General features: G+C 38.9%; 7 protein-coding genes, 1 long non-coding RNA gene and 1 other non-coding gene across 17 annotated transcripts; 3 read left to right on the top strand and 6 right to left on the bottom strand.

Annotated features, from left to right (window-relative positions):
- Positions 1-4,041: 4,041 nt before the first annotated feature.
- Positions 4,042-4,127, top strand: TRNAR-UCU (transfer RNA arginine (anticodon UCU)). Its single transcript is given in 2 exon segments — positions 4,042-4,078; positions 4,092-4,127. It is a non-coding gene; the product is annotated as a tRNA-Arg (tRNA).
- A 3,024-nt stretch (positions 4,128-7,151) lies between these two features.
- DNTTIP2 (deoxynucleotidyltransferase terminal interacting protein 2) lies at positions 7,152-14,854 on the bottom strand. Its single transcript, XM_066325221.1, has 7 exons — positions 14,691-14,854; positions 12,321-14,053; positions 10,679-10,817; positions 9,915-10,010; positions 9,387-9,551; positions 8,651-8,760; positions 7,152-7,304 (listed from the first exon to the last, which is right to left on the bottom strand). Exons 1-7 carry the CDS (start codon positions 14,823-14,825, stop codon positions 7,211-7,213), a joined length of 2,472 nt encoding a protein of 823 aa, XP_066181318.1. The 5' UTR covers positions 14,826-14,854; the 3' UTR covers positions 7,152-7,210.
- Positions 14,855-15,556: 702 nt separating this feature from the next.
- On the bottom strand, positions 15,557-27,708 carry GCLM (glutamate-cysteine ligase modifier subunit). 2 transcript variants are annotated; one of them, XM_066325225.1, is made up of 7 exons: positions 27,392-27,708; positions 24,722-24,787; positions 22,849-22,933; positions 22,052-22,108; positions 20,594-20,796; positions 19,022-19,136; positions 15,557-17,282 (listed from the first exon to the last, which is right to left on the bottom strand). In XM_066325225.1, exons 1-7 carry the CDS (start codon positions 27,509-27,511, stop codon positions 17,113-17,115), a joined length of 816 nt encoding a protein of 271 aa, XP_066181322.1. In that variant the 5' UTR covers positions 27,512-27,708; the 3' UTR covers positions 15,557-17,112. The 2 variants fall into 2 exon arrangements, with proteins under 2 accessions (XP_066181322.1, XP_066181323.1); XM_066325226.1 differs by lacking the exon at positions 27,392-27,708 and adding an exon at positions 26,925-27,210.
- A 1,485-nt stretch (positions 27,709-29,193) lies between these two features.
- Positions 29,194-53,311, top strand: LOC136364990 (very-long-chain enoyl-CoA reductase-like). Its single transcript, XM_066325228.1, is given in 17 exon segments — positions 29,194-29,462; positions 29,465-29,537; positions 29,540-29,640; positions 29,642-29,692; positions 29,694-29,732; positions 39,347-39,397; positions 39,898-39,949; positions 40,286-40,330; positions 41,629-41,732; positions 43,819-43,934; positions 44,043-44,148; positions 48,754-48,826; positions 48,920-48,963; positions 50,324-50,381; positions 50,893-50,981; positions 51,912-51,957; positions 52,057-53,311. Coding segments are annotated over 17 exon segments (1,224 nt in total). The 5' UTR covers positions 29,194-29,414; the 3' UTR covers positions 52,185-53,311.
- LOC136364991 (uncharacterized) lies at positions 29,975-45,117 on the bottom strand. The gene is made up of 4 exons (XR_010744241.1): positions 44,891-45,117; positions 37,008-37,080; positions 33,469-33,538; positions 29,975-30,243 (listed from the first exon to the last, which is right to left on the bottom strand). It is a non-coding gene; the product is annotated as an uncharacterized lncRNA (long non-coding RNA).
- Positions 53,312-53,317: 6 nt separating the features above from the next.
- ABCA4 (ATP binding cassette subfamily A member 4) lies at positions 53,318-117,656 on the bottom strand. The gene is made up of 49 exons (XM_066325227.1): positions 117,591-117,656; positions 115,113-115,206; positions 114,457-114,598; positions 112,443-112,582; positions 109,556-109,683; positions 105,085-105,282; positions 102,491-102,580; positions 101,875-102,115; positions 100,276-100,415; positions 99,063-99,179; positions 98,101-98,298; positions 94,872-95,077; positions 93,924-94,100; positions 91,308-91,530; positions 89,330-89,551; positions 87,778-87,982; positions 85,482-85,580; positions 83,281-83,505; positions 80,683-80,860; positions 79,230-79,361; positions 78,416-78,555; positions 77,339-77,476; positions 76,883-77,070; positions 75,831-75,921; positions 75,035-75,240; positions 74,531-74,579; positions 73,775-74,016; positions 73,235-73,359; positions 72,495-72,593; positions 71,286-71,475; positions 68,912-69,006; positions 67,957-67,989; positions 66,708-66,813; positions 66,515-66,589; positions 65,878-66,047; positions 64,783-64,960; positions 63,257-63,372; positions 62,429-62,576; positions 61,721-61,844; positions 60,862-60,991; positions 59,819-59,939; positions 59,597-59,659; positions 59,379-59,485; positions 58,274-58,415; positions 57,579-57,713; positions 56,288-56,391; positions 56,108-56,200; positions 55,528-55,777; positions 53,318-54,672 (listed from the first exon to the last, which is right to left on the bottom strand). Exons 1-49 carry the CDS (start codon positions 117,654-117,656, stop codon positions 54,550-54,552), a joined length of 7,002 nt encoding a protein of 2,333 aa, XP_066181324.1. The 3' UTR covers positions 53,318-54,549.
- An 8,769-nt stretch (positions 117,657-126,425) lies between these two features.
- ARHGAP29 (Rho GTPase activating protein 29) lies at positions 126,426-173,290 on the bottom strand. Of its 7 annotated transcripts, none has more exons than XM_066325233.1 (22): positions 172,950-173,290; positions 152,566-152,709; positions 145,264-145,360; positions 144,833-144,905; positions 140,932-140,992; positions 140,297-140,434; positions 139,948-140,012; positions 139,385-139,495; positions 139,200-139,280; positions 138,709-138,897; positions 138,337-138,474; positions 136,870-137,060; positions 134,894-135,060; positions 134,211-134,336; positions 133,940-134,038; positions 132,281-132,444; positions 131,845-132,033; positions 131,566-131,703; positions 130,353-130,585; positions 129,586-129,892; positions 129,310-129,415; positions 126,426-128,357 (listed from the first exon to the last, which is right to left on the bottom strand). In XM_066325233.1, exons 1-22 carry the CDS (start codon positions 173,209-173,211, stop codon positions 127,462-127,464), a joined length of 3,975 nt encoding a protein of 1,324 aa, XP_066181330.1. In that variant the 5' UTR covers positions 173,212-173,290; the 3' UTR covers positions 126,426-127,461. The 7 variants fall into 7 exon arrangements, with proteins under 7 accessions (XP_066181330.1, XP_066181328.1, XP_066181329.1 ...); XM_066325231.1 differs by having other exon boundaries at positions 129,310-129,418; XM_066325232.1 differs by having other exon boundaries at positions 129,310-129,418; positions 133,943-134,038; positions 134,211-134,339.
- Positions 173,291-201,595: 28,305 nt separating this feature from the next.
- Positions 201,596-229,832, top strand: ABCD3 (ATP binding cassette subfamily D member 3). 2 transcript variants are annotated; one of them, XM_066325237.1, is made up of 23 exons: positions 201,596-201,738; positions 211,583-211,619; positions 213,608-213,709; positions 215,183-215,271; positions 216,055-216,124; positions 216,864-216,961; positions 217,530-217,653; positions 218,604-218,660; positions 219,790-219,932; positions 220,258-220,327; positions 220,764-220,833; positions 220,939-221,036; positions 221,115-221,206; positions 221,670-221,758; positions 221,835-221,907; positions 222,918-222,981; positions 223,337-223,414; positions 223,507-223,572; positions 223,675-223,764; positions 223,982-224,101; positions 224,546-224,650; positions 225,983-226,039; positions 226,791-229,832. In XM_066325237.1, the coding sequence occupies exons 1-23, from the start codon at positions 201,632-201,634 to the stop codon at positions 226,866-226,868; spliced, it is 1,977 nt and encodes a 658-aa protein (XP_066181334.1). In that variant the 5' UTR covers positions 201,596-201,631; the 3' UTR covers positions 226,869-229,832. The 2 variants fall into 2 exon arrangements, with proteins under 2 accessions (XP_066181334.1, XP_066181335.1); XM_066325238.1 differs by having other exon boundaries at positions 213,611-213,709.
- Positions 229,833-239,226: 9,394 nt separating this feature from the next.
- F3 (coagulation factor III, tissue factor) lies at positions 239,227-244,824 on the bottom strand. Its single transcript, XM_066325239.1, has 6 exons — positions 244,764-244,824; positions 243,733-243,847; positions 241,515-241,699; positions 240,940-241,121; positions 240,667-240,826; positions 239,227-239,778 (listed from the first exon to the last, which is right to left on the bottom strand). Exons 1-6 carry the CDS (start codon positions 244,822-244,824, stop codon positions 239,630-239,632), a joined length of 852 nt encoding a protein of 283 aa, XP_066181336.1. The 3' UTR covers positions 239,227-239,629.
- Between the last annotated feature and the right edge of the window lie 43,534 nt (positions 244,825-288,358).

Genomic DNA, 288,358 nt, shown 5'->3' on the forward strand with positions numbered 1-288,358 from the left:
GTGATAGGACATTGTGACCCTACAATAACTTTTAGCTGTCAAGAAAAACAGTCCACGCAGCATTAATGCCACACTCGGGAAATTTAAAGAGCAGTGAATCCCATGATACTAACATCCCTCATCAAAGAGACAAGAGTCTGCAGCCATTTCTCTTTCTATCCCTAATAAGAATTGGTATCATTCAATAGAGTAAAAGCTTTTTTGCCTCTGAAAGAAAGGCAATGACAACACCTAAGGCCCAGATTTATTAACCAGGCCTGGATTTATTGCCTTTTGCCTTTCACTTTTGAGAGATGTAAAGTGACAAGCAAAATACATAATAATAAAGAATTTCTGGAGGAAGTTTAATCTCAATTTTTCTAAGTTACCTTGCAGATGACTGGCTTGCACAGCACCCCATGGAATAATCTGCTGTCCATATTTTACAGAAAGGAAAGAGCATCAGGCTGCCCAGGTGTTGAGGATTAAATCACTGGGCCACAGATACACTTCTTCTGAACTGCATAAGAGGAGCTGAGTTCAAGTGTCACCTGTAAAGCTGCAAAGTAACAACTCGACTGTAAATATTCAGTGGCTTAGTGTTAATTAAAAAACCAAAAAGCCCCAATGGTTACATCTAGATTTCAAAATGTAAGACAAGGCCAAAATTTTGCAGTCACCTTTGTCTTTGATAATTATTAACTCAAGGGTGTAGTCTTTAAGACTGCTTTGGCTCTTAAGTAAACTGATAAACAGTATTTTTAAGAAAAACAAAAAAGAGGGCTTTTTAAGAATAGAATTTTAAAATATAGTGAAAGGCATCACTTTGGATATTTTTGAAGGGTGTTTGACAGAAATCATGCCTTTTTTTAAAAATAAAATATTAAAAAACCAGATCAAATTAACAACAGAGAACATTGAAATTGTCTTGAAACAGACTCCCATCTCTCTGCAAATCAGATGTACTCCACTTTTTGCAAGAGGCACTAGCTGGGACTTCTCCAAATATCCTGTTGCAGTGCTCTGAGGGATGCCACAAGACTTTGGCACTATTAGGAAGCACTCTTGAAGTAAATGGCTTTGCAGCACCTGATCTATTAATAGAACTACACAGAATTAACATTCTAATCCCCTGTAGAGATGATTTGGCATAACACATCTCGATCATGGGTCCCCAACTCCTAAAAGGCACTGCTCTTAGGAACTTCTCCTGTCTACCCAAATATATTCAAGAGGACAGAACATGCATTAGTCCAACAACAACCATAAGTAAGAGAACTGGAAGAAGTTCTTAACAGTTTCCTGCTGGCAGCCTCACAAATTCCCCAATACCCCGATAGTGACATGGCAATTACAGCCTTCACTGAGGAAAAGGCAGAGATGCAGAAGCATCTACAATGCTGAGCATTTATCTTCACATTAAGAAAATAAATTTTTAAAAAATGAATCAAATTGTAAATTACCAAAAGGAACTCTCCCTCAAAGAATTCTTTCCAGCATCTCAGACTTTGTGCATCCCAGAATCTTTTCCTGCCAGTTTGAAGGGTGCTTTTTCTTGTTGCACTACACAGGTGAATCATTAAAGCAGTAGGGTTGTAATAATCCTCCCTGAAATGTACAGATGCTGTAAGGGTCCCATTTAGGCAATCTATGCATGAGAGCCTTCTCTGCCCTCTTTCAACAAGTGGATTAATTACATTTGTTTTTAGAGAAAGGTGGTGGTACTCCCAACAAACACCTGTGGAAGCTCTGCCATTTTAATACATTTTAAGGCTCAAATCTTACCAAAAGTAATTGGATATACAGTAAATAGCGCTACAGTACATTAACAGAAGTTAATGTTGAAACCCATGTTGTAAAAAGTCTCTCAAAGATCACTTCAATTTCATAAATAACATCTAGATTTATTTTAATCAATAGAAGACTGTTATATTATGATAATATTTTTTCCTGCCATTAGATGCACTTCCTGACTTGTGTATTCAAGGTATTCCTACCTCAGTTTCTCCTCCCATTAAAAATTAGCAAAATGGCACGTTGTTGAGCTCAGTAAAATTTCTCTGAGTGCCAGTAACTAAACCCAGCACAACTCTATTCCAAGTAACTTCTGCTCCTAGAAAAAGAACATAAAGTTGAAGAGGAGCTGAAATGAAAGCCAGCTTGTAACAAAACTGGACTTCAGACAGTCCCAGAAGAGGGAAAGTCCAAAGGACTGATCTGGGTCCAGGCGCCAGCAAAGGTTAATCAGATCGCTCGTTTTTGCCTATGGCCGCATTTCCTAAGTTCATGACCCGTGAGCTGCCCTGTTTCTCAGGCAGTAGCTCCATCTGCTGTGCAAACGCAAAGGTGGACTTTGCACCGGGACGACATTTACAGAATAAAAAAGCAAAACGACTTGGATATTTTGAAACATTTCTGGGAAAGTTCCAAACGTTTCCCTAGTCAGTCCTCCTGCATGAATGGAACTGGCCTTTATCTACCTTGATAAACCAACTATCTGCAACGAAAATTCAAGAGGAAGTAACAAACATGTGAGAGTCACAATTCTTCACTCTTACAGGCTCAGAACCAGTGCTGTGACAGAAAAGAATGGTTCTTCACCGTCTGCAGTCACTTAGTGCCATGCTGTCCAAAGGTGCCACACTACCAGATCACACTGGTGCGGCACCAACACTCCCTGCACCCCACAGTGAACGTGCCCAGGTGTCCACAAATCACAAGATGTTTACAGTGATTCTTAGTTACTTACAAGAGGTTTGTTTGAACTGCACAAACATAAATTTAAGATTATTCTTCTGAAGATCAACTCAGTTCTTAAAAACAATACTTCTGTTTCTTTTCTGCAGCACAGGGCTTTGAGGAGTCAATTTTTCCAGACTTTGCACTGCTTTACCAGGAGCACTATGAAGAATTCTGTCCATTACAGAATAACTGTAGCAAGACCCAGAGCCTGCAAATTCGACCAGACCTGCTCTGAATCTTGTACAGCTTAGTGATTCTTGGGTTTGTTTACAAATGTTCTGACTTGACAACAGTCTGTTAGCTTGGGGTTGTACCTCCAGTTTGGTATTTGCTGTAATTGCTGAACCCTTCCAGCAACCTCCTTTTCTGGGCAGCGTTGCAGGAGCTCTTCAGTCCTGAGGCAGCTCAAGAGCTCTGCCTTACTGCCGGCCACAGGCACAGCCGCTGGTTTCCTGGGAATCACAGGACGCACTGCCGGACTCACCGCGGTTATCCATTACACTCGGATGCAATACCTCGGCGAGTGTGTGTACGAGTCAGGTTATTTTACATCGGTGTGATTAGCTTCCTCAGATTTTAGGACGTGCATTTCTCCACTCTTATGGATACCTGTACTTTTAAATGATGACAAAGTGCAGCACGGCATTCTCACAGAGATTTACTGCACAGGGCTCAGTGCCCGGAGCTCTGCTCGGGGCTGCCCCTCCTCCAGCAGGCCGCCGGCTCCGCTTGCAATATACTGAAGAGCAAGGTTAAAGGAGGAATAACCGCGTACTCTAGGCCCTTGGGGTTCCTATTATACCTATTCTTGATTTTAAAAAAAATGGTATCGCGGACTTGTTTCAGACTAGAATTACAGCTTTTATGGAAAAATCTCGTTCTGAATCCACGGGGGAGAGCGCTGCTACTGAGCATTTACAGACATTTGGAGGAAGAGTTCCTCAATACGAGGCAATTGTGGATTAATTATAATGATATTCTCCGAGCATAAGGATCAATACTGGAAAATCCAGAGTAGAATGACAACAAATATTTTCTACTGATCACTGATGAAGTCGGTCTTCCGTGAGAAAGGAGGACGCAGCCGTGTGGCAGCGCTGCGCAGGACGCCGTGGGCCCCACCCGGGCCGTGAGCAGCGCTCAGGCAGCCCGCGGGGGCTGCGGCCAGACTCGTTTGCGCTACACCGAGTACGACCAACCCCGCCGGTGTTGGCGAGGAAAGCTAAAGCTGAAACGAGAAAAGAGAGAAAAGCCGAGGGCTCGGGGCTGCGTGACGGCGCGCGCAGGCTCTATGGACGGTGTGCGGAAACTCCAACAGGTGGCTCCGTGGCGCAATGGATAGCGCATTGGACTTCTAGAGGGTTGAAGGGATTCAAAGGTTCCGGGTTCGAGTCCCGGCGGAGTCGTGTCTTCTCTTTTTATTTTTAATAAACCTACCCCGCCCCCTACGCCTTTCGGGCGAAAATGTCTCCCCCGCGCTCTCCCGTCTCTTACCTCACCGCCGCAGGTATCCGGTTGGCCGGCCCGGCGCTTCTCCCGTCAGCGAGGCTCTCCGGGCCCGCCTCCCGCCGCGCCTGGCGCTCTGGGGAGCGCTTGGAAACGGGCGGCGGCAGCAGCCCCCGACCGAACCCGCCGCGGCCGCTCGGCCCGGCGACACGAACCTTCCTCACCGCCAGCGAGAAGGCGGAGCACGACAAAGGCTGTGCTCTCCTCTTCCCGGCCCTGCCGCCCTCGGGCACCGGGAGAAGGGCTCTGCTCCTGCTCGCCCGGCCCGAGCTCCGCCAGAGCGGTCAGAACCGACAGCCCGCCCCGCGGTACGCTCCAGGACAGTCTACGGAAAATAATTTTACTTGAAAAACCAAGACTTTTGTCTTTCCTCGAGGCACTTTAGTTACAGCGGAACACCGTGATACATTTCTGGTTACTTTCAAGTCATGAAGCAAGCCCACAAACTGCAGTCGACGAAACACCGGAATTAACAGCATCTTTTCTAACTTAGCACCAGATTGAAGATGAAGAACCATTTTAATTACAGCAATCAAAACAGGTGGTACAACAGTAGCAGCAATAAACAAACCACCTTGATTTTGCTCAGAACGGAATAAATTAATCTGAGTCATTATTCCTGAATTATTAAAATTGTGGCGTTTTCTTGATAATTTTTTTTTAAATCTTGCAGGTGTAACTGTAAAAATGCTTATTTAAAAGCAATAAAGGAAAATCTGAATATGAAACAACATCAGGCACATTAACCATCAGAGTCAGCAAAGGCAGAATTACAAATTAGCACAAATATTTCTGCCATTAAAAGAAAATACTACCGGTAATTGATAGGCAAAGCTTCAAGAAAGCTTTTATGTGTTTTCAGAGAACTCTAATAACCACAGGTGCATTTGGGTTTCGATCTCTCCAGCACCTTAAACTTTGCGCCAGTTTCAAAGCGCATCTCCCCGTGCTGCAATGTAAAGCGGTGGGTAAGGAAAGCTGCTCTGTGCAGTGCCCCATGGAACAGAGGTGTCGAGCAAAGGAGACCGGCACCGCCGGCCAACACAACTGCAGGTGCCACCCCGCAGCCCTGGGAACAGCCAGCACCTCTCTGCACAGAGCACTCGCTGGCCACAGCATGGGACAGAACAGAAGGGATTAGAACAATCAAAGGGAAAGGATATAGAACACAAACCAAACCCCCTTCTAGCTGTGCTGCACGTGAATTAATTTCTGTAGCTATTGAGCAGCCTGAGCAACAGGCACAAAGTTGCTGCTTGCTGTGCAACACACCACAGCTCGCATTTGTCTTTTTAAGTCTTTCAGACCCACATGCCGCTTCTCCAAAGTTGCACTTGGACACACCAGGATGCAACAGAATGACTACTGTGGTGCCTTGTTTTCTTCTCAGTGTTCAGTATTAAATTTTTGTGCTTCCATGTCTTGGACGGAGAACAAGACACCATAGTTTTTATTGGTTTTATAATTTACTGGGAACTGAGATGTTGACATAAATATACTTGCATTAAAACACCCTGTGCATATTAACTGAGACCTGGGGACAGGTGGTTCTACTTATACTTGTTCAGTATTTCCCAATTAATTCAATTTATTTTGACACCATTCATCTCCAGGCAGTGAAGACATTTTAAGCACCCTAGATTCCTGTCTGTTTCTGGTAGTAAAACATTATGGCCAACTTTGGGATGATAACAAACACCCTAAAAGATCTGAGGAAAATTTCCTTCAAGCTTCAGTTAGTGTTTAACATATACAACAATGCTCATTTCAGCACAACTAACTAATCCTTAAAAAAACTACTTCTCAGTAGAAAACTTGATGGTTAAACATTAGTCAAGAACACAGTTAAGTACTTCTTGCTTAAAATCTGCAACCTTTAAAGTTCAGTGTTCCTGTGGTAACAAAACAATCAACCACTGGTCCTCTGATAATGACTTCTACCTGATCACTCAATCCACCTAAGACAATGTAGTGCCAGTTTGATTTCTTCTATTATCCATCTTTTCTGCTACCTCAGGGCAGTAACCAAGTCACACTAATTCCATCAGCAATAAAATGACCAGGTCGTTAAAAACCAACCAAACACCACAGCAGTTGTGACAATCACAAAAGGCCATCACTACAGGGGAGTTGAGCTGCAGACATCTCTGGCTCTACAATGGCCCACAGGCCTTCCAGATTCACTCTATTTGTTCACCTGGAGCTATTCCAGGTCAGCTACCAAACACAACCTGCACACCAAACCCTAGATGATGGATGCCAATGTTATTTTCAAAAATATCATTAGACAATAATCAAATTGTAAGAACTAATAAAAGCAAAATGTGATCACTGAAATTTTACATACAAGTATTACTTATATTATTTATTAAATAATATGTAAATTTAATCTTCTAAATTATATATATTATATAAAATAATATATACACACATAAATATAAAAATATATGTGTAGGCACTGAATCCCAGAACATTCTCTACACTGTTATGGTCAGTGTTGAAATAAACCCTTCACAACCAAACCATTTTTCAATATCTTCCATTACAATTTTGGCCAATGGCACCTCTGACAAGTCATGGAAAATATCCTGGCACACAGTATGTGCCAAGATGAATTACACATATAACTTTAAACTGAATTTACCGATTAATTGATGTGAAGTCTGAAGCCTGAGAAGACCACAATCTGTGAAGCTGAATTTTGTACTCAGACTTAACAATATGCTTTCATATAATTTTCTCTTAACACAAATATTGATTAAAATAAAAAGTAATTTTAAAGTCTAAATTAATTTAAATTGAGATACCTATAATTTGCTAAAGCTTCCTAGCAAACTCTCATGGCAGGAATTTCCCTAAACATCAATTTGCACGTGACCTGCAATATTAAAAAAAAACCCAAACAAAACACCACAACCAAAGCATTCTGTAATAAAGCTTTATAACATATAAGTTGTTCCAGCTTGGTATTTTTCTTCAACTCTTAATTGTGAAATTTCTTCTTCTTCCGATTCCTCTTCCCTGCTGCAAAAGCTGCTTTTTCACTCATGATCTCCTGATACTTCTTTTTATTATATCTGAACAAAATAGATAATTTACTTTTAAGCATGGCAAACCAAAGTTCAAGAAAAGGTAACATGGACAGTACTCTATGCACATTATTTGCCAAACTGAGTTTTCTCATGTTTTCTGAATCAGATTCTTTGATTTGTATACTTATGCATAAGTAAAGGGGAATTAACAGTTGGATCAATGATAAATGCAGGTAAATTTGATTTGGAAGTAAATTCTATTGAATTTTGTAATTAATTTTGGTGAAGGGGTCTTCACTGCATATGCAGTCACATTTTGGACAGTTTGCTGAAACACTGCTACTGCTCATAAAGGGGGAGGACTCAACAATTTCGACAATACCATGAAGAAATTACACCCACTTTTATAGTGCCTTCTCACCACACTGAAGATAATAAACCTTACTGTTCTCCAGACAGAAAACTGAGATGAGGTGGATACTAAACAAGGAGCAGGGTAACTGCTGAATGTGAGTTGTTAGCTCCTCTAACACTGATTCTTATGTACCTTCACCAAGGAGTATGACAGACACACACTGAGCAGTGCTGAGGCTTTAAATGCAACACCAAAACCTCACTAATGCTTAAGTACATGATTAAACCCCTTAATTAGCCATTATACAAAGTAACAAATCAAATATCAAATACATCGGTTTTTAAAACTACTTTCTAATAAATACCTAATAAATCAGGTCAAACCAGAAAACCACTTAAGAAAATAGATACAGTAACTTGCCTTCCCAAGGCAAGGCATTATAGTTAATTTAAAAGTTTGACAAAACTAACTCTATAATCCCAAATCATGCACTACTTCATGTCATGTGAAAAGAGAAGTGCACATTAACATCATGTAATAATCAATACCAAAATGGACCAACTAAATGATCTACTCCAGCAACTGTAGGTCATGTAGACATTAATTAATCCAATCATAATCTTCAAGTAAATCTTTTAGCACAATTTTGATTCCCATGACAGGTGGCAGACTGATGTATTTATAAAAGGAAATAATATCAACATTCACAGAATTACAGGCTACTCTTTTCTATCTTTTCTTATGCCAAGAAAAAATAATCAGTCTTTACGAGTGGCTGCCAACAGTGATGACCAAAACTGGATAAAACCCTTTAATGAAGATGAAATATACATTATCTCAGTCTAATTATCTCCTTAGATAAAGGTTCCTTAGACCTTCTACATGGCAGTACCATGGAAGTGCTAAAAGACTAAAAATATTTCTTGAAAGTAAAAAAACCCATCCTACAAGCTGAATAAAACCAAAAATGCCTACAGAGTTAAAAATATTCCTCTTTTACAAGGGATATTAGCATTACAGAACTACTTTAAAATACCTTCTGAACTCTGAATCTGCAAGCAGCTCTTCCACAATTGTTCTCTTCCTCTGTTTCTTAGGGATTCGACTGTGGTAAAAGTCTATGGGAGAATCAACTACAGTTCCAACCTAGGAAACAAAAATGAAAATACCTACAGACACCTACAGAACAGATGAGAATGACAGCTGCTTAATTAAAGTGCAAAATACCCAAATAAATAAGTCACGTTTTGTATGCAGTGCCTTTTGATCTCCTTGCATAGTGCAGAGAAGAAGGCCTGAGCTTTAAGACTGCACAGTTTTCTGTAGTAAATTTTATTGATGCAAACCATTTCAAAGCTGAGAGCTACAAGTAGCAAAAATTTCATCTTATCACAAAGGTAGCTGTCTCCATTTAAATTGTATTAGTTAGTAAGAAAACAAAAGCCAATTATTTTCTACACACTTGTTTAGAAAGGCCAGTATTCCAAAAAAGCAGTGAAAATCTAGTCCTCCCAGGGTTCAAAATATGGACCCAGTAAGATATTTGTTCACTCCTATGAGATCAGCCAAAGCTAAAAACATACACAGCATAAATGTAACACAAAGTTAAACAGTTGCAAAGTCCAGCCAAGTAATCAAAACACTTTAATAATTAAGATAGGAAATTAAATGAACATAGAAAATATCTACAAAATATTTAGGCATTATTAGGTATCCTTAAACAGCTGTTCAGAACTTCAGCAGTACAATGCCACCTTCTGCTGCTTCCTTACCTGGAAGTACTTGGGGAAACCATCTCTATCATTCTTCTTATAGAAATGCTTAGGGTCCAACGAAGCTCTCATTTTCAAAACTTTAAGATCATTTTTCAGTTCACTCGTGATTTCTGGGGCTTTCATACCAAACCAGCCATCACCTGTTGTTTTCTCTCGCTCTGCCTAGGATGCAATACCAAGAACAATGAATTTGCATGCAGCAACTAGGACAGGACAGAAAAGGGAACTCCTCCCTGTAAAAGACAGATAAAGCCTTTAGAATGTAAATACCTACCCTTAAAACACGTACTCTATGACCACTATTATAAAAGAGCACTGCATCAACGACAGATTTGTACTGAGCACATAACCATTCACTTCACTGTACTGGTGACTGAAAGGATGTCTTTTCACAGGACAACTCAAAGAAGACACAAAATTGCAGTTCATCACTCAATCTCCAGTGAGGCCTGGATATGCACAGAGCCCCAGCATGCAGCTCTCTACCACAGCTTGTTTCGTTATTTGAGGCAGTTCTTCACTTACCCTTCGCTGTTTCTTTAGCTGGTGAAGTGATTCTCTGTAGGGTGGGACACATTCCTTTCTTTCAAAGTCTGGAGTTATTACACTTTTCTGCAAGAGCTGTAACATTTTTTTTTGAACATTAGAGAGCCACCTCACTGACACAAATTTTACTGTTTAACTGTATTTACAGAACCTACTGAAGGAACCATGCAGAATCTAAGCAAGCATTCTAATGCAATACATGAGCAGTAAGGATTTTCAAAAGAGAACACTGGACAACAACAGAAAGCAGCTGACTTGCTCTGGAGGATGTGAGGAAATCCTCTGGAGTAAAGAGGAGTATCAGGGATAAGCCAGAGAAAAGAGTCTCAACAAAAATAACACATTCTCTTTACTTCAGAGGGTGCCTTTTAAAAAATCTGCTAAGTCCATACTAGGGTATAGACTTTTATTTATTAGAATTCATTCTGGCTATGGGCTGAACATCTTGTCAGCAGACCTTAAGCTCGTGTATCATTAGGCAAAACTCCGGGTATAATCAACTTTGATTTATTTTACAAGGTAATGCTAGAATTTGCACTGTTTTTCAGTTTCTAAAAAGTCAAACATATTTAAATTTCCACCATTAAAACCAAATGCAAAACCACACTTTGGCCAAAAAGAATGTACATCCTCAATGAACCATGAAAAGGATACCTCTTTAAAATCAAACAAACCAACCTTCTTAGATTAACATCTTTGTGTTACTGTAGTCACAGATAACTGAACAACTGTAAACACATTACCTGGTCCTTCTTCTTCTTCTCCTTCAGTGGTTCAGTTACACTTGATATAGGTTTCTGATTTTTTGCATCAAAACTGATATATAAACCTCCAAGCTTCTTGATATTCAAACCAGGGTCTATGCTACTGGAAAGATGTAAACTAAAGGAGAAAATAGTTAATTATTAGAACATTGTAACATGCATGCAGCTAAACCTTCTACTGTCCTCTGAGGAGGATGAACAGAAAAATATTTCTCTTATTCTTCCCAATTAGGTTCCGTTCTGCAATGATTGTAAGTCTTGTTATCTAGATTATGTAATTCTAAAATGACAGGTGTGGGGAGATTCATGCCATTACATGAAATAAGACTTATTATTAAAAAATACCTGTGGAATCACTTCCACAAATCTTTCATAATAATTCTAATACTGTAGTCTCACCTTAGATATTATTATCTTCTGTATCACTGAATTCTTAGATTTGCTTAACCTTGACAGAAGAACTCATGATCTTTCTATACACTGACAAGCTTGCTAGTTAAAGAGAAAAATCCCAAACATATTGGTGCCAAAAATACTGTAACTCTTAATAAGAAGCATGAAGAAACTAGAATTCATGGTAGGAATGTTTAAGTCCTTGTCTGTATAACCGTACTAGGAACAAAGTAATTAAACTTGGATAAGTGGTTGGATGGGATGGCTGCATCCAGAGGATTGTGGTCAATGGCTCAGAGCCCTGATGGTTCTATGAAATTTCAAAGTTAGTATGTTCACATTTGTTTCATTTCTTCATTCAGGCAGCCAAAGGAATGTATCCACAAACAATGTAAAATGTCTGTTTTTCATTACAAGAATGTTTAAAAGATCTGAACTACAATGGTGAAAAGTTGGTAATATCTATAGAGGTATAACAGGTATTTACTGAAGGCTGAATGCTTATTAATACAAGCCCTTTAACAACTTTCCATCACACTGTGACTGATCTTGTATAATAAGGCCTTCACACTGAATGCTTGGCTGTTTTCTTAGCTAAGACTTCTGGCCTACCTGAAGGTTTTTACTAGATTAAGACTTACTTATCCAACCTATAAGAATATTATGCTTTAAAATTAAGAAGGGATTTCTGCAGTAGCTGGACAACAAGAATTCAAGAAGTATCACTCCACCTAAATTATTCTGATTCCATGCTAGGTTTCACCTGAAGTGTCACCATCCACAGCACAGCAAGAAATGACACCTAAAATTACATGCAAAAATCATGTTTAAAAAGCATGATCTAATCAGGCAATGTGTAAGAAATTTACTGGATCTTTTGTTATCCACATTCCAACTGGAAAAAAAACTAACGAAACTGTGACCTGAATAACCAATTCAGTCAGCCTGACCAGTTTAATAGAGTTTCACATTGACTTTTAAGCAGAACACATCCAAGGCCTCCAGATGCCAAAAAAAATTTCACAGTTCTGTTCCTACTATATTCAAAACTGAAAAACATCCCAAAACCTAAATTTATGGACCATATTCATATTTTGTAATACGTGCAACACCATTTTCTGCAGCAACATGACACATGATGAGATTAGTCACTTATTTATTCTGTGCTTAATGTGCATATGCTTAAATGAAATGCAGATTCTTTAGCTATTCCTAGCAAGGTACTTACATGTCAACCTTATTTTTCAACAGATCATCACCTTCATCTTTTTCATCTTCATCTATCAAGTCCTCTTCATCCTCTTCCAAGTCTGATTCTTTATCTTTTTCATCCCCTTCATGCTTACTTTCAGCATCACTGTCTTGGTCTACATCATCCAGATAATAATTTTGGCTGGTACTCATGCCAGGCTCAGTATCAATTGCAAAAAGACCATCAACATGCAGTGAACTGCTTTTAAAAGATTTTTTGAAGGAAGGAGTTCTCTCATCTGACTCTTTATAACACAGATTCTCATCAACTGATTCTATGACTGCCACATCACTATTTTCAGAGTCATGACTGTCACTGCTGCTCAGAAACAATGCAACAGAGTAATTATCACTGCTTGGTTTTTCACTGCTGTGGGATACCTCACATACTTTTGTTTGGTTGTCACCACTCTTTGCACCAGTTCTGAGCATCCTTTCACCAAAAATGCTTGCGGTTGTCTGTGCAACAGCCATGTCCTCTGATGGGCTGCTCACTGCACTAGTTTGCTTACTCTTCTTTAATTCATCATCACACGAGAAGGACTGCTGTGCATCTGCCTCAGCATCTGCTCTTTCACATTCTGGAGTGTTTTTACTTTCACCTGGTGTTACTTGTCCTAGGGATTCTAGAAATCGTTTGGGACTCATGCAATCAGTCAAAGAAACAGTCACACGCTCTAATTTCTCCTCCCTCCTAAGTATTTTCCTGTCATCTTGAATTTGGCCACATATTGCTTCTGAATGGTCTATCTCAGTAGACTGTATATTTTTTTGTTGTTTTTTCACAGGTGATTTAGTGTCTCTTTGTTTTGTTTTTGTAAGACTGGATGTCACATCACTTAAAATCTCTTCGTTCGTGTCTTCACTCTGGGTTGCATTAGCACATTTGGAAGCACATTCGCTTTTAGGTGACCTGGGTTCTTCATTACTGTCAATGAGGGTGGAAGCATCTTCTGTGTCACTGACAAGTTCTGCAGTAGGTCCAGAATCAGAAATTATGGGCTCAGATTCAATAATGCCCTCAGTTAAATTCTCATCTTCTGAAACAGATCTGGTTTTTTTCTCAGCCTGCTTAGTATTTTCTGCTTGTGATTTCGCTTGCATGCTCCTAGTAATTCGCTTGGTAGTGACTGATGGCTCCACACGAGAAATTAGGTAACATGATTCTGCATCAGAAGTATCTTCACTCTGGGCTTCACAAACTCTCTGTGGCTGCAATTTCTTTTTACTTTGTCTGCTCCTTGTACTTGTGGGAACATTAAGCATCTGGACACCAGAAACAGCAGAGAAACAAGACTCAGCTTCAGAGACATCATCTTCATCCAGAATCCTACTTAACTTATTGACAAAAGGTGTACTGTTGTGTCTTTTTTTGTCAGCAGAATCTGGTGGATAAGGAATTACAATCTGTCGCCTTCGTGTTACTCTTACAAACAAAGGTGTCTGGAGACCAGACACAGAAGAGCAGTTTGATTCTGCTTCTGACACATCACCATCAGCTAGTGGTTCAGCAACTGATTGTGCTGACTGAACAGCTGTGTTCTCATTCCTAGCGATCTGCATCTCTGAGCTACCACTGCCATCTGATTTCCTTTCTGCATGGTCCGACTCTTCAAGTGGAAATTCCTGAATCACCTCTGGCTTACGAACTGATTTAGCTCTTCTAGTCATCCTCCTAGTCACAGGAGTACTAATTTCAGCAGATCCCACCTAGAAAAGGAGTAAAATAAAGGTATGGTATTGACAGATAAACTACATAAAAAGAATGCTATAAAAATAACTAAGAATCTTGTTAAACAAATCTACTTAAACTGACAGCATATTACATGTCTCTGTGTAGCCCTACCAATGTGGGAGAAGCCTTGACAAACCATCCCTTGCTTATATCTCTACTGTATTTTGGTCAGGGCAGGAGAAGAAACACACGCATCCTTTAAGAAATATAAACAAATATCTCCTGATTCTAAAAAGTTCTGTCAAGTTGTCAGGGGAACCAAATTCAGAAAAAATGTTCATGAATATTTCAAGACTTCCACAACTATAAGCCCCTAAATATTATAAACTGTCAAAATGTGCCCCAAATGGTGTCTGAAAACAATTTCAGGTTTACGAACAAACCGGCCTCTCAGCAATCGCAAAACTAGGTATGATCTGCTAAGCATTATTTTAGGTGACAGAGAATGCTAACACATCTGTCACGCAAAGCAAAAAGAGCCTACCTTGAACTCCCACCGCTAAAGGGACCGATGACCTCCGGCGGCCGCGGCCACGCCGGGCCCCGGGGCCCCGCTCCGTGCGGAGGCTGCACGGCCCGCCCGCTGCCCGCCCCGCTCCCGGCTCCGCTCACCTCCGCCGCGCTGGCGGGATCACCGGCGGGATCACCGGCGGGATCGCCATCGGGATCGCCGGGGCTGCCGCCGCCGCCCGCCCGGGCCCCCTGCTCCCGGCGCCGCGCCGCCGCCGCCCGCCTGGTGTTCACCATGCTGCCGCCGCGCCGCCCCCGCCCCTTCCTCCCGGCGCTGCTTCCTTCCTCCCGGCGCTGCTTCCTTCCTCCCGGCGCTGCTTCCTTCCTCCCGGCGCTGCTTCCTTCCTCCCGGCGCTGCTTCCTTCCTCCCGGCGCCCCGTCCTTCCGCCCTGCCGCCCGCCCTCCCAGCCGCAGGTTCCGGGCCGGCCCCGCCCGCTCTGCGCTGCCCAGCCCCGCGACGCGGGACGTGCTGGGAACGCGGGGCGCAGGCGCTTGGAAAAGTATAAAATGTGGGACGGTGTAAAATGCTGCACTGAAAAGCCTATGGGATTTTCAAATTTTAGTTAAACTTTCAGGTTTCTCATGGAAGGAAATCCCCTCTCGCCCACCTCGATGGAAACCAAACGAATGAGATAATTTGGTAACTTGATAAAGTATTACCGCTACTGGCGATTCTAAGGTGCAAGCAAACTATTAGCAGTTTACAGAAAGGAAATAAATCATTATCCCATTAGAGCAGCCTTTACTTTGGTTTAGCACAGTTCCTGTTTTGTAGCATTTCAATATAAAAAACTGAGCACACACACAAGTCTAATACGATACAGAATCAGCCAAATACAGACAGAGCTTACAGGTAGTGGTTAAATCATAAGCAGACAACACAGAGCTAGGACGGAAGTTTAATTTTAAACTCATGTAATTTTGAACTCTGATACAAACTGGCCCAATATTAAAAAGAAACCACTAGATTTTTATTGAGAAAAAAATTCAAACTTTTATTGATACATTACCAGTTTCAATTCCCAGTTTCTCTCATTATCAAAAGAACTGAAGAAGCCAAGAAAAATTCCTGCTATTTGCCACTACAAATATGATATTTGAGGACTAAGGTACCTTGAAAAACCTTCATCATTAAACTTAATGGAATGGATTATGGGAAGCTGACACTCCAGACAGGCACCCTGACACTACCTACAGGCATTCAAATTCCACTTCCTGCCTATATGAAGAATTTGAAAGATGTTGGTGAAAAATCATTTCCTTACAGTCCAAATCTCAAAATATGTACAACAACGTGAATGACTAATACCAGTATGAGGCCACGCTCTTGTCTGAAATTGAGATGTAAATTACTATTTTATACAGTCGGTATCAAAGTTCCTGCTAAACTACAAGTTGAACTTTAGCTATCTACCCTGATTTCAAGGCCAAGGAAAGGGAAAGGCCTTTTTGATAGATCCATTAAACCAAAAACTTTGCTTTAGCTGCAGCAATCTCTATGGGATCAAAAAACCAGTCTGCTAAGCTGCTGCCAATCAGAAAGATACCCAATTTCAAGCTAAGCCTTGGTTCATTTTTTCCTGAGTGGCACTCAAGCAACACATTTCCCAGGCAAGTGCAAAAGAAGTAATTAATTTTAGAACAGCATCACCATTTACTGTCTATTCTACTTGGCTAATTGCTTGCGTAGATCACAAGTAGCAAAAAAACCCAAGCCACAGTTGAGAAGGAGACAGGCAAAATTCAGTTTTTGATTAACAGATTTCTTCATTGCATGTTTTCAAATCTTATTTCAAACATTCACTATTAATACATTTTCTATTCCAAACACTAAAAATGCCATCACACTTGTGCAAACACTACATGAGGCATATCAAAGCACAAAGAAGCCAAAAGGAATTCAAGTAACAATCAGAAAGTAATTTGGAAGATGCATTTTCTTTTAAATCACAGGGGTCTTTTCCACTCTATTACAAATAAACCAGTTTTCCCATCCCTGCAAATCAAACAGCTGACCTGCCTATATATATCAAGTAATGAGATACCAGCTTAATTTTTTGCGGATATTGTATGATAAAAGATGACAATTTTCTATAAAAGCTAGTCTAGTCTTTGAAAGCTTGAAATGTGTGCCCACCACGTAAGTATGATTTACAGACATTTGTTTTTTTAAAAAACAAAAAATATATGTTTCTCCATACTACCTAATGGCAGCTAAAATATAATGATAATTTTTACAGTGAACTGGTCATAAAAAGAAAATAATTTTAAACTGTTACTCTATAGATAACTTCAATAAAAAAAGCCTCCAAATATTCCATATTTTGAATATGAAAGTTAAGAAAGAAAAATAGTGTTAGAACACTACAGACACTTCTACTGACATCACACTGAATAATTACAACTTTTGATAGTTCATTATAAATGCTGTAAAAATCTTTCTATGAAAAATGCAATGTTTCCCCATCCCAAAGAAATTTAAACAGCCTTTGAAAAAAAAAAAAAAAAAAAAAAAAAAAGTGTTTTAAGATGCATTTCTTTCAGCTTGTATGATATAGCCTTTGGACTTGATAATTCCTCTGCTTTTAACAATGACTGAATACCGCAGAAGCCATAAAGGAATCCACTCGTTTGCTTTCACGTTCTGGATGCTTTCCTGGAGAACTTCTTGGAAACTTGCTTCACAAAGTAATTCTGAAGTTAAAAAGGGATATTTGTGCTTAAAATAATGTAATGTAAACAGCTGCAAAAAGCAACACTTAGTAAGAGAAGCCTTTTCTTACAGTCAAGATCTTAAGTTGTACCACATAACCCCTCTGATCCATTCTTGCAGAATACATTTAGGGTAAAAGCAACTGAATATTACAAAATAAATCTTCAGGACACTTCTTTTGCAACATTGAGTATTTCCCACAAAACTGAGACTTTGGAATATCAAGTGGAGTTGATCAGCAGAGTCATTAGTGGGAAAAAATGAAAATTAAATTTGAGAAGGTGGCTAGACAAGCCAGAGGTGAGTAAAGCACAGGGCTGAAATCAGCAAAGTACTGAGCATTCAGTTACCTCTGCAGTCACTGGAAACCCAACATTTACAGTATCTCCCATAACTGGGCTCATAATAACCATAAGCCCAGAAAGCTTTAAGAAAACTAGGGTTAAATGCCACAAAGCAGGAAAAGAAGCCAAGTACAAATCCTAGTTTCCTCTGGAATGTTCATCAAGAGAACAATGTCTTTGGTGAGGAGAGAACACCAATGTCTTTGGTGTTCCAGAGAACAATGTCTTTGGTCTCAATACTCTTCAGCTGACCATTACAAAAAAGTTAGGCTGAGCAAACAACACATAAAGGAATCACAACTTGTTCTGTTTTCTATCAAATGCTCTTCTCCTTCATTTAATGACTTTCAGTGGAGACTATTCATTCAATTGCAAGTTGTATTTGGACTTCACAAGACATGGAAATTGTCAGATTGAACAGAAATTCATCCTGCATGCTGCCAGAGCAGTGATAAATCCTGCTTAGGCATTGATGAAGTTCATTAGTTGTAATAGGAGTACTATGAAGTACATACTGCATAAGAAATGTGTCATATACTTTTTTTCATTGGGGTCGTGTGGAAAGAAATGAGAGAGAAGGGAAAGTATCATCATGAATATTTAGTCATAACCAAGAATGTAGGGAAGGAATTAACTAAATATTAAGACTTTTTATAATTCCAACAAGGTGTTAAGGTGTCCAACACTCTTAAGGTGCTCTTAAGAGTGAAGAAGACAGATGATGTATGAGAGAAATTAATATTATATTCCAGAATATTGTAGAGAGCTGGTAACTCAGTTCTACAGTTCAAAGAAAAGCCTCCAACTTCTTCATTTAGCAAATGAATCACTGCATTAAAAAGTGAAGTATTAACAACTCTTTTTGCAATAATGTTATTTGAAGAAGGCAAGACTTTGAAAGAATCCTACTTAAAGATTAGTAATTTTACAGATTAATATTACCAAACTACTCAAAAATCAACCGACCATCAGCATTTCTATGTAATCTATTTCACAAGTTCCAGTCAAGCACACTTTCACTTGTCATTTACTGGTCTTCAGCAATACATTTAATAAATTTCATTCTGCATTTTGTGGAAATAAACATAACACAGATTTCTCAGTAGGTTGTTCTTCTATTTACTTTGTTTTCTCTGACTAGAAGTATTTCAAGAAATTAGTCAAGGCTGCAAGATTGTTTCAAGAAGCGGCAGGGGGGAGGAGAGGGAGCAACAGCAGTAACTTGACAGAAATAGTTTATAAAGGAGAGACTTTAGGAATCCTTTGTTCAGGCTTCAAATATAGCAAACTTGGAAGTTTGGGAAAGATTATTCCTGATTTTGTATTGAATAAATGCATTTAGAAGTCTTCTGTTAACTTAAGTGGCAAAGTCTTACCTTTGGGGTCATTGTGAGTTAACAGCTGTATGTCACATTCTTTTGCAAATGCTGTGAGATCAGGTGGCATCACACAACAAGAAGCCAGGTTCACCTGATTACTACTTGGTTTCACCTAAGAGTAACAAAATACTTTCATAAGAAAAAAATACTAATGTACTTATATTAGCAGTTTCTTCCATGCCTTCTATTACAACAGAAATTTTGCTTTGAACAATTTGACCATTGCTTTGAAGTTTGAGCAAGGATAATTAATTCATCATGATTAATTAATGTAGGCAGCTGCAACACCTGCAGTTTCCTGCAGCACATAGCCCAAAACAGGAGTGGGATCTAACTTCAGGTGCTGCCATAGCAAGATGAGTGCTAACCCAGTGCATTCTGGCTTCCTGTCCACTGTGCTCCTGGAACAACAGCAGCTTTTTCTCCTCCTTCTCCAGTAAAAGCATTACCGAGATGTAAGCTGGAAAAATACTTCAAATTTAAAAAATCCAAGCACATTTTTGCTACAGATATATTAATTTGCAATCTTGCATGCCTTCAGGCAAGTGCTTGAATCAGATGAAGTTAAAAGTGATGCTCTTTCACTGACTTTCTCTCTTCTCACAAACTGCCTTTATGATCACCATGCAGGTGGTCATTAAATCGTGCAATTGCATTCTCCCAGTGTACATATAACACTGAGGGTCACAAAGATGATCAGATGACTGGGTGAAAGAGCTGGGATTGTTCAGCCTAGAGAAAAGAAGAGAGACCTAAGAGCCCTTTCCAGTACCTTAGAGGGGCTACAAAAGAGCTGAAGAGGGATTTTTTGCAAGGGCATATGGTGGTAAGACAAGGGGAATCACTTTGGACTGACAAGGCAGGTTTAGCTAAGGTATTAGGAAGAAATTCTTCACTGTGAGTGTGCTGAGGCACAGAAAAATGCTGGATGGCTGCCCCATCCCTAGAAGCATTCAGGGCCAGGCTGGATGCAGTTCTAGGAACGTGGTCTCGGGGAAAGTGACCCTGCCCATGACAGGAGGCTTGGAACGAAATGACCTTTCAACCCATTTTATGGTGCCATGAATTAGTCACTGTGTACAACAAAGTATTGTGCAATTTCATTCAGAGCCTGTCCTCCTCTTTATATTTCACTTACCATTAAAACATAATTTTTCCAAGGGGAAATCCCTTTTATTGTAACACTTAAAATGTTAAAGTGAAAAAAAGCTACATTTTCAGAGTCACTGGAATAAATCTGAAGGTTTAAGAGCACTGCTTGTAGTCCTTCCTAAGTATTAAAGAATCCAAAACTCAAAACTTCAGTACTTCAAAGAACCTGCTACTGAACAGACCTGTGGTTTCCAGCTGTCACTGGTCTGTACAAGAACACTGAACAAGCCACAGTCATATTTGAGTCTCCCCCACCTTGAGCATTATGACCATCCACAAAATGTTGAAAATAACAGGGCTAATTAATATTTTGTATATAAAACCATTTATAATACAAGTTTGTAACAATGTGTCAGCCAACAAAGCAAGCAATTACTCTGCCCTAAGAAATGCTATGAATAGGAAATTGGTTCTCACCTGTGCCCACAGATACAGCTGCTCTAACAGCGTTTTATCTAGGTCTGAGGTACCTATGGCAACAATCTTTTTGTTTTGAACTAGATTTTCAAGTTCTTTCCAATAAGGTTGTAAATATTCCAAGGACAGGTTAGTTCCATCTTCAACAGGAGGTGGGGCAATAATGACTGAGTCTAACTGAGCAACTCCGAGGGCAGAACATGCTGAGGAAGAAGAACAGACACTGCAAAATCCTTCATCAGATATGAACATAAACAGCATGACTCTTCAAATTTAGCAAAAACCACACCTCCTGCTTCACTCTGCTAGCTCTCCATTCCCCATTTGAAACTCTGAGAATATCTGCAGTCAAGAATAATTGCACAGCCTTTTTAGCAAAAATTCAAGCATACAGCTAAGTCTTGGGAAAGAAAGAAAACAGCAAATAACAAAATCAACAGAAAATTTACAAATCATTAAGCTTTTTCCTTCTTTTTAATGTTAGAACTGTATTTTTCTCTGAAGACACTGATGACAATTCTCTATTCCTTCACTCTCAAATTCTTTTACAATTTGTACCTTTCATTCTGAACTGTAAGTCAAGTACAGGATGCGGGTTAGGAAAAGTACTTGATATGTGTGAAGAGTTTGACTAAAAGCACACCAAATACAGAGACTTTATCTGCCAGGGAAAAGTGGAAGTCTTGGAGTTTCACTGAACTTTAGGAAAAATGCAAGCCATGAGGCCTTTACAGCACAGCAAACAGAATAGAACTACCTACCTAAATTAATTATTTTCTTCAAGAGGAGGAGTCCAATATTGTATGTTTGACAAATGGTAGTTAAATTTACAATAAATACTCTATTAATTGGGGTATCAGTAGAGAGTAGTGACATCTGACCCCTTCCTCTTTGGTCACCCCTCACGCCCAACAATATTCCAAATCAGTGAAGTTCAGTGCTGCTCACAATTACCTCTACACAAGGCCAACACAACTTTATGTAGACACAACACATTGTACGGCATTTTCAGTAAAACTGAGCTATTTCACCAGCCACTTGCAGCATTATTTTATTTCCTAAATGATCTCTGAAAGACTATACAGTTAGTAGCAAAGTTCATTATGTTAAATGCAACTAACAAGAACTGGCAAGAACAGCTGAATCACTGTTATTAAAACATCACATGCTATTTACTTTTTAACAAGTTTTGTGTGGAAGAATAAAAACTTGCTCCTGCTTGCAGCAAGGAATCAGATTTGAGTTTGTGGATCCAAGGTCACAGTGATCCATTTAGTAAGTTTACTGACTGAACTACTGTGCAAATAGATTTGATTAACCAAGTCTCTCTTGATAGGAAAACAGGATATATTTGTGAGAGTGACTAAATACACCTCTTAGAAATAACATTAGAACTTTTCCCAAGTAAGTTCTAGAGTAAAAAAGAAATCCTAACTTGAGTTTGAGTTCCACACTTACCCAGGTCAACTGCATCTCTGATTGATGAAGAGTTTGATCCAATGATGAAAAGCTTTGCTATTTTCAAAGAAATTGGAATCAATAACTAAACAAGACATGTATTACTAATATACAGCCATTTATTTTTGCTATACACACTATTAATGAGCTTTTGGGTAAAACAGTTTTAGAATATACATCAATTACATAAGAAATTGAAAAAACCCCAACTCTTTTTGAAAGGTGACTGCAAAATAAAGACCCCATTCTCTTAATTTCAATGCTGTTGTGCAGTCTCAGAACAAGAAATCATCCAGTTAGATGATGTAATAAGCTGTAAAGCATCAAGACATGAAGCAATAACCGTAACAACCTGTATAAAAACCCCAAATGTAATAGTACAAACAGACTTCTTCACAACTTACTGAGACTCAAAATGTACTAGTGTTAGTTTGGACTGCCTCCTTCAAGTTCATCATATTCAACCTGGAAAAATTATGCAAACAAATGTGCTTCCAATGCTATTTCTTAATTCCAGTATTATCTGTAATATTTTGCTTCAAAAATGTCAAAGACTCACATAATACATTTAAAATATCTTGAGGTGATGTAAGTTAAATTAGAAAAATGTTGAGCTGCTTTAAAATCTGAAATACTAATTCAAGACTTTCTTAGACAACTGTTAAGAACAACAGTGTGCAATAGTGCAATTTGATTCTGCAGTTATAGAAGAGAGCAAAAAAACCCATATATGAATATCCTATTAATGACTCATATGAAACCTTTCCATGCCACTGGATTTTTGACTGCGTACTTACCTGATACTTTCAACTCATCCCTTTCTTCAGGATTTATTTTTTCTATAGCTTGAGCTACAGTACATTCCAGAACCTCCAGTGTTTCCTGTAGTAAGTACATGAGACTTAGGAGCAACTCGTCAAGAGGAGACAGTAAGCTCCTGAAGAATTTTTTAAGTAATAAAAAAACCCAAACCAAAACCAAACGAAAGAAAAAAACCCCAAACAAAACAAAACAAAACAAAAAACCAAAACAAAACTAGTGCCTTACAGCAGTTAGAAAGAAAAATAGTAGAAAAATGAAAAGTCAGAAAGTAACCCAAGGCTTCTTGATCACTGAGAAGTCAAAATAATGAAGATATATGAAAGGCCCTATGTGATCTGAATATAGAAAACACAAATTACTGATTAGAATTATTGGAACAAGATTCAGTAGTTCTAGTACTTATAATTTTACGATGTGAAAAGACTGCTGTGCCAATTCAAAGGACCTTGTTTTAAAAAAGCCTCATGACCAGCTGAAAAGAACCCCATCAGAATTAGGAGGTATGAGAGTTGGATGGGAACATCTTTGCATAAAAGTATATTGTAATCTCAGTGAAGCTTATGAAAAACCTACAGTGAAAATACTATAAAATACTGACTTAAGACAGTAATTATTTGACCCCCTGACCTCATTTAGGATTAGGCTGACATCTCATGTCAGCTGGCACAAGGTGACTTCCTTAAGTCTTTACCTACATCAGACTTGGTATTTTATAGGCACACTCAACACTGCCCCAAGCAAAAACGCTTTGCTAATTTTTGCTGTACTACCAAAAGATTCTCAAGTGAGCCTTTGAGTTACTCCATACAGCCAGCATTTAAAAAAAAACCTTTTTAAAAGGTTTTTTTAAAAAAACAACCTTTTTTTTTTTAATTACTGGGTATCAATATAATTAATGAATGAATTTGGAATTATGCAAGGTAACAGGTTCTTACAGTAAAACCCAGCTTATACTAAATAATCTACTTAAAATGCATAACTACATTGGACAGAGACAAGTGTTTGCTTTTTGCTGTCTTCCTGAGCAATCATTAGTTCTTCCTCAAATCACTCAGCAATAACTGGCCCACACACTTCAGTCTGGAATGCAGCAACATGCAGCTGATGCCCCCATTATACAAGAACTGGTAACAAAACAAAAAGAAACAATCCAGAAAGTTTTTTTAGTTTTCTTCTTGTTGTTTTGTTATTTGGGTACCTTTTTTTTTCCTGAAACACACCAAGACTTCACAAAGCAAATAATAAATTTAGTGGGGATCTATTACTGTTTTAGTTGAATTTCAGAAGCAAAAGTGAAAGAGAAACAGGCAAATACACCAAGATCTTCATGTCAGATGTTCATGTCTGTGGCTTTAAGACTTATGTGGATGTCTTTAGCTCTTAAGGGAAAAATTACCACTTCTGTATCTTCAGAAATATTTCTGAGACAACAGATGCTTCAGAGCTCCCCTCCAAATGGCATGGTCTTCAGCCATCTGTGGTCTTCATAGTTCAGAGAATTCTCCACTGAGTTTTAACAAGCATGCTAGCAAACTTCTAAGGTACACAGATTTTGTTTATTTTTACTTGTCCCCATAATTAATTTAAGATCTTACAGACCACTGCTTTTATTTTGCCAAGAACTGTCTCATCTGCCATCAACAGGATTCTCTCTTTACACCATATTTCTTACCCTTTCCAAAGTTACTAAACATTAAGGAAAGAAGGGGAGTCAAGAAATATTCCTTCAAGGTATCTGGAGCTACAGATACTTTTACAGCAATTTAATAGTTACTGTAAGTTTTAGAAGCATAACCAACTACCTATTTCTCTGTGTAACATAGATAAGATGCATAACACCTCTCCCACCTGATTTTGGTCTTGGCTGATCTTCGAGCTCCACTCAGTCAGTGTTTTCTGGATGCAGGCCTGCACCTACAAAACATTTTTTCACACACAAGTGTGGGTATGTTCCAGCCACAAACAAGCATAAGAGTACAGAGATGTGCAGGACAGACTGCACAGCTGAACTAATGACACCACCCCACAGGAGATTCTTCCTTCATACTTGTATATGAAACTTGCTCAAACTAGTTTACTTACATATTTTTCTCTCGTCCTTCACAGAGTTTTAGCAGTTACACAAGTACTCTACTTCAGTTATTTCTCAGACCAATGCCATCTTTAAAGGAAAGTACAATGCTAAGCAAGCAAGAACTAGGACATGGGGTGGTTTGGAGTTTTTTGGCACAGAAATTCTTCAGTTACAGAGTAATCAGATAAGAGAGTAAGTGCTGTGACAGTGCAGAAATGAGACTTTACAATTAACCGGTAAATACTCATTGTATTAATTACTTCTCTTTTCCAGATGCACACAACCTTTCCCATTTACTGCCTACCTACTCCACTATGCCAAACCACTAATGCTTTTAAGTCCTTCTTTACTGTAGCGGGAACCTACAGATCCTGCCCCACACTTGCATTTTTCCTGCATCCACAGATGCAAAATAAACTCGACTAAGACCCTAATCATGGATTTTCTTGAACATAGTAAGACATAACTACTAAATCAGCTAACTAATTTTATACAGTACCAGTGCTGCAGCTGTATCAGTGCTGTAGCTTTGTAGCTTCTGTCTGATCCATCCCAGGAGTTAAGTACAGGTACTGCCTGACTTTCACCTGCCACAGGCAGATGCACTTCCACAGCTGCTGCTTTACTTCACTTTCCACGGTGTATTTTATAACTGTGTGCATACCTACTTTGTGTACCATTAAACAGCCATTTCCTGTGACACCTAATTCAGAGAGCTCTAATACCATGCACAAACTAGAAGTCAACATCCCTGCCTGATATCAGACACAATACAGGAGCAATACTTTGTGAACACAAACACTACACATTCCTTCCCTTTAAAATAGCATAAAACCCCCCAGATCCAAATGGCAAGAATTACTCCCCCAGTAAATAGCTAAGCACAATAACCCATTAATAAAATAACTCTTTATCCTATTTTGATACAATTTATATAATTATCTTTTACTTTCTGAGGGCAAGGGAGACAGTACTAAATTTTTAGATGTTGCTGCTTTGCAACTGTCTCGCAGGACATATTTCTGTTGCAGCTCCTATGCACAGGCCTCTGACTCCAAAGCACACCACTCCCTTGCCCTCAGGCCATGTGGAAAGTGCAGCGTATTCCACCGCTTTGATCAGCTTTCCCAAACACAGCTGCACCCCCTAACACTGGGGTTCACAAAATCTTAGCTTACATTCTGCCACTGAGAACTGACTACATCAAACAGAAGAGTTAAAAGCTGATTGCAAATAATACCAATTATTTGCTTTTGGAAGTACAGCAACTCTGGAAAGCCGGCAGATTCCTCTGTAAACAACTGAATTTCAATACCTTAACCATTAGTTATGCACATTGGCCACTCTTTACTTAACAGCCCTCCAGAAACTACCCACACCAGCGTGTCCATCATAACACATATGTCTTTGTTACAGTATCCAGCCCTATTTCACACAGATCACAGAATGTTTAATAAGCAACCAGGCCAAATAAAACGTTATGACCACATGACAGCTAAACAAGAGTATGATGAATTCTTCCTTCTTGTTACATCATCCTCCCTTATACCTTTTTCCCTCTTGTGCATGATTAATATGGAACCAACCAACTTCTAGGTATCACCAGTGTCACTACATAGCAATCATCAGCCAAGCCCATAGTTTTACTAATTATTAAGTGACCATTCTGAGATTACTGTGTCATGATGAAATGGCAAATCCGATGGTTCTGAAGTTCATGGCCACAGGATCTCCAGACATTTTATGAGAACTGTTCTAAGTATTGACACATAGCGCTAAAGGTAATACATTTAAAGTGGTGATTAAAAAGCTCTTTTCAACTTCTTAACAAAGAATGACTGCTCTACACTTCAAAGAATACAAGAGCTACTTTTCCCAACACCTGTCACTACCAAGAAATTAAATTAACTTCAGGTTAGAAAAGAGAATTTTCATCATCTGTAATGCAAGATTTATGTATGCAAATTTTTATCTTACTAGAGAAGTATAAGTGATCCTCTTTGCCATTACAGACAGCACTTAAATTTTTAAGTCTTTTAATCCTTCATTCCCGAGATCAGAAGGCTGGGCTCGCTCCTTCCTACGGCAAGTGCTTCCGGGGGTCCCGACCTCCCAAAGGGCAGAGCACAACCAGCGGACGAAAACAAACAAGCAAAACTCTATTTTGTCATTCCCATCGCGCGCCTCCCGAGGGCACCGGCAAGCGGATCGCTCGGGAGCCAGGGCCCCTCGCCGTGACGGGCACCGGGCCCCGCCGTGACGGGCACCGGGCCACGCCGTGACGGGCACCGGGCCCCGCCGTGCGCCGCCGGAACGAGAACGAGTCCCGCCCGGACCCAGCGCTCCCTCAGCCGCCGCGCCGCCCGCGGCCCGTCCCGGGCCCCTCGCCCCAGGGCGAGCCTCCGCCGAGGCGTCCCGAAGGGAAGCCCCGGCCCGCCCCTCACCTCCTCGCTGGGGGTGGCCGGGCATTTCTTGCGCAGGCAGCCCCAGTTGAGCAGGTTGCCGGTCTGCAGGGTGAGCCTGCCGGCGCGCTCCAGCAGGGCGCGGGCGCCCTCCGTCCCCATGGCGCTACTCAGGCAGTGACCGGAGGACTCCGCCGCAACACCTAGGGCCCCGGGCAGCGCCGAGCTTGTCGTGACTCAGCACCGGCAGCGGAGCGAGGGGCGGCGCGGGGACAATGGGCGGCGGGGCGGGAGCGGCGCGGAGCGGAGCGCGCCCCGCCTCGCGCTGCCTCAGGGCGGGGGGCCACAGCGGCCACGCGCCCCCTGGCGGCGGCCGGACGGGACCGAGCCGAGGGGCGGGGCCTGGATGAGGGGCGGGGCCGGGCTGAGATGAGGGGCCGGACCGAGGGGCGGGGCCTGTGTGAGGGGCGGGGCCGGACCGAGGGGCGGGGCCTGTGTGAGGGGCGGGGCCGGGCTCCCGGCGTCTCGCTGCGGCAGGGGCGGGGCCGTGTGTCGGTCGGCCCTGAGGGGCAGCGGCCGCGGGAGCCGGGCCCGGCGTCGCGCCCAAAGGAGTACCCGAGGCGCTGCGCGGTGGTGGCGGCCTGGGCTCGGGAACACCCCCCGAGCCGCGGCCGCGCCGGGCCGTGGCTGCTGTGCAGGCTCAGTAAATGAGTGGAGGCATCTGAATTGTGCTCGTGACTCGTTCCAGTAACAGGTAGTCGTTTGCAGACACCGAGCTATAAGGTCCAGAAAAAGCATCCAAATGCTTACCCCTTCTGGCTGTGTTAGCGTTTGGGTGAAACAATGTCAGGGCAGCACTCCAGTTTTACACCAGCTGGTTCCAGTGCAGACGCGCTGGAGTAAATCCTGAAGGATTGTGGTTTGAGGGTATTTTTTTTTAAGATGAAGGGACTTCTGGAACACCACACCCTGAACAAAATCCTTCTGTACTGGAGAGTTGAGGGGGTGGCGCTTTTTTTCTCTTTCCCCTGTAACTCCAGTTAAAGGGAACAGTGAAGGCACAAATTCTAATTTTGCTATCAGCTTCGGAAATTGAATTGTGTTTCTAACAGATTTTTCTTCCTCAAGCTGCATGTTGTGCTAATAGAGGGAACCAATTTGCATAACTTCTGTCAGTCTGAAGTACTGCCTGATCGCTTTCTGGTACAGAAGGTTAGTTTAAATGTTCTTTATATTTGTGATCTGATTAATTTTTCCTGTTGGGAAAATTTTTCATGATTCTATATGGTTACAGAGCATGTGGAAATGAAATATACTGAAAGAAATGCCAGTCTCTTTGGAAAAGCAATAATTTTGTTTCCTTTTTCTTTAGCGTAAAAATCCAGAATGTCTAACCTGGCCCAAATGTTAATTCTGCAGTCTCGGGGTTAGCTTGGGAAGCAGTGTATGCGTCCAGATTTGCTCATATTTACACTAATAATGAATAATGTCCTGTTGGGGCTTTCTGATCAGCTTTCTGGCTTTCCATAGAGGCTTTTTCTTCTGGTGAAATTTATTATTTGATATTCCATTTAAGTAGCTTTGATGGTTATAGATCTGTGCAAGAAGGTTAAATTTGGAGATAGCAGAAGGGTTTCAAACAGTATGTAGCATAAATCTTTCTGTCTAATGGAAACTTATGGCAGTGAAAATGCAATGTTCCTTTGTAGCCTGGTAGATTTTGCTGATATTTAATTACCTTAGCTCTTAAAAAAAAGATATCACTTAATGAAGACTATGTGGAGGAAAAACAGTGCCAGCTCTGTACTGCTTTATGCCATGCATGTAATCCTCAGCTGTGGCAGGAGCACGTCACAGGAGAAGGTATCTCAGCAGAGTTCTGTTGTCAGTCCAATCACCTCTGAATCATCAGTTAAACTATCAAAGAAAGAAAAGAGGATGTTTTCTAGCTTATGATCAGTTACATTTTGGCAAGTTATCTCATTAAGATACTTCAGCTCTTAAAAAAAAAATAAAAATCCTGCAGTAATTGTCAAAGAAAAAATAAATCTCTCTTCTGAATGAAATGTCACTCCCGGCGGCCGGTGCGTACTGCTCTTCTCTCGCAGTTTTCGAACACCAAGAGCTGCAGAACTTGGCTGCGCGGTGCCGGCGGTCCCGCACTGCTGCGGCTGCCCGGGGCACGGCCGGTGCTCGGCGGGCAGCGCTGCCAGCAGCCGCCCACGGGCACGGCGGGGCAGCGGCCCCGGCCCCGGGCGGGGCGGGGGGTCCGGGCGCCGCCTGATTGGCCGCAGCGCGGGGCCCCGCCGAAGGTGCCGCGGGCGGCGGCGGGGGCGGCGCGGAGGGTGCCCGCAGAATGGGCGGCAGGGCCGGCTTCTTCGAGGTGGGTGCGGACGGCGCCGGGGGCGGGGGGCGGCCGAGGCGAGGCGAGGCGAGGCGAGCCCGGGCCGGGTCCCGCAGCATCCTGCCGCCGGTGGACGGGGCTGCCCGGGCTCCTGGCGCGCTCCTCTCTCTTCCCCCTCCATCTGCATTGAAGCGCCAGGGAGCCGGAGCCACCCGCTCCGGGAAGCGACCGCCGCCGGAGCCGGGCAGAGGGGCCCGGGGGGGCACGCTGCTCCCCGGGGGTTTCCTTGGGGCGAAGGGAGCAAAAAGGCTGCCGCCTGCCCCGTCCTCCCCTTCCCCGGGCACGTTCCCCTCGCCGTTCCTGATCCCCGCGTCCCCGGTGTTCCTCGGACGTGTTCCCGGAGAGCGGGGCGGGGGGGAATCCCCGGGCTTCCCGGCGCGCTCGGGGCGCTCCGCGGAGGCGCCGGATCGATGGCTCTGGGCTTCTCGCGGGTCCTGCCTAGGGCAGCACCGCGGGCAGCCTGCGCTGGGTCGGGCAGCGCGTTCCAGCCCTACGGAGAGAGCGAGAGCGAGGAATGTTCTCGGCACCTTCTGTCCCTAACTTCTCGGAAAAACCCCATCGCCAGCCGCTGTGCACCGCGCCGGCAGCCGTCCCGCGCAGCCTTCCGGCCGGGTGCAGGCGTGGCCGCGGGCGGCAGCGCCCCCGGCTCGGCTCGGCTCGGCTCGGCTCGGCTCGGCTCGGCTCGGCTCGGCCCGGCTCGGCTCGGCTCGGCCCGGCTCGGCTCGGCCCGGCTCGGCTCGGCTCGGCTCGGCTCGGCTCGGCCCGGCTCGGCTCGGCTCGGCTCGGCTCGGCTCGGCCCGGCTCGGCTCGGCTCGGCTCGGCTCGGCCGGGCTCGGCTGGGCGGCCGGGAGCCGGCCGGGGGGTTGGTGCCCTGGCCAGAGGACGGCTCCCGGCGGGGACGGACGAGGGGCCTCTGCTAGCACGGTGCGCTCGATCTTGAGTGGGGAACGAAAAACAGCCGGGGAGAGTTCAGTACAGTCGGCTCCTTGTGCTTACAGAAAGCGCAGAGTAACGTGCACCTGGGGAGCTTCAAGGGTAACGTCTCATCCACTTATATAAACAGCCACACCGACTCTGCTAACTAATTCTCTGCTAGAATTAGTTAGGCTGGCTAATACAAAAAATCTTAAGAGTGGCTTGTATTACAAAACCAGGTCTGTACAAGCTAAATGACAGCAATGCTGAATGTGTTTCTGCAGGCTTATACTTGGGTTTCTCAATCACGACTTACCTAAAAAAAATGCACAGCGGGAGGAATGTTCCTCCCCTCGTGCAAATTACAAAGCAGTTGTTATAAAGAAACAGAATCCAAAGCCATCTGAAAATCGTCTACTCCTTTAGTAACTTACCATGACCTAAAAGTTCAGACTTTACTTTTCAAAGCTATAAAAATGATCCAGACATCGCAATTCAGCAAAATAAACTGCCTCTAGCTCTTTTGGGTGTGAGGTAGGCGCCTGCACCGTGCTTTTTCCTTGGCAGTGTTGACTTTCCAGGATATTTTTTTAGGAAAAACAACCAAGTTTTTACTGCCTCGTGGGTTTCTAGCAGTGAGGTAGAATTCAAACTGCTGTGAGATCCAAATGCAGGAGCAGGCACATATGTAACACCCTCCTGATTGCCTTCGGTCACTTCAGGTTTGCTCTTCTGCCTCAGACCTATTTGAGCTCCTAAAGAGCGCTAGTTACTAGAAGACCTTAAAAGCACGGACATCATTATTGTTACCTGATTCTGCAGATGGGGAAACACACAAAAGTTGAATGACCTGCTCAGTCTCACTACAGGACAGGACACTATTGCAGGACAATAGCAAGAGATGCGGGTCTTTTAAGTCCTAAATCAAGATCTTGTGTTCAAGCAACACTAATGCAAACTCAGCATGATTCATGAATTTACATGACAGCCTTGTATGTCTTAGTCCTTTTTTTTTTATAGCAGATAATGGGTGGAAACAAATTTGCCCAGCTCATCCAATGTGTGAGCTGTCTCAGGGGTATGATGTGGACAAACACTGCCTAAGTAACATTAGCAGTGCAGTTGCCTATTGCGCTGATCTCCCTGGTTTGCTTTCTGCTACAAATTCATTGACTTTGACTCCTGAATTGCATTTCCCCACCACACATTCAAAGCTGAGCTATATAAAGAGAGAAGGTGAGTGTCCCACCTCTCTCAGTAGTTCCTGGGGAGGGAAGGCAGACTCTCTACTGCTGTTACAAACTTAAACGTTCCCTCTTTGAGGAACTGTATATGTTTGTACTTTCCCTTATACATGTATAATATAATTATTATATAATAACATACCATTTGCCCTTTACTGTTCTTCTGTGGTGCTTCTGATAAGAATCACAAATCACTACACAATCACCAAACTCTCATGTTTACTTCAGGTGTTGGTACGTTTCTACTTTCACCTCATTTTTTATCACTAATAGCTCAGAAGAAGCTTCTCAAGGACAACTATAAATAAATACGCATATACTTGAAAATACTGCACCTGATAATTTGAAGAGATTCAACTCCAAAGACTGAGAGATGTATGATAGAGACTTGTATCTAGATTAATGTGCTTTAGGAGTGCTCATTTCTCTAAGTCACATAGAGAACAACTCTTCTGACATATTTGACATTTGTTTCAGAGCTTATGATACCGTTTATCCTAACAGTGCCTGTTTTGCTCCTTTCCATAGGAGGGATGCCTATGTGATATGCTCAGGTGTAAATGTCTCCAGAGCTCTGAAGTTAGGCTAATGAATTGTACCATTTCTTTTTACTTGACAGGTTTGGGTCTCCAAAAGCATTTCATATAAAGAAAATAGTATGGTGTTCTGACTTCCTAGAGAAAAGATACTTGAAGAAATATATTCATACTGTAGAAAATTAGTGTCACAAGAGCCACACTTGTACTTTTGCTTCCTTAACTGGTTTGGATGATAAGTGCCTTTTGTGAGCAATGATACCCAAAAATGTTTTGGAATCTTCACTCCCTGATGATAGATTGAATTGACATGTGCAGTACAGTCTAAAAGCAATAAGGTACTGGCCTCCCTTGTTGGCATTTAAAGTTCCCTCCCTCTTCTGTCTGTGATGAAAACCCTCTGAATGTAAGGGGGGTGGTGGCTGCTGTCTGGCTGGCATGGCTGAGATGTCGCAGCTCTTGTTACAAAGGCTTCTCCCTCTCAGAGCTATGCTGTCTAAAGCCTCATCAAGTAAGAGCACTGAGAGCAAGTGCTAAAAGCAGGACTGCAGAACATTTCAAGATGCTGTATCGTCCAAGAATTGCCAGAAAGACAAGGCTACATATGAGATATTTGAACAGTCATTTAAAGGGACAACTGAAAATTGCCCTGTTGTTTGAAGACATCTGCTCTGTTTTCATAAGTAACACTAAAGATTATTATCACAGAAAGAGATGAGATGACAGGACAAACGTTATCCCTTACTCTTCTCTCACTACTTTTCCCCACACTTACCAACACTTCAACACTCAGTTGTACTGCTTTACTTAGAAGACAGCAAGTTGTCTTTTTTCTCTGTGAAGCTTGAGAGAGAAACTTAATTTTGTATAGGAGAAGATAATAGTAAAACATTAATTGGCAGGAAGAACCTGGAGCTATTCAGAATTCAAAGGCTTCATTTGAAATTAAAAGTCTTATATTAGGGGAAAAATGGGCTTCTTTAAAGTATATTTTAAAAAATATCAGTTTTCTAAGTTCACCTGTCTATATAAGGTCTCTAAAATTCCCAAGGTTTCCAGTCTTCCTTCGATTCCTTCCCATCCTCCAGCCCTATCAAAAGAGCAGACTCATCCTTGATGCTGCTACATAAAAAAAGGAGAAAAACGCAAAAAAACCCCTTTAAATTTCTTCAATTCCATGTCAAAAGCATATATTTTATATACATTTTGACATGCCTACACCAAATTATGCATGAAGAGTAGTAATGAAACTAGAAATACCGAAGTTTGATAATGCAAATCACAGTGCTGACACAAAGATGTGATTGTGATTTCCCAAAGAATTTGTAGAACTCTTCTACCTGAATATTGCCATTGTAGAAAATAACCACCATAAACAAAAGCCCCAAGGCAGTGAATATTCTCTTGCAGAAGGGAAGGGCTATGCAGTGGTGTTGAAAAACCTGGATGTCTCCTTAGCGTTGAGTCAAAGCTGGCTCAGGTTCTCAGATGGAGGCACTCCAATGTGCTTCATAGTGACAGTGATACTCAGTGAATGATGGGACTTCTCAGTATGCCTGGGAAATTGGCAACATGCAGCTCTGTGTTAGCCAGAGCAAGTAAATACACACCAAGTCAGTATTAGCTGGTGGAGGTTCCTTTTCATCTTGTGTATCCTCTTGAAAGATCTCATAGTAGTAAAAGCTGGAAAGTTTTAGTAGATTTTCAAGAGCCAGAATTCACTGTGAATGCTTTAACGACTTTTCCTTTCTTGAAAAATAAATCAGCCTCCCACCCCAAGTGAACAGACCTTCCTTTTCCTTCCTGACTGTTTTATGCTGACTCATTTTATCTCTGTCAATTATATAAATGGATTTGTCTCTCTGAAGGATGAACATTTGTCACTCTACCTGTTATCACCCTTAGGCCCAGGACACCAAAGCAGCTTGGGTTTTGCAGTGTGTTTGGGTTAGGCACCCAGCTCCAAGATCAGATAGGACAATTTGGTGAGAGTATCCATGTTTACTACAACTCTTATCTTTTTGCTGTGTGGTATCCCAAAAGGCATCTGCTGTAGAGAAATACTGAACAAAATGATAATGGAAGGGAGCCGTGATAAAAGGAGCCCAGAGAGACAGAAATTCAGGCTTTCTCTTTGGTAGGAGACTGCCCTTTCCACTGAAGCCGTCTCCTGCCTGTACTTTTTGGTCTGCCTGTAGGAGAAATGGGGAATGGCAAAAGACATTCCAGTGCAATTTTCCCACTTCCTGGCAGTGTGTCTAACTATTACACATAAAGCACGCTCACCTCCTTTGCTGACAGTTTAGTTTCATTCAGAAAGAATCTAAATGCTGTGCATTGTGCTGACCTTGGGATAACGATGCTTACTGGATCAATATCCTGGGGGATTTAGATGAGAGCATGTCTAACTAGCAAATCAGAAACAGGTGGAAGAAATAAAAATGTAGTATGGATTGTCAATACAGGTCAAACACTGGTGCTCACTGGCTTGCTGAAGAGCAGAACTTAGGAAGCTGAGGAGTAAATACCTAGTGTATCTCTTGTGAACCTGTAAATGTTAGACATCTAAAATCTACAAAAGTGAAAATTCATTTTAGAAAACCCTTTGGGTATGGGCATCACTGTATAACTTTATATACAGTGAAATAATGCAATAAGATTCTAGTCTCATGAAACATGAGCCATTGCTTCAGAGGTAGGGATTTGTTTAGCTGGGCTACTTAGAGAATAAGGTTCAGTACTCCACAGGTAAGATGATGAAATTTTGCTTTGTGGTTGAACATTTGCCTTGGTTCTGGCTTGGGAATTTCTCCCATGGCATGTGGCCAAGCTGTGAGACTCCCTGCCTCAGGACTGTTTACACAGGTTTAAAAGGCAAATGGATGAACTAGTTGAGGAAAGAAATCCATGAAAAGTTATGTAGTTATTAAATACATAGGCAGCACTTCTGGTGCAGGAAAATCAAAATCACTGTGTCTGTCTCTTCCCTTTCCCTCAGTCACTACATTCTTGCCTTGTTTTATTACTTTTTCTGAGTCACCTACTGCTGGCTGTTTCAGAAAGAGCCAATTCTAGATAGGTCCTTAGACCCATCCTCTGTTACATTTTGTACCTTTTGGTGCAAGAGAAGCTTCAGACTGAGAGTCAATTGTAAAGCAGCAGCACAAACAGAATTGTCAGTGTAAGTACACTTACAGCAATCACCCTTTGGCTTAACTCTTGACTTGAAGAAAATTCTTGTATGCTCTAGTGTGAGATCACTAAGGCATGCTTACTCCCTTCAGAAACAACACACTCTACCAGAAAAGTCAAAGATATAGAGAAAATGAATAATTCTATGGGAAAATGTCTAGAAAGATTCAGTTAGGACTGTGGCAACCACTGGATTGTTTTTTTAAGAGTTAAATTAAAAGAAACTGATTTATGTAAGCATTCTAACAGTTCAGGGAGAATTCATTCTGCATTGCTCTTTCTCAGACTGGTTGGTTCCTGTACTATTAAATAAAATTTTTTAAACTGAGTAATTTAAAAAGAAATCAATACAATATATGTTTATGTCAGTGCTTATAAAACCTCACTCATATTTACTCAATCTGCTGATTACAAATGGTTTCAAATTAAACTTCTAAGATGCACAGACATGATAAATGTGTTGGTATTTCTGTAATAGTTATTGCATCATTTTTGAAGATCTGTCGATCCTTTAGCACTTTAGCTACGGCTTTAAACTGCAAGAATTCAAGTGACTAAATTTTTGTAATCCTATTACAGAGACACTGCATCTTAAAAACTCTTTTAAAACACTTTGCTCAGCTGTTTTTCTCTTATGAATACTTTCTTGTCTTTTATTTTACCTTTTTATTTTCTGAATAAAAATTTAACAGCTGAATGTACTTTGCTCTGCTCATGCTGTATATTGATTATTCTTTGCCCTCAACCTGTTTGTGTTCTAACCATTAATAATCAAGATTTTTTCTTTTACTAATGATGCTATTGATCTTTAAATCCTTATGCAATAGAACAAATTTGTCTTCTAAACATCGAAGATACATATTTGTAGTTGCTTATAAAGTTGCTTTTTAATGTCTTGCACAAATGTGCCTATTGATTAAGTTCTCCTCTAAGTAGTCTCAGAGAAGCTGTAGTTAAAAATGTTTTTAAAAATGCACCAAATAATTTGACTGTAAGTCTTACTTCACTAATGCAGGCCAACAGTTGGTGTCCTATTGTGCTAAATGCTTTGAAAACACAATGAAATTAAAGTTCTCTGAGCCAAACAATTTATGTTTAAAAGAGATGATATCCATCAGTAAGTGTTCCAAGAACAGATTTCCCAGGATTCTAAAAGCTGTTGCCAACCAATACATTAACTGCCTTGGTGCTGTGCCTCAAGGCTGGAAACACTGTGTTCAGTGCTTTGGTGCTTCATGGCATTGGCCAGGATGTTCAGGAATGACCATTTCTTGCTTTGGATCAGGCTTTTCTGTCCCTTGTGCAGGGAACATCTACACTGGGGATGTTCTGATAAATCTAAGAGGCATGATAGAGGAAGCAGTCACCTTGCTTTCAGTCTGTTGTTGCACAATTTGCTATGGACTGGAGTGGAATCTAAAGCTGTGTTCTGGCAGCCATCTGAAAGGGAAAGAATGATATTTGCTTAGATCTCGAAAGTAATTGAAAGTAAATTAAATGTTTGAAGTGGGGGAGAAAAAAAAGAAACATTGAGCAATTTAGGTGGCAGGAGCCTTGTGCAAATCATGCAGTCCAACTACTGCTCAAAGCAGATACAGCCAGATCAGATGGCAATGGGTCATGTCCAGTCCAGTTTTAAATGTCTCCAAGAATGGAGATTCCACATCCTCCCTAAGCAACTTCTAATATTTGGCCTAGCTCATGGTGAAAAAAATTCCTTGTGTCTGGATTTTCTCCTATTGCATCCAGACACATTCCCTCTCACTATTATCTCTGTGCATCTCCAAGAAGAATCTGGATCCATCATCTCTATGGGTTTCCTTTAGGTATTTGCATGGACCAGTACAGGCAAGTATGACAGTTTGGCATTTGAAAGAATTGTGCTGGAACAGAACCAAATAACAGTAAATAACATCTTGGATGATTTATTTGTTTGTTTTCCAGACTGATTCTAAAGGTTCACAGAGATTGTAGAGCCACTCCCATGAAAACCACAGAGCAGAAGAAAAACTCTGTAATTTTCAGTCTGGTCTTGTGCATAACCAGAATTACTCAACTAAAATACCATAGGTGGCAGAATGATACTTAAACCACTGTAATTGACCTGGAGAATATCTCTCTATTACAACCACTGAAGGCTGTAGATCAAAACTGCCCCTGGGGATTCTGATAAAAAATGTATATATTTGGGTTGGGTATGGAATGGGAAGGACACTACTAAAAGTGTAGGCACTGCTTCAGTCTGCAGGGCAGCCCAGTGGTATTCATTGACAAAAGAGCTTTGAGATACATCAAAGGTTTCAATAGTCCTTGTAGCAACTTGGCATCAGAAGGGACAAAAAGGGGTTTAGAGCCTCCTCTCTGCCCTGTACTTGTTCTGTGGACTTCAATGTCAGAACTCATTTCTGGGAAAGGAATCAGCTTCATTTGCTTCCTCATGGAGATTTCACACAAGCAGACATTAAAACTGGAAATGTGTGTTATTTCAAATATAAAAAAATCAATGGAAAACATATCCTAACAATCCATCATATACTTGTTACGTATAACAAAGGAGGAACAGCACATATCTCCTTCAATGTCCCAGTTAGAGCTTAAAATGCACAGGCAGAAAATATCATGGCATTAGTGTTCCTAGTGGAGATCAGATTTGATAGGTGTGATGAGCTGAAGTGCTCCATTGCTGCGCCAAAAGAAAAAGAACCCTTTGGGACAAGTGAAACAAGGAAATAAGATACTCCAACCAAGTGATCTCTTCAAAACAGCCCTCTGAGAAAGATACAGGAGTGTGACTCCTATTTTTAGTGAGGAATCATATTTAAAGTCTGATGTTAATCTATTCTCTTGGTCAGTTAATACCAAACATAATTAATGCTAGATGTTTATATAAAAACCCCAACAACTGCAGTGAGGTTTAGGGAGCTGCTGCAACTGGGCTTTGAAATGTCTGGGGACTTTTCTGCTTGGCTGTTGATCAAAATAATTTTGCCAAAGTGCCATTTGATCATGGAAATAAACTGCTCTTTTCTTTTCAGAGCTATATCTAAACCTCTGCTTGGAATATAAAATGCTAATATGTAGTTAATAAAACAGGTGATCTAAGAGGCAAGAGTAACACTAACTATTCCTATAACAAATGTTTACATGTTTGTGAAACCCAGATATTTAGCTGCATTTGTTCATTATGTCCACCAATATTTTCCATTCTCCTTGCAATTAAAATGTTCTGGGAACAATGCACAATAATCTTCAAGCTTTATATACTCAGAGTGTTTGCTTATATGCATATATAGATACATTTTTTTCTCAAACTCTTTCTGATTTTATGAATCATAAAATTACTATTTCTTAGTGATTCCTGTGAAACTTCTCTATTCCTTACTTGTTCCTCTTGCTTTTCATAAGAAAATACCAAGATCACTCTTTGGATCAAAAACTTAGCTACTTCTGCTACTGAATATAGCCAATTAGACAATTAATTTGGCTTTTTTTTTTTTTTTTTTTTCCCCCAAGTTTTGGAACTTGTTGATTGAAGCTGTCTCTTGAGAACATCAAAGTTTTTAACTCAATTCACAGATCAGCGAAAAATGATCTCTTACTCTGAGAGTCACAATGATTATGAATTTGGCAATCAACTAAGAGTTTGCACATTATATAGCAAATAATGATTAATTAATGAATGATTAATGATTTTGTGTCCTCTCAGGTGGAAATCCTTGATTGGGAGACAAAGAAACAGCTATGCTTCCTAGATAAGGTAAACAAAAATCTGCTTAAAAGGATAGGTGACTTTTTTAGAAATTATTAACTTTTCTTAAGTGAATTTGGTGTTTATGAAGGCTATTTCCTTCCTCCTGGTAGCCTTTCCTTGGCCACTTGCAATGATTATGCAAACTTCATACTGATTACAGTGTATTTCAGCCCTTTTCCAGAAGGAGCTTTTGGGCAAAAAGGACAGCTTCAGTTGCTTTACTAAGAGGGTGCCAGTTGTGTGGTGCTGAGAAGCCATCAAATTGTCAAATTGCTGTAGTAGTAACTCTTGATCACTGCTAGAGAAGCTGCCTCTGAAATAGGTGCGAAAAATTGTCCTGCCTTTTTCCTGACAGTTCTTTGAATCCTTCATGCCAAGGCTAGACATCTTTAAAAAATAGTTACATTGTCTATCTAAGTCACATTTCTATTTGGCTTATTAGTGTTACACCTAGTAGTTGTCTTTCAAAATATGCATCTTATATTTACAATATTTTTGTTGCCTAGGTGGAACCAAATGCTACAATTAGAGAGATCAGATTGATGTTCCATAAATTATGTGAGTATAACTTCTGCAGCGGCTCACATCACATCAGAATGTCCAGTACATAAATAGGAAAAAAATACATAATTTGAAATGTGATATACACAGACATAATGCTGATAACCTGCACATGAATGTGATCACAGTGAGATTTAAGTAAAATTATTTTATCCTATCCTGATACAGCTTTGTATTTTTTTTTCTGCTGCATAAATAATCACCTATATTAGTGTTGAATAAATATTTATAAAAACCTTTAAACAAAGCTCATCTTGTTGTATTACACTCCTTATAGTAGTGGATGATCCAAAGTGAACATTGTATATCACACAATTCTGTATGGTCTTACAGATCCTCGGTGGTACCCAGCAAGGCAGTCAATAAAACTTGATCCAAGTAAGTACTTGTGAAGTCTGGAGTAACTAAATTCTGAGCAGGGCCCTGGCATGAAAAATGTATCAGCACTTAAGAATCTGTTTCCAGCTATGTTAATTAGCACTGTGAAGGCTGAAGAGACTCCAGAACAAATACAATTCTTTGGAAGTAAACACAGTCCCACCCTGGTGCTTGGTAATTAACTCAGGAGTTTGCACATTGTTCCAATGCACTTTCTAACTGCTGAGCACTGTTGCTTTCCAGAGAGGTAGCACAGGATCTAGCTGTTCACTGCCCTTAGCTGCAGTGAAATGGTCTCCATGATGATGCTCTGCTGGGAGTACCAAAAAGGGCTCCGAGTTTGAGCTATCAATTCACATAATCCTCTGCTCTCAGGCAGGAATTACAGTTCTTTTGAGGGAAGCTGATGCAGAACACATTGCTGTGGACATAGCAATTGCTGACAAAGCTGATGACAGCTGGCTGACTTCATTTATACATGTGTAGGTAATGCTACTAGAAGCCTCTCACATGGCCTGAGTCCACAAAAGAAAGTCTAATTGCCAAGCTGTGTTAATTCATCTTAGCTAAAATATAACACTTTCTTCCTTCGCTTTCATTAAGGATAATTTTATTTAAACAGTTCCTTAAAAGTATGCTGGTGAAGATTTGCTCATTGTGTAAAATCTATCCATGGAAAACAGATGTATGATTATCATATTTCCTTCTTTGAAGGTCTCCTGTGTCAGATTCCTCTATGAATTTAAATAGTGAGACTTAGCATGAGAAAATGCTGGCCTTCTAGAGATTCCTCCAAAATGCCTCCTAGGCATTAAAAGCTCAAGTGCTTTTTCAGCTGGTTGTGTGGGAAAAGAAAGGCATTGAGAATTTCTGTAGGAGAGTTTTCCAAACACAGCTTATCCTATCTCATGTTTGTCTGATGACGAGCAGTGAGAAGAGCGGAAGAGGGGAGAGACAGAGAGGTGCAGCTGACCAGGAGGTCAGTGAACTGTGATAAAGGGCATTGCCCCATCAACAAATTCTGCTGTTAGCAGTGATGAAGCAAGTCTACTAGACCAGGCAGGCATATAGGATTGAGAATTCTCTTAGCTGTTTTGGTGTGAATAGAGGGTCCAGGTTTATGTGTGATTACAAGGATAAATAAAAATTAAGTGTAAATATTCTTGATCTATTTAATGAGATTCCAATAAACCCACATCACATCAAGGAGTCTCATAGATAAAGCACCATATAAAGCTAGTATGCTACCAAAGTGGACTTGAATGTCACTAAGATGTAATTACTTCTTTCCTTCTCAGAAGGAAAGTCCCTGAGGGATGAAGAAATCCTGCAGCACCTCCCTGTTGGCACAACTGCTACCTTATACTTTAAAGATTTAGGGCCACAGATAGGATGGACTACGGTGAGCTCTGCTTTGAGTCTGAGCCATTTTAATGGCTAATTTTCCACAGTTAATCCTTACATCACTTTTTGTTTCTCTCCAATATTTCTGCATGATGTCTGCTCTGATAGTGGATGCAGGCGATGAGTCCTCATTGCTTCAGTTCATTTAATCAGGGAAAGCAGTAACAGATTGAATGCCTATTTAGTTCCCTAGGACTGTGAACTTTAGTTCCCAGGAGCAGTGGAAAACCTGCTGCAGGGTATGCTGGCTCTACAGAACTAAAATGCAGGTTGTCAAATGGATGTCTACTGCAAAATCATTAGGGACTAGGTATGTAAATGCCTTTGGCAATGTGCCTCACAGGACTGTACTCCTGTGGGTTTGTCCTGCAAAGAGGCACAGGAGCAACTTCACATATCAGTATTTGAAGTGACTTCAGCAAGAAAATACTTAAAAGTATGTCTTTAAAAGACTTCAAAAGCTGTCTACATGTGACTCTGTCCCAGGATGCCAGTGATGGGCTAATGACAGCTGGTAATTTCTTTGATATTAGCAGCCATCCCCAAAGACCTTGCATATTTACTGTCTTAGCTCAAATGCAAATTTTATCACAACCCACTTGGCAGGCAACACAGCACTGCTGCTTATGCAGTGAGGTGACCAATGACCCTTCTAGCTCTCTAGAAGGTCCTTGCTGCACAGTGTTACACAGTAGTTCCAATAAACAGCATGATGTTAAGAGAAAAGTACCTTGTAATTTAAAGGCATATTTACCATTTATTAGGCATGAGTAATTAATAAAACCTTGTGTTGATTACAAATAGCAAAGACAACCTTAATAGAAGGTAAAATAAAGTCAAATATGTTCTCCAAGACTGAGTCTTCACATCTTTTCTTTGGATGCGGTGCTGATAAATCAAGCAGCTATTACCCAATCCAAAAAACCAGGAAGACAGACAAAAACTTCTGATGGCAGTGTAGACTTCAAGACACACATGCATTAATATACACCGAAATATCATAGTGCAGAGTAAGACTTCTACCATTTCATAATCTTTTGCATTCTGTTCTCCCTAGCCTTCAAGCTACTTCATTCAAATATAAGCCAACAAATACTTCAGTATTATCAAATCAAAAAGATGAGCTTTTCATTTACAAGCAAACCTGATCTTTGCCAGAGAAAATGCTGATCACAACAGAGTCAATAACCCAGCTTTTCTGAGTATCAAAGTAACTCTAAACACATTAGAGAACTGGGATTGTTTGGGTTTCTTTTTTTGTTTGCTTTCTTTTGTTGTTGGGTTTTTGTTTGTTTGTTTGTGACAGAAGTACAATCAATTTCCCTTCTTTCTCTGTAAGTGAAGTATGGACCTACCTTCCTCACTTATAGATGGGTGAAAAATACAGCTGTTAATATTTGGTCCAAAGTTAACTTCAATTTAAAGTGAGGTTCCTAAGAAATACGCACCTATCTGAAATGAGGTCAAGTTAGAGAATAGCTTCTCTGGTTTCCTCTCTTTTTTTCCCCTTTCTTTTTATTTTCCTTCTAGTATTCCAATTAGAGCCTGTTTGAACATAGAATGAAATTATTGCTTCCCAGGACAACTGCTGTGCTAACTGTTCACACAGATGGGGTCACTGTGAATACTTACGAGCTGTGTTTCCAGTTCAAACAAAATTCATTCAGTAGAAGCAGAACTGCTATTTCTCAAGACAAATGCTTCACCAAATTTCATTTTAAACCAAAATAAAGCAACAGCTTTTGAGTGCAAGAGAAGGGTGAGAGCTGTATAAATGTAACATGCATGCATATTTGTCATGATCTCTGGGCTGCCATTATTATCTTTTCGTACCCATACTGTGTTGCTGCACCGGCAATGGCTGTTTGAATGCAACTGAGGCAAATCATTGCAAAATATTTATGTGCATGGCTGCCAGTTTCATAGCCCAAGCCCAAACCTTCTACTACTCCCTCCCTGCCTCCCTTAATGCTGTTCTTGATGCGTGGAGATGTTTATCCCACTGCATTAGTTATCATCACAAAGAAACCAAAGCAAGACTGTAATCTAATTCAGCTGTCTAATTATCTTCTCTCTTTTTGCAGGTATTTTTGATAGAATATACAGGTCCATTGTTCATCTATTTTCTGTTTTATTTCCGCATGACTTTTGTCTATGGACTGGATGAGAGGTTTACATCAAGTCCGCACCCAGTAGTTAAGTAAGTCCGTTTGCAGACTTTGAGAAGCATTTCTCTAGTCTTACTCCAAATGTCTTGCCACACTTGCTTTTTAAGTACTCTTAAATGCTTTTGTCTCACTGTTTCTAGCTTGGCATGTATCTGCCATTCTTTCCACTACATCAAAAGGTTGATTGAAACAGTATTTGTTCATCGGTTCTCCCGTGGGACTATGCCACTGAGGAATATTGTGAAGGTAAACTGTCAGAATCTATCCACATCTGCCCTTACAAATCCAGCCTAGCCAGCCTATGCTCTGCCTCTGCACCACAGACATTTTGTGTGGCTTTTGTAGCAATGCACAGCAAATCTCACCCATTAAGCTGCAGTTCTTTCAGAAGATTTCTTAATGTCACTGTTGTATAACCCACATGCTGTCATACTGTCAGTAATATTATAGAAGCTTCCTTACTTTTTAGAATTTTAAACCTTCAGCATACCCTTCCTTTTCACTCAGCTAGGTCCTTGGGTGTAGCCCTGGTTCATGCCTGACATGTTTTGGTTTCTGAAATTCCTTTCCCAGGGAACTTTCTGTAAGCAAGAGACATACTTTGGTAATGGCAAGAATGTTTACGTGTTTTCTCCTAGGAAGGGCTCCTCTTGATGTCCCTCTGGTTTGACCAATGTGATTGAAGAGGTTTGTCTTCTTGTCACCAATCGAATTGGCCTGTATAAAATACTACAAAAGGAGAAACGCTTCCCAGAAATAAAGCAGTCACCTTTTCAGCCTTCTGAGGCCAGAGTCTTTGTGTCATTGTGGTGTACAATTGTGACACTTGGGTGTGGATATTTTAGTAACAAGTTAACTTTAAAATTAGTCCAGGCAGGCACAATGGTGGGAGAGCTGCTTTAAAAAAATACATCTATTTTTGTAACAATCATTTTATATCTGCTTTGCCCCTAAAATTCTCTTAGTTGTTAAGGAAGTGTTAATTTACCTTTGATCCAATGCAAAGCAGCTTAGTTGTTCTGCATTTTCTTCCCCACAGCAGCATTCCCTAATGTCACCAGTGCTGCTGTGGCACAGGGCAGCTCTTGGGGTGTAGACTCTGTTTCCTGGGTATCTGAGAAGTAGTACAGTGACTGCATGGTTATGCATAAGCTGTAGTTATTTTACAAATGTTTGCAACAGAGAACACACTAGTAGTCAAAAGTACACCTTACTCTAAGGAAGACAAGAAATTATCAACTGGAAAAACATTTGGGAATTTTTAACATTTGGGATTTAGACAGTTCCAATTTGCATTATTACAGTGATACTTGTAGCAGCTGAAGCTCTATCTTATGGCTAACTCCTTACAGCTGTCCAGTGGCTCTGGTCCTTCAGGTGATAGCTTTGTGCTTTCAGGAAAGGAGAATCTGTATTGGAGCAGTGGCCCTCCAAAAGAATTCTCCCTAGAAATTTATTGTGACTCCTGCAGCAAGAGTTGTTAAACGTTTGCAGATCTCATTCTTGACACAACAGATCTTGCAGATCTCTTGTTTTTGACTCAACAGTAGCTAATGCATGCTAAAGAACAGATAAATTAGCAACTTTACCTTGAAAAAACAAGCAGTGTGATAATTATTTTTCTTACTGCCATCTCTGACAACTACTTGCTCCTTTCAGACCACACAAACTGTTGTTGCTAAAATTGACATTTGTACCAGTCATTCTAATCACTATCTCTTTTCCATCTTCTCAGACTGGTGGCTCTTGCTTTCATCTGTAAAGTTACTCACAGTTCTTAGTCTACCTGCTTAACAATGCTTGAGTTTGATTTGCTTTTAGGATTTTATTGGCCTTGGTGGTTTTATTCTAAAATTGTGCCAGTGCAAAAAACATCCTTTTTCCGTTTTTCCATGACAAGTGGTAGACAAAGCTTCTTTCAGGGTTTGATCACGTACACAGCAGATGCAGATAGATAGCTTATTTCTGAAGTGCAGTGGAATGCTCTGTGTACAGGAGACATTTCAGTCTCAATAAACAGAAATCTGAGATGGGAATTGATGAGAGATGTGATTTTCATCCTTTTTTCCCAAATAGAACTAGGAATAAATTATGCCCTACAATGCAGCAGTTTCACCAAAAGCAGAGCATACTAACACAGTATAATTTTTTCTAAGATAAGTGATTTTTCTAGGCATTGGAAAGGTAGAATAACTGATTTATCTGGACCTAGTAAACAACTCCTTAGGCTGAATAAAGTAGAGGCTAATACAAAAATTGTGTGGTGATAAAGGAACTAATTGAAAGAAGGATAATTATGGTTGTGCCAAAAAAAAGTATCAGTCAGACCTTTAATAATAGGGAAGTACTAGTAGAATTCCTCAAGAGATTAGTCTCCTGATTGGTCTTACATAGTCTTTCTTTACCCATGAACATTTTTGTGAGTAAAAAGAAGGGATATCATCACTTTGTAGAAAAACATCTGGAGGAAAGATAACACTAGATCTAAATAAATACTATTTAAACCAGAAGACAATAGAAGAAGACAAACAGAAGGGTTCATACTGGTCGTTAATAAACATAGGCAGGATATGCAGAGCTATGGATTGTCAATTGCAGTAGAGAAGACGAAAGTCCTAACCATAAGTTTGGAAACTTAGGAATAATTTATTTATGGGATCCCTGCAATATCTGAACTTGTCCCACAGCATTACAATAAATTGTTTTAAAGCTTTATTATTCAAGATTCACAGAAACTCTTTCTTCTTTCTGAGTGAGTTTATGAAGTCTGTATGTTCCTATCTGAACCTCACTGGAAGCTCTGTATGAACAGTAAGGATTCAAGTGGCAGCTGGACATTTACAAATGTTACTGTTAAGCTCTTTAGCAGTGGTAGACCCCACTCATCTTAAAGCTCATTTTTTATAACTGAGGAATACTCTTGCAGTAAATTGTGTTCTTTGGCTGAAGAGCATTTGTTCAGTTTAATTACAACATGTATTTTTGGGGACTGAGCCATGATAATCATTTAATGTTACTTCACTGAAATCCATTGCCATATGTTTCATCCTGTGCCAAGCCTTGAAGCTAGGAGGTTTTTCTGAAGATGCCTTTCCAAGATTGTAAGAAACTGTTTCCACCTAAGTTTGTACAGCAATGAGTAAATTGTAAGTGCCTGTTGAAGAAGGTAGTGTTAGGGAGGAAGCAATAGTTTATGGATAGGACACTACCTCCTATTTTGTCTCCCCCTGGAATCATTCTTTGGGTTCTGCTGCATTTCCTGGGGGAAAATGAAGTAATCGGAGGGAAGTTATTTATTTTTTCTGCTCATTCATCCCACCTGATTTGTGATTACTGGTTAATAATTGGCTCTTTCTCATCAGTTATCTCTTATACAATCTCAGAGCAAGGACATACTAAGTGCTTGTATTACAGCATACCAAAAGGGTGTCCATTTTGTCTGAGGTCTCTGGGAACTCCAATGGTTCAATTAACCCTAAGAAGAAAGTGGAAATGCAACTGAATGTTTGATACAACTGTTTGCAACAGATGAGGGGGCACCAGCATTTTCAGAAAAATGCACCATCAGGCACTGCAGTCAGCTAGTGCAGGTTGGAGTCGCTGAGGTAATCACTTTTCCAGGGTATTATTGCTATAAATGCAGTTCTGGTATATACAGGGGGAAAAGACTGCAAAATTCAAAGCAAAAAAAAAAAGTGCCAGTCAGGACAGTAAAAAATGCAGCCTTGGATGGGATTTTTGCCTGCATGAGCAGGAAAGGAAGAGGTGAAGGAGAAAGCAGAAACACCTAGAAATGTCTAAGGTATAGGAACCCATTTGGAAGGCCAAGAAAGAGGACCAGAAAGAGTAAGAGGACCTTACCAGAAAGGGTGCTTCTGGTAGGAAGGAAGAGGATCTGAGTTTACTCAAAATTGCAAAGACGATGCAAGGAAAGATAAGGCAAAGAAAACAACAGAGGAAGTGGTGAAAGAAGGATTAAGAGCTCAGTCGTGGTCTTGCTGAAGTCCAGTTGATAAACAAGCATACCCTAATTCATCAAAACCCGAGGAACTAGGTTGGGTAAAAGAGGACTCAACTGATGAGAGGCAAATGTATGAATTGTTGATGAGTGTCAGAAAATGAGTGTCAAAAAAACCCCACAGGAGGCAGGGCCAAGGAGGCCAAATAAGAGGTAAAGATTGTAATTGTAAGTAGTTTTTTCATGGATGAAACCTATGAACAAGAACTGAAATTGTTCAGGAATAAGTCAGTCCAGGCATTAGTGACAGCTGTTATCAGAGTTTAGAGAGTGGAAACTGCATCGCAGAAACACAAGGACAGCAGCAGAAGGGACAAATGAGACAAATCGCAGTGAAAGTGCAGGGGAAAGCATCAGGCAGGAAAAGTTAAAGCATGGGAAAGAAAGAAACTGATGGGATGAAGGAGGACAGGAGGTTGGGGAGTGCAAAATAATAAGCAGAGAAGAGAGGACAGTACCCACATCTGGTCTTACAGTCTCAGGGGTCAGCAAAACTAGTTTCTCTTTAACATACAGTCTGTATGCACTTCGACTTTGCCCAGTGGCTTGCCAGACAAGATAATATTCTTTTCAGTTGTATGATCATACTTCCTAAAACTGGTAATAAACTTAACAGCTCCAAGATATTTTAGAGGAAATCTTCTCTATTAGCACTACTTCCTTTCTTATTTCCTGTTACTTGTTCCCACCTACCACACTTAGTGCTGCCATTTTTTTTGTTGTATTATCAGCAAGTTGAAGAATTGTCCCGATTCATTGTTATCAACAGTCCTTGCAGTGAATATTGGCCTAAAAGACTATACTAAAACGAAGAAAAATTGCTTATTTTTCAGAACTGCTTGTATTACTGGGGATTTGCAGCTTGGCTTGCGTATTACATCAATCATCCTCTTTACACTCCTCCTTGTAAGTAGCAAAACAACCCTCAATGATTTAAGTATTTTGTGTATGTGCTCTGTGTACTAGTACTAATGACATGCAAACTTTTTTTTTTAATAGCTTATGGGAAAAAACAGATAAATTTTGCTGTGATCATGTTTCTGGTAGGTTTCTTGCTTTTTCTATGAAATGCTAAAATATTTGGCTTTATTTCTTCTGTCATAAAAGTGGAGGAGTGAGTAGGATGAGCAGATACTTAGAACGTGGACATTTGAGACCTACTACTAAAGCTGACCACTTAAAGCAAAACAGATAAATCCATCAGTTTTTAATGTGGTTTTGTACACAAAGGAATATTTTGGTTCAATGTCCATTCATAGACTAGGATATTTATTGGCTGGGATGATCTCTCATAATCTTTAAACATTTGTGACCCTGTGTTTAAAAGCCAGTGAGTTTGTTTTGTGAACTGTTTATTGAGTGTTAAGAATCACAGCAAGTCATAAATCTCAGACAACTAGCCCACTAAGAGAGTATATTGCTGATAACTTCCAGTGATAAAGTTTCATTTTGCTGAGCTTCAAAACCTGTTTACAGCTTTCTTTATGATTCAAGATTCTTCAGTCACTGTTCATTCTCACAATTCCTAGGAACATTTCATACATGCAGAAGCAGTCAGTGTAGCCAATAAAGATGTACCTCCGTACAAAGACTTTCCCTCTGCATGTGTAACTTGTTTAGAACATCAGCTGTTCACTTGCTTTGACAAGCTCATCACTGGTGACTGCAGAATCCCAAAGCAGCTTCCCAGGATGAAACTTCTGTGAGGTCATAATCTATTCACATTTTATAGAAACTCCATAACTGAAAGCACAGAGCTGGGAATAAAACTCAGGAGCTCTGACCACTAGTCATTTGCTGTAGTAGTTGGGCATTGCAGACACTGGACACTGTCCATATGAATGGGTCATTTGAATACACTCTCTTCGTAATTGATTGGGGAAGCAGTCTTTAAATCCAGTGAAGGAAGCTGGGTCAATTATATTCCATGATTCATATCAATTATACTCTAGAGAAAAAAAAACCTATTTAGAGACCAAACTGTATCTTCCTTGGGATTTTAATAACTTTTGAGGAACCAAGACTATGCAAATAACTTTGTGGATGTTTTTACAGGCATAAGAATGATCAAAAGCTAAAGCAAGTATCTCCCAAGTTCACTTCTATCCCCTGTGTTTATTTAGTTTTCAAGGGGATTATGTAAGTAATACATTTGATCTTTTGGACATTTGGTCCACATTTTCTGAAAAATATCATAAATATATAACAATATAATATGGACTCATATAAGAACAAAGACATTTCATCCTTGTGTCAGCAATCTTAGTTAAAGATATTTATTATGTTTATGATAGATTATTTTCCTTTTCTTAAATATTTTAAAGAACCCCAGGAAATAACAAAAGGAAGAAAAACAAATAGAAGGGAAGAACATTTTTAACTCTGTCATACTTTTTCTTGCAGCTGTGTGAAGCTGGAAATTTTTCCATTCACGTTGCACTCAGTGACCTCCGGAGAAATGGTAAAAACTGCATCATCATTTTTCAGTTTTGCACAGCCATTCAGTTCACTCCTTCAATTACTCTGCTTCAGGAAGGGCCTGATCCTGGGGGTGTTCATACCTGTCAGCTGACTGCTGTGGGAGCACAGGTTGCTCAGCACTGTAGAGATTGGATTCTAAGGGAAATCAGACAGTGCAAGGACTCTGACATCAGACTGTTGAACAGCACTTCTTATTTTAAACAAATCCTTATTGTTTTGGGCTGGGTTGCCTTGGGGGAGCAGCTACGTTGGTTATACTGCCAGTGCCAAAGGATACAGTGCTGCTACAAGCTATGTTTTGGTGAGCACAGGAAGGTTCTCTCACAGCTATCCTATTCCTCTTGTGAGTCCAGAGGACATCCTGTCTTCCCACATCCTGTTTGTCCTTCTGACAGTCATGAGACACAAAAGTAGGCAGAGCTGGGTTGTCTTTACAGGAAACAATGTATTTAGGAGTGTGAATATTTTGTGGTTTGTTTTCTAATCTATAGGACCCAAAACCTGTAAGATCCCATATCCAACAAAGAATCCTTTCACATGGCTGTTTTTCTTTGTATCTTGCCCTAACTATACATATGAGGTATGTATTTTCAAACAAGATGTTCAGATTTTAGTTTCGATGAATATATTTTTTGTTTCTTTTAGAATATTTTACATGGAGGATACCTCTGAAACTGTTCAGCTCAGTGCATTTCACCTCCTTCCCTAAATCCCATGAAATCAGGCTGTGGACAAGAATTTGTCTGTTCTTACTCCCCTCCCTTGCTGAATGTACTGATGTGACTGACCTTACACAGACAGCCCTGACCATGGGCCAGTTGCCACTGAACATGTGTTGCAATGAGGGGATGGAGGTGTCTGGTGGATTTATAACATAAGAGCCTAGAAATATCACTGCAAGGAGGAAGATAGTGGCCAGGCAAATAAAAGATATTGTGATAGAGAAAATAAGCCAAAGTAGTCTTTTCTATTTTCTTAAGTTACATGATCACTTGTGTTAGTGGTGACTGCTTTAGGAATTTTCATCAGTTTATCATTTCATATTCCTTAGTCACGAACTGTACTCCTGACTAAGTTCAAAAGCAGATAAAGTCAATGCAACTCAGTGTAACATTCATTCTTGCAAAGAAGGACAGTGTCAGGTTTAAAATTCAGTGGAGATAAACAGATGTTAATGAGAACAGCATTGAGCCTTGGGCTATAGAAAGTTACCATTCCTAACAATAATGGAGGTCTGAGGAATACAAATTAGGCAGAGAAACAGGAAGGACACTGTTTTAATGCTTAAAATTTTGTCATTGTAGTATTTGGGGAAGCAAATATGAAGATTTTGTTTGTGATAATAAGGCACTGTTCACCTTTTTGGCTAAAGGTTATTAACAGTAGAAATGGATCTGGCTGACCTTGATTTTTTTATTTACCTATACTAGGACAAGGTTATTTTGATCAATAGAGAGATAAATGCAAATGCTGTCACCAGAAATATTTTAAATTTCCTTGGCCAAAACAGGTGGGGACCTGGATCAGTTTCACTATCATGACTCAGTGTGTTCCAGGTGAGTAATGTTTTGGTACTTCAACCTGAAGTGATGTCAGCAGCAAGAGCATGTTTTTAGTCTGATAATGAAATGTATCTTTTTCCCCCTTCCTTCCAGTGGGACTGTTCACCTTGCTTTGCTTCATTCAGATGACAATCTGGGCAAAGGATAAACACTGCACCTACTTACGAGAATTCAAGGATTATCCAAGTCATAGAATGCCAATTATTCCCTTTTTGTTGTAAGAAAAGAAGGCTGAATTTGAATATTGCACAGAACTTCAGGAAGAAAAGCCTCATAAAGGTCCTGCCAAATAAATGAATTAATTAAAAGGATTTTGGTGCATGTTGAATCTCCACTGCTAAGGGAAATTGTGTGCACTTGAAAGCTAGACTTCCTTACACTCAAGAATTCTCAACTCAGAAGCACCTTAAAAAATAAGGCTTCGTTGCACAGCTAAAAAAAAAAAAAAAAAGCCCCTGCAGTTCACTGTAACGTGACTTAGATTTTTCTGTACTAGTCTGTTTAGATTGATGGATCAGAGATCCTGAGAAGTCTGTGATGAAAAGCAGCTCCAAATTTAGCAGTGGCATTCTGCAAGACAGAAGTACACTGGAATGAGGACTCACCAGCTAACTACCAGAGCTCAGTTCAGCCAGCATGGCCAGCTGGCCTCAGGACAGTTGCATGATCTGCCTTCTTTGACTTGAAGAGAGTGTGCTGCCTGGAGGCAGGTGCTTTGTAACAGATAACATTACCAAAGAATATGAATGGTTCATGGAATAAAGAAATAGGCAATATCTCAAAAACCTGATTTGGGTCTAACCCCTAATTTGCCAAAAGAGTCTGAAGTAAGAAGTATTTGTAGTATTTGTGAATGTGATATCCTGTTCTGGGGTTCTTTGTCTGTTTTTGGTCTTCTTCATTAGTAGCTTGCATAGTAAATAAGATTCAGAAGCAATCTAACCTATGCCATATTTTGATATCTGATCTGTTTTGATATAACATCTTATGATACTAATCAACCTTTTACCCAGCATTTTACATCAGGCTTCCCTAAGTAGTTTTTAATACACTTTGTAAATACATGAAGTGACTGCTAGTCCTTGGAATGCTTTTCCTATTTTTGGAGCCAGGGAGAAAAATCAGCTTCATTTTGGACTTCCTGTGTTTTCTTTGTCACAGGAAGTTCTGTGGGATTTAGTTGTGTTTTGTGTAGATCTAGTAAAAAAAGGCTATTGAAATCTATCTGAATGACATTTTAAAGAAGCTATTTTAGAATATGAAGAAAATGCATAGATACTGTTTTGTTTCATAATTAATTTATTTATCTACCATAGATGTATAGAAAGATTTTTGAAACTATTTGTAAGGGTGAAATATGCAATAAATTCTATTTTAAAACCAGTTGAAATGATTATGGCAAAAAGAGAAGGCTACAGCTGGTAGCTGAAGTTTCATAATATTTTGTATAGTATAAAGCAACAGTGTTCTTATAAAAAAAATCTACATCAATTGAAGAAAAATATCTTTCAAAGCAAAAATACATGACCCAGATTTTAATTCTGTATAACATATCTTAGAGAAGATTTCTTAGAAATTATTAGGTCTGATAGATAACTGAAGCAATACATCATTATGAATTTGTTTTCAGTATTGTTTTTCTGCTAATTAAGCTGTGAACCAGAAAAAAGAGCTAAATGTCAAATGGTTTCCCACTGAGTGCAGTGTGGTGTACAAGCAGGTTGAAATTTTCCTTCTGAGGAGGCAGAAAGCATGATACCCTATTCACACTTTATACCCACTTAATGTCCAGTCACAGGAAAGAAGAAAAATTTGGTCTCGTTTAGTAACAAAGAGATCTTTCCACATCTCTGCAAAAAAACAAAAACTTTTGGCAAATTTGGACATACTCTCTTTCTTTTTAATCTCCATTTTGACATTTGGCCTCTATTTGAGGCAACTTGAAGATGAGCATGAGATAATTTTAATTAATTTTTTATAAAAAAGCAAGTTTCTTGTCTGGGTCTGAGCTCTGAATTAATTCTTTTCATTCTTGCTGAGAGAACCGTCTGTTTTCACTGGCAGCCTGGTGAGACAGAGAAGCAATCTCCCAGGACTAGCCCCATCAGCCAGCACTGTTATGACCTTGATACTCCTGTGCACTCAGCATGGCAGGAATCTCATTCTAAGCTGGGCAATGCTCTCAGCTTCAGGACCTGTCTGCTGACTGGTAGCAGTTGACATAAGGGTTAAACAAAAAAAACCTGCCAGCCTGAAAGTACCAAATAGAGAATCCATGTCTGATGTTATTTATATGCCAACAAGGAGGAATGAGATTACTTGTATCTTATAATGGAGTAAAAGGAAGATTTTATTCTATAGCAAGGACCTGCCTTTCCTTTGACACTGTTAGCATGTAGTGTTACTGGTAGAGCAGTAGATGTTGGCTTTTGTTAGGGCTGTTGTTGTTGAGAGCACAGTGCTCAAAAAAGTGCAAAAAATCAGTGTAATACTGAGTGTGCAAACCTTTGTTTTACCCTTGCTCTGCTCTGGTATGGCACATGTTTGCACTGTGCAAACACTAAGCCTGGAGACTGAAGGAGCACTCTATGCAACTGCCTGCTGATGCAGAGCTGGGGACACCCTGGCTTCTCGGCTGGCTCCAGCTGCACGCGGATGCAAAGGAATTTCCTCATCCTCCATCTGCTGTTTAGCAAAGTTCACAAAAACCTGTGTGAGGAAAGCAGAAAATGTCACCATATCTTCAACTGAGATGATTTAGTGGACTGACTTCTCTGCAGGAAACAGACAGAGGGGGGAATCCACAGTCATCAACTGAACTGAGACACTGCGTTATCAGCCAAGATCATGAGTTCCTCATTTATTTTGATAAACTTCCTTGCAAGTTCCTTCCTTTGGATGTACTTGCTTGCAAGTAAAATCCTACTTTTTCTGAAGGAGGAGATGGCTTCAGCCAGGTTTGCATGGTTTGCACAGCATGAGTTTGGTTGTGATAGGAAAGAGGAGACAGAATATTTTAGTAGGAAGCTGAAAGGCAGCCAGGAGTGCCTCTCTAGCAATCCCACCAAAACCAGCTTACCTATATGGACCCTTTGTTACTTAGGAAAGCAGACACATGGGGCCAATACCCTCTAGCAAGTGGGTGTTTTCAAAACCCCCAGTGGACTTTCCAGGTTTTGTGTGTGTAATCGCTTTTCACATTATCTTTGACAAAACACAGTCCAAACCTCTTATTTAAAATAAAATGCTACCCTCAGCTCAGTCTCATTCCAAATTGCTGACTTTTCTCTGACTGCTGCTCCTGTAGGAATGGGATGTGTGAATTCTGTCATCTGGGAAATGCTGTCTTACCAGCTTTCACATGGCACCTATTTACACAAGGAATAAGTTCCTGATTCATACTGATACACCCTCTATGATGAGAGACCTGGGAATCTTGCCTGAGAAAAATGTGTGAGATAATTCTCTAAACAATTTGGTCCTTCAGTTGTTTGGATACATCCCCTTATGTTGCCTATTTCTCACCAGACAGGCCTTCCCATGGATGTTTTGCTTTTAACTCACCTGATCTAATGTTGTTTGAGACACAGAATATTCTTCAATATGCAAATTTTCCTTATTGGAGATTATTAATCGAAAAATCTTAGCCAGAGAAGAAGAGCAAATCTGATACTGCAGCATGTTGTAGTGTTTCTCTCTCTGTAAACTCCCTGGGAAGTTGATTCTTATGAATTTCTCAGCAGGAGCAGGATCTGGAGGCAGCCCAGACTTTGGAGCTTTGATTTTCAGAGTGACAATGTAGCCATCTCCAAACCTGGGAAGGACATGTGGATTTAGGATCGGGGTGAAGAGGTTGTTTCATTATTCAGGAAGAAAATTAGTTTTCTGCAGCTATGAAAAAAATAACAGTATCTGAAAGATACTGCATTAGATCCATCTTTGTAGGAAACCCTATATTTGCCCTGAAGAAGTGGTATGTAGCATAACAGAGTTGGAAGGAGATCTGGTCAGATTGTCTAATATACAACAGAGCTGCATCCAGAAATAGGTCTGGTTAAACATTGAATTGCTTGTATTAGCAATAGTGCATGTCACATACACTGAATTTTCCCATTAAAAACCCTGATAAAAATATTCTACTTACTTGTATTTTAGCTCCTGAATTGTGCCTAGGCATTTGAAGGTACCTTGTACCATGATGGCTAAACGTGTACAGAGGGCTTCACATTCTTCCATACTTTCAAAACAGAGAACAGATATTTGAGATAAAAGCCAACACATGTACTTCAGCTGCTTTTGGATTCCGAATCCTAACTGTTTTTACCTGTGTGAGGTTAGAACCACCGCTCGCCTGTCCCTGAGCACACCAACAATTGAGTCCCACAGGAGGCGCCGGGACTGAGGGTCCATCCCAGTAGTTGGTTCATCCTGTAAGGGAAATGTTAAGGCAATCAGAGTCAGATAAAACAGGGAAAATCTATTTAGAATCAAGTCATTTTTTGGACCGTAGCATGTAATTGCTCCTCTTTTAATTCTAAAAGTAATCTGTGCCTTAAGAAAGCACACAGACCTTGAGAAGTGTAGGAGTGGGTGGGTACCAATGGACTTCTTGGCGCAAAGCAGTAATGAAACAAGTACATGGACTGCAGGTAAGAGTACAGTGCTGTCTGTGTAGGGCACAGCTACAGGGAAGGGAGTGCCTTTTCTGGGCAACAGTGCGCTCTCACCAGGTTGTCTTACTTGCATAAACATAAGACATTGATCAATCCAAAAAACTAGTGAAGTCACTCTGATTTACACCACCTAATGATTTGATCCTACATAAATCACGTGACCCAGTAAGTAACAAAAAATGTAAACAAAATTAGTATAGAAAAATTTTCATTGAACATCTTGCCTGAAGAAATTATGAGAAAACATTTTATCTGACTGGTTGCTACACACAGAATACATGTAAAGGCACATTAAATGGTACAAGGAACCAGGCTACTAAAATTTTTTAGAACGCTTCATAGACTTAATGAAGTAGAAGTGACTGTGTCTAAAAGTCATAGACATACAAATTAAGGTGGTAGAATATAGTCTAAATAAAGAATTTCTGTAGTAATTTCATGTAGAATTTCCCTTTAGATATGCAATTATCTGATCACATATTTTATTTGGCAAAAACCACATTTCAACATTTGTATAGTTTAGTATAGATCTGTATAATTTATCTGAAAGATATTAAAGGCTGGAAAAGAGGAGTATCTTCCTCTATTCTGCTGGATAAAGCAGCTAGGTGTATATGTTGGAAGATCATCTTTTACATCAGTAGCTACACTCTGACAAGAAAAGGCAGACTGAAACTAAACAGTTTAAATCCAGATTTTTCTGGATTATAGATTTTATCTCAACACATTCTTTTTAAAAGAGATTTCTTTTGTAATCACTTGGGACCTTTGGAAAACATAGTTACACCTCCTAGACCATGCCTGAAATTAACTCAAAATTATGCAGAAATAGCTGTAAATTGAGGGCAGAAAGGAGCTTGCAAGGACTTTCTATCTCTTTAGCATGTACTGTTATGAGATGTTATATTGAACTACCCAGGGCTGTGTTTCCATGACACTTACTAGCAAGACGAGTGGTGGGCAGCCTATCAGGGCAATGGCAGTGGAGAGCTTGCGCTTGTTGCCACCACTGTAGGTCCCTGCCAGGTGGTCTGCGTACATGGGAAGTCCCAGCTTCTGGATGCCCCATTCAGCAACCTGTGAGAAAGACCATCTGTTTCACACAGCAGCTAATGCAGAACAGACAGGATTGCTGATACATCCCTCTTCTGGTAGAAACATGACAGTTTTAGCACATTCATTTTAGAACTGGGCCAGGGAAGTACAAAATATTTATGATGATGATGAGGGGCATTCTAACTACATGAGGGAAAGCCATAGAGCAGCCTCAGTTGTAGACTTCTATCTGAGCAAGAATTTAAATTATTTTCTTCTGGAATCTTCCTCATGTTTTCTTTCCCATACATACACAACTCTAAAGGCAAGAGCAAAACAGCAACCAGTGCCATTCTGAGCAAAAGGAATTGAATCTCTAGCCTTCCATTGTTGGGGCCACAGATTTGCAACTGCCATTTATGCCTGGGAACCTGCATTTGATAGTGTGGTCTTGTTACTTAACTGTCCACATGACAGGAACCACTCCCAGGACTTCAATACACAGAATAACAAGTCCACCTTGGAAATTCTGGCCCTTGACATGTTAAGAGCACAAATCATCACAAATATTACTGTAACTATCAAAAGCAAGACTACTTTACCCTCTTGATTTCCTCTGCTGGAACCCCCCTCAAGCGTGCATATAAATAGAGGTGTTCTCTTCCTGTGAGAAGGTCATCAATGGCATCAAACTGAGGGCAGTATCCCATGTTTTGATGGACATTTCTAATGTGGGTCAATATACTGGAGAAACAAAGAAAAGAGTTGTAGTTCTGTAATACTAGCTCTGAAGACAGAGAAGAACAGTTTGAAAAAAATCCTTATTTTCTGGGGCAACAACTCTTTTAAGAGAATTAATTCTTCCTGATAAAACATCCTATGAAAATATCTGTCTGTATGTAAGAGCAAGGAGTATATTCTTGTCTTAAGCCAGCTCAGTCCTAATTAAGAGTGTAAGCCTATTTCCCCTCACTCATTTTCTTGTTGAAGTATAGACTAACTTAATGAGAAGTTCTTTAAGCAGCCACTCAGGTTTACTTCTTTTTGAAAACAGTGTTTATATGTAGAAGAAAAGAAGCAGTTATTTCAGATCAGATATGGTCACTAGCAACAGACAGACAGGACACAAAGCTAACACTTCAGTGGTAGTAGGAAAAGTACAAAATCATGGAATGGGTGTGGCTGGAAGGGGGCTCTGGAAGTTTTCTTGTCCACTGAGCCTGCTCAGGCAGAGTCACCTAGAACAGGGTGCCCAGGACCATATCCTGGCAACAAAAGAGTTATTGTTCAAATCACATCAATGGGCAAAGAATCAAATCCCAACTACACCTAACAAACCAAGGCACACAACCTTAAACCAACATTAAGTGCATACCAGATCACACTGTAATAACTTATGACATTATGCCAGCACTGTGTAAACAAAGATGCTAGAAACAGCTAGAGAAAAGTCCCAAAGCTCAGATCAAAGCACTCAGTTGGGCTATCTTAGGTTTGGGAGCTCTTGCCATTAGATATGATTGCCTTGTCCCATTGCTAGCATTACTACAACTTACCCACAGATTTTACAAGTGTTAAAGGTATCAAGTGCAATTGTGTGTTAGCTGTGATCTCAGTGCCATAGAGCTGCTGGATCATTGAGAGTGTGGTCTGGACAGTTCTATGCTGGCAAATGGACTGTCACAGGGTGTTTTTTAGGGTACTTACCTATTGCCAGCCACTACAGCATCTCCAGATGTCACATCAGTATCTCCAGTCAGCATTTTGAATGTTGTTGTTTTACCAGCGCCATTCACTCCCAAAAGGCCAAAGCACTAAATTGCAAAATTTATCATATTCTTTAATATTTCCAACTTGCAAATCAGCAGGGGCATAAAATCTGAACTGATCTATGGAATGTAATCCAGTGTTATTGAACAACCTACCTCTCCGGGACGGATGCCAACACAGAGTCTGTCCACTGCAGGCTTGCGTCGACCTGCATAAATCTATATTGATGGGGGAGGGGAAAAAAAAGGAAAGTTCCTATTTCAAGACATCTACAGAAATGAAAATCATCTTAATTTTTAGTTTAGTTTAATGCTATTGGGATGAGGCAACTTTAGAACTGAGACAGGATATTTTTTTCATACTTCTCAAAATATTACCTTGGTCAGTTCTTGTAATTGTAAGATATCAGTTTTGTTGCCTCCATTCATAATTCTTTTTCTTTCTTCTGCAACATCCTCGTCTTCATTAATAATAGGTGACATGGCAGTCTCAGCAAACCTGGAAGAACCCAAGACACTGAGTTGCCCTGTGTTCAGTTAGAATAACAATGTGAAACCCCCACTACTCCTCAGAACAATGGCTAATCTGCTGCCAAAAATGTGACTGGTGGAAGCAGTGGGGTTGTAATCCACAATGTGACATTAGCTGCAGTATTCCTGCTGTTGGGAGAAGCCCTGACCTTTAAAGTTAATCTCTAGATACTAAAAAAAAGGAGGAAATGACTTGTTCAAAGGAACATACCTTGTCAGTCAATGATACGACAATAATCAGCCTCTTAACCACAGCTTTCACTATTTGGCTACTCTTAGTACCAAATTATGGTCTTTAGAAGTTTTCAGTAGATCTCTCAGCAAGACAGTATTATAATTGCACAAATCAGTTGTTGGCAATCTTGAACAGGAGTGAATGACCCACTCACAGATGGTAGGTAGCTGTTTTCATCAAGGGAGAGGCACACTTGTAAAGCAGAGAGGGGAAGTTCACATAGTGTCCAGGATACAGCTGTCTTGTGCTACAGACTAGAATTGCTGCCTTGGCATGTCAGGCTAGTACCTCATAAAACTAGCCAGTACCTAGCCTGACTGGTACTGAGGACACTATAGACTTTCCAGGTAATTTTATAATCTCACGATACAGTGTCTTAAACTAAAAAAAAAAAAAAAAATTAAAATCTTAATTCAAGAAAACTAATTTCTTTAATAAAGTATTCTTGTATCCTCTTAAGATAATGCATATTTGTAAATGCTTTCTTGAATCAAGTTATCAATAAATTAAGATAAGATCAGGTAAGTAAATAGAAAACAAAAAGGCTACAAATTTAGAGAAAAATTAAGAATGAAAGAAGAAAAGAGGAACATAGAGAATGACAAAGATATTCATCCTTTTAATAAAAGAACATTAATAGAACTTTTAGACATACCATCTTGTGGAGAAGAAACGGTGCTGCATAAAGAGATTCAGAAAGAAGAACACAACTCCTTGAAGAGCCATGGCAACCAGGTTCTTTCCAACAAAGTCCCACTGAAAGGGATCAGAAACATGCTCCTCACCTTTGGAGAAACAGCACCAGAAAGGAAGATGAAATACTGCTGAAAATCCCCACTACTCCTCAGAACAAAAAGCATAATCATAATGAATTACTGTACTTTATTTGCTCATGATTAGGCAATGGTTTTAATTTTTTCCAGTCTTATAAACATTCTTAACAAAATGCCTTTCAAGTTCAGCTGCAGCATGGAGTAAAAATAATCTCTCTGAATATGCACTGATTTGGATATCATTACCTGAAACTTGCATGGAATATGTGAAAAGACACACGTTTTCTGAATAAAAACAGATGACTTCTGCTGTATTATTATTATTCTTTTAATAAGTTGTCTGATATCAAAGACAGTTATATCTCTAGAGAATGCATTTGAAGAACAACAGTAACTTTAAACATTAATTGAGGTATTCAAATGAAATTAAAAAATAAGTCCTCCTGTAATGACTTAAGATCTTCCAAACAAAGGATGAAAAGACATCAAAGTCTGACACTGAACAAATGGGTTCATTTCCAATGCAGACTACTGGTTGGGCTGTAGAGTTCTGGAAGCACTATCATCAGAAGTGATCCCTTCAGAGAGGGTGAACTTTCATACTCCTCATCCATCTGATGATGGAAGAGACGAGAATTTTAGAAACATTTACTACTTTTCTGAGTTAATCCTTCCAAACATCTAATCCAAGGTCAGGACATGTGACACTGCCATAACCTGTTTCTTATTGGCTTTACCTACCAAACCTTGCATATACTTCAGTCACAGCTTGGCTCATGGCCAAGTCGATGAGTCCACGGCCCAAGCAAAAATGTGGCAGGACAAGTAGCACATTTTTCAATGTTTTATTAAACTTCAGCAAAGACTGTAAGAAATGGAAACAATATAAGCTGTTTAAACCAGACCTGTTCAAGAAAACATAGCAAAGCAAGTTCTTTGTGATGTCAGAGAAACTGGATGTTCTGTGTTCTTAAAACAGAGAAAACAAAGTATTTATCAGGTTACACTCAAAGCAACATAAAACACAAACAGCAGAATCCTGGCATACACTGCATCATATAAGGTGCTTGTGAAAAACTGGCAATGGGGAGAAAACATTAGTTTTTGTAATGAAGTATTTCCCAATGCAGCAGAGGTAATGTAATTCTAGTGGTAATATGTAAAGCTGCTATGGGCTATTTTGTATTTGCACTGAAAACAGGGTTAGTAACACAACAGGGATGCTTTAGCTATTTCTGAGCAGTACTTGCAGAGACAAGGCCTTTTCTGTGCCTTACCATACCCCCTAGCAAGGAGCTGGGAGTGGACAAGGAATTGGGAGGCACACAGCGGGGACAGCTGGCCCCAACTGACTCAAGGGACATCCCAGACCATATGCAGTCATGCTCAGCACATAGAGAGGCTTTGGAGGATGCCTGGCATCCTGCAAAATTACAAAACCTTACTTACTGGATTATTTTCAAATAATTCCAGGATGAATGTAATGGCACTGCTGTTGATTCCCACAAAGAGATTAATACAAGACAACGCGACATAAGCAGTGCTGGGGATACTGAAGAAAGAGGAAGCAGGGTACATCATGGGAATTACTGCCCATCTGCATGCAAGAAATAGAAAAAACTATGAGAACTTTTCAGTACTCTCATGTCAGTTGGCCTAAAGAAAACTCAAATTAAGCTTTCTTCCCATCCCAAGTAAAACAAAATTGTGTAACCAACCAGTAACCCACCATAGTATTTTCTCCCTGGTTAGTACATAAGATTTTTTTCTGCTTAGTTGGGGTTTTGTTTGGGTTTGTTTGTTTGTTTTGCTATTAAAATGCTAAAATTGAGAAAACTTAATGCTAGCAAGGTTGCTATCACCCCAGGTATCTTCGCACATTTCAGTGAATTGTACACCAAGAAGAAGCAACAAAGATATTTTGAATGCTGAAAGATACTTTAGTATTGACTATGAATGTGGCAAATGAACAACCACTAAATTCCTACACAATCTACTAGGAAGAAATCAATAAACTGAACAAATATATTTTCCTGTATGGGTCACATTTAATGCTTAAAAATGCAAGGCAGGCAATGACAAAAGAATCTCTTTTGTAGCATGTAGCCAGACAGAGTATGTAAATATCCCATAGAAGAATCTAGTTCTGACCTGTTTTGGATCCCCCCCAGGTCTATTTTTCAAACCTGGGTTCCACTAAGTACCAAGCTCAGTAACATGAAATCATTTCCATGTGAATTACAGGGCCCACCTGCAGCCATAACCTTGAACACTCACCCATACAGGAGCAGCAAGGCAATGAACACAGGGAGATTGGTCGGGGAAGTGTAGGCTTTCTTGTTGAATCCAGCAAATATAGCCACAACCATCCCAGCACTCAGTGCATAATTCACCTGCCACAGCAGAGGGGGAAGATCAGTGTGTGAGACCTGAGAAGAACTGCAAACATATGCAGTTCCTACACATCGTTCCAGAAGGAATTTATATTGAGGAACATCAGAATTCGAGTTAGACTAGTCACACCAAATTTTTTGGATCAACAGGTCGCTGGCAACGCTCAATGTTTTTCTAAGACATCTTTTATCAAACTGTTCATCAAAAAGACAACATATATTGTTGTTTCTTAGGCTATGGTTTGTGAATCTATTATTATCTATTATATAGTCCAACTGCCAGGCTGCCCACAAAAAGCAGCCATGGATGGGTCTGCAAGGGAGGTGCAGTTTCTGGTGATGCAAACAAAGGCTCTGTAGAATGGAAGAGAGAGTCAAATTCCTGGGAAGAGGCTAAAGTCAGTATGCTGGCCATTGCTTGGTTTCTCTGTTCAGTATTAGTAGCACTACTGTACTGCAACGCATGGGATTCCCCATGCAGAATGAAAGGTAGCATTTCACAGAACTGCTAACACCACTTAATGCCTTTGCATCATGCTGTCAAGGGCAACAGCCAAGCAGAATTCCTGTCAAGGAAGCTGCTGTGAACAGCAGAGAACAAGAACTCTGGGACCTGCTTGTTTTTCCTCATTTAATAAAATACTGCTTTGCTTTTTCTTCTCCTGAGAGTACACCTTTCAAATCCTAAAGAGTTTTGGGCTTTTTAAATATTGATTTTCTTTTCCTTTTAATTTTTAAATTCCATGTTCATGCTTTTCTTATTGTATAATTCCTTGGCTGCTTTCTTGGTTGCAAAGGCATGGCCAGAGAACCAATTCTTGCTTTGCCTCAGCCAGCCAAAGAATTTTCACTTTTATGACAAAGTGGCTGGAGGGAAGCTGAGCCGTGTCTAAGCAAGTCTGCACCTGTGGTGTAAATTTTTTTGGAATAACACAGTGACTTGATACAGTGTCCAAAATGAATATGTAATTTTAGACACCATAGAGTATTTTGTCAGGCCTATAGCTACTGTTCCAGCAGGCTGTGAATCTTCCCCACATAGGTTTCTTGAAGATCTTGAAATATATTTTGGGCCTTCTAGACGACAGGGGCAACTAGCACCAGGCAATGAGGCTTTTCCCTGCTGTATTAAGTTGTACTTCCTTATATATTCAGTTGTAAGGGCTAGAAATCCTAAGACTATAAAAAAAAATACAGCTTTAGTATTTGACTGAGTTGTGCACCTGAATTAATTTCTACATCTGTAATTAGTTTAGAGGCCAGATCCTTAGCATGGTCTCTGAGAAACACTTAAGAGAAATGAATGCTTTGCAATGCTTGGAATCACCTTCACTTGATTCACTGATTTGCCCTCAGTTCATGCACACCCAGGATAATCAGAGGCTGTCAATCACAGCAGCAGTTACTTACTAAGTCCCACATGAAGTTTGTTAGCCAATAGGTAAGAGGGCTCACACCACTGACAAACTGGAGATGTTTGGCTTTTGTTACATGTTCTTGAATCAGGTATAAAACAAAACTGGCTGGTATAAAGGACATGGCAAAAATCACACAGATGGCAACAACAGCATCCACTGAAGTGGTCAGTCTACAACAGAGCACAAGAAGGGACTGTGAACAAGGGAATGGATGCAATGCAACACTGTATTAGCATTTGGGGACTCTGGAGGGTGCTTTAAGATCTAGAAGTAGCAAGGCTGGTTTTTAAGTAGAAGACTTCTCCAGTTTCAAAGTGTGCTAGTATATTTTTCCGAGTTGCTTTGAGGACTGTAGCTAACAAATACAGCATCATTCCCTGATCTTTTACTTGCTTTATCTATCTCAGTTTGACCAGCCTTTCCTGTGTGTGACATCTCAAACTAGACATTTAGGCACAGTAGCCAAAATGCTCTGGAAGCAGGGAATAGAAACTTAAAAAGGCAGGTTGGAGACAGTGAGATGAAGCACAGATTTTGTCTCTGTACTATAATGCAAAGTTTTTGGTTTCAATGAATTATGAACTTAATAGGAGAGAGGAAAATCTTGTCTTTTAATGTATTTTTCAAGAAATTATGACTTTTGAATTTGGGAATACACCAATCCTACTAGATGCCATTGAAAATCCACCTGCATGCTGTCCTTGGCACCAAGAGAGTGAGGTGTCAACTACTTGACCAGAAGCAAATCAAAGATAAATTCTCATTCCATTTTTCATTACATGTTTTATTTCAGAAGTACATGTATTGGATTTGGAGCATTAACAAAAATTGCAGAATCTTTGCGCTTGGGAATCAACAGAAACATGGAATAATGTATATCCAATGGTCATAGTTCCTATGTGGGATGGGAACAAACTCTTATGGGAATATAATGAGACATGAATAGATTCTTGTTTAGAATAAAACTTCAAGGAAGGGCCTCCCTTCTGTCAATTGAACTCTTTCTCCTCAGAGTGAGCATGCTGAAAGTTGCAAGCTGCTAGGAGAGAGAGGGTAAAAGCCAGAAATAGAGCACAAACAGACTTACACAGTGACTTCAGAGAGTTGCTCCTTGGTGAGGTTCAGAGGATGGTTTATAGCAGTGATCCCATGTTCCTCAGGGTCTTGGCCAGTCCTCAGATTAGCTCTGAGGATTGCATTATTGGCTACATTGAGGAAACTAACCATAGCATGCCAGCCTTTATTGTTAAACCACACCTAAAAGAGTCAGAAATCAATTTAAATAGCCTTCACTGAGCTACAGAAGAAAATTTGGCTGACTTTTATCTACTTTGGTGGGCACTGTCAGCAGGGGTGAATCCAGCACCAGGAATTCATGGTTCCCAGGCACAGCCCTGCAGGAGGAGCTCACATACTATGCTTTTAAAAGCACTGGACAACTACTGTCAGGGGATTTTATAGAAGGACATTTTAAGATTTAGTGTATTACTCAAAGTATTTAGGACAGCAAGTAGTACTAAGAAAATGATTTTAAAAAAATCTCACATTTGAAATACTATGAATAAGGATTACCTGTAGTATGGGATACAGTCTTAATACCAAGTTATTTCTAAAGTATAGCATTTCAGCTCTTCTTGCATCTGGGAATATCACCAGCAATATTCTCATAATTTGAAGTCTATGTCCAGAAAGACTATGAATTAGCAGACTTATTCCAGCAATACCTTAATATTATCTTCAGTTTCCATGTATTTAAGGAAATTAGGGATCTCTTTAGCAGCAGCCAGTGAAGTTTGTCCCTAAAACAAAAAAGAAAAAGCTAAAGGTCAGCCCTCTAAATGAAATCTAATGCTGCAAGTAACCATGCTTTAATAAGGGGTCAAAAACCAAACAAACAAAATTAAAAATCTTGCTTACTCCTGTCACATTCATCATTCGGCCAAGATCACTTAAAAAATTGACGATTTGATCTCCAGAAACATGAAGGACTGGAAGCCTTCCTCCTATAGAAATTCCTCCATATCTAGTAATGAGAAAAATATCATCAATAACTCATACCACACACCCATAACTGTACATTAATGGAAATACTAAAAACCCACTTAATGCAAGTTTAATTTCTATACATCAAATATTCCATGTATAACAATTTTGACTCTTTTTCTAACAAGTTGTATTAGGGCTTTTTAGGGCTTACAAATAATAGAAGCTCTCTCATTTTCTGAGAGGTTTATGTCAGGATCCTGAGAAAATGATTTAGAGAGAAGATTTGGAGAAAACAGTGATTTCTACAGAACAGAATCTTTAAATCGAGATAATTACTATATAATGGTTTAGACAACATGGAAGACTAAGAATACCATAGACATCAGTAAAAATTTCAGATGCTCTGAGAAGAGCAGGTATTCACCAATGTCAGTACCAGCCAATGCTCCATAATGGTAAATACAAGATGAACTGAAGCCTAATCCCATAGGCAGCAATGCTTGCACACGAACAAGCAGACATTCCCTGAAGAAAAGCAGTCATCCAGCTGCTATCTTTGAAGTGAACTCCTACTGCTGCTGAGAAATGAGTATGTGCTTCAGGCTAACCAGTCATCTTTCTAAGCTTTCAGTAACTGCAGTGTAGACATCACACACTGGTTTAGCTGTTGTCTCTACCTAAAGGAGAGAACTAGTGCAATATGGCTAATAACTACTGCACATGTACAGAGCAGGCATGAGGAATTGTGGTTGTTACTTCTGTATTTGATAGGCTGGTGTCTAGGTTTCATCCCACTCAGGTTTTTTGGAGGGTTTATATTTTTTCTGCAGCACTGAAAGAGCTGTGTCACAGCAGTATTACAATATACTGTGCTACTGCGACAAACCTTTTCACCACACAATTCTCATTGGTTTGACTCCAGTAGGTAATAAAACTCTGATTGTTTCATTGTGAGCCTCTTGCTTTCATCTCCTGTGGGGAGTTCAAATGAATATAACCCCTCGTCTTTATAAGACCCTACCTGATCCCCAGCCTATTTCACAATGAAGCCATCTCTTTGTTCTATGCTGTCTGATGTAATTCCCCTTGTCCATTTGCAGAAACATTGTGAGGCTCCCTGGTTAAACAGAAATACATTGTTCCTTTATTTACTACCTTAATCTGTGAATTGGTTTCTTACCTCTGCTCATTGACCCAGTATTTACTCTTCAAGCTGAAACAGACAAAGACAATCCCCTCTTAATGCACAGAACCAAAGTCAATGATACATCAGGCTTAAATAAAAATTCAAGTTGAATTCCTATACTTTGCAGACTTCCAGTCTTCTGGTTATTACTTTGAATTGTGGGATTGGCAGGACTTTTGGCATTCCTTGCAATGTGTTTTTGGCTTTTTGTTTTCTGACATGATTCATCTCCGATTCATGCAGAGATAAGCAAGATTCCTAAAGTGACACATACTGGGCTATTCTAATCCATAATTAATTGATTTAAAAAGATGCATCTAAAGCAATTATGACACATGCTAAGGGGAATCAGTCAGAAGCAGTCAGAACGTAGCTAATATAAAGAGAATTTCAAGAACTCTGCTGGGAACTGAAAAGTAGCAAGGCCTGAATCAGAGATAATAATAGGTAATGGACACTGCACAGCTGATTACCACACTCAACACATAGGCCAGCTGAAGAGCTTTCAGCAGGATGGATGTATCTGTGTAACATTGTCCTTTGGCTGCTCTTTAGCACTTCTGGGAAGCAAGTGATAATTAACTCAGGAAGATGGTCACGTTAGCGTTAGCGTGGCTATAGTTCTTCAGGGAGACAAAGCAGTATCTCTGCAAGGCAGTTCCCCAATGCTGTGCAGAGGCACCATTTTTGTCACCATTAGCACGGCATTCCATCAGCACTGACACTTAGCTCTGCCTATAAAGGAGTGCCTATTATATAAATAGTTATAATTGAAAATATTTAACTCCTCTAAAATCAGCCTCTTCTAGCCTTATATCAGAAATATGGATATGGTGCTCAAAACTACAGAATACTGTAGCAAATCAGGTGTTATGTCATTATTAAATGAAAATTTCACCACGAGGCACAAAATACCACAAGTGAAAAAGAAATAGAGATTCATCCCTACCTTCCTTTTATCAAAGTGGGATATGTTTTCACCAGAAAATCTGAAACATTTCTGCGGGTCAGATCTTGAAGAATTTCTGTGCTGCGCTGCACTCTCTGGCAAGAAATAAAAACCTAATCAATCACAATAAAGTTTAGAGTGTCTTAAGCTATTAAGTGTTTGTCAGGAAAAGAGAAAAAATAGTTATGGTTCAGAGAAAATGCTCAGGTTCATAGTATCACTGAAAGAGAGTGGGTCAATCCCTCAAATGTCATTTCTATCCTAAACATCCTTACTTTACTAAGACTTTATAGAAAATCAATATGTTTGTGATGCATGACACAAAACAGTTGCATGTCACTTTGAAACAGATATTTGCGACAAAGGTCAGGGTTGCTCAAGGCTTTTCCTTCAATCTGAAAGTAGGAAACTTTTCAAATACACTGAGGGCCCAGTGGGGAAGAAAAGAAAAAAAAAAAAAAGAGGTAGTTTTCTATGATTTAGCAACTTTAGGTAAAAATTAATACAAAAAATTCACCTTCACTAGCACATTAGATAGTTTCAACAAAATTTACTTTTTTTTTTTTTTTTTTTTTTTTTTAAATATGAAAATGATGCCCCATGGCAACTTTGTTGAGTCTTTTACAAATACAGGATTGCTGTGAAATGCAAGACCTCACACTCCTCAGTTTATCCCAAGGTATACACTGGTTTATCCCAAGAATACACTTTAAGAGGTTCCTGGGCAGCTCCAGGTGGCAAAGCTTGCAACCTGAAATCATCTGATAATGACCTAGGATATAAGTCTAATGAACTTTCCAGAAGCTCCTGTACTTGTCCACAGAGAGTACTGGATGACACAGAAAACACAATAGAGATGTTCAGCTGATTCTAGACAGAAGGACTGCTAACATCCCCATAGTGCCTTCATTAATTGAGTTGCCTATGTCTATGTTGTAATTATGTCTAAACATAATTTTATTGACAATTATTTACACACTGGCTTTCCTGGAGACTCAAGTGAACTGCTTCTTTCTGACAAGTTATACAAAACTATAGTATCCTGCAAAATTATCAGGATAATATTATAATAAACACATTTTGTTTAGAGGACTAGAACCCCCACAAGGAAAAATAATTGCATCTTACTTGGAATTGAAGTTTTAGATTAAAGGTCACTGAAATACATTAGCATGCAATCAGCAAAATGCAACTTTGTTGGACAGGGATTACTAAGAAATCAGAAATTATTTGGGATGCTGTAAGGTACATAACCTCTATCAATTTTTTCTCTTCATAAACACGAATTCTAGAGATATTGAAAACAACTTTGTTTTGTGAACAGTGATAGAGAAATCAAAGCAAGCTGAATTAGTGTTTTCAAGAGATTGTGTCACAGCAAGTGGTATAGTCACCATCCCTGGAGTGTTCAAAAATGTCAAGATGGGGCACATGGGGATGGAGTGGTGAAGACGGCAGTGCTGGGTTAACAGCTGGACTCGATCTTAGAGGTGTTTTTTAAACTGAATGATTCTGTGATTCTATGAAAATGAGAACTGTTTTAGTCATTTTGTTAGTGTGCTCAGCCTCGCAAACAGGAATATTAAAGATTAACAGTGTGCAAGGTGTGACATTAAATTAGTGAGCTACTACTCTGAGGGTGGCTGCAATACTGTTTAACTTCTTCGAAAAACATTTATTAAATGCAAACACTGACAGGCAGTAATTTTCCTTTGCTCTTCAAAAGAGCCAGCACATTTTATAAGAGGCACTGCTAAGATCATTCATTGACAGGAGAGGAGGGAATGTAGCTCTGTTTTCCTCCATACAGCATCAGCATCAGCAGTTATTAAATTACTTGTTTTCATGCACATGCATAAATATATTCATTTTGCTAGCTTAGAACATTTCTGATAGAAATGGAACTGAAAGACATGTAAAAATTAATAATTTGGGGTTCACTGAATAACAATTTTTCCATTTTAATGAGATGACTACACTATGAGTTTTTTAAATTGGGACTTCTTTTTCTTTTTTTCTTTCCTCTTTCTCCCTTCTGCCCTTCCCTCCTTTAAAGAAAGGCATTCTTCTAAATAGAACTGTTCTTTGAGGCAAAAGGGTTTTTTAAATTATGTGACAAATTGTTGAAATTTTTGTGATTTTCTTCTACACAAAATGTTTGCAATCTGAATGAAAACAGTAATGAAAATTTATTTAAATGTGCAAGCTTTTCAAATGCCTCTGAAACTGAATTTCAGATTCCAGCAAGTCTTGCTCTCTTGAAAAATAATGTACTCAACTCCTTCCATGTATAGCAAGGTACTTGGACACTTGTCCCTTTCCCAGCACTTGCCATGAAACTTTTCTACAGAGATTTATGGCACAAGGACACAACCTGTGGTGGTGGGAGGCCTCCTGCACCAGCAGGGCATTCTGGCAGCATAGTGAGTTTCTTGTGAGTGCTGCACTTGCAGGAAGGTGATGGATTCTCGGGGGTCCACTCTTGGCTCAGCAGGAGGCTGCTTAGGTTAGGATGAACAGCAGGTGTGTTCCAGGCAGTTGGCATATTATTGCATGGATAGTTCCTGTGGAGAGGAACAGGGCTTTGAGCTGTGCAGAGATAATGGCCCATGAGAACTCACAAATCCACAAAAGTACAATGCTCTAAGCAGATATTCCCTCTTCAGCCCTCATCCTGTGAGTTTTGAATGAGAAAATAATTTTAGTGTATTTGGTACACACGAATAAATACAGTCTCCCCCCACATTTCTGCCAAGTTTACTGCCTTCAGCTTGTAAACAGGACACTGAAGGAACAAGGGGAATGTGTTCAATCCATTAGTACTGGATATATCTTTGTGAAGAAACTATCATTTTCCTTTCTCATACAGTGTATTTTTCTTTTTTAAAACTTCCTCTTTGATTCTGCCATACCTGGTAGAGGAGAGGAATGGGAGGAGGAAGGACAACCAGAAGGATCAAACTGCTGGATATCATGGCTGGGAAAGAGTCAGAGCAAAGGGACCAAAGGCCAAAGCATAGCAAGCCAGTGACAAATAGCTCCAAAACAGGACTCACAGGCAGGGTAAGCAGGTAGGACAACAAAAACTGGAGCTTTTCTAATGTCGCCATCACTTCAGAATGAGAATAATTTCAAATCATGGACACAGTCCTATTGCTGCTTCACAATCTGAGTGATTGCTGAAGTTATTGCTTCCTAATACATCACTGCGAACTGGAGGAGCCTGAAGGGACTCAGACATGGAAAGTGCCAGGGAAGCTGAGAAGATCTCAGCCAGGATAGCTGAGAAGAAGGCTTGAGGTCACTGACCTACTGACATAAATTTCAAGGTTGCTTAACTCTCAATATCAAGCTACACGAGCTGGTTTCCAGTCAGTCATATTGAACACTGTGAATCATTCCCAATCCAGTCGCAGCGTTATCTTGCTATTTGTTTGTTTGTTACTTTTTGACCAAGTATTATATATAGCCAACAACACATGTGAGTGAAGAGTCAAGCCAATTGATTCTTGTTTCACTACTCAAGTTCCACTAGAAGTACCCTGCTAGGATCTCATTCAAGAGAAATTAGCTAGCAACTTACAAAAGAGGCTGATTCTTCATGCAGCGAATTCCAAATCCTGGTTTATTCAAGAAAGCATGAGTAAGGGAGACCATTTGCTCATTGCCAGGACGTTCATTGCTAAGGGAATAAGATAGGAATTTCTCTATAAAATATATTTTCAAACTACTGTACTGTAATACACATAGCAACTAGAGAAGGACAGCCATATGGCAGTACCAACTACCCCCCTCCAAATGCTGATAATTCAATAGTTTTATTTATTTATGTAAAAACCCAGCATGTTCTGAGATGGTTGACAGGCAATGGTTCTTATATCTTAATACTAAAGCTGACTTCTGATAAAGTCCAGTAGCAGCATTCTCCAAAAAAGGCTTGAATCCTCATTGCTATTCTCCCAGCACTGCCACAGTCAGTAATCGGATGAAAAACATATTCTGCATTTTCATTTGTGAGGCCTGGATCTCCTGTTAGACAGGATATGTAACTTTATAAGTGTTGAGGTCCTGAATTCAAGTAGGAGGAGGAGAATACTGAAGTTAGAAAGATATTTGAAAGACTATTTGTTAGATATACTAGCAGCAGTATTCTCCATGTGCACCAATTTCAAGCTATTTTAAATCTGCTGATTCCAGTGAAGTTAATCTTTTCTTACATCACACATAGTGAGAAAAAAGCAGTAAGACAGGGCCCCAGGATGTTAAACTCTAGGGAGAAAAAGGTGAATGTGTGATAAATGTACTTTAAGTGATTCCTCTTACCTGAAGAAAGTAAACTGTTGTCCATAGATCCAAGGATGTAATATTAAGGCAGGATATTCTCCAAATGGAGGAATAATGACAGTAAGTACTAGAGACAGCAACACAAAACTAGCAGGGAGAACAACCTTCAGGGAACAGGAAAACTTCACATTAGGTTATTATATAAAGGTTGTAGAGTGACACTGTACACACACCCCGTAATATATATAAATAAAGGAAAGCAGGAGCACACAGATCCAGTCTAGTTTAACTCCTGAACATCAACAATTTAATTTCCAGTGCTTTTGCTTAAATTCTGGTTGTCATAGAACTGTATGACGTTAAAAATAAAACACTGGGCTAGTAATGATAGAATCATGAACTTGGTGCAATTGGTAGACTCCAGGCAGAAAGAAATAAGAGGCAGAAGAATTGGAATCATAATTGCACTGTTCCTCATTTGCAGCACCTCTATTGCTTTCTATAGAGCCATCATTCCTGGAAAGACAGTGTTGAGAATGTTGTGTGAAAGACTCAAGAACAGCACAAGTCAGTCAATACCTGTGCTAGGAAGTCCTTGTAGCTGCGGGAGGCATGGTGGAAGCGTTTGATGAGCAGTGCTTTGATCTGCTGATGTACAAGCTGAAAGCCTTTATACTGTCGGGACGCTTTGCCTTCATTTCGATCTCCTGCTCTGCCTACTGCCATTCGAGAAGTGTCTGTAGTTTTCAGGACAGTTTGTTCAGCTGGTTTGTTCTCAGTAGGAGTTTTGCCAAGAGCAGAACCATTTTCTTGAGTATCTCCTAGGTTAAGATGAGAAGCATCAGAGAAGATACTTTATTTTCCATACATGAAGCAGCACAGACGTTTTAATGAGGTTTTACCAACTGTATATATCATATCTCCAGATTGTTTTAATTACAACTGTTGCACTGTGGTTGTATTTAGTGACATCATATAAGTTAACTCTCCTCTTACTCAGGATGAACAATTTAATTATCTATGTAGTTTATGGACTAATAGTCAGCAAAGTACTTTTTATACAACTACTAAAACTGTTGACATTGGGTGCTCAACACTCCACTTTTATTTGCATAGTTAAGAACCTCATCCAAGATAAATACATGTCTTTCTGCTGACGTAATCTCTTTTTTTCAAGTATCATATCAGGCCCTAAAAACAGATATTTGCTGACCAAATTTATTTTGTCAAGAACACATAAAAGACTAAAAGTTCTGAAACTCCTCTTTACAGAGTGTTCAGAATAAAAAGCAATCCCAAGAACAGTTAATCAAATACAGATTTGAGGATCTATACCTGTCTTTTGCATTTCAGGGTCAGCTTCTGCTGTGGCCTTTAGGAAAACCTGCCATAGAGAAATATATTTTCTGATTAGGAAAATAATAGTTACAATAGCAGTTACAATAATAGTTACAAGTTATAATACAATAATAGTTTTAGAACACCATGCATCATCCTTTAATATTAAAGAAGAAAATTTGGATTGCTTTTCAGTACTTCATATTATTACACAATCAGAGGTCTCTTATAAAATATCTCAAAAAATAAATGAATGAACAAAGATACAAACAAAAGATGCATTTCAGGTTAATGGGTCAGGCTCCACAAGGCTACAATGAATTAAGGGTTGGATCCTTTCTCTAGGCCCTTCTCAAAGATTTTCTGAGTGTGTCACAGCTTATGGGACTAGATTTTGAAGGACATATGAGGAATTAGGAATTAAATGTTCAAAAACAGGAATAGTCTCAGAAAACATTTTGATTGCTTATGGTGAGGTCAGCAGGTATTTTAATCTGTTACCTCTTCAAGTGGTGTGTCTGAAACTCCAAAACTGCTGAGTCCCAGGTCATCCAATGTTTCCTCCAGTTCTCTGAAGAGACTGGCATAAGATCGTTGTTTAAAGTTTTTATTGGGCAAAAGATAAATGAGTTCCTGACCAATGCTTTCAATTAATTTTGCTTCTGGGATATGATGGTGGATTACTTCCGCCAGCTCATTTAGATCTCCTGTGAAAAATCAAAACAGTGCCCATAGAATGAATATTTAACCATATTAAGCATGATTTCAAAAGCTGTTTTTTGCACTAAAAAGGGTACTGCTCTATTACATAACTCACAGATATCTCAGTTAATTCTGCACTAGACTGGGTTATGTAGCTAATTATGCTTTGGACCTCTGTAGCAGGAAACTATTTCAGGTTTGTTAATAAAGCACAACAAAAGCTTCAGGAATATCTACTTAAATTCTTCTCTTGTGCAGAAAAGCCAAAATTACTTTTTGCCTGAGCAAGCCTATTTCCTTGTCCTTGGATATGCTTCAGTTTTCATTAACAAATGACACAAAACTCTATGCCATACGTGTAAAGCACATAAATTTCCAGTTTATCATCATCTATACCTGAGACCCCATGGACACAAAAATGGGTCAATGGTAAGCAAAACCACAAAGAACCCTTATTAAATTCACAATAAAAATACAAATGTTAGACAAAAGGACCAAAGAGGTGGGCCTTGGCAGCACTGATCTGTAAGACAAGATTGCAGCACAACAGGAGACATAGCTATGTGCTGGAATGCTGAACCATCCTACTTCTTACCATCCAGTTCCAGCTCTGGAGCTTCTTCTTCACTCCTGTGCACACAGCTGGAGCAGGAGCAGGAGCACTGAGAGCCACAGCTACAAAATGACTAGCATGGACAAGCAAGAGATAAAAAGATTAAAGTGCTTCAGACACACTCAAAACGGGATGTAATGTTTGTCAGTATTTGAACAGTTTGTGTCAATGAAAAATATGTCATATCCAGAGCATCTTGAACATACTATACTGAAAATCATCTGAAGACTGGATTAAGCAATGCAGAAAACATAAATCCATATGCACAAGTCAGTTCTAAACTGCATACAAATACCTGAGGGAATGCAATCAGCAGGGGCCATGAGTGTAGAGATTGTGTTGCTACTAGGACACACTATTTTAACAGAAAGAACCCAGAACCTTACTTTTCAAGCTGTGAGAGGCTGGTTTAGCTATGGATAAATGTAAACTTTTCTCGTGTCTGATCTACTCACCAGATTATGTAATGTTTAAAATCAGTGTATTGCAAAAGCAAGAATCAGAAGGATCTGTATATGGACAAAGGCAACTTGAGAGTGGGGGTTATTCAGCCTGGAGAAGGGAACATTCCAGGGAGACCTTAGAGACCCTCCAGCACCTAAAGAGGGCTACAAATGAACTGGATAGGGACGTTTTACAAGCACGTAGTGATAGGACAAGGGGGGGTGGCTTTAAACTGAAAAGGGGTAGATTTAGATTAGATATTAGGAAGAGATCCTTTATTGTGAGGGTGGTGAGGCACTGGAACAAGTTGCCCAGAAACACTGTGGAAGCCCCACCTCTGGAAGCATTCAAGTCCAAACTGGATGGGGTTTGGGCAACCTTATCTAGCAGAAAGTGTCCCTGCCCCCAGCATGGGGGTTGGAACTGGATGATCCTTCAGGTCCCTTCCAAATCATGTTAATACGATATTCATAATTATATAACCATATGATTAACTGCAGTTTTGTACAAACTGTCAAGCAGTACTTAATTGCTATTGCAATGAAAGCCTAATTCAGATTACACATGCAGGGGGGGAGATTCATACTTACTGCAGCTCTTCCCATTTTTGTGGTTCTCATTTTGCGAACAAGGGTGAGATAAAAGCCAGAGCCAAAACAGTTCTTTAGGAATACAGGAGAGCCTGAGCAGAACACTTTCCCTTGGGATATGATGGCTACTCTGTCTCCAAGGATGTCTGCCTCATCCATATGATGGGTTGACAGAATAATAGTTCTGCCTAGAAGGAATAAGGAGGAATGCTCAAGGCATGAACTCTCTCTGGAACTCAAAACTTTATTTAGCTTTTTGGCAATTATTTCTTTGCACCAATGCCAGCCCCAGCTTTGCCACAATCATAAGTATCTGTTCAAAGAATCTTGTTTGCTTGTGGACATATCCCATTACTCATGACAGTTTACACAGCAGGCATATATTGTATCTATGTATCTATGACAAGTTTAAAAAATCCCACCAAAAAAATCAGTTTCTACTCTCAAATCTCTTACCTGGGCGATATTTCAGCAGAAGATCCCAGATAGACCGTCTGGAATATGGATCAACTCCAGAAGTCGGTTCATCCAAGACTACCACTTTTGCTTCACCCACAAAAGCAATGGCAACAGACAGTTTCCTTTGCATTCCACCTACCAGAGGATAAATACATCCAGGAGTGTAAGATGTGTTATGTAAGTGTCAGGGATGTAATTAACATTGGCTTCTTTGATGTCAGGACAAACAGCTACAAATAAAATTAAACCTGTCCTCAGACATATATCTGCAAAGATAAACTAATAGCATTTTTTTTCCCTGAAATTCAAAACCAGTTGCTCAAACTTTTTTTTTTTTTTAATATATATTTTTCATCTACACATTGCATTTCCTGCATCTTGCCAGAATCAAGAGCAGGAAGATACAAGGTTTTCATGTTCTTTTGTGAAACTGACCAACTTTTATAGTTGCAATCAGGACAAAGTAGTATAAGAACAGCTGTCTCTTTATTCAAATCTGCCTTTGAATCTGAAAGTGAGAAGAGTTCAAATATACTACATGCATTTGTACCTTCACAATGGAAGAAACTGAAATAATACAGTAGTATGGAGCACAGATCCAGTGAGGCAGCATGATAGAATAATATTTAATTTGCCTTGAAATGATAGAAGGTTCTACTTCGGTTTGTTTCCTATATTAACCAAATTTTTTATGTATGTATTTATTTAAAACTAATAGCTTCAAGTATATTTGAATTTGTTGTATATTTGTAAGACATAGAGGCTTTAGGGACAGGTTGTGCCAGCTTTACTACTTGTACAGTCCCATTTACTCCTTGAAATGAAACGTCCCCCCAGTGCACATTGGTGTGTCAGAATACAGCCTCAAATATATAACTTGAGCAATAATTGCTCAAAGGTCAGGTAGGATGGGGCTGTGAGCAACCTAGTCTAGTGGAAGGTGTTCCTGGCCATGACAGGGGGTTGGAACTAGATAATCTTTAACATCCCTTCCAACCTAAACCATTCCATGATTCTATAAGAGACAAAGAAAAGGCAGCAGGATGCAACATCTTAGAAAATTCTTGTGGGCACCTGACAAATTCTGAGCTTCTTCATTTCTTTTATGGGTGAGGCCCATGTCTTCCAGCATTATCTCTAGCTCTTGCTCAGCTTCTTCCCTGGATCTTCCTTTCAGTTGAGAATAAAACAAGATGTGCTCTGCTACAGTAAGGCTGTGACACCAGACAGAAAGGCAAGAAGGCACATTAAATGAATAAGCTGGGTTTTTTCCCAAGCAGCAATAAATTCACTCTAGCTTTATCTTGCTAAAGGAAGCGAGGTTGCATTACCCTAAAAGATCTTTGGGATCAACACACTTCACTTGGAGGTCATAGTCTCTTTCTTTGCCCTTTCAAAGCAGAACCTGCTACTAAAGGAACAGGTATAGCAGGCATCACACCATCCATTTAGAGGTATAAAATGGAAGAGAGTCTGCTGTTGAGATGAACACAAACTAATGGAAGCAAAGCTGGAAATCACCAGAAAAGGCAGTAAGTAGTTGAGTGGTAGTAAAAAATGGGCATAAAAATATCCTGCTACTACACTGTCAACTCAGATTTTTTTGTTTTAGTTGTTCTAATTTATAGTGCATGAACCTCCAGGATAACTCCTTCCAACCTACACTACAACAGAAAACACCAGGAGCACTGTTATTTTCCCAAGAAACTTTGTTCCCAGTGAAGGATGATGCAGGAGATTTTTCCTGCAGGATGTGATGTTAAGAGATGAAGTTCCTTTGAAATACATCTGCTGCTAGCACAGTAAGAGAAACAACACAGGCTTTGGGGATTCTCATGCATGGACACTGGAATGCTTCCTCTCGAAGCCAGGTTGGAGCGATACTTACTGATTGAATAAGATGTTGTGCTGAGGGCACATTCCCAGTCTGTGCCGAATGGAGTCCATGTGAGTCTGGATGTCCAGGCCACCAATGAGCACAGTTCCAGATGTGGGTGGGAACAGGCCTGTCAGTATCGACCTGGGAAAACAAAATGAGGAAATTCCCCCTCTCCTATCTCTCTGTGCTAGATAAGGAAGCTACATTACTTGATTCCACTAGATGGAGCATGATGACTTCTCACTATAGGCCTTGATGAAATAACTCCAGAGAAAAGCATGTATGTAAATACTCCTGATCTACAGAATCTGATGGGTCTGTTACCATCATTTTTGATAGAACAGTCTATATAGTTATGGCTTGTATTAAGAAACTGTTTTAGTTTAGCATGTTATATGACCCCTACATATAAATGGGTCTAAAATGAACCCAGGTCTAAAATGAGAAAAAATCATAATGGTTCGAGGTCTCTGGCCATGCTGACTCATGCCCTAAATCTTTATTTTCTGTAAACTAGAAGACCAAATGTTATGTTGCAAATGGGTAATCTGTTAATAGATTTGGGTGATTAGTGTATTTTTCAGTTTAAAAAAATTCAAAGGAATAAAAAATTTTGGTTTTATCACAAGATTAAACCCCCTCAAATTTACAAAACATTTCAGCAGATTAGGATGCTTTTATTTTGGGTTGAACATATTCCTTGTGAAACCATTAAAAATTTTAGAAGGTGATTCAAAGTGCCTTTGCAATAAAACTGTTTTAATTGAAAAACCCTAAATTATTCTGCTGAGAGAAATCATAATGAAACACATTCAATTCTTCCAACATTTAGTGAACTTGTCACAGATTTCTAGAAGGTTTTGTTCACCAATGAATCCTATTTTGCTAAATAAGGTTCTGTATAAACAAAATTAAACACCCTTAAAGTCCAGCTTCCTGGGATGCTAGGTTTCTAGGACTAGAGGAACATTTTGTTCTGGACATAAATCTTGCATGTGTCTAGCCATTTTATTTAAAGAGGGTCTGTATTTCATACTCCTTTGCACACAGACAAACAGATGTGACTGACCTAGAGCCAGTTAGAGAAACCAACAATATGTGGAATGTAGTGGCTTGCAAATTTTCAGCTCTTTCAGCCAGAAGATCCTTCTCCTTCTCTTCTTCTCTTTCATAAAGTACCTATGGTAGTTTAGCCATGGGAAATGAATTCTGGGGGAGAGAATTGCTTCTTTCTCTCTGGATTTTCACTTGTTTGTGTCATGCTTTACTTTCTTCCCAAGGCTTTAGTTAATCCAGAATATCTTCTTTATGCCTAGGGGCAGCATTTCCCTGTCTGGAAAAGATCTAATATTGTGTGTCAAGCCAGCTTCAGGGGTGGTGGAGAGACAAGGAAAGAGTGAAAAGACTGCTCCAGCAATAGAGCACTGTCCTGGATTTGCTTCTTGTAAAAGAAGAGACTTACATGGTAGTTGTCTTTCCTGCTCCATTGTGACCAAGGAAGGCTGTGATCTGACCCTCATAAAAAGTAATATTTATCCCATCTACTGCTGGTTTGGGCCTGTTCGCAAAAATCTTCACCAGGTCCTGAATGCATACTCCTGGAATCAATCCTGTTGGCTCGGGCTCAAAGAAGGTATTTACTTGAAAGGCAAGAAACCAGAAATGAAAAGAGAATAACAGCACCTGTTTTAATCCTAGTTCTGATGATGACTACACATCAGTAAGTGCAGAAGCAATAGCACATACCCAGCATAATACAGCAACATGTTCCAGGGCCAGATTCTCCAAGTCCCACCAGTACAAAACTAAGGCCAGATTTCTAATTGCAGTGCAATTTATTTAGATTCACCCTCATATCTACGGCAGGAGAAGCAGAGAATTGTGGTGGTCTGTGGAGAGGTAACTCATTGGACCAGGGGAAGCTGAACATCCTTTCTGTTCTCATTGTGTAGCAGAAAGATTATTTGGAAGTGTTTTCTGGAAATACTTAGATAGGCTGAAAGATTATATTAAACAAGCAGCAGGTTGCCTATCTAGCTGGGCTGAAATCTGCCATTCAAATAATCTCCCCAGCTGTGCATTCTTTGACCATGATGCTTAAAAAACCTCCCCCAAACACAAACAAAACATAACAACAAAAAAAATTGCCTTTAATCCTGGTAGGTGAAATTTACCCCATTGCTGAGATCAGGTCAAGATTTAGATAGGACCGAACATGAGCACTACATGAAATGGCTTTCTCTCAGGATTAAAAATGCATTATTCCAAATAGCACCATCAGGACATTTTATTGCACCAGCTTCTAGAGAAAACAAACTTCCTTTGAAGTAAATTAAGCCCTCGGGCAATGTGAATTATGGGAGTTGAGAAACTGAAACTAAAGACCCTGTCCAGTTTTGTTTACACAGAATGCTTTAGGCTTTGTAGGAAGGCTTATTTTGCAATTGTAGTTTACTTTAATTGTTCAGTACCCAGCAGGCCTCTGTGGAGAACAGCCAACCTGATGTGGGTGAAACCAGCCCCACATCCATCAGTGGCTTGTGTGACTATCATTTTTGTTACCGACAGTACTCAGGAAAAAGTTCCAAATTCGTTGTATATGAGAGAGCTCTGTATATTACAGAACAGCTGCAATAATCAATATAGAATGGGTAGCACTATTCTAGATAATATTATGTTTATGAATAATTTTTCTTTTGACGTGTGAAAGGAATCTAGGTTTCCATTTATCTTGCTGGGACAAATTTAAATATCTCTGTATTCACAGAAGTTCACATGGAGTCTGCCAAGATAGTTATGCATATACTGGCAAATGAGGCATCTTCCTTGGTTTTATATATATCATAAGCATAGATCATATTTGTCTGCAAGACTCACTGAAAGTTCTCAGGCAAATTCTCTGATGATCTCCCTCCCTCCCCCAGTATCTGCTTTGCATCACCTGAAGGACACCGGTGGAGGGTTTGAGCTCCCTTTTTTTGTGATTCATATTTCCCAATTTGATCCTATATTCTCACTGTCATTGAACTATACTAAGTCTTCTCTCGGCTTCTCCTCATGCCTCCCAGTTCCTGAGTGGCTGAAAGGGAAGACAGGCTTTTTTTGTGCAGTGACAGGCAGAAAGCTCTTCCTTTATGGCCACGGAGCAGCTGGAACCTGGGAACTAAGGAGTAAAGCACCAAAAAGATAAGGCAGTACTAGGAGAAGATTGGCTGAAATAACCTTTAACCTCTGCCTGTCTTTTTCCTTTGAAGTCCTGTCCTGTTTCCATTCACCCTGAATGCATGTTTTCAGTGCCTAGTGAGGAGCTCTGATGGCCCCACTTTTATCTCTTGCCTTTCAAGGGAGTAAGAAAGGGCTCAGAGCTGCCTGTAGCAGTTACTTGTGCTACAGAATCCACACGCATTCCTCTGAGCATCTCATACAGAAAACTCCTCTGGCTCACCACAAAAGAAGATATTGGGGCTTGAAAACAAGACAGGTCATTCAGGAATTCTTAGGTGGTGGCTAATGTCAGCATCAGAAAAGGCTGCAGACAGACTTCAGATAAATCCCTTTGCAACCAGCCTTTTCCTACTTTTCCTACACACTAAAGACAGGCAAAAAAAAAAAAAAAAAAAAAAAAAAAAAAAAAAAAAAAAAAAAAAAAAAGAGGGATGGGACTGAGAGGGAAGAACATTCCTCTCAATGTATTTTCATTGACGTCATGGCTCTGTTTAATTTTAAAAAGTCAATGCATGTGTCTTCGAGGCTTCCCTCAGCATGAAAACCAACTTGCCAAAGAAACAGCCTGCATTTGCATGATAAAAAAACAAGTTAAGGAGCTCTTCTGGAAGGCAGTTGTCTTATGTGTAGTGGCTAAAATATTCTAAGAGAAGAGATGATGAATGTAGAGGAATAAATAAGAGTCGATGTCTTGTGCTTAGCTCTGGCAGTTACATACTATCACTACTGGATTCCTACTACAAGCGCTTGGCTCCAATTGCTCCTGTGTCTAGTTTGATATGAGGTACAATGAGTATAGTGTCTCAGAAGTACTCAGGTTGCTCTCTTTCCTTACTATTAATTTCATCTTTGTCCTGGACATCTGTCTTAGGCTTCCCCTGCTCGTCGGGTTCTTTTTCTCGTTTGTGTTTACATTGTTTGTTTTTACCGTCCTTCTTCCCCTGGCTGTCACTCTTTTCTTCTGTTTTTTCAGGTTCTTCAGATTTATTTGTGTTGCTTTCATTTTTTTCCCTTTCCATGGTCTTCTGATCCACACAACCTTCTGACTCTGGAATTTTTTCTATATAAACCAAAATAATTAAGATTTAATTAACAAAAATTTAGTATCCTCTTATCTCTAGAAGTATTCTGAGGAAAAGGAAATAGCCCTAAGCATTGAGCTTTTCAAAGGCATTAATCATCAGTGTTTTGCTCAGGTTAGGCATATAGCATTCAAAACCATCTATTTTAAAATCTGCTTCATGGTGTCAAGATCAAATATTTAGGGAAAATGACTGACAATTTTGAAATTGTAGACTCACAATAAGATCCTGGCTAGTATTAGGTACATGTGTTACATTTTATCCATGCAGCTCTAGAGGAAGTTGTCATCACATGAGGAGAAAGACCATACAAACATTTCCCAGATATACAGGGAGTGAGAGGAATTAAAAGAAAATTAAAAGGTTAAATGAAAAACAAATTGTTAAACTGCTACTTAGATTAAGAGCACCAGGCCAAAATGATTGAGTTGGTATTAACTTCTAAACAAGAATTTCTCACTCTCCAGTTTGTCTTAAACATTGCTGCCATAAAGGAAAACAGTTGCATTGGGTCAGGCTTGAAGCAGGAAGAAGCAGGAGCCCCTGAACAGACTGTTTACATAACACAAATTCAAGCTGGCAGTCTGGAGTGAAACCAGCACAACTGTAATGTGTCAGATGGCCTAGGACTTATTTTTGTTCTGAAACTTCACCATTACTTTCTGCTATAAGGAATTTTAGCCCACAAAACTGTATAAAATTACCTGGTGCACAAATGGCAACATGAACAAGTTAACTGCATCACCCAAAATGTCAAAGTGGGGGGATACAAGAGTGCACCAAGAGAAGAAAAGGTTATAAGTACCAAGATAATTTATCAGTTTAGCTTCATTTTCAGACATGAATTCACATGCTCTGACACTTCTTATCCAGTTTCCCTCTCAATACATGAACCAGTTATAATAAATTAACAAAATGCTCAATATTATCCTTAAAGAAGAGATTTGGGGAAAGTACCACAGTTGTTCAAGTAAGATGAGTCACTGAGGAGTCTTAGTTCTTCAAACAGGTAAGAATCACAGTCTCCTACCAAAGAGTTAATCAGAGACGACCTTTCTGACTGTCCCTGCTTGAGAAAACCCAGGGCACTGCTTTGTAGAAGAGAGGATGAAATAATGATCAGCATAATCAGGCTACTTGAGATAGTGATAGAATAATATAGATGAAAAATGATTTCCAAAGAGATCCAGTTCAATCCAAAAAAAAACCAAAAAAAAACCAGGGCCAATTCAGACCATGGCAACTATCTCTGAATATAGAGCTTTCACAACTTTTCTGAACAACCTGTTCCAGCATTCTACCTTCAAATAAACTACCTTCAAATAAACACTTTTTTCCTGAAATTGAATCTGAATTCCTATTTTCCAGCTTATATCCATTGCCTCTCATCCTTCCACTAGACCCATCTGAGAAGTGTTGCTCTTTGGAGCTTTTTCACTTCAGGCTGAGCAGACCCAGCTCTCTCAGCATCTCATATGTTACATGCTCCAGCTCCTAATCAACTTGCTGGCTCTTTATTGACCTTATTCAAGTTGGTACAAGGGTGGCACAGATTATGATCTTGCTTAGAAACAGAAAGTAACCAACATAAATTAGTATCAAACTAGATAGAAAAGAGTCAAGTTTAGAAAAGTAGGGAACCTCCGTGTAAGATTAACATTTCATGGATGTTGTGCTGAGCAATAGGAGCTCCTTGAATGTCTCAAAAGGTGTTGGTTACAGAGTGGGGATTTGATGCTGCTTGTTAAGCCAGGCTTTAAAGGCTCTCAGATGGAATAGTGACTCACTCATCTCTAAGGACTCTAAACCACACCAAGTTCAAAGGCACTTGCCAAGACTCCCAGTGTATGGCAGTCTCTCACCTTTGCAGCAACGTAGATAATGGAAATAGGCAGTTACCTTTAGGCAGATCAGTGAAGTTATTTCTAAAAAACATAGTTTTAAAAGAACTCACTATCAGCAGTTGCTGTTTTCTCAGCTTCTGGGCTTCTGGAGCCAAGCCAATAGGATTCCAGCACAGGGAAATACCAAGGCTGTGGTAACCCATAGGCCCCTAAAACAAAAATAAGAAGGTAAAAGTGCATTTCATAACCCCATTCTGCAGTAGGCACAAATTCATCTAAACGAAGTCTAATTATAAACACTTGTAGTCCTAGTGTTGCATTTCAGAAGGTCAAACCATGTATCAAGTACCTGACAGAACAGATTTTGTTCACAGATTTATTTTTTCTTTTGGACAGCAGTAAAATATTCAGAAAATGTGATGTGACTTGCCATACGTTATCTTGTCTTCAGTAGAGAGTGGTTTAATTGCAGAATGAAGCTATTCTCTGAATCCTTACCAACCAGGGAGCAGCTCACTGCTTAAGATGGGATCTTAGCCTCACTCAGGGACTTTCTTTTAATACCCACTTAATACTTGAGGGTTGACATGACTGAAAAGCTTTTTAAATTTACTCTTATTACCCTGGGGAGGAATTTACAACTGGTAATGAGAAAAGACACTCTGTCTGTTACTTCATCACACAGCCTTTCAGGAAAAGTGACAACAGTGTAATCCTCTTCTCAAACAAAAATGGGCTTTTTTAGTTACAGGTTAATTCAGTTTGGATAAGAGATAGCACAATAACATTGCCAGCTCTTGGCAGGTCAGATCAAAGTTACTGGAAGTCAACACTGCTTTCCTGGATCATATTGATTTATAGATTGCAGGATTTTGAGCTTCTGTGTTTAAAACTGGCATCTTTGTGAACCGAGATGTTATTGGCCTTGTCCTACTTATTCAAAATAGGCAAGGGGGATCTGTGATAATCATTGAAAGATGGTCAGTTTTCTTAATTGAAAACCACTGCTTATGGAAGCATCTGCTTACTTGTGAATTAACAGAAACTACCCATGTTTCAGCCAACCACATGTACTCCAATTCATGCACAGAAATGCTCTGCCTGCATTCACAGTTTGCCTTGTTATGGGCTGGATTATTCCCCTCTGAAACTGGTGGCTAAAACACCAGCTTCTCATTCAGGATGAATGCAAAACCCAAGTGAAATTTGTTAAGGAGCAAACAGCCAAAGAGTCATCATGCCAGTGGGTGGTTGGGTTCAGAGCAGACTTGAGCAGGACTAAAACTATAGGGTTCAGAGAATTATCCAGAGAATTCCTGTGGTAACCTCAAATAGTACAGCATTGATTTGGCAGGGCTGCATGTGTGTGACAGAGAAATGCTCTGAGAAATTCTACAGAAAAAGAGCAGAAGAAAGACAAGACAGAGCAAATATTGGGAGGAAGTGAAGCTACTAAGTAGAAGCCCTGAAAAATGCTACCTTTGTGTAAAGTGCTGGCAGAAAAAAAATTGTATCTATGAATGAAGAAATTTCTATTGTTTAATTCCTGCTATATTCATGCAAATAGTCATTGTCCACTCTTCTTTAAACAGAGCTGTGGAAAAGGAAAAACAGAAAAGAAAAAAAAAAAAAAAAAGAAAAAAGCTATCTTCCAAGAATACCTTCTGGAACTACCGCTCACGTGCAGAAGTAATAAATTAATGAAAAGAAATTTCATTAATTCACTTGCTTGTACAGCATAAGAGTTGGTAGTTATTATATTGTAACAATATTCAGTATGAAGAAAGGTAACCATTTAAGCTAGAAGGACAAATTTCTTCACACAGAAGGTTCCAGAATTTTGCAATTGATAACAAAGAAAATCCTTTTGTGACTTCATACTAGAATAATGATTTCCATTATGAAATAAAATAAACCCATGCAGGAACTTTCACAACTGCCAATGACCCAGCATGTGTCTTAGGAAACAGTACCATCCTTTAAGAAACAGTTTGCATAATGTGCGAAGTATATATGTGAATTATAGCCATCAAATTTATACTTTTAAAAATTTAAAGAAATCTCACTAGAAATGGTTGGAACTTTTCAAAAGAAAAGTATGTACACAAATGAGATTTTAACAGGTAATTTTTTCAGAATAATTTTCTATTTAAATTATAAAAAGGACTAGAAATCATATACTCCTTTTTACTCTTTCTTCTTTCTTCATTCTTTGCAGAAGTAAAACAGGAGAGAGAAAAAAGAAAGAGAAAAAAGTCCTTAATGAACCAGTGGTGCTAAACTGGATAAGATTCAGAATTTACAAGGTCAAACACCCTGTTTCTGCCAGTAAAACAGACAGACTGGTTAGACTAACACAGTTTACAGCAACAACCACTTCTTTGTATGAATAAGAAACTGACATACCTGGAAAAACGTTATCGAGATACCAAGCAAGTATTCCATAAAGAAAAGCATCAAAAAGCATCATGTTAATGGAAAAAAGAAAACTATATTCATCTCCTTCCAAAGGACTGGTTCTGATGTTACCCCACTGTAGGCCAAGACCTTGTTCTTCGTAGCGTGACAAGTATTCCGTACCAAACCCAAAGGCTACTTGAGAAAGCAAACTCTGGAATAAAGGAAAAATTACATTCAGCCCTGACAGAGGGACACTTTGTAAAAAAATACAAAAACAAATGAGCAAACAAAAAACTACCACCACAACAACAACAAAACAAAAAAAACACCCTAAAACAAACCCAAAAATCTCCTGACTTTTAGGGACTGGACTTCAAAACTTGCCTAACAAAGGACATGGGAAAGTTGTTTCACTTTTATATTGTCCTGTAATGTTTAATTTTCTCCAATACTAAGCAGTATTTACCTATAATAGACTGAATTCAACCTTGCCTGTACTGTCTTTAATTACTAAGCAACTCACACAGATTGTTTTGTTGTTTTTTTTCTTATTAATGTCTGTTTGGAAAATATTGTAGGTGCATCTAGAAGTTTGCAGTGTACATCTTTGACTATCTAGGTGAAACAAAGTATTTCCTGAGTGTATGAGGCAGGGCCACTATGAGTAACATGACAGAAAGCACACCAGATGATCAGGATATGGAAAACCACAACTGCTTCCCCTGTCATGTCTGGCTGCTGATTCTAACACAACAAACTAATAAACCAGTAGTTCATAACTTTATACACTTAATTACAGCTTTGGAAGTTTTTTTTCCTTATATTTCCTAGTACAAGAAGAGAAGACAGTTCCTTTACCTATGCTGTTAGAATGCTTAATAAAAATGGGGAGACTGGATTCAAACACCTGCTCCCCTTCCTGACTCGTTGGGCAACTTAAAATCAACCTGAATAATTTTGTAAGGTCATAGTTCCATCTCAAAAAACAGCAAGAAGTTTCCAGCTTCCCTGACTTGTTAAGTATCTTACCTAAAATGGAAGAGAACCAACAAGAAAGCCCCGCACAGAGAATGTCTACAACTTGTTAGATGAAATGTAATTCTCAGAGTTTTGGCACTGGCATTCAATTCCTAAGTCTATAGTTCAGGTAAAGAAGGAATGGGAACCCGAGGTCTTCTCATCTTTAGACATAGGGTGTTGACTAGGTTATAGCACATGAGAAAAGTAACTGTCCTCATTTTGTGAACTGCCTTCATATTTATTAAACATACCAGAAGTTAGATTTGCTTTGATTTATAAGGAAGTATTCAAAAGATTTAAAACATTTTAGTATGCTAATTTCCTGCTAATTGAATTTTCTAAATGCTATGAAGATATCACTTGCACTAGGCCTGCTAAAGGCTCCCACACTTGCAATCCTTAATTATTTAAGAGAGATTTGGCAGTCTCCCTCTCTGAGTCAAGAAAGTCAATAGGAAGGGGTGTGCAGTACTTTGTGATTCACAAATGTGCTGTGAGAAGGGTTGCAGAGCTGCCACAGAACCAGTGAAAGGCTTACTGCTAGGATCTTCAGATGAACAGTCAGCCGGTCTTGCCAAACAAAGCAGACGATGTGGGGCAGGTACAAGGTGAAGTAGATGACTCCACTGCAGGCAGCTGCCAGATTTGCTTTGGAGAAGAAGGTGGTGAACAAGAAACACTGCATGATGGTAGCTGTGGTGAAGGTCAGTAGGAACAGAAAGAAGAGAAGTGGATTGCTATAACGTAGCACTTGTCCATGCTGTAAGCAAAAGGAAAACAGAAAAATTTACAAGTATTGCTGCTTTCGGCTAGCAGGATAGGTCCGAATTGCTATGGACATGTTACAGCTAAAGAGTAATAAGCCAGTCTTTCTTACCTAATATGACTTCTAACTCTCTCAGATATTAGTTTCAACAACTGAGGTCATTATAATAACAAATCTTTCATCTAACTTTATCCCTGCTCTTTGATTGTGATTTCAGGTTAGTACAACAGAATGAACAAAAATCATAACTGGTTGAAAACAGACATTCTGTCCCTATCTTAATAAGCAAATCATTCCAAGCAAGATCTACCTCTTCAGAAAGTCATGCATTTTTAATAAAACTATTTGAAATATTACAATAAATTTTCATTTATCTCTTCACACCATCCCCTCAATCCACTTGCTTAATGTGCAAAAAAGACAATGTAAGGAAGTGGTACAAAACACATCTTTAAAAAAACCCACAATGAAACCACAGGAAAATGATAAAGCTTTGGCACCTGGACTTAATTCAAACAGAAGCATATCACATCTGAGGAACCCAAGTGCAGTTTCTCAGAGATCCTCATGTATTAACTCACCCACTGGGTGAACTTTTATTGACCTATCTTCATTAGAACTTTTGTGGATTAAGTGCTGCCTCTCAAGAAAACCAGGACCTACTGCTAATTATCTATGTAGTCCTTAAAACCAAAGTTGAGACCTATTTATTAGGTCAATTTATATAATGCTCAAAAAGGTCTTTAAGGCTACAAATAGGTCACAGAATTGTTGCAACATCCCACTGGGCCTTAGAGAGTGATTTCTTTATCAACAGGGATGCAATGTCTCATAAGAATGTATTTACAAATGTGCCACACACTGGCATAGTGAAATATGGGGGGAAAAGTGAATTACAGGTACAAGCACATTTCTCTCTGATATTATTATTATTATTATTCCTGATTTCTAATTAAAGCAGTGTGACAAGTAAAGCAAGCTTTATCCATCCACCCAAGCTGCAATGGAAACACCAGGAGCTACAACAACTCATCAGGAGATGCTGGTAAGACAGAGCAGCTTGAACCCTAACTATGTATTTGTTTACCAGTACCAGTTCCCTACATCAGAAAAGATGCAAAGGTGTTCTTCCTTATCAAAATGCTACACATTTATAGGACAAAATATAGCAGCAAGCTCTCAATAAAGAGACAATAGGTAGTCCTCAGAGACAACATCCAAACTGTCCTGAAAAGTTATAAAAATTACAGGAATTCTGAATCACTAGAGAAAAAGGCAGATTTTTTTTTAGGTTTTCCTAAAAGTTCTGTTCTTGCAGTCTCTTTTTCCATTGAAATAGCTGCATAGTTTCCAAGCAAACAAGCAATGGATATCAAAAATTAATCACATATAGTGAATTACAATATTAAAATTCTGCAAATTATTATCTCTTTGCTGTAAAGCAACAATTATTATTCATTGGGAAATCTGCATCTGCCTACAGAAAATACAATATACAGAGTAACCAGCCTGATGCATTTTCTATGAGGGATCTCACAATAAATCTTTACTAGTGAATTTATTGTTCTGTCTCTGCCAAGTGCTGATGCTGTTATGAGGTCTGCCTAGAGGAATGTGCCTGCTACGTGCTGTGATCCCAACAGGCCTCGACCATTCACATCTCCCTAGCAATGGCTGCTAATCTTTCTCAACAGCAAACTGATACCAGGACTGCAAACACAAGAGTGAGTTTGAGAGCAGCAATCCTTACCATAATCAGAGCTGTGAGGAGGAATGTGCTCACAGCCATCATGGAAAAGCTGTCTAGGAACCAAGTGCACCAAACCATGCCATTGGTTATGCCCCTGTTCTTCATAGCTTCTTTCAGACGCATTTCCTTCTCCAGCACTATACTCTTCACAATCATAGAGACTGAATATATCCAGGCTAGCACCATGAAGATGGGAAAGGCGCGGTTTAAGGTGATCATGAAGCTACCAAAACAAGCAGGAATAAATAAAATTTAGGTAAAACATAGAAATAATAGATGAAAAGAAAAATGAAAAGGAAAACGAGTGGGGAAGAGTGCATTAATTAAATATTAATTTAATTGATTAATCATTAATTAATTAATTGAATTTTCAGTCCAAACATCAATAGCATGTCACTAGTAAACCTCAGAAGCATTCTAAATATTAATAAAGTAATGGTTTCTGCATTCCTATGAGACCGACGAATGTTATTTCTATTTTACAAAGAGGTTCGAAGGGTTATTGAAGGCTACAAAATATTTGGTGCCTCAGAAAAATACATCTTTCTTCACAGTGAATTTCCATAATGCTTTTACTATGATCTACAAAGAATATTCTAAGACGTATGTTAATGTTAACATTTTGGGCGTGTCACTGTCTTTCTGCTCCCAAGATTCACTGACAAGAGAGTTAAACAAACCATGAGTCAGGAAACTGGATCTAGCTGAGACAGAGTTAATTTTTCCCTTAGTAGCCCTCACAGTGCTGGGCTCTGCATGGATGGCTAGAAAGGTGTTGATAATAAACCAGTGTTTTGCCTACTGCTGAGTGGTGCTGGCACAGCATCAGAGCTCTCTCTCCAACATTCCCACTTCACCACTAGGCAGGGGGTGGGCATAATATTGGGAGGGACACAACCAGTACAGCTGACCTAAACAGACCAAAGGGACATTTCATATTGTATGTGCTTAGATATAAAATCTAAGAAGGAGGAGGAGAAAGTGGAGGTATTTAATTTTTACAACATTTACAGCATTTGTCTTCCAAAGCAACTGCTGAATCCGTTTTCCAGGAAGCAGCTGGACATTGCTGGATGGGAAATAGTGAATAAATCTTTGGGTTATTTTTTGTTTTAGCTTTAGTAAAGAGCCTTATCTTGACCTACAGGTTGTTTTCCATCTTAGTTTCTTCTCCCTTCTTGCTGAGGAATAGGGGCTTGGTGGGCACCTGGCAGCCAGTCAAGGTCAACTCACCATAGCCCTTGGCACCCAATGCAGGCTGAGCCAGATGCAGTTTTCTATTAAGCACACTACAGTTACAGGAGTTATTAAGCAAAGTCTTGTGCAGGTCACAGTTTGTCAGCTGCGCTGTTTATCTCTTTATTTTGCTGAGTCTGGGAACATGTTAACATAAAAAATGTCTCCCTGGCAACGATGGCCTTGCTGTGCTGGGGGAGTTATCTTGCAAAGAGCATGAGGGAATACATCTCCCTCTCCCTAGTACAGATTGATGTGGATGGTTTTATTATTCAGGCTCCCAGGGCACTTGTTCATCTTTATGTGAGCTGTTTAACAGTACTAATTAACACTGCTATGTATTATGGAGTTTGTGAAATCCAGGGTTGATTGTTTAAAGGCCAAAAGCTCATAGTTGCTAAAAACAAGAAGCAAAAAATATTCAGCTTCTTAAGTCTGAGCCCTATAGGACTATATTTTTGCCATATGCTACCAGAGCTATGACAGTGTCAAAACAAAGGTGAAATGTTCACTTCTTCACTCAAATTCCTGAAAAGCAATCTGGTCTGGAGAAACAAACCCATGCTGTTGTGATATGGCCTGGGGCACACTGAGTTTTTCCTGTTGGTGGACACATATAACCAGTGCTGGCCATGCACAACACAGCCTAGAGATTACCATGAGGGTGCATTTGCCTCATTTAAGCAGCGTTTCTGCAGAGGCCATCACTGAGTCTGGACATCAGCCCTGAACTGTACGTGGCTACTGCAGGCTTCAGAGAAGTTTTGCACAGATTCTGCCTCTGCAGAATTCTCAGTGGGGAAGAAATAGACACCAGGCTTACCAGGGTTATGTTTTGTCAGACCATCACATAATGACTAATGAGAATGACAGGTCAATCTATGTGTCTGCAATTTGCTTTTATCAGAAATAGTAGCATTTATCTGCACAGAGCACACTGACAGAACTATGAAAATATTGCTCTAATGTCTTTTTTTTTTTTTTTTTTTTTTTTTTTTTTGAGTGAAAAGTATACCAGGACAGCTGGTGCATCACAGACTGCAGCATTGGAGCTGGGACACCATGAACAGGGAAGAAAATTGAAAGAAAACAGCTGCTTTTAAAGAGCTAGTGTATTGAGTTAATTTTAGACCTGGACACTGGATGCAGCGAAGGCCAGGATTGGGATTAGGGGGTAGAATCTTGGCACAGGTGGCTTGTGTCATCTGGATTATGACACAATAAGGGAAAAACCAAATTAATTCAGTTGTGTCTCAGTATCATTCTTGCATTTATACATTAGGACATTCATAACTTAAAGTTAATTCTACTGCTTGAGAATCTTAAACCTTCCAGCAATCCAAGTATTCAATAGAATTAAGACAAACTGCTTTTACTCACACATCATCCACAAAACATGGATATGGCATTTGCTGCAGATAAATTCCTAATGGCACTTCAGTGCTGGTCTGGGTCTTTATAATCCCATGCTCAATCATGTCCTGGAGATAGGCAAAGCCTCCCCAGATATAACGTAAATCATCCACAGGATCAGCTCTTGGACCAGGATCCCAGTACCTCAAAAGAAAGTTCACATGGAAATCATTTGGGTAAGCAGTGATGTTAGGGAAGGGTTGTGCGGCAAATAATTAATTAACTAATTAAATAAATAATCTTTGCAAGTGAAATTGTAGGGGCACTGCCTGGAGTTGTCTATCAGACCATATTGCTTAAGAAAGTGGAAGGTTCTTTTTTTCCTTTCATTTTCTCTGCACTGAGATGGAATAGCAATTTTGGCCAAAAATGTACATAAACTAGTCATGTAGCAGAGTAACTGTTCTAGAATAGAAATATCTGTATTTGGAATATGGTATCCTTGGAGATTAAACTGGAACAACTGGATTGCAACTACCAGATACCATTATATTCTTCTGTAGACAATCCTGTGAGAAATTCTACCCTTTTAAGAGAGTTTACTTGGTCGGGACTTGAGTAGAAACAGCAGAGAAGTTCTGCTGGCCAAGTGGAGGAGAGCTGAGTCACAATCCATGTAGGACTTCCTTGTCTGTCTTTCCCAGTGGTGTGGCCATCTCAAAACTGAAGCAAGTTACTGAACAGATTCTGAGCAGTCATCCCTTTGCCTTGTATTCCTGCACCTACCCACTGCTTGGCTTGTCACAAGAGTGATACTATTCATGTTAGTACCTGGTAACTGGAAATGGATTCTGTGCCGCACTACAGAATAGCTATTAACAGATACATTTGGATTTCACTTATGTATCCAACACTGTTATGTCTCTCATATTTATGTTATGGCAGGCAAGAACTGAGAAGTAACTATCAGTTTACCTGTCTTTGATTTTGTTTGTTTTCTCCACTGCATCTATATCCATTCGGATCTTGTATGTCAAATGTGGTGGAAGATTGCTGGTTGTAGGTTCTAAGTCTGGAAAAACCACAGCAGCCCATAATTTGTTTTCCTCCAGGAGATAAAGGGCTTGATGAGTCAATTGAGTTTCATCAAGATAACCTTCAAATTTATCCAAGGTCAAACACTACAAATAATTACAAAGAGAAAAATTTCATGGGAATAAAATAGTAAGAGTTATACATTAAAGCAAACACCAGTGGTTGAAAACAGAAAAGTAAAGTAGGTTCAGCTGACACGGTTGTTATTTTCAGCTTTATGATGAAACTATTAAAAGTTGACTCTCTCCTCCCTTCTTCAGTCTAGGAAGTGCCTGAGTGAATACTAGAACGCTAAACGATGACTGATCTGTAAGAAAAGAACATTGGCTGTGGACTTCAGATGAAAAGCACTTTGTCAAGTGCAGCAGTGGGAAAATCAGAGCATACATTTAAACTTTAATGTCTCTTAGGTATTTTAACATTCATTCCTATGTAACACCAGACAAGTCTGTCTGTCATTACTACACACTGTATTCTTATCAGTGCATATACAAGACAAAAATTCATCCAAACCTAAGTTCTTTATGTTCTGCCATTTAAGTCCTACTTAGCAGGCATTGTAAAACAAAGATTGTGAATGTTATAAACTCTAGTATTAGGGTTGTCTGTAAAATTACAGATTTATCTCTGTATATTTTGCAATATATTGGCAAAATATTAACAGACAGTAGAAGTATGTAACCCCTGATGGACTAGAAAGATACTTATTGAATTCCTTTGCTTCATAAAATTCCAACAGGCTAACTTGTTTTATCTTATCTTCTCCATCAATTCTTGCAAGCCAATAACTAAAAATTAGTCCACATCAAAGGGCTCATACTGGTAACTTGTTATTTAACCTTAAAGAATCCTTTACTTAACCTTTCTCTGTGAGAAATCATGTTCTGTTTCCTTTAGAACTTGTACTATCACATCTTAATGGGCTCTATATGAAAATACATTTTTAACACACAACAGAACAGTGCTTAAATTGATAACACTATTTTGCAGTTTCATTCTTCATGGTGCTTGTAGATGTTAATTTTCCCTTTTGCTTCAGAAAACTAAAGTATGTAGAATTTCACATCAGAAAGCAAAATAAGGCAGAAAACTTTGCACACCGTAAGAGAAATAAAATCAGACTGATGGCTCATGTTGCATTAATTTTTTGGGATACATTTATCCCACATGGGTGGGATTAGCTGAGTTTTTCATTTTAGTTCTTGCAAAAGTGGCAGTGGGTGTATAACAAACCCCTCCCACGGAGCTGTGTCTTTGAAGGGTCTGGAGGATTATTTGCTGTTTCTTTATGAGGAGGGATTATTTTCAAGATACTTATTTTAGCTGCAGAAGAACTCAGACAGTTCTTCAGGGGAATCTGTGAGAATGATACTCAAAGTACTGACAGCAACAGAACTTGTCTAGATTTTCACTGCAGAACAGACAGTGCCTGGAGTGGGCTGAGGAGTAGCATAGGCTCTTGTACAGGAGTCCAGTAAAGGAAGCTGCAAGTATTCAAAAAAGAAAACACAAATGCTTATACATCTAGACCATGAGTAGAGTGACACTAAAGCTTGTATAAGAACATATATAAAGCTTGTATAAGAACAAAGCTTGTATAAGACAGGGGTGTTGCAACAATTTACACAGTTTGAAAGTGAAAGACATTTTTTACACTAATCTATGAGCCAAAAGCTAAGATTTATTTTTTTTAATATGAATTGCACTCAAAACAAAGGGTGTGTGCTCTACCTAGGCTTCTCTTTTCCCCCAGTGAATTTGAATTCAGTTCGTGTCTTCATAAACGTCACTACATACAAATTAATTTATCAACTACTTCGAGAAATTTATTTCAAATCTCCACTCACTAATTATTTAACAATTTTAAATGGTCCAGTGAAAATGGGAAAAACAAAACCAAAATAATAAGAAGAGGTTTGGAAGATAAAACCAGAAAAAAATAAACAAAGAGGTGACTGTGTAGCTCCTGCTAGCAGTTTATCTGTTCTGTGGCCTAAGGTAATCAAAGGGAAGAACAGGAAATTCTTGGGGTGGTGAGGAGGAGCAGCCACTGCATAATTTGTGGGATTCACAGCTGCATCACAGTTTGCAGCAGAGATTTGGAGGCTCCAAAGATAGGTGCTGGCTATTGCATACTATGGTGGTAAGGAGCAGGCTCTTCCCCAAAGGGAGCTAATTGTTGCCATTGTGCCTGGCACAGTGGGAAAACATTCTCAAATGCTTACAACTCCGTGTAAACAGCTGACTTTAAAGAATAAGCTCATTACAAAGAACATTAGGACACAAAGATCTATTACCAGATACAGTAACTGTTCTGATATTATTGATGTACCAGCACTGACCTGCTGCATGCAATATATTTCACTGGGTTTGACAAGAAATAATTCTGCTAACATGATACAAAAAGATCATTAAATGAATCAGCAGAGCTTTGTGCAAAGCCTTTATTGTTCCTTCTTGTGCTAGCTGTAGGAAGGCAGGTAAACTTTCAGTTCCTGCCTTCTTGCAGGGGACAAATGGTCCACTGAACTGGATTGAAATTAGGAGTTAGGCTTAGTCTTTTGCCTACGACTAGTACCAATTTTCTCTCAAAAATCCTCAGAAGGCTGAAAACAATTTGCTAGAGAAGAAGGTACAGGTTGCAGAAAAGAGACAGACATCTTGTCAGAGGAAACTCCCGCATTGGTTTCAATGGAATTTGGTGCTTAAAAACCTGCAAGGGGACTTACCAAAGAACTGTTAATTTCTCTGCTCCTGACCTTGCTGAAATTAGTGGCCTGTTGGTTATTAATACTTAAAAAAAAATTTATTTGAGGTTTTGCATTCACTTTCTGCCTCTCAGCATTGAAATGCGTTCAGACATTCAACCATCATTTTGAATAAAGCATTTGAAAATCATCAGATTGAACTTTTTTTAATAATAAGTATTCATGTACTTGTGCCACTGTATTATTCTTAACACATGCTTTTAATAATGAGATTCAACTTGAAACAAAGATTTTATGATTTTAACTTTCTTTTTATGATTTTATGATTTTAACCATTACTACCTAACTGGTTTTAAGATACCCTCTACAACTATTCCCTGAAGGGGCAGGGCTAAATTTACCTCCAAATACTGACTGAGCAAACGCAGAACTTGGTCTACAGCACCGAAGATGTTCCTCCAGTCAAAGTCCACCATTCCCTTCTCCCGGCTTCTTGAAGATCCGTTGTGGAGAAAGTTGATGATATGTTCTGCAGTGAAGCCTTCTGCACCCATCTGGCTGTTCAGGAAGTCCCTCACTGTAGGGTGTTTCAGAGAGTCCTGAAGAAACATATCATGACAGCTTTGCCACAATGATTGTCTTTCCATGCCCTGTTTAGCTAGAAAGGTTTCCACTTACATAACTCTTTCAACAGATAAACAAGAACAAAAGGGTATGCTAAGGAATCAATTTTACAAATGGGTAATTGCTTAACTGGATGTGTGAACTGAAGAATGGATGAAAAAAAATTTCCTTGACTATTTATTGCATTATTTCCTTATAAGCAAGAGGATAAATGTTATAAATGTCTAAGAAAATATAGAAAAATGAGGAAATCAAATATTTTTTCTAATACGAACTGCTTTATAAACTTCAACTACAGAGCGTAATTGCAGTTGATCAAAGTCAAATCTAAATGATGCAGAAATAAGCAATTTCCCAAAATAAATTTCTGTCTGGCCCAGAAAAAGTATGGTCTTACTGCCTTCTTTGCCTATACAGATTTCAAGAAAATCAAGTTGTCTGTTATTGAAAGACATTTTGGGGAGACAGGGAAGCCAGCATTTGCTGCCTTTATTAAGAAGTCATTAGCCAGATTCTCGACTGCCCAGATCTGAGGTTTTGCCACAGGGATGCTGTAATGCATCTATGACTTGTCTTCATACCAAGCCCAGCAGCCAACAGCCTTAAAGGCCACAGCTTCCTCACTGCGAAGGCTGTGCTTCTGGATAGACCTTTCAAATTAATTGTCTTCTCCATTAATAAAAATAAAAGATGGTGAAAGGCTGCTCTTACTGAGGATCTTAGATAAGTTATAACATACACGGATCATATTCATTTGCAGGCTGTTTTGAAAGAAGTTCCACAGCTGAGGTCCTACTTCCTCCCAAGCTTTGGTCAACAGTTGGAGGCGTTCAAGTTCCTCAAAAGTGGAGTTTGCCTGATGAAAAAACCAGCAGCAAAGAGTGTTAGAAATCTAAGGAGATAGACAGAATTTATGATCCATCCAGAATTTGGTGACAGGGGAACACCTAACTTAGTTGTACTTTTTACCTTCAAAACTTAACCAACTTGTTCAAATAGCAGAAATTCCAATAACTATCAGAAAAAGAATCTGTAAAATCCAGCCAGAATCAAAGTCACTTAGGATAGAATTCTGTGGTATATGTAATGGAAAAAACAATTGCACATTAAGCCTAGTTAACTTCAATTCCTTTAAATACTCAGACTTCCGGTAGAATTATTTTTTAGAATTTTTCCCCCTGACTATTTCCTCTCCATTAAGAACTGAACAGAAAGATGATGATGTGAGTAGATGAATGAATAGAAGGCAGCTGAAAAAGACAGATACTCCCATAGCTATGATATTAAGACCTGAAATGCTGAGCTGCTGTAAATTTGATGTTTTTCTGTGCAGCAGTTCTGTGCCTTGTACAGATCTCTAGAGTAGTGAATTGCTGTTTTTGAGGTGGCCAAAACCTCATATGCAACCTTGATTTAACCGCTCAGATTCATTTCACCCAACTGCAAGCATTTTGCTGAAGAATCCAGGCTCCATCCTATTTTAATGAAGTGAAAATTCTTTATGATTTAGAAAGATAAAATAATAAACCATGATATTGCTATTGCAATATCTCAGTGTTTGCAATATCTCAGTGTTAGTTCTCAATAAGCTTATCCAATCCTCAGATTTACCCCATTTAAATATTTACTGGCACAGAGCTGCTTATGTTTCTACCTATGTAAAATAAATATTTCTATGCTTACTAGTGTAAATGTGGAATCATACCAACAAAAAGCTGCTTGGGTGAGTTGGAAAAACCATGCAGCATGGACAAAGACGGGATGAATCAGTGAAGACCTGTTTTCTGTTTTTTAAACAGAATACCTGTCCTTCCTCTGAGGGACATCAGAACCAATGGAGTTTTGAAAATAAAATCTGATTAGGCTGAGGTAATTGGGTAACTTTTCCAAAAGACGTTTCTTGGGATGCAATTTTTTAGAAATACACACTTTTGCATTTCAGAACTTCTTACATTTTTTACGATTTCCCGTACAGAAGGTGAATCAGGAACAAAGAGAATTTTTCCCATCAGCAGGGGCTTCACAGCACTCCAGGCTATTTTGGTTAAAGGGTTTGATTCCAAGTTCTGGATCAATGTATTACAAAACGGTGCTAAAGACAGAAAAAAAGACAGTCTTTATGTAACACTACTAAAATACTATCACACATAACATCTTGCAGGGCTTTTTGCTGGGAGTACAGACAGTTTGAATCTGAATGACTTAAAGCACATTCTGCAATGCAGAAGTACAATGACTGAATGGATAGAAAAGATAGATTAAGTAGGTATTTGAGTTGTAAAATATGCTAGGGAAATTGGAAAAGCAAACATAAATAACCATTTGAAAGTTGCTGTTATTTACATGGTATTTCAAATGGGAGGAAATGAGAGCTCAGAATTCACTGAGTAGTTTGAGCTTTATGTGCTTTACTCCTAATGACTTAGCTCCTTTGTATTGTAGTTGACACTGATAACAAAGCTGATCCTGTGGGCTTAGATGTTGAACTCCGGAACAGTTCAGAACTGGATCCTACAATAATTTAAAATTAAACATTTTAATGTAAATGTTTTTATCTTAGCCCTGAACTGTAAAGTAATTAATTTACTTGGATACCATTCAATTAATTTCTTTCCTGGCTGAAGAGATGGAGTACTGGGCCTTTTACAGGTCTTTGGAGGTCTCAGTCATAAGTAAAGCCAAGTGTCAACACAAGCATTGAAAGGTAGGAATCTCTGTAAGCAAACTGCTCATCTGTACTTTGTAACCATGCAGTCATATCTATCATAGCCTAAGGGACACAGAACTACAGCTATAACATCAGTGGTAATACAGAAAACACTGCTGGTGAGCTCAGTGTAGAGAATAACAAAAAAAACCGCTAGAAAACTAAACAGCAAACAGAAGGGAACATATTAAAAGACAAAATAACAAATGGTAAAAAAATGGGTTCTTTGCATTACATCGTATTACAATAGGGAGAAATAAATACTGAGGAAACAAAAGCAACAGAAACTGGTAAATTGAAATATTTTCTATGTGAAATGCAATCATGCTGTAGAACATTACTGCTACAAAGTAGATGTACTTTTACCCAGGAAGGTAACAGCCACCACATATCAAATTGACTATTATTTGAAAGGAGAGATTTTTAAATTCCTGTGCCCCAGGCCATCAAACAAGTTAAGAGAATAAACAAAGTTTAGAAAAATATTTTGGAGGAAAGTAATTCCAGAATGCCACACTGTCTTTTCCTGAACCTTCTTCAGGGGCATCTTGCTCTTCTTTATATCAGTAGCATATAATAGAAGATAGGCATGATCATAATTAAGACAGTCTCTCTGTTCTATGTTTATGCCTCCATATTAAAAGAAAATGCCTATTTCTGTCAATTCCTGGGCTTCTCTGCTTCCAGCTAGGAAGTAAGTATGAAGTAAATTCATTTCACCTGACTCTAATTTCCTGAATCAACTGCTTTAAAATGTTATTTATAAAAGCAACATTCTATGCTAGTACTTGAACGTAAGGTGCACCTGTCAAGAGTCTCTTAATGGTTTGGTGGAAAAACTTACTGGTTGTATTATCATAAATATAACCAGATTTCTTCCTTGTTGAGTCAATCCCCAGGAAAGCTTTGTAGTTGTTATCTTCATACCAGTTGAAGGAAAGCACTCTGGATCCACCTCCTTCTGGGTAGCCACAGAAAAGATCCGACAGGGAACTCACCAAGTGGCCTAAGGAGTCTGGCCCTCCATCTTGTACAAATGGTTGCAGAACCCTCAAAAGGTCCTGAACGCTTGGCTTCCTGGCCAGCTGCAGCAAGACAAGACTTGGTTAATTGCAGCCCTCAAAGCAGGTAAGTATCTGGTGAGGTCACAGCTATGCCCAGATGGTAAAGTGTGAATGCTGTCAGAACCTCATCCTTTCATCTCCTCTGCCATGGGCACAGGCACCATTTTCAGTTCTTTTTTTCCCTATCTTTCCTGAAGAAAAGAATACACTTCAGAATTGCCATGCTTATGTCCACATTTATTTTGTAATGAGAGAAGAAAGAAATTTTAAGGAATCAGCTCTTCCCCAACAAGTCTATTTTCTTTCTGGTAAAGCAGGTAACTGGAACATAAAAACAACAAAGGAAAACAAGGAACTATGCAGAAAAGTGATGTAATCTGTTATTAGACCACTTACCTTTTGCACTGCTTGGGAGACATTAGACAGTACCCTTCCCCAGGCCTTCAGGTCAGCACCTGGTGAGTTTCTGTCCAGCACAGTGGGAAGCTGTGGATACATAAAAATAGAGATGAGCTTCTATATGACAACACTTACAACAATGAGAAGAAATTCCAAATGGCATCTCTGTAGCTCAAATTCTTTGAGTTATTTGGAACAATATCTTATAAGGCTGTCTTACGGAGCCACAAATGCAGTACCCATGTGTAGATACACACAGTAGTCTGTGTAAATGTTCTTTGTATACAAGGCTGAAACAAACACAGGCAACTTAAAATATGTCTTGGGATTAATTCTGCCCATCTAAGCCCACATGACAAAAGGTGCAAAAATTCAGGAACTGGGACATTTGAGAAGCTGCTTCTCAGAGAGGTTATTCTTCCAGTGAGATATACAGACTCTTGGTAACTTCCAAATTTGGCTAAGGTTTGATAGAGAAGCCCACATTTGCCATAGAGGTAAATAATTTGTAGAACTTTATACTTCAGAGATTTCCTGATTTTGGACATTCTGGTCCTCACTGTCAAACCTGAGAGAAACCATTACTTTCCCAGGCTCCTGCAGACTCACCAAACTGCCTTTTCAAAAAAAGTTAACATTTTATTTATCAATTACTTAAGAGAAACAGGTGACACCATGGTGTGCTGTCACATACCACTTTGTTTGCATCACTGCATCCTTCTTTGTCAGCTGTCTAAAGAATCACATATGCACTTGGAGCTGGCACTCTTGAGGTTTTCTCAGGCATTTTTTTCTGCTACTACAATAAAATATAAAACTTGTAGATGGCTAGGCTGTGATGTTTATAAGAAAAGCCCCTAAAAAGCCTCCCCCAAAAATGCACATACACCCTACTGATTGCCTGCCATTCCATTCATTCAGCAGGTGGTTAAGAAAGCAGAAATCTGCACTGTGTAGGTACCTGGGAGGGAGTCACAAAAGCAAGAGTTTTTATGGAAAGCTCATGTTAGCATGTTCTGATCTGTCACTTAATGTTCTGGCAGGAAGAATACATGCAAGGCTTCAAAATGCACTTTTCCTTGTCTCCTAAGGGGAAACAGTCTGTGCAATTATACAGGGTTCTTGGAGCACCTGCCTCAACCTGGTTTTTTTGAAACTCTGAGGAACAGGAATTGTAAACCTGTAAAAAAGCTGGGCAGTACATTATGAATATTCACATGAAGTCCTCAAATACTGAAAACCTATCTTACAAATAGTGTAGTACTAATTCTCTGCTACTTCTAGCAAGCATAAGATACATGAAAACATAAGATAATATGTTTTTAGGAATGGAAAACAGCAGCTCTGAGGAGCTGACCACAAATCCTTATCAGGGTTGATAAAATCACATAGGTACAATGGCTAACTATTAATGCTACAATAATCAAACTGTGTTTTGCTGATGTGTCAGTTACAGCTCCTGGCATTCCTCTGTTCCCAGCTCTGGGAAACCCAGAGCTGAGCAAAATCCATGTTAAATTAATCATAATGCTACACTGCTGTGGCAGAAGAGTCAAATCAATACTTCCTATGCAACTTGAGGAGTTTTTCATATATCCTGTCTGCTCCTATAAATCAAACTGAAATTGTGATGGTTTCATGACATTACATTACAAGGTGAAAAATGGCAAATTAAATTTAGTGTTGAAAAATGCAGAACATGGTCATAGGGAAAACAAACATGAAAGATGTATACACAGTGATGGGCACTTAAGTTTGCTATCATGAGGAAAGAGATGCTAGAGCCTTTTTTAATAGTTCTCTGAAAGCACCACCTCAGTGTGCAGAATACACATGAAATACTAGAAAAATATACCATTTAATATGTATTTATTGACTATAATTTGTATTTTATTACATATTTTAAAGTAATGATATTCATCTGTTTTTATATATATATTAAGTGACATAATATCTCCATACTAAACCAAGGCTGCAGAAGTGGTTAATTTATACCAAGGTCACAGTAAAGAGAGGAACACGAAGTGCAAAGAAAATGAACAGAGGTAAGGAAAAGCTTCTATAGAAAGAGTGATGAAAGCCAGCACAACTTCCTAGTTTGATTGGTTTGGGTTTTGTAAAAATGTCTCACATGGCTATACCAACTTAAGCTGCATCATGACTTTGACTGCAGCATAAAATTCTGTCATGCTGGATGGAGAAAAGACAGAAGGAGCTGTATTGGGCATTTTCAGAATCCTCAGGAAGGCCTCTGTAGGGTTTGCCACACACTGTTTTGCTACACAGACTGGAAAGACCAGATAATATTACAACACGAACTTTAAATTAAAAACTGCATTAGAATCTCTTAGTTCTGCTGTACTGTGTACTTTGATCTGTTCCATTCTAAAACACACTCAGAACTATCTGATGTCCTGCTGGTGGCAGGTTAAGAATCACACATCCATAACCTTACATTTGCAGGGGTAAATAAACCAAGACTATGTGGAAAATTGGTGATTATTGCAAAAAAAATTCTTGAAGGGCAATGAAACATACACAAAAAAAAAAAAAGGACGACATAAGGCAGGATTGATTGTAGTAATACTCACCAGCCGAAATAGCTTAAAGAAATCAACATTTGCATACAAGGCATCTTCTACTCTTTGCAGACTGTCCTGGGACAGGGCACACATGGCCTTGCGTACAGAAGGGAGACCTCTTCGGCTGCTGAAGATAATGAAGCGGTCCAGGAGCGTCTCACTGCAAGCAATGTCCTTCAGAGTCAAGCTAGGGACACCATAGGCAAACTGCAACCAAAACCAACGTTCCACTTACTATTATGAAACTCGCATACTGCTCAGGAAGAATTAAAAATTTATCAAAGTGGACAGTTTGATATCAGCCCCTGCTAATATTTTAATGAATGGCAGAGAGATGTGGTCAGCTGAAGCATCAACCCTTGAATCACCTTCACTCAATATTAAGCTAGATCATCTTGCCTCCAGACACATTTTTCATCTTCTCATTAGCGACTTTTCCTTTCATTGTAAAAGTCCCTGTGAGTCATCTTCACTTCCTCACTGTCATCAAAGCACACCTGAAGCCATGCCACCCATCCTTGTGGCTAAGGAGGGATAGTTGCACCTTGCTTGAAATTTTTTTTCCCAGGATCACATGATGGTTCAATATCACTCTACCTTTTGTGTTCAGGTTAGTTATATTTTTTTCCATTACTTGCTCTAAGAAGGAAAAAAAAAAAAGGCCAACACCTCTGATTCTCAAGTTCGAGTTACCTCAGCATTCTATTTCAGTTATGACTATTGCACTACAATGCTTCCCACAGCCATTATTCACTGTCACTCTGCACAGGCACATAGCCAGGATTTATAAAGCCATTTTACATTAAATCACACCCACTTACTGATTACCACTTCTAACATAAACATGGAAAAGGAAAAGCCCAAATTTTTATCTTTAGTGTTTGACTAATGGGAATGCATTAGTTTATAGTTAAACCACTGTAAATACAGAAATCAGTAGATTTACATGGGATTTACATTGTTGTTATGCACTGCTCTTTTCAGTCTATGAATAAATTCTACTTACTTTATAATATACAGAATACATGGTAATATAATAAAAAGCCCTGGAAATTGCTTATAAGCTAATGCTCCCTTCCTCTGTCCATCTCCTTTCACAGTGCAAATTTAAGGAAAACAGCTCTGTGATGGTTGTCAAGGAAAACACTGTTATGACTGTAAATGCCTACTGTGTTTGAGATGAACACAGACTTTTAGACAAGCAAGAACTATGCATTGACACAATATTATTAGACTAAATTAATTTAATAAGCTGCACAAAAAAGAAATTGTCAAAATCTACCCAGAAAATAATTTTCTTTAGGCAAAATAATCTGCTAAGCATTCCAGTCTTAAAGACATATGGATTGAAAAAACACACCACACCTATACCAGGTCAGACATAGGTGCATAATTATTTTTATCTAAGCAAATTAGGAAATTCATCATTATCAAAATTTTACATGTGCAAATTTCCTGTTGTTAGCAGCTAAGACTTCTTTGGTAGTGCCTGTAGAGAGAACATTTAAAAACACAGAGGAATGAGAAAAAATTAATTTAGTTGCTTTGGAGAGCGGATTCAAAGTAGACTGAGGAGTAATTCATTAAGTGCTTCATCTGCCAGAAGCTATCAACCAAAGTGCAAGTATGGCTCTGGAAAGTCAGCATCCAGAATACTAAAGGCAATGGCAGAGAGGTCTAGAATAACATTGTATTTTGTCTGCCATGACTGCCTTGAGTTTCAGCTTATGGAGCTGCAGTTGACAAAAAAACTGCAGGCCTCTGACTGACATACAGATTGTAGTTTGCAACCTTGATGCAAAAAAGAGATGTGATTTTCTAGAAGTATCTGAGAGGCACTATCATCACCACAGCTGAACTGATACAAATGCATTGTTAACACAAGTCAAAGAGTGTGGAGAGAGGCAGAATGCAAAAGAAGGAATTCAGCTGACAGATCTAGTCTGTCTTGCAAAAAAACCCCAAAACCACACAGCCCTGCCCTCCCTCAAACTGGAACATTTGAATTGGAATTAAGTTAGTTTATGTCAGTGAAATAATTTGCATATTGGCTTGGTCACTTATGTCCTGGGTATGTGTGTGGTAATAACAGCATTTTTAAACCATACATGCCTCATTTGGTGTGGTCCTCATCAGGCAGCGTCAGCTGCAATGAAACAGGGCTGCACAGGGAGGCAGCCTGGGAACCTTGATTTGACTTGCGAAATGAGGAAACAGTGACTTTAACATCACTGAGAAGGATAAACACACACACACAAAAAGAGTTGTTATTTACAAACTGTAACTGCATTTCTAGAATGTTCATAAACAGATGGGATTAGAAAAACATCAAACCTCCGCCCTTCCAATTTTTCCGGTAGGCTGTGCTACTGCCAATCTTTCCTGAACTTCTTATTGTCTTTTAACATCAGTTTCTTATCTTTATCTAAGAATGACTCAAAAAAGCAGGCCCTCAGAGGGAAACTTCAATACTTTTTTTTTTCTTTAATCAATGTGTCACTGTTTAGCCAAAGCTGGCAAGATGAAGTCCAAATTATTTTTTCAGCTAGTTGGCTGTTTGATCAGGTTTAGCTTTCAGCTCTGTGTGTCATTTCCTGACTCCCAGGCGGTTCAGACCTAGATCTCCAGCCAGCTGTTGGCAACAATCAGGCTTTTGTAAACAAGTTGCTTTCAGGTTGATCAGCTCTGTGCCATCAGCAGCAGGGGGAAGGGGTGTGCAGAAATATGCAGGCTAACAGAGGGCAGATCAGCATGAAGAACTAGAGAGGAACTATCATAACTGAGAATTAAGAAAATCATAGTTCTAGGGTCTAGTCATGGCTCTGAAACTTCCACCGCTACCATGCATAAGTCCAGCCCAAGCAACTTGCTTATCAAGAAGGGCTATTGGAATGAAGCAAATTATCTCCCACAGAAAATGCACTGTTCAATTCCTCAATTCCCTTGTTGTGTCTTTAAAATTATGAGATTGTTTTTTCTGCATCATTTTCACCTGAAAGAAGTATTCATGGCACTTTCTTTCCTCATAGCTGTAATCAGCTCTGATGAGATGATCTTGTATGCCTGTAATTACTGCTAACAAGGAAGCTGTATAGAGGGCAGAAAAAGTGGTATTTAACTCCTCCAGCTTCCTCTAATCAATGCTCAATTTCTTTATTTTCTGTAAAGAGAACTACATCTCTTTCTACATCAGCACAGAAAATACAGCAGAAATACAGACACATTCCAGCAGGTTTCAACTATTTTTTTTTTTTTGGTGATGGTGTTGAAAACTTCAGTCCCGCATACACAAGGCAAGCAAAACTTTCAGCAGCAGATGAACGAATGGCACTGGGAAGCTAATAGAGTCTAACACAGCAGCACTGAGTTCTCCTGACTTCTGGTGTAGAAGAGGTTAGGGATGAATAGGGAAAGAGAAACCTGGTAGGATATTTGTGTATATTCTCCTTGTCACAAGCACCAAGGAAGCAAATTTTCAACATCTTAGCTGACACAATGAAAATATGTAGGATGTGTCAGTTGACACTGGCTTTGGTATGATCTTGTGGTAACATTTCATGATAAAGTGAGGAGACGGGAGTGCTTCCCCACGTACTAATCAAGAATACAGCAGATAAGTCATTTGGCTACTGGTCACACCAGCTGGAACCTGTGATGCACAAAAGGAGCTGCATCAAAGGAGATGAATGCCCTCCCTCTTTCTGCCCACACACAGTTCCAGTATCTGCATTTTATGTGGTAGTGAAACAGAGGAATCGTGTCTTTCAGCCTCAGTTATTCATTTGCTTCCACCCACACTAATGCAGTGTAGAAATTCTTCCAGAATTCCAACTCAGCAACATTCATTCATTAATATACCATTCCTCACAGAGCTCCCAGCCATGCAGGACCAGAGACAGCCTGGACTTGGTCAAATATAGCTCCCTGCTTAGCTGCTTCAGGAGGGATTCAACCTGCACTTTTCACTCTGAATTTTCTGAGCAGAGCTATTATTCAATCAGAATCTAAGAAAGTGGCTCTGCTTCTCCACTTCCACATATTCATGTGAGACAATACCAAAAAGCCACCATGATGACATTAGGGCAGAGAATTTAAATTATAAACTAAGAACCTCCAATAGTTCTTCTCTCATCAAGACTATTATTTCAGAAGAGTGCACAATGTCACTATGCTTTTGAGTCAAGTCTTCAGCCATGGGGTACTTGCCAGTACTGTTTCTTGATGCTCATTATCTGGGTGCCACAACAGGATTTTTTAAAATAATTTATTGATATTTAATGCAGAATCAAAATGTTTTTTGAAGAAAAACCCAACACCTCCTCCTCTAGATTCACAAAAAACAAAGGGAGAAATTGTAGAAAGGATCCATAAGGCAGCAGTTATTCTGGGCCCAAGGCCTTCACTGAGGCTGTTTTGCACATGGAGCTGGGAGATTCTTTCCTCACCGATAAGGACCTGGTAACTGTTAAACTCTACCCACCTGTTCAGGGCGCACTTGAGCATTAATAAGCTGGTAAACAACAAAATCTGCGAGGCCAACATTTTCTAGCAAGAAGGAAGTGAGGGTCTCCCCATCTTTCAAAATGTCTAGAATTCGTATTCCTCTTCCTGGATGAAAAAGGAATGCATAGATCAGTGAGCTACCAAACAGAGGAAGTTAAAGAACAACTCATATCCTGGCTTAAAACTGCAAAAAAGAATGTGCTTTGGCTCTTATACCTAGTTGCAACTAACTGGGGCTAAAATAATTTTTGCAATTCAAAATCTTTTTAATCCTTTGTTGGGAAATGATAATTAGAAAATGCTGAGTGTTCTGGCTCTGCATATTTGATCCCTCGAAGATGTTTCAGACTAGGGCTACAGCAATGGACACACTGAAAGCAGCCCTGGCTGTATTTGAAAGTGCCTGATTCTTTCTGATGTAATGCTTTATTTTAAATGTTCAAATTTGAGTATGCTACTGTTCTTTGTGGCCTTTTTTCTGAGCCTTGTATAAATAATTAACCCCTTACATTTACACTAATTTATTACTCGCTGTCAATCAATTTCAGTTAACTTTATTCTCTAGCATTGTGAAAGTGACCCTTGAAAATCTTCCATGGAAAAAACTCAATCTCTTTGCAGAAGCAGAAAGTGTAGCTTATGCTTCATATTAAACTAGATTAACAACCAGTCTTCAGGCAAACCAGTGATACCACCCACAGTTAAATTAGACATGTAAGAGGCCACCAAATTTCCCTGATACTGTCTGTCACAGTACTCAAAATACTGCTGCTCCTAAAGTCAAACAGTTCTAATATTTTAAAACTTGTCTCTGTTACAAACCTTATCCGTGAGAACTCTGCCTCAACATCATGTGAGAGAAAAGTTTGGAAACTTAACTGGAGTTAAGTTATTCTATGAACATAAGCTAACTTAACTTAGCTCATGCTCCTTGAATATTTATTATAACTTTAATAAAGCTACCTCACACAGCATCCACAGACTTTGGTGAAGAATTCTTGAATAGCTCTAATTCTTCTAGTCCTTAGAATAGGCAATTGAAACAGACAGAAGCAGTGTGTATCCTACTGACAGCGATATACTGATATATATATATATATCTCGCATACTGATAGGGAATGTAACTATAGACATTTCTAATAAACATGCACTCCATTCTGTGAGCTGAGTCTTATCAGAGTTTGCCAACTAACTTCCACAATTCCATCTGCACTAAGCATATTCTGGCCTGAGGCTACAGGGCCTGAGAACTTCTTCAATTGTTTCTCCACATATTTATTCAAGCAGTAAACACTGAAAACAATAGCAGGGGTCTGTCCCTCATATTCTTACTGATGCCTTTCCTGGAATCCAGGCAGTGTGGAGGAAAAAGCACACCACAAGTGCACATCTCATCAAAAGTGCCAGTGCAAAGGGAGACTGGGACAAGGAAGGGGGGACTCAAGAGGTAGGTCTGATTTCAGGAATCAGTAGAAGGGGCAGTCGCAACTCTGACATGTACAAATCTTTCCTTGCTCAACTTTGCAGCTATTCTATGAAGATTGTTACTTAAAAGCAATAGTAGTAAGCTGTAAACACAGATAACTTAAATAGCCAATCTTTCAGTAACTTTTTCTGTATGAAGAAAGATAGTAATTCATATTTTATTAGTTAAGCTTCAGAACTGACTTCACTATGTTTTACATAACAGGAATTTCCAAACTGCTATTTTTTTAACAGTAAAACACATTTAAAACCCCCACAGATTCTGAAGGAGCATTAACATTATATATCACAAGACTGGTGGGAATGCACTTGATATTTCATGAGTAAATTTGATATGGGATGCAAAGGCAACTTCCTAAACCATAGGGCGTGGTCCCTTAGTAATACATAGCAAACCCACAGCATGACATGCTTTTCCTTGCCTCTAAATAGCCAGGTTTGATTTCTGTGGCTGGGTACAAACAGCAGCTCAGATTATACTTGAGTTCTTGTTTACAGTCTGGGGTATTTGGTTGTCTCACTGTTATTTACAAGGAGATAATCCTGTTTTTACTTCTAGTTATAAACCTCTGATAGGATAGCGGACCATGTGTATCAGATGGTTTATACACATCCTATTAAAAATATATGGAGAATGACTAATTTTAATAAGAATGTTCTGCCTGTGACAAAGGATTTGAGAATGGGACAGATCAATTCACAAAGCCAGACTATTTTTATACCTTTAGTTTTAGGAATATCTCTTAAAATTCTTTACTTCAAGTCCAAAAAGTTAACAACTATACCATTCCCTATTTTCCCCAGGACTGTGTTTTGAATTTGGCAAGTTGTTTTAAATAAAAGTTAATGCAATGAATTTGCAATTTGCAATTCTGTTTATAAGTGTTCAATGCTTTCTCTTTCTAAACAGATCATGAAGAGTTTCCTTCTTCACTGTTTCAAACCTGTTTTATCTAAGACTGTGACAAAACCACCTCTAAGCACTTCTCTGGGTCATGGTCCTGGCATATATTCAGACATCTTCCTAATTTTCCATTCTTCTGCATCTCCCAGCAAAACTTTCTCACTGCTTCTGTTTTTTCTGTAATAATAATTATTGACATTTCTTCAACCATGTTTTACTTTGGGTGGTGAGATATCCATGCTTTTCAAGTTTTGTTTATTGCTATTTAAGGAAGATAGTAGTAAAATGGAGCTGACTGCCTCTCTCCTTTCCCTTAAATGACAGGTGTTTGTCACTGAACAGATTTTAACTCACCCTAACAACAGCAGAGTAACAGCTACATGTGAAATATATTATAATGTTGCCAGCCTCCAAACTACTACCAGCTCTCAGAAGGAAAATTAAATTGTCTAAAGGATATAGACACAACAATTACCTGCAATTCTTTCAGGATTAGTTCTCATTGTTTCCATAAACTGAGTCATTATGATCAGTTCTTCCCAGATTCTTCCAAGGTCATGGATTTCAGGGGCTTCCAGTAAAAGTTCCTGAGCATCTTTATATACCCTCGCAAGGCTGAAAGGAGAAACAATGAATAAATAATAATTTAGGAGTGATGACTCTTGAGAACTTTTCAAGTAAAAAAACTCCAAAAAACAAACAAACAAACCTAAAAAAGAAAGAAAGAAAGAAAAAAAAAAAGAAAAAAAAAAAAAAAAAAAGTAAAGCTGACTCTCTCAGTATCAGCGAAGAGTCAAAAAAAAAAAAAAAAAAAAAAAAAAAAAAAAAAAAAAAAAAAAAAAAAGTTGTTCTGTCCTCAGTTTCAGGTAGTCTGGGGTTCAGATAGATTTGAAAGTCCACAGAAGTCTCTAGAGGGCTACTGGTTATAGCAGAAGGTTGGCCATTCATGTATTTTTTTCTTTAGCCATGCTAGTCTTTCTGGGGACACAGGACCTTCCTCAGACAACCTGTATCTCACAGTTTTAGTGCAAATCTGCCCTGGTTCTAGCTCAGTTGAATGGGGCACTCTGGGCACATGCTCAGCCTAGCAAGTGACATCGAATCATTCACAAACAGAAACATCCTTCTCCTCCCATCTGTTAGGTCTCTTCAGAATATTTCTTCTAGGAGGAGCAGGAAAACACAAGTAACAAATAGTCACAGGCAGTTTTTCTACCACTGGTTTTGGGTTAGAACATGCAGATCAAGCAAGGATGCAACCAGATCCTGTGTTTTTGAACAAGCATAAGAAATTCTTACTATCAGGTACACTTTATTACACTTTAACAGTATTATGCTTTTCCATGCATGCAATAGTGTATCTCAGTCCACACGACTCATTTTAGCTTACAGGAAACAACAAACAGGAAGGACCAAATTCTTTCAGAAAACACAATGAATTTACTTCTGCTGTAGTCCACTGAATTTACTGGGACAGACAAAGTGGCTGTTTGTTCTGTAACAAGCAACCTAGAAAAGCTAGAATGTACAGAAAACAGAACCCTCTAGCTTCACTGTGTGTTTGACTGCACCCCACCAAAAACATTCAGCTATTTTAAATCTTGTTCACTAGGAACAAAAAAGTCAAATGTTAAGTTCACATTACAGACTTTCACATGACAGGGGCTTCAATGCCTTCACATTATTAGCTCATGAGTTTTAATAACTGGATGCTCCAAAGTGGACTTTGCAACTGGGAGATTTGGAGCATTTTTTATATCTAGGCTAGCAGGGTTTTTTTGCTCTAAGGATCCTTGTCTGCTATACTTTCTTTCATGACTCAGCTGTAACAAACAATGCTATAAAAACACTCCCACAGCCCTTTCTCAGTAATAGTCTGGAAATCTCCCATCCTCCTATTTTGCAAACAAGCTTAATATCTGAAGGTTATGTGCTGATTAAAGTTTCACAAGCATATAGCCAAAGAAGAAGCAGTGTAGGCTGTTATTTGCTGCTACTTCATCAGAGATCTCATTCACAAGGGAGAGCTGTAGTGATGAGAAAAGAAGGCTTAGGGATTCCACGCTCTTTAATCAAAAAGGTTTGTCCTTTTTGACATTCAGTAAGCAGGTTCTTACAGATTTTATTAAATGAACGTGTTCCCTAGAGACTTGCAATGAAGTCTCTCTCTAAAACACCCATCATGAGTTCTGTTTCAACTTTGCTGACCATTATTCGCATGAAAACAAAATGCTAGAACTGAAAATTTTTGTCTTCCACTGTTTGCACACTGGTGTTATTATCTTCCCTTTTCATTCACACCAAACATTTCTTTAAAATATTCCTTGGTGTGGTGGGAGTCCTTTCTAAGCAAAGTGAGGATACTCCAGCCTTTCTCCCTGCATTATTCATGCCCATAACGACGCAACAGGTGCCCAGAGCAAGCTATGAGCAGTTTCTTAGCAGCCCATATTGCTGCAACCCAGATTCACACATACAGATTTGCTTACATGGAATTTTTGTAGTTGGACACTACACCTGGACCCTCTCCGTTGGTTGGGCTGCGGAAACAGGGGTTGTTCATGTTACAGAAGATGCCGTGTAACCATGGCAGTGTTCCTGCTGATGGCATTGCCTTGTTTGGGAAGTGACCTAGAGTATTGAAACACAAAATATAAATTGTTACATGTCTTTTCTAATGCAGCCTTTGTGAATATAAACAGCATGATGAGTTGGCTCTCTACAGAAGGAATGTGATAGGGATCATATAGGTTTATGTATTACTGAGCAAAAAGAGGTCATCAATATAATCAATATGGGCATTTTTAACAGAAATTAATTCTGAGTAATGTGAAGGGCTTTTTTAAATGGGTAGTGAGGTAGTATTTTCTCAGTACCAGAATCAGAGAAATCCAAAAGTAGAGAGCATCATGAGACCTCAAGTAAGTCTGATCAGAAAGCATCCCACAGGAAAACTAGATAATTTTTTAATGTCCTCACTGGTAAGACTTACCATACAAATGGCTACAAATAACTAAGCTACTGAATTGAAGTCTGTTTTTTCATCACTGGACAGTAACAATGTGCAAATAGGTCCCATTTCTGTCTGAGAACACCTGGCCACTACATACAAGTCACATCATGATAACATCTTAAACATTCTTACATTCATGTTGGCGATACAGTGGATTAGCTTTCCTCAGCCAGACAAGTACAAGAAACAATAACAGAGGCCATACAAGCTCCACTAGAAAACGAAGCTGGAAAAAAAGGAAAAAAGTAAGTTAAAAATAAATTTTAGATATAGACCACCATAGAGTCACTAGGTAGCTAAAGGGATGAGACCTCCTCTCACAGCAGCACGTGCCCATGGCTATCCTTTGCCTGTTTCACCATTTGAAAAGGACATCCAAAAGAGGATTTTATCAGAATGCCATGAAGCATAACCATTCACCCAGTACTCAGTGGCCTCTCCACCTCTTCTAAAGAAATATCTAAGCATCCTGACTGAGGCAGAAAGAGGCAGGAGGTATTCCATGAATCTACAAAAAGGATTAGATATAAGAGACAAAAGGATTTTTTAAATCCACACTTTGACACTGCTGGGCTCATTAGCAGGCTGTCAGTACACTGTGCTTACCCAAAGACTTCAGCAAAAGCTTTACATACTTTGCCCTTTACTTCTGCTTCTTTTTGTCATCATCCATTTTGATGTTATTAATTATTGTAGAAATGTATGCACTAAGATCAAACACCTTATTCAATAACACAGAACAACCCACCAAAGGCCATTTTATTGCCCAGACCTTTCACTTAGAACAGTCACCGGCTCTGGTGTCATGTCAGAAAATCAAGGGCACTGCTTTACCACAGAGCAACATCCTGCCTGTTTTTCAGTCTGTTTCCTCCACTCCTGTGTTTCAGTTTGTTTTACTGCCTCTGTGTGTTTTGGCAGAGGTTTGAAACTACAATCCTTTGATCCTCTAACGCAGGCCTTGGACTCTGAGAAACAGTGATGGGATTTTTGTGTCCAGACACATGGCATTTTTTGCTCCTCCTTGTAACAGCCAAGACAAAATATCTTCAGAACCAGGGTTGTAGTGATGACAGGAAAGCCCTCCTTGTTTCTTTACCTTTGCTTCCTCCTTCCCAGCCAGGCACCAAATATGTAATAATAATGTACATAACAGTTGAGCCAAAGACAAGATGGGTTAGACATGACTGCTGTTTTGGGCAAAAGGCACTCCACAGCACAATTAAAAACAGGGTTTTTTTGAAGCTGCCCTGTTTTTCTAGTATAATTTTGTCTAACAGCTTTAGTTAGGCACAACATATGCTTACAGCAAAAGGGTAGAAAGCTTCACACCAGGTAACAATTTGCTATTTCATGTTTTTCCTCTTAAGGGTTTCCTCTCTAAAACAGAACAATTACAAAAAACCCACCCACCAACACCACGGAAATTATGCATGCTTGATCTTCTTAAAAGCTGACACATCTTACCAGCAGCAAAGGGCATATCACACAATTATTAGAGAGGGAAACCTGATAGCTGTTGTGCACAGCTCAGAATAGTGTTACAGACCCTTCCCAGCAGGGTCCACAAGGTCTGATCAACATCCATTGCCATCCATTTGGGACAAGTACTAAACATTCATAAATTCAGAGGGGCAAGAACTGGTGAAACTCCTTGGCCCACCTTTGCTGCAGAGTTACTGTGTTAATGCTCAGATGTTGATTCTTTCTTCACGCCCAGGAAATACAACATCCTCAGACTTGAATTTGGTACCTCCTTTCTGTCTGAGAAAGGAGGAAATCTGTCTTGGAAAAGGTTGAAGTATGAATCCCAGGGGAAGCTTGCTTTCAACCTGGTACACAACGTGTTCTGTGGTAAGGACCGACCAGTGCTGTCAGACCTCTAATTCTTTCCTGTGGACCTTATCCAGAGGATCCAAAGGTGTCTCAGAATTCACTAGAAGTATCAGAAAGCATCCATAAGCCTGCAGAACCACATGATAAATAGCTAGAAATCCCAGCAACATGCATGGAGAAATATAATATCCAGAGAGAGCTGTAATGGAGCAAGCACAGTGATAGCACCATATAAATGTGAGAAGCTTAAATTGGCTGCGAGTCAACTGTTGACTCTGCAATGAAGTCTTGCTGTAAGACAAAATATAAGATCTAAGAGCATTTGAAAGTACTTAAAATACTTTTGGCTTTTCCTTTACTTATGTCATTCAGCCACACTAAAAAAGACACAGTCTGTGTGAACTGTAAGGTCCTAAGTAGAATCACACCCAAGAACAGCTGAGTGTGAAGAGCAAATCTAAAATTAGAAAGCAAACCTTCCTGAGCTGAGTGGTGCTCATGATGTTTTCTAACAACAGATCCTTTTATGTGAAAATATATAAATATTACTACCTACAACTCTTCTGGTACAAATATTATTTGTCAAAGAAAATCCCAACAGCTATTCTATGTTTGTAAGAGCAGCTTTGCAAACTGCACCAGACAACAGACCCCTACAAAGATCACATGTGATTCTTTAGGGACTTGAGAGTTCTGTATGCTGATAAATGTAGCAGTCACTTAATCCAGTGGAGTGCATGGTTCAAACCTGAAATTAAAAGATTAATACTTTACCTTTTGTCTTTTCCGAAGGATCCAGTTCTTCCAGAGTAGAAGTCTGACTTGCCTAAAAAAGCTCATTCTTCTGCATCAATACTTCTGATTAACCTGAGGGCAAAAGATAGACTGCCATTTCTCAGCTGACGGCAGAAACAGACCTCAGAGCAAAATAACAGCTTTCTGTTCTTATTTTAAGATTATGTTATCACAGAGATCGGTTCCTTTCATTGTCTGCACCATTTAATTTTGCACTTGATACATTATCATGCATGAAAAATCGTGAGTTTCCTTTGTTTGGAGGCTACTTCCTGTGACACACTTATCAGCACCAAAAAGCAGTAGAGAGGAAAACCATCTCTTTTGAGTAAAAAAAGTAATGAACATTAAATTTGGCTGTTAACTTGGACTTGCATATAATGAAGGCAGTTAATAGTTGCATCATTTATCACAATCAATCTGTCGTTTTAAACTATTTTTTTCCAAGAAAAGATGGATTTACTACTAGACATTAGTTTATATAAAACTGTTTAGCTATTATGATACAAATAAGTTTACCACTCAGACATGAAAAATGTTTCTTGATTAGCAGAGTCTGAAATGGATTTTATAAAAGCAAGTCCATTCTGTTGCCATTTCCTTAAAAAAATACAGGATCTCCTATTTTTATGTTTTTAAATGCAGCAACTCCCATTACATTTTAGTAGATACCACAGAATTTAAACCATACTCTGTTTTTCAGGTTCATGACTCATTACAACCACCAGGAATTTTTACCTTCCAAAGGAAAAAGGAAATTTGACATAAAAATCCAAGTATCAGATAAATGGGACTGTTAAAAAACAAACAAATCATTTAAATTTGCTACCTGCATCAACTTCCTGCTTTATTACTGCTTTATGGGATTTAAATGATTGAAGAATAGTTTCTTTATGAATGCACAGAATAAATAAATAATAATTAATTTTCAGTCTTGTAATATCCTTTTGAATCTGGGCATTACTCAGAAAAACTAACAGTGTGGTTAAGATTCAAGCCTTACTACTTCAAGGAAAACAAAACACTATAATAAAAAAAGCACAGCAGAACCATGATAAAGAATAGTACCTAGTAATAATGTGTGGAGAATTCCACTTGGACTGAGCAGGTACATGAACTTCTGAAGTGATTAGTCATGGTGGAGATCTCAGTGTGGCTTGGGACTGCTGCAACCAGAAAAAGAAGAGGCACTGAAAGAAATTAAATTTCAAAAAAAGAAGTTCACTTACATAGATAACACCCTCCTAAAATCAGAAGACTGCTACACTTATGAACTGAGTGAACACTGAATTCCCTCTAGATTTTCATCTGTAAAGGATGTCTGAAACAGCAATGCAGCAAACCCTCCCACCAGTGCTCATGCTGGGTGATGACTGTATAAGCCCTACAACAGCTTCCCTGTGATTGTTCTTCCAAGTAGAAGCTGAACAATAATCCAGCCTTCATTACTAAAAAAATTGTAAAAAGCACGTGACAGTAATTGCCTTTTTATTTCCCCTTCACAAGACTTTGGGGACACCTTTGAAAAACCTTCACAAAACAGCTTCACCAAATTTAACACTCTCTAGATTTCCTCCAGAGCTCACTGCAGCTCCAACAGCAGAGCACTACACTCTGCTTCTTTCTCAGAACCACTGCAGGGCCATTGAACCCCTGCACACAGGTGCCACCTAAACCACTCTCTTTAACCTGGCTTCTGGCACAAAGGGTGACAAAACACAGGATCAGGCCATCCCTATGTGCTGAAAGGTGAGCCAGCAGGGAAGAAGACCAGCCTTGGCTGAAAGGGCACTTTCACTGTAAGTCAGGGAAAAAGAAAGAGTTTGTGACCTTTGGAAGAAGGGGCAGCCAACTCAGGAAGAGTGCAAGGACATTGTTAGGTCACATAGTGAGAAAATTAGAATGGCAAAAGTTCAGCTAGAATTCAAACTGACAACCACTGTGAAAAATAATAAAAAGTGTTTTTATAAATGCATTAACAACAAAAAGAGGGCCAAAGGAAATCTCCATCCTTTATTGCATACAGAGGGAAACGTAACCAAGGATGAGGAAAAGGCCTTTGTACTTAATGCCTTCCTTGCCTCAGTCTTCAACATAAAGATTCGTTATCCTCAGGGCAGCCAGGGTTATCCTCAGCCTCCCCTGAGCTGGTAGACAGGGCTGGGGAACAGAAAATCTCCCCTGCAATCTATTAGGAGGCAGCTAGTGACCTGCTGTCCCACTTAGACACAAGTTGATGAAGCAGGATGGGATCCACTCAGGAGTACAGACAGAACTGGGAAAGGAGCTTGCCAAGCCTCTCTCCATCATTTATCATCCATCCTGGTAAACTCGGGAGGTCCCAGATTGGCTGGAGATTGGCCAGTGTGACAACCATCTAACAAATGGTCATAACAATCCCAGGCAGTGTTACAGATTGGGGAAGAGTGTCTGGAAAGCTGCACAGTGGAAAAGGACCTGGTTGCTGATTGACAGCAGCTGTACATGAGCCAGCATGTGCCCAGGGGGCCAAGAAGGGCAGTGGCATCCTGGCCTGGATCAGGAACAGTGTGACCAGCAGGACTGTTGGGAAAGATGGGGCAGGAAGGGTTATGGATATGATTGTCTGGTAAGAAATACTGAAGATATAAAATCTGTGAGTGAAATAAAAATGAAGGCCAGCTTTGAGGTATAGGCATGGCAGGCAGGAAGATGGTGATTAACTGGAGATAGGTTGAAGGACAGAAAACAAAAGGACTCAAGAATGTAGTCTGTCTCCACCCTGCCAAGGCATCAAGGAAAAAGTAGATAAGAAGAGTAGTCTTTAGCGTTTAGAATATAAGATGATATGGTAATTTAGTAGTTCTCATAAATTGCATGCAAAGTTTGTAGGTTTTGTATCTTGCACTGGTTGGTCACTGTAAATTATAATATTCATCACAAAAGGAGATACAATGTATTGTAACAAGGTCCTCACTCTCTTACCTTTTACTCTCTTGCCTCTTTCCTTCTCCTCTTACCTCTTGTTCCTTCCCCTCTTGCCACTCTCTTTTTCCCCGCTCTTTTCCCTGCACTCTTACCTCTTACCACTTACCTCTTTGCCTCTTCTCTTCTCACCCCTTTTTCCTCTCTTGCCTGCTCTCTCCCTCTGCTTCTTCTACCTCCCTCTCTCCTGGCATTACCGCCCTGAATCTTCTTACCTCCCTGTGGTGGTTTAGCATGGATGTGAAAAGTTTTTTTTTCACAAGGAAGTTCTAGCACGGATTGTGATTGACAGCTTGGCTGACGACTGGGAGTGTTTCTACGCCTCTGGAAACACAGTCTTGAACAAGTTCCGGTGACTTTTCTCTTTCCTTTTCTGGCCACCAGAAAGGTAACACCATCTCGTGAGTCAAGGTTCGGGCTGGGGCCCCCCGGGGCCAGGGCTGCTGGGCCTGTGGGACAGGGGCCAGGGCTGGCCGTGTCCCCTCTGTCCCCTCCCGGCCCCTCCGATGGGGACAGGAGGAGGAGGAGGACTGCAGACCAGCATCTGGCCCTGAGCCAGCACCACGGTGGCCGTGCTCTGGGCCTTGGTTGCCAGAGCCGCTGGGCCGAAGGAGGAGAGACTTTTAAGAACTTTTCTCTGGAGCTCCAGGGAACTGATCCAAGTTTGAGTTGCTTTAGATCTGACCAGGGGTGGAGGAGTTTTTGTCCATCAGTGTTCCTGAGCCTGTGCTCTCTCTCTCTCCCTTCCTCCCCCCACCATCACCTGTGGCCTTGGAGTTCCAAGACTCCACTGAAGAGAAAAAAAACTCCGGGCAAAGATGGTGGTTGACCTCTTCTCCCAGGCAAACAGTGACTGGACAAGAGGACATGGCCTCAAGCTGTGCCAGGGAAGGTTCAGGCTGGATATCAGGAGGAACTGACTGAAAGGGTTGCTCAGGGAGGTGGTGGAGTCAATATCCCTGGAAGTGTTCAGGAAATTACGGGACATGGTATTTACTGCTATGGTTTAGTTGATGTGGTGTTTTTGGTCAAAGGTTGGACTCAATGTTGGAGGTCCTTTCTAACCTCAATTATTCTATTCTATGATTCCATGCCAACCTCCTCTTTTACAAGTGACTTTTATCTAATTTATGTTGAGCATATGTTCATATCACACATAACATCCAGCCTGCTTCAATCTAGACGGAGAAACAAAGTTTCATACAGCCACAGATAGAAGCTAATTCTGACTAACGGCAGTGCAAAGCAAAGAAACTAGGACTGTGCTGCTTCTCAGCTGCAAACTGTGTTTAGGCCTTACCACAATGTGTGAGGCAAACAGATAATTTAATTGTTTTATCCAGCAAACAAGCATTTTACCTCTAAAATCCTAAGGAAAGTTATTTTAAGAAAACGGATCTCTTTTTGCTGTACACATGTTTGCTGAGACAGCTCTAACAGATTAAACTAATCTCTCCTAATTAGATTTTTTACATCACAATTGGATGATGGTAGGGTATATTTTGTTTTCTATGGTCAACTACATCAGCTGCTCCTGTGACCCATTTCTGCTTTTTAGCTTTACAAAGGAATCTTCAGAACTAGAGAAAGTTTATGCAGGGCCTATCACTTTAAATGGGAGGGTAAAATACAGTTCAGCTTAAGGAGCACACTGTACAATTTCACCGTAGCTCTACCCAGAGTCATCACTATGACTTAGCTATTTCCTAAAGATCTGAAGTTTGTTGCCAGCAACAACAAAACATGAGACATTCCACTTACGTATCAGAACATAAAGAAAGCAGTAAGTGGAAATAGATGTTTGGTGACAGTTCTTGCATTATGCCTACAGTAAATATCTCACAATATAAAAGTTCCTGGTGACGTGCTCCATGAGCACTTACATGCAATACATGGGGTAACATGGCATGTGTGTTGTGATACCCCCTTACCTCACACACATATGCCAGAGTTTTAACAGCTGTTTTAAATATCAGAATTTTGTTTTCTTATTTCCAAGCTTCCTGACTTTTGACTAAAAAAATCAAGTCTGATTAAGTGCTATTTGTCCAGCAAATTATAAAAACATCCCCAGTAATATCTCTAGTACCACATGCAAATATTTCTCTAAAATAAGGAGAATTCAAAAATTACCTGAAAATATAGCTTTGAAAATATACACAATTGGGTGCATTGGATGTGCTCATGGGCCAGCACTTCCAATGTTCACCAATGCTTTCCAGCACCCAAACCATTTTCTAACCTGTGCGATATTCTTAGGCATGTAGAAGACCATGTCCCTCGACACAGGCTCACTAGAAAGCTAACACAATTAATGCTAACACAATTCTGCCTAGACTAACTGTAGGAGTGGGTGTGTATAAATATATCCTATATCAATAAACAGATATATCTATGTGTGTGAAAAGAAAACAACACAAACACAGGTTGGGGCTTTCTGAGTTAAGGTAAGTTTTGCACCCAACTATCTCAAACAACTGGGGAAAACCCAAGCTGAAGCTTTTAAGTTTCTTGCATATTTCAGAGGCCTCTGAAATAAGTAAGGAGTAATCTGAAAGACAAGAAGTTCTGTCAAACCAGGATCAAATGATAAAAAAATCAGAGAGACTAAGAAAAGGCCCCATGGAGCTTCTGTTTGAAAGGTGTGTTTCTATGAATCAAAGACAATCACAGAGAAATGTGGAATCTTAAACAGATTCCATTCTTATGCAAACCCAGCAGTGGGCTAATCACCCCAATCTGTGGATAAACAAGTACAAAGCAGTGGAAACACACAGAGCATGTTTTTACTTCTGGCATAATTCAGCTTACTTCATATAGACAATGTTCTGTCATCCAGCTGCATAAGGCCTGAGGAGATTGGATTTTCCTAGCATATACCTTCCTCAAACATTTAATGTTTTGGAAGGTTTAGGATAGCTTTTTCTTCTATCTATGAGTGAGACATCTTGCAAGGGTCTCTTGGATCTCTAAATTATAAAAAGAATTCCCCTCTTTCTATGATTATAAATGGGCATGCACATGGGCTTGTCTCCAAAGAATCCTTCTGCAAGACTTATTTCCATGAATAATCTAAATGACACCATTTGTAAACATCAGACATTCCCTGTCCCTCCCCCCCTCCCCCTTACTAATGGGAAATTGAAACATTGTTCTATTTTCCCAACGTATTACCTGTGCACTGGCAGGTGGGATGGACAACAAGAGCAGCTCTATAGCGAAACAGTGGGTGCTGAGGACCCAAGATCTATGCACTATTTCCCTACGGGTTACTTCAGATGAGCTCTAGGCACAGACTGAATGCACTAAAGGTGCATTAGCAGCTGCAATGCATCAGGTATGGCACTGGAACACACATTCCAGTTTAGTTTCACCCACACAGAATGAAGTTGATGTGCTCTGAGATCACTCTGTATGGTGAGCCACAGTGGTAAAGTCACTCAAAAAGTACAAACACACTCTGAGCTACCAATGTTACCATACCTGTGCTGCCTCCGCAGAGTGTTCCGTGTCAGCTCTCAGATTAGCTCCATTAGGCCTCTGCTACACGGAAGCTAAAGAGGTCACAAATTTGCAAGCAAAACACAGACTTCCTACACAGAAGCAACAAAAACCTTAAAAACTTAGCACAAAAGCTTACCTCATGTGCTGAAAGAGAAAGGTTTCTGAAGAAATGTTCAGCTTGGCAGCAAAGAAACACATATCTTAGTTGCAGTTAGCACTCACAGAATAACACTGCTCAGTTGTAAGGAGATTGTTTTAATCCCCTGCTTGATACAGAACAGCTCAATCTGCGAATTTAAGGACTCTTGAATAAAAATCCTCCCAAATATTCAATATGACCTACCCAGGCACAATCAAGGCCATAGTAGATGTTGATATTTCTGTATTTCTTCACATCTGAACAAAACCTGTATTTGAAACCCAGTTTCAGAAGGGTGGTTCTGGTAGCATCAGGGGCCCTACTAAACAAACAGCTGTCATGACTAATTAGGTCAGCGACTTACAGAAGTCGGTACTGTGCCAAAGCTTTAAGAGGGATGAGGCAGCCCATTACGACTTCAGAAAATGCAATTACCGAACAAATCTGACAGCAAAAGGTTTCCTCCCCAGAACTCAAGCTGCAGGGTTCTGGCACTTGGCGTGACCCAGAGCCTGTCACCCGGGGCAGGTGGGTAAGACTGCTGCAGTTCCATCGGCGTGAAGCCCTTTCAAAGCAAGACCGAGGAAAATCTGCATCTGAACCAAAAGAAACAACAGGAACTAGCCGACACGTTTCCCATTCCAGAGGAAACCACAGTACTTTCCACTAGGCTCCGCGGCCGGCTCCTCACGCTCCCGCGGGCGGCCCCGGCCCGCGCTCCCTCACAGGGCAGGCACCGCCCTCAGTGTACGGGCCCGAACAGAAACACGGCCGCAACACCATCCTGCAAACGTCCACCAAAATTTTCCAATTCAGAAGTCACACTGCGGCCCTGAAGCCGTCGCCTGCCAGCCTCCCCTGCAGGCCCCGGGGCCGGCGGGAAGGCTCGGGAAGAAGGCCCGGGCCCGCCCCTGCAGCCACGCCGGGCAGCAGGGTTGTAATTCTTACACGGCCTGCGAAGACTTCCATTTCCAAAGTCGTGCCTTTGCTACTTGGTTTGTATTACATAAAAACAGTTGAAGGCATGACACAGCTCGGACACGTAAATCATCTTTTGAAATGGATGTTTCCCTTGAAATAACATGGGGTTGTAAAACACCTACAAATCCCCACACACGGACACCGGGCCCTGCGCTCCCCGCTCCCGGCCCAGCCCGCTGGCACCTGCGGCGCTGTGGGAAACAAACACATCAGAAAGAGCTGAAATCTTTCGGACTAGCAAAATATGAAAGCGGATGTTACATAAGAAGGAGTATGGCAAGAGCCAGTAATAACTGATACTATGACTCGGTTAAGAAACGTTTGTCTGTTTCTCACAGGTCAGTATTCACTGTTGTAATTCTCTATCTCAGGAGCCTGCTCTGGGGAGTACTAGAGACCCTCCATCACACTAGCCAAATAGCTTTATTAAATTAAAAAAATATTAAATCGAGAAGTTTAATTAATTTCTTAAGCCATTACCATATTCAATGCTAGACATGCTAAAACATTTACATATAGTGAGATAATAAATTTAATGATAATTCACAAATGATTTTGCTATCTTGTGGTCCTAATCAATATTGATCCTTTCACAATCGTACTATGAAGTTATGCTACACTGTCTTTAATGATTCATTAACCAGTTGCAGGTATATAAGTCCACTCTTCTATTGTCAAAATAAAACAAGTTCCCATCCATGTCAAGAAGCCTTTCCACATACTTTGTTCAGCAACTCCCAACACCATTCTATGCAGACAGCAGCACATGGGACTTCCAGCTTTTCTGTAATAAAAGACAGCTCACCAAAGAAATTACCCTGAGCACAGCCAGAACCATCCAGTGATAGGATGGCCTTTGCCAAGAATGCAAGTCCTGCTTCCGTGGAAATGCGACAAAGAATCAAAGTCCAACGTTGTGAGTTCTGGAAGTAAAAATCGGATTATGTCCACCAAACAGAGCGTGGGATTTTATCTGCGGTGTTTTGGGAAGATTAGCAAAGGTAATGGTGTATTAAAGTCCAGTGTATTTCCTGTTGCAAAAACAGCAAAGTGATTCTTTGTATTTGCTGTCCTTTGAGAGTCATCTTGGTACTTATATCACTAGAAAGTACCATGCTAAAACAACTGTACAGTATGCAAGAAAGGGTCCTGCTAATTGTAATCCCATAAAGAAAAGCGTGCCACCCCCTAACCCCAGGAGAGAGATGCAGGAGAGTACTACACTATTGTGAAGGCCAAACATCTGTATTTTAATAAGTTAGAAGAAATCCAGATATAGAAGCCATAGAGTCACTGAAATGTTAACATGTTAATATATTTTAAAGCAAATGTAACATGGTGTACACATAAAAATCATTTAATACAAAGTGAAAACCATTAGATGCACCTACTAATGTTGATTTTTGGTTATCTTTAGCTGTTTCACAGAAATTTGGAAACAAAGCTCTTCATTTCAGTTACACCAGGTTACGTGGTGAAACTGATCTATAGCAAACAAATCACTGCCTCGTCATTCACCTGGGAAAGACAGCACCACGGCAACTGTGTCCAGAAGGGCCCGCAAGTGAAACAGGCTGTGCACATTTGCCCCACTCGCTAAGCTATACAAGAAACCAGATGTGAATTGATTGCTGCTTCTGAATAGTAAAGCTCAGTAAGTGCATCCCTGCTGTACAAAAAAAAAAAACCAAAACAAAACAAAACAAAAGTGACAACATAGAAAACTGGCAACAGATAACCATGTCTGCCTAAAATATACACATATGATACATAATTATGGCCATGCTGGCCAGTATGTAAGCCTGTTCAAGAGCAAAGCTTTAATTGCACAGATTAGAAAAATGAACAAATGCTTTTACAGAGCAAAGCACAAGCTTTGGTTTATGCTTAAGACAGAGAACATTAAATCTTCCATTTTTATTATAACATCTATTAAGAAAAAATAGCTGTTTCTCTATGAATAAGCACTCCATTCCACACAATGAAATGAAGCTCAGTGTCTTATTCAATGAACCCATTAACTGTTTCTAGACTGGGAATGTATTACATCTTTACTGAAAGCTACTGAACTACAAAAAGTTTGACTTATTTAATTCACAGTTCCCCAGGTCTCCCCCCATTTTTAAAATGCTGCATATATAAAAATAACTCAAATATGGCACAAAAGTGGGATTCTCAAGGAAAGGCAAAGGTAAGGAGGCAAAGGGAAGCTTCCACTGGCAACATCAACAAATTGCATATAGTCCAAGAGGAATTTGCACCCTATACAAAATGAGCTTCCCTGTGTTCCAGTTCTTGGATCCTTTTTGGCCTCAGTCTGTGATAAGCAGGCTTCAGATCTGTAGGGTGAGTATCCTCTGTGCTAGATTTCTGTTCGTTTGTGTTTTGTTCAGCATCACCTGATGGAAGTGCAGAGCTCCTAGCCAGTTTCACAGTATTATCATGGGGGAGCACAGAGTTAGCACTGGTTGATGCACAAGCTTTAGCAGAACCTTCGCCATTTTCTTTTAATTTGTTAGAGGGTGGTTTATAAAATGTTCCTGGGGGTGGTTGCAATGTTCTTGGTGCCCTAAAGGCAGCAAGAGGATTAACATCAGGACCATTCTCTTCTGCTGCTGTCCTTCCTGACCCAACAACAGAATATGGCTTATTAGGAAGAATGGCATTAGCTGAACTGTTACCTAGGCTGCATGAGGATGATACAGAACCTGCAGTTGCACTCTCAAGTCCTCGGATCTCCTGGGGCACATTAGTCATGATCATTGCTGTCCTTGCTGTGATATCATACTGTTTGTACTGCTTGTCCCAAGCTTTTCGCAGCATCTGGGTGTCGTAATAAGGAAGTCTGCAGCAGGTATCAACAGCAGGGAGTGCCTTCACCTCTGAGACTTCTTCAATGGTAGGGCTTCTGCCCAGCTTCTCTGAACTTACTGCCCCTGCATTTCGTGAATTTCTTTCATTCAAAACACATGAAGGAAGTATTCGGTCTACAGGCAGGCTGACAGGGCGAGATGCTGGTTTTGTCCTTGGAGCCCGCAATGGAACTTTGGCAATCTGATGGTTGGGTTTCACCGGAAGTAAGTTCATTTTTAAGGAGTCTTCACCTAGAGAAATGAATGGATCATTGTCTTGCTCTGCAGCTGGACTCACAGCATTACCTAGAAACACATAAATAGATGTGACTGGATCTTTGCACTAAGTATAAAGAGAAGTCAACAAGGCTTCAATGACTCCTTGACAGTTGGTATTTTAAAGGGATAACAGTTTTTAGGGATAGCTTGTATACTAGAATAGCCTACTCTAACCAAATGTTAGCATTTCAGTAGCAGTAAAACACGTATTGTACAGCTGTAACCAAAGATAAAACAGATACTTCACTTTTTGGCTGGTGCTTTGCCATCTCTGAATATTTCAGTTTTAGTATGTTTCAGGATGTCACACTGTTGATGTATGGGACATGACTGAACTGGTAACATCAGATGAAAATCAGTAAAATTAAAAGGGATTATGCACAGTTAATCCTAAATGAAGTATGTGAAATCATACCTACATTAAAACAAACCCCTGTAGTAACACAGGCAGATAAACAGAAAAAAAAATTGAGTTAGAATTACGTTGGCAAACCTGGGGTTTTTAAAGCAGAAATACTGATATCCATAATGTTCTGATTATTCTGTCAGACAAATACTCTTTCCAAAGCCTTCTAGTGTAGTTCTAGTCAGTGGCAATGGTACACATTTTGGAGGAAGAGTGGTCAAAATATAAAGTGCTGGCTATTAGTTTACAGCATTGTAGTGGATTTCAGAAATGCAGTCACAGCATAATTATGGCTTTGTTCTGTTTGCTTTTTTTAAAAAAAAGGGAGAAACCAAACCACTGTTATATTCTCTTACCAAATACTTTAAGCTTTGACTCCATAAACACAGATTTCTTAAAAGCCTTTAGAAAGATTTAATTCTCTGCTCTTCTTACAGAAATAAACAGTATATCAAGCAGTGATAAACAGGTTTTATCACTTGCTTCTGTCTATAGTGCAGAGTTCCATGCACTATTATCTAATGCATCCAGGGCTCCTTATTCACTCACACCCAGAGTCAACAGCATACTAACCAGTTACAGATGTATCTACTTCTTCTTTTGTATTCTGGCTATTCTTTGATTCCAAAAAGAGTGCAGCTGTTTCTGAAGCTCTTTCACTTGGAACTAGTTGAACAACCTGCTAAGAAAAGTCAGAGCAGAAGAAAATGAGAACTCAACAGAAAAGGCACTCATCATCAAAAAAATCCCCACAAAGATTTATTAGCAATTTGCTCTGGAATGCTCCAGAATTCAACACAGAAGTTAATACGGCACAGGTAATATTGTAGCAGCAAGAGAGTCACTCACTTCCTTTACAGCAGCAAACGATTTCCTCTGCTGCTGTGACTCCATCTCATCTGCAGATAAAGCAACTCTGACCATACCAGCTGTTTCTTCAGAATGAGAAGTGCTCAGAAGTGGTTTCAATGAGACATCAAATATCTTTTCATAGTATGTTATGAGCAGCTCCACTACCCGGGCCTGATAAGGGTAGTCCACAAGTGAGGACAAAGAAACTGTAGCATCAGTTTGCCGCGGTCTGATGAGAGTTGGGCCAAATATTATGCCAAGGTTGCTGGCTGACATTTTATTTTCATCACACTGCTCTGCAACTCTGTACAAAGAGGGAAAAAAAAAACACCAAACCAAAAGAAACCCCCAACAGTTAAAGGGTTTTATTACTTCAGAAATACTTTTGATACTACAATATTATCTTATGTCTAAAGAGGATAAGAGACAATAAAACACTGAAAGTGAATTTGGTAGGCAGGCAGAATGTTCAGTGCAGACTACATTTAACAATGGCTTGAACTTCCCACACAGCGTGTTTTTATGTCCTATTTGTTAAAGTTATTTGTGGCTATTTGGCATTTCTGGGGTTGGGGAAAAGAATGTCTCTCATTCTAAGGAATAACACGGCTATAGCCCAGTATTACCCATTTTTATAGGTAATCATCAGTTTAGTACATCATCATACAAACCACGATCTGGGAGACAAGGAAGTGAAATGTGACTGAAGAATGGTTATAAAGTTAAGTTTTCAACATCAGTCTGCATTTGAGGTATTTTCCTACCTGTGAAGGTGTCCAATAAGGTACTGAAGAGTGTTATAGTTTGGTACAGGCAGTTGTTTGAGAAGATCTTTAATTTTAATGATGATCCTATTCAGTTCAATACAGAGTGACTGTCTTGTCTTTGCTTTGGGGCTAGCTTGTTTAGCATCCAACTCCTCACTAGCAGTCTGGCTTTCTTTTGCAAGTCCAATGAACTCATTGTAAAGTCGAAACAAAATCAAGGGCTCTGGAAGCTGAAGAAATATGAACATTTCAGAAACACACTTAAACCTGAATTTTAATAATTTCCGTCCTGTTTTTCTTCAACTTTTTCTTGTCTAGCATCTTTTCTCAGATGATGACATTGAGTTAATGAAGAAGGATTAAACAATCTCAAAATTTTTCAAGTCCAATCCCAGCTAACAAAAAACTCCTTCCTATACCTTTTTCCAGAAATAATTTGCTAACCCCTTCCTACAATAGCTCCAGGACTGATCATTTATCACAATTTATTGAAATAAGATTTCAAGACAAAAAAAAAAAAAGATTTTTTCAAAATCACTTAATGGTGATGATCGTAGGATTGGGAGGCTCATCTCTGACAGCCAACATGAGGAAGAGGACAGAACCATGCAGTTTTTTAAGGATTATTCCTTTCAGGGTTAACAAGTTTTCAGAGTGACTCAATAATTTCACTGGGCAACATCCCAGCTTCATTTTTTCACATATGTATTGAAACTGTTTCAGACAATTCAATCATGAAGCTTTAAAGCTCTGTTTTAGAAGAAAACGATGGATAATCCCTCCATAATGAACACATCATGACCATTATGAGTGTTTCATGAAATTTTTGTTAGTAGCAATATATCAGCATCTGTCTGCATAAAGAGGCAAGAACATGAGAATCTTTTAAACTCCACATAAGACAGGCAAATGCACTAATCAGAAAGATTTTAGAAATTAAACACTACTGTGAGCAGACAAACAAAAGATTGTTATGCATATGGTACTAAAAAAAGCCACAATATCTATGTGGAATACATCTTGTAATCCCAGCAGTTTTTCAAGCCCTTGTCGCAGGCTCCATGTGTAAATAAAGAAGCCACTGCAGTTATACAAGGCACTTGCTCAATCTGCTTCTGTAGGACTGCTGAAAAGGGGTAGTTGTTTTGTACTGTACTGAAGAGATATACTACAGCACTTTAGTTTTCCATCTGCCCTCTTAATTCCATACCTGGCGGAGATACAGCTTGAGAACATTGCTGATATCATGTGCATAGAGTTCCGAGAGCTCAACCAAATCCTTTCCATTTTCAAAAGCTTGACAAAGCTTTTCAACTCTTGATTTGGCTCCATTCACACGATAGATGCCCTAAAATTAAAAGGCCAGCACACCTCTGTTTCAATTTGAATGGAGTTGTAAAACACAGATGATATCGAAAGCATTAAAAGCTTCAGAGAATTTTTTTTTTAAGATTGTGGCTTACTTAAGCATGAACAAACTTGATCATACCTTGACATTCAGTGCTCTGCTTTCAATTTCTGATGTACACTTTTTGATGATGAAAGGAACGCCATCAGGAATATTTTTAGCAGCTTGGGCAAATTCCACTCCAAATAAGTGAAGCCTTCCATGAAGTTTTTTGTGTCCACATTGAATAGCTAAAGTCTCTAAACATTTTTTATGGCATGCAAGTGAACACTACAGGGGAAGAAACAAAAAAGCACATGGCTTGATACAATCTGACACCATAGGAAATATTTCTGCTGTTTGTCCCCCCATATGTGAGCAAAACAAAACGTGTTAGTATGGTGTGCTTCTGCTTTAAGTTCACAGTGATTATACGAGCCACAAACTCCAGTTTTTATATAGAAACATAACTCAAGTTTTCAAAACTCCCAACTTTACATAAACCCCAAGCAGCAATTAAAACTGATTTTCAACTTACCTCCTCACATTCGGCTCCATGAAATACCACTAAGCTGTCACACTCTCTGCACTTAGATGGAGCTCGCAGCTTCCGTAGTTTGTGTGTTTGTGCTGCTTTGGACATATTAGCATTTCTGAAAGGTCCTGGAGAATTTGCAGTTTCAGATGTGAGATCATTTAAACCTGAAGAGAATTTCCCCGTTATAGTCATTTTAGTATCTACTATTGGGGTGGTAGTTACTCTGAATTTTAACCATTGTGCTGCAGAACACAAGTCTGTAAATGATAGCAACTATCAAAGTAATCATAAACATTTCAATCACAAGGAGGCAAAATGACATCACAGTTCACATAGCAGAGATATTAACTATCAAACAATCTTGTGTAAAAGCAGAATCAATCATTTTTGCCTTTTTAAGTATTCCATTTTCTCCTGTTTTGTGGCCATGTGAAAAAATTAGGACATTTAATTCCAACTGCCCTGCATCTCAGGCAAAAATTCATGGAAGTTTAATTTTATACTTTTTGAAATCTTGTACTAAAGGATGAAATATTACTTGTTTCGGCCTATAGTATTTCTGAAATACTTAAAAAATATATTTACAGCAATGAAGAATTAACACACACTCAGGGCAGAAGCCACATAAAATAAGTAAGAAAATCACTGATTCTCAGTTTTCTCTAACAACATCAAAATATTTTCTAGAGGATTCTAAAAGTAAAAAGGATAGAACTGGTTCTTTTTTGTCCAAATTTTTTCAGGCAATTTACTTAAAAATGCTATCAACAACTCTGTGAACCAAACCCCTTTGTTTTACAGGTAACAAAGTTAGCACATTCAGTTAACTGCCTCGAAAGCTTCTTATATGCTCAAGCACTGATTAAACAATACACTCCAAGTGAAAGCTTGCATTCATTAACACATTGCCATGCTTTAAGTCTAGATCTGAATTAATACTGTTTACCACAGGCTCCTTCCTAGAAGGCAAAGTATACATTTAGGAAATAAAGACTAAGTAAAGAAATTCCTAAGGGCTTTACTGAGCAAGTGCCACAAATATTTCAAAATTAGTTTATAAGTACTGTAGTTCTGATAATCCAGTTATTCAGGTTTCAATGCCTGTGGCAACATAGTCATTATACAGTCAAAATTCATTTGAAAATTAGAAATGACCTCGTCAAATCTGGGACAGACCTTATTGAACTCACATATCTTAGCTGAAGAGGGTAAAATCTCAGTTTTTACCCTAAACATTTGGATCCACTTTTTTTCCTATTTGCCACTTATCAACTCTATGTATTTGTGCATTTCGTGTCAAAGTTTAGAAGCGATCTTACGTAACTCAGCACCATGCAGCTAAATTTAATTGCAAATGTCTGGAGGGAATGGTTGGTGGATCGTTTGCTTTACCTCAAGAGGGTGAAAACACTAGAAACATTCTATGGTTGCCCATACAGTAACCTAAACATATAAAGACAATCCTGCATCAATTCATTCAAATGACTTGAACATTATTCCTCATCTCTCAACCTCAAGTGGATGCATATTGTACTGAAAAACAATGCTGTTGATAATCACAGCTTGTTAAAGTACTTTTCTTAAGAATATTCAAAAGAAAAGCCACACACTGTAGCAAAAAGCATCTTGTGGGGACTTCAGGTACAGAAACAACATTACCACAGTCTGAAGGAGATGGTGGCTCTCTTTCATCAAGATCATCCGCAGATGACATAGTCCCAGTTGAGGGTGTTCGGGGAAGTCGTCTTTTAAAATCCCCTAGCAGATGAGAAGAATTTTCAGGAAGCTCAAAGTATCAGTCCCACCCAACCGTTCATTTTTCATTATGTGCTCTGCTCCATACTTGCTTATTTAATAATGATGCCTTCATTAATGTGCAACAGAGCAGGAGAAAGACTTCAGATTAGTCTAGCAGTGAGGGTAGCTGTACCTGGGCTGGCAGATGGAGAATCCATGGATCGGGACTCACTGCTTCCCCCTGCACTTTCAGAGTCACTGCACATTCCTCCACTCTGGTTGCCAACTGACCATGATCTGAACGGTGGTGGCCCTCTCACTGCTTTTGAAAAGAAAGTCTGCTAATTCCAAATGTCAGAGACAAAATTTTCCTTTTTTTAAATTGAAAACTAACTGTGAGTATATTTAAAATAGGAAAATTTGCACAAGTTACATGAACATGCAATATAGCGAAAAAACCCCAGGGCATATATTCCTGTAAAAGCTTCAGGAGCTAAGAAAATCCACTTCAGAAACTTGACAATTGTGCTTTTGCAGAAGACCTGCAATCAGCACGAAATTTACAAAACTAATGGAGTTTCAATTGCTAGAGCTAATTGAGATAGTTTAGTCCACTGAGTTGGACAGTACTTGATGTTTGAATTGTATCTTAGCTTTCCTGTTAAAGAATCTAGGAATGCATACAGACAGTTTTCTGTTTGTCCTTATTATGCTCAAGTACATAATGTTTTATGGGCTTTGAACTTTATAATACATTTTTAGCCCTTCAGTGTTACATTTCTGACTGATACACCAAGCATTTTTGTTTTAATTTTACTTTTTCTTTAAATTTTTTTCTTTAGAGACTGAGGTCCAAAAGAAATATAGAAGAACTACCTTGAATATCTGTGTTGCTGGAAGATCTCTTCTCTCTAACCTTCTGTGAACGATGATAAACTGGGCTTCCCACATCATCTAATGTCTGAACAGGAAAATCTCCTGAACACTGAGATAAGTTACCGTGGGATGTATGGATGCTGTTTGTTGATTGCTTATTAAAAACCCTTCAGAAAAAAAAATAATTTAAAGAATGAGTAAGACAGAATTTAATGAAAAGTAATGCTTTTTTTTATCTCTGGGCACTAAAAATGCTACATTTAATTATTATTGATGAACATATGTTTTTGACATGTCATTCATGTCATTCTCATAATTAAATTTAATTCCAAAATTAAAAAATAAAATTACAAGAAGAGTGGCCATTTATTTTCAATTAAGTATGTGAGATTTGAGTGTCTTCTCTCTACCCAGACAGAATCAGCTTTTCCACGTGTCTTCATGCATGATAAACATTATTTTGCAGCCTATCTGTTCATCTGAAGGTAAGAATAATCAGAAGCCATTGTACTCTATGATTATGCTTTCCCCTCCAAAAGATTCTCTGACCAGCTATCAGGACCATCCACCTATAAACACAGAGATGTTCACATACTGTGCTTTTTAAATACACAGAAAATTTGTTAAAGCTGCCAGAGTCAATCCATTTTGAAAATCCACTCTCATTCTAAGAACAGAATAATGTTAACAGTAATTCATGTAAAATGCTGAAGCACCTTGGGGACAAAATGGCCTGCTGGCCAAGTTTAAAAGTCAGGAAGCTGTTCCTTAATCAGTTCTACCCTATCAAGCTTAAGGGAAACAGGGACTGAAAAACATTCAAATCTGCATTTGTTCAAGGAACAGTCCCTTAAATTAATGCAGACTCAAACAATAAAAATGATCAAGCACATGAAGAATCACAAGGCTGTGACAAGGACAATAAAAGATGAGGACAGAGGAGGAGGAAAAACATGCTCCTATAAATGTCAAGCAGTAAACAGCTGAGAGATCACACCAAGTGTTGGAAATCTCATGCTCATCAGTTTCTCAGGGAGCTACATAGTTAAATCCCCCGAAGCCAAGGTTTATGAGTATAGCCTAAATCAGTCTTAAAAGGCAGGAAATTTACAGACAAGAATTAAGAATCTCAGCTTCAACTTTAAATTTCCTGCCTTTTGTTGGTAGAACTCTGACTCAAGCATTCAGTTTTTTGTATTTAGTTTCCTTTTGAAAAACGATGACGACGCTTTCCTGTAGAACTGTGAAACACACAGATTGAAATGGATATTCTCGTGCTTTAGTGCCAAGATAACTATTTTACAACAAATTAAAGGTGGAAATGCATTTGGCATGCTGACACAAGGAGTTGTCTTTGTCTTGAAGTCTTTACTTCCACATTAGCTGGATCTTTCATAGTTTAACAATAAAAACTTCTATTTCATACAGGTTGGAAAAAAATAATTAAGTTATAACATGTCCCTGCAAATGGACTCTGAGCTTTTTTTAGGCACATAGCATGAGATAGAAATCAAGAGACACTTCCTGCCAAAAAGTTGCCAAATGTAAACAATATGAAAGAAGCTACTGTATATAGCAGCAAGGCCTGTAGAAGAGGAAAACTACCTCTTCAGACTTTCTAAACTTATTATCAGGTATTACTGCTCCATAACACTACTAAGTCCAAAATTTACATTTTTCTTATTAACTAGTATCTATATTAAATTAGTAACAAGTCAAGTATTGCACAACAATTGTCAAAGTTTTAGCAATTATTATTGCATGAAATGACATTCTTCCTTTAGAATTCATATAGAAATTTTAATGTCAGCACTATATATAATCTACTATCTAAAAGATGGGACAAAGAATAGTAAAGCATGGTAAAACACCAGGATTCCTTTAGTTCCTCCAAAAATAGTGTTTTACTGTTAAACACATGTACCAAAGTGTTGCATTCTAAACCAAGCAGTTGCCACCTGTACTCTGGCACTTACCCATCAACCTGGGAACTCTGGGTTTCAAAACAACCTGATTCAACAGGAACACCATCCTTTGGCAAACTTTTCACAAACTCTGAATACTGCTGACCAGGGTCATAGAGTTTGGCACTCTCACAGAGGGACTGGCAATTAACTGGCAGAGATACAACCTGAGCATGCTGCAGCTGGAAGAGGTTAACTGTTGCCTGTTGGGAGAAAAAGATTTTCATTATTTGTGTCATTTACTAAATATTCCGCTTACACTTTGCTCAACCTAAATTAATACCCTAACAGAAGATAACTTGAGCAATAAGACTAGAAAACTTCTAGAAAACAGTAACATGTTACTTTTTACAGTTGACTTTCAAGACACTTGCACAAGTTTTGTCTGTAACAGAGACACCAGTATTTCTCTCCTCTCTGGGTTACTGAATCCTCCCACTAGCAAAGTCAATTCCAGTTGCTTCTAACTTTGGATTGATCAAGATAAACAGCAACAGCTTTTGCTATCAAAAAGGCTTTTTTCATGTTCTGGAGTGAATATTAGTCATCACTACAATGATGAAGTAGTTGGAATTCCAAACCCAGGTGAGCTCTGTATTGTCTTCAGACATGAAATGGAAAAGACTCTGTCCCAGCAGACAGATTAACTGAACACTTCCTTCATTAAATTACCTAACACTTGAAAAAGATTTTATCACATGCCGAAGACCAGAAAAGGGGGACACTGCACAACTGTTTCAGGAGCTTCCAGGTTGCAAAATACTCTGCAATTTAAATAGGCTTGAACTGACAAGTCTGTCTATACTTTCTACTGTTCTTATGGGTTGGTTTTAGGGTTGCTTGTGGAACAGGGTTAAGTTTGATGTTTTGTTTTGTGTCCCCACCCCAGCATCAAATTTTCATTATCTCATGTAAACAAACAACCAAACAAAAAACCCTAAATATCTCTTTGCATAATGAGTTCTTACATTTTTCAAGCTTTTTTTTTTTAAACTGTGCATGCCATATGCAGTTTTGACCATCACTTCCCTATTACACCAATAAACCAGTACATTCTGCTAGTCACAGTGGATCCTGCAGGAGCCCAGACTGCCATCAAGGCTGAAGTGTGTTAATGTCCATTCTGGGCTTGATCCAAACGTCTTTGCTGATGCACTAATCAAAGCAAAGAAAGCTGTACTCTTAAGCAACAGAGGAACACTACTGCCACCAAAATTTTGAAAGGATATTTATAAGGACTGTGTAGGGTACAGGGTACATGCAAGGCAACAGCTTGTGAAATACCCCTCCCACTTTTCTTTTTTTTTTTTAATTCCTACCAGAAGAACACAAATAGTTTAAAAGTTTTCCTTCTTTTTCTGTTGGCTTGACATCTGTTCTTTGAAAGCTTTCTATTTAAAACAGTGTTTATGGGGCCTTGTCTTAGTTTTAACAATATAAAAGTATCTGTGCAAAATGTATTTTAAAAATCATGCTTACAGCTTTAAGAGTAAGATCACACTGGTAAATAAGCTCCCGAAGCTGTGTTAAAACATCACTTTTAAAGCTTTCCAAATAATTTCTTTTTTCTTCAACCTCTGCCATGCTTGCTTTATAGTGTTCATTGGCTTCTTCGGCCTAAAGAAAACACAAGTATAAAGAGTTGATGGACTACAGGCCTTGATACTAAAAACAAAAAACAACTCCACTCAATATACTTGTATTGAGATTCCCTTGTAAGACAAAAACCCAAAGGAGCATAGCATGAAAATGAAAACTGTAAACTCAACTTACTCAAATACCATCCTTGGGAAAGCATGAATAAAACCAGTATAGACTTAACTTTAAAAGCAAGGAACAAAACCTCTTTACCTTTACAAGAGCTTCCTCTTCTAGTCTTCGTTTTTTGTCCAGTTGCTTGCTGAAATCTTTCACAAAGCTTCCACTTGAGCTAAGATGTTCCTCCTCAGCACGAGCAGTACAGGATTTTGCCTTTTCATACTCATCTTGACGCTGCATATACAGCAACTTGGCTTTTCTGAGAGCAGCTTCTAGCTCTTGCTGCAGAATGCAGCAAAAGGAAAAGCAGAAGAATAAACAACATTATTTTTTCAGTTACTTAATGTGATGCTTAAAGATAAGATAAGATGCTTAAAGATCCTTATGCATAGGTCTGTATGCTGCCCAGTCATTGAAAGGTAACCTCTTACAAATACCAGATTGCCTTGAAATGGACAGTTACATCTACTTCCACTAAGCCCTAGAGACCATGTGTGAATGTAAGTGCATAACATGCTAGTGTGAAAGTTTCATCCTTCTGAAGAATTCAAGACTGAACCATTAGATGTGAGAAAATTACCAACCATTTTTTTCTGTTCTCGCTGCCAAAGGTCCTTGATATCTTTCCTTTGTCTATCCAACTCATTTTTCCTTCCAAGAAGAGGCTAGATAGGAAATATTAATGCAGTACATTAAAGGCATATAGAAGTCTGTTCTTTTAAATATTATATAAAATTATACATACTTTTGTCTTTTTCTTGAAGCATACCTGCACAAATTTGTTAGACTGGAGAGCAGCAGCTGTTTGTTGCCAGAGTTGACTGTTCTCGATATCATTTTGAAAAGCATTAATGAATATTGACTGGAATGGCATATAATCCTAAAATGACACAAAACATATCGATGTTCTAGGTAAGAAAGAGCTGTAATGACATTCTAAATGTCTGTATAACTGAACTACATTTTCAATTAAATTTAGTAATTTATTTACAAAAAAAGGTATGAATGTCAGGTCTCCACATAGAAAACTACAAATTTCTCATCTGTGATGCATTTTACTAGGAAAAAAGTGTACATGTCCAAATCACAAAGCATATAAGATATTAGTCAGAAAAAAGACTATTTTGGATCTGCATATTGAAGAAAAATAGTATTATATATACAAATTTCCATAAGAAATGGAACAAGATGCAGATCTTTAACCACTGCTTTATTGCATAAATCAATTCTGTATCAGCTTAAAAATCCCTTCCTCAACATTAGAGTTTTACTCCTGGGCAAGCCATCCAATAAAGATTTAAGAGTAAGATAAAGTCCCTAAGGTATACTCACCTGGTGTCCAACAACAGCTTTAGCAGTTTCAGCCATTTTTGCCAAGTTCTTAGCACACTCCAGCTCTGTTAAAAAAATTTCACGGTTACTGCTTACATTATAATACAACAGTTAGAACACATGCTAAATGCTTTTTACAGCCTTCCTTTAACAATCAGACTACAGAGGGGTCCACCTTCACTTTGCTACAGGCCTATAACTATAGGAAATGCACGATAGCTCTGTCAACTTCAGCAGAACAGCTACTAATTTAGAAATCACATTATTGACAGTCTGCAGCACAGAGGCCTGACAACAGATTTAATTTCATCATGACAAAGCTGATTAAATGCCAGAAAGAGCCACTCACCCAAACTAAGCTTTTTTTCTACCCATGCGACTACATCCTTGGTATATTTTGACCATGCTTTAGCATAGGACAGAGCCGACTCAATTCCACTGTCATTTCTTAGGAGCATGCTATCAACCTCCTCTGCTCGAAGATGTCCTGCAAATAAAGCATCCAACACAAAGAGGTGATTTTTAGACATGACCACACACTGAGAGCAAAGCCAGTATTAGCCAACTGTGAATGCTTAAGCAGCTCTGATCTTGAGTTGGTCTTTAATGCTCGTTGACTCTAAACAGGACTGACAGAGGTTTTAGAACAAATTAAAGGGTCATAGTATTTTATCTGGAGTAGTCATATGGTCAGCATAACTTTCTTCAAGAAAGTGACCCAACAAAACACCAATCAACCAGTGACAACACACAGAAGGTGCTTCAGGCCTTAGTTCTTCTACCCACCCCCCAAAAAAAAGCAACCTGGGTCAGTTATTTACGAAAGAAATGAAACATTTGCAGCAACTTTTTTTTTCACAGCGAAGTTGTAAATGCAGCATAGGTGTAGAAAAGTGACCAAGCAACTTACTAAGAACATTTTTTAGAAGAAAAAACCCCACAGACTTCAAAATTGTGTTTATCAATGTCAAATGAATAACTTACCTTGAATATCATCCCTTTCATGTAGTGAACCCCCAGACTCCACAGAAAGATTCTCAAAAGACTGATGTATAAAAAAATAAAACATTAAGTTAGCAAAGAAAACCTCTCACTGGAACTGAAAGCTAACATAAATGGCATTATCTGCCTCTATTTTTTTTTTCAGACTGCACCATCACTCCCTCTCATCTAAGGCACAACATCTTTTAAACTCCCATTGCTGTCAAATGAGAAAGAATAAATAGCAAGGAATCATTATACACCTTTACATCAACAATCTTGAAAGTCTGTGATGAAAGAGTTAAATATCAACCAGATTTCTTAAACAATTAAGTGAAATCCAGCTTTTCTTAAATCCCTACCTATTCTTTTTGAAACCTTTTCACACAGACCTAATGCCAGATAAAAAAAATAAGACACCATTCTACAAGCCATTACAATCCTGTATTTCTTCCTCAAGGGAATAAAGTTAAGGTTTTTTGCAAATTACTTGCAGGTGGTGCACTGTAGGCACAACAGCTGACTAGTAACCCTAATGAAGCTCTGACAATCAGTACAACATGACAGAATGTAATCCAATAATAAAAGGAATTTAGCACATCATGTCATTCCTACCTTGGTCCTCACTGCATTTTGCTACCCCTTTAATTGTGCAAGTTGAATTACCTGTAAGACTGCGCTGCAGACCTGACTGCTCAACAGATTTAGATGAATAAGAAGTTTACTTTGTAATAACTACCCCCTTAAAAGCCAAATCAAACTAAAGACAGACATCAAACCCTACATAATTTTATATGGATAAATTACTTTTGAAAACTTTGAAGCACAAAGCAGATAGAAAACAAAGGCTAAGAAATAACTGCAAAGTACCCTAAAGCTTTGCAAGAACAGCTTGTTCCCATTTAGATTTGGCACTGGCTTATTTTCAGACATTCACTAAAATGGAGCACAGTAATCAATGATAAAAGTAGTTTTGGTTTGTTGGAGTTTTTTAATGTAAATTAAAACCGATCATAAATCACACAAAAATCTCTCAAAAATCATTGTTTACTTCACAGCAAAAGCAACTTTTCCATAGACCAAAACATGAAAGATATTAATCATCAATGACATCAAGCAGGATCAAACTACAGCCTAAAGACCTGCTTCATTCCTAAGAAAGTGAAATACTATTACAGTTGCTGTCTAATAGAAGAGAGTTTCAACAAAATGGAACAGGTGAGAAATATGTCTGAAACTGTCTCCCAACTAAATGGGTAAAAAAACCCTAAAATCTGAATTTAGCAATTAATCCATATTTGGTTGCAGAGAAAACTTGAACATTCCTAGATTTAGTTCAGATTTTGTATAAAATATTACTGTCTTCAAGTAGATTTAAAAGTTCTTAGGGGAGAAAAAAAATAATTAGAAAACCCCATACTTTATATTAACTTGAAAACTTTCAAGTTCTGGTCCTAAAAATTACATCCCATTTCTATAATACCTAAATCATTGCAGTCCTGAAAACTGCTTACGCCTTTCCAGTAAACCAGGCCTGCTAGTTAAGGCAGCTAATCAAAGGTCACTCATTTTTTCACATTCACCCATTGCAAATACGTAATACCAAATTTTAGAAGCAAGCATGAACAAATGCTTTTATCTGTGTCCTACAACTTCTTATCAGAATGTGATCCATACAGCCTACTCCCCTCAAGCAACCAGTGACTCATCCCAGTAGTCCTAGCAAAAATTAAAAGCCTGACTTTCATTTCCAACTTCAACCAGTCTCTTCTGTCTTTTATTCCCTCATTACCCAAGACTCTCACCTTAACAGGCAAATCTCTTCACACAATTTGAAAATTTTATCCTTCTTTATTGTGCTCTCAGATCTGCACAACATCAAATAGCATTCAAATAGCTTGTTGAGTAATGAAAGGTCAGACATGTCTGTCTGGTCTCTTCCAGTATATTTTAAAGTGCTTTTGTTTTTAATTAAAAAACATTTTAGCTTCCACCTTGTACATCTGGTTGAACTACAAGAGCTAAAATGAGAACAATTACATTTGCTAAGAGGGGGTATACGTATCATTTAACTTAAGCTTCCAAGCGGAATGCCTTAAGTAAAGAATGTAGACTCCCCTGCAGTCAAGAGAAGCAAGATCAGTGCTGCCCACCCCCCTCCTTGGAGCCATCCTCATCAGCCTAATGAGGGAGGTCCTTAACTAAGGAGTCAATTAAAATATTTCTCCTTAATCAACCCTCAAAATATTTACGTGTTAAATCCTACCAAAATGTTATGCTCTGTTTAAAATACAGCTAGCTGTTACGATCACTGAACACACACCAACTACAGAAAAAGTTAATACAGTTATTAAATATTTTGCATTTAACTCCTCTTAACACTCAACTCCTAGATGGCTTCCAAATTGCTCTCTGAATTATAAATTAGAATGAAATTATTAGCCCATTAAATGTGTATTTGTTTGCCTAAATGAAAAAGCACTCAAGACAGATTTCTAAGAAACTGAACCATGTTACCCTACCTCCTCCAAAATTTATAATTGTTCACATTAGGAAAAGCATGAGATACCACAAAAGAGTGCTTGTAAATATAAGCTGGCGATTTCTGAAGCATCTAGAATGGAATTCCTTCTTCATTTCACTATATTCAAATTTCCCCTTGGACTTCTCCCTACCCCCATGTTTAGAACAGTGATCTTATAGAGAATCAATCATCCACTTCACAATACAATATATAAGACCATCTCTTTCCACAAGCATGTATTTTTGCAATACAAAGCCATTTCAAGATTAAAATGCTGTCAAATTCAGAACCTTCCTTCTGCTGGTGAACCAACTGGATGAACCAGCACTTCTTCAAATAATCTCAATTTACATGACATGCTGGATTCTATGCTACTTTATTTCATACTTTTTATCAGTGACCTAATTTGAACTTTGCTGGAACCAGACAACCAGAACTCAGAAAACCAGAAGTTTTCTGAGCAGCCCACTTTTTCTCCATATTGTTTACGAAGACAAGTTTTGTAGCAGTTTTCTAGCAAATTCTACACAGAAGTAGCATTTGTGTGGTAACACACATGGGAGAAAGATGCATCATCAACATAACCAAAGTCTGAAAAGACTACTCAGCTATAGCTGCACGGCTTGATGCACATAAAAGCATGTGTCAAGAAATGCATGTTTTAAGCATGTTTCAATGAAGCCTTTAAAAAGAATGCACAATCTAACATTTTTAACCTTGTAACAACTTCGCTTGTGATACACACTAATTATCAATCGGATCTTCCTTGTACGTAACTCTTAATTTTACTTGATTTACCTGAAAGTCTGCTTCTCAATACACGAAAATTCAGAACAGAATTTGGTACTAAGCATTTTTCAGTCATACCTTCAGTGTTTAAAGGCATGTTCAAAATGTTAGCGTTTTTCTTTGACTACCTATAAGCTGACAGCTCTTCTAGTGAATTGTTGCTGAAACAGTTACAGAACAAAGTGGGTTTGGAAACAAGAAAAGATCATTTTGTCCTGACTATGAGTCTTTAAAAGCCAAAATGAAGTCATTAACCCTTTGGTTTCCAGGTTTAACAGATAACATAGTCCAACTATTTCAGTGAGCAATCATTCAAGTATCTTATTTTTCCCTATTAATTTTCACTTAACCAATTTAAAAATCTCAAAAGCAATGACAGCAGGTAGCCCTGTCAAGTCATTGTTATCATTTAGAATTGAAAATGCATTTAGGTAGTTGAAACCTTGAATCCACATTTTTCCTAGGTTGAATCTTGTTTTAAAACTCAGACAACTCAAGGGTCCCAGCTCCATGATGCAGAGAGTTTCAGTGAAACTGAAGTCTCCTTTAACAGATATCATTTTACACTGCATGAGAACGTGTTTAGCCTACCCGACTTCTCCGAGATACAGGAAGTCCCAGTGAGGAGCCATTGTCTACATCTCCCATAAGGAAGTCTGAAACACTGCCAGAAAAACAAAGAATTGTGTTACTTCATTACTTTACCTGACCAAGCAATTTTGTATCACTGAACTGAAAAATTCAGATAGTGTTACTAAGTCCTTTAAAATTTCTGCAAACCATTTTTTGTAGTCATCTCTGCAATTTCTACACCATCCTAGATCTCCTTATTAAGAAAAAAAACCCAAACTGACAAAACCCCAAAACAGTAGATGTAGATGATGCTCTAGATATAGCTAATTTAAATTACTTTATCAGAAAATAGTTGTCCAAAAGAAAACTGAAGCCTTTACTATTGATGTGTCTTAATTTAATTCAGCTCCACTGAGTTCTTTAAAAACTCCTTCTGGATTCCAACTTACATGTTTCCAAAGGTGAATGCCAATGTTTCAATGGAAGAAAATATTTCACTGAAGAGTTCTCTCTTGTTTTCTTCATTAACTTCTTTGAAGTTCACCGCTTACAACAACAACAACCAAAAAAACAAAAACGAAACAAAAAAACACCAAAGCGTGAGAGGTGGGGTCAATTAAGCAAGTTTAACAGGCCTAGAAACAAATTTTATAGACAGTCTCCTACAGAACATGCAACATTATGCTTTTCTGAATAATTGAAAAAACATAGTTTTAAGGAAAATTAGTAAGAAAGTAAACACTAAAGGAAAAAAATTAACACAATCCAGATGCTTCCCACAATGAAATCAGATTACTCTTGCACTTCCTGTATCTTCCAACTTAAGGAGCAGCTTTGTGTAGAAATGTTGGTAATACATGGACAACAAAACCAGTAATTTAGCAACTAGAGTCAAATCACACAGCAGCAGTACCACCACAAAGCAGCTCACAAATGTAGTCAGATTTTGGAAAAGCTGTTTCTTTCCTCAGTAGAAATATCAGAATTCCAAACCAGAGTGGTAGTTTGTAGGGGTGCCCGCTCAACTGAATGCAATCCAGAACACAGCATTTCTGGCTTGAGTACAGGCAAGCAGAAAGCTATCAAACAGTGGTGTCCACTGCAAAATTGCAAAGTTATTAGCTCCATAGTCTGGCAAAAGCCCCACAGTTTTTCCTGTTAAAAGTGGGGAAGAAACTCAGCATAACTACTGGTGGTCCTAAATAGGAAGAGGAGTGTTGCTGGACAAACTAGATGGTTTAAAGTGGTGATCAAGTACTTAACCACTCAACACAGCCTTAAGCACACTTCCAGGACAAACTGAAATAAGACAAAAAGAATGATTCATCCAGAGTTTCTATTAACAACCACTAAACAAGAAGAGGGAGGGAGAAAAGACAAGACAAAAAGCACGACCATTTTTGTCTGTTTTCAGCTTAACTCTTTAATCAGTGGTGACCGAGAAATTTTTTGTAGAAAAGCTGAATACATTCCTTTCAGCTGAAGCTGTATCCTCTGGAGGGAAGTTTCTCCCAGAGTCACATTGTGAGAAATGACAACTTCACATTAGTATTTATTTTTTTAAAGTTTACTTTTCTTTAGTTTATTTTTAAGTTTAGTTTTTTTAAGCAATGCAATATTCTTAACTCTCTAGATGTATAAGTCACACACCTATTTCCAAGATACTGCAATGACACATGTACAGGTACCCAACCCATATCACTTTTTGCAAAATCTAACATGGTTAATTTGTCTTCCTTACATTTCAAGTACAAATAGAATACAATGACTTGTACAAGTAGCAAAAATAAAAAAATGTTAAAATGTAGCCCATTCTATACAAATTTTCTCAGCAAATTAACAGGCTTTAATCTTGAAAAGTATTCAAACTTCCTGCCAGGTGCCTAAATACTAATGGGTAACAAACAAAGAAAGTAGAGTAATCTGCTCCCCCATTAGACTTCCTTTGTGAAAGGAAAAGTTTTTAACCAGTAAAGTAACACAGTTAAAATCATTCCTTTTTACACAGCAAGTCAACAGACTTGATCAACATTTCTATAACAATTTTTTCTATACAAAGCCGTTACAGAAAATACATATTCTTCTCATGGACTATTTTTACAATTACTTGCAGATACGAAATAAAGTTGTAATAAGCCTACAGCAAAAAACCAATTATCGCATATTACAATAACATTACCAATCTCTGTTGACACAGTTCACTACTAAATTAGAGCTTCTCCTACCTCTTCATTCAGCTACACTTTGTAATTACACAAAAAAATGCCTCTGACACCTTTGTTTGAAATGAGATTTGATAAAGCTTCACAGCTTTCTTTTTTTTTAAAACAACTTTGTAAATAGTAGTGGCTTTTTTTTTTTTTTAATTCAGGTTAGTTGAAAATCTCAACTTTCCAGAGATAATGCTGTGTATAAGCCTAAACTTTGCATTCCAAATTAGTAAGCAACAACAGTCACAATGAGACCTATTGACTACCAGCCCCTAATGACTGGAAAAATAATTTCAGAGCTGGCGTGAAACACAAACTGCTTCAAAATTAGAAAGAATTAGCAAAAATTGTCTATGCACTCAAAGCACTTACCACAGAAAAATTTGTATATCCATTAGCCGCAGTGTCTTTGCAGAGAGAGCACTTCTTTCACTTAGTTAACAAGTGAAACATTAGTATAGAGAGTCTTTCCCTAAAGAAATGTCGTCTGTTTCACTCTGCCTTCCTGTTCCAGGAAGAGTTTTGTTAAGCTTTACACTTTATATGCCAAAGAAATCCTTTCTTTTCAGGATCCATCACAAAAGGAATAACAAATCTCAATTTTTTCAGATTTACTTCTTTTTACTTCTCCCGAAACAGGTTGGTTTAATCTCTTAGTAATTCAGTAGAATACCACCAGCTTTTTTCTTGCTTACCACCACTGGAATGCTGATGTACTTAACGTCAACTTTAAACCACGCACTCTCTTTCCCCAGGACATCCTGACTGCACACAATAGCTACTGACAACAATGAACTAGAGTAATCTTGCCATGTCTGGAAATGACAGCTATCTATAGTTCTACAGATTTCAAAGCAAGTATACAACTACACAACTCTTCTAAGCAAGATTTCAGATGACACATAATAAACTTCCAGAAACCATATGACAGTGATATATTAAAATCCTAATCCAGTACCAGAAATGCAAGTCTAGATTGCAGTGGATCTCTACTTCCAAAGGTGTCTTCAAACTGAGGTGAGTTTGGCAATCTCATCAAAATGCTGCAGTACGCTGCAGTTTCAGCTCTTGGGTCATGCCATCAAAACTTTTTTGAATCGAGCACAGACCAGGCTGGGGAACCCAAAACAGCCATGAATGTTTTGGAAGTGAGAATCCCAGAAGCTGAAGCATTGCCTGAGGACATTTCAGCAATGCTTCTAAAACGATGAAAACACTGACAGCTGTCAAGACTGAACAGCAAGCAGAGCCTTTAAAAGGTGACGGATAGCTCCCAGTGAACTCACACACATAGCCATGCAGGAGTCTGCTCAAGTTCACCCCAACCCTGCTGTCCACACACACTTGCAGTACTGACAGCAGCAGAGCTGCCCTGCCAGCTGTCTGCAGAGCCTGGACAAGCTTGCAGAATTTGCCCCTTGCAGGTCAGTTTTCTCATACATGATAGATATATATTGTAACATCATCATGTATCTTTTTAGACAGGAATACATCCTCAATCCACACTTTTCTAGCTGACGTATAAGAAGTAAGCAACCAGCTGACTTCTTGGAACTGAGTACCTTTGCAATCAATTTATCTTTAAACTCACAACAATGCTTTCAAAACCCTTTCAGAACTCTTTCAAAAACAAAACAACCACCCAAGCAAACAAAAAACCCAACAAAGACCAAAAGACCACTCCCTCTCTGAAAACAAAGACTTGTAATACTTCTTGTTATTACCTCTCTTCTTCAAAAACATGTAAAATAAATGGGGAGAGGAACATTAAGTAAAGAGCAATAATATGGAGACTGGAAAGAGGCAGAAGAATATTCTTGTATTGCAGAGAGGATCAACAGGCTGGCCAAGCTCCACTACCTACTTTTAGTTCTTAGTGCCATATGATTTGACCAGCCATATGATTATTACCAGGTTTGGCAGCCTCTTCCACTTGAGCTGGATGCCAACAAGACAATTCCAAGGAACTTTTTCTTACTCTTGCCATAACAAAATTTGCTCTTAATGTACAGCACAGATACACCAACAAAACTGAAATTACTTCATCTTGTTTGAGGCATTTCTTTTTGATGCAGAACTACTACCAAAAAGACTATGCCTAAATAGGAAGACAAGACAAGTGTAATTTTCAAGATTTACCAGGAATCAGTGCTCATTCTAGTGATTAAGCCAAAGGGTGCAATTAAGAGCAAAAGAAGAGTACAAACTTGAATTCAGCATGGGATCAGGAGAACCACATATTCTGGGGCCATCAACTATTTAAAGACACTGAGTGGAAAAATTACAATTATGGATATAATGCTGTGCCAGAAGAGGAAGTGACTTACAGAAACAGGAGTCTAAACAGGTTCCAAGCAAGATGCTTCAGTAAGTCTCAATTCTTCCCAGGTCAAGTGAGGTGTCACTTAAAACACATTTTTCAAGAAGCACTCAAGTAAGCATGTATAAGTAATAGAGTCCAAAGAGGCCCAGTGAGGCATGCTGTGTCCAAAATATAACCAGAGAAATCAAATGTGTCATGTCCACTCTTCTCAGCGCCATTTTCCCTCAACCTCAGTCCAAAATAAGTCTGACAAGTCTGTGCTGCCGAGCATGATTCTCTGTAGCAAGATTCAGATAACATGTTACAGCTAGTTTTCCCTTCAATTTCTCTAAAAGCAAAAGCATTGTACATTCAAAGCAGAACTAGGGGCACATTTGTATCATTCCCATTGAAGGTCCTGAAAAATGGCTGAGAAGCTTGAATGAGGGTCACAAGCACTCTAATTTTTGTTAGCCTTCGAAATATTCCCACTTGCAGTAATCTAAAGGGGGTAGTTTAGGGGTAAAGCATGGCTCAACTTGTCACAGTTATGAGAACAATTCAAAGACAATAAGATTTCACAAGTCACTAAGGTTCCAAAGTTATTGTAACTGATTTAATGAAGAGCAAAAGGCATTTGTTTGTTGTAATAGTACTATATCCCCATATGAAGTTCCAAAGCAAAACTGGATTTGAAACTCTGACATTAAGCAAAGACTCAAAAACCAGGAGGTGGAATCACGTGCAAATCCCATTTTGTTTCTATTTCATCGTCTCCTAAACAAACATCAGAATTTTTCCATGGCAGGTTAATTTTCTTCTTAGTCATAAATCCAACTACACAGTGCGTCCATATCTTTTTATAGTTCTGTCATCCAATGACAAGAAACAGATGAGTCACATGAACTTTTCATAATGTCACATTAACAAAGACAGGGAAGCAGAGGAAAAAGGATACTGGATATATTCTACCAGCTCCTCACATTCTTGTAGCTTCCTGTTTATTTGAGGACTGATTACCTCTGGTGAATTAACCACAACTGAGAACCTGTGAATGCACATGTTACACACAAGTCAAAGTAAGCAAATCTGAGGTCTGTATGCTCACAATCACCACAATGTGCTGTATTTTTATTTCCGCTTTCTCAGTACCAGCTGTCGCACACTTCAGTTTGAATATAAACTTGGAGCAGTATGATCCTCAGAAAAAGAACAGCTGTAAAAACCAAACAGGTGCTAAAGGCAAACTGCCTTCACATTCACCACAGATTATGTAGGGGGGAGGTAGTCTGTTTTCATACAGCAAAGGCCTCACTGTTCACAGAGGAGGAGGAGGACTGAAGCACCAGTCAGAAAGAGTCCTGAAGTCTTAATCTCCCCATTTCCATCTCCAGAGGTGTGACAAATACAGTGTGTGTCTGAACAAACACTGACAGGCATTACCAAAATCTTCATTTCAAAGTACTTGTTTGTAACAATGGCTACAAATATTGAGGCTTTCAGAACTGACTGAAACCATCCTTAATGTGATCTGCAGTTCCCCTTCCTTGCATTTGTGCAGCCAGGTCACACAGTCTGGATCACAGGAAAGACTATTTGCCTGAGAGTGAGTTTGTATTTACTTTAGCCAAAGCATCATAGAATGGTTTGGGTTGGAAGGGATCTTAAAGCTCATGTAATTCCACTGCCCTGCCTTGGCAGGGACAGCTTCCCCTAGAGCAGGTTGTGCAAAGCCCCATCCAACCCGACCTTGAACACTACCAGCAATGAGGCATCCACAGCTTCTCTGGGAAACTGTTACAGTGCCTCACCACCCTCACATTAAAGAATTTCTTCTGTGTATCTAAGCTAAACTTGCCCTCTTGTCCTATCACTATACACCTTTGTCAAAAGTCCCTCTCCAGCTCTCTTGTAGCCCCCTTCAGGTATTAGAAGGGCCTCTAAGGTCTCCCCAGTCTTCTCTTTTCCAGGCTGAACAGCCCCAGCTTTCAACCTGTCTTCACAGGAGAGCCCTCTGATCATCTTTGTGACCATCCTCTAAACTTGCTCCAACAGGTCCACATCCTTCTTACACTGGGAGCTCTGGAGCTGCATACAGGTGGGGGGGGTCTCAACAGGGGAGTAAAGGGGGAGAAGCACACTGCTGCCCACACTGCTTTGGATGCAGCCCAGGACAGGGCTGGCTTTCTGGGCTGCAAGAACATGTTGGGTCATGTTGAACTTCTCATCAACCCATATCCCCAAGTTCTCAATCCATTCTCTGCCCTGACCCAGGAGCAGGACTTTACACCTGGCCTTGTTTAACTTCGAAAGGTTCACACAGGCCCAACTATATATCAATAGGAAGAATCCATAAGAAGCTTGGAAGAATCCAATATACAGGAATCAGAAAGCTAAACATATTTGCATTTTAACTGATATTCCCACTTAACTGAATCAACAGTACATTTCAGACATACTAAGATAAATAGGAAACGAGGGAAGGCCTAGATGAAGAAGAAAAGCTAAACTATGTGTCTCTGAAGGAAGATATCCTACATCATTTAACACAGGCAAGAGGTAGAGATTTAACCCTACTCAAAGCTGGTTGCACAGTAATATACCACACTCCAGAGAAGGAAGAGCTGCAGTCAAAGGCTAAACAGAGAAGAAACAGGTTTCTGGGGCTGGAGCAACTGAGTGCTTCATTATTTGCATTCATCTGACATGCTGAGAAATGCAGTAGCAAAAATCAACAATTGAAAGTATTAACACATCTGCAACACTTTTTCCTGTTGCTATTGACACGTTTATTGACACATGGCTATGATCCACTTTGGAATTTATAACTGTTCAACTATTCAGATTTGGATTGCTCAGAGATTTCTTCACCTACAGATTCACAGAATTACATCAAGATTCTTAGCAAATCTCAAAGTGGAAAAATGCCAGGTTTATTACTCTGATATTATTCTGTGATACTCAGGTAAAGAAAAGCTTAAAATCAAAGGCTTGTGCATTTAAAATTCAATGTGGGCTTGCACTTAGCTTCCTATAAGCAGAATTTTATCACATCAATAAGAGAACAAGCTACTTAACATTACTCTTCACTTAGGGAAGGCATTTTTTTAAACAAGTATTAAAGTATTACTCTTATAAAAACCCTGGTATATGTAGAATTCTATCTATAACTCCAAGCCAGAGTCAATCAAGTCACTAACTACAGTTTTCCATGAATATGAAAAGTAGTAATGCCTTACCTTTTACTTTTGCAATAACTGTTCCTGCAGCACTAAGAATATCAACTGAATTTAGTGTCTGATGTTTATTTATCACTGCTTTTAAAACACGTAGCAACTCTCCCAGGCGTTCATGTACTACTTGATGCAGGCCATCATGATTTTCTGAAAAAAGTAAAGGAGAAACTACATTAAAACAGCGAATTAACACCAAATCATATTACAAACCACTTTGATGGCATTCAGTTGCATGGAATTCTAGGCCATATTGAAGCTAGAACCTACCTAGAATAAAGAAATTGTTAAAAAGATAGAGATACAATAGCCATAGTAAGCTTGCAATATTGTACATCATTTTTATAAACTTATTTCCCACAAAAAGTCAAGCAAGTATACTTTTTAAAAAAAAGGGGGGTGGGAATTCTACACCAATACCTTAAGGTTTCTGAGCTAAACCAGTCTTTTTCTCATGTCATTTTATCAACCACCATTTTGGTAGTTACATATCTGAAAAAAATGTATCAACAAAAGCAGATTCTGATTGTTCATTAAGTAATTCTTCACCTGATAGAAATTCAACACCATTTATGTATGCTTGTAAATTAAAATTTCTAGCAAATGTTGGCTAGTTTGTAATTAAAGTATCAGCAAAATCTTAAGTATCTTTAGTATTAAGCCTATATCTACAAAGGTCTGTCTTTACAACACCTAAATCAGGCCAAATCAGAAAAATTCTCAAACACATACTCCAAGATGGGGATGCTTTTTATACCACATGCCTCTTGCTATGTGCCTCTAAATCCAAACCCATCTTAGTTATTTAAAAAAATAATTCTTGTGGCATCCACAGCACAGGTTAAACCACAATCTGCTCTGTTACAGAAGAGGTGCTGGTGCATGGAATTAAAGTTTCTCATGCACTAGAGTGCTGCGTTGCAAGTTGCGGTAAAAAGCTTTCAAATTCAGGAAAGTCTAGCTTATGAAAAAGAAAAAGAGGATCTAATACAAGCTGACTCACTTCCCCACCGAGCAGGGCAATTCTGTGTTGTCTGTGGCCACGAGAACAAACAGGTCAATACAGACAATTATAGTACAGTGCAAATTGATCCAGTGTTGCTCAGAGAATAGTTTCAACTCAGAGCCATTTTTTCTGGTGACAAGACATTATATTTAGGCTAGAGGCACCTACATTTTTCTGAGGAATCCACTTAGTACAGCATGACACATCAGTACAGTATATCACTGCTATCAGGTGTGCAGGTGGGGGGGCTACACACAAATTTTATAGAATTTTATATGTTTGTATCAGCAAGTCTCCTAAGGACCACTGTGCTTCAGGCTTTATTCCCCTACATGGCACATATCAGGAGGTTTATTTTTTTTAAATTCAGACTGGCTTATACATTGTCAAAGGAAAAAACCTTGACTAAGGTACATGAAGATAAAAAACTATCTACCATTTGCAGGCACTTTTCTTGGAAGGGCCAAGGAAGCTTTTTCTGTAACAGGACCCACAAAAGTCTAGGAAAATTTATCTCACACAGCAGTAAATTAGGAAAGTTCTAAGCAACTTGTTAAAAAAAACCCAACCAAAACAACCAGTTGTAACTTTATCTTCATATACACCTACATAAAATGATTTTTTTACTGACTCAAGCATAGCTATGGCAAAAAAATTTCAAAAGCCTGGTACTCAACATGGCCATGATTCAGTGCATTAGCAGCAGAGACTGTTTATGACAAACACACATTGATGTAAAGGCATGCTGTAGCTCAGAGTTGGGAACTTAATGGGGAAAGCAATCCAGGCTTGAAGCAGTTTCCATGAAAGCAACAATAGTGGAAGCTGCAACCTTGGATAGAAATTATTCATTGGGGATATGAAAGAAGATTAGAAAATTTAAAAAGGCATGAAAATATCAGCTAGAATCAATTGCTCCTTCATGTCTTTCAGTTCTTTGTTATACACCTCAGATGATTAAAGGGAGCAAGCAGGAGCTTAAAAACAGAAAAGGGTCATTCTTCATGTAAGAGACCAGTGGAATTTCTTGCAAAACACATAAACAAGAGATGACATGGAAATAAGGAGAGCTGGACAAGTTAAGTTTCCCTCTGAGTTACTAATGAGTCAATACATGCCCTGGTGGGTCTGGCTGTGAGTTCTGGCCTGTGCCCTGCTTAGAGCCTAGACCACACTGGCTGCTTTCAGCAGTCCAGTTCCCCAGCATCCACAACTGCTGCACCACAGCTGTTCCTACACAGAAAACAGAACCGCTGCCTCTGAATTAATTTAATTCCTTTTGAACCTGCCTTCACAACTTTTCATTCAACTACTCCACACTTTATTCTACTGAACTACCAAGCATTGTACTAAAGCAATGTAACTTGCAACAGCTCAAGAATTCTACGAAGCAGAAACAGTTCAGAGCATATAACCAACCTCTCATTTTTTACTTTTCTCTAGCTATTCAGTTTTCGCAATCATAAGAGCTCAGATAACGGGTTAGACACAGCTTTAGCCTAAGCCACTATGGCCACTGCCACCTTCTACCACTCAGAAAAGTTTTATATCAAAATGAAAACAAGTAATTTTAATGGTCCCTTCAGGCTTTAATCCATCATTTGTACTCCATCAATGCAAGAATAAACGCTGTTGGGAGTACCAGGCATCTCCAGGCAAAGGTAGTGATGAAAATGAAAAACAGCAAAGTTGTTTTACTGATACCCACAAGCTCAAAGTGGATCAGACAACACAGAAAATATATCTTAAAATTATAGTAATAGGTTATCTTCAGGAATTAGGATATTAATTGTTAGAGATAGTTCAAATTAGTTCATTAAGGAATACATCTAGTGTGTAGACTTAAGTTTTGAAATTCTTATGGAGGTAGTCCTTGGAGTTCATATCTTAGCTCTTGTGACAGACCTCCAGAGGCAGACAAATGTTCCACCATCTTTTATCAGAACTAATTAATTTTATTGGCAGGGTTGGGATGGATGGGCTTTTATGAAGGCATTTGAAGACTATCCCCATCAGCTGTCTCTTGTGCAAGCAGCCCTCACATGAAGGGCATGAACACCATGGTCAGCACAAGGGCACCATTTGACCAGAACTGCATCTCCTGCCTAGTCAAGATGATGATGGTGTCTCTGCCTTCTGACATAGATGCTCACTTGTGTTTGGAGAAAGGAGCTCCTAATCATGTGACCAGAACACCCAGACCCTATAGCCAGATCCTTTTGGCAATGTGGCTGGTAGACTTCTGGACCTCTAGCAAATAAAGGAGGGGACACAAGGCCATAAAGCAGCCCAACCAATCTATAGATTATTGTCAGTTTGAGAGTGCTCATGAAGGTGTGTGATACAGACATACATCAAAGAGCAGGATTTATTCTTGGGACTTTAACATGACTCACAACTACAGACTTGACATAAGTCCAAAAAAGTCTCTTAGGGTTCCTTATGTGTTAGGTGAAGAATACGATGCCCCTCCAAAGACTAATTAAAGAAAAATTGATCACAAAATGCAGTTTCTTACTATTAAAATTTGATAATGTATCTTATCAGAACAATAGAACTGGGGGGAAAGGCAAAATAAGTGAGAAGCGGAAAAATGAAAGAAAATCTTGAAGCAGACACAAACCTCTTCAAGTCTGAAACAGAAGTAACAAGCTTCAAAGGGAAATGCTAGTGGAAAACAACCACTGAGTTGAATTTAATGTTTATCATTCCATCCAGGAGAACACTATCACTAAAATAATGCACTCAAGCAGGACATTACTTATTTGTACTCTCAAAAGCAAAGGTCTGGCTACACCCAACTGAGATTTCTTTGTATTCCATCACTGTATCATTTGTTTACAAAATATCTGAAACATTGTTCCTGTGCCTGCAGAAGACAAAAGGTCTGCAACAAGTGGTGCTTGGGGAGAGGTGGGGGCAGAAGTCATCAGGAACCACAACTACACTGCATTCACAATAACTGAGACCAAACAGACACTAAACCAGAGATTTCCTGTTCAAGACAAATTTAGAAACCTCAGGTAGCAAAACAGTCTAAATATGCCAGATCAACAGAAACACAGTCTTAACAGTAAGAAGTCTGAAAATGTCTGAGATCAAAAAAACTATCGAGAAAATACAGTGAAAGAAATGCACAAGGAAATGTGTCTCCAATGAGTTCCTGCAGCAATGCAATCTGAAGTACTCATAAAAACATTTACTTTCAGTTTTTCTTCTGTCTCTTGTATTGCTGTACACATTCATTGATGCACATGAAGTCAGCAGGAAATTCTTCACCAATGGATGCCATATTGTCTTAAAATCTCTCTCAAGCTTAATAGCATGAAATGCAAAATCCACAGAAGACTAAAGCCATGACTGTCAGTGACCCTGCAACACTTAGTGCCTCTCTGGGCACTTGACTTCAGCTGTTCACTCAGGTGACTAGTTTCCTGTAATCTCCTGGAGGAATGAGTCAGCCCCCTACCTCTCAAAAGGAGAAAACTAGCTCTTAAAACCGAAAAGGGAAAAATAAAAAAAGCTTGGATAGAGCTTAGTAGCCTATCTGAAAATCTTCTTTCACTAGGGGTTGAACTGTCATTTACAAGAGCTGAAAACAAGCTCTTCCCAAATGAAAGCATACTCTGTAGGGGAAGTGGCGAGAGAGGAACAGGGTGAAAAAGCATGTATTCAAAGCTGACAAGTCTAATATACAAGACTGACAGTACAAAGCAGCTGGACAGTCTGTTTGCCAAGCCATCCCAGTAGCACACTATTGTCATTGGCATCCCACTCCTCAATGGCTTTGGTCACCACATTTTATAACCGCTCACGCATCTTTAATGGAACAGCATAATCTACCTATTTTCTAATTTTACATATTTCCCAAAGGGAAGCCTTTGTTTAGTAAGTTACTAAGCAATAATGCCCTTACAGCTATGGATTCTATTCACGCAAAATGGAATCAAATTTGCTCATCAAGCTTGTCAGCAACAGTCACCCTTCCTGCCAAGTCAGGGCTGGTCACAATACACGCAGTTGGGAAAGGCTCTGCTGTGTCAGTTGGCTGGCATTCTTTTGTCTGACCTGATTTATTATTGGCCCAAACATTTCTGAAGTTGTTTATATCAACAAATGTTTGCCAGGATAAGTTTAAATACAGACTAACAGTCTTTCCCCCACTACACTGCTCTTCAGACCCATACATGAGATGTACATACATACAATTCTACTCACTGCTTCTCCACCTAGAATATTAAGGCCTTTAAACAGCAGCAGACTGTCTCTACTACCCAATTTCCACCAGTCCCAAAAAAAGGAAAACCACTCATACAACTATTGTTTTGCTGTGGCTAAAAGTTTGTATAGAACAGAAGCTGGTCTCACTAATGAAAGACAGGGTAGCAGATTATATAAAACTGAAAGGTAACACATCCCTGCAAAATTCTTTGAGCCAGAATGCATGAGAGACAGTTAAAGCAGATATTCTAGTTCACAACATGGAATAAGGTCCAGCTTTCCATTAGGAGCTTTTTTCAACGAGAAAGATGTGATTAGTTATGTCATGCAAGTAGTTTTTAGGAATATTACACAGTGTGAACAGTGGGTCATGCATACTCTTCTACAGCCACAAGTTTATATACACAGACCATTCTCTTTAGACTGGGGGGAAATCTACATAAACTCACCTCACTTGTCAAAGTCTTACTATAAACAAGGTAATTTGGATTTTTGCACTAATATTTTCTCTATCTACCATCATAAACACACTATGCCTTCACTATGATCAGCATCTACAGAGAACTCACTCTGGACATTTCCAGTAGAACAAATGGAACTGATGAGAACCCCTAAAGGCCCATCGTAGCCATCACCCTCAGTGGGTCTACACCACATTTTAAGAACCCCCTTTGTAAATCTGTTCTCTTGGGATCAGTTAAAGTATGTGTACTTTATTTCACCTTTGACTGAAATGTAATAATCTGAATTCCAGTTTTAAGCACCATTTCACATCATCTCCATAAATCCTAACCTCTTTCAGGACAAACAGGCCAGACAAAAGAGTCTTGCAGGATTATGGTGAGAACAAGCACACAAACTGAGAAGCAATTTCCCCAATATCTGGATCCAGAACTTCGCATTACAGAATGCAAACAGTCAGCTTCTCATCACTTTCAGTCTTGGAAGGATTCAGAAGAAAGAGGTTTGAGTAACCAACATTTCAATATGCAAGACCAATATCCTGGCTAAATTACCATTCTTTATTTACTAAAAATCTCATTTTGACCTTTAGGTAAATTATATCCTGTTTCTATTACATTATATAGAAGGATTACATGATATCACTAGTTATGCCACCTAGGGCAGGGGAAAAAATGGGCATTGGAATGAAGCTGATACAAAGTAAAACAGATTTAATCCAAAATCACATTATTATCATCTTCATCTACATTGCATATTGCATACTAGGACACTGTCAGCACTCAGGTCTGAACCTGATCCAGACTATGAGACTTCCCAGTGAGCATCACAGAGTAGGCAAAACAATCACACAACAATGAACTGTGTGGAAGTCACCTAATTCCTATATCTGCAGTTTGGCAAACAGTCCCAGATTGAACCATCGTTTTCTTTTGGCCCTTCTCTCTCTGTCAGCCCCATTCTAACACGATTAACAGCCTGGCATATTTGTCTGATTTAACAGAGTTCACTACCACATTCAAAAGACCACAAGAATTAATCAAACACACAGAGAAAACACATTTTACATTGATTGTGGTTTGACCATAACAAAGTTATCTATGCCCCTGCTGTCTGGTCTACTGTCAAAGCAGCTTTTTTTTCAGGCAATAAACATATGAGATATACATGATTTTCACTGATTGTACGGATATTAAATGAACAAACCTTTTTCTTTTAATGGTGGTAGACATATTTATTGGTGGTCATAGTTCAGGAGTGATGAGAAAGCAACACTCTTGGCTATCATATTTTTTCCTTTATTTGGCTGTGTGCTGCAGATGTAAGGAAGGAAACATTTTAAATCACTGAAAAACTCAGAATTTCTAGAAGAATTTATTCCTGCAAAACCTCTAGCAAGACTGGAAGCTGCAGAAGGGTCTGGTAAAGTCCTTACCTTTCTACCCTCTACACAATGCAGAATAAGAAGCTACCTATCCATCCCTCTGTCAAGAAACGTAGTACTTGACACTTCCAAATTAGCACGACAGCCAGTCCCAGCCTTTTTGTTCATCAGTATCATGGCAACCCCTGTTGCCATGGCATCATTAAAACACACCACACTAAATTCATAGTCTTCAGCAACCTGTATTCCAACCAATGTTCTAACTACATTATATTGCAGCAAAAAAATTACAATTTATGGAAAAAAATCAGTTAAGCAATTATTTTGATGAGAAAAATCTAGGGACATTTAAAGTTTGATTAGGAATGAGGAAAACAAAGTAATAAAAATAGTAACCCAAACCCCTATATTTGAAATAAAAACATTAGAGTTTTGTGAGGGAGTTTTTAGAGAAGAGCAATACACTGACCCAGTTCAATGAGAACGCATTGAGATTTCCTGCAAACAGCTCACTGAATACACTAATGAAAGTAGCACTGTTTGATTTCAGTTATTCCACACAAATAATGCTTTTGTAATACAAGAAAGCATTTAACATTTGCAAAGTCAATTGTCTATTTACTGTTAAACTACTACATTTGTTCTTAAAGTCAGATTGCACAAATTTAGTTAAAATAAAAAAGCATCCGGTACTTTTTTTTTTTAGGGCAAAAGTTCTGTCGTTACTGTCTGAAATAAGCATAAATGGATATGCCAGCTTGCAATTTTTGCAGAAAAAAATATCCCTGGACAGAACAGAAAACTATCCCTAATTAGTTAATCCTTCCAGTTTAAGTTTTCTAGCATGATGACTTTTTGTTATGTATCACAAATGCCCAAACAACCCTTTCAGATTTGTCATTTGCCATCAGGTGTTGGCCAAAATACAGCATTTAGATTCAACCACTATACTGATTAGCTTCTGATGTGATCTTGAGCTGTGGTGGGCTAACATTCCTACCTCGTTTTAGATATGGACAAATTCTGTGCTTGTGAAGTCAAGACGTTTGTAAGAAGTTCTTCTTGACTACATATATGGAGCAAACCCAGACTAAATTAATTTTCAGAAATTAAAGTTATAAAATAAAGATGTCTTAAAACAATATTTTCCAAAAATCAATAAACAGGTGCATATGCAAAATACATCAGAATAATCAAAATCTTATAATTCTGCTTACACTGAAAGCAGCTACATATTTTCCTTTTGTTGGTTTGCCAACTGACATCAGCAGAAAAGATGCTATTTCACATTCATCCCACATTTAAATTCATAGATGAATTCCCCATTTGTTAAAGTGGGGAAGCCTTTCAGAAAAAAACCTACCACAATGCAACTTTTAATCCATTTCAATATGCTGTAGACTACATGCCTTTAACTTTTTTATTCTACCAGCCTTGAGATTCCAGCCAACATGTGCTCATGCAGCTTAAACATGCAGTTGAATCTTTAGAATACTTTAATATTTTATTAAACCAAAATATAGAGACCAGAAACCAGTAATGAAAACTGCTAGTGTTTCCTTACTTACCTGTTTCTGACAAATTAAAGTGAAAATGCTACATGGCCATTTTAATCACTTTTCATTTCACTGAATCTTCCCAAAGATTAAGATTAAAGTTAGGTGAGGATAATGCTTCAACAGTTTCAGAACACATTTCAAGTTAGAATCGAAAATTGTCAAATGGACATGAGGCTATATTCTTTAGTATGAATTCACTAGCAATCTGATCAGTTACAGTTCACAAAAAATCATATCCATTGGAAAAGGCAACCATACCACTAGTAGTGACTAGTTACTTATTTCTTATTCATGAATATTTCACTAAAAGTTAGTCAAACAGTCACTAGACTGAACAGCTGCCAATGGAAGATACTGTTAAAATAAAATGAGAACTCTTATGCTCTAAGCAACTATGTTTCTTGCACACTGGCTCAAGTTCCGGGAGTATATGAAGTAATAGTCACTCAACATTTACAGCACTAATTTTCTGGAAAAAAAGAACAAGCCACAAAATGAAAGAATCTCCACTAAGTTGATCATATAATATCAAACTGGCACACAGAAAGGGTAATACGAAACTTACGGTTTATTCATTCTACATAAAATGAATTTAACTTTTGGTAACCAACATCAAGAGATTATCAAACAATACTTAACCTTTAAATCATGTTAATTTTAATCTAAAATGCTGTTTGTTCTACATGCCGGCTCCTTCCACTTCTAGCCTGAGCCACTGACTGAGTGAAGAAGCTATTTTAGTGCTGCCTGCCCACCTATTTTTCAAAAGATCACACAAAGCCAGCATTACAATATAATATTAAAATAATTTTAATTTAACTATTAAAGATAATTTTATAATAATAAAAACAAGGGGTCTGTTACTTCCCGCATTTAAAGGATCTCTTAAACACAACTACAGACTGCTACAGGATGTGATAGCAGTCCATTTCTGGTTTGTTGATTGAAAGAAAAAGCTACACCTTAAAATCAACTTAGATTTAAAGTGGTATTCAAATCCCTAAAGCAGCACGTAGTAACACTAGCATCTAGAAAACTGGTGAACATAAAGGATTAAGGGTTATTTGACGTTCCTTCACTGATGTCCTGCTGAAACAACCACCCAAGAGAGTAAACCCTAACTGCATAACTCACAGGTGACACAGCCATTGAAATGGTCCAAAGGAAATACTTTTAAAATCTTCCCATTTACTAGACTCAGGAACAGTCAATCCTGACTGCAATATAATGTTTTGATACTAGTTAATTCACACCAAAACATTTTTGAAGATTTTGTATAAACAGAAAACACAGTAACATCATCATTAAGGCAGCAACTGATGTCACGCTGGCACTTGCGCTTCAGACGACAGTAACTCACTGTGTATCTCACCATGAATTTTTAACATATTTCATATTCCATAGTATTTCTTCATAAATACCTCGCAACACGAAGGTGAGAAACACTGCAGAATTCCTCTGCTTTCTGTGTTTACCCAGCTGTTTCTCTCTAGTACTACTGAAGTTGGTATTCCAGGTAGTCAATGCTAGATCAAAAATGTATATGCTCCAGAACTTTTGCTTTCTTTCCAAATCAAGTTCTCAGCCACTTTCTCTAAAATCTCATGTCTAGTCATCATCCGAAGCCCACTGCAGCTATAAGGAGTTCTCCATTGCTTGCTGAATTTGTTTCCCTGTCCTTGGCACAAGGGCCTAAACATGAACAGCAGAAATCATTTAATCTGACCACTCTGCAGTCTGAAGCCTACTGTTAGTTCCCCCTTTTCCAGCACTGGCATAAGCTATTTATCACAATTGCCTTCTCAAAGCCCTTCACAAACTGTCTTCACTCAACTATCATAATTCATGTGCACTGCTAAGCTTTCAGATAAACAATCTGCAGCTTACTCAACACAGAACAAGGCACATGGAACTACCCCTCAAAAAGCTGCCTCCTTCAACTGCTCTTCTGTCAGGAGTGGATAATCTACTTGTGAGCTAAGACCACAGCCCATTTTGACCACCCATCTTCACTGCTCTGCACCTCCAGTAATTCCAGTAAACACTTTTTTCCCCACTTGTTGTCAGCACTGGACAACTTCTGGACAGATCTTGTAGTTCCACAGCTGCGGTACAACAAAATAACTTACACAGCCTGTACACAATCAATGAAAGAAATAAAAAGTCCACAGGAGAAACAAACAAAAAACCTCACAGAAAAGCATTCTAGTAAAGAATCCATTCATACTACTATCAGCACTGAAAGAGCAAGATGAAATTGTGAACACTGAGCAGTCTTTAAGCTAATGCTGCAGGCATACCATGTCCATAGCTATTTCAGTGACATCTGATCTTAAAAGTAGAGCTAAGAATATAGCTGTAGCCCAAACGTAGAACATTAACAGAGATGTTGCCTTTCCTCACAACACAGAGTCCTAAAACAATCACACCTGCATAAACTGGGAAAATTTAAATACAATACTTAGAGAAGAACTTGGAAATGCTAAATACAATGCCAAGTCCTAAAGATGTCAAAGCCTCTTTTTGAAAGGGCATGAAAGTGCTTTAATTCCACCATACAAATATACTCCCTGCAACTTACTGATCTACAATCCTGCAATTCACATTTCCAACTATTTTTTCATTTTTTAATGCATCTTGCTGAAACTTCCTGGCTAGGTCTTTCCCATCTCGCAGATTTCTAAAGCCAGGAAAGGACTGAGATATGACAAGAGTTAGAAGAACACCAGATTCCTTCCAAAATAAGAACCTCCCCTTCCTTTAGCACGTATGTGTAGCAAGATCCACAATCCCCCGGTCATTCTGTGTCCAAGTCCAAGAAATTATTCAAGCAATAAAGGAGAAAAAAAGGAGAAAAGGAAAAATCCTTTGTTCAGCTAAATCACAGACTCTACAAAAGAAAATTCCTCAAGTCCTAGGTTTTGCACTTACACTGTTCCGTAACAAATGTCATTAAGATGAAAGTTTAACTCACATTTTCTACAGCCTTACATGAGTCACCTCCGTCTTCCATAAAAAGGGGCATTTTAGGCAGACAAAGGAATAAGTCCCCATAAAGTCCCTATTTTCCTGAGAAAAGGGAAACAGCTACATATGAAAATCAAGGTCCAAGCTCTGCATCAAATCTCCCACCCTGCCATGCTTTTTTAACTCTAATCCATTACCAAGACATTATGTCTAACAATCAAATCACTAAAACTGTCAGATTAGACGAACATTTGCTCAGAATTAAGAAGCAAGTCAGCTTCAGTTCTGTGACTAGCTACATAAATAGGAAGAACAAACACTTCCAACAAAACTGGTGGGAAGAAATGGCTTAGTCTATGAAGCCTTAGTGAAGACAAGATCGTAAAGATGACAATTACAACTGTTACATCTATGCTGTCAGGCATACAAAAATTATTTGTATTGATGTTTTTATGTTGCAACTTGGATAAACTGATGCACGAGCAAAAGGAGAAAAATTGAACATTTTTGTGGATCTGCTATAATATATTTCATCAAGAGTGGGAAGCTCATTTATGGAGAGCATTTTTTGTTTTGTTTTTAAACACAAGAGCTCTGACATGTACATGGGAATTGCTGTTTAGAACACAAGACTTAGACTGGATACGGGTCAAATCTTATCTTTCAGACATTACGACAGGGTTCTTTGAGAGATACAAGTCGGTTTTTGGTTCAGGTGTTATGGTTCTTTAAGCTGCACACTATATTTGAAGAATTTTTGTTGTTGAAAGTCTAGCTTTACTTTCCAAAATGAAAATACGACTATTCATCCTCTTCCTCCCTAGGAAGTAATATTGAAATATTGAAGTATGTATGCAGCTTTTAATCTATTTCAATATGCTTTCCCCACTAGTGACCTTTCATCTTGCTGATCTTGTAATTTCAGTTCCATTAGTCTAGTTGTTGTGATGGGAAGCTAATTCTAATTAACACTCCAGGCTCAAAGTGTTTTGAGCTCCTTTTGTACATCAGAAATGTGAAAAGGAAGAATAATGAAGTTTTTCCTTGTATTACTCTTTTTTTCCGCTTCAAAAGCAACATAAAAATGAAAAATGCCCGTGCTCTCTTATAAATACCTCGGAGCTTTCCTAAAGAAAGATATGCTAATTATTTAAGTCAACAAAAATATCTGACTGCACATAAGGGTTGATTTTACATTTTAAACACTCACAAGCCTTCAAGACACCCCCCTCCTGACTGCTGATCTTAGACACTATAGCAACAAGTGAACATTTGTTCTGAAGGAATGTAGAGTATGCAACTGGGGGAGGGGTAGTACTATCAGCCACAAACTTATCTCCTGGTCCACTAAGTTATTATTTAACTTCAATCTTCCCTGGAACTGAAGAAACAGCATTTACTATCCAACATTAGCAACCAGCATTTAACAGGCAGCTTACACTTTGACTACAAAGAACACAGATTTGCTTGAACTCAGCTTCAAGAGGACGTTGGTTTTTTCCTCTCTTTCAGAACAGTGGAAACAGAAGAATTGTTCCATGACTGCAGTCATGGATGAATTAAGCAGTGCACTATCATTGCAAACTTGCAAAACAAAGTACCCAGCTCCTCTGGCTTTGGTCACAGCATCTGAAAGACCAAGACTCCCTGACAAAAGCCTGCAGACAGGAGACTCAGGAAACAGGAGGCTTGGGCTAAACAGACTGTGGGATGACCTGGAGTGAAATGAAGAGAAAGGTGGGAAATTCACTCTCCCAGATTAAGTGCAACATTCCTGGGGAAAACCTATGGCTCATAGGTATGCCTGCCTCCCATAAACTGACTGTAAAATACCTTTTTTGCACTGCTGTGGGTTTGCCTTCATCCAGGCTGTACATCACCTATTCTTTGTGTAACTTCTGGTCTGAGGAAACTGGACAGGAACTGAACATGACTCAGAGGCAGGGATCTCAGTGCTTTCGGTCTGAGAGGGACCAGAAAAGAACACTGTAAAAGTAAAGGAAGCATGGGAAACTGACCAGGAGGTCTCTGGCTTGCTGTGGTCCTACAGCTACACTAAGAGAAGCAGTATGTCTATTTTTTTTTTTTCCTCTGAGTTTTGCCATTAAAAAACCCATGAGAAGCTCTTAAAAAAGCTCACTATTATTTGCCTTTCAGTTCTTAGCAATAATTTATTTGTTAAAAAAAATTAAGGAATTATTTACTTTGTTTTTATCCTTGTTTATATCCTTTACATCTTTTAGCTTGAAAGACTATTTTAGATTTGTGAAAGAATAATTTCAGTTCAGATTGACAGAACCTCTATACAGCAGTGACTACTATGTGGAGATATGTGAAACGGTGTACTAAGGAATGTCCAGGTCAGAAAGACTGGAAGCAGATATGACTTTGCATGTAAGAAGCAGGTTTCAGAAAATCAAGTTTAGAAGATGACTGTCAAATTCAAGTGGGCCAAAAACTCAGTACTAAGGTGATTGGGTAATTTGCCATGTACAAAGGGCATTCTGTGGTTGCTGTCCTCCCCTCCACTACCACACCTTTCATATACCCCTGTCAAATTTAGCATTCAATTAAGGAGACAAAGGAATTGACACCGGTGTTAGCAGTGTGTGCTGTGATGCCAGACATGAAGGCCACACCAACTCTGCCCAGAACCTCACAGTCCTGTTCCATTTTAACCTCTGGCCACTTGTTCCCTTGCCAGCCACCTTCTCCCTCTTTGCTGGTACTCAGCACAACCTTACAGCCAGCTCACGGAACTGATCTGGCTAAAAACTAGTTCCTTTCTTCCTAGGACTAGTTTTCAGGTACATCTGCCCCCAGAACTCAGCTTGTTATGCAGTCACCAGAGAACTACCACCAGTGTCAGGAAGAAACAGTGAGATCACAGCAGCTCATGTGGAAGTTTCTTTGTAAACTTCTGTGGAAGTAGGACTATCAGTATGTTTAAAACAAAGCCCCAAACATAACAAGCTTTATCATAAGAAAACAGCAGGTTTAGATGCATCTTGAGGATTTAAAATAGTTACAGAACTCTATCAACAATTAAGCTGCTGATGGAGAAGGCAAAATAAAGGCAATTTCAGCAGGAGCACATCAGAAGTTACTCCTTGCAGCTGCCCCAGCCTGGTTTAGTCCTGGCCAGTCTGCCACTGAGGATCAAATGGACACTTCTGCTAACTCTGCCATGGGAACAATAACACCCAGAGCAGCAAACACAAGTTGTCAGAATTCACCTTTTAACATCTAATTTGGTTCAGCAAGAGGATGAACAATGCTATTACAGACTAATGCCTTTTAAACATGCAGTTAGTTCCTTGTGGATCAAGTTTGAATAGAGCTACAAAGAACAAAAACCTTATATTTTAATAATAAATTACAGAATTTTTCTTCAGATACTGTAAGCATATTACACTTGGACAGATTCTGGAAGTGATAAACCTTAAAATTCCACTTTAGACTATCTGTCAACATCCTCAAGCATTTTTAATTCTGTAATATTATTTATTAGTTACTAGGCAGTTTATTTTCCTTCTTTTTTTTGTGCAACATGGAATAAGACAAACAATGTTTGTCATTACATGGATTCCTCTGCTTTTTTCCTAGCAATTCTCAAAGGTCATTTAATAATTCACAAGCAGGTTGTTTACACATTTGATAATCACTGTTTTCACAGTTCCCAAAAGTTAGCTGCCCTGACAGCATTTTACTTTCCCTTCTCTCATAAGTTTTTTTATCACACAAGATACCACTCAGCAGAAAACCAGCACGATCTTCCACAAAAAGTTCAAAGAGATCAGTCCAATTGCCCTTAAATATAAAAAACACCCCCAAATGTTGCTTCCAGAAACTGTTGCAAAGAAAAGACTCTAGTAGATCCAGTTTGCCCACCTACCAAGCATTCATAGTATGAGGTGCCATTAGACAGGTAAAAACATCCAGTTTAAGGTGTATCAAAGACAGCACCTTTCATTGAGTAACATCAAAATTGGAATAAAGAACAAACAGCAAAATTACACCCAGTATTAAAAATTATCATAAATTCAATCTGTAGTCTTCACTGCAATAACTAATGAACTTCAGATTTTCCCTAGCAAAACAGGACAAACTGACTTTCAAGAACACTGTCCCAGAAAAGAGGACATTAGTATTTTAGACTATAAAAAAATAAGGAAATAAAAAATGAAATGCTAAAAATAGTTCAGTGCCTTAATCATACTAAAAATAGGACAATATACATTATCAAGCCAGACAGAGCTGAAGAGAAATCATTCACCTTTGAGCCTCAGGGACTGTATTCAGTAAATGGCCTCGAGCTTTTAGTGCAGCACATGAGTAACACCAATCTCCGTGGTGCTAAAAGAAGGTTTTGAGGTCACTAGATACGACAAGTTCCTCATTTTGAGGAAGCTATTTACCTTGAGACACCTTTAGAACTGTCTCACTGGGGTGAATATCTTATCCTTCAAAAATAACAACCTGATAGGTTTCAAGTTAGGTAGCATTCCTGATGCTTTTGAAAGTACTGCTGCTGCTCTAAGGTGAATGCAAACATTCCTGACCAGGCCATCCAGCTTCAGCAGTACTTCTGCCTCTGCTTCAGTTAAAAACAAAAACAAAAAAAACCCACAGACACCAAAGACAACCCCCCCTCAACAAAACCAAAAAAACACACCCCAAATTAAAAAAAAAAATAAAAATCTATCAAACTCTAAAATACCAGACACATTCTGATCCTCAGAGAAATCTGTGATGAAAGATAATAGTTTTATCTTGTTACTCTGGTTCTAAGATACCTGGGAAAAAAGAATATACTAACATTTTAGAATGAACTATAATTTACATTCGTTGAAGATAGGATGAAAATGAAGAAAAAGTTTTTGCTCATTAAAGGGATGCAGAATTTACCCACATGAAGTACACAATATCACACTTTGAAGATTACTTCAAAGTTTGTGATAAAGTAAGGAAAAATTCCAAAATATATTCTAAAGTACAGTCAAGAAGCCTACATATTAAAATGTAATTACTCCTGCACTTTTAAACCACATGCAATTTTTCCCCTTAGAGCTACTCATAATGAAACACAGTATTTCCCACAGTCTCAAGGGCAGACCTGAGAGTCTAGATCACATTCCTAAAAAAAAAAAAAAAAAATTGCAGATGTCACAAAACTAGTAGCTAAGTACCTTCAGAGTAGAGGAATGCTTTCCCCTTCTCTAATGCAATCCAAGCAAAAGCTGCTATGCACTGTTTAAAGATGAAATACTTAATTTCAGTTCATAATTACAAGATATTTTACTGTGTCCTAAATATTCTTTTGAGTGGTCTTTTTAAACCTGAGAAAATTAATCTCATCTGTGCAAAGACCACACAGTAACAACATTTACTTAAAGCAACAGTAAGATTTGTTATATGCAGTAAAAGCCTGCGCTGTAATCACCAACCTCATACATAAATACCTATTAAATAGATTCTCAACTTTGCATTTCAATACAGTAAGCAATGTTTTTTTTGAACTGGTGGAACTTCTAATACAAATTTGTGAGAGTTAGGTCCCATAAGTTTGGGACAGGAACTAACCTCTTCGAGTTACAGGATTTACCTTAAATACACCTCACGAATTTAAAAATCTTTAATATTTTCAATAATGTGGTCAGGTTTTTAAGCCCTCAGCAGATGCCCATGGGAAATAAACAACTTCTCAGTTCCTGAGACTGCTTTTACCATGGGAAGTTACTTACAATCTTGAGTGCCACTACTCTGAAAACCAGAGACTGGCTCCAGCCTTTAGACTGCACTTCCCTGTGTGTCCTACCTATCCAAAGAGGGGTGTAAGTTGAAGGCAACAATAAGGTTCTCACACTCTCAGCTGATAGCTGAAATGTCACTGTTGGAACTCAAAACACAAAGAAAACTCACCAGCTTTCAAGTCATTATAACTTAAATGTTTGTACTTGGGATGTTCATTAAAATGAAAAGAAGCAAACCGGGGGCACATCAGGAAAACAACGCCATCCATAAAACTGAACTGTCAAATGAACAGTACATATTATAGGAAATTATCTGAGTCTTCTAGGTATTAATTCAACATCCACTGACCTTCCAGGCAAGGATTGCTAGGGAATTTTCTTTATCTTCTTAACAGAAAAGAAAGAAGATCACCTTATTATAAGGCTGCTCAATAATTTTAAATTATTTCTAACTTCATAAAGTACAAATGCTACAACCAAAGGCAACCTTTCAGTTCAAGCACAAAACCAAAATTACAACAATTGTCCTTACTAGTTGTAGCCACATGACAATCTTGCTCATCTGGAGATTTAGCTGAAGACTGGCCCAAGAGACTGATGCATTAACTGCATGAGTGTTTCAGTCTGTCATCAAGTAGAATTAAATACAAAACTTGTGAAACTGCACTGGATTCACTGACCTAGGTTCAAAAAATGCCCAGAGCTCTCCTTCAGGGAAGACAGTGGTAAAGAATCTTCATCTTACACCTCAGATTGAATCACTAATAACAGAATGCTACATCCAAGAGTTCAAGGCCTAAAGTACAGCAGGAATGGAAGGGTATGGAACACATGGTATTTCACTCAACACAAGAGACAACTGCAGCTCCCTCAGGTCCAAACAGCTGTCAAACTTTTAAACTCTACAGTTACACTCAGAGTGTTTTTTTTTTGCTGGTTTGGGGTGTTTTGGTTGGTTGCTTATTGGTTTAGGTTTCCCTTTGTTGAAGAGTATCAAAAATTTATCCAGCATTATGACAATGAGTCTTCTGTATGAAATTAAATCATACTAGCAAAGGAATGCAAAGAGAAGTAGCCTTGAAACCTGTGGAACATTTTGTTTACCTAATACTCCCCTCAAGAGTTTTCACCTTATTCCTCATGTGACAAATTGACTTGCACTGGCACCATAACAAAACACATTTTAAGTCTGTAATTCTAAGGCACTTATGTTCCAGTTTAGACACAAACACATGTTATAACCCAAAATCTCTTAGATTTGTCATCCAGGATTAGATCACTACATCAGAGGAATGTTAAGTGAATCACAGGTGAGTAACTTCTGGGCTCTTCCATCCATGATAGCCCAGGTACCACAGACAGGGAATACAAGCATCAGTCAGTGTGACACTGAAGGGACACACCCCTGGCAATCAGCTGACAACCACCACAGGACCCCAGCAGCAGAACAGGGACAACTGGGAGCCAACACGGCCAAGCTGAAGTTACTGTGCATCCAGAGTTCAGACAAATTTGACAGAGAAGCAACACAACAACTAATAGTTGATGCAGAAGCTGAGGAAACACTAGTTAGAAGCTGAAAGACCTACAGCAGTCTCTAGGTATGCTTACCAAGCAAATATAAACACTCACTGATGCAACCCTTCCAAAAAGGAAGAAAAAATAATTTCCTATCCCTGCAATTGATTCCCTCTTCAAATAACTAATGCAAGTAATTTCAGGAGGGTGGTAAGCTGCAAGCATAACAAGCCAGAATGTTATGTGCAAGAAGTCTGTTCAACCACCTCAGTAACTTTTTGTTAGTTTTCAGACAGACAACTGTGAACATTTGCCAAACATTAGAAAACACAAACCAAACGATGCAGCTCCAGGAGGTTGTCTCTAGCAGTAAGCAAGGCCAGCGTTACTGACCTCACTATATTATGGGGACAAAGGTCAAAAAGAACACATCCAGCTTATGGAAGAGAAACATCTCTCCTTTATAAATCCTTTAAATGGACAACACTCACAAATTAATTCTATACCATATTATAAAATAAGACAACAACTCCTGTTTTCCCTGTTAGTTTTTTGGATCTTTTGAGCTCAAATCTTTAAACTGACAAGTAATTAACTACTGCTGCATGGCAACGGGAACACTTCAGTGTTTTGATAGTCCTTTCCTACAGGATGCCTATTTCACTCTCAGTAGGCACCAGACACCCAACCTCACAAATAACTCTGCTCATCCTGTGTGCTCAGCAAAAACTATGAGGACACAAGGTGATCACTAGTGCCAAATTATTGCTCTTTTAAGAATTGTTTATCCACATTTTAGCAGCAGTATTTCAGCCATGTGCACACTCACTTGAACACAGAGATGACTGCAAATGTTCATCACTCAGGACATTTACACAAAACTGCTCTGGCTGTCACTTCAGTTATTAATGTCACAAAATTTAGATAAAAGCTTTCCCGCTGATGACCAAAACTGAACTAATGGTATTTCCCCGAAAGGAACAGGGACACAATAATGCACACCTCTCGCAAGCAAGAAAATTTGTAGTTTCCACCTGCTGGTAGAAGATGGTAAATACTTCTCTTGCAAAGGAAGACAGTGAAGTTATATTCTATCTTAAAACTCAAACTACTGTAGTGGAAGACTTTAAAAAACCAAATCAGCCTAGAAAACTGAAACATAAACAAAATATTTTTAGAATTGTTTGGAATTACAGAAAACATTCAAGTGGTTAAAAAACTAATCAGTCAATGGTCTCACAAATTCAAGCATCAGCCTAGACAGCCTGCTAAGAGCTTATTTTCCCTTGTTGTGATTGTGAAATAGATTGCAGTGCTCTGGTGAGGAAATGCAGAACCCAAACTAAAACCCATCACTTCCCGTAATCATCGTGCTGGGGGTGGGGAGGGAAGAGGAAGAGAGGAAAATGGTGAAGGTAAAGAGCAGCAGTAAACAACCACAGCAAACACTAATTAAAACATATAAATAAGAGTTGTTAAGAGTTTCAGAAAATCTAAAAAATTAAGAACAACTGACACACCTTCTGAAAGAAAGGCTTCCTTCAAATAGAGTAGCACATCTGCAAATTTTCTAACATCATTCACCAGTTGCATGATATATTCTGGATCCACAACAGGATTATCATAGCAGTCAGAGTTGGAGCTGATGCTGCTCAGAGAGCTGCTCTTGATGCTGCGCCCCATTCCCCAGTTCCCTGAACTCGAGATGGTGAAGAAGTTGGAGGTAGACAGTCGGGCTAATCCCAAACCACGCTTGTTACTTCCGCCGTTCTGCCGCAACATCCCAGCAGCCGCTGTGCCTGTGGAGCTCCCGCCGTCAACACTCACTGCCACTCCATGTCCATCGGACAGGCCAAAGGGGAAACCCTTAAAAAATTAGGGAGGGAGAAGGAGGTGGAAGAGAAGGGAAAATGCTGTTTAATATAAAAATGTACATGGAGCAATACTTTTGTACCGACCAGATCCAAAACTTCTTTCAAGATGATACTGCTCTACACAAAAATGCTAAACTGAGTACTATAAAGGCTTTGGCTATTTGAAGTTATTTAAATGTGTACAGCAGAGAGATTGTTGTATTAAAAAAGAAAATCAATGGCATGCCAAAATTATTTCAAAAGCTAATCATGATGCATGCTTATTTTGTGAGAAAATTTTCTGCCGTGAATATTCAGAAATTGTATTCTCTACATTTACCAAGACCTATTCTTTACCATGAAATGTTACTTCAACTGAATACAATCGTAGGCATTTGACATGATACAGACAATGATCAACATCCCCTCTTGCATGAACCACTGAGCTGTATTCAGCATCCTGTCTCTTAAGATAATACACACACAGCCTTGATCTGATAGGATGAATTTTCTTTGTGCAGTGCACCAAGCAAGAAATCACAGCCTATCACAGTTTGTCTCAGAAAGGAAAACATGCTCAAAGAATTTATGTGGGCTTTTCAGCCTGTTATCTATCAATATGAAAGGCAATCAAAGGAAAAATTAAGAGAAAGAAAAAATATTTCAGTATCAAAGTTTATCTGCAAGTCTCAGAGCAGTTATCTTGAATGGTGTTGCTCTGCTCTGCAAGTTCCACCATAAAAATGCACAAATTCAGGCGAGTATAAACTAGGAAACTACCTGCATTCCTTTCCTTTAGGAAAAACACAAACAAACCAGAAAGCTACTGAAAAATTTGCCGTGTCAGGTTAAGCGATTCATTTCAAAGCAAACTGCAGGTGGCAGAGTCAGGTACGCTTCCAGCAGCTCCCCCAATGCCTGCTGTTGTTCTCTCAACACTACGAGAAATTCTCAGTGTTTACACCACAGCATAAACACCACGGGGAAAAAAAACCAAAACCCAAATTAGAACACAACAGATAAAAAGCTAATGTAGCTTGCAGACACATCTGCAGCAAACCTTCAAGTTCAATTACTCTACCTAAAAATAAAACTTATGAAGTAAAAAAATACAGGTTGAAATGGCTTCTCCTGTGTACATCTGTATTTGTTTAGACCAACTGAAGAAGTAGCACCTTTACCACTTTGAACGCTCCCACTATGAATTTCAATAGGCATTACTCTAATGCACTTCAATTATTTTTCCATTATTTCTGCTTTAATTCTGTTTGCAGTTTAAAAATATCAGAGGAAGGGTGGTCAAGGCAGTTGTTTTTGTAATTAATGTGCAGGCCTTCCAGGGAGTGTGTGCTGGGGGAGAGGAAAGAAAACTTCAGAATTTAACACAAATTAACTGCTCTAATTTCTGTTTACTGCTTAAAGTCAGTACACATAAGAGCATTCATGACACTATACAAATAATGCAGATAATTAAGCAATTCGAAACACCTCAAGTAGATTGAAGTGAGGTTTACATTAAACGTAGTGTTTAAGCAAGTTTCTTCTGTTCCCACATATAATTCTCATGGCTACAAAGCTGCTTTGCAATTCTATCTTGCAATTAAGGCAAAACAAGACACATAACCTTCTCTCCTCTTAACAAGCATGATATCTCTTTATATCGAGAAAGATTTTCATATTATTTAAAAGACATGCCTCTTTTAAGTCTGGCCAGCTTCAGAGTCAACTTTTAAAGTAGCACGATGTGTTAGACCTGTTCCCGTGGCAAGTCCATGCTTTTAAAGCTGTGCCATTTTAGAAATGCTGCCTTTTTGTACAAAAAAAAAAAAAAAAAAATAATAATAATAGTAATAAAATAATGCCACCATTTCGAAAATTATGAAAGAGATGACAAGTGTTTCTAAGCGGGAAAAACTCACGAAAATCAAAACTGAGCAGCTTAGCACAAGAGGCACCTTTTCCTCGTAAATATTAGCCCTTACGTGTGTTCCTCCTGTGTTACAAGACAGATGGGGAACGTTTCCCTCCCAGAACACATGCCTTTCATTACTGAGAAGTGTTTCATATTTCTTCAGGAGACTCTGGCTTTGAAAACGAAAAGCATCCACTAGCTTTGCTATAAACGCCTCCAGACTCCTTTGGCTCACAGCGAGCCATTGCCCGTCCCAACGGAAAAAAGATAAAAAAAACTAAAGCGCCAGATATTTCAAAAATTTGCTCTCCCAGCACAATCTCCCCGGTAGGGAGGGGGAAAAAAAAAAAAAAAAAAGAAAGGGAAAAAGGGGCCACGTCGCCGGCGGGCGGAGGGCAGGGCCCCTCCCGGTGCCCCGGGCAGGGGTCGGCGCTCCGCCCTGCCCCCGCCGCGCATTCCCGGCGCCCCGCGGCCCGGCGCGCACGGCCCCGCGGCGGGCACTCCCGGCAGCGCCCCCGCGCAGGTACCGGGCAGGGGCTGCCGGCGGTGCGGGGCAGGGCGGACGGAGGGGAGCGCGCGGAGAAACACCGGCACCGCTCCGGGGAACCGCCGGGCGGGGCGGCGGGGCCACACTCGCACCGGGAGGGGGACGCCGGGCCCCTTCAGCCGCCCCCGTTCCCCCGGCGGCTCATCGGCGCCCTGCCCCACGCTCGCCCACGGCTCCTCCCGGCGGCGACAGGCGACGCCCCCCCTCCTCCCGCCGCGGCATTCCCGTGGCCCGCGGCCGGCGCTTACCGGAGAGCGGCGGCCGAGCGCAGACAGCAGCCGGGCCGCCGCGGGCCCCTCGCTCGGCCGCCCCGCTACCCATGGAGCGCCCTCCCCTCACCGAGCCCCGCGCGCCGCCGCCGCCGCCCCCGGGGTCGCCGCCGCCCCCGGCCCCGCCCCCGGCCCCGCCCGCGCTCCGCCATTGGCCGGGGGCTCCGGGGCGGGGCGGGGCTCCTGCGGGTCACGCCCCCCCCCGCCGGTCCCGGTGCGCGGGCGCCGGTGGGAGCGGGAACCGGAGCGGGGCCGGGAACGGGGACGGGAACGGGGAGCGGGAACCGGGAGCGGGGCCGGGAACCGGGAGCGGGGCCTGGAACGGGGCTGGGAACGGGAACGGGGCGCGGCAGGTGCGGCACCCGGAGACAGCCGCGGCTGAGCGCGGGGAAAGGAGCCGCACAGCAGCAACTGGTGTGCACACAAGCTTCAAAAGGGAGGAGAAATCCCAATTCAGGCTGCGTGGTATTTAGCAAACAGGCTTTGCTTTTAAGTGATTTGGCCAACAAGAAACACAAACACCGTGGCAAAGCACGGAATAAATTTCTCATGCTCAACCTCCCATGCTTTTGTATTCCTGGATCCAGTTTATCATTAATTGTACAGCTTCCAACATTGTTATGAGTGAATAACGTGTGCGTGCACACACACACGCTTTCTACTCTACTCAGCCCACTTTTATTCCTGGATGAGCTCTGTTGGCTACTTAATGAAGATGAAAACAGTAGCAAAATTAATATATGACATCAGACTAATATCCCCAGCATGAGAGTGGATTTAGCTACCCAGATAGCCCAAATTTTGGCATAATTAGGCTTCTGAATTTAATTGCATGTGCAGATATATGCACTTTTTCTGGCTAAAAGGAAAGAGAAGTTGGAAAATCAGAAATTTGCATCATCATACAGAAACTCAGTTCCCAGCAACACTACGACCTTTAGACCTGAGTACAGACTTCTGTTACATCATCTCACAGTGACTGATGGCAGCAGTAGTTTTTCCATCTTCTAGAGGCAGGACTACAAATCCACACTTTATTTCTTGCTATTAAAAGGCCATTAAAATTCAGCAATCTTAGATCCAGTGCCCAAGCTCTGGAATGGGATTTCCTTTCAATAATGTACCAAAGCCCTCAGCGTCTAAGTCCTAGCCCAGTTCCTCCAGCAGTTTCAGCCTTTACATCTTCAATTTCCCCATCTTTGCTCCAGCCTCCTTCCCCAGCCACTCCCAAGCAGGATTTTGTGTTAGAGCACCAACCTTCTCTTTAGTTCATCCTTCCTCTCCATATTTGCCATTATTTAGTCTACTAGAAGAATTTTATTAAATTTCTTTTGGAATTCATAAAGCCTGAAACTAAACAACTAATCTAAAACAACTCGTGACATTTCTTAACTCTAGTGTCAATATTAATCACTGCTCAATAACTTTTCTTCACCTTGAAAAATTCTAAATAAAATGTGATGTATATTTAGAAATCCAGTGTTATAAGTAAGTGTTATAAATTCTTCAAGACTTCAAAGCATGGGGAAAAAAAGTAAAAAAGAAAACAATACTCTAACCTTCAAAAGGATTTTGATCAGTCAGGTAATCGATACTCAAGTGTCAAAATCAGGCCAGAGTAAACAATTGTAAACTAATTTAATGTGAAAGCAAGGAAGTTGGTAGGGAACGTGGGTTAAATAGTACAATCAACAATCACATCATCAGAAAAAGAAAGACTTATTGTGGAAAAAGTCATTGAAACCATTAGATAAAAGTTCAATAGCAATAAAAAAGATAAACAAGAAATTCCACCTATACTTATCAATAGATAGAATACAAAGCAATGGATACTTTTTGGTAAGCCAAACCTTTGCTCAGAAGAAAAGCCTACAGATGCAGCATTCTCTCTTCTATACATATCCTCTTTTTGAAAATATAAGTGAGTTTATCTTGCCATAATAACACAATTCCCAGGCACATTTTAGAAAATGCTAGGAGAAATAAACTCAGCTGTTCCAAGTTCATATATACTCTACAGAAGTAGATATACACTTCACTCTGCTCCAACCCCTCTCTCTCGTGTCAGCTCCCACATAAGCTAACCTGGGTCCATACAAGAGTTCAGCAAATTTATTGGTGAATTGTTTATTTGGAAAAAAAATCTGTTTTAGAGGTCAAATTGAAAGTGACAAAGAAATAGAAATACTAGGATTACATGTTTTTATGCTTTTGAAATATTTTTCTCAGTTACTTTTGATTTAAAACATAAAAGTGTCCTACATTGTGGGAGGCCTAGCTTCAAACAACTTTTGAAAAAAGGATTTGAGCCCACATGCTGCATTATGGGAATGTTAAGTGAAGTTTTGGGTTTTCCTCAAAGTAAAACAACAAACAATTATCCTTTTGCATTTTCATTGTTCAGGGCTTTTTTTCCCTCCCCATTTTCAGTTTGGCTGCCAAATTGAATACAGATCTTCTGCGCTGCCCCTGAACCAAATCTAGCACAAAACAGCTGCAACCATCTCTCAGACTATAAATTGCCTTGAAAAAGTTTACATGAAAGAGAAATGGAAATAATAGATCTACCTTCAATATATCTTGCATAAAAGGCCAGGTGTATATGACAGCTTTCAACTTTTGCTGCAGCAGATAAACTGGAAAGAGGATTAAGGGTCTGACAGCTGCTGTATGTTGGTCACTCTTTACTAGTCCAAAGAGCAAATGCCCCTCTTTAGCCGAGTGTAGTCTGCAGCATCACTAATGCAGGCAGGCTTTAGGGCAGTAACAGAAGTTGAGCAGGTGAAAAGTTGCTTAAAGTAATTTTTTTTCTGCACTTGATCAACTATCATAGTTTACTGGCAACGAACTATTAGGCAAATTATCAGGTAAATAATGAAGACGGGGCAATAAGAGGCCAGTGTCTCAACAATGTAGTCCCCAAGAAGAGACACGAAAATGTTTGTTTTCATTAAAAATGCTGAATTTTCATGAGAGCAGCCACTGAAACGTCCAACTCTGTAAGAGACAGTTCTATGCTTCTTTTAACATGTTTTTTTTTCTTTTCCTGAGATAGGACGTGTACACAGTGGGATAAAAGCTATAGCATATCTCTGTTACAATTTAAAAAGACAAACCAAAAAAACCCCGAACTCCAAGTCCCTGTTTCTTCCTTCTTACTTTACTCACACAAAAGTCTCTTTGAAATCCAAAGAAATACCTGCCTGATGAAAGCTGCTCTACATTGCAGCCTCCAACCACTGTTTAGAGAAGAAACATTTCTAGATAGCAACATTAATGTAACTAGAACTGGGAAAGTAACTTCTGTTAAGAAATCACTTTCAAAATACTGTCTCTATTCTATCTATGTGCAGAAGTGCAGATATTCTAGACTAGTTGGAGGACATAAATTATGAGCAGATAGCTTACTGCAGGAATAAGCCTTCAGTACAGAACTGGATATTTGCTACTGTAGTTACCTGCCACATCTGCAAGGGTAACAACAGCAAAAGACCCAACTCTGGCCCCATGCTGAGCATCACTTGAAATAATTTTTAACTAACTACTTAGAGAGGTAACTTGGTAGAAGTTTCTGCCTTCTGCTTGCATTCCAACAAGCAGAATTCTGCTCTCAAGAAATATTTCCATAAACCATTTCTTTTCAAGAATTTGTATACAGGCTCCTGCAAAAGGTGAACGTATTCTGTATATCAGAAAATCATTCAAGTCTCAGCTTCTGTTACATTTTTAGTAAAATAAAATCTACCTACTGCTATATTTTAAGTGAACTTAAAATATATAGCTAGAATTCAAACCTGAAAATTATTTTTTTAAAGTCTTCGAAAACTTGGAAAGCTGTTCCCCTGGCCCTATTTCATCTACTGATGATTTATTAAATAATTTATTTTTTCTCTCACAAGATCATTTTGGTTGTAATGAATACCACCCACCTACCTGAGAACACTTCCTAGAACACCCTACATTTCAGTCAGTGCGGCAGATGCCCTTAGGGGAGCTATGTGGGTGAAACTACAGCAGCCACTGTGGACTGGTATGAACCTGCAGACTCAACTGATAGAGAACCGGAGCGCCCCATCTTCTGCAGATGTGCCACTCACACAGGGATCAGCCATCTCTCTCTTCTCAGTACTAGTCTTCAAGGCAGGCCACAAGGATGAGCAAGGGAAAGGAAATTCCTAGCTTTACCATGTATTAAATAATGAAATTTTTTTTAATGGTGACTGTAATTCACCGCCAAGATAATCCCTCCATGCTTTTTCATGTGATGAATGAGGTCTCCTTCTATGGGAGATATTCATTCAATCACCTCTCCCCTTGCTAGTAGCCATCTTCTCCACTAATCTCTCCCCTCTTTCACAATTATTATCTGTTTTTTTCTCTCAAATTATCTAGCTGTTTCTCAGCTTAATGCAGAGCAGTTGTTGTCAGACCTGCTGCCCCAAACTGTTGACTTTTTCTTTCCAGTTATATCAACTGGCCTAATTTAAAGCTCGTTCCCTGGTCTTCCCTCTTTTTTATGGCATCTTGCCCTGCTCAGGATGAGCTACATAACATCCTAAACTGTTCCTCAAAATTTATGCAAAGCCGGAAGCACAATGCGAGAAATGCAACTGGACACAGAGCAACTCCATTTGCTAATCCTGCAGGGAAAAGGATTGCCAGTGGCATATACAGCACCCCATTTCCAAATTTTTAACAAGCAGTTTCTTAAGAAACTTCCACCTTAACTAGCAATTGCCAAGAAGAACAGTGGGTGGTGAGGAATGAAAGGAAAGGCTGCGTGAAGGGAACGACTTGCAGAACGTTCGCAGCTTGCCAAACACACTATTAACCAAGAGTAATTACGGCACAGCGACCTGCTGCTGTGGGAGCCGGGAGGCCTGGAGCTACCACCCCGGCTCAGTTAGCCCCACCTGCCCTACCGGTACCAGCAGGATTTAAGGCAGAGAAAGCCCAACAATGAAGGGTTAGCAGAGAAACAGCCTGTTTCTACAGGAAACGGGAGGTTTGGCTGGGAACTCCTTGCGGGCGGTACCTGGCCCGGGTCTGCCAGCCGGCGGCTCCGGGTCTGCTGTGCTCTGGGCAGCCGGGCTGCAGCTGAGGGGCGCTGGGCAAAGCTGTCCGCGCTGCGCTCGCCTGGCGGGAGAAGGGGCTTGTGATGCAGCTTCTGTTGGCTTTGCGATTTGAATTAAGGGTTGGAGTCGATTATAGGCTACAGAAACAGTGTTACCCAATTTCTGGAAGCCCTCAGGACAACGAGGTGCTGAAGAGACTCCTGCTGTCGCTGAGTTTCTGTCTCACCGCTCTGGAGCACGCGAAGTCCTTCTGCAAGTGCTGGCTATTGCTGCTCTCAGCCTCAAAGCAAAAATTCATTTGTATGTTCTTGACAGTATTTAGTACTTCAAGAATTTGATAAATCAGGTTTTAAAAAAAGGTGTGGCTAGAAACTTTTCCTTCCCCCCAATTCGACTAATTATTAACACAACAGTAAGTCAATTCAAATGTAGCAAATAAGCCCTGTAATCATCAGTAGTTTCAGAACTATTTTTAACATACATTCCATTTTTCCTCTAACAATAGTTCTCTGCCAGGGAGAACAGTCTATTTCAGGTTGGGAGAGCACGTAAGGTCCTCAAGTAGCAATCAAATGTACTACGTATGATTAAGTGGTTTCTACTTCCAGATCTATGCTTTTGCCTCTTCCTTCCTTCTCCTGCCTCTGATGTTGTGTCATGATTGTTCAAATGCAGCCCTGACAAAATTATCTAGGTTAAAAGAACCTCTATGGTTAAAGGTCTTGCAGTTCACTCCAATCATTTTGCCAAAAGAGCGAGTACAGCCTGCCTCAAAGGTGGCAAACCCAAGTGTACCAGTTTGTGATGGGGTAGGGAGCTGTAACCTCACAACCTGATTAAGAGGAAGCTGGAATGGTTTTTCTCCTTGTGGCTCAGGGTTTTCTGTGCTAGTCTTACAGACTCTACTTGGCTTCCATATGCAGTTTTGTTGCCAGAGATCATATTTTTAAGTTGGAGCCTAAACAAATAAAAGAGAGATTCAGCGAAAGATCAGCGCTGCTGATACCTTGGCTGTTATGCAGTTTGTTCAGAAAGAAACTGTTTCAGATTCAGTTTTTATGACAATATATGTGTTTGAGATACAATGATGTATGCTTGCTGTGAACAAGTGAACACTGTTTAATGAGTATAGTTAAAGCATAAAGCTGACCAATATTGGCTGGTAAGGACATGAGCTAATCACGGTGAAATTGAACTGTTGTGCCTGTGTGTTGTTACAAGTTCATCTGAACTGCAGGTAGAGCAGACTGCTTGGATACAGTGAGGGAAAGGTGATGAACTGCATTCTCCTGTGCATTACTAATGGGCACTATTTGGTACTTCGGGACTCAGAAGGACTGGGAAATAAAGGTTATTCTCATTGCCACAGAGCAAGATACACTTTATGCTTTACTAAAGCTCATAATGAAGCTCTATGCTAAAGTAGAGCTTTGTGATTACTCTTCTTTCTAACTACAAAAGCAGCATCTTAACATAATATTATATTAGCAAGGCTAGGAGAACATAATCTAGCTATAATGGCTGGATCTCAAGCTTTACTGAATTTCCTATGCTGGTCACATTACCTGAGGAAGTATTTTTGTACAAGGAGCTCATTCAGTAGTTTTCACCCTGGACTTTGTAACCCGAGTATCTCGGTCAAGCTCTTTCTACCATCTTCTTACCAAATTAAGTATTACAGTCTGCTTTGGGATACAGTAGTTTTAACCACCTGCATTAAGGGAGATCTTTAAAACGACATTACACTTTATTGAACACTGGTGTTTGTAGAGATGTTAGAGGGTATAATATTGTTCAATGGAGTTACTAAAGTGATTATGATGTTCATAGGTTTTGAAAGTAGAGTGCTATTGCCAGTGTCTTCTGCGCCAGTGAATGCAGATCAGTCTCCTGTGGCAATATTGTCATGAGAATTCTGTGGCATGTTCTTAGACTAGCATCAGGAGAGGGCTCTACTTATAATCCTGCATAACAATTTGTGTTAATTTGTGGGTGGTATTTCTCAGCTACAAAAATCTGGTCGCCTCCGTCAATGACAATTATGAATGCTTCTTGATTATGAATATGAGTTTCAGACAGAGCTTCTGGGACAGGACTTTCTACTCCAACTGTCCTTTTCCACCCATCAGTATTTCCTTTCTTTCAAAACACTGGATCTTCACTCAAGTGATGTAATTACAAACAGAGGAAAGAAACATCTGCCGTGAGACTTGCCCACGTGAACAGATCTCAGATAAGTAAATAGAAATATAGAAAAGATACGGGCATGGGCTCTTCAAAGACAAGATACTAAATGCCTCTGACATATCACTGAGTTTGCTGATTCCTGAACTACTGTACAAAAGCTTCAGTAAAAAGTCTGTGCAGTGAACTCTGTGCAGTTTCTGATGGAACAATTGTAGATGCCTGGTCCCAAGGGGCAGTTCCTGAGTGGCTCTCAGCCTTAGTGCAGCACCTGAATTCCTGAAGGAGATTTCCTACTGACCTTAACTGCTCTTTGCCCAGGCACAGGTTGTTCAGCTGTCCAATCATGAGGCTCCTAAATCTTCCTGTTCACTATACATGGAGTGTAAGTGCCTAATGCAGAATTACCTGTAGGCCATGGGCTGAGACACCAAGTGCTATAGTTCATCAGTTTCTCACCAGACTTGTCCCAAAAATTTCTAGTTCAACACTGAGAGTGGTCTGTCTGTTTTGTTTTGTTTCCTATTTTTGCTTTAAATAGTAGTGATGAATCTGATTAGCTGCAAGACAGCAGATGCTATGGCAATATAATATTTGAATAACAGATGTGAGAACAGACTCTGGACTCGTTTTATAAGACATGTTATATAATATTTAATATTTTCTTATGCAGTGGAAGCCATGCTTTCTGCTCTTTCAGAAACTCTCTACTGAATAATACGAACAAAATCAGGACCATTATTATTTAATGTTTGTATATATATATATATATATATATATATACACCTGATAAAATAACATTGTATCTAAAAAAGCAGCATATCTTTTGAAATATGATACTGATCACAGAAGGATTAAAGTAACAGGACTGATCTATTTCTGTCTACTTGCCTAGGTAAAATAATCCAACGTGATACTTACAGATATAGGCTGAGAGAATGTATACAGATATGTTACCCTGGATTATGTATATGGCATAAAAATATAGAATACTATTCACTGCATTGAAAATCACAGCATTTTAACATTTTATTCTGAAAAAAGCTGTAAAAGGCCTGCATTTACTGATAGCTATTGAAAAGGAGTTTATTTTTAGCAAATACTATTTACAAATCTGTAGTTTTAATGAGAAATCCAAATTACGTATAACTAGAAATCTGTAGTATCAAATACAAATAAATAACCCTGTGTGCTTGTGTCCAAGTTATGACTGATTTATTGTCATGTTAGCAGCATTGTACTGTGTTTGATAACAGCAAGAATCAAAAATACAAGCTGCTAGGTTTGCAAATCTAGTGAACCAAAAGGCTGCTGATACTGCCTGAGCTATGGCAGAATGCACTCTGACAGGTGACCCTCCTCAGCTTTCTCCTGAATAAATTGTCTTGGTAGATACATTAAACACATGGGGATACCCAGTGAGCTCCTCTGCTTGCCCCATGATTCACAAAGATGGGGTCTCACTTGGGATGCCTCTGAGGAGACTTAGCCTTGTGTCAGGGCAGGATGACTGCAGGTGGAGTCCTTTTCCTAGGCAGACACTGTTGACAGCTGCCCTTGGAAGAGCAGTCCCATCAGGTAAAAGCCTACAGAGATGAAAATTCTGTTCTTCTAGAACCTGAGGACTTTGCCCAAGGCAGGCCACAAACCTGGGCTGGTTCCTTCCTTGTCACCCTGACCCTGTTCTGTGGAACAGCTTTGGAGACTACCCTCTTCAGACAGAGAGCCTCCAGTGCCAGATGCAGCCATGGAGCAGCATATAATCAACAAAGCCACACTGGCAATCTTCTTCAGCATAGGAATGTGACTCCAGTGGTGCTGGAGCATTTGCCATCTAATTTCAGTAACTTCTCCCAACCAACAGAAAAATCCCCGAGACAGGCTTGGCTGCCGAACATTACAGGCTTTGAAGTCTGATGGCAGGTAAAAGCTGTATGTCAGTGACCTACTAAAACATCAAAAGGGATGTCAGAGAATGGTCTTGCAGGGCTCGAGCTGGAAAGCTAAAAGAAAATCCTCAGAGATAATATTAAGGGACTTCAAAGGTAGGAGATATGCAGAAGTTCAACAAGACTGGTCAAAATCAGAAACAAAAATTTTCTCTGATGAGTAGAAGTTGGAAAGGAAATAAAAGGGAGAAATATGTGCTGCTTTTTATGGTCACATGGTTCATGTACTGTACAAGAAGCAGCTGTCTTGTCTTCAAAGCTATTTATCGCTATGCTCAGAATATAGACATACACAGTTCATGCCTCAAAAGGAGACTAATAACAGATATCATATTTTTCTTTTATACTCAGGTATCGAAAGGAAGTCCTTTTTTTATAACATTATTTATCACAGTGTAGCAAATATGTAACAGTGAAAGACACAAACATCTGAGATCAGATCCTTGTCTTAGAGACTCCAATGTGTGGGACTTCACTTACCCGAAAGTAAAGGCATCAATGTAAGAAATGTATTAAGCTATGGATTAATCTCAATATTATAAGGGATTTTTAATGATCTCTTGTACTTTATCTCTCAAGTAAGGATTTTTCAGGAATAAAAACCTGAGAACATAGAATTTATGTAGGTAAGGCTTCAAAATAAGAATGACCAGGTTGGGTAAGACCAAGAGTCCAGCAGAACCAATGTCTTGGTTCTTATAATAGCCCTGAATGTATGCTTAAGAAACATATGAAACACTGGGCAGGAATATTTTCCTGAACTTCCAGCCATTTGTAGCTGAGAAACATCCTGAACCAAACATGACTTCTGTATTTAGTAATTCTCAGTGAATCAGTGAATTCCTCTCCCATGAACTTCTGAAATCTTCTCCTGGAACTTAATTTTTAGCAAACACATTCTGTAGCAGGAGGTGTTTCCAGCTTTACAAGCAGACACTACCTAGTATTACCTTTTTTTTTTTTTTTTTTTCTTTGCTAGTTTTGATATCTGAGAGTCAAATCTACTGTACTGAGATTCAGTCTGGGTTTCTGAATCTGGCTCCTGCCATAAAACCTGTTCAGGGAAGACAGGCTCTATCTATCAGAACAAGCTGCAGGGACAGATTTTCCATCAGTGCCACTGTGCAACAACTGAAACGAATTGGAAAAGAGGAGAAGGAAATAGCAGCACCATATGATCTTGAACATCAAAATGACCACAGGAAGACATGTTCAAAATGCATTAGACCACACTTGTGTGTGCTTTTTGTGGTTTACCATGGTGCCAGAGTGCACAGGGCTGTAGTTAAAATTCCACTGATTTTTTCCCCCACTTTGCGAAGTTCTGTTTTCAATTTTCAGTGTGCAGCAGCAGTGTTGCCAAATATGGGAAAATCTGTGACCACTCTGGACCTATATCTCTGCACTGGGAATGCATAACATAAATGCATTTCTTTTTAAATTTCTGTTTTCTTGTTATTCCAGTGGTAAAGCACTGATTTCCTTCAGCCTCCAACATGGTCAGACAAACTTATAGGCGAATGATAAGGTAGCTCAGATTGTTCCTGTTTTTTATCCACACAATTAAAAAAAGAGAAAGAAGCTGTGAAAAGGGATGTTGTTGAATATGTATGATACAGGAGGTTGGTTAAGTTGTTCAGATCACCTGGTTCACATGCAACATAATTTTTTTTCTTTAACCCCTTCAGGAGAAAATAAACAGCTCCCTTATCTCTAGGGAGTAGCAAGCCCTAACAAGGAAAAGCAGGACACATTCCTTTCTTCCTTCTTTTATAACCAATCACTGAATTGCTCCCAACACATTCCAGATCTGGCAGGATAGCTTAATTGTCTTCACCTGGAGGCCACTGCCTGAATTCCTGTCAGTTAATATAGCACCTATGGAGTGAGGAGCTGTGATTTCTTTCTGATGAAAGTGGGTTAAGCACATAGCCCCACGGTCATGAGCAGTTTCATAGGTTCATTTGCATATGAAGATTTATGAGTTTCTTGGGTGTAACTGTGCCTATAGAAGTTTGAGTCTGTAAGTGTCATCAAACATAATTCCTCCCTGATGACTTAGAACAGATATGAGAAAGATGAGGAACTGTTTATTGTAATAAGTGTGGTTATGAGTGAAATCTTTAATTGCTTCCTCACAATGAAAGGTCTGCATGGAGAAGGGAATGTTGCTGGTTTGCTTTCACTGCTGGTGAAATAGGGAAATTTCCGTAACAATTCATGATCAGAATGTTATGATAATCATGATCATAATTCATGATCATGTGCAGTGTCATTCCACAAGGCAGCTAACATTTTGCAAAGCTATTCAGACAATAATTCTTGTCACAAAATGCTGTCAGCCTGTGGTCTGGGTCATAATTCCTCACTTCCAGAGTTACCATTGTCAAGAGGAGTCTCACATTTCAAATTAGTACTAAAACAACGAGTTTATACGGTTTTTTCAAATTAGTAGCTAGACAATTAGACTAGAAAAATAAAAATACCTAAGTGTATGGACTCAAACTACAGTTTGCCGTCGTTATGCACTTGTTCTGTTTCTATAATATTTTATGAAGTATTTTGTAATAACCTTTAAAGCCTCACTTGTGTTTTCTGATTCTGTTCCAAGTGAAGTGAAATATTAACATTAATTCTGGAATAGAATTGAAACAGTGCTTTAAATGATGACATTTTGACAGTTTGATGAAATATCGGGGAGTTTGTTAAGACAGCATCTTATAACAATATTGCCTAGACAGAATAAATTTCAACAGACTATAATAAAACTCAGAATAAACCAGTGATAGCTCATCATTCATATGTCCGCTGCAGAAATGAAAATAAAGTAAGCAAGACCAGAAGGCGTCTTGAAAATCATGACAAACAAAGGAAGTAAAAATGTGCAATACCACAACCAGGATGATAACTAATACAGTTAATAACAATTCTATTTTTGCTTGAGTGGCAGAGGTGTCTTAATCATATACAGGGCTCCTACTAGAGTGAAGTTAATGATATAATTTAATTCTTAAGCTCAAAAGATAAATTTCTGTGATAAATAAAAAGCACCTGACAATGGTAATTCACTTCGATTTTATCTCACACATCACTCTCTGGATACAATAACTACTTGGTTATATAAGCATTCTTGGGAACTTCTTTTTCTTCATTTAAAAAACCTTATCATACCACAGGAAAGGAATGGAATATCTGTTTCTCAGGGGTCCTGTACAAATATGCTTTTCCACTCTCCCATAACTACTGAAACTTTACCCAAAGCAGACCAACAGTGACTTTTACTGGTTTAACCACTATGACAACAGAAGGAATATGCTCATTTAATACACTTTTGGTAAATCAAATGAAAGGAGATCTGTAAATTAACAGCTCAATAGTTGGGCTACTAAAATTATTTCTGCTCAATGTGTTTTACAGACAATCCATGCAATCAAAGTCAGGAAGGGATAGAAAGCTCTGCTGTTTCACCCGTGAAAAGCCTGTACTTAGGGCACAGTCTCCCCAAATACCTACATGAGATTTGGGGATGAAGATCAGACGTGTACAGAGGAAGAAAATACCCCACCTGCAGAATTTAAATGATCTGTCGAGAGCACAGCAAATGCAGACGTTGCTGTCGCTAAGGTGTGTATCAGGATTCCCTGTAGCCTTTGGGTTTTCACGGCGCCGTAGGCGGCAGCTGGGTGGCGGTCAAAGCCGGCGCTGTGGCACCATCCTGTGGCACCATCCTGCGGCACACCGGGCACTTGCACCGCTCCAGCTGCTCCTGCAGCGGCTGTCGCTGGCCTGTGACTGTTCCATTAGAACGCTTTGGAGCTTTAGTTCATGTCGCCTTCTGTGGCTGAGTATCGCATTGGCTGCTCTAGGAAAGCATCGCCTTGCTCTTGGGAAAACGGTTTGAAGGGGAGGGAATTTTCCCTGCTATTCCAAAATTGATCCAAATATACTCCTCAACCTATGGCTAGTCCGATATAAACAAATCAAATATACATTTGGGAGATAGGTATTTGAAGAAGAAATACTGAGATACTGAAAGTATCGATTCTGAAATTCCAGAATCGGTTTGGTGGGAAACATTTCCAACAAAGTCAGGGTTGTATATAACTTGGGAACAGGCAATACAATATCTCAGTGTAAAAAGGAGGCAAAGGACAGAAATTACTCATGTCTGAAAAAACCTGAATTTTAATTGAGTTGCATACAATAATTTAAAGCAAATGATGAAGTGTTGAATAATCAGAGTAGGCAAGATTATTGGTTAGCTGGGCTTTCCTCCAAAATAACTTGATTTTCTAGGCAAACACAATGTTGTCACACAATATGACTGAAGTGAACATCAATAAAATAGAATATATGGTGCTACTCAGAAATTCATTAATTAAGTTGGGAAAGTTGATTTTTTTGCAAGAATGATAGTACAGAGAAAGAACTAGGTAAAAGTGGTCAGGTACTGAAGGATTTTTAATGGTGAGTTCCAATGTAGTTGTTAATGACCTGACACAAATGTTACCAGTGTTCTACTGACGAAAAAATTTAGAAGACACTGTTAATATAATGCAGAAAAAATGGTTGGTTCCAAGAAATTGAGGCATGAAATGGAATGCAGTTCTACAAGACACACTAAACCATCATACTTCTGAAGAATAAAAAACATGTAACTTTAAAGCAAACCTTAGAGTATTTTAATCCTTATTCTCACATTTGCTCCGCTTTTCTAATAGCTCATTTGCAACTTGTTATTTTACAGAAATGCAGCAAATTCAAAGAGCACAACTGAAAATATCCTCAAAATATTGGCACTGTGTGAAATTGCATTTTGTGTTCAAAAGGCAGATGACGAATCTAGAATTTTTGGAGAACCTTAAGATTAGTTTGGATTATTGTGCAAAAAGTTTGGAAGATGAGTTAAATTACTTTGAATCAGTGAGGTACTGCTTTATGTGACTACAATTGAACCAAATAAACTTGCAGACTGAGACTTGCTACTGTGAACGGGAGGTTCTAGTATTCACCTCTAGAACTACCAAGGAAAAAAATTAATATGACTTTAAATTACATTTGTAGACCTCTCTTATTTTCTCTTTCCTCCTTTTCCAGAATTTTGTTGCTCATTTTAACCTTCTATTCTGAGATCTCAATTACTAGTTTCCTTCCTTCCTTCACCCAGTGCAGGAGTCAGTGCTCTGCTTTCCCTAAGGTCCTACATAATTCAGGCATATGATCTTTTCCTCACAGATACTCTCTTCTCAGAGCAGAGAGGGCACCAGCTATGTTGGTGCTACACAAGTCTTATTTCCATTATGGAAAAAATCTTTGGATTTTTCTTACTGAGAAGACCTCGGGAAAAGCAGAGACATATGCTCCTTAAAATGTGAAGGTCCCCCTACAACTGGCACAATTTCTTTAAGCTGTGAGATGGCACAGAAGATGAGTCTGTTGTGCATTCACCTGAGAAACAGCAATTTCAGTAGTATCTGAAGCAAAGTTTTCAAAATATGCCTGTAAGAGCTACTCAGTGCTTGCATGTCTTGGTCTCTTGCTTGATTTTAGCAATTTTATTCACCCTCCTTTCCTGCTAGATTGCAGGTTTCTTGGGCTGGAAGGTGTTTCAAAAATGCCGTCCAGACAACACAATTGCTCTGCTTCTCATTTACCCAGGTAGTCATGTGAGTCAACCCCATGATTTACAATTCCAGATTATAAAAGGAAATATATAGCAATCTTAAAACTTAGAGCACAAGTGTTTCTGAAGGTCCAATATTTGGCCCAAGTAAGTTTAGGAAAACAATTAGGAGGATTCAGTTTATATTTCTTTTTATGTAGTTATACACAACTATTAGAGGTTTGGTCCATAGATTATTTGGTTACTTCTGCTGCCTGTTTATGCTATTCCCACCAAGTAAGTGTGAAATAAATTAGTGTGTGAACATTCAGTATATTAACTAAGATGTGATAATAACAAGGAAACATGTCTTTACTTGTGGGAAATAGTCACTCTCATTTCAGATAACAGGGCAATTGGCAGCTGAGTTTTGAATTAGAATGATGTAGTTTGGACGATTATTTACTTCATATCTAAACTGTGTATCTTCTATTTATATGTTCTGCATGAAGATGGGCTGTCTGGGTTCAGTCTTGTTGAGCTGGAGCAAAGAATCCTGCTCTACATTATCAACTGTGCCTTAGCTGGCAGGCAGAGAGGATGAGCTTTCAGCTGTGGCTTAGGGTGTAGCTCTCTGTAGGAAGGGACAGAGAATTTTCTCATGTTGTTTAGAGGCATGAAACTTTATTCCTTAAGGCTGAAGAGTTGGGTTTTTTCCTTTCTTCTGCTAGAATGAGATAAAACTTCACAATTTATATTTTCCTGTGAAAGTAAAAGATATTTTTTCTGTACCTAAAAAGGAAAATGTATCTGTGAATCTCTGTATTTTATGTATATATATATATACATATGCACATGTATGTATAACCATATAACTACAGAAACTTCCACAATTTTTCTCTAAAACTTGTAAAACTCTGGCCTGTATAGCATCAAAGCAACTATCCTGATGGTTATCACATTTGTACAGTTATATCCATCAGTTCCCCAAGAAATTCAGCTTAAAATTTTAAACTCCAATGGACATGAGTCAGACTAAAAAGTCCTGTTAGCAGTAAGATGTAATATTAATTCATCAGTAGCAAAAATTATTATTAGCGTACCTTAATAGCAATATGCAATATTAGTATATAATAGTGTTAGTGATAACATGTAGTAGTAAATCCTTTCTTTAAGAAAAAAGTAACATCCTTTCTTAAAAAAAAAAGGTAGAACACTGGCAGCCTCTTTCTAAATATATTAATGAAGAGGAGCTTCATATTTCTTTAAAACTTGACTATTTACCTAAGATCCTTCAGGGGACTGGTTTTTGCCTCTTCCTCTACTGTTATTGATCCTATTCTTATTTAACAAAAGCCCACTATTTCACATTTCTGAATTTTGCTCCTCAAATTACACATTTTGTTACCTATTCTACAATACAATAGTATAATAATTCCTATTATACTATTGTATTGTAGAATAGGTAACAAAATACATTCCTATTGTATATAGGAATTCCTATTCCTGCTTGTTTAATGCAATTAAGAGGTTTATTATGTTAATAACTAACCTTGTTTCCCTGGCCTTCTTTGCTCCTCTCATTCTATACTCTCTTTGCTAGGGACTATCTGGATGATCCTGAGGGTATCCTCCAGTCTTTTTTATTTTTTTTCTTTTCTTTTTTTTTTTTTTTTAATGATTATATGATCTTTAATCAACACTGAGAACTAAAGTATCACTTGATTTCCTCGATGAAACTTAAAGGTTCTGCACCTTCTGCACCTTCTGTACAGTGCCACTGCATTCTCTGTTTCTCATCAGTAGACAAGTATCAGCAGTTCACAACACACATTTCCTTGTTGCTTCTTACTCTGTTACCAGCGCATTTTCCTTCTGTTTTTGAGAGAGAAAGAAGGCAACTAGATCTAATCTCTTGGAAATTTTTTTGTATTCAAAGATTATGGATCTAAACCAACCTCTCAGTTAGGACAACTACTGGAAGTCAATGCTTGCACTAGTAAAACACCCTTTAGCAGAAAAGGTTGCTAAGTAAAGCAGATGGATTCTGCATGTGTGGCTTCCAGAACAGCCCAGAAAATTTGCCCCAGAAGTGGTCTAAAATTGCCCAAGGAACATGAATTAAGGCTGTATCAGGATGCAAGCTCTATTTACATGGCTTCATATGGTTTTTATCACAGTATTGGTGCTTCATTCAGTGAATAGACAGCTATTTAATATTCATTTGCAATACTGAATTAATTTGTAATCCGTGACTAGCAACAGACCTAATGAACACCATCAAAATATGATGCAAAATCTAAAAATATATTACAAGGCTAGTTCTTTTTAAAACCACTATGTTTAAAGAAAGCTCCACTAAGCTGCAGCCACTTAGCAGCACAGCACTTCTGCAAATACTTCTAGTAGCACACACTTTTGCAAGTGCCTTTCTGGTACACTTTACGGTAAACATTCTGAAAACGGGGAAAAATGCAACTGTAGGCCAACTATGAATGTGTTAGATAACTTACACTGGGGCATCCTACGATGATTCTGGGACAGAATTAAAGCAGTAGTTCAGATCACCTTATTAGCATTTATCTGCCTCAGCTGTAGAATTGTCATTCTTTCCATCATCTCCTGCCTCATATGTAATAAATGACAGAGGAGGCCTGTAGGCAACAGCCTACATACCTATCCCATCAGAATCCAGCACAGGTTCATGCAAGAAGGCAACTGGGGTTGCTTAGTCTGAAGAAAAGAAGGGTGAAAAGAGACATTAGTACTCTCTGCAACTGCCTGAAAGGAGGTTGTAGCAAGGTTCTCCCACATAACAAGTGAAAGGATGAGAGCAAATGGCCTCACATTTCACCAGGTGAGGTTTAGATTGGATATTAGAATAAAATTTTTAACTGAAAGGGCTGCCAAGCTTTGGAACAGGCTGCCCAAAGAAGTGGTTAAGTTACCATTTCTGCAGGTATATAAAAGATTATAAAATATATACGTATGAATATACACACACGATGTATAAAAGATTATATTATATAGATGTGGCACTTAGGGACATGGTTTAGTGGTGAATTTAGCTGGGTAATGCTGGACTTGATCTTAGAGGTTTTTCCCAAACTAAATGGTTCTATGATTCTAAGAACTGAACTTAACTCCCTGTGAAATAATTCTCTGACCATGTTTCCCCCATCTCCTCTACCAAAAATTGGTAGCTCAGGCACCACAGGCTTCTGGTCCAGCCCACTCCATCTCACACCTCATTGAGTTGCCTTCTTTCAGCCTTTTTCTTCTCCAGGCAATTAGCTCTACCTGTTTTGCTCAGTAGCTCTAAATGTCACCTCCTTCGCAACACATATCCACTGTGCTTTTCTTGTCTAATCATTTGATTCCCTCCCAGTGCCAGAATCATTGTCCAACCCATGTAATCTCCTCGTCCAACTGGTCTCTAGGTCCTCCTTCCAATGCCTTCCTAAGCCAACGAGGCTCAGATTCCTTTCCTCAATATCATCTTGTTAAGCCACATCAGTTTCTGTACCCCTTCTTCACTGATTTCTTGTCAAGCCATTTCTTTTCCTTCCACTTAGTCCTGCCTCATCCTAATTCATTCCTTTCTTTCCTAATGTGGTTTTATCTGCTTGCATTCAGATCAGTAGGATAATTCTGAAAGTCAGAAACTTTCATAGTTACCTATGCTCAGTCACCGTTTCAAGCTGCATTTTGGCACAAATCACCTATTGCAGGAAAAGCGTCGGGGCCCATGCAGTGCTTGATCAACAACAGACTCTCAGTCTCTATGGAGAAAGGTTGCAGAGACTCAGATAACATGACCTGTAAGTTGGCCAATATGATTTGGGAGGAAACAGATGCTGCATGGTCGCTTTAGAGTGTGGTGCATGTTGCTTAGCTGCAGGAGCTGTGAGGGACATGAACGTAACAAATGATGGAATCTCCAGCACTGCTGGTAGCCTGAAGCCAAGAATTGCTACAGAAGACATACAAATCTATTTCTGAAAAGCCAGTAATTTGTCAGTGTGAAGGAACAAATGAAAAACTTACTGAATAATCCTACATCAATATCATGTGTGACTTGTATATGAAAACGGACCATTAGGCTCCTAGAATGCTCAGTGTCTCTGACATGGTTAATCAGAAGGGTTGCTATAATAATTGCCAACTTGTGAAATCATGGGTGGAGACAAGACTTCAGTTTTAGAAATCCATTTCAAGTTAGGGCACTGCTCCTTCTTCCTCTACCTTTCTTCAGCTGGTGAGTGGGTAGCAAAATGGTAATTGGGTCTGAGTGTTACTAAATGCAAAGCATTGCATATGGAGGAGAAATTATTATTTTACTTTGATTCTTAAAAAGAAATTTGAACCAAACTGATACAAAACAATGATTAAGGACTATTGTGTTTGCCAAGGACAGAACTTTATTGGGGACCATGCACATAACACTAAATAGTTGGAAAGTTCCAGTAATGAGAGGAAGTAGGAGACAGGTTTCCAGGAATATGCCAATAGAGAGAAGAGTTCTGTGGAGTGTAAAACTGGACCCTCACTACTGATACTAAGCAAATAGATCTGCACATAGAATGTATTAAAATCCGTGTTTTATTAGCATTCTTTCTGCATTACTAACATTAAAAACAAATTATATTTGTTCAAAGACTGTGTCATCATATGTATTTGTGGTCACAGCTGCTGGAAAACAGGAGGATTGGTCTGCTGAACTTTTAATGGTTTAAATTTAATGTCTGATACCTTATGACCAAATACAAGAGAGAGATATGACTCCCTTTTTGAACAATTTTACTAATTTAAACTCTGAAATCACCTGAAATAAGAAGGAATTGTGACATAAACAGTGATGGTGACACAGCTTTCCAAAAGTTATGTCTTTCATAAAAATTAGTCTCTGCCAAATTCAATTCCTTTGCAAACCATGGTGATAAAATACAATGATCTAAAAGCTTGTTACATCCTCTTAATATATTGAAAAAAATTATTTACCCATTGCTTCATTCTGGAAAATCATTGGACCACATTGGCATGATATCTTGTATTAAATAAATTGATATCTAAGCTGAGACAAAATTTATGCAAACTTCCTGTTTGATCATTATAAATCAGCAGATACATTAATGAACAAAGATATATTCAGCTTAGAAGGACTATTTATGAGGGAATTATGAGGCAATCTCAATAAAAGAATTAGAGCTCTACCTATGAAACAGGTATTAGCTGTAAACATACTTTAAGTGCCTTTCTTTAAATTACTGAATGCAGATATCAAATTTGACAGGTTGACTTTGCAAAGATCTGTAACACTGTTCATGAATGCCTTTTCCATAAAAAATGGAAATCCTTAGGAATTTCTTTTCGTTTTCTCACCTTTGTATGAAAAATTGAACACTTTTTTAACCAAGCATTACTCTAGGTATGATAAGGAAATTAACATTACTGACTTACGGTCTTCTATTTATTATGTATCTAATAAAACACAAAACAATATAATATTTGAGATAAGCTAGAAATAAATATTGAGCAGTGAAATGCCTTGGCTTTCAGATCAGCAAAAGCTATCAAGATCAAACTGAACTCTGATCCACTTCAGAACAAGCTGAACAGGAACATCTAGTTTCAGTTACCATTTTTCTACCCACTCACCTAGTCCTTACAAGGTAGGCCAGTGAAGCTCAAAATGCTAACTGAAACTGACTGTTCATAAATGCAGAGTACTGTATTTTGGAGGAAATTCTAATTCTGTACCTTACACAGATTGTCCAATTAAACTGACACCATTCACAAAAGGAATATCAGCATTCCGCCCACCCCCACACTAAGCATCAATGTGAACACCTCAGTTGAGACATCTTTCTGTAAATGTCAGTCAGAAGCCAATTAACAACAAGAGCAGATAAAAATGGTAAGGAAAATAAAACTGAATCTTAGTACAGATGAGGTGTTTTCTCTCTGTGCATTACTGCTATGTTTCCAACCAGCAGAATGTAAGTGATTATGCTTACTGACATGAAAAATTAGAATGGGTGTCAAACACCATACTTCAGAATGAAATAATTGTGTGTTTGAAATCAGAGTAAAATCCACTAATGAAGCAGATATGTAGAGTCTATACAGTCTCTAAGAGTATCTGGTACTATCCACATACAGAAGGAAGACCAGATGCTTTCTGAGTCTGGTATAACAACAGTATTTTCATATTTTAATCTAGACTTATAAATTTATGAGCTCTGCTTATAAAAAGCAATCTGCTGTCTTGTATATTGGAAATGCATGAGGTATTAAGTAGAGGCCAAGAGTTGCTTATACAGAGGCTAGATCACAGTCACGTCAAAAAACCCCTCCAAATATATAAAGCAAAAATACAGACAGAAATCAAGGAGTTGCACAAAGTAGACTTGTGTGTAGCAATTAAGCACTAGTGGATTACAATGTCAGTTAATAAAGATTAGGAAAAGTATCCCTATCAGTAGGAAAGTGAAGTAGTAATGGCACAGAAAGTCTGCAAGCATCAATTAAAAAGTGAATGCTCTGTACATGTATTTTTTAAATCTTCTTCTGCCCATGCTACTCCCAGATTTTACTCACTGCTCAGAAAGACTACCTTCTCACATCTAAAGTTCCTGTAACATCCCAATCATCTAAGGGGCATGCAGGGAGTGGGTAAGAAAAGGGCAAGAACAAGAAGAGAAAATAGGAGGTACAGAGAAATGGAAGCTTGTCTCCTCTCTGTGTTCTTAGATCAAAAACGTTTATGTCTATTTCAACCTCAGGGACCCTCTAGGCCCCACTCTGAAGATCAAACCTGCATTATAAACAACATACAGAGGTGGAGGTTTGTGGGTTTTGAGTGGTTGATACCAGAACTACACTACTTCACCTTCACTATTAACCTGGAGTTAGGAGTTCTACGAAGTGACTAAACATATGATGATACCAGTTGGCAGACATAAGTTGTACTAATAAGGCTTAATAAGATTATTGAGCATAATCTGTATCATTATTCATATGAACACATTTGCACATATATTAATTGATACATGACATAATGTATCTCAACTTCAGATGTAGAACTTCCTTCTGTGAGGCATCCAGCAACAAACTTAATACCCTGTTGTGGCACTTCAGCAAGAATGACAAAACCTTATCGCTTAATGCTGATGACTGCATTAGCAGAACAGTTTATTAATTTCCCTGCAAACCATGCCAGATTCTACTATTAAGAGACATATCTAGGAGATAAAACAGATTTCACAGAGACCACATCAATTCCTGGAACTTTCCTTCTTGCTCCACTAGTTATTAAGTTAAAATAACTTAAAATTTTAGAAGTGAATAATCTTACTGAATTTATATAGACATAAAAATTAAGCAAATGTAAGCCTTCAGAATGGAGTCCAACAATACATAAATCACCTTCAAACTTAATGAACACACATGACACAGTGTGCATCTTACAGTTTGCCTCAGTTTACATAAATTAATCTCGTTTTTCTGCCACCTTTCACAACATTTGTAAAGTCCACTCCATGATATTTATATGTTACATTGGACCTACAATAAACAACATGGTTTTTCATTTAATTATTAGATGACATGTTGTTCTCAGAATGTAGCTGGGTGTTGTATGCCAATGCCAACAGCAAATAATACAGGTTCTTCCTGTTCTGGGAGAAACCAAATAGGAGTATCTTCTTATTTCTCAACCTAGACTCCATTAAATAAAATGTATTCACATAACTATTAGTGAGACAAGTATTCACTCCATAATAATTTCTTATATTTCTGACTTTGATTCCTTAAAACTCAAGCATCTAGAATCAAGAGTAGCAGAGAACATGAACTGAAAATCTGAATTGTTTAGCAATTTTATTACTGTTTATTATTATTGGACTTTGTTTTTTAGATTGGGAAATGGAAGAACTGCTTAGGCAGATACCATCAGTTATCATTCAGACACAGGACCTCAGCCTATCACTTCCTGCTAAAGGTCTCCTGATGTCCATTATAGGGATTTAAGACTTCAATAGTAAACATACATTTTTCTTCCTACAGGCTTGTCTTCCAGAGTGCACTTTCTCATGTAAACAGCTTGCTTGCTATGGATGTTCCTATTTACCTCGTAACAAGTTTGAACCATACCATGGGCTGTATTAAAAAGATGCTTGTTAATTTGTCCCTCCTTTATCTGAGAAACTACACACAGTGCTATTAATTCAGGTAACAGAATGGCTACTCTGTTTCTTCTGAGCTACCTTTCCACCTCTAACTTTTACATCTGAGATACATTTGAATTAATGCTGCTCCTATTTGTTACCTTGGAAAACCCTCACAGCTGTCTGGTACCAAGAACAGCAAGAAAGAAATACCCTTGTGAGGTAGGAAGTATTGAAATGCAGCAGATCTCAAACTGAAGGGAAATAACTGGAGCTTTTGTCACAAAAACATTTGATCAGTGTGGGTGATTTTGTCAAGGATATGCTTAGGCATGAGTGCTGTTGGAAACTGATGAAATAATGGATCAATAAAAATCTCATGATTTGAACTAAGTGCCCATTTGTCAATCATGCTTACAAAATTATTCTGCAAAAAAAGCAACTTTCAAGAGTAAAGGCAGCAGAAGGCAAAGTGGAGGTCTGGATGCCTGAGACAAGTTTCTCAGCAAATGATAGGCATGTGTGAAATTATTTAAGGAAAAGTTAGAAGATAAATAAAATATGTACTAGGTCATGGTATTGGCTAGTGTCAGAAAGTGGGATAAGGACACTGAGCAGACAAACAGCAGAGCACAGTCATAGGCCGTGCAAACAACAAAGGTCAGCATGGCCCAAACTGATGGACAGTTCATGGAAACACAGTCAGGCTGTACTAGATAGCAACTTCTGTGGAAGGGTACAGCCAACCTAAGCTTAAAGAGGGAATAGGACTTGTAAAGAAAAGGTAACAGCATCATAACATTCTTGATCTCTGTGCTGATATTGACATCAAGAAGTACCAGCAAAACTGTATACAAAGATTCGCAAACCTGAACATTTACAGAAATTTTCCTTTTTGCAATGATTTTAATATAAGAAATTAATTTTGATACCAAAAGTACCTCTTCTTTAGATTCTCATACTCACCTACTCTCAAAGCATCTAAGATTTTTAAAACCAAGGTATTTTCACAAACATTCATCTTATAAAACATGAATTAATTAATGCTGTGTGATTCTGCTATGTATTTTCCTGAGGATCTGAAACACTTCAAATAGTTAACAATTTCTCCCACCCACACCAAAACCACCAATGTACGGCACATATTTTAAAGCAGGGAAATTATTGATGTGTCTAAGGTCTCAGAACAAGTGACAGAAAACTAAGTTCAACAATTGTGACTCTAGTGCTCTAAAAAAAGGCTAACAATTTGAGAGTTTGAGACTCCAGCTTTTACACCAAAACATAAACTTGTTTTAAAATGCCTGATGATACCAAGGATAGGGAAAGGGAGCAAGAAAGAAGACTATATGTGGTGATTCCGAATGAGGAACCAGAGATTCTCTCTCAAACTGCAGCTTTGGACCTCCTATTTCAGGCAGAAATACTTGGAAGAAATAGGAACACCTGATAAATGGACTGACCTATGTGCACACTCTTGTGCTACAGTGAAAAAAAGCACAACATTTGCAGGTATTCAAATGTTTTTAAAAGTCTGTATAAGAACATTCTTCAAGACTAAAAATAGATACATTGATTCCAACTGCATTTTGATCTGCATTTAAGTTTAGTCAGAGAAATTGTTTTGTCATTTCAGTGTTAACCATGACACCAATACAGGCTTTCAATATATGACTGATCAGTTCCCACAGAAAGTAGACACTTCATATACATTATCAGGCATCTTTCTGAGGGATATGAGCACAGGGGAAGATCCAGTGTAAACACAGTTATGCTTGCATAGATGTTTTTGCTGGTATAGCTCGACATGCCGATCTGTTGCTAACTCTGCTGGAAAAAGCACCTGTGCGAGTAGAACAGGTTTTTGTGGGACAAGGCTGGCTGGTACATCCTGCTGTACCTGGCGTGGCTCTACTCTTTATAGGGATTATTTTCCTGTACTTACACGGGTGACAACTCATTCCACCCTCTGCCCGACAGCCAATCTTGGCAGCTCCTCTCGTGGCACTGGCAAAAAAACCCCACACCAAAACAACAAAAACCCACCACAAACAAACAAAAGGTGTGGCAAAACCCACCAAAGTTCCAAAGTACCAAGTCATGGTTTCTCTGAAATTTGAAAAAGTTTTAAAATTCATTAATTTTTTACAGTTTTATTTTTATTCCGTCCTGTCACCACATTCACACGGCATTCCTAGCACACACTGGGGAATCACACCGTACCCCACACGAAGAGCCCCGGGAGAGCGGCTGACGGCAGCCGGCTGGGCAGGAGGAGGTGCCCGGGAATATTAACCCGCGGCCCGCGGGGGAGGCCCGGCCCGGGCTGCTCGGCCCGAGCCCGGGGCGAGAGCGGCCGGCGACAGGCCCGGCCCCGCCGGCGCGGGCGGAAACACCCCTTCCTCCCCTCGGTCCCCTCAGTCCCCTCCGGCGCGGCGGCTCCTCCCGCTGGCAGGCGCTGCCGGGGAGCGGCGGTGGCCGGCGCGGAGTTGCACAAGCCGCCAGGGGCGCGGGGCGGCCCGTCCTGCCGGCGGCGCGGGGCCGGGCGGCGCCGCCCCCTCCCGGCATCGCCCCCTCCCGGCATCCCTCGCTCGGCTGCTGGGCTCGGCTGCGCTCGGTCGGCGGCTCCGCGCTGCTCTCGCCATGGCCGCCTACAGCAAGTTCCTCACCGCGCGGCACTCCGCCATCGCCGGGGCCGCCGCCGCCTGCGCGCTGCTCTGCCTGCTCAGCAAGCGGCGGGCGCAGCACGGGTGAGCGCGGGGCCGGGCCGCGGGGCGGGAGGGGCCGGGGAGCCGCGGAGCCGGCGCCGGGAGGCCGAAGCGGCGGGAGCCGTGCTCGCCCTCAGGGCCCTGGGCCCGGCGTTGGGGCAGCCGCGTCCCTGTGCCGCGCACGGAGCGCTGCCACCGCCGCCCTCTGGCCGGGAGGCGGCTCCTGGGCACGGGGGTCAGCCCGCTGCCCCCCACGCCTTCCCTGCGAGAGGTCGGTGGCCCTCTGCCCCGCATCCAGCCGCGGCCGCCTTGTTACCCAAGCTGTATTGGCTTTTTTTTTTTTTAATTTTCCCAGCTAGGAACGGGTATCAACACTTGACTTCTAGGGATGACCGTGTCTGCATAGGCAATTAATGGACTCAGGTGCTGTTTGAGTGCTGCCGTGTGACAGTGAGATACTCGGGCAGCGATTTCAAAGGGGCCGAGTCTGTTCCCAGTGAAGTTGCCTTACAGGTGTATGGTGTAGGGTGTGTATTCGTTAATGCCTTACAAAGCACTGGTACCGCAAAGCGTGGCAGATGAAGAATATATCGCAGACTCAGTCCTTTCAGGTTTTTACTGTGTTTGTAATTGTAGGTTGTTGACCGTGTGCTTAAGGCCTGGTATGTTGCGATGTTACAGTTGGGTATCTTGTAGGCACTACAGAGTTATACTGAAATGGACTTACTCAACAGACTTAAGTAATAACATACCTGAGATTAAGCAACGATCCAGTTTTATTTTGCCTAATTCCATACATGCATAATATCTGTAAGAGTCTCATGGAGTTAGGTAACTGTCACACACTATGGCAGACATTGATACGCTGCTGACAAGCCATGCATTTGCCACCTTACATTTTTTTTTGCAGGAGGGTTAAAACAAGATCCCAACTATGGCTGCAAGTTACTCTTCTATCAAACTCATCGTGAGGGGTGATTTTTTTTTTCAAATAGTTCTGCCTAAGTTAGTGAAATACCACTTTAAAAAAAACAAAAAAGAAGTATGGAAGGGCACAAAAATGATGAGCTGAGATTTTCACACCTAATATAGTGGTATTTGTAAGAAATACTGGGCCATGCAGATGTTCTAGGAGCACTTATGTGTTAAGTCAGACCAAGAGTGTTCTGTTCAAGTGAATCTCAGTTGTCCACACTTACCTTGCTCTGCCTTCTTTGAGAAATGATCGTGGAGAGCACAAACCAGGTTACATTCAGATTGGAGCACATCTTCAAACAGATGCAGGTTCAGTGTAGTTTTGAAGCGCATTTAATATATTCTACTGTTAGTAGCATTCATTTGATAGAAACAGGCTAGAACTTGTCCAGAGTAATCTCCCTATACCCGAAATAGATATTGTGTGGGTCCTGGGTTGTCCCCATTAAACTGTTTTGCTTCATGTCTTCCGATGTTGACCTGCAGGACTGGACAATGGCAGTGCATGCATTGGCTTGAGGGTCAGTGTGTGGGCAGTAAGTGTTAGCCTAAATGCTGAAGAGTATTTGAAATGTGTTTTTCCTGTGTGGAGCTTCAATTTTGCTAGGTATAGTGGTAAAAGTCTGAGGTATTCATATATATTAGGTGGACCAAACATTGTTACAAGATTATTGGGAATTGAGAAGGGGAGACAACTTAGGAGTTGCATTCCAGCTAATTCAGTAGATGCATGGGCTTGTGAGAGCCTGACCTGATCTGTCTCTTTCCTCTCTCTATACTGAAGTCTTTCTGATACCTTGTCTTTTACTTCTGTAATCTCTTTAGTCCTTTTGCATTCTTGACTTTATTAGAAATGCTGTTGCTAAAGTGAGTACCAGGCTTGCAAACTTGATTTTTTCCTTGTCTGTGTGTGTTGTTTTACACTTTTGAGTCCCTCCACAGCTTAGGTCTTATTTGCTGCTGGTACAGTATTGTGGCCATGGATTCCAAACTCTAACGCCCAACATTCGGTTGTTTCAATAATAGCTATGCTGCTGCTTGAATGCTATTGTGAGGATGGTTTTTGCCCACTGGTCTTCGCTCTTTTCTCCATGTTTTCCTGTGAGGCAAACCTTGCCAGGAGCCTTACAGAATGCTACCTATCAAGACTAGGCAGTAGGTAAGCTCCATTGCCTGTATCACCAGCCTAGACAAAAGCATCTGGTTATTACCATTGCCTCATCCTCCTTTAGTCTCGTTAGTTCATGTATCATTCATTTCTTCATGCTTTGTTGCTAGTGTAAATTATAGCATACTTTTGAAAAAGATTGTCATCCTTCCAGATCTTTAGATTTTCAACGTTCTTGTGCTGGTGTATGATGCTGACATACAGTAACAAGTGCACAACCTTTGAAATCTGCAGGGCCTAGTGTATACTTCAACATCTGTGTTGTATATCTCTGATTCTTTGGGAAGAGGAAGAAGTTGGGAGGGCATGGCTGTCCTAAATTTTTGTACTTATTCCTAGGGAGAAGAATTTCACTTGGCAATCTAGATAGTCTGGAAGAGGACTGGTAGCGTATCTGCTGCTTGAGGTTAACTGGCTAAAATACGTGAGGTGATTTAGTTTTGTGTATGTGAATTCCTTTGTTGACCTTGGTGTATAATGCCTGAAAATGTTGTGTCGTGTTAGTGTAAGGTGAATTTCACTTCTTGAATTTTGGGAGGTGACATTCTGGTTTTGAGCTGCGTAAGGGCAAAGGTAAATGTTGCAGTGTTGAATATAATCAGCAAAATGCTGGGCTTAACATTCAGGTAAATCATTGAAGTGTTCTGGTGCAACTGTAAACTGTACCTGCAAAACTTCTTCCTTCCTCACGTAGTTTCAGAACACGCATTTATACATACTTTGTGTTCAAAATACCATTTCATGTCTTCCTATTATTTCATGTGTTTCTGGAGTAACTGCCATTTTTCTGTTGAATTTTGTATGCTTTTTAAGTTTTGCTGGAATGTCAGCCATAGGTTTACTGCTGGTTGAACTTGGGAAGTAAAATAACATATAAATTGAGAAAAAGAAAGAAAATCTTCTAGCAAATCAGATATGTTTGAATGCGTAACAAGAAAGTTATGTGGCAGACTCTTCATGTTGTATGTATCATTTTTATATAGAATAACCAGTTACAGGTGTGATAGCAGGAAGGAGAGGTGGCAACTTTTACCTACTTTTCTGCTGTCAAACAGTAGGGGCAAGGTTCAGTACAACTCATATTGAGTAGTAATGTATGAATAATTAAGCTGTATGTGTTATGCCAGCCTGCCTTACTAGGTCGAAGATCACTTAATTAGTACTGCCTGGATTAGTCACAGATGTTGCTCTGTAAGAGGTATTACGCTGCTCATTGATTTTACAGAACTGAAGAGGTGGTGTCACTTGCAATTTGCATTATTACCACACTTTTCTGTAATCTTCCAAAGTACAGTGATGTAGAACTGTTTACTTATAGTAACTTGTTAGTTTTCCATCTTACTTCCTTGGAGTAAAACATGGAGAAAAATACATTAGTTCTTTTTCCAAGTTGCTTTCAAAAAGTCTACAAAAGCTTTGCGTTCTCGTGGGAGTGGGGGAAGTTGTCATGTCTAAATGCAGTTATGACTTCAGCTGTAGTATTTGGGCTTTTTAAAGCCATGAGAAGTTATTTGAGAAACTACATTATCCTGGGTTTATCATGCAGAAAACAATTCTATTTATTCTCTTTCCCTAATCCTGCCTCAAACAAGAAGCAACAGAATATTTGCTTAAGATTTGATTGCTTCAGAATTAAGACCCTAAGGGGTGTTACGTAAAGGAGCTGGATATATTTCATTATCCCTCTAATAAGAATTTTTCCTCAGTATCCATGTACTTTAGAATAAAGTACTTACACAAGTAGAGACTGAGCTTGGCTTACTTTCAGAAAGAAGATATTTAACTCATACAACTTTCTGCTGGAAGGAGGGACTGAAAGAAGTAATAGAAGGTAGTTAGGTTAAAGAGTTTGTAACTGCAAGATTAGGGAAAGGGAATAAAGTTTAGAATAATAGGAAGGCATTTGTAGTGTATGGGAAGGTGACAAAATATATTAAATTCTGCCTATAGACACACTGGCCTTTCTTATCCCCCAGCTGCATTCATTAGAGTCCAAGAAGATGCTAGGACATGGACACAATTTAGTATAAACTGAACTTCTGAAACCCCTGTGATGGCATCCCACCTGTGAGGAAAGAAATGAATGAAACAAGAACAGTGCATGCTTGGGCCCTTAGAGGTTAGGCAAGCCTGAAGTGATGGGGAAAACTCATTGAGTGGGCAGAGGTCGAGTTGCAGACAGTGTATATCAAATAGGATTTTGCACAGTTTGTTTGGATGGCACATAACCTATGCTCCTGTCACTGTGCTCCTCAGCCACTGTCTGCTGACAGAGTGGCAGCACATGTCACTCACTCAGTAGATGTCACTGCTTATGTCCTCAGCTGCACAGCCTGTGAACATGCAGTTTGACAGTGATAGAAGTGCAGTCAGGGGTGACAGACACATGTCCAAGTGTTTGGAGGTGCTTTGAAACATAAAATAGGAGTTTAAATGTAGCAAATGGTAGTTGTAGCTTGAAACAGATGGCGCATTTAGAACATGTTCTATTTATGTGTATTTAGGGTGTTCTTCTCTTGTTAGTTTGTGTCATTCTTTTAGATTCTGAATATGTTTGGGTGGGCTTTGCCAGAGTACTTCAAATGGAGGGACCTGTTCTAGTTGAGCCATGGCTGTTTGACAGGAAGGGTGAAATTATATTGCTGCAGATTAATAAGAGTGCTTTTGTATATGTAAAAGCCTTAAAGGGAACCTGTGTTACTTGGGGGAAAGGTGGCAGGTAAAACAAACAAAACCAAAACCAACTTTATGCTAGCTACATTGAAGTAAATTTATCCAGGATGTGAATGGGACTGTCCAGTCTATTGCTTGCAGTAACTGCACTAGCATTGAGGGGAAAAAAAAAAAAAAAGACTAAATAAACAGATATGATTACTAGAAAATACATTGAAAATACAGTCTTTTAGAAAAACCTGCCTGAGGCTCAGGAAACCTGTCTTCAGCTGGAGGGTATGGAGACAGGAGAAACCAGATGACTCAGCCTTAATCCTAGGAATTTAGACTGCCTTTGTTTGGGGCCTGACTACCTAATTAGTGGTTTCTCTCTTAATTAAGTTGTATAAAATGTTTGCTGTCTAAGGCAAGGTCTGGTGTGTGTGAAACAGTGTAAAACTTTTAAAATTTTTAGGAAACTAGCTAGAAATCTTTTTCCAGTGTTATCCAGGATGGAGATCTTCAGCCACAGCTCAGGCCCAATTGCAGCTTAAGACAAAATGAATAGTGCTGAGGTTTTCCTTATATGTGAGGTGTGTTGTTGAGATGCATTCTTCTACTGAAACTTAGAATTTGCTCTCCAACAATTCTGCTTTATCTTCTTCTCAAAGGTTTACAGAAGCTTTTTGAGCTTTAGCAGTGCAGAGCTCCTATTTGCAGTAACATAGCTCTCTGTGACCTTCTCAGGCTCCCCTTCTTGCTTGCCCTGAATACATTCCCCTCACATTATTTTTGGTTATGCTGCAACGAGCCACCAATCTAGAGCCAAGAAAATTGTGTTCTTGGTTTCTGTGTGTGTGCTCAGAGTGTACTGTGTAAATGGGCATGCTTTTGGACTGTGCCCAGGCTTCTGAGTAAGGTTGCTGCCCTTGACCTGAAATAACTGTACTGTTGCTCTCTACCCCTCTGTGTGAGATGTATACTATGAAATTCTGCCTGCCAGTGAGCTACAGTGGACTTTTCTCACTATAGCTGTCATTTCTTCACACTGTTGCACTGCATCTTTACTAATTTCAATTTTATTCTCTCCCAGTAGTATCTCGACTCCAAAACTAACCTGAAAACTGCACAAATAATCATGAACTATTGCAAAATTGTTTATTTTGTGTGATATTTGGAAGCTGTGAAAACTGCACAGTGCCATTCCAACATGTAAGGTCTGCAGGATGCAAAAGATTTCCTAGAGGTGACTACTCTTTGAAGTGCTACACTTAATCCAAAACCAGATATTCTTTCTTTGCACTGTGTTGAGCAGAAGTAAGTCATCCTAACTCTACAGAAGGAAGGTAGCATAACCTGAAATTTGTAGGATTTTTTTTTTCATTTAAGGAGAATGTAACATTTTAAAGGCCCTTACTTCCTCATCATGTGTCATTAAACAGAAGGTCTTGCTTATCACCCTTTTCATCTGCAATTCCTTGTTATTAGAATACTGCTTAGCTCAGTGTAGATTGCTTCCTCTGAACTTTGTTCTGGATGGAGAGAGGTATTTCTAAAGACAGTAATCCTTTAACTTTTTCCTGTTTGCTATTAAATGCCACAGAGCTAGTATGCCTGAGACCTTTCCGTAAGAAGACTCAGGCCTCTTGAAGGCTTTTCACAGTTTCTCAAATCACTTTCTTCTTCAGTAATGTTGAGAGTGATTCTCTTTGAGTAACCAGTATTGTTGCATGTTTTTTTAGAGAGAATAGCCTCACTGGTATGCAAATAGTCAAAACTGCAAGTGCTCTGACCAATACTTATGTGGAGACTGGAATTGCATGATTTCTGCCTCCCCACTGTATTACAATACTGCCCTTGAAATTGGATCAGCTGTCAAATCAGCCTGTACAGAGTCCTGAAACTCCATTAGTTTCTTTAAAATGTCTTGCTGGTTTGGGCTGATCATGTTTCTCAATGTAGGAGAAAGGGGTTTTGTTGTATTGCCTCTTGTCAAGTGGGTAATTACTTGCCTATTGACTTACTCTTTAGAGAGTTGCTATTCAGTTACCATGCATGTATGAATGACGAATTTGGTGTAGTACACCTTTCTCTGCTTTTTATTTAATGTTTGCTGTGAAAGCCGTGTGCAGTTAAGTAATGGGTAGCAGACTACATCTGAAATGCTGCTTTTCCTGAAACTTCTTCAGGTGGTGTGTATTCCATTGTACCTCGAGACTCTATGTTCTTAAAAAAAATTTATGCATTGAATTCAGGCTACTTTGTTGAGGGCTTTGTGCAGTTAGATTTTGAAAATATATGGTAACAAGTTCCACTGTTTTTAATTCACTATTAGAAATGTTTTAGTGCTGTATTTTTTCCTACTTTTTTCTATATGATGTCTGGATAACACTTTTCAAAAACCTTTTCATTGCTGTGCCCCCTTATCTGAGAGGGCACGAAGGAGCAATGGTTCTGTACCAGGGGAGTTCTTTGCAGTGGAGAACTTGGGCAGCATGTAGCACTTACCTGCTTCCACCACTGAGGCTTGTGATGCTCCAGCATTAAGTAAATGAGAGGTCTGGAATAATGGAGAGCTTGAATCTATTCCAAGTGCTAGAGCTCTCTGCTGTAACCAGATAGTCTTGCTGTATTCTTGCTGACTAATTGAGGATGTTATTTAGTCTTTAAATTCATTGAGAATGCAACCACCATTCTCACAAAAAAGTTCTAGAGTAGTACAATGGAGTCTGGAGTAGTGCCAACAGGTATTGGACTGGAAAGGTTTTATTCCAGGCAGAACGATACCACAGTCTTTATTCGCAAATAAAAGGAGAGCTGTGTAGGCACATTTCATTTTTTTTTCTCCTAGACTTCATATTTTAAGATTGGTTCCATTCTTTTTGAAGTATTAGTCTTATTTTGAGCTTCCACAGATTTTTTTTTTTTAGAAAAAAGGGAACAAAACATTTTAAAAGCTCTTTTTTTATTAGATTTTGAATTTACAAATGCTTAGTTTTTTATCTTAAACTATAAATATGAATGCTAATTAAGTGTGAGTTCATAATTAAATATAAGATCTCAATTTCTGAACATCCTTCTTTCTCTTTAATGAATAATCAGTTTCAGCTCAGTCAGTAATTTCAGCTGCTCAGTTTCTCTCAACAGCTACTGTAGGAAAAATATATCAATAAATACATCAAAGATATTCAACTAACTACCAGAATAATTCTGGGCCTTATATTCCTGATAGATTTCTCTATTAATGTATTCACTTCTGATCCTTTTAAAGCTCAAATAGTTGTGTATTATGAGTGTTGTGACTTCAAACATTGGCAGAAGTTGAAGCAGTCAAGCTTATAGGAATTATTACAAGATGTCTGGAAGAGTAGCATGCTTTCATCTTACATTTTGACAAGTCATGAATCATCTAGAGAAATAACCACATAGTTTGATAACTACTTATTTATGCCTAAGAATACTACTTTCCTCCTACCAAACCAAATGTGATTGAACTGATCCAGGCTCAAATTTTTAAAATATAGGTCAACCTTTTCTACTTCAAAAAATTACAAGATGTATTGAGAAGTTTCTTGCACCAGAAATACATTGCTCTTGCATCACCAGGATGTGCTAGATTTTCTTAGACTTTACAACCGGTTACCATTTCCACAGATGTACTTCCATCACAGCCTGATTAAATGTTACATCTCTTCTGAACTTTTATTATTTCTCCCCCAGTCTGGCTCCTGCTGCCCTTCATATTCTTTGTTTTGTTTTTGCACAAGTAGTCTTACAAGATTTTTATCTTCTCTCAGACTTCCGTCTCTGTTACCTCTAATTAAGTTCTTGCTAAACTGGCAGATCTCCCTTCTGGCTTTCATGGTCTCCTCCTTCCCTTCTTCTCTCATATTCCTTTGCTACCTTGCCTCTTCCTTTCATAAGTTATGAATTAAGTTATATTTCTTTTCATTGCTCAGTGATATTCATAGATCTTTCTTTCATCATCAATTAAAACAGGCACAGTTTCATTCTAGATTTTTTCCTAGCAGGGCTTTAAAACACAAGTGTGAAGTGGTGCTGTTGATGGAGTAGTGGGATGGCTGGTTGTGTGGCTGTCTGTGCCTGTTTTGGTGTTGTAGGCCAAAGGAGCAGTGCCTTTCATAGTTCCTGCTTTCTTGTAGTGTCCTAGGTTCTGCCTTGAAGGTGTATGAATGTTACAGTTTTAAGGCAGCTTGCTCCTACTATTATTATATCATAGTTAAGGAAGTGACAATTTATTATGGTCGGTGGCTACTTTAAAACTACATAAATTCTCCAAACAGCTTAGTGTGCTTGTCTGATGCTTGAGTGTTCCACAAGTAAGAGAGACACACTGGAGCTGTCTTACTTGTCAGCTTTTCTTTCTTAAAAGTAGAGGCAGAAGAATAGCTCTGTGCTTTTGAATGTTTATTTAGCACAAGTTGATAAGTATTTTTCTACTAACTGTCCTGTTAAATGCAGGGGAAGGAAAATGGACTAAAAACTATCTCCCCTTTTAATGAACATCTTTGCAGGAACTTAATTTCACAGGAGCTGGCTTTTTTTCCCCTGCAGCACATGTTTATGAACAAATAATCTCTCTGTGTAGTAAGCGTGTTATTTTGAAGTCAAATACAATGCAAAATAAATCCGGTTGGTTTATGTAGATAGTGTGAAACATCAAAGTTGGGTTGCTTGGATTGCTGAATCTGCATTCTTGTAGTTCTCATTTGTGGTCAGTGGAACCATGTAGCCATGCTTGTAAAGTATGTGTGAGAAACAGAAAAACCCGTGGAGTTCATGATACAGAGCCAAGGTAAAGCAGAACTTGGAGATGAAAGTGTGAGACTTGGTTTTCCTATGTGAAAGTGGTTGCTGGAATGAGTAGAGTTTCCCTGGGATTACATATGCTGTATAAAAGCAGCACATAGGTTTGACATAGAAGGTAGCCCTGCTGAATTCACTGCATTGCTTTGAAAGAAATAGATAGGAATATAATCCCAAGATTTCTTCTCTGTCTTTTGTGTGTAGAGATCAAGACAAAGAAAAGTATGTGAATAACAAATAAATACTTTTTTCTTTTCTCTGCAGTAAAAGAAGTGGAAAACAAGCATTGCAGAATAATGAGGTAATTCTTTCTTCATGTCAAATATTCTTTAATAATTTTTAATAAACCCGATTTTTTAAAACTATATGTCCTATCACTATACTTTAATCTTTGCTATGGTGCAAATATAGTTTGAATGATACTTTCAGACTTGTATTGGTGAAGCAAAGGGAAGAATCAGGTTAATCACAGGAGGCTGAAGTTTGACTCCATAATGATGGGTGCTTGATGTGCACAATGTCCTTTTTTATCTGTTACTGCCCTATGAATTTGTAAGGACTAATGCTGTAAGTTTTTCTGTACAGATGGAAACAAAGAGCTGTGCATAGATTTGGTATAAGTTGTATTTTTTTTTTTTTTAATGTAAAAGAATGTATGGAACAAGATGTTGAGTCTGACAGTTTCTAAATTAGAAACTACTTCAAACATCTGGTAGGAGGTTTGGCATTTCCCTGATATTTTGTGTGTCTGTTAATTCATTTGTTTGAAAAGGATATACTAAATCCCTTTGAGTAAGATTTCTGTTTTGTGTTCAAATAAAATATGACAGACCAAAAGGCAGAGTCTGTGATTCTGGTGTTACAATGCTATGAATAAATTCCATGTATTTTCATCTTTGCTGGAAACAAAAAAAAAAAGGTTGCACTGGATAAATAGATAGGTGTATGCAAACATCAGGTTAATTTCTAACACACCTTGACTGTATAATCTACCATAAACACATATCTTTTGGATAGCTATACCTATTTTAAAAAACCTTAACTATCTTTCTCTTATTCCTACCCATCTCGGATATAGTTATGCTGAATGGGATTATCATCTAAGGGAAAAAGACTTCTAGGCAAGAAGATACTGGAATGAAAATAAGTGCCACACAGAAGTATAGAAATGGAGAAAGGCTGAATAAAGGGGAAGAACAAGTTCAACTCTCATATGTTTAATCATTTGGAAATACTGCCATCAGATATTGTGTTAGTAATTTCTATTACAGGAAAACAATAATGTATGTGGCATAATGCTTCATTAGGACTGGACAGTAGTCTTAGTTGTTTGGATTGCTTAAATTTTTGTGTAAATAAGTTTTAATTAAAGTGTAGTAATCATCTCCTGCATAGCATCCTATTTGGCTAGAATTTTTATCCGTAGCTTGTGTTCACATAGGTTTTTGAAAAGGATGGGACTATTGTTGACTTCATGCTGTGGAAAACAGGTGTAGGCTTCTTCACAGAGCATTCAGAGTGGATCTTTTTCAGGTTTCCTGTCTGCCTTGTACTATTGATCTGGGCATTGATAGCATGTTTCACATGAGCCTTGGGTAGCAAAGATTGCAGGATTATGTTGATTAGACAGGATGTGTTCAAAGTACACACGTGCCCTTTTGGTCTGTTTTCAGGACTGAATTCTTCAGTCATTTCCTTTGGGAAATTAAAAAAAAGAAACCTGGACCATTAGCTTTTAAAAAGTATTCAGCTTAATCAGGACAGAAGACAGGGTTATATGGAGTGAACAAATTAAACTGATTAGAATAAAAGGTGTTTGGATATGGGAGGGTTTTTAAGTCTGGTAGGTATACCTAAGTAGGAGTGTGTTGCACCATTTTGTAGAGGTAAAGCAATAAAAAATTCTGGTTTCACGTGAAGCAAGTTTGGGCTATACAGTCCAAGAGTTTAAACCATTGGTTGTCTAGACAAATAATGGAAGGCATCTTTAAAAAACTGGCTGATGGTGTCTTTTAGAGATAAGCAATGTTAAGGGATATTTGCATTACAACTTACACTTGGATGTACTTTACTGGTACAGTCTGCAGTGTTTGTATATAATTTTTAACACAGAATTGAAATAACAAGTATTTTGTGTCATAGCAGCTATTACTTATTGCAGTTTGATAGGAAATACTGCAGATTCTGTGTAAGGAAGGTAGCTGTAAGTGACTTGTGTAGGGAAAATATCACACAAGCAGTTCAATAGTACGAAAAATTCTCACTTTTCCTGTTTTGTTCTGTGTGCAGCAGAAAGAGGGAAAGAAGGAGCGAGCAATGGTGGACAGAGTGTTTATTGCACGAATATGTCGAATCCTGAAAATAATGGTCCCTAGAACACTTTGCAAAGAGGTAAGCATTGCCTGCACTAATAAATAAGGAAATAAAGCTGCAGTCAAGTCTCTTTCGAAATTACATCAGAATTTAAACAACTGCATATACATTACTTAAATAGGACCAAATTGTGCTATGTATTTTAAAATAGCAACATAATAATATAAAAGTCTATGTTAAGCACAGTTATATCACTAAAGGTTCTGGTTTCAGTTGCAAGATAAGCCATTTACTGTCAGCTGATAACTACTGTTGTAGCATAACTTTTAAAAGGGCATCTGGGTTTGTCTTGTACAAGGCAGTACACTTCTGTGTGCAAATGCTTTCTGTATTTAAATAGGATGCAGTTCATTTGTTATTTTAGTTTAGCAACATATCTAGGCCAACATGTATTAGAGAATGAATTTGTAAAAAAGTCCCTCAGCATCATTTCAGGAAAGCTATGCAGTGTAGAAATCAGTGTCTTCATCTTTCTCATGCTTTCTAGGGCACTTTAAAAAAAATCCAAAGCATTGATTGAGCTCGGAAGTTAAGCAATGAACTTACACATACGTCAGGCACAAGAGCAATGTCCAGAGTGTCGAGCAAGCATGATAGCCAGCTTAGCCTGAGTGAACAGGGACCTTCAGCAGCCCAGCTGCCAAAAGGAGGTGTGTAGAAGGTAGAAGCATGGATGGAGATGCCTGTGAAAGTGCTCACGGAGCTGGCCTTCATCAGCTTCAAAAGTCATAGCCATTAGAAGAGGTTACGGATAATCCCGAAACAACCCAAATCTTGCTCCCATATTAGAAAACAAGTTTACTGGAAGCTACAGGCTGGTAAGCCTCACCAAATTCCTGGCAGGACTGTGAGCAAAACTTCCTGTAAGCTAACTCTGGCCATACAAGAGGCAAAAAAGTCATTGCAAGCAGCCTGGATTTACCCATGACAGGTCATGCCTTACTAACGTGATGGCTTTCAGTGATGAGAGAACTGGTTGTGTGAATAAGGGAAGAACAGAGGATGTAGAATATTTTGATACCAGGTTTTCCTAAATACCCAGTGAGCCAAACTGAATTGGCTGTATGAGTGGACAATGAAGTGGATGGAAAGCTGTTAGTCTCTGACTGGTGACTGGTTACTAGTGGCCCTGTTCTGAGTAGGGAGTCGAAGCTGATGAGGTTCCGAGGTGTCTTCCAAACTTAAGGCAGAAAGGTGTCTCAGAATAGCAGTAACTTCTTTATTCCTGCAATCCTCCATCTTATAGTGTGTGTCCAGTATATGTATCAACCAAATACAGCTTTTTAAAAGGCAAATTTTCGCCATAAAAATTAGTCAGTACTTCATTAAAAGTAGTGTATGCTAATGTGTTTCCAGCAATGTAAGCAAATACTACATTAGCTAGGGCAGTAGGGGTAATACTTTTCTGTTAGATAGAGTTGGTTGACTTACTGGAAAAAAATGGTGAAATTTAGCCATTATTTAACTGTTGCATTTCTGTGGTTGTACTAGACAGGTTATTTGCTGCTTATTGCCGTGATGCTGGTAGTCCGCACTTACTGTGATATTTGGATGATTCAAAATGGAACAGTCATTGAAAGGTACCTAATATTTGTTATTTTTAAACATTCTCTCGTGTTTAACAGGGAAAGTCATCAGAATACATACTCAGGCATTTTATAGCTTGCTTGTTTAAAACTGTTGGAAAACTGGTGTAGCTGCAATTTGGGGAAGGACCACAATATTTTAGTAAATAAAAATAAAATTTCATTTATTAAATTATTTTTGTCCATCAGTAAAATTATTTTATCAAATTAGTATTTTAATTCAATTCAGAATAGTGGTTTTATGTCTTAGACTTGGACATGTTGTGTGGGTATTAGGACTTTTTGTTTCTTCCCACCGAGCTGTTTGCTCTTTAGATTGATAGAAACAATGCTTTCAGTATTAATATGTTAGAAAGTGGCTTTTAGACCTCTGATTATTCTTGCTGGTCTTGTTGCTAATTGAGACAAATCAGAACTGTGTATTCAAAATGATACTGTGTTTGAGGAGAGATGTTTGGTGCTTTGTAGAATGGAAGGACTGCTTTGTTTCTCTTGTGAGAATCCATGAAAGCAGAGAAGGGAAAAAACTTGTATTCTGTGACCATGAATTTTTAAACCCTTAATGTGGGGCAGTTGCAGAGGAGCAGACAGGAGGTAACTGCTCAGTCTGCCACTTGCCACTTAGCTTACTCGAGGGTGTCAGACTGGATCCTAGAGCTGGTGCTACAGGTTTCCATGATGATTTTCTTTTTCTCTGTGAGTTATCTACTTAAAACATGCAAGTTTATACTTTGTTGTTTCTCTTGTAACTGACTCTTAGCTGGTGGTCATTTACAGTGCTATCATTGGCCGCAGCAGAAAAGATTTCAAGAAATACTTGTTCAACTTCATTGCTGCAATGCCTGCTGTAAGTGCTCTTCTTGTGCTGACCTATTCGTAGAACATATTTTAAATGTAAATTAAGATTTTGAGGAAAAGATCTCAAAGGAGTGTCTTAAAACCTATGGAAATTAGTTGTTTTACATACAGATCTGTATGAAAACACACTTAATTTTCTGGCTCCAGTGTGTGGGAGATTTCATCAGCATATTTTGTTGTTGGTAGCAACTATTTTTTTAAGAGATATGTTCAGGTTTTCAGGTTAGTTTTGTTGATGTCAATTTTGACTGTAGGTTTGGGGTTCCTTGGCACCATTGAAGATGATTTTTTTATTAGACTTTAATTTTTATATTTCTTATATTTTTCACAGGTTTGTTATACTTTCTTCCACACTTCAACTTTCTTTCAGTTTGTTCACATCTCTGATCTGCACCAGATAGAAATAACGTTGCTGCCTGGTTTGCAATAAATTTTAAAACTAGTTGACAGATTTAAAGCAGTGGTTTCCAAATGGTGCCTCTTTATCAGAACAGCTGAAAATATGTAATATGAATGTATTTTATCTTAAGTGGTGAGATCCAATGGGACCTGGAGACAGAAACCCAAGCAGTGATCCTGTGGACACTGATTGGTCTCAGGTGTGTTTATGGTATTATTGACTTCAAGGAGAGAACTGATCTGTTTTAAAGCATTTACACAATTTATGCTGCAAATTGATCTAAGTATATTTGATCTTGTTGCTTAAATATTATTGTCTTTTATTTTAGATCTCTTTAGTGAATAACTTCCTGAAGTATGGTCTAAATGAACTGAAACTCTGTTTCAGAGTAAGACTTACCAGATATCTCTATGAGGAATATCTAAAGTAAGTAACACCTTGTCTACAGTTTTATAAGAGTTAATGCAAATCATTTTAAATACATAGTAAGAAGATTGCAATGAACTTGCAGTTGAGGGTGAGAGGCTTATCCGGGTTGTGTATGCCATAGATACAAAGACAATAAAGTTGGCTCAGTTGGGGGAAAAACTGCCCTGTACTGCTTCCATGATTGGATCAGATTCCAAAGTACTTCAGGAGCCTTCATATGATGAAGGCTGAATTGGATGCATGAGCTTGAGTGGATCCTTCTGTCCTTCTGCACTGAATTTTGGTTGTCAGATATGCTATAGCAGAGTATGTGAGGGTTTTCTAAGTTCAGTAGCAGTGTGAGCCTGAGCTTCAGCACAGACATCCTGGAGCCTAAATGCCTAAACAGTCCTGCAGCATTTAATGTGGATTTAGTCAGGCAGAAGCACAAGCTATGTTGATTCTATACAGTAACTTAATGTTTGCACTGCTTAGCATCTCAGTTGTACAAAGCAAGGGCATTCCAGTTATTTTAGATCCCAGGTAATGATTTTTTTTCTACCACTTAGCAATTGTTTTGTTTCAGAGCTTATACATACTACAAAATGGGAAATCTGGACAACAGAATAGCTAATCCAGATCAGCTCCTCACACAGGATGTGGAAAAATTCTGTAATAGTGTAGTGGACCTGTACTCAAACCTTAGCAAGGTAAGTCTGTTAAGAGAGAACTTTAAGTAGTAGCTGTAGACATTTAGGATGGGGGATAGCTCACAAAAATGATGTGCATTTGTGTATGGATTTCTTGGGGTATGTTACTAAAAAATAGTTTATGATGCTATATTGTTTCACACTCTTTGTGGCTTTTGTGGCCAAAGCACTGTTGCAAGTTGTTACAATTTGTATTAAATTTTCTTTTAAAGAACAGAGGACATTCTTTTGCAGATGAACAATGATGACTTTGCTCTCTCAGGCAGATAGTTTTCAGAAGAAAAGCAATGGCTAACTCTTTGTTATACACAAGTATTATTTTGTGTAGGGAGGTGTGGTTGAATAAGCTTTTCCCTGTTTCTGGTGTGAATTTTAAGATGATTGGGTAGTGAATGAGTACACTGTTGACATTCTTAAACTAAACTTTTTTAATGCTATGTGTTTCATACAAGCTGAGTATGAGTAAACTACAAGTTACTTTGTTCAAAGACCTCTGACTGAAAACTTGCAGTTCAGCTGTTTTAGCTTAGCATGGAGGTTACAGAACTTTGGAATGTTCCTCCTATCAGGTACATAGCCAAATATGTGGCATTATCTTTTCATTGAATATATCTCATAATTACTTCAATTAAATTATTATGGGTTCTAGTCCACCTTGATAAGTGACCAGAGTGTCATTAAAGACCTTAAATAGTAAAGTACTTTTTCTATATGATATGTATTTATCTGAACATCATGATGGTTTTGTGTTCAAGTCTTGAGCCAGTGATTTCAGGAAAAAGTCATGTGGCTGTGATTCCTTTTGCTTTAGCTTTTAGTTGGTATAATAGGCTGGCCAGTATTTTAGTACAGAGCTGTAATGTTCTTGGGGTGGTACATAGCTTCTGGACTGTTTTATATTAGTTTTGTGTTTGTGTTCTAAGGCTTTTTTCCTCATGCTTCTCTTACAGCCATTCTTGGATATAGTTTTGTACATCTTCAAGCTAACAAGTGCAATAGGAGCACAGGTAAATTGAATGGGTTTTTTAGAACTGTAAGCACATTTTCCCTTCGTTGGTTATGGCCTTGTACCTGTTTGGAATCTGAGGAAAACTCTAGGTAGTAGTTGTGGATCCCTACATTATTTGAAGGGCTATACTGAAAATATGCATTTACACTTAATGTTTTGTGTGCTTTAGCGCCCTCTACTTTGAGGCATGCGAAATAAAACTCAGTATTTTCAGGCATTTGATCAACAATTTGAAAGACTATGGAAGTACTTTGTTTTATTTGGAAATCCTGTTTAGTACAACACCCTTTTTACTGCTTATGTCTTGCATGAATTCCATTTAAGAGTGAAAATAAGTTTGCTGTTTCTGTGAAGCTTCTATGAAGTGGAACCATTTCTTGCATTGAGCTGTAAGACTTGATAAGCTGAATAATTGCAGAATTAATTCTTCAAATTAGTGAAATGATGCATTATCAGAAATGTTCAGGAGTTGAAAAGGAGTAGCTGTAGGTCATGTGCTGCAAATTTTGTTGAGACAGACTTGCAGTAAGGCTTAACTGAACCTTGGTAACTTTATGAGTCTTGGATGTCTTTGTTCTGCTCTCTGTAGTAGTTATTACGTGCAGTTTATGCCAAATACAGTTCATGCCATTCCACGCTTCAGTGGTATTTAATCATCCGTTCTTCATCTATGGAAACATAGAATCCAGGACTGCTTGAGAGACCCAGGGAATATGTATAGACAAAAGCAGACAATAGGATTGAAATATTGACTGCTGTGTAACAGCTCAGCAAATGTGAAGAAAAAGAAGTAGGCAGAAAGGAGGGAGAAGAAATGAGAGGGTACCAGTAAATCATTAATGAAATAAGCTGGGATGGTAGAGGACAGGTCACACTGGATCGTGATAACCTGAATAGAAGGCACGGGTGGGAAGGACATCTGGGGACAGAGAATTAGTACAATTAATAAAGTAGTAAATACAACACCAAAGAAGGTGACGTGATGGGCATTTCAAATGTAATTGAATTAGCAACATAGGCACATAGGAGATGAGAACTGAGGGATTCATGCTTTCTGGGCATGATGGATACAGGTACTGTCATTTGAGACCACCTAAGCTTTTATTTTTTTTTTTTGATATTCACAGGGTCCAGCTAGCATGATGGCATACTTGATTATTTCAGGGTTTTTCCTTACACGTTTAAGGAGACCAATTGGCAAGATGACCATTATAGAACAAAAGTATGAAGGGGAGTACAGATATGTCAACTCACGGCTCATTACGAACAGGTATACACTTGCTTGGATCCTAAGATAAAAGTGACTTACTGAGGGGTAAATGGAAGTTGTGTGTTAAAATCTACTTGGGAAGCATGGTGCTATCAAGTCTGAGCCAAGTGTTTGCATCTTTATGTACTTTAAAATAATTTGTGTGCGCATTGTATTCCCTAGTCAAGACTAAGTGGGGTATAATAATTCCACTGGTGTGAAAACGTACAAACCCTTATTTCATAAAGTAACTGAAAGTGCTATATTCCCATATTTTATGGATGACTTTTTTCAAAGACTGACTTTAACAAAATGAAGTTGCATTATTTTTGTTTGTTTCTTTTAGTGAGGAAATCGCTTTTTATAATGGAAACGCGAGAGAAAAACAGACTATTCACAAGACTTTCCGTAAGCTGGTAAGCCTCTTTTGTATCTTAAAACATTTTAGGCGAAACTTAATTAATTCTGTCATGATGATTCTTGACTTGTGTTCATATAAATTGACTTAGAGTAGCTTGGTGTTTTTGCTGCTACGTTATTAGATTAAAAAATAAGCTGGTAGGCTGTAAGCAGAACAGAATTTTTCTTAGAATGCTTTTCTCTTGCCACTTACCTCCTTGTCACCCACCCAGAACAGTTATTGTTCTCACTATTTAATTTAGTGTGTAAGTTCTTTTGATCACAAATGCAAGTCTTTGCCAGCAGGGACTCTTGTGCAGTGCTTACCACACTTAGAGGGATGTTAATGTATCTGAGGTACTGAAAAATAACTGTTGAGAACTAAATGTCTAATAAAAGATAGTAAAACAGGTACTGATAGAGTTTGAACTTCTTTCTTCTGTAACTTACCAGGTGGAACACTTGCATAATTTCATCCTGTTCCGGTTCTCCATGGGTTTCATTGATACTATCATTGCCAAATGTAAGTGTGTGTCAAGTGCTAATGGATTTCTAGAAATAACAAAACAAACCTTCTCTCTTACTGTTTCAATTAATGTGTAGCATAATATTTATTCTTTATCTGCAGACCTTGCCACTGTCGTTGGCTACCTGGTTGTTAGTCGTCCATTTTTGAACTTGTCTGATCCTCGTCATCAAAATAGCACTCATGCAGAACTTTTGGAGGTAAATAGACCAGAATTAAAACATCCTCTAGATTTTAAATTTTGTTAGTCCACATAAAGAAACTTTCTTCTACTCTAGGATTACTACCAAAGTGGAAGAATGCTGCTGAGAATGTCTCAAGCTTTGGGCAGAATAGTCCTAGCAGGCCGTGAAATGACAAGACTGGCTGGGTAAGCTTAATAGTAAGAATCTTTCTCATCTCAATTTCAGAAACTGATTGTAGAATTAAAACAAGCTTATGTGCTTTGTTCCTTGCAGCATGCTAAAAATTCAGCAATTAAAAACATTTTATGCTGAAAACACATCTGAAGATGTGCTAATTATGTTCACTAGAAATTTCACATCCAGATACTACTAGAACGCAGTTTGAATGTTTAGTTGAAATTTGTCAAATGCTCTTAATTCAAATATGTCTTGATTATTTTGTAAACTTTTTTTACATCGTAAGAAGTAAAATTGGCTCTTACAGAAAAAGGAAAAGGAGCTTGTAAATACAGTGCATATTAGACAACCTGATGTAACTCTAAAATGTAAACATTCTGCTTCTGTGCTGGGTTGAATCACTGTGTCACTTTGCCAGTTTGACAGAGTGCTCATTAGAGCTTCTATGGATTTTATTTTTCTTTTTTTAAGTTTCACAGCTCGAATCACGGAATTAATGCAGGTTCTGAAGGACTTGAACAGTGGCAAATATCAGCGCACTATGATATCACAAGAAAAAGGTAGATGTGATATAATATGCTGTATGTGCCTCTCTGTGTAGCATTCCAGTACTAATGCTTTCTTTCTTTATTTAAGATGGAGATAAAAAGCAACCTCTCTCCTTGGTACCTGGATCTGGAGAAATTATCAACAGTGATAACCTTATCAAGTATGTTTACAAGGTTTCCACAGGTTCAATAATTCAATTCTTTAAATGTAGACTTTTTAAAACTCTTTCTCTCTATGCTGATTAATAGAGGTCTGAATGCGTGTTATTACAATTTGCAGTTCCTATTGTACTTTATTTACTAGTAACTCCACCTCACACCCACTCAGCATTTCTATTCTGTAAGCTAATACCTATCCTCTCATATTAGCAGGAGACATAATCTGCTCTTTGGACTTAGACTTTTGGGTAACATTCCTACTGTCCGTTAGAATATGACTTCTCAGACCATCTTGTTTCTTCTTAGGAATATATTAGTTATGGATTTTATTCCATTATATAATTCAGATGTAAAAATCAGAGACAAGTCTGTATACATTTTCAAAGTACTTGCTTGAAATTCTGCATTCTTAGAGATTTTGGTGATGTACTTCTGATCAATTCCTTCATTCTTTGCAGTCTGAGGAATGTAGCACTGACATAGTATTACTACCTAAAGGCATAAAATACAGCAGTTAGAGATCAAATAATCTCAATCTGAACAGTGTGGAAAGCAGATAGGGAAGGAGAGGGCAAAGAGGGGAAGGGGGAAAAGAGATGATACTGCTATTTTTATTCATTAAAAAAAAGGCAGGGAGGACGTGAGGGAAGGAGGGAAGTCATTCATTGCATGTTGTAGAACTAGTGAGATATACTTCACTACTAAGTTTAAAATGCCATGCATCCTTAAATGTGGGTTTATATCCACAAGATGTTTTGGAGACCAAAGGCTTAAAAGGCTTAAAAAAAAAAATACAGAGGATAAAACTAAACCTGTAGATGTAGACATTTAAAAGCTAGGGTACCTTTTTGGTTCAAGAACTCCCTTAGCTGTTAATAGTTGGAAACTGGGAGAGTGAATGAAGTACTGCTGAAGTGTTTCTGACTGCCTTAAATCTCTCAAGTAAGCACACAATATGAGCTTCTTTTAAGCAACTGTTGTTTTTTCCTTTTTAACTTTGTAATACATACAGGTTTGATCATGTTCCATTGGTGACACCTAATGGAGATGTTTTGATTCAAGACCTTAACTTTGAGGTAAGTTTTTTAGTATCATGGGAAACAATACAAAATTTTCAAGAGCAGATGATAGCTTCAAAGGTCATCCTATTTATAAGAAAAGTGCAAACAAATAATCATGTTAGTTTAAAAAAAAGGCAATAAGCTATTTTACCCAAAAAAGTTTTTGCTGTTACAAGTGCATTTTCTTCCAGCTGCAGTTGGTGCTAAACCTCTTGGGGGGAAAAAAACTAATTTTTGCTGGAAATTGCTCATTGTAATGTCAGAAAGCTGTGTACAAGCCTATGATGATACTAGATTGTCCTATTGATTGTAGGAGCTTTCAGCAGTACTTCCTCACTATCATTTTATGTGTTGGCATTGCAATTTTTAGGTTCGATCTGGTGCAAATGTGCTGATTTGTGGGCCAAATGGCTGTGGGAAGAGCTCCCTGTTCCGTGTTCTTGGTGAGGTAAGGGAACTTTGTTTTACAAAGAGGGGAGAATGCAAAGTGTGGTTGTGATTGAACTTTTTTGTGAAGTTCTAATCTTTTTTCTTTTGCAGTTGTGGCCTTTGTTTGGTGGGCGTTTAACAAAACCTGTAAGAGGAAAGTTGTTCTATGTTCCTCAGGTGAGACCAAGTGCTTTACTTGACAACAATGTTCTCTTTCTTTGTACTTTGACTGTGTTTAGAAGTATTTGACATATCTTTTTGGCTCTAATTGTATATCAGAGACCATACATGACTCTTGGAACACTCAGAGATCAAGTTATATATCCAGATACTGTGGAAGATCAGAAAAAGAAAGGGATTTCTGACCAGGTAATGATGATTAGTTCATTAACCCTTTGTCTTGCTCAGGATGAGTAATGCTTTCAATTCAGAAATACTGAAACTGCTATGAAAAGCACTGCATTTATTAGTATTTTAATACTTACCAGGACTGATAGTGTTATGGTACAATCCTTTATAACTTTTGTCAACCACTTGTCTTTTGAGTTCATGTAAGCTTTATTTGTCATTCCTGTTTCCATAAAAGGTGCTGAAGGAGTACTTGGATAATGTCCAGCTGGGACATATCTTGGAACGTGAAGGAGGCTGGGATAGTGTTCAGGACTGGATGGATGTACTCAGCGGGGGAGAAAAACAGAGAATGGCCGTATGTCTCAAAAGCATAAATGCTTAACAAATGCAGAACATAAGTAAAAAATAAAACCTGAACTGTAACCTATTTTTATTTATTAAGTATTAGTATTTGGCTTAGAAGAAACCCCCAAAATGTGCAATACCTAAATACTGAGAAAACAACTGAAAATAGTGGGGTTTGTACTCAAAATTTAAAAGGAAATACTGGCTTTTAAACATACTTTCACCATGTCTTGTGATTTCGTTGTATAAACAGAATTTCTAAAATAATTGCCTTGAATAAAAAAGGCATAAGATAATGTGAAACTTTTGGATTTTTGGGTTTCAGTCATTATCAACTTAATTCCCTTTCTGTAGCAGATTTTTTGACTCTAATTCTTAGTTTAACTTCTAACACCATTGCTGGTAGTTCTGTATCTATAGTATCCTTTTTTTATTTTTTTGGCTTGCATTCCAGATGGCAAGGTTATTCTATCATAAGCCCCAGTTTGCAATTCTGGATGAGTGCACCAGTGCTGTTAGTGTGGATGTAGAGGGCTACATTTACAGCCACTGCCGAAAGGTGAGCTCTTTGTTTCTGGAATTCTCTCTCTGTACATTAACAAGAAACCTAAAATGGTACAAGGTTCACTCTTCCTTATACCTAGTGCATAAAAATTAAAAAAAATAAAATCTGGAAAAAAGCTTAGAGGAGCATACAACTTTATACACATTAGAATTCAGTAATGATTTTGTAGTCCTAGAGTAACTTAGATGTACAGGTACCCTCTATGATATACAGAGAATTCTTATTAGCTGCTAAGTAAGTAACCTTACTTTCCTAGATAGTCTCTTGGAATATCAAGTTAGGACCAAATAATCTAAAATTGTAGAATGTTTTCTTGTTCAAAAGGCTTCTTTTGGCCAGAGCAGCAGAAGTGGAAGGCTGGAAGTTAACATTTTCATCTGTTCTGAGATATGAAATGCCAAGCACCGTAGGAAAATATTATGATGCTCAACATAGCTTTTTGTTTCCGTGTCCTCTTAAACTCACCATTTTAGATTCTCTGTAGTGCTGTGTGAAATCGACAAGATTAAATTTCACACCCTAGTCTGGGAAAGAAAGAGGTTGAAATATGTTAGTTATTGAATAGCAGTATTCCAGAATGATAATAGAACAAAGCTCAAATATGTGCTTGAAACTAAAGGAGCCCTCTGTAGTAGTGAATGGACATTAGGTGAGAACTCTGCAGAAGGAGCATTAGGTCATGAAATGATTTTACCACATCAGTATCAATACCCTGATGATTTTTAAAATCTGTTTTCCATATACTTCATATTACAGTAACTTGAATATTCATCTGTGCTTGCCAAGTGGCTAATACATGTTACTGAAAAGTAGAATTCCTAGTTAGTTTGTCCTTGCAGAAAGAAACAATGTTATATTGCTTTATCTCAGAGTTATTTTGTCCTTGCTGCTGCTCTTGGAGATGAATAGTTGAATTGAAAAGAAACAAAGGAAGGTTATTCACCTTAAATTGTCACTCTAAGTTTGTAATTCATTACAGCTTTTGTGTGTTTGGGATTTTTTTATTGTTGTTAAAATTCCTTTATTCACCAGCTTTATTGTTTTACCTGTCTCCTGCATTGCTTCTTTTACTCAGTTAATTCTATGTTTGACAAATCTTTAGGAGCAAAAGAATGATGAAATCAATTAAAAATTATAAATCCCTCCTGATTGCTTTTTTCCTCCCCTGCAAAATCTTGTAATAAAAGCTATATGTGTATAGTGTTAATAATAGTCTGGAAGTTTGTGGTTATGAAGTTAAGATCTTCATCTGATACAATACTGAAAAATAGATGACACCTAACCCATGAGAATAATTAACCGTTTTGTGGGTATTTTGTCATATAGGTTGGAATCACTCTCTTCACTGTTTCCCACAGGAAGTCACTCTGGAAACATCATGATGTATGTAATCTTTGCTTTATTAAGAATTTTTGTGGGTCTTGTTTGACTGACTGTATGAAATTGATTTGGTGATTTCAGATGTTATTTCACATCCTAATAGGTCATGTTTGGTTTGAGTTTTTATAAGGTTTTACTTTTCATAATCCCATTTTACTCTTAGAAATATTCTTATGCTTTTAGTTATGAAAGAACACTATGCAAAAATTTTGTATGTATCTGTAAAGTATGAGAGGCTTGCTAGATGCTTAAGTCTTCTTTCTTAGACTCAAAAAAATCCTTGAACTAGAATTCAGTAAACAGCATGGATTTTTTTGCTTTTGTTATATGTAATACTTTAATGCTTTAAAAAAAGGTCTCTAAGATGTGGACTTTTTATTGCAAACTAAGATTTTACTGTTATTTTTATGCAGACAGACTGTACATATGGATAAAAATACTGAATTAATACACAGGGATGAATCTGTGCCCCAGGTATATTGTCACAAAACCCAAGAAAACAGTGTTAAGTCTAGATGTGGCTGTTGGCAGACAGAAGTATGATATGCAAAGATAAATTTAACATTTTTACAGAGGCAGATGAATTTAATGACATGCGAGGTGAGAGCAGCTTACCCTCTGAGTTTAAGGTTTTGCTAAAACCTTTTAAAAGTTTTAAAAAGATTTTAAAAAGTATTTCCGAATATAATTTATTTAGGTCTTTATAGAGCTAGTAATTTTTAAGTGGTTAATGACATATGTTGGTTTCTTTCAGTTCTACTTGCATATGGATGGCCGAGGAAACTATGAGTTCAAGAAAATAACCGAAGACACAGTTGAATTTGGATCTTAAAGTCATGAACTGAATTGCTAGAGACTGATGATTACAGGAAGTGTGTAGAATGTCAGACAATGTACCATAAAATTACTCAGCTTGTTAAGCATTTACTATTCTGTAGGATATTGCTAATTGTGTATATGTTGGTTTAATTATTGATACGTACTAAGAATGTCCTTATTCTTGTGGTTTAAAAACCTGCCTAAATTAAATTGGGCTTAAATTAGTGTAACCTGATTCATCCTGGGATGCAAACCATTCGAAATCGGCTGATTTGACTTTTGTAGACCTTCTTTCCCTTCAGTGAAAAGCCCTGTTAAAATTAGGGTTGCTACCTCTCTTGTTCCTGCAAAGTAGTCTTGGATTTTTGCTCTGTTCTGTGCATGTTTCAGAGAGATCTCGCATGGTGCAGGACATTGTCCCATCTTCAGATCTGTGCCCTGTTAAATGAAAGAGCCTTTTCCTTGTCCAAGCCTTGTGATGTAGCCAGTGTGCCCTTGCTGAAAAAGGATGAACTGAAACTGAAAGACAAAACTAATTCCTTCTGGTGTTAAAAAGAAATTAAGGTTGTTCTTTGCTGGGATTTGGATTCACCTTTAACATCTGTCTGTCCATGCAGTTCTCTCTGCAGCTCAGCTCCCATTCTCTCCCAATTTAGCAAAAGCTTCATCCATCCTCCAGCCCAGCTGTCCTCTTTCTGTCAGAGAAATATTGTGATAATGAAGAGTTGAGAGGAGGTTGAGGAAGGAAAGGATTGACCCACAAGAAAAAATGGGAGGGAAAGAAAAGTGAGGATCCTTGTATCAAACAAGCCTGTGAATGTTTTTAGCTCTGAAGAAATGAATGGCTCCCACAAGAAGAAACAGAGAAAAGAATGTGGGTCCAGTCATTCCTCAAATCAGTAGAGGTTATAGTAGGCTAAAAAATGTTAATCTGTAAAATAGCAGAACAGTTAACAGCAATTACTTTTTCCAAGTTCTTCCTTTTCTCCCTCTTCAGATTTTTTGATGATCTTATAGTTTTAGCTGCCCTTTCAGATCTGAGTTTGAAAGCAAGTGATAATGGTACTCTCTGTTTGGTCTTCTAGGCTGTGAAGTCTGAAACAATGCTTTCATTCTTCATGTTTATTCTCTTATTGTCATGATGTTTCTTGATTTCGATACAAATTATTTACCAGTGATTCTCTGTGTTTTGTAAGGATCTCTAGTCCTTGCTGGTTTTCTTGTTCTGGCTGCCAAATCCCCTGAAAGGAATCAAACTCTTACAATAGTCTACTGCAATTGATTTTTTCATACAAGTGATTACTGTGGTTGTCATTTGACTTTGACAAACATAAATCCAGCAAGGTGTTCTTTGTGATCAGGGAATAGGAAGGTGTAATTCAAACTGAATTGCTGTTCAGGCTTTAAAACAAAAAAATTACAATACCTGTTGTACAGTGAAGGTCTAGTAATTTTTAGTGTTCCATGTAAGATATAATATAGGAATGCACTACATGAAAGCATGCATAAAATATGCAATACATCCGTACTTTGTGCATCTTTTATCAAGGGTTTAGATTTAAAAAAGCCCCTACTTTTTATGAAATTAATATGTACTGTGATGCACTGCTGTTTGTTAATTTTTACCCAGTTTAATTAGTAATTTTATTTCATTTTGAAATTGCTACCTGTTAATATTTTTCCTTTTATCACAGTTCTTGCCCCTACCTGTCAGTATTCTTTCAAAGTACTCAAATGCAAACAGCTGTCTTGGTACAAGAATCTAGTGATCACACTAGAATCAGAGTATAATGCATCAATGAAGATCATAAAAGCTTCTCTCTGAAGTATAGCATATTCAAGAGAATAAGGTACCAGAATAATTTCTGTGCTTGTTCTACAGGAAGGCAGATAGGTGCCTGATTTCATGAATCTCTTGTTTCTGTTAATTCAGATTCTCACATCAGCCATAGCATAGCAGGTAGCAACATGCTGTGTGTCAGGTTGTAGTCTTTTTTGAAGTGTAACCATGGAAATAGGGATGGCAAATAGGTTGTTGCCTGGGGAGGTTTTTTGGTTTGGGGTTTTTTTTGTGGAAGTTAGCACAAATGCAACTTCTTCTCTTAGAAGGGATGTTTTAGTAGCCTCATAGAGAGACAAAGAAAAAATTAATCTCTAAACTGAGAAAGTTGCTATGATCTTTGTGATTAGGGCAGTCTTTTGCAGTGGAGTAGTGAACTTGGGATACTTTAATGTATTTTTAATGCTAATAAGGAAAACCATACACAGCACACTTACATTGCTCCCAGCAGCCAATCCCAATTGTATTTTACAATTCTATTGGTTTTAACAGAATTTTGTGTAATATTGTATTTATTTTTAACACTAACAACAAGCAAACGAAAAATGCATCTCTAAAACCAAGGAGGAATTGGTTTGCTTTTAGGTGCCATGAAGTTTGTTGAAACTGAAGATGCTGGTATCTCCTTAGGGCCAGGACTTGTGTTTCTAAATATACTGGAAGGAAAGAAAAATACTCGTCTGTGCTTGATTATAAGGGAGGCTTATGAAGAAAATATAAAAAAGAATGACATTTTAGAATTATATTCTTAAAAGGCCTTACATTAAAGTGTTTGAGATAGACTTGATCTAATGAGAGATTGTAAAAAAATCTAATGAAAATGATCGAAGTCTCAGTTCTGTTGCAGAATTGCACTGTGATAATGTATTTTAGTTATATTTCTTTAATAGCACAAGTTGGAAGTTCATGGAATCGAATTCTGAACTTAGTAGACAACATACTGAGGAATACTTTGTCTCAAATTGTTGGTGCTTTGAAGATGGTACTGGAAATAGTCAGATGGCTGCATTTCAACGGTGGGAAACATTCCTGTGTGTAAATACTGTAAAGTGTTTTGGAGGGGGAAATGGCGCTATGTAAATGTAAGACATTAAGTGCCTCTGAAATAATAATAATAAAAAATCTAAAGATAAAATATATTTAGGCTTTCATGTTTCTTAATGATGTGATCAGCAATTCTGTAATAATACAATGAATGCATACACAACAAATGCTGAGTGACTCAGTGAGCTGGTTGTCTTGTGTTCGGCTTTGAGAATCTGCAGTGCTGTCTGAAATTTGCCCTGGAGTCGGCCAGGTGATGCCATCTGGTTTAGGTGAGCTCAGTTCTTGAAGACAGGTACTTAGAGCAATGGAATCATTGATACATTTATCTGCTTTAAGTCTGCACTGAGATTGGCTCAATTGGCTGTATTAATGTGGTGCTAATAACATATGAGCCTTTGACCTAAGAGCTGGACTTGATGATCCTTGTGGATCCCTTCCAGCTCAGAATATTCTGTGGTTCTGGCCACTTTTCCCTTTGTTGATTTTAGAAGGGCCTGAATAAGATTAACACAGTATCAGTATGTAATTCTTTTGAGTTCTCCTTAATCTTTGTACTTTGAGGATAGTAAGTTAATATTTTCTACCTTTATTGTATTTTCAATTTTTAATTGTTTTCCTTTCTTGTGGTAGACATACCAGTCATCAGGATACTTGAAACACAGTAGTGTAGCAGTGCAGCCAAGATATACTTGAATTAACTGATTTTTAAGTGATCAGCCTTTTCTAGTGCTAACTAATATGGATTTTTCCTTTTCTTAACTGAGATTAGTTGTGCAACAAGTGTATTGTGAAGCATTCTTAAAGGCTTAGAGCTCCATCTGAAGGAAAATATCTCAAACAAGAATGCAGTCTTAAAAATCTTAAGTGTTGTTCAGTTAGGTTAATGAGTTAGGAGGAAAGAAAGAAATTTTGGTGTTATGGAGGGGGTGTTACATTAAGTAAAGGTAGAAGTCAAAAATCCATTATTAAAATTGAAATTCAACTGTTGTTGGTACCATGACATGCCCATAGAAACATCTATGGTAATGATCATCTGAAATTCCACTGCAAAAAATAGTGGGATGAAAAGGTTGCACAGGTTTTATAAAAATAAACAACAACTTTTATCTGTAGAGAAAATCAACAGTGTACAAGTTCAAATTTCTGCTTATGAAGTTGCTGTTCAAAGCAGTTATTTCTATGTATAATGTATTTACTTCTTTATTAGGTGTACATAGCCAGATGGTTTGTGTCAGTCCTTTTCCTGAACATGGAAAGAGGTTTCTTGGTTTTATGTATCAGGGATGTGCAGCTGTGTCAGGAAGAGGTGAGTTGGTTGGTTTTTTCTTCACATGTTGTGGTTCAAGGTTCTTGCCAGTGGTCTGGACACAGTCAGACCACTCATCATTTTATTAGCATGCCTGAAACTTCACTGGGAAGTTTAGAGTGGCTGTGCACATTACAGGTTCCTAGGTTTGTTTATATGTTCTGATGAAACCCATCCTGTCACGTGTACTCAAAGAGAGGGTGAAACTGGTTTTATTCAACCAAAACCATTCTATCATTCATCTTGAAACAGAAATACAGCCAAGTTAGATTATTATGAAAGCAGTTTGTCTTTCATGTTAAAAACCTTAGAAAAAATGTTATCTTCAAAGCCTTCTTTGAACTTCTGCATAACTTTCTTTCCTTGTATTCAAAGGCTGTCAGGTGACAAGTGGCCCGGAACTTCACAGACAGAAGCTGTTTTAAGGGAGTAATTTGGAAAATACAGTAAATTCAGGGATTAAATAGGAATAATATGCCTAAGGAAATTCCATGGGGATTGACTTGGGAAACTGAAGACATTTTGCCAGTAATCCTGCAATGAATGCTACAGTGCAAGAATAATCATCCAGTTGGCATTTTAAAATGGGAGAGAAGGGAAACTTGGACACTCCACTTATTTGGAATTTATCTTTCACAAACAAGGCTTAATCACAATCTCTCTTACACTGCTTAAAAACCTCTCTCTTAGTGACCTTTGGCAACCATAAAGATTGAACACAATTGCATTTACTGGTGAGAGGAGCACATTTGTTGTAGTGACCAGCCCTGTTTGCTGCTCTGTTTGTCCACAAACCAGTACCCTTTATTTCCTACCCATCCCTCATTCTGGAAACAAGTAGCATCTAGACATGATGCTGAACCAAAATAGAACAGAACTGGCACTGGAAAAAGGAGGTCAGTTCTGTCTAGACAAAAAAAAAAAAAAAACAAACAAACAAACAAAAAACAAAAAAAAAAAAAAAAAAAAAAAAAAAAAACAAAAAAAACAAAAAAAAAAAAAAACAAAAAAAACAACTGAGACTGGTTTACTTGGGTAGAAATAGGGAACTCCACCTATGTGACTAAGCAAATTTTCTATTTTCTCCCTTAAATGACTTAAGAGTTTGGCACAAATCAAAGCTAAGTTTTTAAGCTTGATTATTGAAAATTTGTGGGATGCTGCTTTGAAAGACACACTGCCTGTGTGCAATTGAAGAGTTGTTCCATGTAACCAAATACACCCTTAATCTCCTTATCCTGAGTGGTTTAGTGCAAGTAGGTCCTAAAAAACAATTGACTACTTTTAATCACTAGGAATCATGACAAGTGTAAAGGTGCTCCCCAAAATAAGCTAACCTTTATTTATTTTCTTAATTGTAGTTTGCTGCAGGAATGTGTTGGCACAAAAGCAACAGCTAAACACAGCTATGTCGGAAGCAGCTGATGGGACAGACATGGTAACACACTGAAAGATGAAGTATCTATAGAGGGGTCAAGATATCTGGAAAAAAATAGTGATTAAAAAGCAAAGCATGTGTGCTGGAGGCTTCCTAAAACTTGGATGCAATATTACATATTGCAACAAGACTTCTCTGAAAAGCCAGGAACCATTTGCAAATACTTTTTAGAGCAGAGTAGGGAATTAAGGGCCAAGGTCAAATCTACTCAGTCCACTGATGCTAACTGGATTAAGAAAAATGCCTTTCAGTTTATTTCAGTTGTGAAGATCGTTATATTTGCAATAGTTCGATGCAGAGAGTTTTAGAAAGGCTACTTGAGGTTAGATGTTCACATTCTCTTCATGCTTAGGGTGTTACTTCCATAAATTGCCCCTCAGGCCCTGGGGTGCATCATGCTGGTGGTGTGGAAGGTACTGAAGTAGGGATGTGCCTGACAGACAGTAGTAATTCCTGTATGCACCAGATATTTTATTGTCTCCAAGGTTATTCTGTAGGGACCTGCTTGAGAGACCTCTCAGCTGGGACCTCCTTTGACTTCTTGTGCCTGTAACTGGCTGTGGAATGGAAAGTCATTTTTTTCAAAAGGTGTTTTTGGGATTGCTTTTTCAGGACAGGCTCAGCAGAACTCAAAGCACATATGGCCCAAAATAGCCCTGGTTTCAAACACGGCTGCCTTCCAGCTATTCCTACCCGTGCCTTTCTTTTCCTTGCCACTGGATAGCATGTTATCACAGTTCCAAACACAGCTTGTACTTCAACATATTTCACAGGGCTTCTACAGCTCAATTTATGACATTTGCAGCAGTAGTAAAACATTTTCCAGTACTTCTAGAAAGCTTCAGTTCTTTCTGTGAGGTACTTAGTCTGTTCCTCTAAGAGCTAAAAGGGCAGTAAGAGGACTGTTTTCTGTTTGAAGGATACTGAGGAATGAAAGTGTGGTGAGGAGCTTAACAGTCAGCATGAAAATCTAATTCTGAGCTATTCCCGACTTTCTGAGGCTAAAGAAGTTGTCAGGAGAAGGGACTATGGTTTTAGGCAGGCTTCAACACCAACGTGTGAACAATAGGTAAGTACTGATGGATTGTGAACTGGGGCCTTGTTTCCAGCCGTATTTGAATATTGGTCCACACAGAGTATGTTAGAGCCCAAGATTCCTGGAGAAGCTGTCAGAGGGAAGGACAAGGAACAGGACAAGGGAGATGTTTGGGAGAAGAGAGCTGTTCCTACCCTTAATGTCAGATCTTACTGAGTTGTTCAGGCTCTGTTCCTTTTCATTGTTAGAAAAGAGAGGGCCTAATAAATTTGAGTCCTTTTCCTCCAAATTTTGGTGAAATCCGGATTCAAACTGGATTTCAATGTGTTAGTAATTTAGAAACGTTTGGATTGTTAATATGCTGATTATGCCCCTTTTTACCACTTGGTGTCACCTTTTCCAGGCGCACGGAGTGTAGAAACCAGACCCAGACTGCAGAATTCCTGTTGTGGAGATGGCTTAGGTAGAAGTTGAAGATCCCTGTGAGAGGCGAGAGTAACAGGTGGGGTGTCCACTGTCCCACCGGAGTGACTCCTGCAGCACTGACATACGGGGTGTGGTGGCACCCTGGAAGCAAGTGATCATGTTAAGAATCAAGTGGAAAATCAGAAAAATCCTACTGAGTATTATCTCTGTGGAGATGTACATATTTAGGATGAATGGATGGTAAAGGCAGCCGAGGGAAAACTTTTTTGTTATAATCAAGGATACACTCTTTAAAATAAAAAATGCAACTAACAAACCCTCATTTTTCCCTGGAATAATGAGTGCTTCTTATTGGAGTAGGTTTTAAAATCTCACTTGTCACTCTAGCTCTTCTAGTACACTAGCTGTTTAATTGAGTTATGTAATTACTGAATAACTAATTTAAAAATTACCATGTGATCTCATTGGGAAAATATTTCTCTGTTGAAAGGAAGGTGAGTTTTAATTAAACCTCTTTTAATGAAATACTTTTTTGAATTTAACAATGTCAGTACTTTGCTGCTTAAATATTTCTTGAAGTAATAAGGTAGAAAACTTGAAAATAAAAGTAGAAGAAAATGCATCAGGGAGTATAAATGAGATCTGGAACTGTAAAGATTCTGTAAGTTTGCATTAAAAACTTCATTGCTATTTTAAACAAGACACAAAATTTACACTCTAAATGTAATTAGATGCAGTAAGGTACTTGGAGCAGTGCTAGTGAATGTTCTGGATGGTACTGTCTCAATAATAGTTACCACTGGGAGCTGTAGAAGGTAAAAAATGCTTCCATGCTATTAATATGTTTTTGATTGTAATTAAGGGATATGAATTTATTCTGGCTCTATGTTTTGAGTAAAATGAGATCCTGTCTGAAGAAATAAGGCAGTGAGATCATCTCTCATGAAAAATAAGTTATGGGAATGAGTAGGGGATGGAGGAGAGGAAGGGAAACATCAGCAAAGGAGCCAGGGGAAGTCAGGAGCAGAAGCATTTCAAGCTCCTTACAGGAGCCAGTCACTGAAATATTTCACTAATAAGGTGCAGATTTTGACAGGATGAGAAACAGCCACAAGCTCTGCAACTGGACGTCTGAGACACAAGGCCTGTGAAACCCTGGAGACAGTCAACATGGCTGTATGTTTATAACCAGGTACTGGCAGGTTTTATGGGAAGAAACCACCCCTGAGGGAAATCTTGCTATGAACTTGGCTAGTTCAGCTACAGTTAGAGGCTGAGGCGTTACGGGGAAAGATGTTCTTTCTGGGTCCTTTGGGGGAATGCTGCAAGAGGCTCCATGGTTTGAATGAGAGCCTGTGCCAGAAGCAGAAGGATCTCACTGGTGGGAAGGTTTCTCATAATTTGTTGTAAGGAGGAGATCTGCAGCACATCTTTGTGCCCTGAGCTTTGCTTAGAAGTTCTGCTGTAGAGAACTGGAGGGCACACACCATCACAAAGGGAAGGGCAGCTCTCTGTGGCAGTTTGTCTTTTTCAAGGACTGACTGGGTGTAGTCTGTGAGGGAGCATATGCCGTATGATGAGTAACACCACACCTAAGGGTTGTGGAAAGATTTTCAGCTGACCAATTCCTGCTTCTGTCTTGTCCAGCAGGTTGTTCTTTTCCTGTCATTGTCAAACATGACCATCAAGACAAACATAGACTATAGAAAGCATGGTTAGTTGTATGTGGATAAATTCTGTGTACTTAGAACATGATTCAATTGAATCTTGGGTCTGATAATGTGTATTACAAGGTTCTGAAATTGTAGCAGTTGCTACTAACCTGCAAAATAATCTGCCTAACAAAACTGAACTGAGAGGGTAATCTATCACAGCTGTTTATTCTCACTTCAGGCAGAAACTCTTTGTTCTGAGTTGCCACATAACTAGTGATCCAAGTTAAGCTCATAATCACGTTCTTATCATTACATGCCTCTCAGCAGCAGCTTTCTCACACTGGAAAGCTGAGTCTGCTAGAAATAGCTAAGCTGTTTGCTGCCATGTCCATCATACACTTATGAAATCCTCTACAGTTGTTCATTTTAAGTAATGGCAGTAATTTTATTGTCTGTATTGCTGTTAGAGCTGACAGAAAAGTATCAGCCTTTATTTGCTGAAGAAGTTTTAAAGCAGGCTGGTTACAGTGTGCAGTGTTACACGCTCACTTTTACAAGGAGAGGACACAAACATTGTGTGAAGGATCTATGCAAATGTATTTATCCACTTGAAATAGTTGGATAGCTTTTTCAGGTGACAGGAAGCAAAGTGGAACAGAAATAGCATCAGTAGCAACATGCTTGCTTTACAGAAACTTGCTTAGAAGAGGAGCCAGGAAACCTAGGTGCATAGAAAAAGCCTCTTTCTCATGTCCATTCCCTGTGTGTCTGGCTACATCTTAAATCCATACAGTGCTGAAATGGCCACATCAGTGGGCCTAGTCTTTCTTCCTAGGGACAGCACTTTTATTGGTGTAACAACTTCTGCGCAACCCAATACTCTGAGAAAGTCTCTGCATAAAACATTTTGCGTGGGATCAGCCCAAGGGACAGAACTTACAGAAGTTTGCAATTAAAAAGCTCTCTTCTCAACTGTCTCCACAAACAGAAAAAACCTCTTCAAAATAGGATCTGTGAGCCCCGTGACTCTGGTTACTCAGCATTGTTGGATGATAACATACTGCAGCTAGGAAACAGAAGTGCTTCAGTCTTCCAGAGCTCATGTAGTCAGGGGTCTCTCTCTTTTGCCATTTAAGTCACTTGTTTGCATTTCTGTGGGTGTTTCTTCTCCCCTCCTTCCCTCCCCCCATATTCAGAACAAACCAAGAATCTCTTTAAGTAATGAAGTATAATTTATAGCATAATTCTGTATAGTTTATGACAAGCAACTGCATGGTCTAGTTTAATGAATGCTATGCTGTAATTACAGGCTTTTCCTATTATCTCTTCCCTTTTGTGAGTCTGGCACTGAATGAAGCTAAGGAAACAGAGTGCCTCGGGGAAAGGAAGTAATGATGACAACTTTGGAATGTTTTGAAATTGACTCCCACAAGCTCTCATTGCTGTTGTAAGATTCCTTCTCCATACAAGGCTTATGCATCAGCAGAAAATGCATTAAGCATTTATTGCTCAACATGAGGTAAACAGGGTTTTAGGGGGGAAATTCTGGTGTTTTTCTTCCCTCTGTTAAAACAGGAATTAAAGACCCAAGAAATTCCACCCCCCAAACTGCACTTACACTTCCCAGGAGTCTTAACTCATACACAGATGGCAACTACAGCACAGCAGGGATGAAAAATACAAAATACAATTCTGTAAAAATGTTTAGATTGGGATATTAGTTTTGTAGGGTCTTCCTTCTCAGGAATACAAATGAGTACCTTCTTTTAAGGCATTGTAAGGTGTTGAGATCCACAGCCAATTAGTTCCAACTACAAGATTTTTTTTTTCCCTTGAGTTTTTGTGTTTTGTGTGTGCTGACCATCATCATTAGGAGTTCTCATCTCTGGACAGGCCCTATAATGCCTTGAATGAACATCAGTACCACAAGCACAAGTACAGGCAGCACTGTGGGAGTGGAAGGAGAAGCTGTGAATGCAAACCCTGACTAATTGCTCATGTAAGTGGACAGCAGAAACGTGACACAGGAGTCTTCAAAACCTCCAGTTTGTGAACTGTGGCTTCTAGTTTTATCCCTGCAGGTGCCCTGGTAGTCTGCTCTACACACTTGTTAGATTGTGGCAGCTTGCCTACGCTGCCTAAAATAAGCTTCCTAAATGTATATTTAATTTGGTTCTGGAATGAATACTGTACACTGTTTTGAAAAGGAAAAGAAAGACTTTTGTTTCCAGTCACCTTTATTTCACTAGAAAAGTATAAATTACCATCATAAATACAGATAACACCAGTATAAAAATTAGATTCTCATTTATAAAATAAATACTAAAAGTCAAAGCAACAGGTATCTCCAAATCCCATCACCAAGATGATTTGAATCTATACCACAGAAACCATTCATCAGCTGTTTAATTAAAAAAGATGTTCAGAATGCAGTAAACACTGCAGCATATTCAGTGCTTGCTGAAGTGAGTTACTACTGAGTCAAAGCCTGCAAAGTATTTGTTCTCACACTTACTTGGAACTATCAGACTCCTCTGTCTGTGTAACTCTAGGTGTAGTGTAATTGGATATACTTTCCAGATAAATAGTAAGTACCTGCTTCAATAGTGTTTCTTATAAGTTGCCAGTGGAGTAGTTTCAGTTTGTTTACCTTTGTCTACATCCAATGATAAACAGTCCAAGTTAATTTTATCCAAGAAGTGCAGAAATAATAGTAGCAATTTTGTCACATCTGATCTAACAGATCGTTTCACCAGTTAATATTGTTAAAAGGCAGATTAATACAGGGTTTGTTTCACAGAAACAAAAAAATGTTCCTTTTTAGTTAGGTAAAGAACACCTATTTTTCAAAAGTAGTGTTTTTTCCCCCTCACAAGTACCATAAATCTGGCTCAATAAGGCCATACTGATCAAGTTAAAAGTACCTCTAGTTCAGAATCCTGTTTGACAGGACAATAGAAGGGGCTGGGGAACAATCTAGAAGCAATCTCTCTGCCAAGAGACCGTGGCAGTTTAGAGACTGGCAATCACCAGCCCTAGGAAGTTCTACAGGGGAAGTGCTGGGTTTGGCACCTGGGATGGGGCGACCCTGGATGTACAGACAGACTGAGGAATGAGAGTGCCAGGGACGGGACCTGGGGGTCCTGGCCAAGGGAAAGCTGAACGTGAGGCAGCCCTGGCAGCCAGGAGGGCCAAGTGTGTCCTGGGGGGCCCCAGGCCCAGCTGGGCAGGGGGGATTGTCCCCTCTGCTCTGCCCTGGGGCGGCCTCACCTCCAGGGCTGGGGGCACTTGGGGTGCTGCAGTATCAATCTGACACTGAGCTGTTAGAGAGGGTCCAAAGGAGGTAACAAGGATGGGGAAGGGTCTGGAAGGGAAAAGCTCAATGAGGAGTGGCTGAGGTCACTTGGTCTGTTCAGCCTGGAGAAAAGGAGACTGAGGGGAGACATTGTGGTCTTCAACAACCTCACCAAAGGAAGCAGAGAGGCAGGTGGCAATCTCTTCACTCTCATGACCAGTGACAGGACTTAAAAAAACAGCAGAAAGCTGAGACAGGGAAGGTTTTGGTTGGGTATCAGGGAAAAGGTTTTCACCCAGAGGTGTTCAGGCACTGGAACAAGCTCCCCAGGGCAGTGTTCACAGCACCTGACTGACAGAGTTCAAGACGTGTCTGGACAATGCTCTCAGGCACAGGGTGTGACTCTTGGGGATGGTGCTGTGCTGGGCCAGGACTTAGGCTTGATGATCCTGATGAGTCCCCTCCAACTCAGAACATTCTGTAATTCTATGATTGTAAGAGATCACCAGAATGCTCTTCCAGCCTGTGGCCACTAATGACACAGGGCTTCCTGATATCTGGATTTTTCGTCTGTACTGTCTAGTGGATTTTTTTAATCCACATAAAGTTTCAGCTTCAGAATTCCTGTTTCAGAGAGCCTAAAAGGCTTCAACCAGTTATCCAATTTAGTTTTTTTGTTGTTGGTTTTTTTTTGCTTTGGTACTGCCTCTAGTGTCTGCAATACTTTTTCCTTAGACACCATTAAGCAGCTCCTTTTCTCTCACAGCTCTTGCGTTCCTTGCTTTCTTGCGTTTACACAGAACCACTGGAAGGACAACGGCAAGAGTGATGACTGCAACTGCTATCACTGCTAGGATGATAAAGACTTCTGTTCCATATTCTGTAGGGGAGAAAAAAAATCCAAGAATCAGAACCTACAATGCCACAGTGCTACAAAATCTTAGCACTCATTCCACTGAATGAAAAAATGCTTTCTATATTTTACAGTCTCACAGAAGTGGAGTCACCACTTCAGTGTGAACTGAATAAATTTAAACATGAATTTGTTGAACTGAAATAAACAAATTGAACAACAACAATAAGAAAGCTAATCTGAGTTCATTTGCCACTTTAGAAGAGCTTTTCTAGAGTGCAAATATTCTTCCCCAGGGAAAACAAAGGCACAGTACAGCAATTTCAGTAATATTGATGACTTTATATTGAAGAAAGTGTTATCCAAATGGCTAGTCTGAAATGGCTGGCTGATTCACCTACACTTTCTAACTTATTTACCAGTAAACGAGTCAATCTGCCAGCCTCTGACCTTGGAACAGGAAAGAAAGTCTTATTCTCATCATCTGCTTTTGGTGTAACTAAAGGTCAGTTCATACTACAAGTAAATGGATATGCAGGTTTCCAGCACTTCTGTGTTTCAGAGCTAATCCTTCAAGCACTTACTATGGCACCTGCTATTGGAAGGATCTGAGGAAAACAATCGGAAAGAAAAATGAAGCTGAAGGCTAATGATGAGATCTGGAACCTCAGGCAGAAGTCATCAACTCAGACAATTTAAATAAAACAGTTGGGCAAAACCCTAAAACCAGCTCCAACTAACTAAAGAGGGTGGACTTTTACTTAAAGGGAGTTCTTCCTATGAGTTTCCACGTTCCAACTTTGTATTATAGCTTACACACTAAATAGTTTATTTCACAGCAGGCATCACAATTTAAAGATGTGGGGTTTTTGTTAGAATATTAAAGGTGAGTGACAAGCATCACCTGATACTCACCATCTAAAATACTCCTTCCTACACTGGTACAGAGCACCATGCTTTCTTGGCCATTACGGTTTTCTCTGTGGGAGGGAATGATTCCCTGGACATAGAAACAGTAGTTCTTTCCACTGTCAACACTTACTTCAAAATTATGGCTTTTTGTTGTTACATCTTTCTGTAAAGGAAAAAAAAATATTTCAAGTGTCAGCTCTTAAGGTAGCACAGAAATTGTGTAACTATACAGAATGTCACAACTATTACTGAACAAAAACTAGAGTTAGACCTTACCTTTCCAGAACTTTGATCTTTCCAGTAATAGAGTTTGAATTCCAGGTCATGCTGGAAAATATCTTGAATACTTTGAAAGCTTCCATTAGGAAGTATATATGGTGTAAGTGGATCTTTGAACACGACATTCAGTTTGGAACCTTTTTGTGAATAATCCTTTATCTCTGGTTTTCCAATAACAGCTAAACAAAGATTTTTAGAATTAAAAAACTGACATCATCTATATTTGACATGTTCTTTTTCCTTCCCCCTTCCATTACCTTCCCTCCTCAAATCTATTACATATTTACAAAGCCAGTGAAAGACTAGATTGTAAACAGGTATCTTCACCTAGTACATAATATTAACTAAATGGTATACTCAGTGCAGTGAGAAACAAATGGTAACTAAGATCTTGCACCCTCCCCTACAACAGGGAAAGCTTTATGCATGAATAGCTTCTTCTCATATATCAGCAGGGCCACTGTAAGAATTTATAGAAAAAACCTTTAAGCTCAATCTAAACCTTGTTTAAATCAACGGAAGTAATCTCGAAAAGAAATTTATAGTAAGATTTAATTAGCAATCCTACTTACTCTGACTATAAGGCGTAAATTTTTCAGAGACTGCATAAGGTGGCTCTTCAAAGTCATCCATCTCCACAGGCTTTACAGACAGTATGTGTGCAGTATAGGTCTCCTTTACATTCCTGAGCACATCAGTGACATCACACTCTGTTTCTGATGTCAGTATGCATTTTCTCTTTACATCAGATGTCTGTCTGAAAAGAGCAAGAAGTGTCAACATTTCTGAACCGGACATATATATATATTATATTTAGATTTGTTGAAAAAATTTTCCTCTCAAACTGTATAGATTTCCCTCATAGATTTCCCAGTAGAACAGTATTGCAGGTCTGAGGCTAAAAGAAGAGAAAGCCTCAAAAGCCACTATCCTGTACAGGTGTATTTCACAATTCAAAGCAGAATCAAGTAAAGCAAGTATGATCGATATTAATTACAGAAATATGCTATAGGACACATATATGAATTAAAAATTCAATCTTTTACATGAATCTAATAGAAACCATAACTAGTTCTTATTTTGCATTTTTCTGCAGTTGCAGAATGTATTTTAAAAAATACAAGATGCATAAATCACTTCAAAGGTGTAATCCTTGATGCATTTGAAAACCATTGCCTTAAGAAACATCAGTCATTATAGGAGGCTCTATTGACACTGTTTAATGTGACAACAATGTCTCCATGTAGGTGTAATTTGCTTTTGCATCTATGCAAATGCCACTAAGAACCAGACAGCAACAAGTTTCAATGCAGAATTACAATTTAAAAAGATTGACAAAAAGCATGACCCATGATGCACTTCTCTTCCTTTTTAAATGATAGAAAGCAGGTCATTTACTTGCGAGACAGCAATGAGACTATGAAAAAAGTGTTATTTTCTCATTTTAGTTCCTCACAAGAAGAGAAAAAAATCCAGATTACATCTTACTCCTTCACTTCTTTTCCTTCTATTGCTGGTGACTTAAGGAGAACTAAAATTGTGTGATCGCAGCCAGAAGAGCAAGTGCTGACTTTGAATATTAACAAATAGATTTCCCTCAAAGTAGATCCAAGTTTCATTTTTTAGAGTCACCTGAATTCCCTTCTCACTTCATCAGATTTCTTTTGTCACAGAGGGACAGTGCCACAAGGGATGCACTGAAAAGGCACAGAGGTTTGACCTTTGCGATGACACAAATGTAAACAAGAAAGCCAACATTTAATCCCACTTCCTCCAGAACAGCAACTTCAGTCAAAAGAGGTGCCTCTGCTGCAGAACTACACCTGATTCTATACTGAATCTTGGGCAAACAGATTTCAATTTTTTGCAAGCAAAATGTCTAGAATGCAGATCTCCAAATGCAAAAAATTAATAAAATTTATTCTGCTAAGCGTCTGCTTTTAATTGCATTCATCTAATCACTCTCTAATCATAAAGAATGAAAAAGCACATTAAGCCATTACACTGGTATTTCACCTGTTAGTCATGAGAGAACATTCATTTTTATCCCACTTTTAGAGAGTTGGGACTACAATACCACTTTTTCATTAACATGTAGGAAGTTTGATGATGTGTTTCCCCTTTAGGGCATGTTTAATAATGCTCTCTGTATTAAAATGAGAGCTAAAACCAGCACAGATTTATTACTGAATTTCATGGAAAGTTTTGTGCAGTTCTGAAAGAGGCATTAGGCATTTCACATAAGCTGGTTATGTTTTATGTCCACAATATTTCACATCTTACATAAAACATGGTATCAGGGGAAGTCTTGAGAGAGGTTGATGAACAAAGGTAATTTTTAGTATTACCCGGCAAGACAAAATTATTAATTACTGTGATTCACCAATTAGAATAAAATGCAGACTCGTTTATTAGACACCTCCCAAGACTGAAGACACAAGTCCAGACACCTTCAAAGACATAAAAAGGTGAAGTTCTGTCTAATACGTGGCATGTCAGATTCCTTCAAAGTATCCTGGCTGGGTCTCTTGAGCAGCGCCAAACCCCGGAACTGAAATACTGATCTAAAGCTCATCTCTCCATTTCTGATGTGGGCAAAACCAGAAGTCTAAACCTGGTATTTTTATAGTTGGACGCTAAGAAGTATTAACACCTGGGTTGGCAATTTTCCTAAATCCTTATGTTTGGGCACTTTTCCTGTTACGTTCACTTTCAGAAATATTCAAATGCACTCTCTTTTCATTTGTTTCAATTGCCATTAATGAACATATCACGGTTATATCTACTTACCCATGTATTTCTACAGTATAGAAGTAGCCTGATGGTTTTGGTTGCCACTGTAGTATAGTTTTAAAATTGATTGAAGACCAAGTTATATTGACTGCTTTTGGTAGGTCTTCATTGCCTTTAAATACAAAAAAGAGTGCCATCAGTCATATAATATATTATTCCTGTTTCCCTGCAGTCGTTGTTCAGTTAAATAAAGCAATTGTCATTAATTGCAACTTGGAAACTTCTTCTTGGGGAAAAAGGCCTGCCCTTATGAAAGGGCTGCTCATCTTACTAAAGGAATGTGTCCTGGCAGAAGTGAAAAATGAGAAGAAAATAATTTTCTGTCTTGTAACTCCATAATCGATGAGTTAATTTGGAGTTCTGTTTAATCCAATTCCTTTTTCATCCAAGACCTCTGCAGAAGATACAAAAGCTTGAACACGCAATAGAACGTTCAAGCACTGAACAAATGAGGCATAGTTCAAAATCTTACCTAGTTGTATCTTCTGCAGGAAGCGTTAGCTCCTGGATTCCCATTTGCGTATTTTTAGAAAGATAAAGTCTTTTTAAAAATCAGTGGTTCCCCTACACACCTACAATATCTGAGGGGCCACCCTGGGATGCGCTCGTGTCCCCCTCAGGCAGATGGAAGCCAGCCACAGCTGCTCGGGGAAACGCCTGGGACGAAGCCGGAGGGAAAAGCCCCTGGCAGCGCTCTGAAAACCCCTCACCGTTCACCTTCTCTATCTCCGACAAGCTCGCAGCTGGCAACGAGGGGAGGAAATCTTGCGACTTCTCCGCGACTGCCGCCCCCCGAGGCCGCCCCCGCCCCGCGGCCCGTGAGGAGCCGCAGCAGCGCCCAGCCCCCGGCGGCGGAGCGCCGCTGACCCGCCGCGGCCCGACGGCCACTGTCGCTGTCCCCGCGCCAGCACGGGCGGCTCTCCTCGGGCTCCCTCAGGGACACCCCGTCCTGGGCCTCCGAGGGCCCGATCCCCGGCGCCGATCGTGCCATCCCGCCCCGCCCGGCCGTCCCGCGGGCCGTCACTCACCGGCGGCCAGGCGCCACAGCAGCGCGCCGAGCAGCAGCGCCTGTCGCGGGGAGCGCAGCATCCTGGGCGCGGTGAGCGAGCCGCGGCGGCCGCCGGCGGCATATATGGAGCGGGGCAGCGCAGAGGCGGGACGGAGGCCTCGCCCGGGGCCGCCCAGCGGGGGCGAGGGGACGGAAGCGCTCGGGCCCCGCCGGGTTGAGCAAACACGGCGGGGGACCTTCGAGGAAAGGGAGGGGAGGGGCGCTGAGGGACTGGCGTGCCCGCGGGCTCCAGCCCCGCCGCCCTGTCCCCCGGGCCGAGCTGGACGGGAGGGCACACCTGGACGTCCATGCCCGTGTCCCCCTGCCTGTTCGGTGTCATCGGGCATTTGTACCACCTCTCCTCTTGGAATACTGGTGAAACCTGACATCACTGGATGGTCAATTCCATCGCTACAAACGTTTAGCTGGCTGTCGAGGGACACCTCAGCTCGGAAGTGGCTGCTCGGGGCAGCTGGTCATGCAGAAGTGATGTGGGTTAATTAACTTTGATCCCGTACATTCTGAAGGGCTAAGTATGTCAGTCCTTGCCTCAGCACACAGGACATTGGACATAACTGCTCAGCTAGATCGCGTCCTCGATCCCCTGGCACCGCGCGTAGTGAACCCAGGTCAAGGATCATCGGTCACACTAGACAGAAAGTAAGTTTCGGGTGTTGAGGGCTTAGTACTTCACCTCTCCTATAAACCAGGGGCTGGTAACCCTTTTCCTCCAAGGCCACACACTGGAAGGGTATGGCCTTTTCAGAGGAACAGGGTATCTGTTTCTGACAGAAGGTTTCCGAATCTCAGTGTTGTGCCCGGCTCCTGGGCTGTGTCCCCTGAGGCCGTTCCCCCGGCGGGGTTGCGGCTCGGTGTAATCATACTCAAGCTCTAGAGGGAGCTGTGCCCGCAGGAGCTCGGGGCTCTGCCGCAGGGAGGTGAGAAACACATCGTGCAGTAGAACCTGTGTTCAGGTCCAGGGGAACATACGCATTTACATACAGTCTTAGACTGACTCTTCTTTTTATTTTGATGCTGACTTGGTACAACGTGCGTGGAACATATAGGTAAGAGAAGAAGAGTAATGGGGTAGTTCCATATTTAATTACCTTTAATTTTCATGATTGACACATACTTGTCTGCAAGCAATCAGTTCTCTCTCATAACGAAAAATAAATGCATATGGAACAAACTACAATATCTATTCAACCATAGTTTGCATCTGAATTCATATGTTCAAAGGCACACACCTAAATCCTTGATTTTTAAGTTATTGACATACCTTCATTAGAATCCAGCCATAGACTTTTTCGTTTTCAACCTTTGTTTTTGATCAAATTTCAGCACTGTCTGTATGTAGCTGTATGCCAACATTACATCAGACAAAAATATTGCATGCTTTTGACTTGGAGTAGAATACAGATCTTGTGTGTCCAACTTTTCAAGATGGTGACCTTTTAAGATCAGAGTTGATTTTCAAAGGACTTAAGGAAGAGAAATAGTACTCATATGTTTAAAGAAAGAGATGCTTATATAAAACTTTAAAATCACCTTTAGGCTTTAATTCCACCTAATTTCATGTAGTTCAGCCACAAAAGATGGAAGGTGAGTCAGTGGTTGTTTGCAGTTTTTGTGCAGATAATCTCAGGATCCCCTTCTCCTGCCCATTCCTCCTTACTTGCATCTCTTCTTTCAAGAGCTCCCACACTTGAGACACCAGGTGAGGAGCCAGCCAGACCTTGTCCAGACTAGCCAGTGTGACCACTGTTACCTTATTCCAGTTTCCAGCAAGGTATTTCAGTGTTCACTAACACTGGGCTCTTAGATGTCCTTCTTGCTGCAGCATGAGAGATGGAGGCCACCAGATTGCCAGAGTAAACTGTTTAAACCAGCTTACCTACCAGCTAAAGGGAAATGTGTGGTTGGAGGAAGCAGGATAACTTTAGGTAGCCATTCTGAGGGAAGGAAAATTTGAGGGGAAAATTTGAATGATGAGGGAAAAAGACAGAATGCAAAGGGGCAAGTGTAGCTAGATCAGGTTGGCAGGGCAAGGCCATGATGGGAAAGGGAGAAGCACTGACCTGAGGAGCTGCTGCTGCTGCCACCTCTGCTCTTCTTTCTCTTCTTTGGCCAAGAGCAGATTTGACCACAGAATGAGACCTGCTTGGCGCTGCCTGGCTCCAGGCACCAACTGGTGTGGGAGAGGAGGTCAACCTGACACAGGCTGATGCCTTTAATGTCTGCTCAGCAGCCAGTGACTTAACTGTGACATCCTGGTCACATTTCCTGCCCACTTTATAGCATTTCAACAGCTCATTTGACAGAGAAAAATTGTGCCTTATTTCAAGCATATGTTGCCTCACGCAGGACAGCCTTCTGCTGATGTAGAGCTCTGGCGATTTGGCTAGAAAATTAGTATTTGGCTCCCAGAGTGGAATGCCAAAATGTAGGCATCGTCTCTGTACATGTCTGTAACCCATGTGATCATCCTGTGCTCATTTTACAATCAGCTGAGAAAAAATTCATTCTTAAGGTGAAGTACATATTTTCCTAGTATAGGCATTTAAAGCTAGTCAAATGAATTTTTTTTCAGTGTTGAAATCAATGGAACATTTCTATGGATGGAGACGAGGGTCTTGCTGTGACTTTTTAGAATGTGTGGGAGAAATGCAAGAGTGCAAGCCTGGCTGCACAATTTAGTTCAGATGACCTCTTCCTCTCTTTGACGTCTTCATTCTGGTGAACTGGGTACTTCTCCATTTGGAAGATTTACCTGAATGCAAGCAGATTCTACAGGTTTTCTTTCCTTGATATGTATGCTATGGAACCAGTTGATTATGGGAAAAGTGAGGAGAAAATCTGTGAAACTCCACTTTTTCTTAAAGAGATGCATGTCTTTTTTTTTTTTTTTTTTTTTTTTTACTGTATAACCTGCCAAGTCTCTAAACTGGTTTGCTTAGAGAGAGCTACAAATAATTCTTTGCTTAGCAAAGCAATTGCCACATCATCTTTTCTGTACTGTCATATATAATTGTTGAAGTGGAATGCCTCAGGTAACATCAGTGACATGTTGGTTTCTTTACGCTGATGGTTTTGCAAGACTGTAAGTAAAATTTTGTAATACTTATTAACGTTTTGAAATTTTGTAGTGCTATAAAACATTCATCACGCCGTGCTAACATAAAAGTCATCAATATCATCATACCAAATAGTGTAAAATTTACTTATGTGAACAGGATTTGAAATCACTGAGAACTTTTTCCACGGTGAAATTGCTCCTGATATTTATCTTGGATTTAAATTTTTGTTTAAATTATCTTAGTGACCCATATGATTGGATAAATAATATAATTATACAATTAATTATATTTCATTAGAAGCCCCAGGAGTTTTAGGTAACAACTGTGACCTAGTACCTGCTTCCATACATGTCTTAACTTTTCTCTTGCAGAGCTGCTTTATCAAATACTGTGTTATAAATGCACACACAGATTCACGAATTCCACTGAGAAATGGTGTTTGTAATTAAGAGGACTTATATAATGTTGTAAAATTAGCTACTAAGTTCCCTTTTTGATGCACAGAAACTTAATTAGTATAGTCTCCCTGAGGGGAGATAAGTCGTTAAACTGATGTAATGGAGTGAAGAATCAACTTTTATACCTAAAAGTAGCAATGTTTTTCCCTGAAATCTCCATACAAGCAGAGGTCCTGGTATCATGAATTCCTTGTGAATCCCTGATTTTCTTATTGTCTGAACTATTATCAATTATTCAGTGATTCTAAAGCTACGTTACGATTTTACAAAATCACATGTATCTTAACAGAAAATAATGAAGTTTCACTGGGACAGAACTAGTTAAAATTTTAAATCCAGTTCTGACATTAATGGATCTTCCTATCACTTGTTGAAAAAAAGAAATGAATAAACAGAATTGATAGGAAAATTGAAATTAGCAAAAGAGATTTCTTACAGGGAAATCACAGGTACAATATGTTTGATTTCTACTATCAACAGTATTATTATTGATAGTGAAATCCTGAAGTAAATATTTGTATGTGTTTGTGATATAATGTTTTAAAGATCTGTGTTGTTACCACACTGGTCATGCGCACTTCTACTCACTTATCACATGGATATGTTAAAAAGAGACATTAGCACTGGAACAAATCTTGTGGGAGTTTTGGGGTCTGGATGGGCTCTGGGATCCTGTGTGGAAATGATGGCTGCTTTGGAGGCAGGACAGGCATCCCAGGGAGAGGCTTTGAGCCTTTTCCACTCTGAAAATTCTTTTCAACATTCCTTTGGTGTTGCCTCCAAGTTCCTATTTCCCACTCACAAGATGGTGTGTGATGTGTTTATTGTCCTTTTCAAAAGCTTTTTGCAGCACTATTTTGCAGCATTATTTAATGAAAAAGAATTTGATTAACATATTTGTTTGCATTTTATTTCTGTGATCTTCAGTGATGCCTTGGGGTAAAGAACATGGTGTAGATGAAAATTTAAACCATGCTTTGGTTGATTTGGTGCGTGGAAGACTTTTGAAAGCGAGTGGCTACAGCAATAGCACAGCTGTGCTGTGAGGATGCCAAGGTGCTGCTCTAGTGCTGTGAACAGCTGGGTTTGTTTACTAGTGTTGCTCTTCTGCTAAAGGACAAGTAATTGCAAAACTAGTAATAAATGTCACAGGAGGACAACAGAAACTATGGAGATAGAGACACTAAATTGTGTCAGTCCCTTCTGTGCTCAGAGGCTTTAGTTTGGCCAAACCAAAGTGTTACAAGATTGAATCCGTTGTCTGTCTTCCCTTTATTCCAGGGGTTCCATCCCAGCTGTGAAGTGTCTTCTTGGGGTATTTAGCTTACCCTGTTATATCTTAATGATGTGAATTAATCTTGCAGTTCCTATGTATCTCCGTCATAAGATTTATTTTTCCCAAGTGTTGTTAGACACAAGTGCAACTACCAGACCTTATTTATTTAGGTTTTCTTCTTGTGCCTGAGTTTGTGAGGAAGAGACCAAACTGAAAAATAACCAAAAAGCAACATAAATATTAAATAAAAATAAATAAAGCCTATTTTAAAAGAGGCAAGTACATTAACGGTATCCTTCTTTTTTTTTTTATTTTCTTTTTTTTTTTTTTTTTTTTTTCATATTGAATCCAGTCTCAGCTCATGACTCTTTAAATGTCAGGACTGAAATAAATCCATTTTACTAGACAGGTATTTATAACTGTTAGTAAAACTTATTCCTCTTTCTCATAGATTGCTAAAAAATAAGGACTTATTAATATTAGATGTGGCTATATAATGTCTCAGTAAAGGTAGTGCTAGTCAGATTCAGTGTTCTTTAAAAATATTTGGTATGAGCACGCCTTGAAGGTTAAGCAAGTACATGGGTAAAGTAAACAAAGCTTCAGTTTGAACAAATGTGGTCCCTAGGCTGTCATTAAACTTATTCTTAGGAACCGCGGGAGAGGAAAAGGTAAACAGCACTCTGTTTGACTTTGCTATTGTAATGTTTAATCTTTGTGTTAAATGGCTCTCTTTTGGAGAAATTTGATGCAACAAAACCCCCGTTCTGTGCTAACCAACAAAATTAAGTTGAATCCCTTTAATGTCCTGCATCTCTGTTCTTTGACATTACATTACTTTGTTGATGTTGCCTTTTTTGCTGGGGTGGAAGTCAGTAGATTGAAGATAATTGAAAAATGGATCAGATTAACTATTGGAGAATAATTCTGGATTTGAAAATCAGACATAATCGGCCTGCTATCCCAATAGAATACTCATCAAATGCTGCAAGAATTATCTATTTAACTTGACATAACTACTCACAGCTTTCCGAATAATTAAATATTACGTAAATATTAAATATTGAATATTAAGTAAATGTAAAGTGACATTTTAAAAAATGATACAACAATGCAAACAAGACATTGTGTCTACTGAAATTAGTATACTTGCGTCCCTAGTGTCAGACTTGAAATTTTATTTTCAAGGAACAAAGCAAACATTAAAATACATAAAAGGCTAATGCAGCATGATTTTGTCTGAGTTTATCATCATGACAAGAAAGAGTGAATTTTACTTCACTGTAAAATGTGAAGTATTTTACTGTGAGATAAAGAGGGATTTGACTCTTACTGTCCTTTGATGCCAGTTAGTGTTGACAAAATACTGGCGGAGATATCACTTACTAGATGTTTTCTGCTTTGGGCTACTTGTCAACTCAAATTGTAGAAGTCGGTGTAAACAACTTAATCCCTGATAAAAAAATACATGCAAAGGGAGGGATATTACTGCTGCTAATCAGTTTCCTACCTGTCCAGTGTAAAGGGAAAGAAACATATTAGATCTGATTTAAGGACAAGGTCTGAAACAGTTTTCTCAAGTATCTCCACACTGTTTTTTACAAACATTCTCTGTCTTTGAGTGCAAGAACAATTTTAACTCAGCCAGTTTAAGGGCAAGATGACTACAGCATAAGCTGGTGCTAAGGCATTACTTTGTGTGGAGCAATCCTCCCGTAGCAGCCAGCACTCAAATGCATTCTTTCACCATATCAGGGGCACAGAGTGCACCACTAGTGACTGCATGAATTGAGTGAGGCATTTGTAAAGAGGGGCTGAGGAGAAACATCCAGTAACCAGCATTTAGCTAGAGAAGCTGTGTGGTTTGTAGCAAAGGGCTGAATGTTGAACCCTGAAAGTCCCAAGGATTTCGAAACAACTGTGTCATTATATTTTGTATTTTGATGTGTTAGGAGTCAAGTTAGGGTCTCTTGTGAAGGCTGAATGTTGGCATTCCAAACGGTTGCCTTTGAACGTGTAGCTGTTTGATTTTTGGTACTTAGAGCTTTGTAATGGAAAAGAATGTAAAGTACATAGAGGAAATACATTCCTACATTGAGTGTTTTCCTTAGAACAAAAAAAAGCTACAAATGAATAACACTGATCAGTACACGTTCTGATAACGTTATTATCAGAATGTGTACTTCCAGCTTATTTTATTAACAACTAGATAGTCTAGGATTTTAAGTTTGAAAAACTGTTTTTATTTTAGTCCATTTATCTCGTTCTTTCGCCATGATATTCAACTTCAGAATAACATCAGACCAGTCTTAGTTTCCTGGTAACTGTCTCCATTATCTAAACCACACTGACTCCTGCTGATACCCACAGGAACATCTTGGACTATGTTTCTCTTCCTCCCACCTCCTAATGTGGTTCCTTCAGATTTGGTTCCAAGCGGTGTGGTTGGTATCTGATTGGTAAAACAGTTGTTAGAATAGAAGGAAAAGGACCTTTCAAATGAATAAATACTCCTTGGCAATCTAAGACATCTAGGAAGCCAGATCCATGCTTTGGTGAAGCAGTAGTAAGGAATATATCTGCTGGCGGCAGGTACCCAGGTTAGTGCAAACTTTTCCAAATGCTGCACACTTTAGCACTTGAGGAGTTTTATTAACTGAGGCTGACTTGAATTTAGGTAAAAATCAGAACTATACACCTTTAAAATAAGATAAAGTAGCATAAGACATAAGAAAAAATGAAAATTCTTATTAGATTGAAGTTCTCTACTCATTCCTTCCTATAAAACACAGTCCTGTCCTCTAGGTTCATGCTTTTCCCCACAGTCTTTCATGGGTTGCAGAAAACTTGAAAAGTTCATTAAATCATTAAAAAAGTTCATTAAAATCATTAAAAAAATTAAAATCAGTTGAAGAATTGGCTTTATATTGATTTCCTGATCTTCTCAGCAGTCTTCTATACTCTGCCTTTACTGCAGGCTCCTCCTTGCTTTGCCTCTCACTCATTCTTTTTCTTCTTTTCTTTTTAGCCGAACATGATGTACAAGACACAAACAGGACTGCCAGACTTGTGTGTCTCCTTTTCTAACTTCTCAGGGAACCCATAACGCTAATGTTCAAAAAGAATGCAAAACAGAGGTAGTCTTCCCCTGGTAATGGGTGCAGTTGTTTTCACTTTGTCTTTTGGCAGAGGGACACAAGAGGGAGAAATAAACAGAACAATATTGAGTCTGATAATAATGTAGAAGCATATTTACATTCACTCAGGTGCATAGATACAGTGCAATGTGCCTCATGCTGAATCACATACCTGCATGGCCAGAAGTTAATCTTGTTGGAGGTAGTTCCCATTTTCTAGTGCAAGTCCTAGATGCAGGGGAGAAAACTGACTGTACAACTTGCATTGTTTCTGCATAGAAGATGCCTTTGTGCTGATAAGGGTCAGAGTGTGCACTGGATCTCAACTCAATCACAATTCCCTGTGCTAGCAGCACATTAGTTTTTGAAAGATATGGAAAGATTTAGCTAGATATAACTGGCTTTGCCCTTGTTTGTGAATAACCTGTAGCATCTGTGCTGATCTTCTCCTTTATAAAATACAATATTGCGCAGTATTGCAAAACATTGAAGGCAGTTAAGAGTGTGCTGGTTAATTAGCAATCCGAAGAACAGTAAAAAAATCTTCGGACCTGCTGGTGCAGTCCTTGATAGTGCTCCTATTTTCCTGCCTTTTTTGTTTCGTGATCAACCCTGATAAATTTTCCTGAAATGCTTTTTAAAAAAAGAAGCCTGTATTATCATCTAGATTACTCAGTTCCAACCTTAAATATTACTTTATTTTGTTAATAACTTTGTTGGAGCTTTAAGATCTTCTGAGTATTTAAATTAAACATGAAACCTAGCTAGGCAAACAAAATAATTTTTCAGATGTTTTTCAGAATGCTTTCCTCCCTCTCTCCTCCTATTCTGAAAAGCAGGCTTGACATAGGCCCCTCTTGACAAAGAGCAGAGGCTTGAGCTGAGATTGTATCACCTTGGAATTTTAAAATCTCAGGAGGAATTTGAACTTGAGGTGTTACCTTTTCAAACATGCAGTACTGCCAGGCAGAGACAGACATTCAGTGGGGGATGTGGAATTCCAGTTCAAGAGGCCAGAATTAGCTGACTTTCAGCTTCCAAATTCTTTTAATACAGTATTTAAATTCATATTGCACAATTCTGCTTAAATCCAGATTTTGCTGTTCTTGAGTCCAAAGCTATGTCCCCAGAATCTGAAAGATTGTATCCAATTATTCTGTTCTTCTGGCTTCAATATTTCTGAATACTTTATAGATGCTTATCCAAAGTCCAAACTTGTTCGAAGTTTAGTTCAGTGTTTATTCTTTGTTATTTGTTTGAAAAGACTGAATGAATTAATTGAGAAGTCGTGTAGTGGTGTGCAAAATACATAACTAACAGTTTTGATTCTTAGCAAGATTTTTGAATTCAGCATGCACTGAGAATTTTCTTTCATTGGTTGTGTTAATTCCTAAGCCTTTTTACGATAAAGATTATGCTACTTTCCTTTTCTGGGAAAGAAGGGAGGGAACACTAAGAACTGGAACTCAGACACTTTCCAAGTATAAATACAGCCTTGCTTTGCCCATGAATTGACTAATGCACTGCTCCATGGTTCACTTGAACCAGGAATCTGAGAAACAAAAAATCCTAGACTCACAAAGGCTTTTATGTGCTACTTGAAAGGAAGAATGGGGTCAGACACTTTTTTGGACTAAGCCTTGATGACAAGGAGAAATTTAAAGTCAAAAGAAACTAACAGAACTACGCAGGGAAACATATTTTCTTGCTGCCAGGAAAGAAACAGGCAAGTTTTGTTCTGCCTCTTTGGAAATCTTGCCAGTAATCAGCAGTGAAGACTCCCATTTGAGAAAGGCAAGCAGGGGACCAGCTTTTATTGGTCTCTTTTGCTACCTCCCCCTTCTGACATTCTGTCTCCTGTAACTTACATTCATAACTTGATCTAATTTAATTCTGAAGGAAAACTCTGTTTTTAAGAAGGAAAGTTGCAGCTAAAAATGCTCTTAAGTTGAACTGTCACTCTAGTTATTGCCCATAACAGCTCTATATTTTGCCTTGATCACTTGGCAAATACAGCATGTTTTCCACATTTACACAGTTGTTGCCCAGCAACTAATTCCCCTATTAGTTGTGGGTTTCATTTCCTTCACCCAGCTATGTTCTCCATCTCCTTTCAGGTTTGTTCCACCAACCCTCCCAGTTCTATCTCTGTCAGCAAAGGGGCAAGTAACAGAGACTGTTCAGTGCAATGGGGATGTCCTTAACGTTAGGTTATTTTTGTATCCTTAACTTCAGTTATCCTTCAGAAGAGTAGTCTCAGTGTAATGTTTTATAAGCACTTGCTTTCAGAGACAGGGGTAATTATTATAGGAAAAAATGCCTAATACATATTTATTATATATGTTTTTAAAGCTGTTTTTTTCCTGTATAGCTTATTCGTGCCAGAAAAGTGAACTGACCTATAACAGCAATATGGCTGGAGTCTGCAGAGAACTATACAGAAATCCCTTCACCCAGAAAATTACACAGGTTTAACTGTAATTACAAAAATTTTCATCATAAATCCAGCTTCACACTCTAAATATTTGTTCAGAGGCTTTGTTTTCTCTTAACAACATTTTTTAATTGCAAAAAATATATTTGAACTGGATATTCCTAGAACTTAACTCCAGCTTTGTAAGTATTTTTGTTATTAGTCTTGAAGTATTCTGCAATGTGTAATGGCCTTTTTTTTGTTTGTTTTCTTTCATGTGTCTTTGATTTTAAGATGAGTGACCCAATCCTTCACTAATTTTGCTTCAACAGTGCTTCCAGAAGAAGGACAGCAAATAAAAGTCAAGTTGCTTGTGTCTTCCTTCAGGTTCAGAGATTTTCCTTTACACAGCTGGCTGAATGCTAAAGTGTTTACTACTGAGGTAGATCAAAAACTAACTTCCATTACTAAAGAAGCATTAATTCTCTCTAGATCTGAGAGAAGTTGTCAGAAGATTTTTCAATTACAACCTAGATTTATAATTTGATGGTAACAGGTTCATAACAAGTCTGAACCTGTAGAACCTGGAACATTCAGATCATTTAGTTCTGTTTAATTTGCATTTATTTGTAATCTTTGTGTAGTTGTGCAACTCTGTTAAAATGACACATGCTCTAATCTTGTTTACACTGTCTGTATAGTAGTTTAAACTTTATGGATTTAATTTGATGACAGAAAGGAGAGGAGAATCAGGTTCAAACTGTATGAAATTTAGACGTGTAAGACCTGCATGTGTCAGCAACAGTATCTGCCCTGTTAGCAGGCTTAAAGCAGACATACATAGGTTTTGTTTCCTTCTCAACACCAGTACCTCTGTGTCAAGGGTTCAGCATCTTCTGACAGCCAGCTCAGTGGATATCACATCAATTCTGCTTTAAATTTGCCAACAAAATGTTTTTACTTATATCCACAGTAAAAATACTAGAGTGTTCTCATTTCCAGATAGGAAATAGCTGCACTCCCAACTGCTAACCCTTGTGGGGTGGCAGGATATGACTACACAGCACAGTCTATATCTTGCAGACTTTCCAAGCTTCATGTTGTCTTGTGTGTCTCTGTGAAAGCATAAAAATACACAAACCTACCTGTGCATTTTCATGTTTGCTACTGCCAGCAAGGATGCACTGCTACAAGTGGAAAGGAAGGAAACTTTTGTTCTGGTTTAATACGGGCTTAGTTATGAGTCTGCATTTACTTTGGGATAGAACCTGACCCAAGGACCAGCTCTCTTCTGTTTGCCAAGTGAGTACCTATATTAACATAGAATGCACTAAGATATTGCTGAATACCACCTCCAGCTTGACAGAGGAGCTTTGTGCAAAACACCGATTTCAAATGTTCTGATATTGATACTCTGCAATTCTACAGCACATATTTAAACATATTTCAAGAACCAAAATTATCTTGCTTTATTCTTCTCAGACTCTAGCCAACACCAGTAATCAGAACCAGAACTGTGTAATAGGGTTTTGTTTCAAAACTCTGATGTTTTTTGCTTTTCATTTGGTCTCTTTGAGGCCAAGTGAACTTTTCCTTTTTGTGCGTTTTCTGGAGCTGCAGTGTTGCTTGATATACTTCCTCATGTGCAGCAGCAGGTGAAAAGTACTTAAGAGACAGAAAGGATTTCTGAAGAAGCAGATATGACCTCAGAAAAAGGGAAGTTTGGAAATTGTAGCTTTTCAGCATGTTAAGACACTCTTTGTCATGCCTTAATGCAATGCTGGATCCTAATTTAACCTGATTTATGCTATACCTGTTACCATTCCTTCTTGTAATCAACATGCTCTCAGAAACAGTAGTGCACGTGCAAACTGCCTGTTACTAAGTTTTGATTATGAAATTTACAGTTTTGATTTTGTGGTGTCATCACCTGCTTTTTGCTGTATAAATGGCTCTACAAACAGTGAGACATGGAAGAAATCGACCTCGTTTTATCAGTGCCTTTGAAAATTAGTAAAAAAGTATATCTAACTGATTCAGCTTGAACTATTTTATTTTTTGCTTTTCTATGTAGAGGAATAGAAGCAGGCCATGAAATCATAGCAAATTTTTTTATGTGTTGTATTTATGACAGTAATTTATTTGTGGTGTAATTTTATTCCTTCCTTATTTTTACTTCTGTTTACTACTAGTAGTCTTTGTTCTCTTTTTTAAAAAGGCAGTTTTTAAAAGACAAAAAAAGGGCAGCTCCCCATGAATAACATCTTGATTTATTGGGTATTTCCAGTCATAAAAATAAACTGATATAATTCAAAGATATGAAATCCTAGGAATATATCCAAAAGTGACATTGTCCACATGTGTGATCAATGATTTAGCTGAAGACTGCCAAGACCAAACTAGTACTTTTCCTTTTAGTAGCACTGTGAATACACAGCTAAGAGCTTCCCCTCCCTTGCTTTAATTTGGATTTGATAAAAACAAAGACAGTGCTTTTAGTGATATGGTTCATGTCATTGTATTTATCCTACTGCTTTTGGTCTTCTGCTCTTCTCCAGACTTCTTACTTATGCTCAATTAACCATGTTCTTAGCACAGGGCCTTCAAAACCAGGAAGCTGAGCTCATGACTGACTAGGTCTGTACCTATGGTACAAGGGATACAGGGAAACCAGCCATTTTTCAGAAGTTCTTTTGCTAAGAATTCTTGATTTTGAGACAAATTTCATTTTTAAATCACTGAGCTAAGTCTATTAATTTATAAGAGTTTTTAAATCTTTATGTAATATGACTTGTAAAACTCAGCCCATTAATTGAGCTATTATTATAGCATGCAGTTTTGAAGAACAAACTTCAAAAAAGAGACCAAAAAATCCCAAAGGAGAACAGTTGGCACCATCACTGGGAATTTTAACTGAGAAATGTGACCCCCTTATTAAAAAAATCATTAAACTGAGAAACGTGCAAGTAATTTCAGAATATATCCTGCTCAAATAATTAATTCTTACATGTTTTTAATATGGTATGAAAACAGCAGGGACACTTATTTGCATCTATAGCAAGCCTTTAAAGGAAGCAGTTCTTGTGTTAAAATGAGCTTGTTTTCCCTTGTTGAGCACCTGATCTTGTTGTTTTTCTAAGAATCTTAAGGCATGATACACAAACAGCAGAAGCCATGGAGGGGGCATCACGTGTGCACATGGAATGATGCATCTGACCCAGCTGTTGCAGAATGCTCTTTCTCAGCATTCCTACTGCTGTGGCATACTGTAGGACTGCAGATCACTGGTAAATTTTCTTAGCTCCAAATCTGCACTGCTTTTAACATTTTTCTTTTTTTCTTTATATGGTTGGGGTTTTTGTAAAGAATGCCTATCCTCTAATATCCAGTAGCACTTTCCTCACCCTCAATTTACAGTTAAAATGTTAGGGTTCAGTCATGTCAGTACAAGTTTTCTTGCTCACTGAGTAAAATGCCACTAATTTAAATTCAATAGTAATTTTGCAATATTAGGAAATAGCTTCAGCCAATACTGCAGTTATAAGGCTTTTGATTACTTCTGATAAATCTAAATGTTATCTAGGGTAATTTCCTTACTGGATGATATTTCTAGTTCCAGTCTTGGCATGGTGGTAAAATTGAAAACAAAAATTTTCATCACTCTAACAGAAATTGTGTATTTGTAGTAAGACACAGCCAATTGACCCCTGTGATCAAAGTAGGCTGAAGCCCAAGGAATTCCTCATCACCTGAGATAAAATACTAAAGCAGTATGACAAAACAATGAGATTATGTATCACTACGCAGCAAGACAAATAGATCAATAGGAAATGTTTCATCTTAGTAAGATAGATAAATTGTATTTACTTAATGTAACACTGGGATTCATAACTCCAGTGAAACACTTCTGGGTGTGAACTGTTGTAATAAAACACACATTCCACTGAAGAGATTAAAGCTCTGGGCACTAATAAAGAAATGATCAAGGTAGCATTTATTGCTTGATGATGTGTGTCTTCTGCATCTGTTCAGAGGTATTACTGTGCCCTTCAGCAAAATTTGCAAGAGACACTCTAGAGATAAGTATGGGTGGGTACACAGAGCGAGTTTCTCTCCAGTCTTGCTTCATGACTCACACAAGGACATGTCGCAAAGCCAAGTACGGGACTGAAGAACGTTTTTTTTCCCAGTGAACAAATAGTAAAGTATTCCAGACAGACTAAGGCTTGTCAGATCTGAGTACCCCAGCTTCCCTCTCCTTGGGGGACAGATGAAAAGTAAGGGCTAGTTTCAGAGCCTCAAAAGGCTATGCAAACGATGGCATGGCGACAGTTGCTTGATAAAATGCAGCGAAATCTCATCCTCAAGACAGACCTCTATGTAAACTGTACAGTCTAGCCCAAAATGCCTGCCTGCAGTTTGCTAACTTAGGTTCCTTCTAGATTTTATTTCCTGGTGATTTGTTTGTCAGGCAGCTCTCTCAGCATGTCTTTGCCTCTCTTTCTTCAGAATTATGCATTTTGTTGCTTGCTTTGGCACTGATCTCCATAGTCACTGGTATGATTTTCCCTGTACTGTTATTTATTTTTTCTTGTATGTATTGCAATTGCTATAGGTCAGGTGAGTGCCCTTCCTCAGAATGATTTTTTCCACTGAGATCAGGGTAGGAGCAGGAGATGCAGCCATATTGTGACTTAAAAAGCCTATCTTTTAATTGGTTTTCTTATATGTAGTCAATAGCATGGTAACTCAGATAAACAACAGCAGATACTGTTCAGTTAGTTTCCTGGTGGTATGTAAATATAAGCAGTCATACTTGCTTATACACCAGAAAATCAGGGTGCGAGTAAAAGAGTAGTTTTTTTTAAAAGCAAGCTCTCACCTCTCCTTGGAGTACCTGAGAGAGCCTGATAAAGAGTTAAAGAGAAAAGCAATGAATCTGATGACTGCTGAAGCAGTAGAATCACAACTAAGGCTAGTAAAAAGGAGTTAAATGGAACTTGTCCTGAAATAGGCTTTCTGGCAGGAATTCAAGACTTGACTGGACTAATGGTAACAAGAAAGGACTTAATGTAATCCTGCTGCTGATTTGATTCCTAATGTTGCCTTTGTCTGCAGTATATGAATTACCTTTCAGCTTCACATAGCCTAATTGTGATCATAGCCACTTAAGTTTACTAATGGTAACACTTTAAAGGCACATATTGGAAGTCTGAAAAGTGAGATTTCCTTATAACACCACTTTTCCCTTGATTCATAATATCATTTTAATCCTATGTATACTTTCCCTAAAAGTTTTGACAAAAGGCAGCAGTAAGTATACTTGCTATGGCTACAAGCTTGTAATGAATATGCTGTTTTACAATGGTAGTATGCTGGGATGTATATCAAAGAAAAGTTGGAATACAGAGCTGTGGGAATTTGAGACTATTCCAGATACCAAATCATGCAATCCTTCATAAAATGCTTAATTATTTGAGAAACATTTTGGGTTAGTTTTGGTTTTGGGTTTTTTTTCTCACTATAGGACTCTTCTAAAGTATGACTAATAGTTACTTAATTCCTTTGAGAATCATCCTAAGAGTACTGATAGTCACCTTGTACTCATTGGTTCTTGTACTCAAATTTCGTTTTCACATGAATAGCTTTTTATAAGCTTGTCCTTGTTTTGTCTCTGTGCATGTGGCACAGAGATCATAGTTTGGGATTTTCCATGGGTAACTTTTAAACAAGGTAAGCTCTCTGAGGTTTTGCTTTCAGCTGGGATCTCTGATCTCCTGGTCAAATTATTAGCTCCTTTTAGCACCTGTGGAACATTGACCTTTCCTGTCATTAGTGTGAGTGATGACTTGCACAAAGCCACTAAGAATTCTCTGTTGGAAATAACACTTTTCATACATCACAGTGTCAGATATATGTCATCCAGACTGGAACAGTCTGAGAGCCTTAGAGTCTGCTTGCCATTCTGGGATTAGTGAATATTTCAGGGCTTTTTCATCCTACAGTTTGTTTCCAATAAGGCCCTCTTTTATGCCAAAAGACTGGGCATTTGGTGCGGCAGGATTAATTGAATGTCTGTTGGTAATTATGTTTGTTTGTTTATTTTACAGGTGGGGTTTTTACATTTTATGTCTACTCTAAAACCTTACAAAAGATTAAATTAGGATTTAATGACCAGTATTTATCAATTTACCATTTTATGTAGACATAGTGAAAATATAGTGAAACCAAATAGGCTTGCTAAAACTGTTAAAAAGAAGGGAGGTATATTAGATTACTTTGTCATATAATTTTTTTTTACTTTGTTTACTGTACATTACCTGAACCCGAACAACACATCTGGAATTAAAAGCCAGTGTTTCTGATGTGTTAACTACAACATACAGAACGTATAAAATTCTCTGACCCTTTTCAATTTGATTTGGGTATCTTCAATTGCTGTTGAAATACAGTGGTTACTTTGAATGAAAAATTAAGAATGAATGTGTGTTTAAAATTAAGTGGATCAGGAGGGATATGAGTAACAATGCTGAATATACCACAGTCATGAGGACAAGAGAATATTCACATGGTTTGTCTTTATACTTTTAACTTTAAATATTGAGATTAGGACTTTCAGCTTCACCTCAGCCTCTTGTCAGTCAGTGAAGAGAGAACACACCTGTTTTCTAAATGGCCCTCCAGGGTAGCCCAACTTAATTTTAATGGTTATACACGAAAGATGAAAGAGAGAAGCCTCATAATTTGGGGTAAAGATGAATGGCAATTAATCTAAGTACACACATCTGTTCATTCCACTGGCTGGTACAGCAATATTGACTTTGTGATGTAATGCAGGGCAGACCAGGAGTGAGTTATGATTGCTATTCTTTGTGTGCAAATCCACAAACTTTGCTTTGTGTAAAGTGTGTAGAAAAGAGTGTGGTAAGAATTCCAAAGTTTGGTCTGAAGCTTTCAATGTCAAAATTCAAATAAATGTGTCTTTATGAAATAGCTGAATTGTATCTACAGCCAAGAAGGAACTTATTTAGGTAAGATACAAAAAGATATTATCACTATATTGCTAGAGTTGCATTTGTCTTTGAGAAATATTTATTGTTTCTCTCTTAGGTATCCTGGGGAACGTCCATAGAAATTACCTGGAGAGCAGACAGAACATAACATTTGAAAGCATTTGAAACTAAAACAGTCTAGATCTTTAGTCTTAGAATTTGCAGTTTGCAATCTGCCCTTACTGTGAAAATTACATCACTTCAGAAATGAAGGAAAGAGAACAACTGCAAGAAGTTTCAGGAAGTTTGCACGGAAAACAGCTCTTGCTTTGGTTTGTTATGACGTGACACAGAGTGAATGTGGTCTTTTTGCAGGAAAATTGGTTTAACTCGGAAGTTCTTCATTTCAGGCAGTGAGGAACACATGCTAGAAGATTTCTTTACTAATGCTGCCAACAGATTATAGTAATTGCTATGAAAAGCACTGTGGGAGTACTGAAATTGTCAAACATCTTAGGTAGACGTGCTGCAAGATGCAGTCTACTGTAAGGGCACTTGTTATAGACAGAATACTTAACTGTAAGTGGTGAATACTATACTGTGACTGGTATGCTCCATTGTCTGATGATAAGGAGAGACACAGAAAACAAAGTTTCATTGACCCCTCAGTCTTGGAATATACTAAGGAAGAGGGGTAGTACTAGAAAGTGAAGTGAAAAAGAAACGGGGCTGTGGATATGACTACATGTGTTAAGTGGACTGAGGTTAAGCATGGCAGATCACATGCAACTACTCTCTAATGAGCACAGTGGGCTTAGAGTAAAGGAAACAAAACCAGGGGATTTAGCAACTGCACAAAAATCTCCTCAGCTACTGAACTTGTGACCCTGCAGCTTACACAGGACAACTTTATTTTAGTGACTTAATGTGGCAAAGAAAGAAAGCTGTTCAAATATTTAAATTAAAAATCTCAATATATCTTTTTTTGAAACTCTACTGATACTGGAAGGAGGAGGCTTGTTGAGAGAGGTCAGTATGCCTGTTATACTGATCAATTTTTCCTCTAGCTAAAAATTCTGAGGCCTTAGAAGTTCTTTTCTAAACAAATAGATATACCAATTTTATGATTTTTCCATTTGAAAATAGTAGTATTCCAGAAGAAATATGCTAATCCTCAGATTTCTTGGTTTATAATTAGAAAATAGATTCTTACTATTGAGTGATGTTTAAACGGTGAAACTGCATACATTATACAAAGGCAATGATGATCCTGCCTGTGAGCATTGAGAGTGCATCCTCTGGGGTTAGCTTTCCAAGATCAAACTGAAGACAATCGTTTGCTTTCCTGTACTGATCACTGCTGAAAAGGATGTCATAGAGGTGGCCAGATCAGTGAAGTCATATCTCCAAACAGAAGAAGTGCCAGTTTGACACGTGGCTTTCTAAATGGGGAAGATTGCACAATTTCTTCAGAAATGTGCACATATGTTTTCTTGCAGTATTCTGTCACGTACAAGCAAAGTATGAAAGATATTTCAAGATCCTGAAATTTCAAATTTTTTTTAATATTCCCAATTTCAAAACATCACCAGAGTCAAAAAATTACATAAAATCTAAATTCACAGATGGTTATTTCCCCATATCATTATCATCTTGATCCTCAGATGAAATAAATTCATGGTAGTTCCATTGTATTCTGCAGTTATAGAACTTCATGTGAGCTGGAAATTTAATTCAATACTTTAAATTTAAAATGTCTCTAGAATTTTAAAATGCGTCTGTAGTTGTTTAGTCCTTTGAAGTTTTTGTTATTAAAACCTTGGCTATTACTTCTCTTTAGACTTTCCAACTGTCTCCAACACTTGTAATTACTGCTGCTAATACATAAGGTATTATAAATTAACATAATGCTTAATATAAACATATAAAGAAAAATACTAAAAATGTTTAAATCAAAACACTGAGAATTTTAGTAAAAGAGATAGGTCTATTTACCTATGAGTGAACAGGTGGATATTAAATGGAACAGTTGAAAACTAATTGTGTTAAGCACTTGTAGCCTTTCACTACTTTGATCTGTTCCATAAATGTTCTAGATTAAGGGATGTGTGATAATGTACAAATGCTGTGTAGCAAGTATTTTGTTTAGTTTGGCTCAAAGCCCAGTCTGACGTGACATATAAATTCTATGCAGAAAGACTTTATGATGTTTTCTTTAGTAGATAGTTTGGGCAGAAATACAAACTGGGTCAGTAAAAAGCCAATGCCAGCCAAGTTCAGTTTTGTTTTTCCCTGTTTTACTGTAGTTTATGTTGAGGCTATCATCTCTCTGTGAAGCTTAGAAAGTCTCTTTTGGGCTGCAAGAATTCCCCTGGCCCAGGCACTGAGAGCTTTTAGGAACTAGAACAGAATGCTGTAAACGAAAGAGCACTAAATCAAATTGCCCTGTTCTGTTTTCCATCCCGGGATCTTTCACCAGGCTGAGCAGCTGCTGACATGTGGTGCATGAGGACAGGAGGCCTCTGGAAGGGAGTAGGAGAGCCCAGTGAGGGCTTTTGAGGAGGCACAAGAGGGACCCCAGGGCCTGCACTGTGCCTCCTGTTCTGCTGGAGTTGTATGACCGCTCTCTGAGCTGGTTACAGTGCACATTGCATGCCAGAGCCATTTTAAATATAATCCCAAGCTTTAATGCTGCTGGAAGAGTTCCTTGCTTCCCTCGGTGTCCCACATGCTGTTAGTGGTGGAAGGAGCCAGAGGAGGAAATGCAGCAGAGCTGAGCCAAGAATGGGGCACCAAGGAGTGAAGTGCTCCGGGGGGAGGTGAGGATAAAACAGCAGGCTGAGCAGGTGGATGGTCCTGTACTGAGGTCTGGAGAGGAGGAAGAGGGTGAGTAAAATGCTGGGAGGCAGCAAGGTAGAGGTGGGAAACCCTATTCAGTCCCAAGACCACAGCCACCTGGACAGTTACACTGTCTAAGGCAACATCTGAACCTCCTTCTCCTGGAGAAGCTCTGTCAACCTTTGTCACTCCTGTGGCAACCCCTAGCATGCCCCAAAGACCCCATTTACTGCACCAAGACTGTTCAGACTTGGCTAGCACCTCACTGATTCATTCTTGGAATCTTCTTTTCAGCCGCTGCAAAGCTGAATGTTGCTTTTCACCCCTGAGGCCATAAGAGTAATTTTGACTTAGCTTTATTCTAAAGTTTTGAACTTTCCCAGTATGCTGTGTTTCCTTAGTTGCTATAGTATCACTGCTACAAGTACACCAAGAAGCAAGGTTAGAGTTAACTCACATGTCTCTAGCTGTTTGCTGGCTTTGTCTTGCTGGTAAGAACCTAGACCATGAATCATTGTCATCTGCAAGGGCATTCTTGTTGCACAGAGTAAATAAATTCAAAAGAGGTGCTTTCATTTGCAGATGTTAGAATCAGATCAACCCTACAGTAAAACTGCAGCTTCAGAATGACTTCAGCCAAGTTAATTTAGTTTTGCCACAGCCCTATTTACTTACATGTTTTGACATAAACATTTGGTGTAACAATTTTGACAGATAAACTGCCAGAAAACTGATAATATAAGATAGTCATTATCTACTAGCTTAGCTCCTAGAGTTGACTCACCATAGATCAGAGCATGGTACCACCATATATTTAAAACATTTTGGTACTGCACTAGAGGCACAATTAATGCTAATGATTACAAGAGAAATAACTGTAGACCTTCCTTCCAGCCAAAGAGTAAAAGGAAAAAGAACAAAGCATTATGTTTTGTAATACCTTCAGTCTCTTTCCTGGCTAGACACATGAAATGATTTGAGTCACAGAATCAGAAAAATTATGATCTCTTCCAATTGTTTTACTTTCTCTAATTACTCAATTGTCCCAATTGTTTTTAGTCACTATCCAGTGTCACTCTTAGAAACAATGAGCAATAAATGGAGAGTTTAAGTATTTCTTTTTAGTGTAATAAAAATAATGAGCATAAGAACAGAAAAATTTTTGACTAGAAAACGATGCCTTCCTTTGATAATAACTTTAATTGACAATAACTTAGTTCTACCTGCTTACTTGTTGATGTGAAGAACAAGAAACAGCTGCCTGCAGAAAAGGTGGCTTTTAAGTCACAGACACACTTATGATACTAGATAGTGCTTGAAAATTAAAGCTGGATAATCTAGAGATCAGTAATAAGATGCAATTTTTAAACAACCACTGCAAAGCAGAACATTAATATTACTATGAGATTTTTAATGCTTGAGATTATTCACAATGGCAAAATATCTTTATGAGGCAGATGCAATTACTCAGACACTTCCTTAAGCTGTAAGTTTAAAACTTCTAGGACTGGTCCGGGCTGCTTCCTTCACAGAAATGGCTTAGGTAACACCTCCCATGTCAGTTAATCTCAGATAAATGAAAAAAAAAATCTGATCATGCATTTTTGCATCTTCTCTATACACCCAATGATACCTGTGTTGTTTGGGCAAAACAGCCAGGCTTCGCAGTTTATGGGCAAATCACTCAAAATGTTGTAGAAAGGCAGAATGTAAAAATAACTTATGTGGTTGCAAGCTTCATGACAAATACTGAGATCTCGGAAATGTTACTTAGTAGTGAGTCTATTTTAATCAGGAAGACCAAGTGTACAAATTAGTGAATTAGAGTTGTAATGCCCTATGGCATCCCAGCTGTCTCCTGTGGTAAAGCCCATAAAAATACAGGCTTTATCAGTACCTCTTTTTCCTCATAGTTTCACTCTTCTCTAAATGGGCGTCATTTTTTCAGTCTTGAGCAGCCTAAATCCCACTAACCAAGAGGAAGGACAAGTCATTGGAAATCTTTTCTTTGCACCATCCTTAAGGAAGAGCTTAAGGCCTGTTAATGCTTAGCTGCCTTCTTTCTGCTCATTTTCGCCCTACACCTTGGAAAATGTCCCAGTGCATGTTTCTGTGCCTGCTCCTGGGTGGGTACAGTTTATTCCTTTTGCATAACTACATATACGGAACACTCCTTGACCTCTGATGGGTTTAGTTTACCCATACAGATGAGCTCACATCAGTTCATTTTTCAAGGGATTATGCAGTCCAGCTGCATTTGAAGTTGTTTGCTGTATCAGGTTCCTGTACTGATGACTGATGTATGTATTAACATAGTAAATGGCACTTCTCTTGGCATGATCAAGTTTCTTGTCCTTGGCCACATTAAATCTTTGTGTAACTCCACTGTTGAAAATCTCTGGAGGGAATGTATCACAGTATGTTCTGTTCACAATGAACAAGATCTTCCAATGACTTAATTTCTGCTGAAAATACTTATTGTGGCTTTAATTGTTATCTCTCCTAAGGTCAAGGGTGCTTCATTAGAGTAAGCAGAAATAGATGGAATTAATTTTTTCTTCCTGTAGCCTGTGCAATGACAAGGTGAGAAAAAAGAGAAAAAAAAACAACTATACCAAAACGTCCAAACTACCAATTTTTGTATTCCTGTGATCAAACTGGCTGTGCAAGGGCAACAACGCTCAGAGCTGACACAGTGTTAGGAGAAGATCAAATCTGGGTGTTAGCAGTCCAGCTGATGAAGTCTTCTGTTACTGATGACAAAGGCTTTTAAACTGAGACACAATTTGTTTCTCTTTTCTTCAACAGTGATCAAGATCTAAAAGAAAGCTGTAGTAAAGGAGCCAAAGTTACTTCACTGTAAAAATTAAATCAGATAAACACATACTAATTTCAAAGTCTTTATAAGATGCATTTGCATTTTTCTGATTTAAATAAATTAGTTCACATCTTGTGCTATTAGAAAGAGTATAAGCTGAAAACTGTCTTATCCTCAGATATGAATTAATGGAGAAGATTTTTGACACTGCTTTCCTGTAATACACCACTTCAATTATCGCTGTGTAAAGATACTTCCTTTTCATTCTGCTGTGAGCTTGTCTTTTAGTGCCAGAATTTCCATTTATCATTTCCTTCTTTTATCATTGCATCACCAAATGAATGGCAAGAGGCTGGCCACACCAAAAAAGGTCTGGAATTTATTATTAATACTAAAAACAATTTCTTCATGTTTGTGAGTTTAGCAATGCAATGGAATTTTCTTCACTATTACACATGCATCAGCTCAGAATTCCTGGGGTACTGGTTCATTAAAGGAAGGACAAGATGGCTGTTCTTCAGGTGATTGACAAATCCACTTTTGCTCTTACACTCTGTGGTCTTATCTTCTCAGTAAGCCACACAACATCCTCATGGGTATAGAAAATAGGAAAACACAATATTGAGCTGTGCCAGTCAGAAATGTGTGGAGGACCTGAGGCCCTTCCGTGCCACATCTGCCTTTGCCTTTAAGACAGGTTGTGCATCATTAGAATTGTATATAATTAGCTATAAAAATAACAAACCAGAAAAATGTATATCTGTAATAATAGAAAACACCATTCTGCTGTGTTTTGCTCCTGGACAGTCTGTATCTGCCCAACTATAGTTGAGCTTTTTGGTCACAGGACTACTCTAGAACTTGTCTGTGAAACCACTGTAGATATCTGGTCTGCAGAACCAACTGAACAGATCTGCTCCTGTCACATTATTAAAGCTGCCTTCTACCCACCATGGGTCATACTGGCACTGGAGCTGCTCCCTGCAGCAGGTGAATCCCTTCTCACAAGAGTCTCCTGGTCTGCACAGTTTCTCACTTACTGTCTCCCTCTCGCTGCCCCAGGCAGTACCCAGCCGCTTTTCCACTCTGAGCGTGCCCAGTTGCTGTCAGGATGGAGTGCTCCCCTTTCCCAGGCAAACGGGCAGCTATTCTTCATCTGGTCACAGGACTCGTTTAACAGAATGCTCGATATACCTCTCCTTAAGTGAACCCAGGATGTTACTGCTCTGGAAGCACTGGTAGCTTTTTGGCATTGAATGTAGTTCATAAGCATGACCAGCAGATAACCCAGTGTTAAGGGGAAAAATCTGATTTTTCATGCACCTGTTTCTAGGCATGGCTGGAATGGAAATAATGAAGCCTTCTTTGCAAAAACATAATGGGATGTAGAGGGCTCTGAGACCTATACGGCAGTCTTCCAAATCGTGGCATTACTATAAACTAGCCTGGCAAAACCCCTGAACAGAAAAGTGGGGAGCACTCTGCCTATAAAGAAAGGGACTGGAAATTAGTCAGCGTGAAAGGTTAGAAGCTGCTGGCTTTTCTTATATAAGCTTCCATAAAATAACATTGTATCAGAGGACTTACTGGGCAACTTGGATATTTCCTTGTATCTGGGGAAATAAGAGTAGCTGAGAAGAAAAACACATCTGAACAAACAGGATTGCACAGTTGGATCCTTTAAGACAAGGATTCAAACTGTAGCTTTAAGTTACATGCCTCTTCTGTAAAGTTCAGCTTTGATGCTGATGGGAAGTGACTGATCAAAAGTAGAACTGATATAGAGGATATAATTTGGATCAACAGCGAGGAAATAGATAAAGTCAGGACAAGTTAAGATTGACCCCACTGGGTTGTTTAGGCTCACTGGCATCAGCATCCTCAGTGACTTTCTATCTCAGATGCTATAATAACATTCTCATTATCTTGTTTACTGAAACAAATAGAATTGTTGATAAAGATATGGTTTTCCTTTCTAATTTAGCATTTAAAATTTCAAGATTAAAATGCTTTAAACCTGACAGTAGAGGACAAGAAGTATCCTGGCAACATAAAAAACATGCAGGCAGTGGCAAACTGTTGAACTGCTAAAACTGTGACAGATACGGGATTTTTTTTCACATTAAGGTGCTGTCACAAGAAGAGTAATTTCCTGCTTTTCAAATTCCTAGTCAGGACTGTCTCATTTACCAGAGGGTTTGTCTGCTAGCTCTTTTCTGGAAATGATAGTTTTGTGCAACTACTATACTGCTGTTTCTTTTTTTGATAGAAGTTTGCTAGGCTTGTTCTTAACAAAGAGCATTGAAGGGAACTGAAAAATAGGTATGGAGTCTTTGGACTGCAGCACTAAATCTGAAAGTATTTGAAGGACAAGTTTTTCTGGTAGATAAAATCAAGCCATTCTAGAAGCAGCTTTGTAAAGATTCCTATTAAGAGAGAAAGGGAGAAGGTTAAAAAAGAGTGAGAGAAATCAAGGATTATCGGGTGAAGAGAGACGTAGCTCATGAATGCTTAGGAGTAGGGATGAAATTCTACTAAGAGGGGAAGTACTCCAAAGGAGAGACAGTAAAGGAGAAGAATGGAATAGACAAGAGAGACTGGAGGGCAGAGGGAATGATCCTAGGACTCAGAGACTAGAGAGGAGAAGGTGAACAGGAGTCCAGCTGAAAAGCCCTAATCAGCAAAAGGACAAGAGTACTTAGAGTGCAAATGTGAAAATCATTAACCATTGAAAAGGATTTGTGAGCTCTGGCATGTTTCTGTGTTACATATAAGCTATACCCAAGTCCAAAAAACAAGGCCACCATTGTCCTGCATCTCATGTTCCTGTATATTGCTGTGAAGTGTCTCCTTCCTCCACACTGTCTCATCTATACAGCTCTTTATAGCTGAGGCCTCTTTTTACAGCTGGTATGAAGGCACCATGCTGAGGTCTTGATGTTCACTAGGATAGGCATTTTGAAAAAAAAACAAAAGTAGAAATTATGTAGAGGGGGTAGTGTATGATCAGATAAACTTTTATATATATATGGTAAAGATATTTTTAGCTGTCCACCAGTTATTTACAATGAGATTCTACCGTGATCTTTCAATATTTCACACCATAGGCTGGATGAAGCAGCTCTTCAGAAGAACTGAAAACTATACTTATCTAGGAGTATAATCAAAGTATCCCGATGCAACATGACCAGTATAGAATATGTTAGGAGGTACAGGCTTTGTGAAAGTAGTTACTTTTACCTTCTGCATTGTATCCATATCTACTATTACACACAGCTAAAATCTACAAGCCATGTACTTGTGCTTCTTCAAATGGGGGTTGTTCCCCAGTTTGAAGGGTATTTTGACTTGGATTATGCAGACTCTGACTATAACATGAAGCAGAAAGTGGAATGAAGCTTTCATAGAATCCAAGAATATGCTGAGCTGGAAGGGACCCATTACAACCATGGAGTCCAACTCCTGGCCCTGCACAGGACACCCCAAGAGTCAGACCCTGTGCCTGAGAGCATTGTCCAAGCACCTCTTGAACTCTGCCAGACTGGTCCTGTGACCACTACCCTGGGGAGCCTGTTCCAGTGCTCAGCCACCCATAGCTTGAAGAACTTTTTCCTGATCTCCAGTCTAAACCTCCCCTGACACAACTTCAGGTCATTGCTTTTGGTTCTGTCACTGGTCAGGAGAGTGAAGGGGTCAGTGTCAGCCCCTCTGCTTCCCCTCATGAGGATGTTGAAGGCTGCAATGCTGTCTCATCTCAGTCTCCTCTTCTCTAGGCTGACCCTATGACTCTGTTTATTCTCTAAAATATTTGTTATTCTCATTAAGGGAAAAGATAAAGACTCAAGAACCTCTCATAATAAACTGAATTAAGTCATGTCACTGGAGACTACTGATAGCTGTTTTTTTTAGTTTGTATATTTAAAACCCTACATCACTTAATCCCTGCAAGCCTTTTCCTCATTGTACATCCACAGGTTTTGGATTACTTATCTTTTTTATTGTGTACAAATCATGCAAAACCATCTGAGAAAAATATGTTGAAGATCAACAGAACACAGCTGGGTGCACAGCGTGCTTTCCACTCATCATCATAATATGTGAGTCAAATCTGCAATGCCATGGAAGAGGAGCTACTTCTTAATATGTATATGAAATTAAAAGGGATATGAGAGAAATTGTCCTCTAAAAATGGAGCTACCTCTTTGTCACTGTGAAGATCAGTTAACTGAGTTCATTTGTAGCAAAACCAAAAACCATACAGAAAATTCAAACTGATGTTTAAACATTGGCAAAATGTATTCAGATATTTTGTTACACTACCTGTCTAGGAAAATATTTTTATCTTAAAAAAAGGAATTAAGAGATGTCTGAATTTTTCTAAACCTGAGGGTTTTATTTAAGTTTATCGTGACCACATAATGTACAGTTCCATAATAACAAAACCTGGTTTAGTCAACCAAAATTGAAGTATTACTGACTTGGAAACGAAAACCTCTGGAGTTAAAATTAGTCTTTTTCCAGTTATTTCTTCAATGAGCTTTAGACCTGACCATTTCATAGTCTTTTGACATTCTTTATGGCTTTCTGGTAAAAACACAATATAACAGAAATGTGATACCATCTGCGACATGCTGAGAATAATGCAGTAAGCACAGGGTTACGAGAGGCTTCTTTCTGCTGTTTTAAGAACCATTCTCAGCAGAATTCATGGGAATCTGATATGAAAACCAGAGTGCATTCTGCAGAACTATAATTGTTAACAGATTTTTGCAATAAAGAGTATGTGTACTGAGTTATAAAAGAAGACAGACCAGGCAAAGGGCTGAAACTTCGACTAGAAATTGTTACCATCCCGTTCCTACCATTGCCTCACCCACCAACCACTAACAGCTAAATTCCTTTGTGGGAGATCAGGGCAGCAAATCCAAGATTTCCTTTTATTTTTTGGAAACTACTTTTGTAAGTAAAACTTTTGTAAGTTTTAATGAATGCTATTTGAACCAGCCATGTGTTAAAGTTGTTGCTAATTTCTTCAGGAAGATCTCCCTCTGAAAATGGCTGATAAATTTTGCTGGTTTAAGAGAAAAAATTAAAAAAAGTAGGATTTAGACTATTTATAGCTCTAGTGACTAAGCATATAGACTGCAATACTCATATGTGAAAGGAATCTCATGATGTGAGACCATCTGGCGCTCTGTGAGGGAGGTCAAAGGCAGTTTTCGGTACACATCTGTAAGCCATCAGGTCATGCATATCCCTTTCCAGAAAGAAGAGTTGTTTTCCTAAAAAATGCATGAGTCTTTGTTTCAGAAGTGAACATTATGTTATTAGACTACTATCCACATAGGATGTTTTGTCTATTTGGTAGCAAAGTTTAAAGACAGGGCTTACTTTTAAAAAAGAGTTTAGAACTGAGTGAATTTGTATATGCTCTTAAAATAGAGCACGAATTAATATTAGAGGTATATTCCTTGCATTGATAGCATAAAATCAATAGACATTGCAGCTCTTGATTTTTATTGCTCTTTTATTGCTTTAGCTTTTTAGTTTTGGTTGAATCTGCTACATCTTATATTGAAAGGCAAAGTGGAACAAATTATATAAGAAATAATGTTGCTTCCAACCGTGAATGGAGGCCTTATAACAAAGCAATAGTAGGAATGGTCATCAATTTTCTATCAGGTAAGTTTTCACTACTAAACTGTAATTTATTTAAATGTGTAATTGGCAAAGAATATATATATATATATATATATAATTTTTATGGGGTTGTGATACTGTGCAGTACCTTGTTAGAAGCCTTGTCTACTTCCTTTCTAACTCGTTCAGCTTGCTGCTGTGGAGCCTTGGGTTTCAGAACTTCACATCTGGGGAATATCTGCAATCTGTTTCAGGACTGGAGATTGCTAAACTGCCAAGAATGTTTTACTAGTTTTAGTTCCCAAGCATAAACTTCCTCCTTCAGGTGTGATTCTATGGATATCCTGGTCCCTGGGACTCAACTTCTCAGCTGAGCATGCTTTCATAGGGGTGAAAAACCATAGCTAACCCTGCACTCTAGTTTGCTCAATCATAAAAGCAGCATGCACTCCCCATTATTTCTTCTGGGCATTCTGTTTTGCTTTGGTTCTTTTAGGCGTACAACAGAAACAGCAGGAACATCCATCAAGTGACAATGCTAAGCCCTCAAAACTAGGAAAGAAAGTTATCATTCCACTTAATTTCTTTTTCCTTGCTTTTGAATGCTAGATGGTGTAGATGGAGTTCAAATTCTACTTAGACAAAAAAGTAAAGCTCGTCGGCAAAAGATGCACTTTCATTTTACTCCTTTTTAACATTTCCATTTAATCTGCTAGACAGATTTATAGCAAAATTCCTTTATTTTTTTATTGTGAAACAGATTAGAATAAGCTGGAGTTTGGGTTTTAGCATGGGTATAATTCTGTGTCTTAAAGCGAAAGAAAAAAAGGGCAGAAATTAGTTTGCTTTCAGGTTCTTCCTCTGAAGGGTTGAAATGCATCACTTTATGGAATATGTTTTGCAATGAAAATGTTACAGTCTTTTGCCCTAAGCCCTCTGGAAACTCTAGGTAGCTCTATTAGATAGACAGCCATCTTAGATGAAGTTAACATCTCCTGTATGTGCATTTCTGTTGCACAGATATTTTATACAAACCTGTATGTCTTTTCTTCTTATCACATTAAATGGTGAAGTTTTTGACTCTAATCATCATCATCTGCAAGCAATATGCTGAAGGAAAAGGGTGCCAGGGTTGCATTCCATTGCTGTTTCTGGCTTGTGAGCACTATTCCAACCAAAATACTGTCAGAGAACCCAGTTCTATTGTGTATGTATTCACTGGAGTAAGTCCACATTGTGCCACTGAACTCCACAGTCTATTCAAAACTGTTTAGTAATAAATTAAAAAGCAATAGAATGCTAATAAATACCGAAAATTAAGTAAATTTTTCCTGTGGCAAAAAAAGTCCAAGCATCTCTTGCAAGCATTATGTACAGGTTTTTCTCAGTGAGTTTATACTGACTTCATTACACACATATAGTAAGGGAGGAATTAATTATGTCAGCCACCAAGTTGCAGCCAAAATCCCACAGGAGTATAAACACCATTTAGAAGTACCCATCTGCAGAGTAAACTCTAGAATGCTCTATAACTGGCTTTGCATCTCACAAGTGCATCCATATAGGTCTTCTCTACACTGCAGTGTTACTCTCTGCTTTTGCATTGTGGGCAAATCACGTAATGGTTTCATGTTCATTGAAACCATCCCAAAAATTTCCTTTGTTGCTTAATAGAATCGGAGATTCCAGTGAAAAATCCTACCTGACCTAGAGAGTGCTTATCTTAATTCTTGATGAAATGCAGTCTAATTCTTCAGGCTTTACCTCATGTGTTTTGTCTGTTCATGTCTGACTCGACATTTAGCCAAGTAGACATGGAGGCTCGTGGACAGATTGCACATTCTGCAAAAGCTCTGCTCTGCTTATGAAATTGTTGTTAGAGACCATCAAAGTGTATCACCTGCTTGGAAATCAGTTTCTAAAATATTAGTGGCTGTCTCTGAACAGGAGAATGAACCTGCCAGGACCGAGAATGTGCAGCAAGTAGCTCTGAATTCTGGCATCCATGCTGTTTGCCAGTGTCAGTGTGGTTATATAATATCATGCCTTCCTGAACCCCTCTAGTGTTTCATCCATCCAGGATATTGAGTAAGCATTAGATCTGGATGTTGCATTTACTACCAAAGACAAAAGAACAAACAGACCCTCTGATCATATTCCCAGAAGAACTCCAGTATTTTGCTGGGCTGCCTTCCACACAGTCATTTAAAAGGTGAAAAGCCCAAAGAACAGATTGTTTCTTTTTGGGTACTTTCAATTCCCTGTCCACTGTGTCGGGGATTTTCATCCCCAGGGAACCTTAGAATAAAGAAAGCAAAACAACCATCTGCTGAGCAGTATGTCCAAAACACAAGGTTTTCTGACCTTGGACAAAATCTGTCTTGATTCCAGAGAGTCTCACATGGTCACAGAGGTTTTGCAGGAATGGTCTGCTTCCCAAGATATTTCCCTAGGGCTTTGGTACTACACTGCACTCCAAGGCTTTTTTATTCCCCCCCTCAGGTTCCTTTGGGCTACAGACATCTGCTGTCTCAGCACTGTTTTCAGCTGGATACTGGCTAATGATCAACAAGTGAGGAGGGGCAGAACAGTATTTTTCCATTGAATGGTCTGAGACTCTTTTCAGGAGCCAGGCCCATACAGCCCAGACTTAGGTCTGCGTTACTGGGTACCACAGTTGCTTTGTCACATTTAATACCTTACTTGTCTTCTGTGCATAGGCTAGAAATTAACATCATCACAGAGGCAGCCAACATACATACATGGATATGACAAACAGCATTATATTGTGGATCTTCCCTAGGCCCTGAAATACAGAATGAGTTGCCCCACAAAGAGGCAGCCTGATTTTGTCATGCCCTGATAACAAGACAAAAAACGACCTCTCTTTTCATCCATGTTCCTCCTGAAACTAGTAAGTCTTCATGTTGTCTGACAACACTTAGAATAACTCAAGCCAAACTGTCCTAAAACCCGTTAACATTTGGGTTTGCAACCTACAAGATGCTTTGCTCTCCCAACTCTCAGTTGGCAGCCCAGTACCATTTTCAAGTAATTTTTCATCAGATATTTTACCTTTTGTAGCTGAAATTCAACCCCCTAGTGGATCCACATTCAGTCTCAAAGATGTATTTTTCCTCTTTCCCCTTTTGCCACCTCTTCAGGATCCATGTGTTCCCACAGCCATGTTGTTCATGTTTTCCACTGCAGTCAGGTAACCCAGCCCAAGCAATGTTTGTCACAGCTCCAACGGAAAACCTTTCTGCCCTTAGTGCTAGTCAGAACAGAAAGAATGAAGTGATTCAGCTGACTACATGAAAAAAATGTATCATCTTCTTAGGCCTGTCTGGGGTCTAATGAGAGAATAAGCCTCAGTGCCTGCCCCTATATCCAGCACCTCTTGCACTGCTACTGCAATAGGTGGTGGTGGCCTGTTGGGGGTTAGGTTTGTTCCTTTTTACTCTAAAGAATTTTTACCCCGTAAGTTACCAAGGAGACTAAGTATCATACTTAAGACTATTTAACAAAACAAAGGGGTGGTTGAAGCTCGGAGGGGAAGATAACATGAGTTTTGGGGCAGGTAAAGGACAAAGCTTGAGGCAGCCTGACATTTCTGGGTTTTTTCGGCATTTGGGGAGGGGGAATGGCTGCATTGCTTGCTGCTAGAAGAGTTCACTCTCTCTGCAGGAGTCCAGTCCTGGAAAATCTACCATCATCTGCTCGCCCTGGAATTCTGAGCTCTTCTGCCACCCTGCAGGAGCTGGGCCAGCCCTGCCCTGCCGTTGTGGTTTGGTTGGCACTGCTGTTCTTGCTGTGGTGTTACCCTGCATCCCCCTGCCCTGCTGGGACATCCTGCCATCCCAGCTACCAGCCCGGTACTTCTCCACTGTTTCCAGCTTGGTGCTCTGAGGATCCTACAAAGGCACCAAGACCAAACTGCCCTGGGTTTTTGGGAAGCAAAGCCCTCGAGGTTCTTAGTACTGCTTTTGTTATCAATGCTGTAGTTGTTTTTTGTTTGCTTTGTTATACGTACTAGTAAAGAACGGCTATTTCTATTTCCAAAATCTTTTGCCTAAAAGCTTCTAATTGCAAATTTATAATTGGAAAAAAAAGGCGTGCGGCGGGGGGCGGGGGGGGGGGGTGGTTTACATTCTCCAATTCTCCATTCCAGGGGAAGTTCCAGCTTTTCCCTGGCAGATACCTGTATTCCTAAACTAAGACATGGCCATCCCTGAAGACTGGGACCTTAGCCAGCACTTGGCAGTGTCTCTGTGCAGCTCCTGTCCTATCAGCCTCTCTATCGTATTTGGAGAGGTCCTGTATGCCCTGGTGAAATTCTTAAAGTTACAGTGCCCTGGTTACTTAACTTGTCATGTGTTAGGGAAATATGTTGAAATCTCAGGTGTCAACACATTTAATAGTGGACATCACTGTATAAACTTTTATTGGTATTCTATATATACAATAAAGGCAAATAAGCAATCAAAACTATCTAGTAATGAAAAAATTATGATAGATGGCTCAAGTCACATGCATAACTGCAGCCTACTGTAACTGTTCCAAATATCAAAAAGAGGTTCCTTCTTTTCCAAAATAGAGTTGTCTTTGAGTACAAATGTTAAATTAAACAACTGATTGGGTCATGTTGAGCATTAAAATGGATTTTTAGTCAAAAGAAAATTTTTATTTTACTTATGTAATTATCAGTCTTATTAGTATTTACATATATACACATAATTTAACATATAAATATCCAAACTATTCTTTCAAAAACATCCCTTAGGAAGTATGCATTTATTTTAATTGGTTTTATTAATTCAGTTGTCACTTGTGTTGGTTTCTCTCACATTAATTTTAAGTGTGTGTAGGTGAGCACATGTTTAGAGCAGTACACCAAATACAGAGATTCACACAGACCCATTAAACACAGTTGGCATTTCTTGTTTTCAACAAATAGTTTTCAATTTTCCCAGGACATTCTACCTCCTCCTTGCAGAATGGTTTGGCCATGATTTCTAATTGTGAGTCAGATGTTCTTCCTTTTCCATAGCCTCCGACTTTTGTATCAATCGTTTCCAGATTCATGGAGCGGAGAAATAAGCATTTGAGCTGAGGGATGTAATGAAAGGTCTGAACTTTAAAAAATAGAAGAGTTGTAATCTCTGAAAATAAACTGTCTAGTTTGTGAATTGAAAGTGTACAACTACCAAACACTGGTTATTTTTTGATACAAAAAGAGATTTTCTTTCTGTAAATATGAATTTTGATTTAATAACTTTCCAGTCATTTTCTTGGCATATATTTTAAGCCACAGATGAGACATTTAATTAATTCTTTTCTATTCCTTAGCACACAGAATTCCAGTTAAAAAAAAAAACAAACGTAACTCTAATTACTCCCTTGCATTGAATAGTCAGACTTCAGGGGCCAGCACTGAAGCCAGATGAAAGTTTTTTCCCACACTGGTGAAAGCAAAAGCTTAATTACAGACAAATTATTATGGCAGGATGTTTTTCCCCTAATATTCCCCTAATGCAGTAAGTGTTTGGATAAAGGAAAGCTGATCAAAGAAATTTGATCCCTTCTTCTGCTGGCTATAGGGCCAGCACTTCAGCTTGTTAGTTTCTTAGAAACCCAGCTAGTCCTACTACAATTAGGTAGACCCAACCAGTGCCAGGAATCTAGTGATACATTGCAGTTTTATTGCAAAAAGAAACCAGATAAGTAATGAAGAGAAAGTGCACTAGCAGAAACTTGATTTTTTTCAATTTCTTAAAATATGCCATCTGAATAGACACATAGGTAAGTGGACTGATAAACTCTACTGAAAAAAAAATAGGTTTCTGTCCTGTTATGCCTGTTTCTGTTCTAATGAGGAAATCTGAAAGCTCTTCATTTGGAAATTCAAAAAGCTACAACAAGCAGTGGAGAGGCATGACACTGCCTCAGGGAGCCAAGCCCCACCAACCAGCTAATGACAGATATCTGTCTCAAATTAAATAAACATGCTGGAAAGGAATGAAGACAGATGTTTTTTAAAGTCAAATATATGGCTGAAAATCTTTCCAAACTCATAGGAACTTTGCTCTTAATGTGTGATTCCTGTGTACTCAGAACTCTGCCAGAGGCCTCCTACTCCAACAGTCTGTTCCAAGACCCTACAGGAAGACATTAATTACTGAATTTCTGATTCTTCCAGAGTATTTAGAAATAACAAATTTCAAAGCAAAATCTGTTGGAAAATTTACGAAGTATTTATACAGAAAAGTCTCTTTATTTATTTGGGAATGTGTATGAAACAGCTCTCTAACCCTGTTTTGATATATAGCCTGCTTTTATTCTGCCAAAGGAAAAACAAGTACCAAGTCCAGGCAAGCTGGGAGCCTGATGTGCTCTAGGTACCTGCATTGCTTAAGACAGGTTTGGTAACGTTTCCTTCTGGTAAGGCACTTGTGTGTGAAAGATTCAATTGCGGAGCAGCACTATTCCAGCTGGCACCCTGGCTGACAGCTGACACTGCTGAAGGTGTGAGGGGGTGTGCAGTGGGAGGCACGGGCTGAGCAGGCATAGCTGTGCTTGTGTTCAGGGAGTCTGGATACACAGTTTGATTATAAAGACACAGTCATGTTTAAACCACTATATAAGCAAAGCTATCAAAGTGTAGTCTGAATATGTCGATAACTGTTTATACCTAACAGATGCCACTTCTGGAGAAGTCAACATAATTCCCACCAACAAACCCTGTGCAAAAATCCCACAAAAACAAATTCATGCCTTCAAAGTCAACAAGACTAGACCTTCTCAAAACAAATCTCCAAGCTGAGAGTTCTCTGTATCTATGACATTTTCATTGGCAAAAATATGCTGGATAGTTCTGGTTATCACAACACTTCTTAAAGACAGATGCCCTGTAAACAGTCAGCCTCCAGTAGTCTAGCATGTACATAGTCTCAAGCACTACCTGAAATAATGCTCAGAAATTAACAAAGACAATAAATGCCATGCATTCCTTATGGTTTGCATCATCAGGCAAACAGACAGTCTCTTACACCATTATTAGTAAATCACATTGTTCAAAAATTTAGTAGCTTAGGAAACAGTACTTAAAATATTGCAATCTCAATTTTAAGAGGTCATGACTGTGCAAAACTAATCCATATTAGTATTGTGTTAGTTGTACTATCTCATACCATACTTGCATATGCTACAAAAAGGATTTAACAGCCTAAACCAGAGACTTACACTTTTCACCAGAATCAAAACTAAAGGCATTGAAATTCTTTGAGAAATACTGTGCTTATGTTATTTCTATCTCAAGTGAAAGCAAATATGACTGTCAGAAAGGCTTTGGGGACAATAATGACTTTTCACAAAGTGATCATCAGGATTTCAGAAGCTTGGTAGGTTCCAGAGTTTAAAGACACAGTTAAATACCTACTCTGCATTTAAAATCATCCCCAAGTTAAAAGTTTTTAGCTGTCCCTGCCTCTGAACCCAAACTATTTTCAAGTAGTTTAGCACTGTAGTGATTACTGATAATATTCCATAAAGGACTTCCTCCCTGTGGTAGTGCACAGTAGGAAATGCTGAGATCTAAGGGTATTTACTATTCTTTCCCTACTACCAGACCACTAATAAGGAGCATGTGTTTATATTTGTTCTTAGATTTCAAGGTATTTTGGAGAAAGCAAACTAAAGTAATTATACTAGCAACATTATATATATTTTTTAACTATAAAAGTAAGGTGGAGGTCTGGGTGGTACTTTCATTCTCAGATAAGGAAACCGGGTCATAGGGAGCTGAGTGCCTTGGTCAAAGACACCTGCAAACATTATGTGTCAGCTCTGCTGACGGCTTTGATGCTTTTGTTTATATGTACAAACACATATATCTTTATTTTGCCATAAGGATAAATCATATCCATTTCCATATTAGCTCAGCTCAAAAGTAGCTGTGAGAGCCATGATCTTTTCTCACAGTGTGTAAAATGTCCCATTAAATAGAAATACTATTTGATTGACTGTAGTGACACATCAAACAAGTAGCATTAAGTCATGTGCATAATAAGCAAAATTTCTGGGTCAGTGGAGAAGACCCTTTGCAAAGGGATTGAAATCAACAAATATATGTTGATGGGGAGATTAGAGAAAGTTTCTCCTGTGTAAAGGACAATGGCTAACCATTACACGACTTCTAAAGTTCCTCTATTAAAATACAAAACTGTTCTCTTATTGTCACAGCTGAATACATCCCAGATTTAGCTGCTGTTTCATATTTTAATACTTGTGATTTTACTGCATTTTTTGATAAATGCTAGAAAATTATGTTCATATTTTTATAAACGCATTACAGTGTGTTTAGAGGTTATGTACTAGATAGTATACAATCCATAGCTTCCACATTGTACTGTGTTTCTGGACATCTTTAGTCATGAAACTTTTTAACCAACAAAAGAAACAAGACCTGGAAGATCACTGATTGTACAAATTCTTTTTGTTCCAGTAAGATCATTTTCTGAGGTAAACATGCTATCATCTCTCTGTTCTAGTGTCCTAAAATAACTGTTGTAATATTCATTCACAGATCTGTATGAATAGATTTTTAAAATCACAACATTCACTTTACTGTGCTTTGTCAACTTTGATAGGAATTTAAGGTTCACAAGGAATGCAGAACTAAGATAATAGTACGTTTTTAGTAAGGTAGATAGAGAGCAGCTTCTCCCTTTTGATTTCACTGTTACTTTTCTGCATAAAGTTTTGTTTTCCATGACACAAAATTAACTCTTTTGGTGTTTATTTCTGTCTTCTTATCAGTAGGCATTACACTCTAAAATGTATCTCTAATGCTGTTTGTTTGCACAATCCTTTATGTGTAAGATATTATGTGCAGGTTATAGGACATATGAACTGTAACATTCAGAAATACCATATTTTGGCTCATGCATAGAGCAGTGTGTATATTTGCTGAGATATATCTATATCTATATCATCTATAGCTATATCTATGTACACATATACTTACCACATACCTACGTGTAAATATGCATACACCACATAAGGCAAAAAGCTCAGTCAGGAATTACACATCTTTCCAAAGAATTACTGCTCAATGCTAAGGAATGTAACAGTCCTATTCATAGCAATTTGTGACACAGCGTTTAGTATAACCATACACAGACATAACAAGAGAAAGAACTGGAAAATATTTGTATAGTTATTAAGTGCTAATAAAGCTGATAACGAGCACAATCTGCTACAGACATTATGCAACATGGAGGTCTGTTTATAAAGGATGTGGTTTGCTAGAGTTGGAGTAGAATTTTTTTAAGGCATAGCATTACTCAGCAAATTTCATATGTTGGAGTCAACGCTTTCATTTCTCTGGGGATTTTAGATGCTAAATTTTAGCTTGTCATAGGGAGTATATAACTCATGTTTGTTTTTTAAATTAGGGAAAGGACATATTTTGGAGAAAGAAAAGGCATAATAGTAATAAAAGCAACAATAATGAGGCCATCAACTCTTTCAGTTCTCTAGTTTAAAATAATTTAGAAATGTAATTTGTCCCATGGCAGATGACATATTAAAAGCAACCTTTCAACTAAGTAGATGGAAAAGGGGAAAAGGAAAGAATGACAAGTTGTTCAATCAACTTTACCACAAAGGAAAATTTATTATCAGGCTGCAGTCTCTTGCCTTGCTCTGTGGTGTGCTGAAGACAGGTTTTGGCCCCTCAGATGTGTTGTTGCCAGTTGACACAAATCACCGTAGACAGCAACCCGTGTTTTACCAAGCGTTTCCAGGGAGGATCACGGGACAGAGCATGTTACCGCTTGCTCAGTGTGAGTTCTTGCTTTCTCCTTCCTCTTTATCATTGTGTGGGCACAGACCCAAGGTCTGGGCCTTTCGACATTCCGTGGCCTCTGGGCTGTGCCGCCGTGTTGTCGCCTGTGCTGTCGTGTCCCCGGCCATCGGCGCTGCGGGGCCGGCAGCCTCCCCCGAGCCCGGCCAGCGGCCGCGCTGCAGCGGGGTGGCTTCTCTGCAGCGCTGCCACGGCTTGCTGGAATTCTGGCCCATCTGGTGGCTCTCCTCAGCCCCAAGGCCCACGCCTCCATGCCTGCCCCACATCTGAAGTGCTGTCGTGAGCTGCACCTCCTCAGTATGCTCAAGGTTCGTTCCCATGTTCCTCCCTTGCCTCAGGTCTCACTCCGTCCCTGCCTTGCTCTGGAACCCTGCCCTGCCATCTGCCTTCTTACCACACCTGCTTCAAATCATCCTCCCAGCCCCTAAGCTTTACCCAACGTGTTCACTCTGCTTCCAAAACAGCGCGAATCCCAGCTCCTCAGTGTCCTCCCACGGTCTCTCAGCCCGGGCCCCTGAAGCTCTGTGCTGCACCCACACTTGTACCACACCTGCTGCCAGTACTCCAGAGTCCACGTCTCCTTTCCACAAACTGTCCCATTTCATGGCTTCTTGGTGGCACATAAAAACCCCAACACAGATTGTGTCCAAACCTCACTAATTTGTGGTTTATTCTCTTAAGCTGAACACTGAGTTTATGCTTTACTGAGCGTAGAAATCTATTTGTTAATCTGTCAGATGGGCATGAAATGAAATGCAGGACAAGAGTTCAAGTATTACAATGCTCAGATGGTTCTGGGATGGCAGGTCTCTGCACTGACCTGTTGTGACTCATTCTCTGTATCTTCTGTAGCTACCTTCACATTATTAAGTATTTTCCAAATTTTACTTTTTATCTTCTTAGGCTTTGACTGAGTCCACTGAGAGTTGTGATTATCTTTATTCCTAAACTACAAAAACTTTTAAGCTACAAGAGATTTATTTTTCTGAAGTTCTCTTATCATTATGGCATTAAGTAAATTTGACATATTTCCCAATTTTCTTTCCTTTTTTTCTGTCTGCTTAAGTAAGTGGAAGTGTGAAGAATGAAGTCCTTTCTAGTTTCAGATTTGACATCATGACCGAGAGAGTTCTCATATATTACCTAAGTACATACATTTTTGATCATCATAAGAAAACAAAATAATCTTTATTTCTGGTAATAGGATCTCTGACATATACCAGAAAAACAAATACTTTGTCTTCTCATCTTGTTTTGACATGCCTGTAAGTTACTTCAAATTACTTATTTATGATGAGAATCATCAAATCAATTATTAGGGTCTGAAGTGCAGTTCCCGTGGTGTCTGAATCCTTCTTAATAAATAGCTACTGTTAGAGCCTTAAAAATCAAATGCAAATTCACATGTACCTCAAACTCAGAGACTCAGTTGGAAGAGGAGAGTTTCAGTTAAATTTCAGACATTGAGAGAGAGTAAATAATTTATATTTTTTTACAAAATTGTTCCTGGAGTAAAAATTTCGATTTTACTTAGAGTGTTTCATTCGTGTACTGAATTTTTTTTTTATAAACAGAAGTATTTAATGAATATTTAACTCATAAAATACTTTGTCTTACTTACTAAAACAGTATAGATCCATGTCAACTCACTCAGTAATGCAAGAAGCAGAATGGAGAACCTCAACACTGATATGTATTTTCATCACAGTGAAATATTGACATTTTCATAGAGTCCTGAAAAAAACAAGAACCAGAATGCCAAAACAATGCATTTTGACGTCATCAGAAAAAATCCCCCACATTGAAATATTCTTGATTCTAAAGCATTTATGTCCATGTGCTTACATTTCAAGTTGATTCAGTATGATCAGTATTTCCTTCAATGTTTTTAAGGAGATGGAGTTTGAGGAGTGTTCATGTCTCCATTTTTTGCATTGTCTAGTAAAACATTTCAGTAAAAAGACTCATTAAAATGCCACGCACAAAGATTTCAAAGGGCATCATCCTTTGCAAGTTCCCATCAGTTACATCCTGAAAAAAACCCCAGCACTGGCTCTGATGCCAGGGATGAATCTGCAGGATCTGAAGTGAACTCAGTGCTATCAGGACTGTTTATAAATATGAGTTATTAGTTTGGAAAGACATTTTTGTCTTTGTAGGATAAATACCACCTCAGAAGCCAGCATTACTTACATATGATTCCTCAAGCCTCGCTTCTCATACTGTGTTCAGATAGCCAAGCTTCACTTCTCATACTGTGTTCAGATAGCAATGTCCTGCAAATGGCAGAGAAGATAATGGTTGTGATCATCCTCAGTGTGTGTCTGAAAAGAGGGCACATCTTGTGTTAGCACCACCTCCCCCATCTGAGACATCTTTTATGTCTGGTTAAGTTAGTCAAGTCAATTATTCAATATTGCTATGCCTTTTTCAGGGCTCCATACATAACATTATATAAACATTTGGTATTTACTGCTACTAATCATTCAACAAATTGGGGTTTTTTTGTAGTCATGATCTCTCCAGAGGAATAAAAATTTTCATTAAATTGAAAAAGGCTGGACTCTGTATAGTATAAATTAAGGAGAATTAATGATGTTTCCACTTTTATGGGTTTACTTTATGTTAAATTTAAGCCATGATCAGGGAAGACTGTTTGGAGCAGCTGCTTCCAAAAGTATACACTTTAGAGATGATTGTTAAGTAAATATTTTGTCATGCAAAGATACTGCATTGCTCCTTTTTGTATTGTTTAGACTTCCAGCCCCATTGACATGCAAAGATACTGCATTGCTCCTTTTTGTATTGTTTAGACTTCCAGCCCCATTGACTTCAGACGTTTTTACACTGTTTTCTACATCAGTCAACAGCTAACTGACAGAGAGAGTAAGATGATTGCTGACAATTCTGGGAGTGAAATAGCTCTGTAACAGCAAATAGTAGGATGGGAAAGAAAAAATTAGTAGACTAATTCTAGGGAGCATAAATAATCCACAGTATAATGGCAGAATAACCTTTTTAATACCAAAGAGATATCCTCCAAAAGTGCCAAAACCTTGATCAGATCACCTTGGTCAACACTGATCCACATTCAGCTGTTCATGTCTGGCATACTCTTAAAGCCTTAGAGCAGAACAATTAGCACTGTAAATACATTTTATACAGTTGGAGAAGTGTATGCTCAGTTAGATTACCTAAAGTTACTAGATTTTGGACCAGATGCTACGTTTCCAAAGCACAATGGCTTGGAGGAGCTGGAGCATGATGAATCTTTCTGTTCCCTTCCAGAGAGGCAAAGTCAGGTCCTGGAGTATATTCTGGGGCCCCTCCTCTGTCTCATAAGGACCCTTGCAGCAGGGCAAACACTGGTCTTGTGCTGTGCCCCATCACTGCAGGGATGAGCGCACTATTTAGTCTAGATTTGTGTTGGCTGCCTTTTCTGGTAAGGTGGCTGCATGACTGCAATGGGGAAAAGCCATTGTGTAAGCCATTACTGTTTGGTATTTCAAGGCAAGATAAATAACTTCTAGTTGTTTGGGTAAGCACACTGTTATTTATTGCTTTACAGTATTACAGCTTAGCTGTTCTACACATAATAATGAAAAATACAAGGAATGTAGACACAATGTGACTTTTGAGCCTGTAGGAGCCTGTGTGCAGTCTGTGTCTGCTAGGAAGCACTGACACAACTCTGCTGTGCATGTGTGAGATGGACAGAGGAATAATCCTTTTGCAGTAATTTTGCATTTTGCATTAGTTTGTCTTGCTGACCTGCAGTGGTGCCTCTCAGTAAGAGGCTGATTATTGCCTGCCTAGGGTTCAACTGGAAGTATAGGCATACACACAAGGTTTAATACTTTACTATGTGTATTTATCCACTTCATCTCTTATTATTCAATTTTAATTCTTATAGAAAATCCAGCTTGGCTGTTCCAGAGACATTTTCTGTCTGTCCAGTAGGCTGTAACTACAGGGCTACTCTACTTTAGACCACCTAAACTCTGTAAGCCCCATTTGATGGGGCTGTGAATCAGAGGGAGTCAGTCTGTAACACTCATTTTTCCTTTATGTGCTTTTAATTTGTTTTCTCTTTTTCTACATTGGTGTAGTGGGCTAAATAAACCACAAAAGGAGAGACAAAAAAAGGCAGATGCTGCATATTCTATTTTCTGTCTTCCTTATATTGCTTCCTTTCAGAATGAAACCAAGTAATGACTCTGCCCATCTTTCATTGTGCCTGGGCCACTCATTTCTATGAATCAGAGCACAGATGGATAGTTTTGCATTGTCTGTTCATCTGTCCATTGTCTGCTCATATATGCACCCCTCCTTACTGCTCTTTCAGCTGTTCACATTCATGCTGAAGGTTCACAATATTGTGACCTAACAATTCACCTTTCAGTTTAGAGAACTGTACAAGGTACATGTGGCCGTGGAACTAGCTGGTAACCAACTGGTTTGTCATGTTTGCTTTCAGGAATATCCTGCAACTCTAAATTTCTGGTCCCCTGTATCCTCACAGAGTCATGACTCTCAGGTTAAATGTATGGTACCACCCAGCATACTTATAAGCAGGCCTATATATCCCTGGAAAAGATGCTGGCAAGTGGGTAGGCCTGAGTCAAAATAAATTTAGGCATCAGTTATTAGTTTAATATAATTTTTAACTATCAGTTATTCAACTATAGTTTTAAACACTTAATATAGTTTTATTTGACAGGCTCTCATATTATTTTTTCATCACTTTTTAAACACAGACAATACAGGCAATTATCTCCTCAGTGTTACTAACTATATGCAGTATATTGACAATTACAGCTGATTTGTGCAGCTAGCCATACAACAATCAGATTTACAAAAGCACAGGGTAAGAAATGTCTATGCTTTTTATGAGCAGCAAGTTGATTATAGAAATTTATCTATTTTTTGCATCTATTTTATGTGCAAGGACACCTGAGCATTTTTGTTTACCAGTGTGGGATGTCTATTATGAAACTGTCCATTCAGTATTTGTTTTCAGACTCTTATAATTGGAAAGTAACAGTAACACTTCATCTT

This window comes from Sylvia atricapilla, chromosome 9, assembly GCF_009819655.1.
Source record: "Sylvia atricapilla isolate bSylAtr1 chromosome 9, bSylAtr1.pri, whole genome shotgun sequence".
Classification (NCBI taxonomy): domain Eukaryota; kingdom Metazoa; phylum Chordata; class Aves; order Passeriformes; family Sylviidae; genus Sylvia; species Sylvia atricapilla.

Bases quoted from the DNA above. Each gene is read 5' to 3' on its own strand.
- DNTTIP2 (XM_066325221.1), bottom strand. From the start codon at position 14,825: ATGGTGAACACCAGGCGGGCGGCGGCGGCGCGGCGCCGGGAGCAGGGG. The intron at 10,011-10,678 runs GTAATGTGTTTA...AAAATGTTACAG, and splicing joins AGAAGAAGAAGAAGGACCAG to CTCTTGCAGAAAAGTGTAAT. The intron at 8,761-9,386 runs GTAAGGAAGCAG...TTTGTTTCCTAG, and splicing joins GTTTCCCCAAGTACTTCCAG to GTTGGAACTGTAGTTGATTC.
- ARHGAP29 (XM_066325229.1), bottom strand. From the start codon at position 173,211: ATGTTGCGGCAGAACGGCGGAAGTAACAAGCGTGGTTTGGGATTAGCC. The intron at 137,061-138,336 runs GTAAGCATGATT...TTCTCCCAACAG, and splicing joins GTGATCTTACTCTTAAAGCT to GCAACAGTTAACCTCTTCCA. The intron at 132,445-133,939 runs GTAATGTTGTTT...AATTCTCTTCAG, and splicing joins ACCATCTCCTTCAGACTGTG to GTTTAAATGATCTCACATCT.
- ABCA4 (XM_066325227.1), bottom strand. From the start codon at position 117,656: ATGAGCTTTTTTAGGCAAGTCAGACTTCTACTCTGGAAGAACTGGATC. The intron at 100,416-101,874 runs GTAAGTTTTTCC...TTCTGTCTTTAG, and splicing joins TATTTATGATAATACAACCA to CACCGTTTTGTAATACATTG. The intron at 75,241-75,830 runs GTAAGAAGTAGG...GATTTTTCACAG, and splicing joins TCCAGAGCTGGAACTGGATG to GAGATCTAAATGAGCTGGCG.
- GCLM (XM_066325225.1), bottom strand. From the start codon at position 27,511: ATGGGGACGGAGGGCGCCCGCGCCCTGCTGGAGCGCGCCGGCAGGCTC. The intron at 22,934-24,721 runs GTGGGAGAGGTG...TACTTACTACAG, and splicing joins TCAGCCAAGACCAAAATCAG to GAAACACTGGAGGTTCTGGA. The intron at 20,797-22,051 runs GTAAGTGTGGAA...CTTCTTCCTCAG, and splicing joins CAGAGATGCAGTTGACCTGG to CATGTTCTGCCCTCGGAGTT.
- F3 (XM_066325239.1), bottom strand. From the start codon at position 244,824: ATGCTGCGCTCCCCGCGACAGGCGCTGCTGCTCGGCGCGCTGCTGTGG. The intron at 241,122-241,514 runs GTAAGTAGGATT...ATCTTTGTTTAG, and splicing joins ATTTACGCCTTATAGTCAGA to CTGTTATTGGAAAACCAGAG. The intron at 240,827-240,939 runs GTAAGGTCTAAC...TTTCCTTTACAG, and splicing joins AAGATCAAAGTTCTGGAAAG to AAAGATGTAACAACAAAAAG.
- ABCD3 (XM_066325237.1), top strand. From the start codon at position 201,632: ATGGCCGCCTACAGCAAGTTCCTCACCGCGCGGCACTCCGCCATCGCC. The intron at 217,654-218,603 runs GTAAGTCTGTTA...CTTCTCTTACAG, and splicing joins TGTACTCAAACCTTAGCAAG to CCATTCTTGGATATAGTTTT. The intron at 220,834-220,938 runs GTAAGTGTGTGT...CTTTATCTGCAG, and splicing joins TGATACTATCATTGCCAAAT to ACCTTGCCACTGTCGTTGGC.